Source organism: Pezoporus flaviventris, unplaced genomic scaffold, assembly GCF_033815535.1.
Source record: "Pezoporus flaviventris isolate CSIRO_AGI_PZ_B2104156 unplaced genomic scaffold, CSIRO_AGI_Pfla_v1 ptg000089l, whole genome shotgun sequence".
Taxonomy (NCBI): Eukaryota; Metazoa; Chordata; class Aves; order Psittaciformes; family Psittacidae; genus Pezoporus; species Pezoporus flaviventris.
The window spans coordinates 44,010-332,367 of record NW_026892637.1 but is presented as its reverse complement, the minus strand read 5'-3'; the positions used below and the strand labels follow the sequence as shown (position 1 = coordinate 332,367).

The 288,358-nt window shown below is 37.5% G+C and overlaps 2 protein-coding genes across 5 annotated transcripts in view; one reads left to right on the top strand and one right to left on the bottom strand.

The window, feature by feature from the left end:
* CWC27 (CWC27 spliceosome associated cyclophilin) overlaps positions 1-89,902 on the top strand; it is a 123,726-nt gene extending 33,824 nt beyond the window's left edge. Inside the window, exons 11-14 of one of the 2 annotated variants that reach the window (XM_061475703.1) lie at positions 49,259-49,350; positions 64,839-64,948; positions 67,855-67,958; positions 89,493-89,902. In XM_061475703.1, the coding sequence (XP_061331687.1) occupies positions 49,259-49,350; positions 64,839-64,948; positions 67,855-67,958; positions 89,493-89,655 (469 nt within the window). In that variant the 3' untranslated portion in view covers positions 89,656-89,902. Of the gene's footprint in view, positions 1-49,258; positions 49,351-50,417; positions 50,495-64,838; positions 64,949-67,854; positions 67,959-89,492 lie in introns of those variants that run through there. The other variant, XM_061475704.1, reaches the window with a different exon arrangement.
* A 42,521-nt stretch (positions 89,903-132,423) lies between these two features.
* On the bottom strand, positions 132,424-284,180 carry ADAMTS6 (ADAM metallopeptidase with thrombospondin type 1 motif 6). Of its 3 annotated transcripts, none has more exons than XM_061475698.1 (25): positions 282,882-284,180; positions 279,027-279,433; positions 277,989-278,353; positions 270,539-270,707; positions 266,753-266,970; positions 266,157-266,240; positions 265,531-265,676; positions 228,988-229,031; positions 225,515-225,620; positions 211,469-211,615; positions 202,394-202,535; positions 191,752-191,859; positions 185,690-185,835; positions 183,393-183,456; positions 173,436-173,538; positions 172,190-172,323; positions 170,184-170,307; positions 168,854-168,934; positions 163,836-163,999; positions 162,106-162,244; positions 151,278-151,407; positions 147,569-147,773; positions 143,298-143,474; positions 141,898-142,054; positions 132,424-135,864 (listed from the first exon to the last, which is right to left on the bottom strand). In XM_061475698.1, the coding sequence occupies exons 2-25, from the start codon at positions 279,121-279,123 to the stop codon at positions 135,755-135,757; spliced, it is 3,360 nt and encodes a 1,119-aa protein (XP_061331682.1). In that variant the 5' UTR covers positions 279,124-279,433; positions 282,882-284,180; the 3' UTR covers positions 132,424-135,754. The 3 variants fall into 3 exon arrangements, with proteins under 3 accessions (XP_061331682.1, XP_061331684.1, XP_061331683.1); XM_061475700.1 differs by having other exon boundaries at positions 266,753-266,967; XM_061475699.1 differs by having other exon boundaries at positions 283,552-284,180.
* Between the last annotated feature and the right edge of the window lie 4,178 nt (positions 284,181-288,358).

Here is a 288,358-nt window from a genome sequence, read left to right as displayed (position 1 = left end):
CTTGCATTATTTCTGCAAAAAGATCTAAGATGTATTAATCAAGATTCTGAACTGAATTTGTGTCAGCAGGAATAAATAAAACCCAACTTAAATCCTTATAAGGGTATATCTGTTTCTAATGAGAAGGAGCTGTTTATCTAATGAAAATGGAAAACATCCAGAAAGCCTGGACTTTGAGAGGATAAGGCAGAAAAGACTGCTAAGATCATGTAATTCAGTGTTGTACCTAATAGAGCACACAAGACTCTCTTAAATTCTTTTATCTCACTCTCACCTCTTGGTAAAAAAAAAAATAAATCACATTTTAATGTAGAGATGTATGCTGAAAGATACCTCTTTGAAATTTGCTTTGGTAATCCTTGTTAAATAGATTAAGATGCCACTTTTCAATCTTTTGCTCATCTTAGAGCCATTAGAGCCTTTTTCACTCATCTGTTACACTTCTGTTAGGACATTCACCTTCATTTGCAAATTTTGACCTAATCAATCTTGAACATTGTTTGATAAGTAGATGGAGCATTAACTTGCTTTTTGTGCATTTTACTGTTTCTGCAGTCTTTGTCATGTGTAAACTTGGTCGGAAATTATGCTTTTCTTCCCTCTCACAAGGTAGTTTTACAGTCTGTCTTTAATTTGTGTCCACAAGTAGTGGAAATATTTTTGTCATGGTTCTAAGTTAATGGTTATGCTTAAGAACAGTTAATGTCAGTCTTATAATTATCTGAGTTACATTTTCTCTTTATAAATAGTGAAATTATGGTTTCCCCCTCTGTTTTATCCCCTTAATTCTCTAGAATTTCCCTCCTCTGTTATTCAGAACCAGTGTTCCCTATGCCTCAAAAATCTCTTTTAGTATCTTCTAAAAAAAAAAAAAACACTTGGATGCAAATTGCGTGGCCCTGACTTTTTTTTTGTAATGCTTAATTTTTAGTAGCTGTTCTTTCTATTATGGGATAACTCAAGAAGGCAGGAAAATATATCATCTTCAGACATATCTGGCTTTCTTAGAGAACAGAAAGAGCTGTTGATTTTTATTTTTTTTTCTTTTTCCTACATTGTTAGTCCTTTTCCATTTTTTTAGGCTTTAATCCCTAAGATAATAATAAAATTTAGAAATTCTGTAGTTTATATATATATATATATATACTCAGAGATGCATGTCTGTATAACTATAGCAGTATCTTTTGTCATAAATAAATGGATAATGGTTATTTAATGATCTCTTTTCTATTTAAAAATATTTTTACCTTTTTAAAATAACATCTGAGGCCAAGCTAAGAATTTTTTCCCCTCTTTTTTTTTTTTTTGGACTTTTGGCAGCAAATTACAAATAACCAGCTTCAGTCTCTTCTCTGTACAGCTGTTTATTCTTCATATTTCCCTGGACCTTGAATATAAAATTAAAGATGCTGTTAAAGTATCAAGGGAAAATATCATACTTTCTAATAATATTTTTGTTAGTAATGCTTCTTTTGTATTCTCATATATTAAAAGTTGAAAATAGGTCTTTATGAATTTTGTAGAGAATGCCTTTATTACAGAGAAAATGTTAAAGGGCTGGACTAATGCTACAGGATGGCTATCCAGTCAGCTTGTTACTCTCAGGGATGTTAGGATATTAGAGCATCTCACATGAGAGAAGAACTCTGTTTAAACATATAGTACTATTAATTGCAGTGGAAACAGTGGTACAAAATACATGATTTCATGGACCTGGCTCTAGCCTTTGAATTTTCATTTGTCACTTACCACTGACTTCTTTCACTATGATTTTTTTTCTAGTTCTTTCAGGTCCCAGAGCACAAATAGTGGCTCTGCCTCTTGTCTTTGCAAGGGGAATTAGGGGAACTGCTTTGAGGCATCTGAGACAGGGGTCATAAAAACAGACAGAAGTGAATAATGCAGCATGCTACAATGATGCATTGTTCTTATCTGCCCATTTTTAGCTAAGATATATTACGAAAGAAGTATTGCTAGAAGAGTAGGTGAAAAGGCAGTCTGAGTTTCAGTGGATTTTGTGCAGTGCTGCAGAAATGTGGATTAACTGTCTGCAAACAGAATTTGGTTTTAAAAGTTGTATAAACCATGTTACTGCAATGTGGAATCAGTTAGTAAGTCCTGCCCAGCCTATCAGGTGTCTTGTGGAGACAGCTTGTGTATTCTTGCACATGTTCTTAGAGTGATGGAGTTAACTGTTTTGGACCATATGGTGGTATGTGGGGTCAGCATGGCTTATCGAGAAAATTACTGCACAGTGCTTATTAACCCTCTAAAATACGTTATTGGCACATACTGAGCTGAATTTGGATTTATGTATTTACCAAGGGGGAAATCAAAAACTATGAGGAGCCCTCCCAGAATACTGGCAAATGTAATACCAAGGTATGCAAGATTCTCATTGAGAGCCATCTTTGGTCTGATGTATCTGATGCCAAATTAGACTGGTATATCATAGAGTCATAAAATGGTTAGGGTTGGAAAGGACCTTAAGATCCATGTTGGACCTTAGTTGATAACCATGAAGTTAGCTGCCTTTGCACCAGTTTGTGTGCTTGGAACACAAGGGAGGGATGACAGACCTGGCCTGAGAAAGAGCCAGTTATTGTTAGCGCCTGTGTCTGGTTTTATGTTTCATTAAAGCAGTCTGCCCTTTTCAGACTTCATTTGTCTCTGGAGATGACTGTTACAGTTGGGGCTTGTCAGCCCACTGTCCTAACACTGGTATGTCTGGCTAGATGCTTTGTGATCTGCTGCTTGATTCATATGGTTCTTCAGTTCAGCAACGGCTGATGTTGGGTTGTACTTAGCAAGTCATTCCATGCTCCCAGCTCACTCAGCATTGAGTGTCTATGTGGTCTGTGGCATCTGTGTGATAGGTAGGGATGGATTTTGAGACATGTCTCTTCAACTAAGCCTAGACATGAAGAGTGCGTATCTGCAGCTTTCTGGTGCTGTGACTTTGAGGGAGATCTCAAAACACCTTCTACCCCTTTACTGAACTGATTGTACCACTCTGCATTATAACTGAGCTCCAAGTTATCTGTTGACTGCTATGAGGTATTGTGGAGCTACATACTTTTTTTAATATATTCAATTAGATGTGTGATGGCGATGTATTTGTAATCTACAGTTAACCTGAGGGGTTGTTCATGGTTCAGAAAATCTGTAACTGTTACCTAGGCTTTTATATGGCAGTTTTGGGGGTTTTATGTGTGTGTGAAAAATAATGGCTAAATAAAACAAGTGTCAAGCTTAAAGAAGTTATGGTTTAATATAAACTTATCCATTAAAAAGACATAAGACAGAGCTTAAAACAGTAGTTGTATGAATGGGGCAATTTGATAGTGGAATACTTTCTCAGATAAGTAGACCTTTAATGCTGTCTTCGATTTTCTGCCGCAAATTGTAATAGAAAAGACAAAACCCTGGAAAAAATTACATCACTATGTGGTAACTAACATTAGGAAAGGACTATTGATAGGTTTATAGATTTATATAGTTTTCAACTTTTTCTAAAAATGATTTGGACAGTTATGAAGTTGGACACTATATTCCAAACTATGAGCTTAAATACATTTTGTGCATACTTAATGCTTGGCTCTGTTGCAGCTACTTTGTTTCTTGTATCTTTTTTTGAGAGATTTAAACTGACGTGCAGTTCTCGTTGTTTTCATTAGTTCTCATTTTGACTCACCATACTTGAAATTTTGTAATCCTCTCAGTAAAAGGGTTAATGCACATTGTTTGACAGCTTCCCAAGTTAGAGAACAGCAAAGCATATCGTGGTCACAGTTGGACAATTTCACAGCAAAATCACTTTTTAATGAGAAGTATATCAGCAGCACAGAGCTTTTGAAGTTGCTATGAAGCCCGGCTGACAAGCAGCATGCACACTGAGCTCACTGATGGAAAAGCGTCATTGATGAGCAAGCCTCATGCTCAAAACTGGAAGCTATGGTTACGTCATTCCTCGGTTAATTGGCTGCACCTGTCCCTTGTTAACAGCTCTAATCCACTGGTCCCTGCACCATGTGTGGAAAGGTCAGCAGGAGCAGGAAGGAGCTGGTGCACTGGGAAGCATTGTTAGATGTAATCTGAGTTTGGCAACCTGTTGCGCTTGTTAAATTCAAATCGTCACTTTTCAGCCCTGAGATGAGCTTCTCAAAATGAGAATGTTGCAGATGACTTGGAAGTATGTGGCTCTTTTCCTTCAAGACAATGCTTAATTAAGAACACTTCTTAAGAATGTACAAATCTGTGGGTTTGTCTTTTGTGAGGAAAAATTTGTTACAACTTTATTCTCCTTGGAGTGTAATTAAAAAATACGATTTTAAATTCATCTGTAGCCAAGGAAAATATGTCTAGGTATCCATATATATACGCATGCACATATGTATGTGTTGGTATTTAGATGTCCCTTCCATGTCACAGAGTTTGAGTCCTCAGCTGTCTGAGGTGCTTGTCATTGTGTTGCCTTTTATCGTATAATCATATTTGGCGGATTGAGTTTTCAGTATACGTATGGTATATATGTTGGTGTTTCCTACTACCTATATACTTCGAATTTTAGTATGCTTTTCCTCTAGTTAAATAGTTTGAGTTCTTCAATATGTCTTGAAAAGACTTGCTTTCTACATGTGTTCATAACGTATATGAATTTTGAAAGTACATATGAGTTCACATGAGCCCACTTTTTGAGTTTGTCCAAGTCCCTCTGGGTGGCATACCATCCCTCAGGCGTGTGAGCTTCATGTCATCTCCAAACTTGCTGAGAGTGCACTTGGTTCCGCTGTCTGTGTCACTGATGAAGATATAACACAGTACTGCTCCCCGTATGGACCCCCGAGGGGCATCACTCACCACAGATCTTCATCCAGACCATTGAGCCATTAACCACTACTGTCTGTGTGTGATTGTCCGTTCAATTCATTATCTGCTGAACAGTCCATCCATCTAATGTGTCTCTCTGATAGAGAAAGGTGTTGTGGGGGACCATGTCAAAGGCCTTACAGAAGCCTAGACAGATGACACTCTACCATAGAAGGCCACTAGGTTGGTCAGGCAAGACGTGCCTTGATGAAGCCATGCTGGCTGTCTCATATCACCTCCATGTGCCTTAGCATAGCTCCTAGAAGTATCTGTTCCATGGTCTCCCTAGGCACAGAGGGGAGGCTGAAAGGTTGGTAGTTCCCAGGATCCTCCTTTCTAAACTTTTTAGAAATAAGTGCAATGTTTCCTTCTCTCCATTCACCAGGAACTTCACTGGACTGCCAGGACTTGTCCAGTATCATGGAGAGTGGCTTGGCAGCTACATCAGCCAATTCCTCAGGACTCTGGGATGCACCTTGTCATGTCCCATAGATCTGTGGATGTTCAGGTTCCTCAGGTGGTCTTGAACCTGATCTTTTCTTGGTGGGAGGGACTTTGCTCCCCCAGACCCTGTCTTGCTGTCTGTCTGCTTGAGAGGTGTTGGAAGAGAGGTAATCAGTGAAGACTGAGGCAAAAACTTGAGTATCTCAGCCTTCTCATCTGTTGTTACCAATTTTCCAGTCTTGTTCATCAGGGGTGTACCCTTTCTTTGACCTTCATTTTCTGGCTGACATACCTGTAGGAGCTGCTTTTGCTATTCTTTGTGTCACTTGCCAAGTTAAGCTTCAGATGCACCTTGGGCTTCCTCACCCCATCCCTGCACAACCAGGCAGCATCCTTACAGTCGTCCCAGGATACCTGGCTCTGCTTACACTGCCCATGCATTTCCTTCTTGCTCTATAGTTTGGTGAACATACCTTGACTCATCCATGTGAAAATCTTGCTTTCCTTTCCTCGTTTCTTAGACCTGCAGATCGAGAGCCCTTGCACTCTGTGGAAAATGGCCTTAAAAGATCTGCCAGCTCTGTACCATTTCCTTACCCCTGAGAACAGTTTCGCAGGAGTTCCTGTTGACTAACTCCCTGAACAACTGGAATATTGCTTTACTGAAATTCAGGGTCTTTATTCTTTGCCTATCCCATATCCCTTAGGTCTGCAAATTCCATCAGTGCGTGATTGCTGCATACCAGGCTGCCTTCAATTTTGATGTCACCAGTTCACTCATTTGCGCTGGTAACCAACAGGTCTGGTAATGCATCTCCTTTGGTAGGACCACCTATTACCTGACTTAAGAAGTTGTCCTCAGTGCATTCCCCAGTGCATGGACTGCCCACAGCATAGTAGTATAGTATACATTTTAATAGGTATAGTATGTTATGTCTGGCTCACTCCAGAAAGTAACTCTGGTAAATCCTGATTGGATTCTTATTTTATTTTTTTTCCTTCTGTTTTTTAATATATTGCTTTAATAGCTTCAATTGGCATGGTTCAGAAATAACAGAAATTTTTGAAACTACGGTATATAACAACTTTTACACTTTTGAATAGATGGTCTACAATAGATCCTTATTATTACATTTAGGTAATGTATGTAAGTTGAATCAGAACAGTCTTTAAATATTGTGCCCTGGCCATCTCCTGTAAAAATTTAATACACTGCTATTAGGCCACTCATTGGAATACTGCCTGGATGATCAGGTGAATTTCAGAGGATACAAGATGATTTACTCTTTTCTATAGATCCTTTCCAGAATAGAATTTTTTTCTTAAGCTTTTCCACAGGAATTTAAATAGGTTTTATTCAAATTTGTGAAGCTTTATGGAACAGGATTAGCTGCCACATTCTGTCATTGTAAGTAATGTTAAAACTATAGCCTGATCTGGCAAAAATAATCCCATTTTCATAGAATCATAGAATAGTTAGGGTTGGAAAGGACCTTAAGATCATCTAGTTCCAAACCCTCTGCCATGGGCAGGGACACTTCACACTAAAGCATGCCACCCAAGGCTTCATCCAACCTGGCCTTGAACACCGCCAGGGATGGAGCATTCGCAACCTCCCTGGGCAACCCATTCCAGTGCTTCACCACCCTAACAGGAAAGAACTTCTTCCTTATATCCAATCTAAACTTGTCCTGTTTTAAGTTTTAACCTGTTACCCCTTGTCCTATTGCTACAGTCTCTAATGAAGAGTCCCCTCCCCATCACCCTTATAGGCCCCCTTCAGATACTGGAAGGCTGCTAGGAGGTCTCCATGCAGCCTTCTCTTCTCCAGGCTGAACAGCCCCAACTTCCTGAGCCTGTCTTCATACGGGAGGTGCTCCAGTCCCCTGATCATCCTCGTGGCCCTTCTCTGGACTTGTTCCAACAGTTCCATGTCCTTTTTATGCTGAGGGCACCATACGTATTTTCTTTTAATATATGTAGAAGATCAAAATCATGGCGCTTCTAGCAAAAATGTCACCTCTCTGGCTCCACAGTGGGGTTGAAATTACCTCATCTCTGTACAAAAACAGGAGAGGAGAATGGGTGGGAATAACAGGAGATGAGGGTGTAGGAAGAGGCAAGGAAGGGAAGGGTCAGAAGAATGTAATAGACAAAACTGAAGATTGAAGACATGAAAAGAATATGGGGACCAGTCCAGCAAGGAGCACATAAGAATGGTAGGATTAGACTATGGTGGGTGGAGGCTTGTGGGAGTATGAGAAAGGAAATTCAGGTGACTGTCAGGAAAGAGTGCGAATGGATAGATAATGTAGAATCTGACTCAAGCAGGAGGAGTTTGTTCTCTTTCTCACATGCGCAGCCCTGAGGTGAGTCTTGTGACCCTATGGGACACAGGAGCCATGTTTGTTCAGAGAAGGGTATAAGTTAGTAGGATTTTTATGGTAGAATTAATATTTAAATATTCATTGTGAGATCATAACATTTAATTTGGAAATGTTTGTTGCATATGGAATGGAGCATATTTCTGAATGCATGTACATTAAATGTTAGCATAGTGCCAGTGTTTGCAATTCATTGTGTTCAAAAAAATCCATAAAGAAATAGCAGTGATTTTAAATATAGTATTTTGTTATTACAGAAATGTCATTATGGTAATATTGTCTTGAAGAGTATATGCATACTGTAATTCACTGTACATAGAATAGATGATAGTGAAACAATCAAAATATGTTTATTGTGAATTGAGGTCAGCAGTTACAAAATCACCTCCTAGAAAACAGAATGGTCTTAATATGCTCAGCTTACTCTGAACTGCCATATTTTATTTTTTTTCAATGTATATTATCTGTGAAGTACTCAAACTGACAGCTTCTTCAAGACTTACTTAGATTACTTAAAATAGCTTATTTTTTTATATCATGGCCTCTCATATTTTATGCTAAGGATGATATCTTTATGATAAGTGTTTTCAATGGAAAATGTCATTAATTAGATGTGGCAGTAATCCTCAGTTGCTGTGAAAGTGTAGAAATCGAATTAAAAGCAATTTAAAAAAAAAAAAACAAAACACTGCATAATCCATTAAAAACAATCTTTTTAATTGAAGCTGTTGGGTTCTTTATTACCACCCCTGTGCAGAAAAAAGGCTTGTGGTTGGTGGAATTCTGTTGGGGTTTTAAAGCGACTTTGATGTATAACCGAATTCAAACCTCCTTGAAAGAAGGATTTACGCCTACCAAAAACACAGTATTTATACTGCTTTATGTATGAAGCAAAATCCAATTATACTTTTAAAGTATTATTAGTGCTGTTAAAACTGTTGTAATCTTAGTATTTTTGTTGGACAAGCCTTCGGCAAAGATGACCAAAATAATAGTCATCCTTAATCAGAGTTGGAGTTTCAGGCACACAATATATATTCTCTCCAGGTTGGTTTTATTGCTGCCCCTCAAATCCTGTCCGTAATTTGTACGATTGTAAGTTTCTCCTGTGAATTTTCCAGTGGCCATTAAAAAGAGGATATATAAATGCTTAACTTGTCCAAAGGCATACACATCTGTCCATTGCAGATATATTATAAGGTTACAGCAAGCTTTAGACTTGAAGGCATTTTCCAATGGGAAGTTTAAAGGATTAAGCAGCTGTTTTCATAGCTGTGTAATCAATAAGGTTGTAGGATATTGGTGGGGGGAAATGCATTCATGAGTGTCTGTTTTCATTAAAGCACTTCCTCCAGAAATTCACTGCCCAGTAAGCTTTGTGCTTACTCTGTTGTTTTGTTGGGTTTTTTTTCATTGACTGCTGAAACGGTAGCTGCAGCCTGTTGGCATGAAAGGATGGGTTTGAATAGTGGCTATTGTTCTATTAATGTTAGAACCCTCTGGCTAGAGGATCAGCAAGAATGCCTGCTAAAATAAAGTGACAATGTTGTCCTCTCTTCCTGGCTGATAAACTATGAGAGTATGAAAAGCCCTAAGGGTTGAGGGCAGGAAAAAGCTATAATAAGCTCCATGTATTACTCAGCAGAATTCTTATTTACAAACTAATTCATCCATTAGTACAAACAGGAAGTACAAATTCTAAGTGCATCTTGCACAACCATACTTATTTGTACCGTTATGTTTTATAAAATAATTCTTTAAACAATTACAAACAGTGAGATTCTATTTTTGTCTCTGTTTTTATGTATTTTTTTTTTTATACCAGAACGTTTAAGGCATCATCTAATCCTTACAGGGCAAGGAGTTACGTAATGTTTATTAAATATTTCCAGTACTCTTACTCAAACTCATATGCCAAAAGGCTAAATAATAAGTTCCTCTCTCATACCTCCAAAACTTTGAGTAATTTTTAGATTCAGACTAACTGTAAATAGGGATTGGTACCATCATTGTTTCATCAGGTTCTGCTAGAATACTCCACAAAACACTTAGCTTAATTTAAATGCTAGTGTAACAAATATTGTGATTAATATAGCTTTACAAAATACTATGTTCTAATGCTTCTAAATACTTCTAGAATTAAAATGTTCCGCACTCCCTGAAATGTTTTAGTATGCACTGAAAATTAGAATTCTCAAAGACTGGTATTTCATCCTTACAGTAGTGTATTCTGTTGAAATTTTGTAACAGTTGTTGAAACTGTTAAGTCAGAATCATAGAAATCATTTAGTTGGAAAAGACCATTAAGATCATACAGTCTGACTATAAACCTAACATTGCCGAGGTGACCACTAAACTGTGTCCCTAAGTGCCACCTCTACGTATCTTGTCCATAAACACAATCATGAACAACGAGCATGAGTTAAAAATCCAAGCTCTTAGGAATTTTAATGTCATGTAATGTATTTCTAGGTCTCATGTGTATTTGAAGAAGAAAATGTGCTAAATATCCTTTTATTTTCCTTTATTTTCTGTCTCAAGAGATGTTTCTTAGGTAAAATCATTGCATTGTAATTATTGTTCATTCATTTCTGTGATCATAAACTTTAATTGTCTGTTGCACTGAAATTGGTGAAGTACAGATGTTCCCTGAGCAGCCTGAACAGATTTCAAGAATAAAATTGTTGTCACATGTAATGGAAAACAGAATTAATCTTTTACATTTCAAGTTCCTACTATGGTTTTACAGTCAGCTTCATAGCTGTGTATTTGGTTACATTTGTGAAACTCCATGAAATTTGTGAGGCTATCCATTACTTTTGGGATCTAAATAACGCATATTGTAATCTTAAGAACTGGAATGAAAAAGCCCTTTTTAGAGTACTTGCAGGTGAATGCATTTTAGAGTTTCCATTGTTTCAAATATGCTGGGTTCTTGGATAGCTTAGTTTTTTACCGGAATCTTAGAACCCGCTCTTAAAGTGTATGGGTTGCATACCTTTATTTTATTAAATACTAAAAAAATTTCAAACTTGCACCTGAAGGTTCACATCATTCTTAAGTTTTCTGCTTCAGGGTCTGGCTAAGCCGGTTAAGTCAAAACCAGTATAAGTATAAAGGGATCTGTAATTCCTGTGTGGTTACTCTCACTGTAGTAAAACTGCTTTTTCTGGCTTAAGTTCCTTGCAATTTATTTGAGCCTTGTCCTGACATAACTTTTTTTTTTATTTTCTGAAAAATAAGTATATCCACATGAGGAATATTCCCCAGTTTTATAATAGTAGTGGTCAGTTGTAGATTAAGCCTCTGTTCTGTGCATAATCTTTTAATTCCCTTATTCTAGCTATGTAAAAAGAAGCTCTAATGCAGTCTGTCTTTGACTGCATAAGATTCATCTGAATGCAGTACTAAGTAAAATGCTTTCTTCTGTTCTCTCATTTATGTGCTCAAAATTACATCACCGATTCCTTCTTTGCCCAAGGAGTGGAGGAGACCTGTTCCATGGCCCAAAACTGAACACAGTATTCGAGGTGCAGTCTCACCAGTGCCAGATACAGGGGGATGATCACTGATATAGTCCTTCTGGCCACACTATTTTAATATAAGCCAGAATGCCATTGGCTTTCTTGGCCACCTGGTCACCCTGCTGGTTCATGTTCAGCCAGCTTTCAACTTACACCCCAGATCCTTTTCCAGCTGTAGCGCTGCATTGGGTTGTTGTGCCCAAGTGCAGGACCTGGCACTTTGCCTTGTTGAATCTTGTTATACTTGGCCTTGACCCATTAACCCAGCCTGTCTAGATCCCTCTGCAAGAGCTTTCCTACCCTCCAGCATATCAACAGTCCCACCCAACTTGGTGCTATCTGCAGATTACTGAGGGTGTACTTGATGCACTGGTGAAGGATCTAGAGCACAAGTCTTAGGAGGAGTGGCTGAGAAAACGTGTTTAGCCTGGAGAAAATGAGGTTCAGGTGTCGCTTTCTAAGCTATGTGAAAGGAGGTTGTAGCAAGGTGGGTATCAGTCAAGTAACAAGTGAAATGGCCACAGGATGTACCCCAGCAGGTTTGGATTCAGTATTAGGAAAAAGCCCTTCAACAAAAGGGTTATTAAGCACTGGAACAGGCTGCCCAGGAAAGTGGTTGAGTCACCATCCCTGGAGGTATTTAAAAGACATCTAGATGTAGCAGTGTTATGTTAATGGTTAATGAGTGGACTCGATCTTAAAGGTTCAGTTCTTTCCAACCTGAATGGTCGTGTGTTTCTGTGATCTGCCAAGAGAGTCTCTCAAAACCTGCAGTTATGGGAGCTCTGACTTGTTTTCCTCAAATCTATAGGTTCTTGTATCACCTGAGGGTTAGACTTAGAGTTGTGAAAACCTTTGCATATAAGCCAAGATTTCTTGTATGAAGCATCCTTTGCGAGGGCAGAGTAGACCATCTTAAACTTTGAAAGCTCAACAATACATACTGCCCATACCAATCAAAATTTTTGCCATACACAGGCTCCATTCACCTCTAAGACAAAAGATCCGGTGTCATGGGATTTTTAATTGGTCATTGCGATAGAAAACGAGATTTGGTACTACCATTTCCAAGCTCTTTCTCCCTTTACTAGTTATGCTCTTTTGCACTTTCTTTTCCTGCTGTATTTCAGTCATGGTTACATTACTTTACTGTTTGAAGCCTTATAGTTGCCAAGGGAAGAAAAAACTTGCGTTCAAAATAGGTATTTAAATGCAGTTATGGAGAACTGTTGTTGTTGGAAGTGTCTGTTAAGGAGCTCTCAACAGAAGTTTTAGCTTCATATTTCACAGTATACCAGTGTATTTCATATCTTGAGGTCTCTTCCTACAGTTCGTCCTTTTTCTCCTCACGTACAGCCAAGAAATACATTTTATGCCAGCATTTATGTAAAGAGTAAAAAAATTCTTATTCATGTGTTCTTAGAGATCTAAAATTAAAGGAAATAGGTTTTCCATTGACATGAGAGGTCTTTTATGTTTATTGGAAAAATTTTTTTTTAAATAAACTTATTTTTCACCATTAAAATAAAGATGTAAGATGCATTCCCAGTAGTATAAATTCATTATCTTAAGTATTAATCATGTCTTGTGGTTGTATGCTAAAGGATATGTTCCCTCAACAAACATACTCTGAACAAATAACAAACCTAGGAAATGCCATAAACTACCTTACTAGTGATGAGTATTTAAAGAATACTAAACAATAGAGGATGACCAGATTACTTAGTAAAAATATTTGGCAATTCCAAATAATAATTAGCAGGCCTGCAGTTTTGTAGACAGGATTAATTTATCTGTCTCTTTTTAATGACTCTTCTCTCTGTATGCCCAGCTCTTGCTTACACATTTTTACCATTTACTGTGCACACCTGCTCCAACCCCTGTCAGAATCCCACTGACTTATTTCACTTTTCTGTAAGAAAATTAACTGAGCAAAAGCCATAAAAAGTATGCTTTTGGAAAGGGAGTAAGGCTTCCTAGATTTCATCATAGAGGAAGGAAGTACAGATTAGGAGGCAACAGTAGTGTAATTCCTTCTGGTTTCAGTGTTAGCAAACTCTGAAATCAGCTGAGCTGTTCATGAGACATTCATCTATGCATACAAACAGTATGCATGCAAACAATATGCAAATCTCATACAGTTCCTGTAGTACTTCATGATGTGAGTTTCCAGATGTCAAATTCTATTAAAGCATTTTCAGTATTTTTCTTATTTTTTGAACTTTACCTAAAATTGAGGGACATATTTGTAAGAACCTCAAAGGCCTTGTAATCTCTTCTTCCCACTGTTTCCTTAAGAACTTACTTTACTTGATGAATCTGACATGCTGAATTCAAATACATCATCCTTCAAATGTGTTTTCTAGGACTTGAGTAGTAGTTTCTGCTCACTTTGTTGGGTTCAAGTAGACTCAAAAGATTTCTTCACATTTGATTTAAGTTGATTTCCTTTCTCTCCCTGAAAGTTTTTGAACAGAAAGCTGGAGAAATTACTAATTACTTTAAAGTTATGTTTTCTGTGCCATACCTCCTGCTGTAGAATCTGCCACTGTGAGATCTTGTTATCCTGTTTTTTATATCTACGTAGTTCATTTCCCTTTTCCAGTTTTTACTCTTTCTTATTTAACTTCTCTATCTGATTTACTTTGACCTCATGTTGAGCATTGTCACAAATCAGATTCTCTGTCCCTTTCGCCCTCTCCCTACCCCTCCTTATTGCTCTTCCCCCTTTCCTCTCCCTCCCCTCTCTCCTCTTCCATGTCCCTTCTTCTCTCCTTCTTTCATGCTCCACCTTCCCTTCCACTTTCTTTCTCTTTCTTCCTCCTTTCCTCCCTCCTTTTCTCCATCTTTCTCCCTCCCTTGCCTTTTCTCTTTCCCTCCCTCCTCTCTTCATTCACAGTCACCTGCTCTCACACTCACCCCCTCTTGTTCCCTCATCCTCTTGTTCTCCCATTCGCACTTTCTTTTTTCCTCGTTCCTTCTTTCTGTGCCTTTCTCTGCTTTCATGCCTCTTTCTTCCTTTCTTCCTCCATGTTTCTCTCTATTGCTCTCTCCATTTCCCCTTCCCTCACCTTCCCCTCTCTCCCTGTCCCCCTCTCTCCCTGTCCCCCTCTCTCCCTCTCCTTTCCATCTCCCTCCCCCTTCCTTTCTCTCTGCCCCCATTCTTTCCCGCTCTGTCTCCGTTCTCTGTCCCCCTGACTCCCACCCTCCCTTTTTTTTCTCTTCCTTCCTTCCTCTCTTCCTCTCTCTTTTTCCCATTGTCGTCCTCTCCCTCTCTCACATTTACCCCTCCTCTCCCTCTCCCCCTACCTCGCTCTCTTCCTCCCTTCTTCCCTCTCTCCCTTCCTTCCTCTTTCCCCTCCTCTGTCCCTCCACCTCTTTGTCTCCCTCTCCTGTTTCCTCCTGTTTCTCTACAATTGCTGATAAGTTATATTATCCGCTGCCTAGACTGATTTAAGATTTTTAAATGTTCATTTCCACAAATTCTGAGAATTTTGGTTGTTTTAAAGCTTTTTTTTTTTTTTTTTTATACCAGGACATTTTAAACCTCATCTATTTCATATTGATTTATTGAAAAATATGCCAAAATGGTATTCATGTGCACCCAATGCTCTTTTCAGGTTTTAAGTGCTTCTAACTAATAAAAGAGCAAAAAATTTCCATAATGCGAAATGAACCATAGTATGCCCTCCAACTCACCCTCCACAGAAGAATCTAGGGTTTCATAAACTTTTTGCTAACCCATCAATAAACTGCATTTTTTTTCATGGCTGTCATAAGGGTTATGAATTCCATGATTTTCATGTATTTTAAAAAATGTCTATGACTTTTGACATTGTGGTTTTTTGCGTGTGTGTGGGAGGATGTGATGGTAAACAGTTTGAGCCATTCTCAGTGAGAACTTTCAGAGCTGCCAAGTTAAGCTTTGAGCTCCATGGGAAGCAAGCAGAGAACAGGAGCTCAGCAGCAGTTCTTCAGTGACACACTGAATTAGGCATGCGAACTCTCAGTGAGAACTTCTGATTTTTCCAGAGGTAGTTATGGTTCCACTTCCTCAGCAGGGTGGGATTTTTTTAATATTGTTACTTAGAAAGGTCAATAACTATATAATTATTCCTGTTTGAGATCATGCTGTGGTTCTTGAAGCAGATTCTACTCTGGTTTTTGAGGGGGTTGTGCCTTTTTTGGTGGAGTCAAGTACTTGAATTTCTTGGTAGAAGAAACCACGGGTTATGATGCTTTTCAGCACATTTCTGTAATCTTCAACCTTTTACTTCAGTTCATTATCTTAACTTTTAAAAAACACATAAGGAAGTGCTCTTACACAGTTTTTGATTATAAACACTTGAATCCATTTCAATAAATGCTATTTTCTGTTTTGCTTTGAAAATATGATAAATTAAATAGCAAAATCACTCAGTTTGTGGGTTTTGTGGTTCCTGACTCTGGCTCGGGCTAAGGTTTGCAAATAACTTCAGGGACATAAATTAAAACTGCATTGGATATAAATATGAGATAATGATTTGGAAATTTAATCCGTTTTTACCTTAAACGCCTCTGTCTGTCCCAGTTGTCTATATACGGGTGCCAGTGTCTCATAATCTGATACCTAACACATTTTTGGATGACAGATTGGCTTTCAAAAGCACAAGACCAGTATGTAACTAAGCTTTATATTGCAGAGTGGTCTCAAAGAGAGGTACATACATTCTTGTAGGAAATGCTTTTGTTATATGCTGTTTGCTTTTGACAAGCTGTGGCATTTTGTAAACTGCCTCAAATGGTCTAACATGATTGAAAAGATATTCAAAACCAGTCATGATTAATCAGGGAGTATTTTAACCCACGCATACTTTCTGTTAAGGAAGGTTTTGTTTTTTTCTGTCTGTCTGTCTAGCTATGCCAAGTTTTGCAACTGTGTTGTGCAGCAGAGTACCAGGAGCTTAGGCTAAGCAAACTTCTGCTTGATAAATTAGACTCAGTGTCATTGACACACCATGTCCATTCAGAGAAGACCGGTTTTCAACTTTTAATTTTGGAGGTACATACTTTTCTTTTTAATGTATTCAATACATGAGGGTTTGATGTTGTTTTGGGTTTTTTTCCTTTCAAATTTCTATCAATACAACATATATGGGACTGTATTGTGTTATTGTCAGAAAAAGATGGGATCTTCAGATTCTAGCAACTTGTTGTTAAGGGACATGAATTAATATTTTTGCTCTTAGTTTTTGAAGGCCAGAAAGCATTATTAGATTGTGTAATCTGAGTTTTCATATCACACATTCACTTCTACATTTACCCAATACTTAATTATTTCATGTTTAGTCATTAAGCAGTTATTGTTACTAAATTGTTATATTCCTATATTGTTCTATGCCACAGCCGGAAGGTTCTAATGAAAGATCTATTACCAGTATGCAAACACGTAGTATACCAAAGTACTAAGATTTGCCCTTATTGGTAGCAATAGGTAGCAAGAACTCTCAAAATTTCATGTCAACTAGACCTTTGGAGAAAGTCTCTTGTGATAAGCAGTTAGACATTTTAAGTCTTTATCTCAAGATTTTGCAGATTTTTTTTAAACTACCTGTAAAGAGTGGTGTTAGCCCCTTTGATGCATTATCCCAATTCTTTTTCAATCACTGATGCTGCAAAGAACGCCAACAAATTGTATAAAAGTGGAATAAAAATTTTTTTGTCCTTGTTTGTGTAGTATCATATATGATTATTACCATCTTAATTCAGAATTGTGAGTATCATGACCACATTAGAAAAATTGCAAACCTTATAATTTCATCATAGACTGTAAAGCATGTGTAGGGTAAGTGGGAACATTTGTTTGCTAATGAGTAAAATAGATCAGACCCAAATGTCATATTCTTAAGATCACAAAGTTTGGGTTTATTCTTTGTCACATGGGAAGTAATTTTAATAAATATATGCTTACTGCCAGCTTATTTTGGGGTAAACAAAGGCTTGCAGAGGGGCGCTTAGGAGTCTAGGAAGAGAGGTATAAAAGGGACTTTCAAGGATGTTCAGAACAGGCCCCTGCTGTTGCAGGTCAAATTATACATTCCCTTTCATGAATTTATGAAGATTTATTTCAAGAAAGGGTGATTTTTTGCTTAGTTTAGATAGATACTACCATGTAAATGTATTTTCAGTCTTGGGTGGAGTTTTTTGTTGTTTGTTTTTTTGTCTTTTGTTTGTTTGTTTATTATTTTCTTGTTGGAGTTTACCTAGACATGATTTCCTGGAAAAAAATTTAAGACTACTCCCAAAACATAGTTATTTAGTAATTTCATCTAGTTATTAATCTGGAAAAATGATAGCTGGCTGCATTCTCTTTCCATTATATGCTTACAGAGCTTTTATTCTGCTGCTTCTGTCTTCCATTCTTTACTCTATATCTCTTTCTAAACACATCATTTACTGTCATGCTGCTTAGAAGCCTGCAGTTTTCTTCAGAATATCTGAAAAAGTAAACCAGGGGTTTATTCTATCCTTGTCATTATATCCTTCATTTATATGACTGACATCCATAAACTACATTAGAGATATCATAAGAATAAAAAGAAAAAAATTAAAGCAGACATATTTTCTTGTTAATTTGCTGCATACATGTTGATGATCTTCATTCCTTTGTTTTACAAATACAGTGACTGTTTTGTTTTCACAGTGTGCAGCAGTCATCTTTAACTCAGAGTTATGGTTAGACACTACAATATTTCTGCCATCAAATTTGTCAGATTTGTTCAGGAGAGGATAGGAGTTTGATCTGTTTATTAAAAGATCATATCTGTCTTCTAAAAATTATAACATGCATTCATATAATTAGTAGATCGGAGTGAGATCTAACAATTTAATTTAAGAAGATGAACTTTACCTGCAGTCATTTTTATAAAGCCAGATATTTTTCACATATCCTTCATAGATTATGCAGAGACTGGGAAGAGAATTTCAGTGTTGTTCTGCGTGAATCCGGCATTAACTCAGGTAGCCAGGGTGTTTATTAAATTTGCCCAACTAGGTGAGCTCAAATATTCTAAAACAGCTTTGGAAAGTATGGCAGATTGAAAGGATTTTTACCATATTTTCTTTCCAGCTCTTTGCAGTAACTGGCCAAATTACAATGATAGGGTAGACCGTGCTGTCTCCATGTTTAAGTGAGTAAATACCGCCTGATTCTGTCACCTTCATACTAATGATTTTTCAAAGAGAACAGTAGGTGATGGACACTTTTGTCAGAAATTTACAAAGTGAACATTTCTGGGTTTTGTGCAGAAGTTTGTGTTTTGGTCTATAAACTTTAGTTAACTTTGGGCACTATAGATTTTTGAAGAAAGAATAGGCAGTCTTGAACTCTTCATGCAAGATATTTTCTTTAGTAGCTGAGCAGTTTTTTGTCTTGTTTCTGTGCCACCTAAGAAATTGCACTTGTTAGATAAGACCTGTTTTCCATAAACTTGTTTAATAATTGAAACATTGCTACTTATTATTTACAAAATACCTTTTTCTTTTTTCCCCTGTCAATTTTCTTGTATTTCATAGCTTGTTGATACCAAGATAATTGGCCAATAGAATATATGGATAATCCTAAATTCACTTTACAAAGGTTGACATCATATTTTCAGTCTTCTAACATTCATGTGATAAATGAAAAGGTGAGGAGACAGTCTCTCAACTAAGCCTTTTAGAAGTATCAATAGAAGTTGACAGATTAAAAGGTATTTATTATTCCATTAGATGAAGTCTAGCAACTTCATTTACAACTGATGGCCTGAACAATACTGCAGCATTTTTGTGTAGTATGATAAGGCAGTTTGGGGTTTTGCCAAGGAGAGAGAGTATTACGTGTCCATCTCCCTCATTGTTACACGTAGTATTTTTCAATTCCTGTTGCTTCCTTCACTGTGACTGTGAACCTAGCTATATTGCCCTTTTTTTGTTGCAGAATTGTGATTTTGGAACTACTAAATTGCTGTCTTTAAGGACTTTCAATTGTAATTGCAATTTCTTTGAATTTTAATATTCTCGGATTTGTAGTAATTCTACAATCCTTCTATAATTTTTATCAGTATTAGAAAACCAGCTCAAAGGTCACACTGTTTTCATATGGTTGTGAGCTCTTATTTTCTCTTCTATTTTGGTTTGTAATTGGTGGTATCTAAGCAGTCACTCACAAATCAGTAACAAACTAACCTTCATCTAACATAGTGAAGTCCAACATACTTTGTGTTATGTGCAATAGGCACAATGTTAAAAGGTCATGTGATACTCCTTAAACTTTATTTTCATTTGAACTCCCAATACAATTTCTGATTTTTTCTCTCAGTGTCTTATTAGCAAGTAATTTTAAAGTATTGCACTTCTTTTGTTTGGGTTTTTTCTCTTTTTTTGAATGTTGTTTTGTAGACAACATCATAAATAATCTTTTTTTAGGATGTTCATTTTTTCTTATAGAATCATAGAATGGTTAGGGAGGGACTGTAAAGATCATATATTTCCAACCCTGCTGCCGTGGCCAGTGACACCTTCCACTAGACCAGATTGCTCAAAGCTCCATCCAGCCTGGCCTTGAACACTGCCGGGGATGAGGCAGCCAGAACTTCTCTGGGTAACCTGTTCCAGTGTCTCACCACCCTCATAGTAAAGAATTTCTCCTAATGTCTAAATCTGAATCTACCCTCTTTCAGTTTAAAACCATTCAGCCTTGTCCTATCACTACATGACCTTGTAAAAAGTCCTTGTAGGTCCTCTTTAGGTACTGGAAGGCTGCTCTAAGGCTCTGCCCTGAGCCTTCTCTTTTCCAGGCTGAACAAGCCCAACTCTCTCAGCCTTTCTCCATACCAGAAATGTTCCAGCCCTCTGAGCATCTTCATGGTCCTCATCTGGACCCCTCCAACAGGTCCATGTCTGAGGACTCCAGAGCTGGATGTGGTACTTTATGTGGGGTCTCCTGAAAGCAGAGGGTAAGAATCAACGCTCCTTAATCTGCTGGCCATGCTGCTTTTGATTAACTGTCAGATTGGTTTGCAAACCTGAAGATTTCTTTGGCTCCAAACATATATTAAACTAATTTCACCTTCCTCACCTTCTTTTACTCTGCACTGTCTTTCTTAAATAGATTTCTGGTTGCTAATATCTATCCAGAGTTTTCAACACTCCAACCATGCATACTGAACCAGTAGGTTTCAGTAATGTCAATTGTATCAGTTAGCCAATTACGCCAGTTAGTGTCATCTTACTAAGTAGCTGGTATGTGGGATCATTCTTACTAGAAATAAGGGCATTATAGTGAATTCATGCAGTCTATATGCATATGGGATATATTAGATCATCTAGTCCATCATCTCACCAGTGGGGGATTATACTCTTTTATACTTTTCTAAAGTTTGTTGAGGACAAAATGTTCAGAGTAGTGGTACTCCCATCACTTGTCTTAATTACTCCACAAGCAAATATGTTTTCTGGCAGAAAAATTCATTTCTTTTTGTGTTTCCTACTAGATTATTAAATAACTGAACTTTTAAGGTACAAGCAGTTGTCTTGGTCAAGTAGAACTGTTTCAGCAGTATAGTTGCATATTTGTTCTTTGTGCCCTGTGCTTCTTTTAGATTTCTGTGTCCTTTCCTAAAATCCAGGTTATATGGATCCTTCTGAAAGGAATTGTTTGTTCAATTCTTACAGCTTTTTCTGGTTTTATGAAGAGCACTTCCATAGTGAGTTCATGTGTCTAAACCACTATATTTTCCACTAGAGTGTCAAACTGTACTCATTGTATCTCTCACTGTTGATCCTTAATTCTTTGTAGTGTATTGACTTTATATATCAATATGTAACCGTACTCCTGGAGGGGAAGAAGAGGGTCATGTACCTATTGGACATACCATATAATTAAAAAGTTGGGGTTTTAATGTACTGTGGCATTTGGTTTGGTTTTCTTAATCACTGGATGTATGTGAGTGAGAGTTGTGTTGTATCTCCGTCTTTGGAATGCTTTTTCCTCTCCCTTTTCCCTGCAGTCAAATAATGATTTCTTAATTTAGTTGTTTTAGTTGTCAAAACCAAACCAGCTTTATACATTTAGAATACCTAACTAATGACAATTTTTATTGTTAGAAATTATCGTGGATTAATCATGAATGGTTCAATGCAAATCCTTAGCATCGTGGAGTGAGAAGTTACATAGTTTCTCATTATCTGTTTCTCTTTTTTGGTCCTAGGCATTGAGTTTGCTTAAAGTTGGCAGTTTCTGTGAATGGTTTTATCAGTAGCTTATACCCTGGCTGCAAGTAAAAAACTGCAGCAGGACAGCTGTAGTAATTTGAGTTCTAAAGGCTCACAAAATTGTTTTAAATATTCAGTGATCTTAAATGGAAGGACATAGTGACTCAGTTTGCCTTTTATTTATTTATTTTTAATAAAGTTGGTTCTACATGTTGTGTGTACAGTTTGCCTTTTGGTGGAGACTTAGAATGCTCTGCAAACATTTCTCTGGAAGGTAAGAGCTGCTGACTCATTGGATTCAAGAGGCTAGACTCTGGGTTATGGGGTAAGAGGAGAGACTTGTTAAGACTGAAACAAGATACAGACAAAACAGTGTCCAAGTCTTAAAACTTCTTACAAAACACATAAACATGTAACAGAGAATGGAGGTGGGAGAAGGAGTTTGGAGGTATCTCAAGGAAATGAAGTTACAGGGAAAAGATGCATTTTAATGAAAACTCACTATGTGTGCTGGAAATGTCTTTTATATGCCCCCCCAAGCAGATGAAAGGATGCTTTTTTCTTTTCATGAATTGAGACCAAAACATAACGTCACTACTCCACTGGAGACTCCTGTGGGACAGGTGTGGTCAGAAAAAGACTGCTAAGCCTGTCTGAAGGGAGGGAGTCTAAGTGAGCAATGCTTTGAGACAGTTAGCATTCACTTTTCTATAACAAGTTTTTGCACATATTTCCAGACCATTTTAATATAAAGCTTACTTAAACAGGAAGCATATGGGTTTTTGTATTTTCCCTTTTTAATAAGAAAAAAAAAGTTAGATTAAGATTTTTAGATTTGCTATGTTTTAGACTGTTGATTTGAAGTTCTTTGTATATAATTCTTGCCTATCTGTATTGAAAGATAGTGTGAAAAAAATGTGTGATATTGAGGTAATCTAAGGCTGACATGAAATGGAACATGAACAACCCAGAAGTTAGAAGTAGTTTGATCACAAAGAGAGGCAAAGGCACATCTACTCTTTGTACAAGAAAGTAAGTATTTCAGACTGGCAGGTGGATTGTTAAGTGCGGTGAGGTGTATGTCTGTAGTATAGTAGTGTTTCACATAACATTATTTTGTGGGACAGTACAATAGTTTTGACTGGTATGTCTTTACTTCTGTGGCCATACAGCATATGTTACCTTAAAAAAAAATTGCATCAATTTTTAACAAAGAGTAAGCTACTTTTGGATCAAATATAAAGACAGGCATGTCTTCAGTATAAAGAGTCCTAAATTACTTGCATTTAGTTGTCTAAATTGCAGTGTTCTCAAAGGCCTCTTAGTGTTATAGGAAGAAAAAACACACAAAATATACAAATTTTATGAAATATTATATATACAAGTATAATAAAATTGTCATTAGATCTATTTCAGTTGTACAAGATTATTCTTTTCTACGGGAGAATTCTCAAATAGTGCATTAAAATGTCACTGAAATCAGCCTTTTCTTTATCCTTTTTAAGAAAAATGGTAACTCTCAGAAAATTCTGCATTTTGGGGTTTAGAGCATGAGATAGGCATATCTTTTTGACAAAGTTCTATTATAGTTATTTCTAGATATTTAAAATACTAAAACCCTCAAACTTCCTTCAAAACTTACTATCACAAGAGCAAAACTTAGAAGTTGCATTAAGATCATCCCTATAAACCCTAACCAGCTGACACAAAACAACATGGAATTTTATTTTCATATCAAAATGCTTTTAGGTTTTGTCACTGTTTCTTGGGCCATATAATCAGATTGTTCATTTCTAAATGATTTCACATCCCCAACCCATTCATGCAGTGTTAAAAATGTTAGAGCAGGCAACATTTCTGTTTCAGTGTGATACCAGAGATACTTTTGAGTTTTAGATTTGATTTCTTAGTTGGTTTTGTTTTGGTTGTTTGTTGTTGTGTGTTGGTTTTTTTTTTGAGCTGGGATTAAAATAATCACCTTTACATGCAGCAGATAACTCTTCCTTTGATCCAGCACTTCACATGCTACCTAATCTGTACAGTGGTGCAGCTTCACAGCTAACAACTAATCAATTTTCATATGTTCCCAATGTATCTTTGCAGGCCCTCAGAATATAGTGAACAACAGAACAGCAAATGTTTTCTTGTTTCCATACTTAAAAATATTAAATATGTAATAGCAGTTTAATTCAGTTCAACAAGACACCAAGCAGTAAAAATCAAAAGTGGTGTCATAACTCATGAGTTACTCATGAATAAATATGTAATACCTGTAATAATACTGCTACCAAATGTGACAAAACCCACCCAAAACAAAACCAAAACCCACCCAAACAAAGCCCTGAAACATGAGTCAAAATGTATGCATACCAATATTCTTTAAATATTTTATGGAATCTGTTCTCCATGCATGTTTAAAATTCAGGTTTCAATTTCAATAATAAATTTCAATTAAGAAGTACTGTTTAATGAATTACTACCTTTTCTTCTCAAGATGGGCATTTCTTTCTGCCTATCACTTAATATACAAATATTTGTAGGTGGTGTCTGTATTTAAGAGTGCATATAAACCATCGGGCTACTAGCCTGTCAAGCTGTTAACTAACTACCCTTGCAACTGATAGTTTTGCAAACAAAATGATTACTGAATTTCTCAACATAGCAAGTGTATATCCACCCCTAACTCTCTTAGGGCTCAGAAAAATATTCTGAAGGAAACCAGTGGGTATTTAAGGTTGAAGGGAGTGTGCCTTTTAGCAAGCGTACTGCAGTTGTGCACCATCTCCACCCTTGATGCACTGTGAGAATGTTTTCCCTTCTCCAGATCTCTGGCAGTGTCATAGATCTAATCAGGATAGGGTTGTGTACAGCAGAATAGGAGGGAATAACTAGAGAAAGAGTACCATCAAGTTGGTTTGGCTGGGGTTTAGGTAAAGCAAGATGCAGATGGGTTGGATACATGGGTTGAATAGCTCACCAATACTGGGAAAAGAGTCAGAAGACTAGAAGGGGAGGGAATACAGTTCAATCCAGTAATTAGTGTTTACAGGTTTTGCTATTTAATTACTGTTTGTGATTGCCATGGCTGAAACACGGTTCTTGTGGTTCAAGTGAAGAAATGCAAGTACATAAGAGGCTCTCGGTGCTGTGAGTGAGAAATATTTTTAATACTAAAACTATAAATTGCTATTCTTTATTTGTTGCCACTGGATGGTGTTACCCATTTGCAAGATGGTCTTGTAATGATTTTTAAAATAATGAATAAATATGTCTGCTGACCTTAAAGCACTCAGCAATGTTGCAATTAAAAAAATAATTTAGTCTGTATTACTTTTGAAAGTGTTGATGATAATGGACAGTGAGGGTATTGGTCCACCGTATGTAACTGGATTTAGGTCATTTCAGATGGGATTCTGTGTTAGCATGGAAAGGCTACAATCTTCTCTTACTGTACTTCCAAACTATGGGCGAACAGAAAAGTGGGAATTAAGTGGTATAGATACAACGTATGAATACTGAGCACCAAACCATAAAATTGTCTTTAAAAAGTAATATAATTCCTCTCCTCTTGTTTACTGTTTTAGTAAGCAGGAGTGGAGAAAGGCAGTGGGAAAAAACAAAGAGAACAGAAGGTGGATATAGACTGATACCTGTTTACTGAGTGGTATCAATGGGGTTTTTCTGGATGTCTTGGCAGAGGATGAGTAACAGAGGAAGTTTTTGCAGAAGTGTTTATCTCTGTCTGCATTTTATCACAAAATTTCAACTCAGATAAATGAGGCAGTAAGGAAGAAAGCAAAATAATATTTAGGGGAGGAGCTGATGTTTATGAACAGATCAAGATACAGCTGTTACAGCAACCCTGTGAAATGAAAGACAGATGTCTGAAGTCTTTTTACTTGCCTGTACTAAACCCAAATTTTTATATTCTTGGTGCTCATATAGTTTGATTGGAGTCAAAACACAGCAGTTTTGTAGGATTGCTCTCCTGTTGTATAAATGTAAGCTACAGTGAACGTGTACTGTTGGCCATATTCAATTTATGAGTACTGGAAAACTGCTAGGGCAGCATTTTGAGCTAGTAGTTTGTATTACCTATACCCAAGGCAGTCTCTGCGTGTTTCAGTAATACCAGTTACCATATGCTTTGGAAGAAAAGCAGTCATTATTTTCTTATTTCATTTGCTGTCCTTTTTAATGTGAAGGAAGACAAGATCATAATCATCTCATAGTATAAAATTAATTTTGCAATTCTGTTACTTCTTTCAAATCTAAATTTTGTGAAGTAAGTTTTTGTACGCCTCTGTAACTTCAAGACATCAGTTGTCTCCAGAAGCAGTAAATTCCATTGTTTTAAAAATATAATTTTAATGCATTTTCTGTTTTAAGGTGACATCTCTGAAGCTTAGGTTTCAAAAAATATTCAGATTTGAATTGCCCATTCATCTTTGCCTTCCTGAATGCTCTAGAATGTGTTTCTGGAGAGGTACCAACCTAGGTGCTATTTTTGCAGCAGATTATAAATAGTCTGCTGAATCTGAAGTTAGCACCTTCCGATATGCTATTAGATGTATGAGATGCAATTAATATTTATACTTCTTTTCAAATGCATTCATTACCTAGTTTGCTTGGGTTTTTGATGGATTTGGTACTTCACTCTTAATGGGAGATTTATATGACATCTGTTCTTGGTTTAGCCCTCACTACCTTCCTTTTCTTGCTAAAGAAGCTTACCACGTAAGTTTTCAGGCAGTGTTCCCTGTTAGTAACAGAATATCTAGAATCATAGAACAATTAAGGTTGGAAAGGACCTTAAGGTCATCTAATTGATACTTTCCAAGCCTAACTGTTGTGTGATTCTATGATCTACTTCCAGCCTCTTGCCATTGGCAGGGATGACTCAGAGTAGACCCATGTTGCCCAAAAGCTCTGTCCAGCCTGGGCTTGAATACTGCCAGGGGTGGAGCATTTACCACGTCTCTGGGCAACCTGTTACAGTGTCTCACCACCCTCACAGTAAATAACTTCTTCCTTACATCTAACCTGAACTTCCCATGTTTAAATTTTGAACCCATTACCCTTTGTCCTGTTGCTACAGTCCCTCATGAAAAGTCCCTCTCCAGCGTCCTTGTAGGCCCCCTTCAGATACTGGAAGGCTGCTATGAGGTCTCCACGCAGCCTTCTCTTCTCCAGGCTGAACAGCCCCAAAATGCTGAATATCGTAAACTGCAGGAAAATGCAAAAGTAATCACAGGACTGCTTCTTTTTCTGCTTCTACACTTTATAAAATACAGCAAAAAAACTACATTTAAATATCCCTCTATAAAAATTATTTATTAATTTTGCCTTAGCTTCTTAAGCCATTTGACTGTTTTCTCCAGAATGTTAAAGAAATTACTTTCATTTGTCATGGGGTTCTGGCATATCTGCTTAGTGTCAGGGGTGGGTAGGATGGGCAGATGTGAAGCCTGGCAAGAGAAAGGCATGGCCATACTTCAGTAGGACTCACAACTGATCCTGCTGTTTTCAGTCTTCCACATACCAGTTGTGGAGAAAAATGTTCTTAATGAAATAACCCTTCTTTTTAGCCTTTAAAGTAGTTTTAGTAAAGGTATTAATAAAAGTATAAGCAATATGGCTCTTCAATATTTCATATACTAGTCATAAATGTTAAATAAATGCATTATCTTTTTTCTTGTATTTTATACCACACTGCAAATTATGCAATAAATTGTAAATTTAAGACTGCAAAATTCTTTTTAATAAGTGCTTAATCTTCATGCAAGAAAGATAAGGCAAATATACAAAAGGCAGTGTTTGGCAATAGTTTGTATAAGGGTGAACAGATAAAAGCAAAAAAGTAGGTAGTAGAACAGTCTGAAAAGAAAAATGATTGTTAGAAATGGAGGAAGAGCTGTTGCAAGAGTACCTACTGGAAAACCAATGACCCACACACCAAAACTGTGGGTCATTGGTGTCAAATACATGAGTGTTTGACTCTAAATATCCAAGTAAGTATGAAGCACTTTTGTACCTAAAATAAATGCTAGAACTAGATGGTTTTAGTGTTTGGGGGGTTTTCCCCATGTTTTTTTAGGCTCTTAAATATTTACTTCAAAAATGGTCTGGCTGATGTTTTTCTTATCAGTGAGACAGAAGAGTTGGGCAGATTATTGCAGTTACTCTGATGCAGAAGACAGGCTGTTGAAGACAAGACAATCAAGGTTACTTTTGTGAGGAAGACAGGATAGTTCTTTTTCTGCATCTGAGCTACGCAAAGCTGATATTAAGTACCTACAGAAAAAATGCATGAATGTAGCTGGCCAGCAACCAGCTCAGTGCAGCATTCATTATCAGGAAAAAACTGACTTTTAAGGAAAGAAAGCCCCCAAAATAACATGTGAGCTAACTTTAAAAACAAAAGCAAAACAAAAACCAAGAGTAGGTGGGGGCAAGCTACATAAAAGATGGATTTACGTAGATATGGGACATAAGCACATCAGCTTCCATGTAAGTATAGAGTTCAACTTGCTTTATTTTCTGTATACACTTTTTACATGGAGTGTACTTTCAAAATGTTCTGAACATGCAATTCAGAATTCCATATTTTCATGTGTTTGTGAATACTTTGTTATGCATACCAAAATCCAGTCAACCGTTGTTGGTTCTTAAGGGCTTGTATTACTCACAAAAATAGATGCTAGGTTTTACCTTAGAGATTTCCTAATAGTGCTTTCTGTTAAATAACTTTATGGTACCTCTTGAAAACAGTATTGGCTGTTATGCAAATCTCTTGTTGAGCAAAGTTCTGAAGCAGGGAAAATCTTTGAAAAATAAAGAGTTACAAGAACATTTCTGCATATGATGTTTGCTTTCTTATTAAAATTTTGTTTAACAGAGTTTCGGTTTACTAATTGTGACATTTCCTGTGATATGAATGTCAGTAATATAAATCATTATTTATCTTTCCTTTCTATGTTTTGTTCTTGTAAGACTTACCTTAAACAAAATGTGCAATGGCTCATGACTGTTTGGTCATTTCTGAGAACAGATATACGAAGTGAGATTACTCTTTTATACACAGCATTTAAAAATATGTATAATATTTTGCTGGTGAAACAATTATAGGCCTGTAGTCTCTTTACTAACACATTAGTTCAGAATACCATCAACACTAACTGTTTTCCTCACCTAAATTATATGTAATATGAGCACCAACCTTTTCTTGGAAATCAGAATTTTAAGACATTGAAAGTGTGAATAGTAGACTCATTTAGGAGTATGGTTTAGAAGGCATTTGTATAAAATATTAATCAGCTACTTACAGAGTACTAGACTTAGAGATAAGTAATACTGTTTTGTCTTAGAATCATAGAATCATAGAACAGTTATAGTTGGAAAGGACCTTAAAATTATCCAGTTCCAACCCCTCTGCCATGGGCAGGGACACCTCCCACTGAACCATGCCACCAGGCTCTGTCCAACCTGGCCTTGAACACCGCCAGGGATGGAGCATTCACAACTTCCTTGGGCAACCCATTCCAGTGCCTCACCACTCTCACAGTAAAGAACTTCCTTATATCCAATCTAAACTTGTCCTGTTTAGGTTTTAAACTGTTACCCCTTGTCCTACCACTACAGTCCCTAGTGAAGAGTCCCTCTCCAGCATCCTTGTAGGCCCCCTTCAGATACTGGAAGGCTGCTATGAGGTCTCCACGCAGCCTTCTCTTCTCCAGGATGAACAGCCCCAATTTTCTCAGCCTATCTTCATACGGGAGGTGCTCCAGTCCCCTGATCATCCTCGTGGCCCTTCTCTGGACTTGTTCCAACAGTTCCATGTCCTTTTTACATTGAGAACACCAGAACTGCACCCAGTACTCCAAGTGAGGTCTCACGAGAGCAGAGTAGAGGGGCAGGACCACCTCCTTCGACCTGCTGGTCACGCTCCTCTTGATGCAGCCCAGGATACGGTTGGCTTTCTGGGCTGCAAGCGCACACTGAAGCTGGCTCATGTTCATTTTCTCATCAACCAACACCCCCAAGTCCTTCTCCGCAGGGCTGCTCTGAAATCTCTTCTCTGCCCAACCTGTAGCTGTGCCTGGGATTGCTCCGACCCAGGTGTAGGACCTTGCACTTGTTATGGTTAAACTTCATAAGGTTGGCATCAGCCCACCTCACAAGCGTGTCAAGGTCCCTCTGGATGGCATTCCTTCCCTCCAGCGTATCAACCGAACCACACAGCTTGGTGTCATCGGCAAACTTGCTGAGGGTACACTCAATCCCACTGTCCATGTCAGCAACAAAGATGTGGAACAAGACCGGTCCCAACACCGATCCCTGAGGGACACCACTCATTACTGGCCTCCAGCCGGACATTGAGCCACTGACCACAGCTCTTTGTGTGTTGCCATCCAGTTCTTTATCCACCGAGTGGTCCATCCATCAAATTGATGTCTCTCTAATTTAGAGACAAGGATGTCATGTGGGACAGTGTCGAATGCTTTGCACAAGTCCAGGTAGATGACATCAACTGCTCTACCCCTGTCCAGCAGTTCCGTAGCCCCATCATAGAAGGCCAGCAATAGGTCAGGCAGGATTTCCCCTTAGTGCTTAGGCTGTCACCAAGCACCTTGTTGTTTTTCATGTGCCTTAGCATGCCTTCCAGGAGAATCTGCTCCAAGGTTTTATCAGGCACGGAGGTGAGACTGACTGGTCTGTAATTCCCTGTGTCATCCATTTTCCCCTTCTTGAAAATGGGGGTTATATTTCCGTTTTTGCAGTCACTGGGAACTTCACCTGACTGCCATGATTTTTCAAATATGATGGACAGTGGCTTAGCAACTTCATTCGTCAGCTCCTTCAGGACCCACGGATGGATTTCATCAGGTCCCATGGACTTGTATACATTCAGCTTCTTAATACGGTCTCAAACCAGATCCTCTTGTACAGTAGCCCTAGGTTCTTCATTCTCACAGTCCCTGCATCTGCCTTCCAAGACTTGGGTGGTGTGGTCAGAGCCTTTGCCAGTGAAGACTGAGGCAAAGAAGTCATTAAGAACCTCTTACAATCGCTATAATCACGCAAAACTGTCGATCATAAAACTTCTCTTTTTTATTCACTAGAAATATTAGTTGCTTTATAACATCATGAGAACAGCAGTCTAGCTTTCTTTACAGAAGCATTATTTTTTCTTCTTTGTAAAGTACATTACCTACTAAGGGATAAAGAAATCTCAAAAGGAGCCAGTTACTCAGTTGAATTTTTTAATCCATTTTCAGTACTAATATGTCTAAAAATCTTTAAAGTACCTCTCTATCTTTTGGTGTCTCTTGGATTCCATTCAGTTTGAAAATACAATTTAACATAGCCTTAATCAAGCACATTCTGGCTTGGCTTACCAAAAATGTTAGGAATTGAATTGATTTGATGCAAGTACGAGATTAATTAGCTCATGTACGTGTAATTGACACTTTAATTTTAAGCTAATATCGTTTATTTTGTATTTGGGATTGCTTAAGATTATGTACCGTTATAACTAGTCAATGGACACAAGGTCACTTCTAAAGCTTAGGTATCTACCCATGTCTGAGGGTGTAAAACAGCATGTTACATGGGAGCTTTAAAAGAACAAAACCAGAAAAGATTCAGGGTGCTGAAAGGAAGGGGGAATCAGAATTTTTGAATTTGATATTAGAAATATTTTCCAAACATAAGAAATTATTGTTTCATATATTTAAACTAAGAGTACTAAAAAGTGTTATGTGTCTGGTAGAAACAAGGAAGTAGATAAACCACATAACTTTCTAAGTCTTTTGCATTTTCTTCCTCCCGTTTTAAAAATTGTTTCCTACGAATTTTGAAGTATCCTTTTTCAGCTGTTCCAGAAACCAGTTTAACATTTGCCCTGTCATTCTTCACAGTGAAATTTCAGCTTGAGCTTTTATGACCAGAATATTGATTCCACAAGATTTTTAAAGGGAATCGTGAATGTAGCCTCAGTGCTGGCTTTAATTAGGTTTGTTTGCATTGTCTTCGGGTTTCATGTTCCTGTTTAGTTCTTCCCATCCACTATCTGTACTTGTAACTATTTTTCCTAGATGTTTTTTCTAGCACTTTTCCAGACTGCCCATATTTTAATTTTTGTAAGTCTGCTAATGCATTTCTATTTTCTTACTAGAAATAACAATTATTTAGAGTCTGCAGATTTTGTCAATGTGCTGTTTACCCATGTTCGAGTCATAATTTAGCCAAGACAGTTTATGCATGTCTAATAGCTAGTGAAGAAACGCAGAGAGATGAGCAATACCAACAAATTAAAACCACAGAAGATTATTGAAAGGTGATATTTGTGGTACTAAAAACATGGTAGACTGTGTAAAATCCAAAAGAGCAAAATTAAATATTTCTGAAGTAATCTGGCCACATGAAACAAACTTATCTCATGTGTGTTGCATCAGTATAACCCTAGCTCACTCATAATGTGAAATGAAACACTTTTTACATGAATAGTATTTAGTCTGAGCATAAATGTAATTTGGTTTGTGGAAGTGCAATGCATCTGTATTAGCAGACACACAATGATTTAAAAAAAAAAAACTGCTAGCAGATGGTGTCCAACAAAGACCACTATTGTTTCAGTGTGAGATGCTTCAAATGTTCTGGGCGTTTAGCCCAGACAGAGCCATTTTTCCTATAGTATGTGACCAGGCAATAACAAAAAGAATGAAAATAGAGGTGTCAGTCCATATAAAAATATTGTTATAGCTTAATATATATAACAAGTCAGTGGCAATTATTAAACCAAGTTAAATTAACAAAAATGATAAGATCATTCTTTTTACATTTTCATGTCTCTCCAAACAGTTATTTGGCATTCTAGTGTCTAATAAAAATGAGTTTGGAAAGTTAAGCTACCTGCTGGTAATGTTTAAATGCCCACAGATAACATAACTCAAGCTGCCTGGTGCCTGAAAATGAGTGTTAGGGCAACCAACAGGAACAATAAAAATCTGTTCAAACAGAAAATCCACAAATCCCACGGATTTGGAGCCTCCCTATGGATTTTCCACAAATTTTGCTGTTTTCAGCAGAATCTAAGCTTTTATTTTAAAGGTGAATTGCAAAGCTGAAAAGAAAATTGAGTTAATGAAATATGTGCTGAATCCCTGCTGTCCTTTTGCAGCCTCCTAACTGGGGCTGTCAGTCACATGTTAGAAGTTTCACTTTTTGTAAAATTAAAAAAAAAAAAACACCAAACAAAAAAACACAACAACAAACTCCCTGTGAGTACCATCTAATGCCTACTTGTTAACTTCAAGAATAAACTTTCTTCTCACTATTCCAGTCACTCTGAAGTATTTCTTAAATCCATTAATTTATATTTTTCAAGACAAGTGATATATATCTTTTTTTAAGAAAGATGAGAGTACGTGTTTTGGGGAAATTGCAAGGCTACAGCAGATGCAAGTTTAGCTTAAGATTCTGATACAGGTAGCTTGAATGAGGAATGGCTATTGATTGTAGCTTACAACCATCAAAGTGCTTACAGTTTTAAAACAGCAGCTGTTGTGAGAATTTGATTCGTGGTTAACTTAAGAGCCATGAGAGAGTTTATATAAAACATTTTTATATAAAAATATTTCAACTGGCTTTCCTTATTTGCGAATATTTAGTGATAATCCTTAGTAGTTTAGTAAAAACAGGGAATATACTTTACTGACTAATCAATAAATTAAAGCCAGATCCCAAAATGCTGACAGTTATAAAAATAACAAATACTTCTGTTAGTAGTTGTGAATTTTTAATTAAAAAGAAATCTCTGAATTATTGTACGTGTCATTTTTTATCTGTGCATTTAAGCATATTAAAATTGCTTTTTTTTTTTTTAAGTATAAGGGAGCTGTAGTGTTGAAGACTGTGAGACCCTTTCTTTATGTTCCAGTAGCCTTTTTTATTCTAGAAGTGAATAACAGGTGCAATGTAAAAACTAAACCAGAAGATGGACCCTAGTAAAAAGACTACTGGCAAAATTATTATTTTATATTGTTCCACGAAGACTACTTCTTGCTATGATCTCTTTATCTTTTTCTTTATAGTATTTTTTTTTCTTCACTGATCTTGACTTGCAGTGGATGTTCTTTGCCTGTAATTTTAGTGAGAAAATGAACACTTTTAAAAAGGAAAGGGCATTCTTTGATTTCTAAGTGCAGATATTATCAGTATTTCAACTGTCTGTTTGACTTCTTAAACACTGAGTTTTATTGATTTGCTGGTAAACTTCAATATTTTTAGCTGATCAAATAAATGTGAACTCAAAGCAGTTTAGAGATAAGATAGAGTTTGATCCTGAGAGCTTTTTGGACAATTAGACTTCTACCAACTCTGAGAATTTCTCACAAACCAAGATTCACCTGTAACATTATGTATTTAAGTGGAACGTCGTGGAAAGCGTTGGTCATGGTGCCACGCAGCTGTTGTGTTTCACAGGTAGGGATGCACTACTCCAGTTACTAATTTGTTGTTTCTTAGGCCAAATGAGCACTGTCTTCAGCAGGTCACAGAAGTATTTCATTATTGTTACAGCGGAACTGGTGTTCTTGTCTTTTTAATGGAACTCATCTGTACTAAGAATAATTTGCATTACTTTATAAAGTGTAAACCATGTTAAAATACTGATACAGTATGAAGAGTATTATGTAGGATGTTGATAGCATATGAGGTATATTATGTAGGATGTTGATAGTATATGAGGTATATTATGTAGGTATATTATTTTGGCAATAGTAGAGCAGTTGCATTATTCCGAAGATTACTTTTTAATGAAGTACTATATTTACACATAATAAAAATATTACTTTACTTGAATAATAACATATATATATATATGTCATGGTTTAAGCTAACCCAGGACAATATACTTGACAGGTAAGTGCTTTCTATAGCACTGATCAAATTGATGCCAGTGGTGGCATTGTTACAAGAATTGTTCTTGTGATACAAAATGTAAAAATATTATGTATGTCAGCTTCAGTATAAAATTTAGACAACTGTTCTATAATAAATTAGACCAGTCATGACATAAATTTGATTGAAACCTGAAAAGGTGAAAATTGCAGGATACTTATTGATTAAAGTAGTTACACATGGGATAAAATGCATGTCAGCCTGCACCTGCCTTACAAATGTTTGTATACAAGCTTAGCTTTACTTGCATGCTTACAGCTAATTGCTTGGCAATGTTTAATCCTCAACATTTCAAGTCTATGTAATACACAATTAATAGTCTCACTAAATTTTTTTAACATTTTATTTCATTTTAAGATACAGATAGAAGGCATCCCTGCCCATGGCAGGGGGGCTGAAACAAGGTAGTCTTAAAGTCCTTTCCAATCCTAACTGTTCTATGATTCTATGAAATTAAACTGTTCTTTGAATAATACAGTGGAATTATTTGCATGTAAAGCAAAGTACAAAAGTGCTGAATTGGAGACTGTGCTTGTAGCAGAAATAATTAATTTGGTTAGTTATGCCAGTCTGTTATCTCTATGTTAAAATAATGTTGAGCATTGTAAAATAGATTTGATATTATAATATTCATTATTAGTCAATTACCTGCCTTGCTTTTTCAATCAGAATAAATGTTTCCAGTTACATCTGGGAGTGAGTTGATCATCTGAAGTGGACTTTTGTTGCATCATGTAATTCAGGTCCAGTGTGAGATCTAGTGCAAAAATAAAACATCTTTGCTATTTGATTTGAATTTTCGAGACTTGCTTTAGCTCAATTTAAAAATACTTTTTATTCAGTCTAAAGAGTTCTTAAAATGTATTTCCTGGCTCACATACAGTCCATGCTTAATTGAGGTACAGATGTGAGATAATAATGTAAGAGTCATTTTGGAGTCACTTTCTTCACTTGAGAAGTAATGGGTAAAGGGAGTAAGTTAGAGATGAAGCTACTTCATAAGAATATAAAATTCATCAGTGGTGGGGAGCAAATCTGCTCAAATATTCTTTAAAATAACCTAGAGCTCAGATTGTGCTTCTGTAACTCTGAGTTAATATACCTTACTTCCATTCTTCACAGACTTCACAGAATTTAATAACTGCTGTAGCAACTATCACTTTAATTTGCTGGATCAGTTTTTGGTAGTCTTACTATGAAACTATTATGTTAGTGATTGTTGTGACTATATGGTTGAAATTAAAAAATTAGTTTTACAAAATATACTAGGCATACTGAAATACATGCTTGATCATACTGTGGGACTGTACAGAAGGTTTTCCAATTTGTGCAAACATCAGTGTATTCAATTTTATAGTCTTCAGGCATTTGGCTGGATAACTATATCAGCTATGGCATAATGGTCATGCTTTAACTGTTCAATATGGAAGAAGTTTATACAGGTCCTAAATACTGAGTCAAGCTTTGATTATGTTTCAAAATCCATCTGATGGTTAGTAAACTCATTCTTTATTTAACCATTCATGCATTACATAAAAATTATTATTTTTTTTCTTTTTGTTTTACCTTTATGTAACTTACAGTTTTGCTTTCAAAGTTATATCAAGCTTTTCCAATTACATAAAAAAAGAATGCTCTTTCTTAGAGCTGTGAAAAAACTTACTTTCCCCCCATTCAGAACCAGAAGATGACAGATTTCTTTCTCTGAGGAATATTTTTACATAAGAGATATTTCATCCAAAACTCAGAAAAAAAAAAAGGCAAATGTATTTGTGCACCTTTAGACATGGGCCTCTCCAGTATGGAAAATATCACTCCATGCTTATGTGCTCCTAAGTCAAAGTAATAAATGTCAGGTTTTTAGAAGTCATAATTGATTTAAGAATAAACTATGCTGGATTAGATCAAAGATCCATTTAGCCAAAGAATCCTGATTCTGACAGTGGCCAGAAGCAGGGTAGTTCTAAGATACTACTGGGGAACTTTTCCTGTTTCAGTCTCAAGTGTAAGACTTATTTAGTCTCAAAGTTCATTTGGCCTTTTGTGTTTAATGCTCTTTGGTGTATTTTTCTTCTGTGAATAGGTCTGGCTGCTTTGAACTTGTTCATACTGTATGATGTCTTGTGGCAATATATTCCTCAGTTTAATCGTAAGCACTGTAGACAATATTTCGCTTTATTTTAAATCTGGAGTCTTACAGTTTCGTTTTGTACCTGCAAGTCCTTGTCATATGAAACATAGTGAATAACGCCTGTAGCTTACATTCTGTTGAAGACATTTCTGTCTTGTATTTTTTTAGATATCATTTTCAGGCTCGTTCAAATCTCTATTTATATTTTAATTTGCCTTTGACACAAAATGTCCATATCCAGGTTCTCTAATGGCATCCTGTCTATAATACTTGGATTCTGAACCATGAACAGACTTTGGAAGAGGTAATACATTAGGGATCTCTTCATGCACTGGACAACCAGAGGGACTTGATAGCCCATTTTCACTGAAATCCCAACTGCAAATGGTGTGCTTCTTCTGTCAGCATATTTATATAGAGGGGATCACAAAAATAAGGCATAGGGACTCTTAAAAGGTCCTCTTCACCACCATTGTATTCTGATATAGAAGCAGTTGTAGACTGAGCTATGGTGGTTGACTGGTGAGTGAACTGCATAGTTTTTCCAGAGACAAAGAATTTCCAAAATATTACTTGGCTTATTGTGAATGCATTGTTCAGTGCATCTGTGAAGATCAGTTCCCTGAAGTGATGTATTTACTGTGCTTGTGTTTTCTGCCTTTACAAGAAAAGGGAAGCAAGGAGCAGGATACTGCTACCAGAGTGTCCAGCCCTACCTAGCAATCTGTCTTCAGGAGCCCCCTCATACCTGGATGCAAAGTATGATGTAAGCGGGAAAAATTGTTCTGACAGTGGGAATCCTGGCTTTTGACTTCTGCTGAGTCTTGCATCCCTGTCCTGTCGTACTGTGTACATGTGGTCCCTTCATGTGACAGAAGAGGGCTTATGAAAGGCAGTTTTCCAGCTAGGGTTTTTTCTTGCTGCTAGAAAAATTCTTTCCAGTCTGCTCTTTTCTTGTCTGGATCTGAGGCACTCCTAGAAAAGGGAACAGCCAGGAAGGATCCTCAGTCTGGTTGAATCACCCTGTTGGATCCTTTGAGGCTCAGATAGAACTATTGCAAAGAGGAGAATTTTGTTAGCATTGAGTGCAGCTCAGTGATTGCTTCTAGACTTAAAACATTCTGCAAATCAGTCTTTAAAGTAACATTGTTGATGACATTTTTATGTATAGAAAAGCAATTTTATGTTATGTTGAGGTTTTAGAAGAATTAAGTTATTTTGTTTCTCTTCAGAGATCTGCTCATTTTGAGTCAGTAAAAAAGAGAATCTGTATTTGCTTGTGGAGGAATACAATAGGTAGAGTAGAATGTTAGTTGATCTTTCAGACAATTTGGCATTGATCCTGCAAACACCTCAGCACATGCTTAACTCCCAGCCTTTTTTTACATCATTAAAACTACTAACTACTGTGAACTCAGAGTTCTCAGTTGTAGTTTGCAGTAGCAGAGCATTTGAATATGATTTGTTTGTTTAAAACATGCATTATGTAGAGACTGCAGAGCAGACTCACTTGGGAATAATGTTGCCATTTCATAATAGGGAAGAATGCTGAAATTTAGAAATGTCTCAGCCAGCTAACTCTATGAAACATTTTTGGCAAGATTGTCTTTTTTGAATCTGGCTTTTCAATATAATTGCAAATCAAACAAAGTTGAATATTTGTTTTATTTCAAGCTGCTCATATGATGGAATTTACTGTTTTGTATAGACAGGTGATATGGCAGGTCAGAAAAGGATTCTGTATATCTGTGGTAACTATTTTACAGTGTCTGATAGTTTTTTGTGGATATCATTTGGTGATCTCATCAACAACAAGTCTATTGTTTCATTACTATCAGATTCAGTGTGTTTGTGATTAAATCAGCAGAATGGAGAACATGGAGGGAGTGCTGTCCACTTGGCAATCATTTCCATCTGTTATAAATTTTTATCAGATGTTGGGAAACAGCAGGCAAAACTCAGAGCACATTTTCTAATCAATTTCCAAGAAACAGTGTTATGTAATTGGCATATATTGTGCTCTGAGTTTAACCTGTCCATTTAGGTATTTAAAATGTCCTCTGATATAATGGTATTCATAGAGTATGTAGAAAGCTATTTCCATCATTCACTGGGTTTGGGGGATTTTATTTTTTTTTTTGAAGTCTCAGATACTGATGTAAATATTTTGGTACTTAATAATCATGAGCACTGATTGCACTTCTCATAAAACGGAGAGTCATAGTGAGACTTTGAGAGGAAAATCTCTATTGGGCATACACAGCTGTTCTAAGTGTCTTTGCCTCCATTGTTGACGTATCAATCCGCAAGTGAAATCAGCTGCAAATGGCCAGGACCATTTGCCTCAGAAAAGTGGGAGAGGAATCCATCAGCAATACAGGTCAGTTGATTTATAATTAGGATATCCCAAGGAAGGAAACCTTATATTTCTCCTGAAATTAATTTTTAGTGTTAATGGTTGTTAATAGATGTTTCTGCTTTTCATGTAAATGCCTGAGATCCTTTTAATAATGTGAAGGCTTTTACACCAAAGAAATTGTCTACAAAAGAATTATATGGTCTAACCTGAAGAGTAGAAGATACTTTATCTTTTTTTTTTTTTTTCTAAATTACTGAGATTTTGCTGTGTGTCTCCTTGACTCAGATATTAAACATATGCAGTATTTTTATTTTTCCTATCCTTTTTCTTATTTCCTCTCTCTCATTTTCTTTATGAAATGAATAATTCTATTTTACTCTATATTCATATCAGGAGCAATGTCTCATGTTAGGAATAATCTTTGTTATCCTTTCTGGAGTTTCCTGTATTACTCTGTTGGCCATTTTAACATGGGATATCCAGTTTCATTTATAGTATTCTAAACTGATCTATATTGTCATAATACTTTTTGTATTCTCCTTAATAAGTGTACATTTTATGTTATTGTTTTCCACAACTACATATTATTAGAGGTCTTCATTGAGCTTTCACTAGTAACATTCAGAGGCTTTTCATGAACTCATTCTGTTACTACAGAGCTGTGTAAGGCGTACAAGGATTTCCCTCTACAGAGTCTCCCTTGATTTTATAAGAGAATAGAACAGAATTTCTGAGAATCTGACTGTAGCTATTTGTTATAATCCCTATTACTGAGTTAAAACCATGAGAAATCACTATATTTTGTCTGGGCTAGATTGACCTCCCGATTTTGGCTCTTCCAGAAATGTTATCATGTACCTCACTCAGTTTTTTCATAGTATTTAACTCAAGCTATGATCTTTGCCTCCCTGAAAGGTAATTGGTTATTCTTGTCTCAGTTTGGCTATTTTTCTTTCACCATGTGCTTTGTTTTCAATGTTTCTCACCATTTTCCTTTTCTTTTTAAAAAAACTCATCATAAAGGCTTTTTAATCATCTAAAGCTGTTCACCTTGTCTATTGACATGTTCACCAATGCATTGTAATGAAACTACTAGATTAGTGGGACAGCATAGAAACTCACTGTTCAAGATGGTGTTTGTTTTATTAATTGCTTAAAACTACTCGACAGAAGTTGCTATGGTGTTTACTGTGCTTTCCTTCATCATCCCTTTTGTTCAAAAAGTACAGTGTTTGTTACTTACTAGTTGTCCAATAAAACATTGTTTTTAAGGTTAGTGGGACAGCCATTCCTGAGTTCCTTCCAGAGGAGCTTCATCATACTTTCACTGGCTGATATCACTTCTTTTGACACCTCTGTCTATGGCCTTGTCTCATCTTTATGTCCAGATCAAATCAGGTTCTTAGAGAGTTATCTCACTAACATCTTTTGAGAAAGTTGACACAAATCAATCATTTATATTATCAGCAGTGGTTTTATTTTACTTTATTATTCCCTTTAATCCCATGTGACCTAGTGACCTGTTGCTGCTTTTATGTTTCCTTGTTTTAGTTAATTCAATCATTTTAGCATTAATACCTTCAGCTGTTTCCTCTTTAAAACTCATCATACTTCCTTTTATAGGTCATCTAACATACGACCTTCCGCAGCCTATTCTGACAACCCTAGCTTTAGGTTTTATCTCTTAAGCCTTGTTTAGTCACAGTTTAATTCCTTGACTTTCTGTCCCTTTCTGTAAGTTTTGCACTGCATCTAATACTTTCTTTTGTTTTACAGGAAGCATCTGTGTTGCGTCTAAAGTATTTAGTAGTAGCATTTAGAACTTGTCTAACTTATCTGGTGAAACCACCCTTCTAAATTTTCAGATTGATTTATGGATTTAGTTTGCTTACTCTAAAATGGTAAAACAGTATAAAATACAATGGTCTAGATTTGAAAGTAAGAATAATTAAAGGCAACTATTAGTGGCTAATAGAAAAATATGTTGAATTGGTTTACTAGAAGAGATTCTGATAAACTAACTAACATGTCTTTAGGTATTTCCTGGGCAAAAGTAACATTTTTCTTGGGTAAATGTATACAATGAAACTTACTCTGGGTTAATCTGTAGGAAATGGCTAAAATGAAGGAGAGGGAAATATGGAACAAGAAGTGTAAGATAGGTAAGAAGCTGCTTGAAGGAGAACATATGTTGAAAGAGCAGCTATTGGTTTTGGTCAGATTTATTAGGATAGTTTTAACTTCAGGTTTTCAGTAATAAATATAAGAAAAAAAACAAAACACAAACAAAAAACCAGAACAAAACAAAGTTTATTAGAAAAAGCTTGCAGATAGTACAAAGTTGTAATGTTAATGAGATAGGAATGTCCTAATGGAAATTTGTATTATCCTGAAAGCTTGAGTGATAGAAATGGGCTGAAATTTAACAGTCATAGGATCATGCGTTAAGGAACTAAAACAAGAACTCATCCTGCAAGCTGTCATTTGAAAGTGTCAGAGGAGGAAGAAAATCTCTTAATTACAACAGCTTTGAGGGACCATTGTGGTATACTATTACAAAAAAAGAAAAAAGACAAATGCATTTCTTATCAAAGATAAACATATCGTTGATCTGTATGAGAGGTGCTGTCAGTCTCCTCCAGTTTTTCTGTTTATTTGTTTTAGTTTAACTGTGTTGCCTATCTTACATTAGCCAAAGTTATGTTCTTCTCTTACACTGGGAAAATCTAGGTTCTCATGTCTGTTCCAGAATCTGCTGTGAACATAGAAGTACAGACAGTGCATAAAATCAGCCTTAGGCTAAAACCATGATACATACTTCTGTACATGCCCCTATGCATACATCTGCATTTTCTGGCAGTGTAACTGGTGGCTGAACAATGTAAGTGAAGAAAGTTTGTAAGGAAAGTTAATACCTTTTATTAAGCAAACTGTAGAAGAAAAATAAACTAGCTGAAGAAGAGCTCATGTACCCTGAAACCTGTGGGGTTTTTTTCCTTCTCCATCTGTCTTAGTTGCTGTAATGATTGCTTTTCCGTTAATATTTTTCTTCTTCTTGTGTAAGTTTATGCTTCATGCTCAGTCTCCAGGCCCTGCTATTTTGCTAAGCTTCTCCCAGTAGAGTAAAATGGTAACATTCTTCATCAGCCTCAACCTGTGAGAATTCATTGCCCAGTACTGAGGCTGCTGACGTACAGTGTAGTTTATAGTCCAGTATGCATAATTATGTCAAAATAAAGTGCCAATTATCTGATGTTTTAATGATGTGATACATTTATTTACACTCGGGCTTATGAAATGGAAAAAGAGTAATGGTTGCCCATGTAGTCTTTAATAAGCATGCTGGTCCTGGTAGAGTTCAGCATTGAAATCTTTCATTAGTCTTAGATAAAATACATAAATAATGGCAATTCATCCATAAACTCTTTCAGTATAGAAGTTTTTTTAAACAAAGAGTTGCATAGTACTTGCAAACCGTAATATTCAAAGTACTGTTAAAGTCAAAGCCAGCATTAACTGTTAGCATTAGCACAGGTGTCTGAAAAGGGTCCAGCAGCTATATTAAAATATATAATTTGCAAGTTTCCAATGTCAAGACCTGCTGAATATGTCTTCCACGATTTTTAAATCATATCTTTATTTGAAATATGACTGTGATGTGTCATTTGCAGAAGACAACAGATGTATATCTGACTCTACAGGAAAACTAGGCTGGCAAAAATATATAGTCATAGTCCAAACCCATAATTTTCATTCTCATTTTCACAGTTGGAAAATTCTTGCAGTGCCAGAGATGAACAGTGATGTAATCCAGACAAAAGGTTTTTGAGCACTAGAAAGGTCTTAGATCTACATGCCAAATAGGGGAATTTGCTACCCATCCCAAGAACTGTATAGTATGCAGGTAGCCCAAAGGCAGAAGGGGGGTATAACAGAATAAGCTTCAAAATCAACATTGTAGAGCAGATGTTTCCCTTGATTCTTCCATGCATTCTGCAAATATCTTAGTTGTACATGCATGACACTTACATTGTTTCAGTACACTGTTAGAGTTCTTTGTTTAAAAATACTGTTTGTATTTTAACTTAGAATTGAAATTCTCAAGCAGAATATGCATATTTCAAGAGTGTTCTAGCAGAAACTAAAAGTGATGGTAAAATTATCATAGAATGATTTGGGTTGGAAGGGGCCTTAAAGATCATCTAGTTCCAACTTCCATCCGATGGGCAGGAACATCTTCCACTAGATGAGTTTGTTCAAGGCTTGCCCAGGGATGGGGCAGCCACAACTTCTCTAGCCAACCTGTTCCAGTGTCTCACCACCCTCATAGTGAAGAATTTCTTCCTAATATGTAACTTAAATCTTCCCTCTTTCAGTTTAAAGCCATTTCCCGTTGTCCTATCACCACATGTCCTTGTTAAAAGTCCATCTCCAGCTTTATTTTGAGCCCCCTTTAGGTACTGGAAGGCTGCTCTAAGGTCTCCCCTGAATAACCTTTCAACTTGTGCTCCAGCCCTTTGATAATGTCTGTGGCCCTCCTCTGGACTTGTGTAAGCAGGTCTGTGTCCATCCTGTTGTGGCCCCAGAGCTGAACACAGTAGTTCGTGTGAGGTCTCATGAGAACAAAGTAGAGGGGGAGAATCATCTCCCTCTGACTGCTGATCATGGTCTTTATGACGCAGCCCCGCATACGGCTGGCTTTCTTGGCTGAAAGCACACACCAACAGGTCATGCTAACCTGTCATCTGAACAGGTATTCGTTTTCATTGTCCATAATACTATTAAGGTGTCCAGTTGTCAGTTCGAGAATGACCTTTCCACATGAATCATGTTTGGTAGTGATAAAATAGGCATTAAAAAAATATCATTAATAAATTTAAGATGCTTTTTATGGAATTAATATGGGGAAAGAAATGTGACTGCCTGTAATAAGAGGGAATTGAATCTAGGGGTTTTTTTCCAGGCTATTGGCTTATGTTATGAAGGGATAATATTGTACTACAGCTTAATTTTTATTTGATTTATCTGAACTTAAATTAGAATAATTTATTCAGCTATGAAGCTAACATGAGCAGTGTTAAAGTGCTTCAGTATTCACTGTATTTTGTTAAGATGTTAAAGGATGCTGCTCATGTAAAAATTAAATTTATGTTACAATTTTTACATGCTTTTATTATTCATAACATTTTAAAATGACTATGTAAAATGCGTAAGTTTTTGTTTGGATTTTTTTTTCTTGTTCTGATATATTTACATTGAACAATACAATGTAATTATAATATCATAAAAAGAGGAAGGGAAATAACATGCTTTGCCATAAAAAAAGAAATATTTTATACTCATTATTACAGAAAGCAGTGCTTCCCAGAGTTAATTCTTATTTCAACTACGACATGCCTTTTAGAAGAACACCAAGTCCAGTGATGCAGAATGCACTGTAAACTTTCAGTTGTTCAGTCACTGAATGGTTCCTCCATTATAAATTCACATTTATCTTGGGGAATCATCTGACTGTGAGGCTATCTGTGGTTTTTGCACAACCTAATTACTTAAGTTTTGAAAGAATGTGGCCTTGTTTAATTTTGCTTGTACCAGGATCAGTACATGACTATGTGCTAGGGTAACCTCAAGCAGTTTGGGCACCTTTAGGGGCCTATGTGAAGTTTAAATGGGGAGGGTTGAGTACTCTGAATTGTAGTGAATTTTCGACTGGAGTTGGGATAAATTTGGAAATGAATAGAAGGCAAAATTTTCAGGCAATCAAAATATAGATACCAAGCAAATTTTAGCATCTACTAAGTTTTGTCATCACTGGATGAGGAATATCTAAATCACAGGTTTGAGTATATACAACCACTCACAGTTGAACACAACTTAAATCACAGTGTGTCTCCCTATGTCTTACTTGTGGCTGTGTGTCATACGTATTTTGTTAGTTATAGCTAGTTATGTATATATATGCTCATGTGAATCAGTATAGAAGTACTTACATATATGTATGTAGAGAAAAATTGGTGGTTTTGTGTTTGTGTATAGCAAGTATAATCATATGGTCACTTATGCCAAAGTCACAATTTGTGTTTATTTCTCTAATCAGTTCTCAAATATACTACAGTTGTAACTGATGCTGGTTAGTGTGATTTTGTAGGTAGTAGACAGCTATGTTGCCTTTTGGGGAAACTGGAGGGAGGGGATGACACAGGTCTAAAAAGGCTTGACCTTTTTGATTTATAAAAATAACTGACTTGGTACAGTGTTTATTGTATTCGTGACGAATATTTGTTTAAAAGCCACTGACATTCTTATTTTTAAAAAGTCTTTATAAGAAAATAATAAGGTACATGAGAACAGACTGTTGCATATTATTTGAATTGAATACCTAAGTGGCCACAATGCACTATAAAAACCCTTGTAATACAACTAAATCCCAGGTTATACAATTGGAAACCAGACATGCGGGTTGTAGCTGCATTATAGAACAACTGCTGAATGACGTTTTGGAAAGAAGTGACAAAGAGGTTGGTTTAGAGGCATTGTGGAAAGTAATGTGAGTACTCAGTGCTGAGATGGATGTTCCTTGGTGAGTTAAAACTAAGGTAAGTAACCATGAGCAGAGTCCTACAGGAATGCTGGAACTCATCAGTTCCACTCAGAGACCCATGTCCGATTCTGAAGTCCACATCCAAAAGGATTGTGGAGATATTGTGGGGAGTTCTGAAGTAGACAGAAGTGATTAAAGCTAGGAGAACATTCTTTTCTTTAAAAGGATCTCTTAAGTATAAATTACTTGTCTGCTAAAGAGAAGCCTGAGTGGTTACAAGGTAACAGTGTAGAGGTGTTTGTTGATCATGCATTAATAAAATATAAAAGTAGTTTACAAGGAAAGCTGATGCCTTTACCATGCATGGTGTCTTTAGGGTGTACTAGGTTTCATCCTGAAGTTACCCAAGTTCTCTTAGCTCCTAGATTATGGTGTTCCTGTCTGTCCTGTCAGATCGATGCACAGACCTATCAGACCAAGCTACAGTTGAACCAAAAATTCAGAGGGATTCCTAGACTGGATTTCACTTGAAAATTTCTAGATAAAACAATTTTGTTCTGAGAAACTAATCTGAAAATTCTGGAGTTACACAGTTTATTTTGAAACAGCTTGGCTGGATTTTTTTTTGTTTGTTTTATGAAGAACGAATAATCTGATTTCAGTCAACTCTGAAATAAGTAGAAAAAATGAGTAATTCTTTTGATATTGCTGTTTCATTCTAGTTTTATGCTTCCATAGGCAGGGTTTTTTTTGTTTTCTCTCAGTGCTTCTTACAACTAAGTGGCCTAGGGAGTTTTGGCAACGTTACTTAGAGAAAAAGAGTCTGACCTACAATTCTTATCTTCAGAAAGATTCAATATATAATTTACTGTATGAATGCATGCATATACACACACATATACACAGAGTTATTTCTGTGCTTGATCCTGAATATGGTTGAGACAGTTATGACCATTGTGCTTGGCGCTAGAATCATATAAGCCTATTGGTAAAATTGTTTAACAGCTTTTATATTCCAGGACGTTCCAAGTTCAGCAGCAAAATATACTGAGGGTTGTGTTGTTAAGAGATGGTGGTAACAATAGAAAAATAATAAGGCTAAGCTACTTCAGATAAAAAGTTAAAAGCTGTTGTTCACATATAAACTAGGGCTAGACAGTACTTGGAATGTTATTGCTTTTATTTACTACAAAATGTGATTTATTTTTAAAAGCTATAAAAATAAATTAATGATAGTAGGAAATTTGGTCCCTGTTGCCTGTTTTTTGTTGTCTAGACTTTTCTTCAAGGTGAAATCCAGGTTGGTACTTAAGCAATTTCACAGAAACATTCTTCACAAACTTTGGAGATAGAAGATTAGCATTTTAAAGAAAAAGCTACGTTTCTGTTTTCAAAATAAGAAATTTAGGAAGGAAATAACATTTTGGTTTTGTATGCAACTTGGCAATGCCATTTCAGGGACTGAGAAAGTAGTTGCATGTTACTTGTTTTTTTTCACTTGTGCATTTTGGCCCTTTATAATGGTGGTAAATAGGCAGGGGAAGAGATTAGACCTGCTCTAGAAATACTTCTCTGTGTTAAGGGAGGGAGGACAGCTTCCATGGTGCAGGAAGTGTCGAGAAGAGGAAGAAGGAGGGAAGCAAGAGAGTACCTTGCAGCATAGCAGCAGTACTGAGAGAGCAGTGAGACAAGCATGGAGCAGACAGAGCTATGCCTCTGTAGCAACATAAACTTACCAGGGACAGGAGGCAGTTGTGTAATGGGCTACAAACCAGCAGCCGTGTTATATGAAATCTGACTGCAAGTTTACTGGATGCAAAGACCTTTCTTCAAAAACAGAGGGAGTAGGTACAGTCCACTATTTTGATTCTCCTCTGCCTCATCAATTAGACATTTTCCTGTTTACAGAAAGTCAGTTATTTCCAGTTCTGTTCCATTATAGCCTGGCTTTCCTACCAGTCCTTGTGGTTTGCTCTTTAGCATACAGGCTTTTTGGAGTACCTGTCTTATCAACCTAACTTGGTAAAGTGAGCCTATGAATGAAAAGTGTAGAAAGCGTGGAGTCCATAAGGAGCCAAGTATCAAAGTCCTTTATTGACCTAGCACCGATCATAGAGGGAGCTTGAAAAAACATTTTAGAATAAGGCTTTCTAGGATTTAGGGCCTTCAAATCTCTTTCCATTGTTCGTATGTCATTCCGCAGTAGCATAAGTGAGAGAACGTGTGTCCTTCTGTCACAAAAACTTCTGATGTGTTAAGGTCTGTTACTCAGAACAATGTTTCTGCCACTATATTCTGGCTCTCTAAATATTTTAAGCGTACGACATTTATTGACACTGAATGTTGTTCCTGCTGTACAGATTCTATGAGAAGATGTTGCAGTATGCTCGATCAGTGTTATAATGCAGCTTGCTTACCATACTATCCCCCATTTATCTAAAAACAACAGAGTTACTTGAATGAAAAATATCTCTTTATACTTCTATGATTTTCTTCTCAGTATAGAAAAGTAGAACTGTAGTCTGATATAAAAGCCATTAATGTGGCTTAGTGTAGCTCCTGCCATGCTGTTGAGAATTAAGACCTACTACTGTAGCCAATTGTTTGAATACCTTTACAGTGGCAGTCTAATTTTTCAAGTGCTTTTCACAAGCTCAGTATTTGTGCATACATACAAATGAAAATGAAGTTCAAAAGAAGTCAACACCCCACAATTCCAAGTTTTTGCTTAAAAAACAGCTGTCACATTGTGAGGAATGGTATTACAAATGGGAACTGAGGTACATAAGACCAGCTGCAGGGAGATGCTTGCATGCCACGTTCCTGAATTGTAATAATTTCTGCTACTCATTGCCTTTGATGAATACTAAATCAATCAGAACATTTATTTTTTTTTAGGCACAAAATACAGACTCCATTGCCAGAAAAAATTTGCAGCATTTATCAGTTCTTTTCCACTGGTAGCCATTTCACTGGTAACCATTTCACAGACATAGGGATAAGAAGGTGAAATTCAAGAAATTCCATTTAAACGTAGGAAAAAGCTTTTTTTTGCATGAGGGAGGTCAAGCAGTAGTTGGCTGGAGAGGTTGTGGAGTCTCCATCTTTGGATATTCCTGACTGGACAATGCTATTGGCATTGTCTCTTTTTGGCCCTGCTTTGAGCAGGGAAGCTGGGCTGGCTGATCTTCAGGAATCCCTTCCAAACTGCAAATCTGTGAAGAGAGACATTTCATTTGATATTGGCACTATGACTTGCAAAAGTTGATGTCTTCTTTCTATGTTATCACCTGATTTTTATTTATTTATTTTTTAATTTGTAAAATTAAATTAATCATCATATGCAATAGTCTATGCTTATATACATATTATGTCTTTGAAACTTAACAACTGCCTTGCCTGTCTGTCTAAGAAATCCAGGGTGGCTTACTTCAGTAAATGGAATTTTATAACACATGTAATATTTATTTGGCATTGCCTCTGTTTCAAGTTTTCTTTGTGTGGTTCTCATGGTTAAATATTACAATGTTAAATTAAAAATACAATGGGGGTTCTTTCACATCCTTGACATATTTCTAATAGGGTTTTAAAATAAGTCGTCTGTTGTGTTCTTTTGTTGTCTCTCAAATGAAAATATGAACTTTTGTAGGTTTAGATTGATTTTTTAGCCATGTTCCTAGCATCAGTGAGTCAGTACTTTTGCTTTGTTTATATCAGAGATTTACTGCCCATTAACTTTGATTCTGTTTCTCTTGAGTGGCTTTACACTCCCAGAAGATTAAATTCTTGTAAATATTTTTCTCTTTGCAGTGAGGAGTTACGGAAAGAAGCGCGACAGCTGAAACGTGAACTGCTGGAAGCCAAGCAGAAAAAAGAAGCTTTAAAACCCAAAGAAAAGGAAGGTAAGAATATGGTTTAGAAAGCGTTATGTAGCTCTCCAGTTAACAGTCCAATTTTAAAGATTTTTAGTAGTTTTGGTTTCCATGTGGTTAATTATGGACACTGTATTGTTGAAATGTACCTTTTTTTTCCCAAGAAAATTAATTTTCCTTAAGAATTATAGTAATGTGAGGATGTCAGTATATAAATTGCAGAAGTATCATTCGCTCTTTCAAAGGAGATAGTATTTGTCCTTCCAAATGTTCTGTAGTTACGGCTGTGTAGTTGGGCAAGCTTCTGCATTTCAAGTATCATAGCATATGATTAAATTCTTTGTTGGGGACATACCTGTTCTGACTTCAGAATGTTATTAAATTCTGACTTGGAAATGTACTTAAATGCAGATGGTTAACTTTGAGCTCAGAGCTACTGACTTCAAACTTTATGCATCTTTTTACACAAGTGGAATTCAGATTCAGGAAGGCGCTTCTTTGTCAGACAAATTTTATATTTTTTTTTCTTGAATAACAGTTTAACTTAATAAAAATTAAAAACAGAGTATCTTGAACTTGTATATGAAATCAGGCACCAAATTTTACAAAGTAGTGGCTCTGAAAAATTTCTAGGAATCATGCTCAATCAGTGAATGAATATAAGCACTCATTGGTGAGATAATGAATGCTGTCACTGGCCATATAAAAAAAGAACTGCAAGCAAAAGTGTAGTAAAGGTAGAGTAGTCCATACATGCAGGTGCGATAAATTCTATCAAATAGTGCCACATATGGCACTTGTAATACTATTACTTAAATATTTTTCCTATTCTGGTGCCAGTTAAGCCAGAGGACTTTCTGCTGAGTAATTTGAATATATCCACCTTTACAGTGACAGATTAAAGTAATACTTGGGCAATACTTATAGTCAGTACTATGGTACAGTTTTGAAGGATACCTTTTTTTCAAGGAAAGGAAGCTTATATACTAGGTTTGTTGCTTTTTTAACTTCCTTCGAAATAAATAACAGGTAGGAAATAAACCTGTTGAAATTCTGTAGATAACAGCTAATGGTGAAAATAATCTTGATATTCGCAGGTTTCCTTTTTATGATTGCTGTCAGAAGGGGTCAGGAAGGGGTCTGTTCCAGTACGTGTTGAGAAAGATATATAGCAGGAAAGAACCTACTCAACAAGGTGTTGGAGTGCCTAACTCAAAATTCTAAAAATAAACACATTCTAAAATCAAGACAAAATTAAAAAGACATTAAATGAGATGCAAATGGTGAAGAGCAAAATGATTAATGAAAATACAGTAACAGGAGATGAATGAGCAAGAAGAGTCTTTGCATGTCTTTGGCTAGACAAACAGGAAATAAGCTTAAATGCTTGTTTTCACTCTGTATTAGTGTAGCGGTTAACTTTGATCATGCAGTTACATACAATCAGGGCATAGACGGAAGCATTCAGGTACAGAACAAGTAACTAGAGACTGCCTAGCTAAGTTACATGCCTTAAAATCTGAACTTGATGGCATTCATTGAAGCATAGTAGGGAGTTGGCTAAAGCAGTCCTAGAAACATTAACAAAACGCTAACAAAATGCGTTAAGAGTATTATTTGTAATCAGAGTAGAAAGAAAGATTACTGGGGAATCTGTGTTTCTTAGATCTGGAGAAGACAACAGATTACCTTTATTAAATTTGGAGACTGAAAAAAAATATATGGGACAGGGAAAGGGAAGATGAAAGTTAAAAATAAAGAAAAATGCAAACTTACATTTGTGTTTTGTTTCCCTTCCTCTAATCCATGTTGGTGCTTTTACTGATTTGATGCAGTAACAAAAGTGTTTCCATTTTTTTTTGGAAGGATTGGTAGATTTTACTGTTTCATGGAAGTTAAAAGCCAGGTTCAGGTAAACGAAATACATTTACCTTGGGAGATCTTGGGAGAAAAAAGGTTATTATAAGTGATTTGTATGTTTCTCACAAATTACGAGTTGCACAAACACAAGATGTTAGGTAGCATTTAGCAACTTAATTCTAGGAAACATGGTACATAGAATGATGAGAGCAGGTCAACAGTGCCATGCTGTTGAAAAAAACTAAAGTGTCCTGTAAAACATATAAAATGGACCTTTATATGCAAGACACACTCATTTTCTATTCAGCCTGAGCAGGTCTTCAGCCTCAATCCTTTGTCCAGTTTTTGTGATTGCACTTGAAAAAAAGGATGCAAGGCATCTTAAGGGAGCACAGAGGAGAGTAACAAAGGTGACTGATGATCTGGAAAGCATAATATTTGAAGATTGTAAGAATTGAGGCTGTTTAGTTTAGAGAAGAGATTACTTTGTAAATGGGGACATACTAACGATCATCAAGAATGTTAAAGGCTACCATAGGAGTAAATTGCTCTATATAATCTCTGTGGAGGGGACAGACAATAATAGGCTTCAATTGTAGCTAAAGAGATTTAGGTTAAATGTTAATGAAAGCTTCCTAAAGGTATGTATTGGAATAGTTGACTTACAAAGTGGAAATTTTCAATAGCAAATCAGGCAAATATTTCTTAGGACTAATATAGAAAAGGCTTATCCTGCTTTTGGGAGGGAGGGGCTTAGATGTTCTGTTTTTCAAGGTTCTGTGAAGCACAGCTTAATCAAAAGAAAAGTAAGATGTGACCTGGCAGGATGTTTTGATGGAAGGAAAAACTGGCACCATGTTAATGGTGATAGTAGTTAGGTGGAGGCATTACCAAAAGCATTGTATTTACCATTGCTTTTGGCATCTTTAAATAAAGCAGTTAAAATAAAAGGACTGGTTGTAGGTCTGCCAAAATAATTCATTAAGGCAGTACTCTCTTTACTTTTTGCTTTCTCTTAAAATAACTTATTCTGTTTATCTAGTGAGCTATTTTGTTTATACCCTGAAAAGAGAAAGGCAACGTCCTGATGATATTTTTGTTTTTGCAGAAGTCTTGCACAAAGAAATGAAATTCACCATATGATCAAAGGAAGTAAAAAAAATCCTCTGGTGGTAGCAAATCAACTTTTACAAAATCCACACCCAAAGAATAAATATAAGAACTCACCAAACAGAATTGATACAGTCTTGAGGGAGAGGAAACTATTCCTACATTTATCTAGATTGAATACGTAGTGCTTAAAGGTGGTGATTGATAGGCAGATGGGAAATACACTGTGTAACTGGCATATAGTTTGGATTATAAATGATTCTGGATTAAATATAAGAGCAGGTTTAGCTAAGATATAATTTCACAACACTAGATGTTTAAAAGATATCAAAACACGATTGTGAAATATCTGAATTCACTGAGCATTACCACATCATCTTTCTATTAGACATTTAGTTGAACAATACATAAATGGTCCTCTGTCTAGCTGTGGATGCTTATTGAGACCGGTAGCATAAAATAGCTGTAAAGTTGCCATAAATACCATGTATATTGACAATACCAATATAACCAATTTAAAAATGTTATCATTGAGGGAAAATATGTAAACAAAATATTTAGTTGTGATCATATTCTCTTCTGTGAATGGCTAGTTTAGCCAAAAGGGATGGCTTTGTAGGATATCCACAAGCAGTTTTGGGGAAGAGGTTTTATTTATAAATAAGTAAGATTTATAATCTCCCATTCCTGCTTCTAAGGGATTTCTCTGGTGTCTAATAAAATCCATATGTTAATAGCTAGGTAAATAATCAAAACTTTTTTAGTTTTCTTCATCCATGCTTTAGTGTTTTTTCTACCTCTAAATACTTTTCCAGCTCTCACTTTGGATACTTTTTTTAGAGCCAGCAGCAATCAAAAGAGCACAAGGCAGAGATTCAAGCTTAAGGAAATTTTTTTAATCTGTCCTTAAAAGTTCAGGAGTCAGATTGTCTTTGCTTATTTATCAGGACAACAGCTCTCTTGGCAGTATTGCCAAAATTCAGACTAAGAGGAAGGAACTGAACTTTTAAATAATGGAAAGATTTTAAAATGTACGTAAGTGTCTTTTGCAGCATTTTACAGGTTACGTTTTATATGTCATTTGAAGTCCCATTTACTTTCATAAATAGATCATTTAGTAAGGAAGTAGATATATTTAATAAATAAACTTACTGTCAAAATTTGTTCAGTAAGGAAGCTTTCTGCCTCTTCAGAATCAAAAAACATTAGCATAATCTGTGCCTTGAGATGCTTGGTTCACATTTGTGACATACAGGAAAAACTAAGATTCTAGAAACACATTTTTGAGAATCTTAGGTTTTATTATTTAAAAGTCAATAGAAACTTAGTTTGATACACCTGAATCCACCTAATGTTCTCAGACATTAACCTTTGATGATTAGACAGCATGCTTAAATTATATTGTAATACAAAATTAATTAAGTGATGAAATTATCAAATGTTTTGCTGTTGGCTGCCTTTGTCTCGACTTCAGCTGATGTCAAAAAGTATAAAAATGCTGGCAGCATCAACTTGCATTTGCTAAATACCTCTTCCCATAATGCTGTCTCTCTCATTAATTACTATGATTTTTAAGTTTGTTAATATGAAGTTTAAAATGGTCAATTTTCATTTCTGGATTTTACCTGCTGCATTTTAGAAATCATTCTGCAGATGTCCTTCACAAGTCTATCAATTTGTTGTCATTTAAATTATACAGAATATCTCATCTGTTGGAAAGAATAAGTACAGGTGCATGTTAGGTACATCTGGTAAGGGATGAAAGTACTTGCAGACTTCAAGGAAAGTTGAAATTTTAATAGGAATTTTAAGGAAAAGATTACATCTACATTAGTTTCTTACTGCAGACCAGATGTGCACTTTGGATGAAGCCATGCTGGAAGGATGCATTCCAGGGGCATATCTGATTAGCTCCAACTGGTAGTCTGAAATAGAATAGCCTCCAAAATATATAGTGAGCATATCAGGGCCTCGGTGTAATAGTTTTGTTCCTGTTTCGTGATGTTGTTAGGTACTGTTGAAGTAACCAAAGTTTTCCTTTCTTTAATGAATTTCAGCCATATAACTAGAGGTGATGCAGAAATACAAAAGTGATGCAGAGATAACTGCCTAAATTTTTAAACTGTTTGTTTGCACGTATGACAAAGCTTTTATTTTCATCATAGTTTGTATGGAGCCAAAAGCAGCTTTCTGAAGTTTGCCTTTTTTGCTCTAAGCCAGATACTCTTATTTTTCTCTAAAGACTGTTGTAACATTTCAGTTCTGAATCATCAGCTTTGAAGAAGATACAGATTAAAATAGAGACTGTATATTATAAAAGTAGCTTCTGACTGCTAACCTAATAATACTGCTGTTTTGTGGCAATATTGGAGACGTACTTAAAGCAGCATAATTTTATTGAGCAAAAGTCTCAAAACACTTAAGAATTATAAGTAAGTATTTATAAAATTAGCATGGTACTGTATCTTAAACTTCACTTTGATCGTGTAATGTTACCTCACTATATTGTAATTCATGGTTGCTGTGTTATCAAAATTGAAAAAGGACTGTGTATTTACACTGGATCTTATGACTATTGGAAAAACATTGTTAGAAAACCATTTATTCGTAATCAAGTAGCAAAAGTAAATGTCACTAAATACCAGATTATAGTACAGGAAGTACTAGTTAGGAGGTTGGAAGAAAAGGTATGGAAAATGTAAATGAAAATAAATTTTCATGTTGGAATGTTAATTTTTTTTTGTATTAAGGAAAAATATTCTAATGCACAAACTTATAAAGAAATTGGGAAAAGATATTTCAGGTTTATACTACAAAACAAACTGAACATGAATTTATTTTATTATGTGGGTGTAATTCTGTGGTCATTGCTGCAAAGGCATTAACTGTATCACAAAAAAAGATGCTGAACAATTGGATACAAATGGACAACCTCCATCCCCCAAAACTAGCGGAAGGCTGCATGAACTTATTTATTAGGAGATACTTGAAGATATGCCTAGTTTAGGTAGGGAGTGGGATGGAAGGGTGGAATCTTAAGTATTTAAAGACAGTAAGTGAAAGGAATGAAGAATACCTTCTTTGTGAAACAGACATTTACATGTGAAGAACAACAGAAGAGACTTTAGAAACACTTTAGTTTGAATATAATGAAATCTAGCAGCAGTAAAAAACAGTGGTTTACCTGAGCAAGTGATTTTGCCCCAAAGTTAAAGCATTTATTGTATCTCACTTCAGAATTTTTTGTTTATTGGCCTGGATTTTCACCAGCGCAGTAGAGCTGTCAGCATGCAAGACAGTCTGCTAAATGTATACCAGTTTACCTATTCCCCATCAGTTTACATATAAGAAATTGCATATATTTAAAATGGAGTGCTATCAGGAAATTAATGTGCATGTAGAAAGAGATTTTTTCCATTATTCTCTGCCTGTCCTCTTGGGGAATGTGGGATGGAGAGTGAGATGTGTCATGCTGTATCAGGTATGTCTGTGCAGATGGTGGAGACGCTTGCACAGTGTCTGCCTACACCCTGAGCTGGCTACATTAGGGAAAAATGCTAGTTCAGAGGCTGTGTAACTGCATTAATATGATTCTGTGCTTGATTAATAAAAACTGCATCTCAGCCAAAACTTGTGACCATAGCAGGAGAAATTCACTGAAGACCACAGAACTGTGAGAATAAGGCTGCTTAGGTCATACTGGACTTTTTTGCAGGATCAGGATTTCAGAGGTCATTAATGAACATGTGGCAGCATGACACATCTATTTTACATTCATTTGCAGATCTTTATTAGTTTTGGTATCACATTTAGCATCACTATTTCAACTGTTTCATGCCACATACTATGCATACATTTTTTTTTTTCTCCCTGTATTCAGAGTTTAGAGTAATTAAGGAAGATTGAGGGGTGAAAATTTAAGTGTTCACATTGTTGCAACAGGACAGAGGGAAAAAAGCTAATTCCCCCTGTACATGTTTGATTATAACCATCCTTCCAATTTGTGAATAAGATTGTTGACTATGCCAGACTGCTGTCAAGACCTTACTTTAAATAAGATGTTTTTCTTTTATGTGACATTTTCTGAGGTGATGCCAGAAATTACATCAAACACTATAATTTGAGCGCTGAATTACTTCAGCATTTTGAAGTACTTAATAAAATATGTGAAAAAGATACACTTTTCAAAGTTCTGTAGTGTAAACCTGTGAATATGCTTCAATGAAATTTGCTTTAGACAAATACCATCTGCCCAGTTGTTTAATAACCATTTGGTGGTTTTGAATAGTAGTAGTATTTAAGAAGTAGTAATTTAATTTTTCTTGTTAAAACAGTTTGTAAGCTATCTGATAATGTGGGGATAATGAAATTTAATTGTTACACATGAAAAAACAGAAAAGCTACAAATTACTGTCTGAGCAGAGAAACATAACAACTACTGTAGAAACCAACATCCAAGTGCAAGAACTGTACTGAGGCATGAAAATTTTCTGCTTTGCTTTTAGTTGTGGTATGGTAATCAAATGATTGAAGTGTTTAACTCTCAAAATCTAGCAAGGATGCCAATTTAAGATTATCTTTTAATTCTGTTTTATTATTAAATTTTCATAATGTCAGTGGCACTTATATCTGTAAGTCCTGTCTTACATGGACAAATGCTTTCTTGAAGTCCGAAACAGAGTTTGCGCCCTTGAGAACATCATGAAAACAATGAAATCCACATTTTTGTGGTTTGGGAATTATGCAGCATAAATACATTCAGCACAAAGATTTTGCAGTATATACCATATAGCTGCATTGTACCAAAGTATGCATTTTGAATGTGTCGCTTGTACAAACCTCTGTGTTTTCTTGCCCTATTTACACTTTTTTCCTCATTTAATCTCATTGAGTAATACCCAGCATCCCTATTCAGAACCTTCTCTGCTAAAGTGAATGCTTTTTCCTCTTGTCTCTGTATCTGCAAAAGAAAAGACAAAACCCACGCTATAAGTAAGCCAGCTTTGATTTTAGTATTAATCCTAAGTATGTGCTCAAAATCAGATGACATTAGAAGAAAAAAAAAACATGGCTTAGAGTGGGACTATGTGCCTAAACACTGTCAAAGTTCAGAAAAGGTTCATTAAAAACTTTTGCATATTAAAATCTACACTGTTTTACAAACTGGTGGGCTCTGCTCTTTCAAATAAATGTTTTGAAGCTCTAGGAATTACTTCTAAGATCGTACTATTTGAGTTGGCTAAATGAACTAGAAAGTTTGTTCTACAATGGTTGCTTTTTCCATTGTAGCAAACTGAAAATCCAGTAATCAGTCCAACCCTGGAAGCTCATTCTGTAAGCAAATCTATTTCAGTTATGCATAGTTACTAAATATTTCCTGACTCTCACCTGACTTGTAAGCAAACAGTGGCTCTTCAGGAAGTTAAGCTGGCCAGGGCTATAATGACAGTAACTGAATAGTAGTCAAAGGTGCAAAAAAACCCCACAGGCAGAATTAGTCCTAAACACAAGTATACTGGAGAGTGTGTCATAAAAGGAGCTAGAGATATGTGGATGTCTACGGGGATATGGTATCATTGGCATCCTGGAAACATGATGGGATGGCTCCTATGACTGGAGTGTTGGAATGGAAGGTCATAGGCTCTTTAGGAATGACAGACCAGGAAGACTAGTAGCTATTTATGTCAGTGACAGGCTGGAGTGTATGGAGCTCTGGCTGGGGACAAGTGATCAGTCAACAGAGAGCTTGTGAATGAGGGTCAGAGGGAGAACTGCGGTAGGGGGATTACTATGGGGGTCTGCTACAGGCCACCCAATCAGGCGGATTCTGTGGACGAAGCGCTCTATAGACAGCTAGGAATAGCGTCACGTTTGCAGGACCTTGTTCTCATGGGGGACTTCAACCACCCTGATATCTGTTGGAGGGACGGTATGGCCCAGCACACCGCAATGCAGGAGGTTCCCCAGTTGTGTGGAAGACAGTTTCCTTCTACAAGTAATAGAGGAGCCGACAAGGAGAGGTGCCATGCTTGACCTCGTGCTCACCAACAGGGAAGGGCTGGTTGGAAATGTGATGCTCCAGGGCAGCCTTGGTGTAGTGATCATGAGATGGTCAAGTTTGAGATCCTCAGGACAGTGAGAAGAGCGTGCAGCAAGCTCACTGCCCTGGACTTCAAGAGAGCAGACTTTGGCCTCTTCAGGAACCTGCTTAGGAAGGTTCCATGGGATATAGCCCTAGAGGGCAGGGGGGCCCAAGACTGTTGGTTGATATTCAAGGATCACCTGCTACAAGCTCAGGAGTGTTGTGTCCCAGCTAGAAGGAAATACAGCAGGAAGGCCAGAAAGCCTCCACGGATGGATAAGGAGCTGCTAAGAAAACTTAGAAGGAAAAAAAAAGCTTATAAAAGGTGGAAGTGAGGACAGGCAGCCTGGGAGCAATAAAGGGACATTGTCTGGAAAGCTAGGGACCAGGTCAGGAAAGCTAAGGCTGAGTCTGACCAGGGATGTCAAGGGTAACAAGAACGACTTCTATAGGTATGTTGCCACCAAAAGGATGTCTAGGGATAATGTGGGCCCTCTCCAGAAGGAAACGGGAGAACTGGCTTGTGAGGTGGGCTGATGCCAACCTTATGAAGTTTAACCATGCCAAGTGCAAGGTCCTACACCTGGGTTGGAGCAATCCCAGGCACAGCTACAGGTTGGGCAGAGAAGAGATTCAGAGCAGCCCTGTGGAGAAGGACTTGGGGGTGTTGGTCAATGAGAAACTGAACATGAGCCGGCTTCAGTGTGTGCTCACAGCCCAGAAAGCCAACCGTATCCTGGGCTGCATTAAAAAGAGCGTGACCAGCAGGTCGAAGGAGGTGATCCTGCCCGTCTACTCTGCTCTTATGAGACCTCACTTTGGAGTATTGTGTGCAGTTCTGGTGTCCTCAACATAAAAAGGACGTGGAGCTGTTGGAACAAGTCCAGAGGAGGGTCACGAGGATGATCAGGGGAAGGGAGCACCTCCTGTATGAAGACAGGCTGAGGAAGTTGGGGCTGTTCAGCCTGGAGACCTCATAGCAGCCTTCCAGCATCTGAAGGGGGCCTTCTAGGGATGCTGGGGAGGGACTCTTCATTAGGGAATGTAGTGCTAGGACAAGGGGTAACAGGTTCAAACTGAAACGGGAAGTTCAGGTTAGATATAAGGAGAGTTTCTTTACTGTTAGTGTGGTGAGGCACTGGAATGGGTTGCCCAGCAATGTCGTGAATGGACCATCCCTGGCGGTGTTCAAGGCTGGGTTGGACAGAGCCTTGGCTGACATGGTCTAGTGTGAGGTGTCCCTGGCCATGGCAGGGGGCTCGAACTAGATGATCTTTAGGTCCTTTCCAACCCAAACCATTCTATGAGTCTATAAATTCTTACAAGCATAACATCATCTTGTATTTTCTAGTATGTTCATTTTTATATTATTTTACTGTAAAATAATATTTTTATTTTCATAGACATAGTATTTAGTGCTTCCTGGATATTAAAATATCCTGGGTTGTTTTTATTTTCCTGGATTCTGGAAGAAGTGTTTTATCTGTCTTAGATCTTGATTATAGAAAGTGGCTTTATGTTCTCCATCTGTCACTTCTGATAGGAATTCCATTTTAATTCATGAAATATTAAGTAATATTAGAATTTGTTTTGTATTTTGTAAGAATTTTATTTGTTTTGGATCAAAAATAGTTTTTCTTTTCAAGATCTCAATCTTATTAAGATTTTTTAAACCAGTACTGCGTATCTCTATAATTCCAGAAGAATGCAATATAAACTGAATCTTGATGAATAGCTGAAAGTGGAATGTACTGCACAAATACAGGAATGTGGCTTAGATGTTTTATTTTAATGCACAAAAACATTTACTCATAACTTCTTTCATTTCAAACAAGGAGTAGCCCAGTGTTTTTGAGTTTTTTTGTTTTCCCCACGGTATTTAGTTTAGCTATATCATGTATTTCTTGAAATTTCTATCCAGAAGGTCTTTTATCACCTGTCATGTGAGTTGCTAAAGAATATTCTTGAGGTACTGACAAAAGTTAATGAGTCCACCATGTTTCAAACCATGGAAACCATGCTAAATAAACTGGGGTGCTGTTTCCTACAGATTTCTTTGTACAGTCTCCTTGTTATCTCAGTTCTGCATGAACTCATGATGATATATGCAAAGTGCATTTTAGCAGTTTATGGGATTACTTTGTGAAATTCAGTATATCAGGAATGTTTTGCAAGGTGAGATACTTAAGTCTATTTGTGTAAAAATCTTCATGCTAGCTGTGCATTATCAAAGAAAAAACATACACCAAAATTGTTTCACTGACCCTTGTCAGCACTGTATGGTCTTTCTTTTTTATAGTGAAATTGAACTGTGTGTTTTCCTCTGTCACAATAAATATTATTTCTACCATTCTGAAGGTTAGCGCTGTTTCTGTTAATAATTTCAGCAAACTGCTTCTTTTTCCAGCAAATGTTTTATGGGCAGCTTCATTATCTCTTTCTTAAAAAGAAGAAACAAAACCTCTAGATTTTATATGGATTCTGTCCTTTATTACAATGACAGTCATTATTGCAAGTTTTGTCAAGACTGATACAAAAACCAAAATGATAAAATAACAAATTTCATACTGTGGAAACTTGTATGCATACTGTCAGAAGTACCTTTGTCTCGAATTGTACATTATCTGTACCATAACTGGTGTGCATGCTAAGCAAAAATTACCCCATCTGCAGTGCTAGAAATAAAGCACAGCCTTTAAAGCCAATATGAATGCATGCATAAGCAGTGATCGTACTCTTCTAACCTGCAGGCCTAAAACTCATACTGCTTGGTTTTAAGAAAGTGTAAAATAAAGTTCAGTTGCAGTTTCTGAAATAAGGTATGTCTGATGCAATTTTTGTTGAGTGTTTATTATGCTATTAAATTTACCTGGTGTTTTAGGAATTAAGCTTAAAATTGTTAAGCTTTCTCTCCTGCTCCACTTCCTATTTAGAGGTTGATCCAAAACCATCCAGACTGCCATTCAGTTCAGTTCAGCACCCTTGGATCAAGTTCTCATGTGTTTGTTATGCTGCAATTTTGCAGTTAAAAATTGATATAATTTGAACTGTTCCTAATTTAAGTGTGAGCAAAATAAACCCTTCAGTATACTGGGTTTTCTAAATCAATCTTCCTTTCTGGTTTAAAGACTTAGGAAATGTCTTCCTTAGTTTCAGGCTACCATTGGAAGCTGCGTCCCAAAACCACAGTTTTAGGTTAGATTACAACATCAGGTTGGTATATGTTGCTCTTTAAAGGAGTATTTTAAGATGGAAGAATCTATCTGAAAAAAAATAAATTACTTAAATTCTAGTGGTTTTGTCACAGTAAGATGCAGGATCTCTTGGCAGTAGTTCAAGCTAGTTGAGGTAAGTAGCAATGTACTTACAACTTCCGTAAGTAGAATGAAGTTTATTTTCAATAAGAAAGGTTATATTTTTCCTTTTTTTTTTTTCCCCTCATCTTCCTTACCAACAGAATGTGTACAACTTGTTCAAACTGGGAGAAAAAGAAATCTTTCTTTGCCTGATGCTATTTACACTTTGTGATGGATGAGAAGCCTCTTGCAAGACTCCTCTTACGTCAACTAGCATCTTCTGCACCCTGCCATACTTAAATTCACTGCTGTGCATCCGTTGTCATGTTTAATTCAATTTTGTCTGAATAAATCCTCTTACATTAAGGAGTTAGGAGCTTAAATATCTTAATACTGATGTAATGATCCTTGCAGTTTTGCTGGATCATCAAGCTGGACCTATGTTTGTCAAACTTGATGTGAAGGTCAGGTCCATCGTAGAGTGCTTTGGATCCTCTTTTTTTCCAACTCTGCTGCAAAAGATTTGGAGGTGTTCTGGGATGATGGCTATGAGATACAAAGTAGCAGCTGGCAGTCTATTTTTACATTTTAAAAGGATTTTTACATTTCTAATGTGTTCTTCCCACCAACAGATCTCTCTTCCAGATGTTTTCTTTTGCTTGCTAATTGCTCGAGTTTATTCATGCAGACATGAAATAATTTTATCAAAGAATTGCTACTTAGCAAGACAATGTTTATTTTAAAAAGACACTGTGGGTTTGAAATGATTGGAGTTTTCAGAAATTTTAAAGTGTGCTAGAACTCCATTGACTTAGGGGCTCATGAAAATCCTTCCTGTTGTATTACTTGCTTTTAATATGGAGTAATAGACTGTAAGGCCTCATGGAGGAACCAGCATGTCTTTAGGTTATCTTAATGAAAGCTGCAGAAACACGATACGTACAAGTGTATAACTGGTTTGTTTGACTTACTCTGAAGTTAATTCAGGTGTATCTGATTACCTTTGGTCTGACTTACGAAAAGGCTTTCCTGGGAGGCAGAGAGAATGAAGTTGGGCATTAGAAAAACTCTGACAGGCGAAGACCCAAGAAAACAATAATCTCAAGAGAAGGCTCAAACTGAAATCTAAATTATTTGTGTTAACAGTAAGTGACAACCATATGAGTATGATAAAATAGACAAACACACAACTGCAGGGGAATTTAACCTATTTGTATGAGAATTCTATTTATGCTGCACTAGATTAAACTGAAACCTTAGTCAAAAGACATCTATGACTAACGATCACATCTTCTTTAAATTCAACATATGTATATCAAAGGTTGGATCCAAGGTTTAAACATTTATGGCCAGCTTGAGACTTGCATTTTCATAAGTTTACAGGAACACTCTTCTCAGTTCTTTTGTACGTCATGCATGGTGAATTACTGGGTAAATGGGATTCAATTCAAAGGAGCCTTTAAATAAATGTCACCTGAAAGTTTGTTTTCTATAAGAAAATAGGTGGTTTTGTAGTTCAAGTTATTTATCTAGAAGCTAAATATTAGTAAAACAAGGCAGTATGTTGTTTCCACACAGTCAACAAGTCTGATTTGATACATTTATGCAAAAAGTAGTGGTTTGTCTTCCCAAGGTGTTGGTCTTGAATTAAGAATGGAGTTTCTTATTAGGAGAAGAGAGAGAGAGATAATTGGGGGGGAAGTGGAGCTGAGCCCTTATGATTGTCGTTTTATGCTGTGCTCTGTTACTCTCTTCAGTTTATCTGATGTTATGCTGCATGATATTTTATGGCAGATTTCATTCATTCGGCTGTTTAATCATCCCTAAATGTGTATATGCATGTATCTTTTTTGGTCATTCTGGAAGATGGCTTTTTTCTTTCTTTATCTTGCTGTAATCCTCTGTTCTTGATTATATCCAACATGTCAGCCAGGAAACAGGGAAAATAAACAACTCTGAATGGTATTGTGTATGGCTGTTTTCCCTGATATTCTTTAAGTACATACATGCAACATATAAATTGGGATAAAAAAGAAATAATATATTTCATTTGTGGAAATATATAAAAATATTTTATATGTAGATATACCATTACAGATGTATTTCTCTTTATTATAAGTTCTGTGTTTATAACTCTTATAAAAACTTCAGGTGAGAAAGAAATTTTGTTTGAAACCAGTTTTCTCTGTATATCTGTCAGCAGTCATCTAAAAAACCCCCATTATACAGAGTTTGATTTAGGTTTACAGTTCATCAGGCCATATATCCTGAAATTTGTTGAAACAATTTCCTCCATAAATATTTTCTGTTCATCATTTGCAGTGGACATCTGGAGGTTTTATTCTTCTGTTCCTTATCAGGAATAACAATCTCATAAATATGTGTAAATAAATAAATTTCAAGTGTACTAAATCAGTTTGTGAAATGTCTTAATGCTATTCAAGGGGAAGAAAATGTGACCGTATGGTGTTGATCAGATCTGAGATAAAGTTTTTGCCCTGTTAAATTCTTAATTTGTCATGGCAGTGGATATTCTGCAGAGAAGCAGCTGTTAAAAAAAATGAAGGAGTGTAGCTGTTGACTAGTCCAGGTATTACTATATTGCTATAGAGTTCTTTTCTTGATTGACATGGCTAATTTTGTTTAAAGTAAAAATGCTATGGGTTTTTTCTTTATTGCAAGATCAAGGATTTAATTTGTGGCTGCTTCAGCCTACAAAACAGGAAGACTCTGAATTTGTCTGTAGGCAATAGTCATCTGTATTTGTCTCTGCTGTAACAAAAAGTCACATAATATTAATACATGTAACAGTTCAGCTGCTCCAGAAAAAGATCTTCAGAAATTAAGATGAACTTGTTAAAGGAATTTCAACAGTTTTCATTTCTCATCTTAACATCAGAATTTTTATTGCTGTTACACTGCTTTATCTGGCTCCATAGTAAAACAAAATTGAAACAAAAATTTTTGGACTTGTTGTCTGCCCAGTACAGTGTTGCATTTTTCATTTCAGCAAGCAGCAAATCATTCTACTTGCTGAGAAAGCAGTACAACAGAAACATTTTATGCAAGTGTTCTGCCTGCTATTTCAGAAGTCACAGATTATCTCCAAAATGATACTAAACCATAAAACCAAATTTAGTTTGTTTAACCAAATGCGTTTCCTTATTCAGAAGAGGAACCTGCTCCAAACAGTGTTGTTGAAGAGTACCTTCAGGAGAAGAAAAAATATGAAGACAAGCGGAAGCAGCAGCCAAAGAAAGGAGTTTCTCGTGAAGATCAGGTAACAATTGGAAAACCTGGGGGGAAAAAATCCAGAAAAAGTTCTGGAAAAGTTTCTCTCTTCATCTGTGTATAAATAGAGTTTTAAAGTCCCTTACAGGATCGTAGAATCATAGAACAGTTAGGGTTGGAAAGGACCTTAAGATCATCTACTTCCAACCCCCCTACCATTATGTTTCATTTTCCTTTTGAATAATCTTATTATTTATAAAAATAAATATGTAATCTTTGATCCCCTATTTTGATTACCCAGGTAGACAGGTAAGTGAAGTTTCAATGTGCATTTGAAAGTGCTATCAGTTTAGTCACTAAAGTCTTGCAAAAGGAAATGCTACCCACACAGAGGTATCCTTGATTACATGTACGAGAGTTTTGCATTTATGTACAGTGCTTTCCTTGGCTCTGCAGCATGCCATAAAGCTGGGACAGAGGTTTGCATATTTGGCATCTGTCCAAGATGGGTTTTTTAGCATTTTAAAATATGTTTAAAGATATTAAGTCCATCCATACCTTTTGGTGTTGTGAAATGAGCAGAAAAAAAGTTTTTAACTGTACTGTAAAAATAAAACCTTTTTTAAATATAATGAAAGTTATTTTTCAAAAGGAGTTACAATGTATGTAGACTTCAGTCTGCAAGAATGACCAACATTACGTTTGACATAAATATTTGTTTTTTTCTAAAATAGGAAAGTTTGGAATTGTTAAATATATGAAACTGCCTGTGAAATGGAAAGTACCATTCGTTTAAAATCTGTGCAGTACATCAAACACAGTGGTTTACAAGTGCATGTCAATTCAGCTATGAAGATGTTCATATTCAGCTCTAAAAGCTAGAAGAGGTTGGAAACTCGAGGCTTAATAACTTCAAAAGAATGGTTGGCAAACCTTTATACATGTGGCAAGTGGATTTAGCTCTAAACTAAGTTTATGGAAACTTTGTACATTCAAAAGCCCATTAGCTTTAAATCAAAGAATACTAAACCTCTGTTGGCAGCATGGATGAAACCACTTCTAATGAATTTATATCAGTCCTGTCCTGGACATCACAGGAAAACCAGATGACAGGGATGTATATTTTAGTAGATCTTAATTTTCATTTATGTAACCCTGCTGGGAACTGTTCAGCAATAATTAATCACTTCTTTGTAATCCATTTCACTTGTGGAGAGCCTCTTCTAGCCTTGCATCCCTCCTACTTGGTCCTACAGCACAATACCATTTTGCATCCTCTGTACAAGAGTTAAAGAAGAGGGGGAAAGGTATGTGTCTCCTTACAATACTAGATATTGGAAGTCCTAAGCTTATCATTCTACAAGGGTCAATTTTACAAAGTTATTTGATCCACAGTAAGGCATCTAATCACTCACTGCAAAAATGCCTGCTAAGGCATTTGAAAATTATTTCTATCACCAGGTCTACTCACAAGAATGCTGGCACCAGAGATAATTATACACATGGAATGTGCCTTTGGTCGGTCACAGCTTCATGTAAAAATGGTTAGTTTGTTTTCTTCTGATGGCGTAGGCAGAGATTTGGTCTCTCAGACGTTGCAAGTACAGGGTTTACAATACTATGGAAGGCTATAGAATTTGAATGATTTGCAGGCCCAACTATATTTGAAATTTTCCATCTTAAAAGTTAAACAGAAAATAAATGAATAAATGCAAACAAAATAAAAAAAAAAAAAAAACAAAAAACAAACCAAAACACCCCAACAACTCAAAAACCTCCCTTTGGCAGTATTAAAATACGGTTTTGAAAGAATTCAAAAGCCAGGAAACTCCTAAAGTTAAGATTGCTCCCAGAAGGAAATTTGATTCCAGTGAACACTTCTGGTATTTCCTATTTCTGTTTTCTATTCTTGTTTAGTTTTTATTCTTTTAAATTTGAAAAACTTGACCAAACAAAACTAAACAGCCATACAGAGGTGTTTTACAACATAGGTTGCCAACCTATCACCTCCAGATCAAATGTAGCCTGCCACATAAATTCAGTCAAGCACTTATTCCCTCATGCTTTCCTTTCCATGAATGTCTCAAGTATCAGCAAGAAATAAGCTGTGGGCTGTGCAAGTCGTTCTTGTGGTCTGCTCATTTTTTTATTTATTTTTTTTTTAAGAGCCCCCTCTCCATTCACAAGGTTCAGGCATACAGTTCTTGTATAAACAAATCTTATTCCAGGTGATCAGAAACAATGCCTGTGGTACAATCTTCAGGTGTCACCTGAGATTTGGTGACTTCGTTGTAGCTGAAACATCTGATGATATCAGCTGGAGAATAAAATGCTTAATGTATGCTGCATAAGAACCGGTGTCTATAGAATTAATTAATTAAGGTGGTTCATTGTACTTGAGTCAAAAGCTTTGAATTATTTTCAGTGTCAGTACATGACTTAAAAGATCAGCAACATAAAGTATATAAATATCAATCAAACCAGGTCTTCAAAGCTCTAAATTCAAAGCTTGAATAAACTGTAATTTATGTAATTAATTGTTTTACAGGAAGAAAATGGCAGGTGCAAACAATAAAATTCATTGTCAGCAGTCACTGTTGTTTAATTGTTTAATCAGCTATTTTATTCTATAAGTAGCCATAAGATTTTGTTCCTTTGATACACATTTTTATTTCACTAGGCAGCCAGACAAGTGCTCCCTCACACCAGTGGAGTGCTCTTGCACACCTGCAGAGTGCCTTCCCTACTTAATCTTGCTGCTTCAATGCATTCTCACCCCAGCCCACCCCCTTGCTCTCTCACTTGCCTCTCTACAGCATTTCTTTCAAATTCATATGAAAGATGTCTCCTTCATCTCATTGTACTACTTCTCAAAATAATAATAAAGATATTGTATATACCTGTTGTTGGTGTCAAATGCATATGACTTCACTAAAGCCATGTATTTAATTTCAGACACTGGCGCTATTGGACCGATTTAAATCAAAGTTAACCCAGGCAATTGAAGAAACTCCTGAAAATGAGGTTTCTGAACCTGAAGCAGATAATGATGAAGGATGGTGAGTTCTTTTGATTTAAATTTCTGTATTTACTGCTGGAAATCCTGTTGGAGCAATATAGGCTTGCTCTTAAGTGTAAATTTAAGGAGTAGCAGAAACACCAAATGTGAAGATGGCTGCTACAGCAGAAATCCGCTAAAAGGTAGTGATTTAGCCCTGTGGAAAACAAGGTGGGAGCGTAGAAGACATTTTGCTTTGTTTTAAGTCCTACGAAAACTCTGTGTTGGAGGTGGTAAGTATTTTAAAGACTAATGAATGAGATGAGGACAAACTGATAAACTCATCTGAAATGTCAGGTGACCCCAAGGAAATGGGGTAGCACTAGAATTGATTAAGCACTGGAGAAGTTATGGCCTCAACACTTACCAGTTGAGGAAGTAGCTTGTACTGTGTTGTCTCATGTTCGTCTTCCATCAAAGAGCATGCCTTAGGTAGGGAAAGGAGATAAAAGTCATTATGATTTGAAGTTTGATCCTGAAGTCCTAGACTACAAGCTATTAGGTGATAATAAAAATTTCTGCATAAAATGACCAGCATGGACAGTGGGATTGAGTGCGCCCTCAGCAAGTTTGCCGATGACACCAAGCTGTGTGGTTTGGTTGATACCCTGGAGGGAAGGAATGCCATCCAGAGGGACCTTGACACACTTGTGGGGTGGGCTGATGCCAACCTCATGAAATTTAACCATGACAAGTGCAAGGTCCTACACCTGGGTCGGAGCAATCCCAGGCACAGCTACAGGTTGGGCAGGGAAGAGATTCAGAGCAGCCCTGCGGAGAAGGACTTGGGGGAGCTGGTCAATGAGAAAATGAACATGAGCCGGCTGCAGTGTGCACTTGCAGCCCAGAAAGCCAACTGTTTCCTGGGCTGCATCAAAAGGAGTGTGACCAGCAGGTCGAAGGAGGTGATCCTGCCCCTCTGCTCTGCTCTTCCCTGGAGTATTGTGTGCAGTTCTGGTGTCCTCAACATAAAAAGGACATGGAACTGTTGGAACAAGTCCAGAGAAGGTCCATGAGGATGATCAGGGGACTGGAGCACCTCCCGTATGAAGACAGGCTGAGAAAGTTGGGGCTGTTCAGCCTGGAGAAGAGAAGGCTGCGTGGAGACCTCATAGCAGCCTTCCAGCATCTGAAGGGGGCCTTCTAGGGATGCTGGAGAGGGACTCTTCATTAGGGAATGTAGTTCTAGGACAAGGGGTAACGGTTTAAAACTTAAGCAGGGGAAGTTTAGATTGGATATAAGGCGGGTGCGAGTGCACACTGAAGCCAGCTCACATCTGTTTTCTCATCAACCAACACCCCCAAGTCCTTCTCTGCAGGGCTGCTCTGAATCTCTTCCCTGCCCAACCTGTAGCTGTGCCTGGGATTGCTCCGACCCAGGTGTAGGACCTTGCACTTGTCATGGTTAAATTTCATGAGGTTGGCATCAGCCCACCTCAGAAGTGTGTCAGGGTCCCTCTGGATGGCATTCCTTCCCTCCAGGGTATAAACCGAACCACAGAGCTTGGTGTCATCGGCAAACTTGCTGAGGGCGCACTCAATCCCACTGTCCATGTCAGCAACAAAGATATTGAACAAGACCGGTCCCAACACCGATCCCTGAGGGACACCACTCGTTACTGGTCTCCAGTTGGACATCGAGTCATTGACCACAGCTCTTTGTGTGCGGCCATCCAGCCAGTTCTTTATCCACCGAGTGGTCCATCCATCAAATTGATGTCTCTCTAATTTAGAGACAAGGATGTCGTGTGGGACAGTGTCGAACGCTTTGCACAAGTCCAGGTAGATGACATCAACTGCTCTACCCCTGTCCATCAGTTCTGTAGCCCCATCACAGAAGGCCACCAAATTGGTCAGGCAGGATTTCCCCTTAGTGAAGCCATGCTGGCTGTCACCAAGCACCTTGTTGTTTTTCATGTGCCTTAGCATGCCTTCCAGGAGAATGTGCTCCAGGATTTTGCCAGGCCCAGAGGTGAGACTGACTGGTCTGTAGTTCCCTGGGTCATCCATTTTCCCCTTCTTGAAAATGGGGGTTATATTTCCCTTTTTCCAGTCATCGGGAACTTCACCTGACTGCCATGATTTCTCAAATATGATGGCCAGTGGCTTCGCAACTTCATTCACCAGCTCCTTCAGGACCCGCGGATGGATCTCATCAGGACCTACGGACTTGTGTACATTCAGATTTTTAAGATGGTCTCGAACCAGATCATCTCCTACAGTGGGCTCAAGGTCTTCATTCTCACAGTCCCTGCATCTGCCTTCCAAGACTTGGGTGGTGTGGTCAGAGCATTTGCCAGTGAAGACTGAGGCAAAGAAGTCATTCAGAACCTCAGCCTTCTCCAAATCCTGCGTAGCCAGTTCTCCTGAGATCTTCCTGAGGGGGCCTACATTCTCCCTAGTCTGTTTTTTATTTGCTGTGTACCTGTAGAATCCCTTCCTGTTATCTTTAATACCTCTAGCTAAGTTTAATTCTAACTGAGCCTTAGCTTTCCTAACCTGGTCCCTAGCTTCCCTGAGAACATCCCTGTATTCTTCCCATGCCACCTGTCCTTGCTTCCACTTATTATAAACCTCTTTTTTCATTTGAATTTTCCTCAGCATCTCCTTATCCATCCAAGGAGGTCTCCTGGCCCTCCTGCTGCACTTCCTTCTGGTTGGGATGCAACACTCCTGAGCTTGTAGCAGGTGATCCTTGAATATCAACCAACAGTCTTGGGCCCCTCTGCCCTCTAGGACTGTATCCTGTATGGAACCTTCCGAAGCAGGTTCCTGAAGAGGCCAAAGTCTTCTCTTTTGAAGTCCAGGGCAGTGAGCTTGCTGCACGCTCTTCTCACTGTCCTGAGGATCTCAAATTCGACCATCCCATGATCGCTGCATCCAAGGCTGCCCTGGAGCGTCACATTTCCAACCAGCCCTTCCCTGTTGGTGAGCCCGAGGTCAGGCATGGCACCTCTCCTTGTCGGCTCCTCTATTACTTGCAGAAGGAAGTTGTCTTCTACACAATCGAGGAACCTCCTGGATTGCTTGTGCCGGGCCGTACCGTCCTTCCAACAGATGTCAGGGTGGTTGAAGTCACCCATGAGGACAAGGGCCTGTGAGCATGAGGCTTTTCCTATCTGTCTATGGAGTGCTTCATCCTCAGGTTCTCCTTGATCAGGCGGTCTGTAACAGATCCCCACAGTAATGTCTCCTATTGCTGTTCTCCCTTTAACCCTGAGCCACAAACTCTCTGTTGACTGCTCACCCGTCCCCAGACAGTTCCATACTCTCCAGCCTATCCCTAACATAACGGGGAACTCCCCCTCCCCACCTGCCAGGCCTGTCCTTCCTAAAGAGCCTGTAACCTTCCATTCCAACGCTCCAGTCACAGGAGCCATCCCACCATGTTTCTGTGATGCCTATTATATCATACCCCCATAGATGTGCACACATCTCTAATTCCTCTTGTTTGTTCCCCAACCTGAAAAAAAAACTGAATTATTATAATGAGAAAAAATAAAATGTACAAACATGTAGAATAGGCACCCTTTTTAAGCAGAAATTAGGTAACTAAATGTGATTAAAGCATCCTGCATCTGTTGTGAGAGGGCTTATACATACATACATAACCATGTTAATGAAGTTGCTTTTCTCAGATGAGAAGACAGTTAGCATTGGTAGGAAATGCAGGCTGACTAAACTGTTGTTTTCACTGTCATTCTACAAATGAAAAAGGTTTGCAAATTGAAGTGAGAAAATACACCATAAAAAAACACCATGAGAGAAGACAAGACAGGGAAGGAAAAATGCATTTGACATCTTTACTTACATTTTTTTCCACACATTGATAAATTAAATTCTTCAATTATCTGGAAGTTACACATCAAGTTACAGTAAACTATATTATAAAAATGTTTAAGTTTTATGTTTTGAATCAAAATATCTTAAGGCTACTTGAAGATACATTCCTTAAAAAAAAAGTTAAATCTTAAAATTTAAAGGTAGGCTGAATTGCAAATTCTGAGGCCAGATGTGTTGATGAGGCTAAAATTTTAGGTCAGTCTTGGGTAACTGATCCTTTCTTGTTTGAATCATGGAATGTATTTTAATTTAGTAAGATAAAGCTACACAAATTCTGCAACTTTACATTCACACCTTCTTGCTTTTCAGTGAATCGAACTGAGACCTCACAAGGGAAATTCTAGGATTTGCAGAAAACTTCAGACATATGAACTGGCAGAGTAACACTAGTAGTATGGTACTTGGCTATACTACTAGTGTAACTATTTGGCTATATAGAATTCTTGCCATTTTTTTAAAACCACATTTTTACACAAGTAGTGTGTAATGAGTGTGTTTATTTTTTCAGTATTTTATTTGCTGGGGGGGGAGGGTTTGTGGGCATTAGCATAGTCTGCTTTCATCTTAACAGATTATCTTGGCATATCTGTCATTGAAAATGCACTGTCTCTGTCTCTTTACCCCTCATGGTTGTCCCATTTATTGTATCCAAGAAGAATGGAGCATGGTATTTTAAAATATAAATGCAGGTTAGGTTTCCAAAGAAAAAGTTTTCTTTTTACTTTTGATGTTAATGGCATTATCTGGAAATTCAGACTTGCTTTCCTTGCTTATATTCTTTAGAAGATAATATTTTAAAAGACAAATCAAAACATAAACATCTTGGCTTTAGATTATAGTTTTTCAAACAACAGATAAAGTAATTTCCTAAATCTTGCCCATTTCAGGTTAACTCTTATTACTAACTTGCTACTATTTTTTCACTTGTAGCCATCTATTTGGTTGTTTCTTCAAACCATGTGGTCTTACTTCATTATGTTTTTTCCTGTCTCAGTCTTTGAGGATAAGGGATAACATACAGCATAAATCTTGAGGTCCTTGGATTTCACTGATATTCTGAGCTCCTATCTGAGCTGTAAGTCTGCTTCTGAGTTCTCCAGGAATTATAGTATGGACTGTTTCCGTTGGAAGTGACCTACAACAATTGTCTAGTCCAACTGCCTGACTGCTTCAACGCTGACCAAAATTTAAAGCATGTTGTTAAGGGCATTGTCCAAATGCCTCTAAAACACTGACAGGTTCGGGTCATCGCCCACCTCTCTGAGAAGCCTGTTCCAGGGTTTGGCCACCATCTTGGTAAAGAAGTGCTTCCTAATGTCCAGTCTAAACCTCCCATGTCCAGTATAAACCTCTCCTATGTAGCCTTTACATGAACCTGAAGGACTGGTCTTCCTGTCTGGTATTTTCTTATCACAGAAACATAATCAGTCTTTTAAAGACTTTTATAAAGTTAGGTCTCTATCCCTCTTTCCAAGTAATTACTGACATCTAATTGGCAATAGAATTTTTTTTCTGTAAGTAATTCATACTGAATGGAGTGTTGCAATTTCAGCTTATGAAGTTGTATTTTTGTTTAGAAAATAACACTACGTTCAGAATTGCACTAAAATTAAGAGTTAAAATAATGTGAAACTACATAATAGACTAATAATAAACGTTATATTATTAATTTTGCAGCATATTAAATGTGCATGTTAACTTGCAGACAGATGAGAGTCTTATTTTTAAAGAATTTACTTTGAAGCTACATAAATTGTAAAATGTACATATTACATAAGTTGGCTATAAACACATAGAACATCGGCAATGCAGTGAAGTCTTCCAAAAGCTATTAATGATTATTACAGTCACTTGGGAAGTTACATTTCATATGTTGGTATAAGAGTTTACGTTTTCTATAAGGGTTTACGTTTTCAGTGTCTTTGTTGTATTGGAATATGACTATAACAACTTAGATTTTTAAACTCTCTTAATACAAATCCATTCCTCAAATGACAGTAATTCTACTTTATTTGTTTTTTATTAAATATAATTAAAGTATAGCATATGTATATACGATATGCACAAATCATGTGAGTCCTCCAGGCCATTTTGTAGGTCATGGTTGCTGTTTTTATGGGAAGTGAAAGCCTGCCAGTATGCTTTGCTCTACTATCAGGGTGTGTTATCTGAGGTAAAATGATTGCCTCTAAGACATTTTTATGTGTCCACATGAGTGGCCACACATTGAGGTATAATTTTCATTCTCTGTCAGGATAGAAACCATTACCAATTTGTTATTTTTTTTTTATTTGGCAAACTTCTCTCTGCATTTTTGGCTGAGCTGCTGTATTGGCATGGCATATAGCAGACATTTGGGCACTTTTCAGCAGCATTCTACTTTTTATGCAAGAAAAAAAGAAGAAATATGACTCTATTGTAAACAGTGTGTATGCTGTTTGATAATTATTACCAGATTTCACTGTCTGTGAAGGCATCTGAGGAAGTGTTGTGAAGAGAGCTGAAGAGAAATGCGTAATGCTAAGTTTTAACATGAAATACCAGAATCTTTGCTGAGACCTTCTATTGCAAACTCTACTGCTCTGTGAGCATGATTATATATATATATATATATATCTGTCTGCAGTAATCAAAATGCAATTTCCCCCCCAGAATTCAAAAGTATAAAAATAAACATGGTATGTACTGCCAGAAAGGGTACTCATAACAATAAAAATGTCTGCAAATAAGTAGACAGACACGTTTTTACAGCATCTGGCTACCTCAGGAAGACATGGCTGATCCTAGTTCTTCCATGCACAAGCATTATTGTCCATGTGGTTCTGTATTATTCTGTTGTTATGCTTTTCTTTTCATAATTTGTCAGATGTCTTCAGTGCTGTTTGATCATTTATTTGATTACAGTCCAAATAAGAGAGTCAGATGCATGACTTCATTCTTCTCTTTCACAAAGGTTTTACAGAGTGCTGCAGAAGTAGGTACTGATGATCTGGCAGAACTCAGTTGCTCACTGTAGGCTTAAAGTCTTACCAGGAAGACTTTTCACCAAAATATAGATGAGATTCATCACATGAGCAGTGAGGTGTCATCTGCTTAGAAACTAATAGTATGAAAACCAAATATCATAGAATAGAATGATAGAATAGTTTGGGTTGGAATGTACCTTAAGATCATCTACTTTCAACTCCCCTGCCAGGGTACACTAAACCATGTCAGCCAAGACTCCATCCTGCTTGGCCTTGAATGCTGCCAGCGATGGAGCATTCACAGCTTCTTTGGGCAACCTCTTCTAGTGCCTCAGGACCCTCACAGTACAAACTTCTTATATCTAACCTGAGCTTTCCCCATTTAAGTTTGAACCTGTAGGATGTGTCACAGCAGAAGACTCAAATAGATTAATTAATATGCGTAGTACTTCCTAACTGGATTTCTGTATAGGCCTGAATTTGGAAGTAAAAACACTGTGCAAAAACTACACTTTATACAGAAGACTGCTGCTCATCCTCTTCTTTAGGGCTTAGACTGCTGTGTACTTATAGTTGCATTCATGTGACACCCCGTCAGGTTGTAGTGCCACTTCAGAGCTCTGATTATAAAATTAAATAGTTGCAGCTATAGTAAAACGTATTTCAGTCCAGAAAGTATTATAGCAACTGCAGATAATGAAACTGATGATGCAGATCTTGTGAGCATGTCATATTTTCCACAGAGAAATCCAGTTATGGGAGAAAAAAAATCTGATGCGCTCAAATATATTCAAAGGTTGGTTGCTTTAGTTAGTCTGTGCAAAATATTCCCCTTCAAATAGGGTAAGAGTAATACTTAGTACTCTGAAACACCCTCCCATCAACTAATACTGAGTGGTTCATCTCTCTTTCAAATCGTGAAATCTGAGACTAGATACAACGCTTAGAAGTCTTTGTCAGTGTTGAGTGGAAGGATTACTTTATTTGTCATTGTTTCTTTCACACCTGGTTTCCAATCCCTTCTAGGCCACGATTTTTTTCTACTGAATGTTTACCTAACCTAGCTCTGTCCTGTACTCATGCTGTTGATGGCTCTTACAGAAATTCAGCCACTGCACTTTCTGAATGGTATCCTATTTTTCATACTACCATTCCTGTTTGCCAAATCACATGAATTTGAAATACTCCAATAAATTTTCAAATACTTTTCACAAAACTTCAGATTATGCAGATGTTGTGTCAATTCTTCTAGTAAAGTCATAAATGGACGTGAACTGACTACCCTACCACATTCATGTTTTCAGTTTGACATTAAACTGTGACTCTTTACTCTTAAAAACAGGTCTTTACAGCTGAATTTCTGTCAGCCTTACATCTTTACGAAGTGTATCATGGTTTAAGCCCAGCACCACGCAGCCCTTCACTCACATCCCCCGTCCCTGCCACCCCCTGGGTGGGATGATGAAGAGAATCAAAAGAATGAAACTATGTAAACGCCACAGGTTGGGGTGAGAATAGTCCAATAACTAAATTAATATAAACCCACTACTAATAATACTGATAATGATAAGGGAAATAACAAGGGGATAGAATATAAAACCTAAAGGGGAAAGGAAAAAACCCAGTAAACGCAAGTGATGCACAATACAATTGCTCACCACCCACTGGCCGATACCCAGCCTGACCCAAGCAGCAATTCAGGCCTTCTGGGTAACTCCCTCCCCGCAGTTCCTATACTGATCATGACGTGCTGTGATATGGAATACCCCTTTGGCTAGTTTGGGTCAGGTGTCCTGTCTCTGCTTCCTCACAGCTTTTTGTGTCCCTCCTCACTGGCAGAGCATGAAACACAGAAACGTCCTTGATCAGAGTCAGTGCTACTGCGCAACAACTAAAACATTGATGCGTTATCAACATTGTTCTCAGACTAAAGCCAAAACACAGCACTGCACCAGCTACTAGGAAGGAAAAAATAACTGTTACAGCTGAAACCAGGACAGTATGAAATACGTATCTACACTTTTCCAGATGGAATACTGGTCTTTTTGGAAGGAACGGATTCCCTGCTATTAAAATCCACCTGTCATATCCTTAACCAAAATTCTGGACTGTCTTCCACTCTTCTTTCTCTGATCTTTGAAAACAAGCAGAGGCTTCCTGAATGAAACTGCTAGATTTATTGACATACTGAAGTATCTCTATTCCTATGAGGAATTTTACAATACAGACAGTTTTGAACTGATGGAAGTTTCTGCAAAAAAAATATGCACTGGTTTTCTTCATTAAAGCTCACCAGTTGCCAAATCAAGTTACGATATTTCTGTGAGGATCCTCATTGTGCATTCTCACAGATAAAACGCACAAGATTTACAAACCAACTCTGATAGCATTCTTGAATTTAAAGTGTAATTGTCATGATCAAGTAACCCAAAACTTAAAAGGAGCATCACTCCTTACTACCAGGGAGGGAAGGAGAGGGGTGGATTACATTGCACACCAAACCAATCATTTACAGTACCTTAAAAAACTTGGAGATGTAAGCTAGCAAATTATGGTGATTTTTTTTTTTCTTGGATTGACTGAAAAGGTATACCCACCCCTTCACTTCTAAACAAGGTTCTTAGCTGAATTACATAATAGCTAATAGGTAGCAAATACTGGAAAAGCACCAGAAGGTATTGGTATATGAACGTTGCATTGAGGTAATATTCTGTTCTTGCTTGAAAACTGTTTCAATGCTGGTAATCTGAGTCCAAAGAAGTATGGTTTTACGTATTGTTACTTCTTTAATTTACATTTGATGGAAGATGCCCAATTCATCCTGCTGGACCTTCAATATTCGGTGCAGAAACTGGAATATTAACATGTGAAAGCTGTTTCTTACCAGATGAACATGATTATATGAAGTACATTTAAACTATTGTTGCCACTAGGGAAGCAGCCAAAGTTTGTATCATCCTCAGTAGAGGGGTTTGTTCTGTTATTAATCCCATCAATTCACAAGTCAGGGCTGCAAGTAGACCTCCAGTTGGTTTTGGAGTTTGTGTTGCAGTGGAGCCCAGTAATTTTTCCTTCATTCTGCACCCGGCTAGAAGTTTAGGATTTCTTTTTCTGGATTCAGATCTCATCACTGGCTGCTATCTGCTGTCCGTAATGCGCTCTACAGCCATTTAGAATTTGACTGTGACTGCCAGCAGGCTACATAGTTCATTTAATCAATAGCACGTTGTTCCAGTGCTTTGTAACTGAACGGCTGCAATGTTTCCTGGGTGAAATGTGAGGTGTTAAATGTGAACTACAAAGCTTCTTAATCTTTAAAAGAGATCAACTTTTTTCTTCCCCATGGAACATTGTCATAGATGTAACTAAGCGACAAATGTAAATGAGACAGTCATTTAAGTATTTTTGGGAGGATGTCTAGACTCTGAAACTTACTCTTTCTTTTTATATGAAATAACATAAATCCATTTAGCTTAAAGTTATACTGTGGGACCAGAAAAAAAAACAGTAAAATGAGAATTTGGAATGAGGTTTTCACATGTTTTTTCAGTTTATAATTCTTATGGTTAGTTACCTTTATTGAGTCTGAACTATTCTAAATGTTGGTTAATTTGAGGATAGGAAAAACAGGCATTTTTTTAAATCAAAGTGAATCAATTTACAGTTAAAAGGTTCTTGTGAAAATTATGTGAGTAAAGGTCTTCCATCCCAAACAAAAAGGCATTTCAGATCCTGCTTAATAGATTGGTTTATGTGCATGTTGTGTAATGCTGATGTTGGCATGACTATTATCATCTTAGTTATTTATGACAAACCTCATTTAAGATAGCAAGGATTAAAAACAATTCATGTGGAATTTGATGTCACTGTTCACTTAAATAGGTTGTTTAAAATCTTGCGGTTCTTAAAAGACATTCAAAGATGTCTTCTTGGTCACAAAATACAATTTTGCATTGATCCAATCAGCTGATTATAGCAAAAAATAAAGGGAATGGGTCTGAACTGAAATTCAGTGGGACTCATTTTGCAGTCTGGTTTATATGTCAAACTCTGTCATCTGTTCCTAGTTCTGAATTTTGTAAAATTACCAGTAAGGCCAGTTAAATATTGTGACAACATTGGGCAGCTAAGCACTCTCCGCCAGGACATTCATTGCAATTTGACTGTATAATTTCTTACCCAGTTTGTAGAGACAGCTATATTTTACTCCAGAACAAACAAACAAATCTGTATATTCAATGATGGTATTTTCTGTCCAGCACCAATAGCTATGTCCTTGATCTTCTTCAGAAAATGTTTTTGCTAATAAGACAAGGAAAACATCTCAGAATATTTAGCATTGGTTGCAGTGAGAAATCTGGTGCAGTTGGGAGTGGGAATACACAGTGTTTTATTTACTTTGCATTCCCCTGGTGAAAGGATTTGTGGCTGTGAGAGATTAAGGACTAAAAAAAGTATCAAGGCACCACCTTTCTGATGTGTGTCGGAGAGAGTAGGCTAGAATTGGTTTGAGTTTGAGGGGGTTTTGGTGTTGTTTATGTTGTTTGGGGTTTTTTTATTAAATTGCTTTTTCAGAATCAGGTAAATGTTGAAATTCGTCAGACTGTTTTTATATTGGAAGATTTCATTCATAAAGTTGCCTTTATACAAGTTTTCTAAAATGCAGTCTCTTTCTTTGCTATAATACCTAAGACTGAGGATTTTGAAATACGGCTTCCTCAAGATTAGCACCAGTCTCTGCAGATTGAGTTGCAGAAGCTTTACTGTAACAAACATAGTAAGCTCCTGAAAACTAAGCAGCAGTCTTTTTCACATGCCGATGCTAGCTTGGGGAATGAAAGAAAAAGTGCTGCTGTAATTTATGCCAGTGAGGCACAAAGATGGATTAAAGCCATGTTTGCTCCCCTCCTCCCATCCAGACTTGAGCCAAGGTTCCTCCACTAGTCTGGAAAAACTGGCTCTGTATTAGGTCTCTCCTGCTAAGGCCATTGATTAACTCAACTGCATTTTAAACTTGACAAAATACTTACTTGATTGTTACAAAGGATAAATGAATGCCAGAGGTCTGTATTAGAAACAGATTGTAAAGAGGGGTTTCTTTTCTGTTTGGCAAAAAATCCAGCATTTGTTTGGGTTTTAGTACTGCCTCTAACATTTAATGGGGGAAAAAAACCCTTTTCCACCTTCTCTCCTCTACTGCTAGAACGTGGTCAAACCTTGATATGTAAATGCTAGCTGCTAGCCTGCTGCTTCAGTGAGTAATTTTGTATTAACAAATTCTGCTGCTGAAGTCGTATATTTATTGCTTCTAGCTTTTCTGCATGCCTGAGAAACTCAGAGTATTTGGGGTAGGCTTTTTGTTTGTTTATTTTTTGTTAATTCCTCCATGTCTAAGTTTATTTGGACTAGGCATCTGGGCCTGGAATCAACTACTGTTTGACTTAAATTCAGAGATGATCCATGCTTTACTCAAGGGATATCTAGTGTTACATTTACTGTCTGGAAATCTTATGTTTTATTTATTGCCAGCAAACCTAGTGAAGAATGAATATAATCTTTTAAATCTTTTAATAGCCTAGCTTAAGCTTCCAGTGTATTTACACACCTTTCCAAGCACCCCAGCTTCACCTCATTCAATGAAGTGTAAAGGGTAAAGATTTGGACATACTCAGAATGGAGAGGGGGAGGGACAAAAGAGAAGTAAGTGTGTACAGAGAATGCTGTATAAAAGTCTGAGTATTTTTGTCCTAGAAATGCTCTCCTGTCCTTCCCCTCACACTGACTCTCTGCTCTGGTTATAAAGTAGTGACCATGTTAATTTGGGAAGGTGATTTGCTGACTTCTAGAGTATCAGATATTGTACCAGCTATTGGCAGAGACAGGATGCTAGACTGGGTGGATCATTGGTCTATTCCGATGTGGCGGTTCCCATGTCCATATAGTAAATGCTGTGTAAAGTTTTTCTACACTGGTACACTGTCTGGAACAACATCTGGAATATGCATTATAGTCTTCCATACCAATCTGCTCTGCTAGGAGCAGCTGTCTATTTAAAGCACCCAGCTTCTTTCATCAAACTACTTAACATCTTTTAGAAGGTGATAAGGATATAGTCTAAATAGTATATATGAATTGTCATGGAACAGATGTGATATAAAAATAGAGTAGCTAAATTTTTAATAGAAAAATATTTACTGATTAGAATCATAGGTCAGTCATGGGTTTATGTATTTATAATTCTGATACTAAGAACTAACCACATTTTCCCCAGTGCTTTTGGTATCTTTTGAATTGGATGAGTTTTTTTGTAGTTAAGTTGATTTTCCCTTTCTCTTGGAAGGTTATTTACAAATAAGTTTTATTTCAAGAGGAAAATAAATACTTAATACTATCTTGAACAATGGGAAGATGCTCTGTTACAGTAGTCTTCACGAGGAAGAGTTTACTTTGTTGTTAGCTTTGTAAAAACTGAAGTATCTTTTTGGGTTTTATGACCTGGTTACCACCTATTTAATGAAATTATTAGTTTCTTATATTTTTGCAGTTAGTATTTTCAGGTAAAACTGAGCATATAATATTCAATTGAGTTTCAGATTCAAATAGAATTTGTCAATGTAGTATCATGTTAGAAATACCTGCAAAAGTTCTGATCGTTTTATGCTGACAATTCATTCTTTGGCCTGTGGAGGACCTGCAACTTACTGGTTATTCTGAAGAGGTTAAATCAATTCCTTCATCCTCCAATAATTGTAATGCAATCTCAAAAAGCTAGTAAAGTTAACAGAAGTGTACAGTCTGAGTTTGTATAAATTTTTTTAAAGCCTATTTTTATTAGTTTTGCTTGCTTAAAACTGGGGAGATTTTTGCTATGTGCAAGAGCAGCAATAATACATTATGTCCATTGTTAACATCTAAATGCTGGAATGCTATAGACTAATAGTACTTCATTCATCTGAAAGCTGGAATAATAATTTTGGGTCTTGCAGAAATGAAATAAACCTCATTTAGGGGTGGGAGTATTAATAGCAATGATGAAGTCTAAATTTCAATCTAAAATCTGTGCTCTTTCCTGTATTCACTAATATGGATTGAAACAGTGTTATTTTGGTGTAAAATTTAATACTTAACCTGTGATGTTGACAGCAATATGGCAAATACATGTATTTGTACTAATTGTCAGAATACTGTTCTAAGCTTTTAAAAAAAAAAAAATTAGAAAGTTACATGGAATAACTAATTATTTGAATTTAGTTAGACCTGAATAGCAAGTGTTATCTCTCTTTTTAAATAGCAAGTCAATAAATTTGAAAAACATAAGGTTTTATGAAAGTACAAAAGAATTGGAGGGATGATTGGTCTGATCATTAGGAAAAGAGGAACAAAGGAATGTGGAATGGTGGAAGCAAACAGTAAAACAAGAAAGTGTAATCTCTTAGTGGTAACAATCACAGCAAAAACCTATGGCCACAGATTGTTACTCCTTCAAATTTCCCATTGTTTTATAGTTTTGACATTATTTTTGTCTTGTTTGTACTTTGGTCTCTTGTCTTGGTTCAAAATGCTTTTCAGTTGTCATTTGACATTTTTCTTAACTTTATTTACATTTTATTCAGTCTCTTTTTCTCTGTTTTTGTGTTTCATTCTTATACTTTTGTGGTTTTAGTCTTTACCTTCCTCAGGTTATTTTCCTTGTTGGTCTGTCAGCTGTCTCTCAGTGTTCCTCAGCTGCTTCTCCTCTTCTGTGCCACCCACTACTGAGTCCATTCTTCCAGAACAGGTGATTTTTTTTTTCCTTAGGAGAGAGGTCTCACTTTGCTTTGATCTGTGGATTTTCTCATCTATTCATATAAGCTACATTCCTACCCACTGCCTACTTATCATGAGGGTGTTACAGTGTTTCCTGCATTAATGCTTATAGTTTAACATACCCATTTAGAATATTTGAAAGCAAATGGTAATGGCAAATATAATACAATTTAAGGAAAGCAGTAGTGCTGGAGTGCCTCTCATTTTTTTTCTTCTAAATATATAGTGCATTGGTGGTAATTAGATTGGGTAGCATGTTACCTGCAAGTGATGTTGAACTTGGAAGTAAATGGCAGTTATGGTCCATACTGGTCTCTCTTTTTTGTTTAGACAGTCTGTAAAATGCAACAGAAAACAGAATTTCTTGACACAAATACTTCTGCTTTGTTCATTTTAAGCATCCTGACAGAGAGAGCAACCAACTTTCATAAAATGTAGGAATAATTTGCAAAATTCTGATACTGTTGCCGTTTGGGGGCTTTCTAAAGGAAAGACACAAAGTCTGGTTTAGAAAGGAGACATTGTTTATTCTGCGCAGGGTGCTCTGTAGAGGTCTCTACAAATCAAGCACCCCCGATAATTGTAACTTTAAGCTATTTAAACATTTTGACAAGGAAATCAGTGAACATCGGTTGAGAGTTACCCAATTTGTTCATTAATTAGTATTCCACCCTTTATTGGTTAAAAGTCCCTCTTGCTTCTCATGCTAATTAGGCGTGAAGGCTCAGTCTTTCCCTTTTTAGTCTGTGGGTCTTAAGTCACTGGTCCTGCTGCCCCCTGCCAAAATTACCTTTTACCTAGCTACTGCCCATTTTCTTCTGGGAAATCATACAAGGGTTGGGGCCTGATGTTCCTTGTTACCACTTCTGACTCATCAGCCACAGAAGGATGGATGCTCTTTTAGAGAAGTCTTTGTATATTATCTCAGTCATGTAGATTATCGCATCGTTATCGCTTCTGAACTACTGATTGGATTACCATTGTTTCATGAGGTACCGAAAGCATTAACACTGTAAATTTTATAGAATGTGATTGGTTGCTTAACTCAATCTGCATTTAAAAGCAGTATGTGTTTTTTTACCGGTGTTCTTAGCACCAATTTGGGTGTACTGTCTGTAACACAGTTAACATACAGTTCTGCATCTGGAAACTGAAAAGCTGTATTTGCAGAAACAAAGGCAGCAGCTGCCATGTTTTGTGCAGGCACCTCCAAATGAATCCTGCTTAGGAAGTTACTGCCTGCCTGGCAAAAGCTGTTACCCTCACAACAGGGTTGGGGCAGCATCACTTTTGTCCACACCTGTTGGTGATTTACCACAAAGCTCATCTGTTTAAAATGCTGTCATAGGTGAGAGCAAGATGCTTTCCCAGGCTCTCCCCTGCAGTGTCAGAGGCACCAAACAGCATGCTGTAGAGTCACTTGTGCAAGGAAAGTTGAATGGGCAGTAGATGAGCTGGTAACAGTTTGATAAGCAAGTGTGGAATTAAGCAATGCAGCTTGGCACTTTCATTCAGTTAGTATAAAAAAACTGATACACGCAGTGCGTTTGCACCTGGAGATTTATCACTGGTGTGAAAGCAGAATGCTTCCTTGCTCTTGCTGAATTTCAGAATGATTCAGTTTACTGACTGCCGCTTTAGTTTCTTCCAAAGGGCAGTATTGGAAAGGACAGAGCTGTTGTGATACCGGACTTCTGTTTATGCTACACTTAACATCACTGCCACCTGTCAGCAGCTGGCACATGGTTCAGATCCAGTGCATGACTCGCACATCTGAACACCAGAGGCATTACTGTGTATCATATCTTTTCTTACAAGTACCATCTCACTAGAGTGGTTCAAAAGAACATGATCTGTCTCCTGAATAAACTGGTTTAGTCTCCCTCAAGAGCACTGTGTAGGTGGTTTATTCTTTGATGCACAGTTGGTAAATACGTTGTTGCCTATGGTGGACTATCAGGGAGACGGTTTAATTGTACTGTAATAGCTCTTGAAAGCTTTTTGGTGTACTGAAGTTTCTTTGTTAGCTTCATTTGCAGCCAGCATTCTCCTTGTTACCTCCTAGAAGGTAACCAGACTGATCTCCAAAGTAATGTATTAGTTTCCACAGCTTAAGGACATACAGGAGCTGCAATTCTCATAATTGAAGAAGCAGTCTTGTTTGCTGACTGTTGCAAAAAGCATTTACCTGGGAATATCAATAGGCCAGGAGAGTATCCACATGCCTTTGCAATCCTGTGCTGTCTCTGTATTAAATGTATTCAGGTATTTCAGTCTAATGTTTCAAGACATTTCATTTTTTAAATACATAAGAGAGCCAACTACTGAATGTCCTTCAGTAACACTGAAGGAAAGAAGTTCAGCACAGCAGAACAGCTGCTCTGCCATTACATGGGGTATGACAGTGATTAACCTGTAGGATGCTATCATCTGGCTGGCATAAAAATCAACCCTCTCCAGCAATAAGTCCATGCTAAGATTGCTGGTTCTGTTTTGCAGAACTTAATAAAACAGGTTAAGAAATTAATGTTGTAGTTACTTCTTCTAAAGGAAGTCCATAGTTTGAACACCCGGATACTTTAAACCCAGAATCATCTGGTTTGGCAAGCTATTTTATTAAAACTAAGCAAAAAAACCCTAAACTACAAAACCTTTTTTTTTCTTTTGAGTTTTGTGTAGGAGAATTGACAAACTCAAGGACATACAGAAGCTGCGATTCTCGTAATTGAAGAAGCAGTCTTGTTTGCAGACTGTTGCAAAAAGCATTACCTGAGAATATCAATACCCTTCCAATTCTGAAAAAAAAAAAAAGATGTGTTTTAAAGTTGTATGTCTTGTTTAAAATTAACTGTCAACAAGCCATGATAAGCACAAGCTAGTAGGTTCCCAGAGACAGAGATAAAGACATGAAGTTAGAGCTTTCAGCGCAGTGACTGCAGAAGCACGGCTGGGCAGCCAGCTCCCTGCTGAACCCAGGAGCATGCAGAAGTGAAGAGAGCTATAAACTTAGCAAGGGAAGTCTCATGTATTACAAAATAGCCTGCATTTGTGGAATTGCAGCTCTAACTCCGCACTTGGAAAATTTTGCAAGTGCAAATTTTTGTTGGAGGGCATTGAGTCAGAATACTGTAAATTCAAATAATTCATATAGAAATTATTATTAAATACTTCCCATGTTCATTAAGAAGGAAAACGATTTGATTTTTAAAAAAAAAACATGATTAAATATGATTTGCCATTTACATAGATGTAAACACGCTCTACCTGTGAAAATGTGTGACTTGCAAAAATAAGCTTTAATTCATTTCAGGAAAGCTTTTTTTTTTTTCATCTCCACCGTAGTCTGTGTTTATTTTGCTTCACCTATGAGATGCTGCATCTGAAATTGATTCTGGGAATATCAAAAAGTTTCTTAATATTGACTTATTTTTAATCACAGCTTGGAGCCCCTCAGTGGAAAGTTATGAATAGGAGTCAGAGACTATGACTTCTTTCAGCTCTTGGGGAGAAGTAAACATTACTAAGTCTGAATCTACTGCATCTAATTTGCAAGCTACCTGGGACATAGTATGGCCTGACCCAAGATTTAGAAATTTATTTATTTTTAATTCCTATCAGTTGTGTCCTGCAAACACAAAATGGCTGAATGTGACTGCTTTTCTACATACACTCATGTAACACACTCTAAAACCACTCACCAAAGAATGACTCCATTTCTTTAGACCATATTTTAATTCATTCTCAGATAGTGTGATTTGGTATGTGTTTCTTCAAAAAATGTTCAATTGCTCATCTTTAATAAGTTGAGAAGAATATGACAAATTCAGAAAGCATGTTAACTAAAATAAATTACTTCAGTCCCTCCACTGTGAGACAATGTTTTTATAATTAAACTACAAATACACAATCATGAGTCACTCTGATGGTACATTATGTTATTCTGAATTGTAGGTATGACTAAAAAAATAAGTTTTCGTGTTAGTAGTGTGTACAGGGTTATGAACTACTGAAGTTTTATACACTGGAAACAACTCTTATGTATTTCCATAGGACAGGGCAACATGCAGGCAATGCTAACAGTGCTGTACAATAAGAGATTTATGAAACTCACATGTCCAGAATCAGTTGTGGTGAAAAGTCTCAATTTTTGTTTTTAAGGTTTTTCTAAAGCATTCCAATGGATCCCTTATAATCTATAGCTTTGAATTTTGTCTAGTTTCTCTAATAGTACTGTATTGTAATCTACAGTAAGTGAGCTGCTTCTTCTTCCCTCCCTTTCTTCATGTATTGCACTGGAGCTCTTTGAAAAACATTTTTAATTCAAAAACTCTTACACAGAATCATAAAATGGTCTGGGTTGGAAGGGACCTTAAAGATCATGAGTTCCAACCTCTGCCACAGGCAGGGACACCTACCACTAGACCAGGTTGCTCAAAGCCCCATCCAGTCTGGCCTTGAACGCTTCCAGGGATGGGGCAGCCACAACTTCTCTGGGCAACATGTTTCAAGAGACGGATAAACCAGTATTTCCATTGGCCAGAAAACTTTCATTCTGATACTGACTTGTTTTTCCTGGATTTTCCAGTATTTTTTCCAACCCAAACCATTCTGATTCTATGATTCTATAAAGATTGATATGCTTAGATTAAGTTCAGTATAGTTAATTTTAAGTTGTCCCATCAAAGATGTTTTTGCAACTGGTTAATACAGAACACAAACATAGAATGCAGGTTTTGCCTAGGCATGTTTGTTTTCACTTAAAAATCTTTTAATTGTTTGGTTTGGTTTGCTGGGAGTTTTTTAATTGAACATATGAACTTTATACTTGTCTCTTGTTTCATAAGTACCAGCTTTTCTACAACTGTATATTCAAATTCTTGTTATTTTGTCAGTAAAGATCAATAGATTTACAGTCAGTTAACTTACAAGCAACTTTGGTTTGGTTTTCGTCTCTTTTCCTCCCATCTCTCTCTCTTTTGGGTAAATAATTTATCATTTTGTTTAAGATTTGTCTAAGCTAACACTCCTAGTTTTTGACAGCTTCTGAAAATTGGCACCTCAGTGACACCTGCTAGTAAGGCCATAGTTGATAAGCTCCAGGCTTTCTTGCCTGGCTACAGCTAACAAACTTCTGACTCCGTGTTGTCATAGAATCATAGAGTAGTTTGGCTTGGAAGGGACACTTAAAGGTCTTCTCGTCCAACCTCCCATCAAAGAGCAGGGACATCTTCAACTAGACCAGGTTGCTTAGAGCACCATCCAGCCTGACCTTGAATGTTTCCAGGGATGGGGCATCAAGCACTTCTTTGGGCAATCTGTTCCAGTGCCTCACTACCAGCATATATTTCTTCCGTATTATCTAGTCCAAATCTATCCTCTTTTAGTTTAAAACCCATGTCCTATCGCAGCAGGTCCTGCTAAAACGTTTGTCCTCATCTATAGCAGCCTTCCAGTATCTGAAGGGGGGCTGTAGGGATGCTGGGGATGGACTATTCATTAGGGACTGTAGTGACAGGACAAGGGGTAATGGGTTAAAACTTAAACAGGGGAAGTTTAGATTGGATATAAGGAAGAAGTTCCTTCCTGTTAGGGTGGTGAGGCACTGGAATGGGTTGCCCAGGGAAGCTGTGAATGCTCCATCCCTGGCGGTGTTCCAGGCCAGGTTGGACAAAGCCTTGGGTTGCATGCTTTAGTGTGAGGTGTCCCTGCCCATAGCAGGGGGGTTGGAACTAGATGATCTTAAGGTCCTTTCCAACCCTAACTATTCTATGATTCTATGATCTTGTAGGCCCCATTTAAGTACTGGAAGACTGCTAGAAGGTCTCTCCAGAGCCTTATCTTCTCCAGCCAGAAAAATGCAACTCTCTCAGTCCTTCCTCGTAGGCATTACGTCCCTCTGATCATTGTGGACCTCCTCTAGACCTGCTCCAACAGGTCCGTGTCTTTCTGTACTGAGGACTCAAGCTGGATGGAGTACTCCAGTTTGGTTCTCAGCAGAATAGAGGGGGAGAATCATCTTCGGTGACCTGCTGACCATGCTCCTTTTGATGCAGCCCAGGATACGATTTGCTTGTGGGCTGTGAGTGCACACGGAAGCCAGCTTGTGTTCAGGTTTTCATCCACCAGTACCCTCAAGTCCTTCTTCACAGGACTGCTCTCAATCCCTTCATCCCACAGCTTGTGTTGATGCAAGTTCCCTTGCCCCAACCCACCTGCAAGACCTTGCATTTGGCCTTGTTGAACTTCCTGAGGTTAACATGGACCCACTTCTTGATCTTGGTAGTGGTGATCTTTTCAGGTTGCTGGAATTTGCTGAGATAGAGAATTATCTAATGGTGCGAAATTTTTGATCAACAGTGGAAAAAACATTGGATTGAGCAAAGATTTAGTTTAGTCTGGTATTCAAAGAATTGAAAAGTAAGATCTGAACTACATTAAGGTGGAGCAGCAGCACATGAAGCATTCCCTTTTTGATCTTCTGTGCACCTACTTCAAGCATTTTCCATGCTAGCTCTTTCCCCATTTTGTAAACCCCTAACAGTGAAAGGAACTCCAGAGTGACTAATGGGAAAACTTGAGAACATTCACTCCCTATTTCTGGGAAAAACAGTCGGTACATTTGCGAAGATTTGTAAGACAGCAAAAAACAAGACAAGAGAGTTCATCGTGTGAAAAAAAACAGCAGAGCAAACTCTAGCTGTACTTTTCAAAATGGGTCTTCACAAAAGTGGTTACACTATAATATTTAGGGTCAACTAAGAAAAGAAAAACAAACAAAAATGGAAAAAAAACCTAGTTCAGATTTTTTTTGCTACACACAAAAATAGGTCACGGTGCGATGATTTTGTTATGTACATCATAATTACATATCATAACTTTCTGTTCTTTTGCTGAGTTTGACTTATGTTTTATTTTTGTAGGATGTCACATATACTTCAGTTTGAAGATAGAAGCAGAAAGGTGAAAGATGCAAGTATGCAGGATGAAGACACTTTTGAGATCTATGATCCACGGAATCCTGTAACTAAGAGGAGAAGAGAAGAAAGCAAGAAGATAATGAGAGAAAAAAAGGAAAGGAGATAAAACGAATGTAAAGCTAGCCAGAGCTGCCTTGGAAAGTGACTGCAGTAAAGCGCTGGCTCTTTTCTAAGCTGTAGTTCCTAAAAATATCACAGGACAAGTGTGAAAAAGAATTTCTCAAGAACCTGTCGTGCAGTTGTGAAGCACAGCTTGTTTCGTAAGCTGTGCAGTCAAATGCTCTCATTGCATTTATTGTCCAACCTCTCTGAAGGTTTGTAGAATTACATGTTTAATAAAACATCTGACATGACTTTCGTCTGTACTTTTAATTGCTATAGTCACCATCACTGTTTCATAAATATGCAGCAGTCAGAAAGTTTTCAAAAAAATAAGAATTTGTCTAAGTAAGGGTGAAACCAGAAGGCCCATCTGCAGACTTAAGATTTTCTGAAAGCATACTTATTTTTATTATTTTTTGAAGAGGCATATAAACATAGAACAATAAACCCTGCCTTTACCACTGTTGCAGGGTTACAAAGATGCACTTGCAGAAATCCTTAGAATGGTCTCAGCTTTCCTGAAACAAACCTATGTTTAATTTGAGAATCTGGTCATATTCTCCTTCTTTTGAAAGACATATTCCAAAACAAATTTACAGTTTAGGAAGCTGGGATAATACATAATTTTAGGAACGTTAATTCACAAGGTGTACCACATGAACAAAAGCTGAATCTGCAGTGGTTGCTTAAATTGTCACTGTACTGGAAACATCCCTCTGGTAGAATTTTCACTGTAAAGTAGCTGGTAATGAGGATTGGGTTATTAATTAGTCCAGTACAGAAATTAAAAAATTGTGATGAGTCTCATTAAAAATATAACCTGGGTTTTCATTATTATTTTACTATCTAAAAACAAACCTCAAGTTTCCAGTTTATAGACTTTGCACAAATTTTTTTTCCCCTTGTGTGCTATTATTTTTACAGAAAAAATGGGAATTTTCAGTTCTCCTTCCTTACAGCATTTCTGATACCACAGAAGTATCAACTACCCATATGGGCAATAGCTAAAGAAGAGTGAGCACAAGTAAGCAAGGTCATTAAAAAGTGTAACCAGAGGAGCATTTTGCTGATGTTGTTTTTAGAACAAGTTCAGTAAGGTATGGTGTCCTTATCAAGCTGCTACTGCCAAATTTCTTGATAGGGTCTGAGGTGTGAGATACATAAACCTGCATTGGTGGGTTAATATGGCCCAAATGTCAAAGGTTAGATTAATACAGACTATTGCTTTAATGTGTGGTGCAGCCTTTGAGATAACAAGAAAACCTGGAGGTGTGATGTGAGATCCTGTATAAAGCTGTCATTATCCTCCTCTTAGTCTGAGTGAATTACACTGTACCATGGTGTGAAGAAGTTAAGAGGAGTTACATTCTTAAACATGCCCGTTCACAAACTAGTGAGTCAAAGTTTTTTAACCATTAAGTCATTTTTGGTCAGGCTGCTGTTGGCAAAATCTAATGTCACATGCTGTTATCTTTTATTCATTGCTTTGTTTGTGGAGAAAATTTTAGAGCAGTCATTACAGGAACTGAGCATGTCAAACCTCCATTCTGATGGGATGGAAGGGAAGAAGAGAGATGTGTATATGCATGTTGGCAGATGTGGTCAAAATGGGGAAAGTGAGGGCTAGATGTCAAAGAAATGAGATCAGTTCCAGTAGACAGCTACTGCCCCTGTAATAGAAAAATGTTCAAGTTACGTATTTTTCCTGTAAGCTAAAGTATGATGCATGAGTCAATCAGTGGGCAAGCTGACTAACTCCCCCTTCAGCCAGATCTTTTTCCAGCTACCTGCAGCAGCTGTCTGTGCGCTGTATTAGATGATTCCTGATTCTAGGGATTGTTCAAGCACAGGGAGAAAAGCTTACCTCAGGGTTTAGGGCTCTGCTTAGTAGAAGAGGTTTGAAAGGCTGCACCTTACATACACAAGGTTGATGTTCACAAGAGCAAGAGAATAACTATAGTGAAATTTTCTGATAAGTGAAGTGTGTGTGAGAACCAGTAAACATTTTTCCAGAGATAATGTATCTTATGTAGTTAATTGAATTAGTTGAATCCAAACATGTTGCCTGTTTAAGCTAATTCCAGGTACTACTCTGTTATACTTTGTGTGGGAGAGCATAAGGGCTGGTCCCAGTGGAAAGATGCTTACCTTGAGCAGCAGTCAGAAAGACTGTTGAATGTCTAATAAATATCACTAAAGAGTTAATGGACACTTACTGCATTAAGCCCAGGTTTCCGGTAGTAAGCTGGCATGTGCTTTGCACTAAGGCTGGCTATGTGGGTACAAAAGAGGAAAGCCTTTTGGAAAGGAAGTGGGGTTTGGTTTAGGAGGCTTTTTCAAATGAGAGTTGGGACCAATTTCCCTGGCAATTAGCATTTTTCTGTATACCAAACACCTACATAAGGGTAAGGATATTTGGATTAAAATCCTTCAATTTTATTGTGATTGTGAATGGAAAATCCATTTTACTTTGATGGGACAGCTGGAAGTGCCAGGCCCTGGATGCTTTGTGAAGATACTTGGACTACTTGTGTCTAAAATCAGTCTTACGCCACAGGGGCTTGGCATGGAGCTTGTGCAGGCAAAATTCACCACAAGGGAGCATCAGTAAGGAATGCTACAAACAAATGAATTCAACCTTTTGTTGTTGTTATTGTTTGGGGTTTTTTTTTGTTTTTGTTATCAATTCTATGGGATAAAAGTGTTTTACAGTAGTTACCTCCCAGGAACACAGAGTCTCTGAAGAGTTTAATAAGTGATTGTTACAAATTACAGTGATCTTCAGGGCAAACCAGCCTTGCATAGTGTTTCACATCGTTCATTGAATAAGCTTCTTTCAAGAGTTCTCAGTTCATCTGTATTAATGCCTATCAATATTTCTCCAAGAAAAGGAGAGGTTCTGCCTCTATTCTTTCCCTAGGGAAAGAACAAAACTATGCTTGCAGGAAAGAAACCACACCTACGCAGTAAAGTCACCTTCCATTTTTAAGAAAGGCAATTTTAATAGGCATCTCTGTTCCTATTTTGTCTTTATTCAGCCCAGTGACAAAACTTTGCCAGCAGTAGAGACTGACATACACTACACTATGAGAATATTAGAAATGTGTTAAAACTAGCAGACAGATTATCTCAGTTAATCAACTGAGAATCACTTAAAAATGGGCTAAGGTGTCTAAATATTGCTTTCACTAAGGCAAAAGTGGTCCTGCATTTCATTTAGTTGTCTGGAGTACAGTCACAAAAAGCTGATTGCAGAAGCACACCCTTAAGTAACTGTCCTTCAACTCAACACCAGAGTAAGAACCTTGAAGAAAGAGTCAAAATGGTGACAGTTCTCCAAAGCAACTAGTTTGCAATATCCCAGCTAGTTCTCGAATTGCCAGCAACAATCCTGCCTCTTTCCCATAGAATCATAGAATCATAGAATTGTTAGGGTTGGAAAGGACCTTAAGATCATCAAGTTCCAACCTCCCTGCCATGGGCAGGGACACCTTACGCTAAATCATATCACCCAAGGCCTCGTCCAACCTGGCCTTGAACACTTCCAGGGTTGGAGCATTCACAACCTCCCTGGGCAACCTATTCCAGTGCCTCACCACCCTAACAGGAAAGAATTTCCTTCTTATATCCAACCTAAACTTCCTCTGTTTAAGTTTTAACCCATTACCCCTTGTCCTGTCACTACAGTCTCTAATGAAGAGTGCCTCTCCAGCATCCCTATAGGCCCCATACTGCTAGGCTAGCAGAAGCATCTTTTAACTCACACCTATTTCACTCGTCATCTGGTGCTGCTATAGTTACATGAAATGTTGGATGCTGCAGGATAGCAGTATTGTAGACTATAAAGTACGTATGCTCAAAGTTACACCTTTTATTTGTCAATACTGAAAAGCAAGCAGCAAATGCAATGGAGGCAGGTGTCCCCCTCTCTGCGAAGCAGATGTGCAAGGCTAGTGGCTGAAAACTGAAGGAATGATTGGTTTTGGGGCTGTAGAAAGAAGTTGTTCTATGGTAGTGACATTTTCACGGAATATGTTTTCTTGAATATTTTTATTAAACAGCTCCATGTTCCACCACACCTGTTTGCATAAACATGTGAGCACAATTTCCACATAGTTATTATATATAGAAAGGAACATTTGTGTATGCACTACTAATACCAAAAACAGTGGTTTGACACTTCCTTGTGAAGTTTTCCTTCCTAAAAGATGCTAAGTGTGTGCAGAGATCACCCAGCTTGAAGGTGCACACCATAAGGCTGATATGTAAATAATTTCTGTGAAAAAAGCACTGTTTAAAATTGCAGGGTACGTTCTGCTTCACCACCACTGCCACCTGATTTTTTGATTACTAAGTTCAATAAGCTAAAAATGGGGTCAGGTCAAACTATGACTGAATTTTGAGCTAAGAGTACAAACATCAAGACTACCTATTTTTAGTAGCAGCTAAGTTGTAATTTCAAAACACTAGGGCAGGGTAAAATTCTAACATCCCTGCACAGAGCATCTGTTGGTAAAGTTGACATTTTTGTTTCAGGAGCAGCTGGATTTCAAGTAGATAAGGTCCTTCTAGGCCACATCTGGTAATAGCAAGATCCTCAAGAATAGCCTAAAGGCTTGCCTCATGAATCCTGTTCATGATGCCAACAGCTAGTACAATATGCCCTTTCTGCTTTGGAGCTAAAAAAAACCCTGAAGTACAACTGAAGCTGGTTTATTTCTGCCACATAGCCACTATGCCTAGGCTGCTAGGGGTGTAGTCTGCAATGCCGCATTATGTAGCTTTCCCCAGGCTGCTGGCTTGTGGCATGAGCAGGTTTTGGGAAGAGGGTGTTCCCATACTGTCTTCCTTCTGCAGTAGAAGGGTGTCTGAACTCTTATAGTTAAAATAACTGCACACCAGTGCCGACTGCCTTCATCTAGAGAACCTCAAGTCTGCAGGAGACAGTTATGTTTTGGCAACACAAAACCCAGCCTCAGACAGGATCGATAGCTCCAGACTCTGCCTCATTCTGGCAGAGACATGTTTCTCTGTCGTTACTTAAATGATGACAGGCTTGGGCCGTTAGATGAGGGGACTCTTATGTGTGTATTCTCACTAAAAGATGCTTATATCTTTCACTGTTACAAAACATGAGCTGATTATACAGTGGCTACACTTATGAGGCTCCTGCTGAATTATATGCAGCACAAAGGATGTAAACTGAAAAGTGAGACCTCATCTCCAGATGTTTCTTATCCTGCTGTAGAGGGTTAGACCAACCAGGAATGTCTACTAAATGTCATTAGTTAAACAGATAGGGCTGCGTGCATTGCACAGCCAGGACATATATTGCAAAGAGATGACACTGGAGTTCCTTGAGAAGGACTGGGAGTACTGGAGACAACTATCCATCAGAACCTGGAAGTGCAGCCTCCAGCCCTGCTTCTTCCTGCTACTCAGAATACATGTGAAGTCATCCAGGTTGGGTAGGAGGAGCTGCCCTACTGTGATGCTGTTGCTGCTCCTGTGGCCTCCTCTTCCAGCAGCTACATTACCTGCTCAGCTCAAGAGCTAATTTACCTTCCTTCTTAGGCAGCACCTCAGACCAGAAAGTCTTCTGGTGAGTGGATGCTCATGTCTGTTCATTCTCGTGTTATTTTTGAATGCAGATGATCATCCTTCAATAACACACTCCTGCCCGGCCAGTCTAATTCCGTAAAGTGATTCCCCATAAGTTACACTGGTCAAGCATGCCGCATTCCAGCCTTCTAGTCACAAATTCCTTATGGAGACAAGCAGAAACATCATACCCACAGTGGGGCTCTTTGATTGATAACCTCTGGTCACTTCCTGAATTATTTTTTTTTTTCACAGTACTGTGAAGCAAATACTTGTCCTTGACAGGATTTCTCTTCCACTCACTATCCAGCACAGATGTGGTTTTCCATTTGATTTTACAGCTTTTGGGTTGTATTTTTTTTTAGAGCCCTCTCACATGACGCAAGTTTCAAGACACAGATTGGAAGAGTATGCTTAAAAAAACCTACTGCACACTTGAGCAGGTCTTTCTTATACATCTCAATTGCCTTTTGCCTCCTTAGACTTCACCACCACACTCTCCTTATCATGCCTTCCCTGTCAGCCACTATTACTGAAGGTAATCCCCTTTACAAAATGGATAGCTATTACATTCATAGCTAGGCTTTGCCCCTCTGTCCTCTCTTAACTATCTTCATGTCTCCACGTGCTTGGCTTTCCAGTGAAGATCTGGAGAATCTGTACACCCTTAGGAAAGCCACACTTAAACTGAAGCTGCATTTTAATTTTATTATGTGCATGTGTAGTTTCTGTACATAGTACAAATGCAAAAATGCTGAAGTCAGAGCTCCAGTGAGTATAATTATAACCAATATTTTAACTATGTTTAAAATGATTTCTCTGTATATCTCACTTTTTTTATTCCTAAATCACATACTGAGTTAACACTGCACCAAAAGTGCTTTCTGTGTTCACTCTTAATCCTACCTTTAGCTCACACATAAAGGATGAAAGCTGGAAGCAGCTAGAAATACCTAATATGCCAGACTATTACACTAAACTGACATTACTTGATTAAGTATGAAGAGTATGCTATTCAGAAAAATCTGACCACAGAATAAGGATCTTCTTCTAATTGTAACCTACAATAGGTATCTGGTACTCCTCCAAAGCAGTACAAAAGACTGAAAACTAATTTTGGGGAAAAAAGAAAATCAAGCCTCTCCTTTTCCATTTTTCGGTAGTAGTAACCTCCTACTCCTAAAGCACCATTAAAAAAGCCCACAGGACCCTACCTTCACAACTCTCAATTTATAGACATTAAAGGAGACTGCAAACAAAAAAAACAACCCCAAACTGTTCTTGAACCACAATGCATCAGGAAAAAAAATGTATTTTTATAAATAAGCTCTCCAAATCTAAATGAAAGAATTTTGTAGTATGGAGAAGGTAGATGGAAAATCTACTGTTCTTGTCTGAGGAGATCACATGGAAAAGAAAACAACTCTTGATATAAGGAGCTTCTACTATGATTCTTTTTTTAATTTATGAAATGCATTGGCTGGCTGTGGAGCAAAACAAGATACAACAGTTGTATTCCTCAGCCAATGAAGTCATGAAGTTGAAAGTCCAGTGCAATATTCATAAGGCTATTTAAGCTGTACACTTGCTCCCCTTTTTGAATTGTTTGTAGCAGCAAGACAGGACAGTTACAGAATAGCCCTAGGATAGCTTTCAGTTTTGGCAGCTTCATTTTGGCAGCAACAAAGAATTAAAAGCTGAAACTCCTTATATTGAACACAGTCTGAAAGATCATGTTTTTGCAGCAGCTATTCAAAACTTGGCTTCAAAGTCATGTATGCTCTTCTTCAGAAGTAACTTCTGAGTCAAACAGATTTTAATACAGCACTGCACTCGAAGGATAGTTCTTCACCTGCTTGGACTGAGTACCTCTACATTTTTGGCAAGCAGTAAGAGATGCTGATTAACAAGTGATTTTCTATTTTTCCCATTTCTTCTTTTTTTGTAGCTTCTCTGTATGAATAGCCTGTATGATCTGTGCTCTATTATCAGGTATTAGACTCTTCCATCTGCAAAGTTATTTCACTGGAATAGCATTGCTTTGGCAGAGAACAACAGTCAGTGCATGTATAGTCATTTTAAAGAATCACAGAATCATAGAAGCATAGATGGTTAGGCTTAGAAAGGACCTTAAGATCTAGTTCCAACCTCCAAAAGATTTCCCTTACAGCTGTACTTACTCTCCCTTATGTTTGCAGAATATGCAAACAAAAGAGTTTACACACTGATCACAAAAATTATTTCAAATGATAGAGTATGGGTTGGTCCCATTTGTTCTTATGAACTGGAATAGACTTGGGAACAATACCATGTTTTTTTCATACTATACCATGTGAGCATGAACGTCTGAATAACAATTCAAAGGCATGAGCTGGTAAATGTGATGGATAATCAATTATAATACCTACCCCTGCCCTACAGACTGGCAAGACAGTTTTTAGGACAACTGACCTTTGAAGGAAAACAGAACTATGAGTGTTTAGTAGAAAGTAGGATGCTGTCATCTAGAGCACCGAAACAATAAAAGTGTGCCTGAATGACACAGAAAAATATTTGAAAGAGTTGTAAAAGAGAGAGGAAAAAATAATTCCAGCCCAACTATTCCAGACTTATTTATAATGTAGGCAAAAGAGTCTCCTTCCAGTATTTCATATCATTTTATTTTATGAAGACAAAAATCATCAGACAGAAAAACCACAGTAAGCAATGTTTGCCTTTGCCAAATAAAGAGTTTACATAAACGTCTGCAACTAAAAAAAAAACAACCCCAAAAAGCTTACTTCAACCTCTAAATCTGATGCACACTACTGGTTTTTGTTTAATTTTGGGTGGTTTCACTGCTTCAAGATGAGATCTCATATACTGGAGGGACCAGAATATACTACCTCACTGTCATATAATTTAGGCTCAGTCATACCTCAGACAATATTTTTACAAGGTCACTTTGCAAAAGTATGTCTAGCCTATCCAAATGACAATATTATTTATGCCAAAGGTTTCACTTTAGGGATGGAAGTATTCCAACTACTGTTTAATAGGCTATATGGAGAGGCTAAGAAAACATCATTTGTTGCACACACAGAGCTTGTGTATATAATATAGAGCTGAAGAGTACAGACTGATCATTGGCAATTCGGCCTAAAACTGGCCTCAGTGAGAAAAGCCACAAAAGCAATGAGCTTTTGAGTTTTCCTCTCTGATATTATTTTTTGAATTCCTGAGCTTAACCAGAATATGAATGCATAAGTGAGAAATACATCCGAATTCAGTAGCAACCTGGATATTCAAAATGCAAAGGATAGTTGTCCCTGCCCATGGTAGGGAGAATGGAACTAGATAATCTTAAGGTCCTGTCCAGCCCTAACCATTCTATGAGAGTTTTTACAAGCAGGCATGACAGCATATTCTCAGCTACAGTTGTACAATGGAATGAACAGGAGAAGAGTGGCAGGAACTCTGATAAAAAGCTTTTTAGAAATACTAGGTAAACACAATACACTCTTCATAGCCAAAGTAATTAGCACCAGACAAAGTGTTTCAGAAGGTGATTAGAAGGTAAAGTAAAACAAGCACGTTTCTTTCTTCTCAAGCTTTGTTCTTAGGTGGCAGGCTTCCTCCATGGACTTTATTTCTAGTCAATATCTAACACTTTTTCGGGTGAATTTCTGCAGGGACTGAAACCTACACTGCAAATTCATCATTATTGACTCGAATTTTTATGAGAATGCAATATATATTTATAGCGTGAAATCTGTGTAGATACTAGTACTGTTTCTTGTAAAATGTGCTGTTTAAAAGGCTAATTTATCCAGAAAGCAATATGTTTTATTGCGATAACAGGAGATCTCATTGAATAGTTCACTGTTCATGAACTTCAGCACTCAAAAATTGGAAAAGGTGTTTGTTCCCATGTCTCTATCATTCTTACCAAGGACACTGGCATTATTCCTTAAAGAAAGCCTGTTGCCCACTGTCAGAATCTCTTCTGTGCATCAAGCAGGAAGCTGATTCTCGTGCTGAATGACTAAGATTACAAAATCAAGCAAACAAGTACTGTCATATGCACCAGAATATTACAGCATTTGAAAATCATCTGGCATCCAATTTCAGTGCAATGGATTCATTAGGATAGAGTAAGTAAAGTTTGAACACAGAAGCACAAGCAGAGACTCCACAGGCCGAGTGAGGAGCTGGAAAAATACTGCACTATATAAGGATCTTAGCCAGGGAACCGTGCTTCATGGGCATAGGAAATCCCAGTCTGTCATTTTGAGTAAAAGTTCATGGCATAAGAGGCTTCACAACACATAATACATTCACTGCATAATATTTTATGATACCTTTCTTTTCAATACAGAAAATTAAAGAGTTAATTTACAGAATGGCGATATTAAGTTCACACTTTCTGACAGCACCAAAATACGCAGAAATGTGGAGGGTTTTACCTTAAGAGAAAAACTACAGAAGGGTAAGCAGCTTTGTTTGTTTGGTTTTTCTGAATGCTTTTTGTGAAATGTTTGTTGAAGCAGCTACATTACTGAGACAGGCAGCAGAGAGTGGACTGTTGCTCTCCCGCATGTGACCATTCTAGTGTCTAGGTCTGATCTGTGTTTCGCAAATATCAGTTGGCCTTTCAGTTGCCCTATAGCAGGTTTAGTTCATATTCCAAACAGAAGGGAGAGAGGCCAGGAAAGAGCCTTCATAGTGACAAACTATTTGTTATTTCCACAATAATACCATGTGGCTTTTGGAGTAGTGGCCCCCTGTGTCCACAGAAAATCACAAGCATTCACATCTACTTGGCCAAGGCACTATAATGTCACACAGTTATGGACAGACAGCATGTGGCTCCAGGTCACCCTGCATGGAATGTAGTTTTAGAAGAAAAATACACTAAACCACTTTTCTGAAGGTCAAGTCCAAAGACATCTCACACAAAGATTCAGTGCATTGACTTATCAATTGATTTCCACCTTAAACATCTAAAGTACACCTTTTCTGAACAATATGATTGCATCTAAAAAAAAGAGACTTTTACGGTGATGGATTATACACCTCAGAAATATAGGCAATAGGAAAACAACAGGCAGCAACTCTTATCATGGAAAAGATGATATTGTACAATGGTCAAACCTGACTGAACAAAAGTTAAGTCTAGACTCATTTAACAGTGATGAATTAATCAAAAACCTTTAGTACCAGAGCTACAGTAATAGTGAGTGGGGCTTTGTAGGACAAATACTCCTGAAGATTCTCTCTTCATGCTTTCTTGGCTGTGCTTACATAGATTACCCTGTTTTCACTGAGTTTTTGAAATAACAACTACATAGCCACCAAACATGATTTCAGGTCAAAACAGACAAGACTTAAGCAAACATACCTACAAAATTGAAGAGATAGCTTCATCTAAGCTCTTGACCTCAGTACTACCTATTTCCCCAAACACATTTTCCAGTGCATGAGTATTCTTGTCTTCAGAAGCACTTCCCTAAAAACTTACCTAAATGTCCCTTGCTGTAGTTAAGCCTATAACTTCTCATACTACTGAATGAAGAACCTTTTCTTCCCTGTAACAAAATACTGTGTAATGGAAGATTTATCATATCTTCTCTCAACCCTTTCTTGTCTGGAATAAACAACCCAAAATTTTTAGTTAACAATCATGTTCTGTATATCTCTGAATTGTTTCTTCTTCTTGCTTTTCTCCCAGCTGGCCTACATTCTTATTTACCTGTGGTACCTGAAGAAGGCTGGACACAGCTAAACCTTTACTCTAGTGCTAAGAAGAGAGAAATGAGTTTTAACTTACATTTCTATTCATCCAAGCATGGGCTTTGCTTCCCCCTTTTCCATTGACACATTTTTTTAAATGATGTTCAGCTTGTGAAAGTCCTTTGCTAGTAACTTACTGGTTAGCTGTTCATTTTTCTTTTAGCAACTGAGTATTCCCAGGAGTGGTAGGTTGTATTCACCTGTATTGAACTGTACCCTATTCTGGGGGTATGTTTTCTTCAGTTAGTTGCAGTCATTATGAATTCTAGTCTTATTCTCCAGCATGCTTGCCAGCGTTTCTAGCTGCAGTTTCACCTAGCAGTACTTCCTGGATTGCTTATCATAATGCCGTACAATACAGGTCAAACTATCTATTTAAACTATGTTTAAACTTAGGTTAGTTCTCTGCTATCTGCAATCCCTGTTAACATATATTAGAATGAAATTAGATAAACTAAGTACATTCATGATATCAAAGCTAAGTGCAATTTCACCATTTTCTGAAGAATAATAAAAAGTGAAAAAATTTATTCCTTGTAATGAAAGCATTTGCTGAAATGCAATTTATCCTTAATATGATTTAGTCTGTGTAAGGTAAAGAATGCTTTTTATAGTTCACTAAGTCCAGCAGCATGAACCAAGTTAACACAGAGTTGGGGCTTAAAGCCTGATCAGCCGTTCAGTCACGGGCCTTTCTTTTCCCCAGGTGTGTCGTGAACAGTACCAATACAATCTCTGACTGCAAACTGCAAGAATATGCAGCCCCAAACCACAAGTCCTTTTAACTGTCTGGATGAAAGTGTGAATCCAACTGAATAAAAATCCAGCTCTGAGTCTGAAAAGGTGATATGATGGAGATAAACGCTACTAAGCATTCTCAATCCTTCACGTTAGCAAGGGCACAGACACCCTTCTGAAAAAAAGGAAAATGTATAGGCTCATTCCTCGTGTTGACGTGGCAAATTGTGTCACCTAGACACAATAACTGAAACAATTTAATTTCCTATATGTCCTTATATGAATGGCTATAATTCTTCTTACAAAAAGAAAGGATGAAAAAGAAAAGAATTAAAGTGTCAGAACAACTGTTCTCATCTGTCATTTTAAAACTGATCTGCTATGTCTGCACAAAGGAATTTAAACACCTCCAGCAATTGTTTTAAACTGATTTCCACATGGTTCTGTACACTTTAGTCAAGTGTACTGCCGATGAGAGAAAGCCCACATGCTACAGAGAAGATAAGGGAGATGCTAAGTGTGTGAAATACTTAGTAGTGGCTGTGAATGTAAAACAGCATTTCACATTTGTGAAAGTCAACTGGACTTAGGGTGAGATAGCAGGATGTTCTCTAAGAAGACCCCCCAGACTTGCATGTGAAAACAGATCAGTCAGTGATCAGACTGAAGGTGAATCTCTTGTCTTTATCTTCTGAAACATTGGACACATAATCAGAATGCATCTTCTATTTGAATTGCTGTAATTAAGCAGGTCCAAATATATCTGTCCTGTGCAATGCAGTCTTTGCTATCATCTAACCCTTGATTCTGGCACATTGATTTTATTCTTCACATTAGCAAGACTACAGATACCTTGGTTTGGCTATCTTGTCAGGATCAAAATACTTATTTTTGTGAATAGGGCCTGGTAGTTCATTAAACAGAATCCAAGAAAAGCAATACATATTGTCTTGATAAGTCTGTTGAACTGGGAAGCGATTGCCTTTTCTTGCTCCTGCTGGCATGTAAGTACAGTTTAGGGCAGTAGTGTTTCCATATACTGCTCTAACCTGGGGAATTAGTGGAGTGATACATGACAAGGTACATGTAAAAAAGTGTGACAGTTGTTTCCTGGGAAATGTTGGTAGAATGTGGTCATTTGTTGGTGTCAACATAGTCTTTAATGCTCTATTGATGCTTTTTGTAGGACTATTCCATCCCATGCCTGAAATTTTGAGCATTCTTAAATCAGACACTTCTTGAACAGAGTCATTGCTTTCCTCAGCCCTAAATACAATATCATCTGACTAAATGAACATTTCTATATTTCTTTAACTCCTTTTCAGTAGGCATTACCTAATAGAACAGATGTGGCTATTATAAGAGTAGTTTGTGCTTTAGGTCTCGAAACTTTTGTTCCCAGAACTGTAAGAAACAGCTGGTAGAAGAACAGACAGGGATGCATCCTCTAGAAAAGGCATACACAAGACTCATTTTTCTGAAATGAGAAGATTATTAACATGACAAGCAAGGCTGAAACACTCCACAGTAAGATCCACAGAAAATAACCTTTTCCACATCTAAAGATCTAAAAGAATGGTAGTAGTTCTGCATCAGGTTTGAATTGGAGTCAGACTGTACTACCAGTCTCTTGCCTCCCAAGTATAGCTTAGAACCTGCCCAGCAAAAAATGGCCATGACCAAGCACTTCAGTCTGGGCTGGGCTTCTGAAAAACCCATTACAGACTGTCTTAGCTGGAAACACTTTCATACTGCTTCAAACACAGTACTAACTTATCTACTGTGTCTCCTTGCACCTCATTTCAGCTTTGATTCTGTGCATTGAAAAAAGGAATTGTTTTCTTAGAGCAAAGCGCTAGGTGTCACAAATAAGAAGCTACTTCTTTATACACTGGTTGCACCAGAACAGTTGCTTCTTTTTTGCCCAATAAGATATTATTTTCTTTTAGTCAATATTAGAATTTATCATTACCAAGTAGCTACATTTGTTTTGGTGTTTCTTTTTCTGGCCAAAAACTGTCTTGGAGGAAGACCAAACAGAAGAGCATATTTTAAACCTTATTTGGTTTAAATACATCTTATTGATGGATTTGGTTTAAATACATCTTATTGAATGGATTTTACTAATGGGACGTTTTTCTCTTTCCAAGTGTTTTTTCCATAGCTCCTATACCAAACTTACTCTTAGGCTGCAGGGAAGCAGAAGATAGACAGGGACCGTGCTATTTGAAAGCAGTTCAACTCATGTCCAAATTAATGCAGCTGTAGTCTTAAAATACACTGGCCTATGCTCACGAAAAAAAAAATAAATTAAGTGCTTGAAGACAGCACTTCATTCACCTGGAATCCAAAGAAAACCTGTCCTTGCTCAGTACTTGGATCCTGGTTGTTTTTTCACACCCATGTAGAACTGTGGAAATGTTCAGGTGTTGACTACGGACCTGGTATTTCAAGGAAACCAGTTCTCAATCTCAGAGCTTCAATTTTACACATTTAGAGACATAAAAGACATTCTGAAGTGCTTGGTAGATTCAAAACTGACAATCTTGAAAACTGTAAACATTAAACTTGACTTCTGAATCTTGAGAACAGAAAAAAATATATAATTATGCATTAGCATGATGTTTAGAGGGTTTCTTTCTGAATTACCTTTCAACAGAGCTCTGTGAAGATTTTTATGGGGCAAATTGATTTGATTAATAGAATGGATTTAATGCAAATGCCATAAAAATAGGTTAAGAAGGATTTGCTTGTTCATGAATGACTTGAAAATTATCATCAAACAGCAAGCATAGAGGTTGCTGAAGAAACAGTCACTGGGCAGATTACTGAAAGCTTTTTCTTCTTCTCCACAATCAACCTATCGAGGCAAGATCACAGAGTTAGTACTCAGTATTGCACGGAAATTAATTTTGAACTGCAAGGTATATGAATGTTTTTTCTCTGAAGTGAAATAAAAGCATATTTAATAAAATAAAAACAGTTTTAAAAGCTAATGGTAGAGAAAAATCCCACCAAGAGCTCACACAATGTGTCCTGTTGTAAATCAAACCTCCAGCTGTATTTGTACTAGAAAAAAAGATATTGCTCATGTAGAAAAAAAGTCATTCTCTCTATTGATCTTATTAGAAACTGTTGAGTGAAAAATCAGCTCCTCTCCGAGGAGTCACTGAAGGAAAAAACTTCATTCCTAGCCTTTAAACATAATTACTGCATGAAATTAAAAAATATATATATTAAATAAGCCTTTGTCAGTCTTTCAAAATAATTTTCATCATACTTTTAATACTTGAATTCTTGGCATCTTAACTGCCATCATGCAGAACGTACAGGATCACCAGGTGATCAGGCCCAGTCAGCATGGGTTTATGAAAGGCAGGTCCTGCTTGACCAACCTGATCTCCTTCTGTGACAAAGTGATGCACTTAATGGCTGAGGGAAAGGCTGTGGATGTTGTCTGCCTAGACTTTAGCAAAGCCTTTGACAGTTTCCTACAGCATTCTGCTGGAGAAACTGACTTCTCATGGGTTGGAGGGATTACATTTTTCTTGCTGGCTGGCCAGGCCTGATGAGTGGTGGTGAGTGGAGTTAAATCCAGTTGGCAGCCAGTCACAAGTGGTGTTGCCAGGGCTCAGTAATGGGGCCATTGATGATCTGGAAGAGGGGTTTGAGTGCACCCTCAGCAAGTTTGCGGACGACATCAAGTTGGGCAGGAGTGTTGATCTGCTTGAGGGTATGAAGGTTCTGCAGAGGGATCTGGACAGGCTGGATCGATGGGCCAAGGGCAGTGGTATGAGGTTCAACAAGCCAAAGTGCTGGGTCCTGCGCTTGAGCCACAACAACCCCAATCTAAACTTCCCCTGGCACACTTGAGTTTCTGTAGTAGCTGGTGGTCAGTAACCCATACCAAACACACCTAATTAAATGGAAGAGAGGCCATCCTACCACCACCACCACAGAATAATCTTAACACACAACCAGATCATCAACCCGACTAAGAGGAAACAGCCAGTGTCACCATCATCCATGCTAGCTGCAGTGGAAGGGCAGAGACATAGGTGTTCACTTTGAAATGCTTTCCTTCCCTCCCTATCAGATGACAAGGGATTTTTCTGTTAGTACCGTATTAACCAAAGAAGAAGCATCTGCATTATGTCTGTGCTACTAACAAGGTGTGTTATGAAGTGCCAGCAACACAACATGTGAGTAAGCTAGTGTAACCAGCACATGATGTACCCCAAACTGCATGCGGGTAGACTCACTACGCATATCCTGCTTGACAAGGCTTCATCCTTGCTCCATCCAAGCATGTAAATGCTCTCACAGTGTCCTTTGTTGGGACAGGATAAACAGAAAGATTAAACCTCTGGGAGGCCATGTCAGTGACCTCACAGGACAGTTCATGCGTCAAACTTCAGTCTCTCTTGAGGAAGAGGATTGGAATCTTAGGATGTCAGTCCAAACAAGAGTACAATTAAAAAAAATCCAATAAAGACTGAAAAAGTGAACTGTGAAAGGGTGCAGAATATACGTAGACGCTCATGAATGGGGATAAATTACTGAAAGTGGAAATTACATATTTTTTTTTCATCTGCAAGTAACAGATTACTATTCCTCATTTCCTTGAACATTTGCTGTCCAAGGCCAGGCCAGACAGAGCCTTGGGTGATATGGTTTAGTGGGAGGTGTCCCTGCCCATGGCAGGGGGGTTGGAAGTTGATGATCTTAAGGTCCTTTCCAACCCTAACCTATGATTCTATAATTTGATAGATCTCAGAGGGAAAGGGCAAGTATAACTAAATCTTCTACAATTCATGGTTTTACCTGTAGTTATTTTTCAAATGCCTAAGTCAAATCCGATCATTTAGACTTATTTTGCATTACTCAGTCTGCTGTGGGATTCATTTGCACTCAGCCAATTTTCATGCCATCCTCCTTCCCAGAACAGGTAATGTGCTACCATGCATACAAAAAAAAAGCACCAAGGCCATTGTAAAATTAAAAAACAAGTGAAAAAAAAAAAAACCACCCTAAAACAAAATACACCACACACCAATTTTAAAGCATGCAATAAGAACTTTGAAAATTGCAAGAAATGCAATTGTCTTTTTGTTTGGATAGTGATAGGAACAGTAGGTATTTGGCTAAGCCCTAAAATTCTAGGCAATTAGTAAAAAGGGGCATTAGAACATAGCAACAATATCGACTTAGCAAGGAAATACATATTTAGAATTACTGAAATTGATACAAGTGACATTTCATAGATCTCCATTTAGTTGCATGAGGAGAAGTTGCCTTTATGATGCTATTTTGCAAGAAAACAGCAACAGTGAAACATAAAATTCCAGGGGAGAGGCAGAATCTGCAGGATGAGTAAGGATGAGTAAGGATGAAGGGGAGCAGCTTGTCAGAAATTCAGACTTTCCAGAGAAGGGAATTAATAAAGAGACACAGGACAAAACCAGAACAATTAAACATGTAGATAAAGACAGCTTCTAAAAGGAAAAACAACAGAGAAACAAGGCAGGGGGTGGGGAAGGCACAGCATGCTATCAAATCAAAAAGAAAAGATACAGGAGGAATCCCAGAGGATTAAAGAAGAAAACTAGTGATTCTAGTTTGAATCTAACATCTGTGAACTAGATGGTTAATATGCTGCAGGTCTAAATTACTTTTTCAGGACAGTACACACAAAAGGAAAGAAGATAACATCCTAGGGATTGAGGCATGTTTTCCTAGGCCTGAGGGAGTGAATCGTTGAAAGCCTTTACACTCATCATAAAACAGATAAGAAGGCAATTAGAACTACTGAAAGCCAACAAAGCCCTAGGCTCAGATGACTTAAATCCCCAGCAGAAGAAAAGGGAACTGAAACCAGTATAGCTTGCTGAGAACAAGGTATTCTCAGTAAAGGCTGGAGAAAGAACTGATAGTTACAACATGTAATAGAGGAAAGAAGGAGCCAGGGAAAAAATCTGTTCAACCGTAGGAACAGATACAGGAAATACTCACTAGGAAAGAAAAAAAAAATTGCTTGAGGTTGAGCTGAGATATGGAAATAATTAGGAGAAAAGAAGGGCATGGAACACACATTTGCAAAACTCATTACTTTTTTTTTTTTTTCCTTTGGATATCTGTTTGCCATTATTATTGATCACCTAACCCTAGGAAAGGACATATGTTGTAATTGTCATTTATCTGGGTTTGAGGCAAGAATGTAGTGCGCGGTCTCCCCCAGATCTGCATTCATGGCTGTTAGTCAAAGACAGCAGTTCTTCCTGATAAAGGATCCAGCAGGCATGCTGCATCAGTCAGTGGAACATAAACATGCTCACTCCAGTAGCAGACTCCAACCTCACAGAAGCAGAAGTTAATTGAATAACCTGGCTGACACATCTGACCACTTAAGAGCAATTTCAAAAGTGCCACAAGGCATGAAGATATGTAAATAATCCTTCAGAGGCTATAGAGCAGCAGCAGAACACCACTGAAAGACTTATGAGTCACAACTCAACACTGAAGGGACACTTTCAGCAGTGCCCTTAATAAGTGCAGACATGCAGTTTGAAATTATTTGCATGGTCAAGGCAAGATATAGAGAAAACATTAAAGAGATTGATTTTATTTCAGGTCAAAACACAAAAAACAGGAAAGGGATGCTTGTAATCCCTTTCATTTCTTCCCCAAAACACTCTCAGAATTCATTCCTCTAAATTATGTTGTTAATTTACTCTGAACATTAATTTGTATGTTTAATTTGTATTTGCTATTTCTAAAGAGTTAATAGCTTCAGAAAAAACAAAACCTCTAGGATCAGAAGGTCAAAAATGCTTACATGCATCTTTCTATTTGTACACTCAGATTCTTCAGGATGAAATTAGAGCTGCCAAATTTAAAACTACTCCAAACACTAATTTTCTTACCATAATGTGATTTGGCACATGGAGCTGAGAGTCAGGTACTCAATTACCCCACTAACTCCTTTAAAGATCTTCACACATACCACTTCATATTACAAGTTGCGAAAAGTACTATACAATAAATACACTAAGAATATTTGTCAAACCCAAAGTATTTTCAACAAAATAAAGCTTATAAAAGCATAACATCAGTTATGGGAAAAGACAGAGCCAAGAGATAGCCTTTATACTTAAATAAATGTACAATCTTCAAAGGCCTTTGTCTTTCTTATCAGGAAGCCTGTGCACACGCTTGTCCAGAGTTTGTCACACGATTTATCTTTTCTAAGGTGGGAAGGAGTTTCTGTGGGAAGTGCTGTTAAAAGTCTGGCACACCTCATTGGTGTGAAACAACTTGAAGAAATAATACAAAATTTAGTTTCAGTGAGATGTTTAGTTCATTAAGTGCCACTTCTAGCTGTCCTAATCACTATGTCTACCTGTTCTTATGGCCAGCATTTCTGATCATCAGAAAACTAGAATAAGCTTGCATTACAGAAATTTACAAAAAAACCAAGCAAACAAAAAAAAACCAACCAACCCCCCTCCCCCCCCCAAAAAAAAAAAAACAACACCAGCATTGGGCAAAGGATTAAATGCACCAAATTAGGGAAGTTGGGGCATGTGGATAAGAAGAATGCTGGAAGTTCAAAACCGCTAACTTTTAAATGTAAAGACTTTGAGAAGATAAAAAAATATAACTGTATTATCATCCCAAGTACTTTATAAGGACAGCTCCATTCTGAATAGCTATCTGTCATTTAATATCTGTATATTCACAACCACACAGTTACCCTTACTAGATGCTGAGAATATAAAAGCTGGCTCACTACTCTTTAGCCATACCATTTTCTCACTGCCTTTCAAAACATTGATTGGATGAAGAAACTAACAGAGATGCCATTAAAAGTGCTACACAACAATCAGGAGCACACTTGCTGGTTGTTTGCAATAAGATCAAAAACAAATTAGAGGTGTGATGGTTTTTGTCTCAAAGGTTAGCTGCTAATTCAACTTCTGACACACCTGTTTTTACCTGATATTTTGACTTTTCATTTTACAGGTCAGACCATATCAACTTGGACAGCCTCAGGGGCCTCTGAGCAATCAATGGCACAGAATACAAAAGTTGAAAAAGTGGCTGCAGGTGCAAACTCTGCTATCTCTGATCCCTTTTGGTGCACTGTAATCATCCATTGCTTAGGGCTTCGGAAACTCCAAAGCTGACCTTGTGCTTTATAAATCATGCTACTTTTACAGAATTATCCCCTTCAGCTATTAAATGAATTGTTTTGTATAAGCATGCATCAAAACTTATTGTTCCTTTCCAAGCTTCCAAAGCACATAGCTTAGCTTACCCCAGAGGGGAGAGAGGCTGAGAGAGATTTGGAATATCATAACAACAACAAAAAAAGGAAACAAAAGGAAAAAAACCTTGCTACTATATTCTGCTTATACTCAGGATTTATTCCTGTTAAAATGGTTTCTGGCATTACTGGAATGCTACTTAAGTTTCCCAAGAACATTCAGCTCTCCAACACAGTAAACCAGATTTTTTTTTTTTTCCATTCATAATCTCATTGAATTAGCATAAATACTGAAGGCTGACCTTCAGGCAAACAAACCAAAGTATTTTATGGCTACTATTAGTTCAGGGGAAGTCAGTATATTAGGCTCATACGGAAGCTCAAGACTTGCATCCATCTAGATGCCCATCAAAATGTAGTCCCTGAAACTCTCCACCTATGCCTTTCAATAAGTACTTAGCAGAGTTACTAAGAAACTACACTTAGTTTCAGGCACATACCTAAACGCATAACACTTAAGATGGAATAGGCAGAGAGGGGCTAAGTCATTCCTTTTTCATAGATGTTGACTCTCACTTGGGGGTGTATGTGCTCAGACCACATATATGTCCAAACAACATGTAAAGGAAATATTGTCATTAACTCCTATCTTGTGATTAAGACTATCCAGGATGCAGGAGACCTGGGTTCAATGCTCTTATCTGCTTTGGGGAGATTCCTCACCTATGTTTTTAATTTACCTTTTCTTGCCAATCACCAAGCTACATATTTTAAGCAAGTCATGAAGACATATGCCACTAAAGGGGGATATCCCATTACACTGACACACATCCTGTTGTGCATCTAGCAGTTACACACTCTTAGAAATTCCCGCCACAGCGTTTATTTGCATGGCATTTTGCAGGCAGGCACATGAAAATTCCACCCAAACTGAGCCAGCAGGACATGTGCCAGCTCTGGCTGAAAAGCCATATTGTTGCATTTAGCACATCATTGAGCCTCAAATGATAAACTCCTCTCAGCAGTAAGCATCTTTAAATCCTGGCATTTCTTAACTTTTCAATGTTTAATTTTATTAAAACCAAAAATGCCTGCTTGCAATATATTAAGTAGCAGGATTAGGAGTATTCCTCTGTAGCACTTCCCTAGGACTTGAGCTAATTGTAGTAATAAGAGTCTGGCTTTCATTCTGTGGCCCTATCTGTAGGGGGAAAAGACACACACCTTACAGATTTGTTTTATAGCATTTTGCAAGATACTAATGCAATCTGAGATCTGGGAGGAGCAGCTCCACAGGCCGGTACTTACTGTGTCAGTTAAAATGACCTAGCTGCTTCTGAGGAAAATGTTAAAGGTTAAAAAATTTTGTGATATTAATGCAAATATTTATCATCTTTGACTTCCTTGTTCCCTTGCTAACAACAAGGTCTATGAAAATCACTGCTAAAATGTACAAGATTCACACAGAGGACAGAAACCTACTGTAGCTTCCAACACGTCAAAGGATTTGCTTTGATAGACCAAAGATATCAGTCTATTTAGAGCCAAAAAAGCACCTTAAAGGAAACAGCGCTAATTTTAAAATCAAGCCCTCAAGAGTAACAAAGAAAGGAAACTAAGACTGGTTATGCAACATTAATTCAACTACATGTGTTTAGGTCAGATCTAACAGGGAATGGACCTAAAAGTACACCAACCTTTTACAAATACACTTCGCAAAGCCAGGGCTAGTAATAGTCACTGCAGAATTACTATCATAGAGAAAATTACTTACAACAGTCCTGTATAGATTCAGTTAAGAAGTAGCAATTGTTTGTGCATGCTTTTGGAATTTTCAGTTTGCCTGCATGAAAAGTAGATTTTAGTGTGTAAAGAACTTACATGTGCACTGAGAGTCAGATCCCAAGCCACCAGCCCAACATTCCCCTCACAACAGGTTAACAATTTGTATATGTTTCAGCAGAAGGGCAGCCACTAAAAATTGCTGCTTACTGTTAGGATTTTGAGCCTTGCTCAAGGGTTCTACTAGTTTAAGGCAGGTAGGGGTTGTGAAAAATCTGCGTCAGAAATGTGAAGCCTAACATTAAATTCTGAATGTGCTTGTATTAGTAAGAGGCGGAGCTGAATCTGAACAAAACTTCATAAGTTAAATGTGACATTTATTATTTCATATCCAAGACAGATTTTGCAGGAGTATTAATCCTTAGTTCTGATGTGAAGTATGAAAGTCCTCACCAGATGAAAGAGGAAAAAGGCCTTCAGGGGTTCATCTAAGTTAACCTTGTAACTATGGAGTTAATACCAAGTTAATACTGAGGTTGGGTAAATAGCTATTTACTTACTTGTTTAACATTTTCTTGTGTAAATGTTGATTCCAGTCTAAGAGACCAAATACCACTGCATTCCTTTCCTGTGAACGTGGCAATTCCTAAAACTGAGGGAAGTGCAGCATTTCAGCAGGGAGAGCCTGAACCTCAGGACACTCCCAATGAGTCTGCAAAACTCCCTCACTCCCTTCATCTGTCCATGATGTTATATTGCATACTTTAATGATCACAAAGCTGTTTTTCTTGAATAACCTCTGCCCCATTCTGTATGTTCCAGACTTGAAGGGTGAATCAAGGCTGCATATGCAGTTAAAAAGGCTGTCTTCTGCAAGTATTCAGTTTGGCCAAAAAGCTGGAAGAAAGGTGTGAATGAAGCCAGAACTGGAGAAAGAAGAGTCTGGTTTCATAGTCAAGGCTGATAAGTGATAATATGGAGCATTTTCCTCTGTCCCTCCATAACACTTTTAATTTTAGTTAGTGTTGTACAATGGCAAGTGCATGGGGGAGGGGGAGAAAATAACCTAGGAAAAACATCATTCCGAGGCTTCTGAAGCTGGATACCTGAAGTGGGTTAAAGCATTGAATTGTATGATTAAATTCTAATCTATTAAATTGTAAAATATAGCATACTTTTAACCTACTAAAAGTGGTTTTAGATATTAGTCATACCTGACTAATATTTGAGAATGTTTACATACCATTGTCACATAAGAAACTATCAGAAGATTAATAGAACAGTTTACTTAGCATAGTTTTAAGAAGGCAGAGTAAAGAGGGACAAATTTAAATACTATTGCTTGTTATTTCATCATCAGTTAGGATATGCAGAAGTAGAACAGCAAATAAAGGCGACATAATATATTTGGCCTAATATGCAAAATGCTACACATTTCATTAAGAACCTGTTTAAAAATCATGAGTTTTGTTAACAACAATTCAGAATTCTGAACTGTTGCCACAGTCGCTCTGGTTAGGCAGGATTAAATTGCAGACACCAGATCTGGGGAGGAAGTCCTTATTTTTTATACTGTCATTAGCAAAGTGTTAGAGGAAGATGAGAAAGAGCCCACTTCCTCTTATTCTGTCCAAAGCTTCTGAAACTCTAAGATCATCTAAGGTGACCTTTATCTTAAGCACAGAAAACTACATTTAAATTTTACAGGTTGTTCTAGAACTTCATTAATGAAGTTGCTCACCCTAAGAAAATACTACTTAGAGGCCTGTTTCTTTTCCAGCGACTCAACTGTCTTCAGCTGATACTGGTTTAACCACAGAACTTCAGGCCTCAACTGAATTAACTTGTGATTTTTCTCCTTTTCACAGACAAACTGTGAGCTTCCTGTTGCTCATATTTTTATTTTCTTTTTTTAACTAGATCTGAGGGAAAGTTTTCCTCTCTAACACTAAACTCCAGGCTGCCCAAAATTCTGAAAATTCTCCCTAAAAATTTGAGAGAAATTGAAGTGTGTCTTGTTTGATTTTGTTACTATGCTTGCTAGTTAAAAAATGCCTAAGATGCGGAGAAGCTTCTTACTGAGTCTAGACTGAAGTACATCATAATTACTGTAACTGTATCAAGCAGTAAAAAAATCAAGCCCCCATGCAATTCTTCAAGAGGAACAATTTGGTACATTTAAGGTACATAAATTATTTTTTCGGGCAAATTGCTATGGCTTAGATTAAAAGTTCTTTTAGACTGCACATAATGGCATATATGTTACAAGGTTCACGCAATTATTTACTGTCTAGAGTATTTCTTCATTGCTCAGAACTTATTACATACTCAGAAGTCTTGAGCATATGCTTAAATAGGACATTTAGCATGATAGTATTTAACTGGAATATATCCATATTTCATACTTGAAAGTATCTTATTTGCCTTCTTTTGAAGATCTCAGGTTAGGTCTGACTTTCTAGGCAAATGATAATGCACACCATTATATATATATATACATTTTATTTTAATTCAAGAAAAATCCATTACTAATTCCATGTTACATATAAATTTGCTTTGAAAAAGTAAATCCATTGTGTTTGTACAGATAAACTATGCACAGATCTTTAATCCTGTTCCATGCCGGCAAAAGTAGACATTTTAACCATAGCATGGAAATATTTTGCAGGTGCTGAAAATCAAGTATAATGGAATAGTTAAACTGTTGGGAAGATCCTATTAAAAATTCAATCAAATTAATATTAAGAAAAGTAACCTTCAGTCACATTTAAGATTTTGAACAACCCTTTTAGCTTTGTTCAAATGTGTTGCCAGGAGAGGATTCCTGACATTACACAAAAAGACATTATCAGCTTCTTCAAACTTCTTTCCATTTGCTGTGTAGCATGTATAGTCAGGAATTCAAGAAGGTAGCCTGTGTGGCATATTTTGACAGACATACCCTGAGGCTGCAATTCTACAAGTGATTAACAGGAAGGAAATAAACGTCTCATTGTCATCTATTGACTGAAGTAATCACCATCATGGATGTCAAAGAAAGCAGCAGAAGTTACTGAAAGGAAGAAATTAACATCTCTCTGGGCATGAAGTTTATAGTGCGAAGCTATTTCTCTGCAACATACAGAGTAATTCAAAGACAGATAATTTTTCAGAGCACAAATAACTGTAAAGAATAACTTTGCACACTAAAAGGACATTAATATTTTCCATAAAGTATTATTTAATCATTTATTTTTTCTAAATAAACTGTTGAGGAGAGTCTATCATTAACTAGCAGGTGATCACACACATGTTCTTTTGTGAATGTTGACAATTGAAAGGAAATGCAATTTTTAATGTATTCATCAAAATATTGTCCTAGTTATTGCCATTGATCCCTTAAAAAATATTGAACAATCAAATGAAACAGCAAAAGAAAAACAGTCTGGAAGGGTTCACTTTGTGAAGGAAGATTAGAAGAGCTACAGATTGCAACCTCTCTTCCCACATCTCTCAGATAGATGAGCTGCAAGATGGGGACTGGGGAAGGAAAGTCACTCCACTCTGGTGAGACCCCACTTGCAGTACTGTGTCCAGCTCTGGAGTCCCCAGTGCAAGAAAGACATGGACCTGTTGGACCTGGTCCAGAGGAGGGCCACAAAAATGATCAGAGAAATAGGACATCTCCTCTGTGAGGAAAGGCTGAGAGAGTTGGGCTTGTTCAGCATAGAGAAGAGAAAGCTCTGGAGAGACCTTATAGCAGCCTGCTGCTACCTAAAGGGAGCTTATAAGAATGGTTAGGGCAGACTTTTTAGTTGGGTACGTTGTGATAGGGCAAGGTGGTTTTAAACTAAAGAGGATAGATTTAGATTAGATATAAGGAAGAACTTTTTTTCCTGATAAGGGTGGTGAAATATTAGAACAGAGAGATGGTGGATGTCCCATCCCTGGAAACAGTCAAGGTCATGTTAGACTGAGATCTGAGCAACCTGATCTAGTTGAATCATGGTATCCTAGAATCAACTAGGTTGGAGAGAATATCTGTTCCTGTTCATTGCAGGGGGTCTGGACTAGATGATCTTTAAAGACCCCTTTTAATCCAAACTATTCTATGATTCTATGTCCCAAGCAGCAGAGTCAAATCATTGTTAAAGAAAGAAAGACTGTAAATACTTCGTAATTATTTGTGGTACAAAATTATAACCATTTACTTTAGCTAGACCATAAGCATTCATATTCTTGCTTTTTCCTTCTTTCACATCCTTTTCTTCAGAAATCCTCACATGAGCATTTATCCAATATGGGTCCTAAATATCTGTATTAGTCTAGCCCCACAGCTTGGATAATGTAAATAGCTTCTGTATCAATGAAATCCCAATTAAATAGAATTATAGGAGTAACAAAACATAAAGGCTGGCCATGTTGCTTTAGGAGCTGGAAGGTCCTTCTTACGGATGTTAGTTCATAATCTTTGAGTTGTTGGGTACCTCCAGCCAAAATCAGGGAAGACTTTCATGGAGTATCAGTTGTAACCAAGATCTTTCAGGTCTTCACGGGATCTTTGGAGACTTTTTCCACATGATGGAATACAGTGAGATTTCTAAACATTCCACAGCAATAATGAATGTTTTTCTAACTTCCTGCCCCCAAGACTCTACATATCAAAGATTAGATACAAACCACAAGACGCAATTAAGTGGAACAGACAGGCTCACCAAATGGAGGAGGAACTGTAAGCGATCATCTGTTACTGTTTTACAACTATTTCCACTCCCACTCCTCCTTTCCAACTTTCTCAATTAATAGCTGAAGTAGAATAGGAAAAGTTTGTCATAAACTCAGTTATTTCCAGTGGCTTACACAGGACAGCATCTAGCAAACGAACAGGTAAACTTTTTTGCCTGTATCCTCAAGCTCTCTGAAGGTAATAATAAGAAAGTTTGTTCTTAACTTTCTCTTCTTTTTTATTTAGCTTAATTATTACCTAAATCCTCTTACTGAAAAGACATGACTATCTAATTATCTCAGAGGTGACACTAAGGGTCAAGCTGATATACCAATAAACAAATCTGGATTCAGGATTTTTTCTTCTTTTTAAAAATAGCAACTGATTGATTATTCAAATTAGACCTGGAATTCAGGTTTCATTTAAACAAAAGGTAAAATAAATTTTGTCTTTAAAATATGAAAGTTTGGCCACACAACTATAGCATCATTTGCTAATCCGGGAACAAGAGGGTAGATCTGTTAAAAAGTGAAAATTGATAAGTCTCAAAGTATGGAATACAGTTTGGATCTAGACTTTGAGCAAAAATAATAAATCAAATAGTAAGTTTGTTCTTGTTTTGAGCTGCTTACAGCTCAAATTTTGTGTAACCATTGAAAGCGCAACTTGATTCATGCTTAATGCACGTATTTCCAAAAATATCATTTTTATATGGCTCCACTTTACAGAGCTTTAAAAGCTGTTTAATTACAAAGACCCTTCCTGACTCACTGTAATCTCATTGACAGTCACAGAGTATTATTTTCTCTATTAGGCAAAACTTCAAATTGCAAGAATGTTTACATATGATCAAAAATATGTCAATAGGAAGTATATATTTCACCTGTGCCAAGCTAAGATGGAGGATGAAACGCACCTTGCAGTCTAGACTTCAGTGAGATGCTGAAAAGAGGACTCTGTGATAAAGCCCTTATTTTGAATAACAATAGAACCTTATTGTGCTAGTCAATTTCTACCCATTAGCTTAATTTGAGATACCAAAGCCAGAGCAAAGAAAGATAAGAGATGGGTCAAGACTGTTTAAAGAGGAACAGAGGAATCTCCAGTGTTGTTTAATCAGACCAGGTGGGATATACGGAAGATTTTTAAGGTCATTCGGGAGAGGGAGAGGAGTGTTCTTGGCCATTTTAGGTGCTGGTATTTTTTTTCCACCAACAAGATGATTGAGGTTCTTTAGCTAGAGTACTGAATAGTTTCAGTAAAGAGCTAAATAAATGTAATATGCCTTGATTACACCTGAAGAGCTAAGAGCCATCTAATCTGCAATTCCAAATGCTTTCTAATCTGCATAGAGTTTAGAAGTAATTGGGTATTGATTTTTTTAGTCTTGATCTTTATATCAAAAGACAGGTAAAAACTGAGATGTTTTACTGGGATGGGCTTGGGTGCCCTAAGCCTCTGAGTTAAAGTACAGGTTAGTTCTTCAATTTTGGTGGTATAAGAAACTTGTACAAAGCATCCCTAAGACATGTCTTTTCATCTCTCAATTTTGCATTCTTTGGTAATCGGTTTTAATCACAGGACTGTGTTTTATCTGCAGATGTCACTTCATAGCATAGAGCTAAACATCTGGCTAATAAGGTTGTACTGGACTCCTTTTTTGTTCCCTCCCATTCCTCAGAACCTACGTATCTATGTTTGACAATGGGCTGCATCCCTTCCTCAAGGCATATGAAGGAAATACAGTAAACCAATACAAAAAAATCCAGGTAGCTAGTTCTGAACATAGAAAGCTGTATTTCAGCAAATGCTCCTTAAATGTAAGCTTTCTCCATGTTGCAACAACAGCATTATCACTGCTTTAACTTACGGAGAACAGTTCAAAGATATATGTTAGACAAATCATTTATAGATGTTCAGTCCCAAAATTTGTCTTGATTTATAACACAGTGTAGTATGTTACAGAAGTATTCATCTTGGTCCAAGGAAAACAAGAAATATGAAAGAGGTGCAATAATTATCACCAGAGTATCTGCATATATTAATCACATGGTAAAGAGAAATAAAAATAATTTTGACTAGATTTTGGTCTCTCATTTAAAAGTGAAGTAATAATATTGCTACTTCATTGTCCTTTTTCTGGGCATATCTGCACAGCTTCTTTCTCCCAAAACTAGAAGTCAAATACCAAGAGACAATGCTAGACCTGGATTTACAGAGATTAAATCCCAGTTAAATTTTTGTGAAATATTTCTTACTGGCTAGGTGACTACCAAGGCCACAGCAGTTGATCAAAGGCTGTACAAGCACCAGGTACAGGCATCTAGATGGAACCCTTAAGCAGAACACTGGGTAGACATGTAGGCTTTTAGCTAGATGACAGATGAATCTACGACCAAGGATCATATTCAGACAGATCTCATATTTCAAGGTAGCCAACTTTTTTTTGAGACAGCTGCTGGAAGCACACCTTTATCTAATTTTCACAGATCTGAAAAAAAACCTTTCCCTCCAATTTAAAGCAATGTAAGAGAATTTCAGTTTAGCACAATCTGATTAAGAGTGCAGATTTCCACTTCATCAGAAATAATCCAGTAAAGTCCTGTTTTTCTGCCTGCCATGTCTGAACATAGAAAGCTGTATCAAGCCAAACCACACTGTGAGACTATTCCTTACGTAGTTCTGGTCCTCGCCTTCCTCTTAATTATTTCCATTTTTTGGGAGGGGACCGGACAAGGTGGTCATTCCTCAGGAGTCCTAGATTTGGGCTCCTGCCTGTGATTGATTGTGTGTCACTGACCTCCTCTGCAGATTGGCCTTGAGTGAGCTACTGGCTCTTGTGATGGGCTTGGCAGGACAGTATTTGGCTTCTCCCTTGCGTTATTTTCTCTGTGAGCTCCTTTGTGATTCTTTTATCACATTACTGATCATTTAGATTTAAAAATAAAGAAATAGGCAAATAATTTGGGGAAAAAAAGAGAAAAAATATTTTTAAGGATTGTATTCAGAGTGATAAGACATCAAGAAAATGGTTATTTATGATTTAAGCTTTCCATTTATCCTTACAGTCTCAAGCGGTAATGACTGACAGTTACAAAGCACTGGTGGAACCAAAGCAAGTAAACTGGAGGAAAAGCAGTACTTAAAAACTAAAGTTGCATCTGGCTTTCTTTCTCTCTTTTTGTTTTTTTTTTTGGTCTCATCCATAGTTCTACCTTGCTCAGCAGATTTTAAAAGACATTTTCAACACACTCTGAGCTATATTTCTCATGAGTTTATCTTATGTTTAGCGTCATCTTTTCATAAAACTTCTGCCTCTTTCGAGACACTTTCATAGCAAGTGACGGATACATGGTGATAAGTACTAGTATTAGGTTGAATAAATACACATTCTGACTGCGGGTTTCAAATACTGCCATTGTGAAACCACACTTGGACATGAAGTGTCTGATTAGAGCCAATTGTTTAATTTTTTTTCTAGAGCTCACAAGTTCTGGCACAACCAACCAGGTACTCAGTTTCTTCTACTGCTTTTAGAATAAGACAGAGTTCAGTAACACAGCATAAATATAATATCAAAGAATTTTTGGCTTCATATAAATATGGAGGCCAATGTACAGAATAACAGGTAAGGAGGCCTAAGACTCCCTGAAATAGGGAAAAGATATAATAATTTCTTTTTTTTCCAACCAACAAAGCATAAGCTTGACTGGTACAATGCTTGTTATCAAGATTACTAGATTTTCTCGTTTATAAAATCCTGCTCCTCAAGCAATTAGCTACTCAGCAAGACCGCAGCTTTAAATACTTCTCAGTTTCTTTTTACCACCTGGACTTATAGCATCTATAATTCTTTGATCACTAGGGATTCAACAATTGAGATTAAATCTAGCAAAATTCAAGCTGCTGCAGTTTCAGTTTATTACCAGCTGCTGAAAACCCTCCCTCCCAATATAATATCTATGTGAAAGCAAATTTTTAATAGAGTTTCTTTCTATATATCCCTGCTAACAGGGCTCAAAATAGCTAATTGCATGAATGCAAGATCTCCTAGACTGTAAAAAATCTCAGTGATGATCATTTGAATTGCCTCTTAATGTGCACACATGCCAGAGCACTGCTTGATTTCAAAGCAAAAACAGTCAGATTGACACTCTATGTTCTGAAAGCAGGCATGCACCATCAGACCTCGTCAGTCAGGCCAAGAGATCAGATCTCTACTTATTCTTACCCTGCTAGTGTCTGTATGAGCTACAGCCTCTGAAAGGTACATTTACAAATTACCAGACACCAAATACTTGCTGCCTCTCACAACAGTGAAGTGACCTCCCTTGCTACCCTGCAAAGCAACATAGGTAAACCTGCACTGACTACCTGAGAAACAAAAGTATCTCAGCTCTAATCATTGTAGTGCCAAAGGAGTTGTTGGCTCCATTTAAGTGTCATCTGAACTGAAGGTCTTCTGACTGCTGGCAGGCATAGTCATGAGTTCCCAGTACTAGGGCATTATCAGAACAGGCATGTTTTCCTACCTCTTTGTCCTAAACAGAGATCTAAGAAACAATTAACTTGCTAGGGAAAAGAGTGTTACTCTCCAACAGTGATAAAAAACCTTTTCTTCTAACCTTTGAAAGGGATTATAAACAGCAACTATCTCCTGTATCTTAACCTTTTACTAAATGCCCCACAGGGCATATATATATACGTATGTGTAAATCATAGTTTATAAGAATCTGTGACACCATGGCCAGCCTGGCATCTGCCTATGTGCTTTCCTATTTGCCCTCATGCAACTTTATGAGTAAGACAGAGTGTCTAGAATTGATTAAACACGGTCACTTGCTCCACACAAATCCCCCCAGCTCCATAGATTTGCCGCTCTTCACCGTTCTAGATATCGGACATGCCTTGGGAAATCCAAACATCCCTATGGACCACTCTATCACTTCAAGAAGTCAGCTGGTAAGAGCAGCGCCAGGACTTTCTAAATAAGGTTTGCAGCGCAATTTCCTATTCACTAGAATTGTATGCTCCAGTCCTAAGTCACAGGAACACCATCAGTAACTTCAGCTTTCATTCAGACAGAATTGCCCTAGCAGCAATTCCAAAAACTCCATTCCAAACCATGAAGGAAGCATCAAAACCCCTACCGACAACCCTCCTTAACCTTCTCTTCAGAATCCTCCCAATGGGGATAGCCACCTAAAAGCAGTTTTGAGAGAAACTATAAGAGCCATGGATCAACTCACTTCACAGCCTGACAGCTACTTCTATCAGATTTAGAAAGTGCCTGTGGTTGCCTAGGACTAATGGTTTCTCAAAACTCTCAGCAAAAGGTCCACAGACAATTCCCAAACTCTATCAAACTTTTCTGTGTTTCCAGTGCCTATCTGGAGGACGAGTGATAATGAAGAAATCCGTTCCCTAATACACCCAAAGTAGCAGAAGTAGTCACCTACAGGACCTCAAGGGGAAGGAATTCTAACTTGCACAAGCATTTTGGAGTGTCGTATTTCCAAATGTACAAGTACTTGACTTTGTTTGTATATAGTCCAAGATCTATCTGTATATGGCATTTCTCACAGCTGCGATGACAGAACCAAACCAGACAGAGTAAAACATCAGAGAGACTATTTCAGTGCAACATTTTACGTGTTTGTAAATTAAACAAACACAGTACCGCATCTCACAAATATTATCCATTTACTTCCCATAAGCCTTTAGAGTTTGTCACACAGAATTACTGTCTCAGGTCTTTATGAAACAGGAAAAAGTTTTTTGTGCTGAAACCCCTCCGCTACAAGCCAATATAGAAAGTTCATTCTCTCCTTCTCTGGCAACACTGCCCCTTGTGTCTGCCTCTGCTGACTTCCATGCATAGGGAGCATGGCACAAATACGTGAGTTACGCCTCACAGGTTCTCCATAACGTTAATAGGTGAGTTGCTGTGGATTAGGAACAGGAAGGTAAGATCAGTATTGACAGAGACATTCTAAAGCTGCATCAGGAGTGGGATTTGTCTCTTTTGGGGAGAAGGGATGATCCAAAGTCGAACTTGAAAGCAGAAAGCAAACAACTCGCTGAATGTAAGAACAGGTAGTCAAGTGTGTTGACCCAGTCTGAACATATTTATTTGAGTACCTTGAGATACATTATGGGCATAAAGCCAAGAATAGGTAAAGGACTACCTTAAAATTAGCTCATTGTGTGACAAATGAGTTATCTTAGAAAATACTAGTAAAAAAAAATAAAATCACATTAAATAAAAAGCAATGTAAACACACCTTATGCCACTGTACTGGTTCTTGCTAATAACCAGAAAACTTGTAACTACTCTGAAGAACAGAGAATGTTAAATAAATGTCATTATGTTTAAGGACAATGTAATCACAGCCTGGTTGATGCCTGGGAGAGGCACGCTTGGAGGAGCTATCCCCCGTGTCTCCCGGCGCCGCAATAAAGAATACCTGCTTGTCAACTTAAAACTTTGTTGGCAAGTTCCTGGAGTTTTCTCCAAATCAATAGCATGCAACTAATATAATTTGGCACTTGATTGCAGGTTCCAATGCGATAAAATATTTGTAAATTTTAAGGTTTAAATATGACTACTGGTAGCCAGTTTTCAAAAAGGTAGTGACAGGTAACTTCTGGCACAGTCATTTCCAAGCTTCTTTTCAAGAAATACTCCTTTAAAAGAAAAATATGCATGTGGCAAGGTAGCATAAGATAGAGCTGAAAATTCCTTGAAGTTGCTTATTACATGGATGTAATGCCTATGATATTATTAGTGAATAAATACCTTGGCATGTGGTTTTAAAATCACATGTAAATATGATCTTGGTGAACTTTTTGAAGCATTAACTGATTTCTGTAAAATTCATCAAGCTCCACTAAAGAACAGAGCTAGCTAAGAGCAGAATCAGTCAAGGAGGAAAGAAGAGGGGACTGAGGAGAGATCTTACATAGATTTTACATTTTTTTTGTTGTCAGTAAACTGCAAGTGCATGTTAGTTATGCAAATATACGGGTCATGGTGAAAGTTTTTTATTTCAAATTGTTTCTCCAAACAATATTTTGTGATTTTTTTTTTCCTCCCCAGTGCATGTATATATTTCTAAAGGAGGCTGCTAACAGCTTTTAAAGACTTACTTGTAATTTTAGCTCTGAGTCAGAAGTGTTGTTTGTAGTCCCTTTTTTGAAATTTAAATTCCAAGGCATTTGTCAAGTCTCCTTAGCCCCATCATTTCTTCAACAGCTGCCTATCAGAAAAGTATATTCACTCTGCAATCACATGGTAGGTTGTAAAAGAATCTTAAGCAGAAGAAAAAGGAAACAAAATAATCTGGGAAAGATCTCCACCAGTTTGTAACTGACAACAAAATAAAGGAAACTCTGTCATTTGTCTAACACATTCACATGTAAGATGAAGAGTTCAATATGTTTATATTCGTTAAAAGTAAATAAGCTTTCTAAGCATTTGTAAATCATCCTGGATAAATCACAGGAGCACACAGATACCATCATACCAGCAGAGTCCTGTGTCAAATACTTACGTATGAAAATAGGTCAGACTATCCACCCAGAAAAATCATACTCTTCCTTGTATGTTTATTTCAACATTGTTATGTACTTATATGGAATTGTTAAAGTAATTGTATTTTTGCCAGAGTGGCTATAACATAATCCACCTACAACTGACCAACTACAGAACAAAAATTAAACAAACATTTTGCTGTTGTTAAACATTTTTTATGTGGGTTTGAGCTTCTGAAGCCAGAAGATCACTTGGATTATGTATACAATGTTGGTAATTGCATTCCTTAAACCTACAGAATGCCACGAAGCGCACTATTTTCCAAAATAGCTTTGCAAACAATGACAATTACTGCCCAGACATTTTCAAACACAGCAGGTTATTGGCTTAGGCAGTGATGGAAACCCTGAAAGGAAGATAAATATTTTGAAACTCATTGTAAATCAAATTCGTGCACTGAAGTAAGAATGGATTATCTGCCTCTAAACAGCAAAAGATGTTTTAGTTTGAGGGGCTTTTTCCATGCTTATTTACTAGGAATTATTTTAAATTTTCTTAGTGACTTTTTTTTATTTTCTCAAGAATTTTAGTCATTGCACTGTCATAAATACTCTACTATAATTAGTTATACATACTTTACTCATCACATTTTACTAATGTCCAAGAATTTACTGTTTCTCAATCTTTTAATAAAAAGTACATTTTTCAGATTAAAAATTCATAGGGAACAATGCTATGTTGGCTTCATGCTGATGTGCAAGTATTTATAGCAGATGTATCTACAGTCTCAGCTGGGCAAATTTCTACAATGTAATTAACTGAGCCCTTGACTAAAGATGTGATTAGGATTATTATATTGTGATGTTCTATATCCTGGTACTGTGGTACCAAGACAAAGGCAGCCATCTATTTCATCCTTTGTTTCAGAAAGTAAGTATCTGGAAAAGTTAAAAAGGCAGCCCAAAGAGGAATTCATACACTTGACTGTACAAGCAGCTTTGGCCAGAATCAACAGAGAGGCAATATCAGGACGCCAAAGGCACTGGTTTTATGTATGTGAACTCAAAGCTGGTTATGAATTACAAGGTTTCTGACTTAGCACCAGATTCACATTCTCTGGCAGATCAAGACTGTTGTAGGATGAAGACATTACCTTTGAACTCTCCAAGGAGTTCTTTGGCAGATCACAAGTTCTGGTTCACTGGGCAGCTTCATGAAAGAAGTAACATAAGTAAGACAGGATGTTGCTAGACTGTTGTTGAGGGTTTATTAATTAGTATAGAGCTGGTATTGCATTCTTCTATTTCTCAGCAGATCACAGATAGTAGAGACAAATTAAATGCGGGCAGAATATCCCTGGGCTCTGGCAGTTTCCAGCTGGAAGATGATACATTTAAATGACCCAGAAGGAAGCAGCATTTCACTAAGTCAGGTCATTATTTCTATAAAATGAGGATCAAAGTTTAAAATTTTCTAAAGCAGTTGCTTTCATTGTGAAAGTTAACTGATATTTTCTAAAAAGTGTAGTGAGTATACTTAATGAGAACGGGATATTTATGGCACTAGCCTTTGTAATTTTATAAGGTTTGCAAGTGTTTGTTGTTTTCCACTGGAAGACTCCTGCAATGATATGAGTCACCTGTTGAGTTTCCTACCCTTCCTCTCAATCTTAAAAATAATCTTCTAGCTTTCTGCAGCATAGAGAGGGGGAAAATTGTGAAACAAACCATAAAGCCTAAAGAAAGGGTAATAAGAGGACAGTAACTCACAACTTTGGAGTTGGTTTGATGTTTTTTTTCCCCTAAAGACAGTTTAATGATTTTTTTTCAAATCTTGACTCAAGATTTTTGAGCAGTAGAGCTAACTGTTTATCTGTGCATCCTTTTTGAAACTTCCAGAGATTAAGTTCAGGTAAGTATAGGCCATTAAAAACAACCTCAAAGAAGAGCATGAACTTGATTGAAATAAAAATAAGCATGTACTGTTGAATGATACACATAGGATAATAAAGAAAACACAAGCAAAACAGAGCTGACATTTTACATTTAACCACAGCACTCCATTGCACAATTCTGGACACCCTATGCAAGGTGACTGCTTTTGTAATCAAGTTGCTCAAGCCACAGAGGAATGATCAAAATTTCAGTCCAAAGGTTACCAAAACATGTTAGCACTCTCTTACCCTTTTATTTTGAAAGGCTATTCAAGGTTTATTGTTTTGAAGGATGTAAGTCTCAGACTGTTAACAAGCAACATACCTCTTGGCAGCTCTTCACTATCCTGATGACCAGCTGAGAGTCAACACATGCTGTAAGCATTTGCTCATTAGCTCAGCAAAATTACACAGGACTCAGCGAGCATCTGGCATTCAAGAACGCTGCTGTCTTTGTGGAAAGCAGATTTATGGGCATAATTTTTGCAACTGCTACTTTTCGTGATCATTTGCAGTTCACTCATGTGCTGAATGCAGCATAGCCAATTAAAACAGGCTATCCAAAGATGTATAGAGTTCAGCTCACTGCTGCGAGTCACTGAGAGTCGCGGCTTCTTTCTTTTTAGCGTATATATAGCATTTCAGGAGCTCACTGAAGGGACCAAAGGTCTCTCTATCTCCAAAGCCCTCCATGGGCCCAGCATTTTTCCTCCTGTGGACTGAACTTCTACAAGAACTGAACTTCCCTTTGACTTCTCTGACTCCAGGATTTTATACAAGTTTCTCATACCTTCTGCCTACCCACAGGAGCCACCATCTCTCTGCTGTAGGGGCACCTGTGGCCGGGACCTGTGATCTCCACCAGTTCTTCCAACCCTTGTCTTGGAATCCCCTTGCTAGCTAAGATTTCCTCAGCCCCTCATGTCCTCCCAGCCTTCCTATGCCATCTCATGGCCCATTTTTCCTCTACTCCCCCTGGACCCTCTGCAGCTTCCCCCAGCCCCACGGCATCTCTCCTCACTGAGCAGCTCTGCCCATGTGCTTGCCCCAGAGCCGTGGCCTCACTATGGCTCCCCAACCCCACCCTCAGGCTTCTTCTTCAGCTTGAGCCCTCCTGCTGTCATGCAATGACTTGTCTTTTTGGAGCTGCTCACTGTGGCATCCCCTTCACCTCTCCAGGTGGGGAGGGGGCTGCCATGAGCATGAGGCTGGGTGGTGGCTGCTGCTCAGCGTGGCTCAGGCAGCCACTGAAGGCCATGGGCGCTTCTCACCCATGGTGCTCCCCAGACCTGAAGTGAAGCCAACCCACACCCAGCTCTCGGCCTCGTTTCAGGTGCCAGGTGCCATTAGAGACTGGCAGCAGCTCAGAGCTCAGCAGCTCTCCACACCACACAAAAGTGACCAGGGCAACCCCCAGCCCCAGCCAGGCCTCAGCCAGGCCTCAGGCAGGCTTGCACACACACACCAGCACCTTGTCCTGGCCGGGGCTTTGAGCTGCCACAGGCTACAGCCGGGTTCCTGGAATGGGTGGAGGGACACCGGGTACTGGAGGCAGGGAGCTAAGAGGAGGCTGCTGGCCAGATGTGAAAGATGCCCGGAAAGAACAGGTTTCCCAAATGCAGCCTGTCCTCGCCATGTGTGCCAGGTGACTGAAAGACCATGTCCCACTGGAAACTGGTTTGATGCAAGGCACCACAGGGAGAGGCACCGGCAGTGTCTGAAACCACATCCACCCATTTTACTGAGTGTACCACTGCCGTGGTAATAGAATTCAGGTCATCTGCCTTCAGCTTTACAAATATTTTATCGAGGTTTGCAGTTAGCAACCGAAGCTGAGCCAACTTCTTAAAACCCACTGCAAAGCCTGAGATAGACAGAGTATTCCTCCCTTGCATCTTCCTTTTGCTTCTGGTGCAAAATGTAACTGAAATTATTTTTGCCTCTTATTTAAATACACTGTTCTCTATTTCACAAGGATTTTGAGCAAGATACAGTTAATTGATATGTATAATTATAGCCGTCATACCTCCTTTTGTCCTAGAAACTCAGTTACCGGCCCTATCCTTGGCAAAATGCTTGTGAAGAATATTGTGGCAGAAGTGAAATGTTATCTGCTAATTGACAGGATTGTTTCAACAGTGTAACCTTATCTTAGGTAAATAAACTTCTAAGGAAACTTTGAGCCAGAAAGGCTGAAAAAGAAGTTTGAGATCCCTTTTTGTTGCAGAAGGTCTTGTTTTGATACTGCATTTCAAAAGCAAAGGCTAAATGTGAAAGAGGATCTGAGAGACCAAAAGAGAGTCTCAGTTCACTCTGTTTATATTTGCTACCAAGTCAGTAGTTTTCCTAATACCAAAGAGCATCTTGAGGAGTCTTCAATGATTGTGGTAAAAAAAAAAAAAAAAAGAAAAATTATGTTTATCTGGTATCTTATTTGAAAAAAAAAGAAATTATGTATCTCTAGCATGTTTTTAAAGTCTTATACAGATTTTATAAAGTTTTTACACTTCAATAAATAATTAAAAAAAACCCTAGAATTAGCATTTTTAACATGTAACAGTGTTAAGCTACAGATGTGAAAACTCTTAACAGTCACATTAAAACATTAGATCAAAGACAGCAGTACTATACACAAAGTAAATAAGAGATCCACAGATGCATCAAAGAAGTGAGAAAGAGAAGCAGTCACTCAGGGGAAGGAGCTCATGGAGGGCACTGAAATCCTGTCCCAGTGTGTGGATATTGAGGAATGAAAGTGAGTGTCCTGGAAATGACTGCAAACTTCCAACATACATTGCTTGCATATGCGAGACCCTAACTCTGTCTCTGATCAGCATTCAAAGATGTTAGAAGGCAGTGAACCTAATTAAGTGCACTGCACTCCTGTAAAATTATTTGCTTTATAAAAGCATAGCTGACCTCAGAACAAATGTGGCAATAACCTAAAATGCACTCAGAACTGAAGTTTGCCCTCAGAAATTCCAGTTAAATTGAGGGTCCGTGTCTTTCCATGAAGATATAACTGGAAGACATGCCCACATGTGCAGAACTGTTACCTCAGCTTTCTTGCACGCAAAGCTTTACTCAGCTGCTTCTAAACTTTACCAAGCTGCTTCTAAGGGAAAAGAGATCTTGAATCCTCACAGAGGACTGATCTTCATTGCAAGACATAAATCATATTGGAAGATGGGCTTTCAAACAGTATGAATGATAATTTTGTTATGTTATAAACATTGCAAGAGCATGTACAGTTATGAAGACTTTGATGGGGGTGTGGGGAGAAGAGTAAACAAACACAGATTTTGATGTGCTTAGCATTGACAATATCTAATTTCCAAAAGCCATGGCTTATCCCTTATCAGTCAGGCCAAATCTGATCCCTCTGGGTGGTCATAACAACTAAAGCCTGGAACAATCTCTGGCTGAGCCTTCACTTCTAGCGTCCAAAACACTTCCTTTTCTATCTCAAGCTGTGATCCGATGAATTTGTTCCAAACAGGACTACTAAAGAAGTGAGATTATTTGTCTAGCGATCTTGCTAGGTCTTCTCTGAAAAGGCTTTTTTGTTTATTGGAATGGCATCCTCCCACTCTTAAAGCAGAAATACATACTTACATGCTTTCCAGGTCAGATTTCAGTCATTTTCTTGCTGGCAGCTATATGACCTCTGAGCTTAAACTATGTGTCCTGTAGACTGTCTAGCTCAATGAAAATGTCAGAAATAGAGGAAAACAAATGACATGTGGTGCTTAGGTGATATGCCAATTTAAGGGATGCAGTATCCTTAAATGCACACCATAATGTATTCTGAGTGTCTCGGTTTCCTAAACTGGGCATGAACTCCCCCTTTAGCTGGGCCAGATATACTTGGGAGACTACCAAGTTGCTAGTGCTGTAGTAAACCTTGTTCTGTGGCTGACTGAGCCCTTATAAATCTATTTGGGATTCCATCCTGGTTACTGCATGCAAATGTTTTTACACCATTCTGTCTAGGAGAAAGATTGGAGGGACCACACAGAAGCAATGATCCACCCCTTCCACCTAATTGTTGCTTGTGGTGAAGGGAAGACAGCCAGATAGGGTGTCACATCTCGCAGAATGATGGCCTCAGCTTAGTAATGGTCTTGTCTTAAGACTCTTAGATTGATGACTGGCTGACTCCAGATGAGGCTCACAGGACTCATGAAATAAACCTCCACAGAACAGTCCTGGATCTTAGTTCCTAGTAATAATAAATAACTGATAAAAAAGTCAGCAAAATAACCAAGGCCTATTCAACATTCTACAGAAGGTATTTAAAAATGCTACTTGTAGATCAGATAATTTCAGAGACAACAGGGAGTTTGCTGATGAAGGAGCAATTGTGGGGTATAGCAAGGCAAAACACAGAAAGGAAAACCAAGTATCTCGGGTTAAAATTTTTGTGGCCATTTCCTGAAGAAATAAACTGAAAAAGTGTAACAGAGAGTTGTAATAGCGGGGTTGGCTCCAGAAGGAAGTTCAGGTGCAGGCAGAGTGCATTTTAAGAAGACTGAAGGAAATTTCTGTGCCAAGAGATCTATAGTCAACACATACAGTATCAGGTTTAAGGTAGCAGGGGGAGGGAAACAGAGGGACACAACACCACCCATTTCAGTTTACCTGATTTGTCATCATAATCTAAAACAGAAATGCTCCAGGGGGAAGAATAATACTTAAAACTGAACAATAGTGGGAAACTTATTGGGTAAAACCTGTAGTGTGAGTGTATGGGAGAAAAGTGAACACAGTTTTGAAATGACAGAGAAACTGTTATTAGAATGCATTATTTACTAAGACTACTCCATCTTTAGCTTCTGAGCTGTAGCGTAATAAAAGCCTGTGATAGAGTACAGGCAGAAACACCCATACCTTTAAAACAGGTACTTGCTTTTTGAATAATTTGTAAATAGAATGAGAATAACCATTTAAAAATATTTAAGGTTCTCTGTACTTTCCTTTGCATTTTACCACAATAATAGAATAATTATTTTAATTAAACCAGAACTGAGATTTTAACTGGGAAGCAAGAAAAAATTCATAGGACTTAATCAGAGATTTCCATACAAGATATTTTTATTATACCAGCTAAGAAAAGAAGCACTTTGGCTTGCAGCCCAGAAAGCCAATCGTATCCTGGGCTGCATTAAAAGGAGCGTGACCAGCAGGTCAAAGGAGGTGATCCTGCCCCTCTACTCCGCTCCAGTGAGAACCCACTTGGAGCACTGTGTACAGTTCTGGTGTCCTCAACATAAAAAGGACATGGAACTGTTGGAACAAGTCCAGAGGAGGGCCACAAGGATGATCGGGGCTTGAGCATGTCCTGTGTGAAGACAGGCTGAGAAAGTTGGGGCTGTTCAGCCTGGAGAAGAGGAGAGGAGAGAAGAGGAGAGGAGAGGAGAGGAGAGGAGGGGAGAGGAGAGGAGAGGAGAGGAGAGGAGAGAAGAGAAGAGAAGAGAAGAGAAGAGAAGAGAAGAGAAGAGAAGAGAAGAGAAGAGAAGAGAAGAGAAGAGAAGAGAAGAGAAGAGAAGAAGAGAGGAGAGGAGAGGAGAGGAGAAGAGAAGAGAAGAGAAGAGAAGAGAAGAGAAGAGAAGAGAAGAGAAGAGAAGAGAAGAGAAGAGAAGAGAAGAGAAGAGAAGAGAAGAGAAGAGAAGAGAAGAGAAGAGAGAGAAGAGAAGAGAAGAGAAAAGAGAAGAGAAGAGAAGAGAAGAGAAGAGAAGAGAAGAGAAGAGAAGAGAAGAGAAGAGAAGAGAAGAGAAGAGAAGAGAAGAGAAGAGAAGAGAAGAGAAGAGAAGAGAAGAGAAGAGAAGAGAAGGGGCAATCCCAGGAACAGCTACAAGTTGGTTGGAGAAGTGATTCAGAGTAGCCCTGCGGAGAAGGACTTGGGGGTGTTGGTCAATGAGAAACTGGATATGATGATCTTACAGTCCTTTCCAACCCTGACCATTCTATGATTCCATAATGCTACGATTTTATCTCTTAGCAACAGTGACCTAAGCACCATATCTTCTGAAATTACTTTCCTCTTTATACATAAAACCATCATGGCTTCAGATGAACTTCAGATAAAACTTTAAGAGCTCAGTGCAAGAAGGACAATTTATTTTTATTATTGACTGGCTGTTAATGAAATCATTCCAAGAAGTACAGGATATTTTTGCTGTCATTAATTTCATTCTTGAGCTACATTACTGCTTAGGCTAAGATATTATCTAATAATGTACATGACCGTCTTCTTGACTTTTTTTTCTTATTGTTTTTCTTATATATGAGAAACATCACTGATACCAAGAAGTATTCTAGCATAACGTATAGATGTTACTTGAAAAAAAAATCTTACATCTGTTTTGATGTATCTGATGAAGTGAATGTTAAGCATATAGAATTCTAGTAAGCAGGGAATAAACAATCGTACCATGGGTATCATTCTTAAAAGCTGCAGTTTTATTTTACTAAATTATCTATGTTAAAAACAAATCTGTGCCTGGTGTGGAATTTCACTGCATCATGTGTTACAATATTTTTGTTTTCATTACAAGCAGAAGAATGCATGTAGAACAAGTGTTAACAAACATGACAATAAATTAGAATATAATTTACAAAAGCAAAAATATAATAAAGTAACAGTGTACCACATTAATACTGAGTATAAAATAATAAGCAACTAATCACAATAATACAAAGGTAATTTCAGTCTGTATTATTAAGGATATCTATGTGACATTCACTCCATTACAAAGTTCCTAATGAAATGGACTATTTTTGGGTGAATATACCTTGACGGGTTAATCTCTAGATTTTTATTTCTGTTTCGATCTTCTTCAGCTGATAGTATTGCTCAGTGGAACTACTGGCACCAGATTGATTTCTGCATGTCATATTCTATTTGATTCTAGGCTTGTTATATTTATAGCCTATACAAATAGCCCTTTTGTCACTATTTAGGAATATAACATTATTTATCTTAGTTTACATAGATTGCTACAGTGTCGCAGCAGCAGTGAACTGTGCTGTCAAAACCAATTATTTTTCTTTGAATTAGGTTTAATTTTCCGGTCTTAGTCTGAAGCGTTGCTTAGTTTGTAAATCCACATACATTCTGTGTTTTGTTCCCTTTAACAATACAATTCAATGTTGCTCTAGGGAGTTCTTTAAATTCCAACCTCAGTGCTGTTATGTTGCAGAGTAAACATCAGACTCCCTAGTGTTCTAGCACCAGTAAGAGAGCAAAATGTGTCTTTGGAAACACTCCTTACAATTTTAATGTCCTAAGTGAGGTAAAAAAAAAAGGTTTACCTTGAATACATAGAAAAACCTTTTTCTTATTAGATGAAAAGACACACTAGCTGATAAACAAAATCATGCCCTGGAGAAAACTAGACTCTGATACAAAGAGGCCTCTTGCTTAGGGAATGCTGTAGCAACCCCTCTCCCTTTCATCGTATTTTTGACCTAGCCAGGGCATGCTAGCACCAAGGTGTTTTGTTAAAAGGACATAGCAAGTCAATTCACTTAACTGAAAAGGACTGCATAATCCCTATGTGCAACTCCCAAAGACCGGGGGGGGTTTTATCTACTGGTGTCAGTTTTTAACAGGAATTGTTTACATGGTGATAAGAGCAGCAGAGAAGCATATGTGAATACACACAAGCCAACTGAAAATTAATTCCCCTGGTCACAGGCATACGGAAGTAGAAATACTGCAAGAGGTAGCAGATGACAGGAATTCAATGGTCATGACACGTGGGCTGCACAAAATCCCACAGATAGATTGTCAATATGTTGGGGGGGGTCATAGTATGAGTTCTGTTAACAGTATGTATTGTTCCATGTTAATTCACATTAGGAAACTGTACAACACATTTTGTTTGTTATTGGTAAAATACACTGGTACGCTTCAAAACCATTGTATTTTGAAATTATTTTTCACTGAAAAGAGGTGGGTTTTTTTTTGAAAGTGCTATTTGAGCTAGAATTTGTAACACATTGTTCACTTAATTTTAATTGCAGTACAACAAAGGAGGCATAGTTGGACATAAAAGCACATTCATCAAGTACCTGTTGCAAAATGCAAGTGTTCAAGTACAATATATTAAAATAAACAAGTACCTATTTTCCTTATCTCCTTGTTGAGTCTCTTACTGAAAAGTGAAGGGCAACAGAAGCACAAAACAGTTAACTTTTTTACGGTAGATTCTTGAATGTGATTTGCCTAACTAGTTTGGTTTCACATTTGAAAATGGAAAGTATTTGGTGAATATTAAAAATATGGTCATATGAAATAAATGGAGTATGGCAGCAGCATAGTTAAGGCATCTAACTACTAACCTAGAGGCATGACTTTGTTCCAGTCTCATCCTGGAAGCTGCCCCTAGTTTTAAATATGGTCCAGCTTTAAATACGTACCTGCCCATTTAGGTGAAGGTAGCTAGACTTCATTCTATCCCCTTTTTTACAGTGTGCTTTACTCCTGATAGTCCAAGAGGCCTCTTGGCTCAAGCACACTTTTGACTTCTCATTTGAACAGAACCTAGATACCTCCATGAGCCATTTAATTCTTTGGTCGTAATCCTTGCCCACTCAGATGTGGTCTCCTGAACTGCACATTCACATATTCTTTCTCATAAACAAATGCCCTTCTGCTATGGTATCAAAGAAGGGAACATCTGGAATCCATTTTAACTTCCAGCTTTGCAAAGGATTGTTGCTGTTACACAGTAGGCTTTCATTTTGCTCTGGAATTCCCTAGTTTTGGAGAATCCAAAGTAACATGTAAACCAGATCTAGATGCTCACAAAGTTGTTTCTTCTTTGTGGCTGGTGTTGTAAACGGAAGTGAGCTGGAGTCCACGTCTAAGTAACCTGTATGGTAGTAGTGAAGAAGCTGGTAATACAGTCTTCACCACTGTTGAGAGTCTGCCTCTTTCATGGGACTAAAATACGCTCCCTTTCAGTGGAAATCCCAGCCTCACTTGTACAATCATAAGATGGCTATAAACCTGCAACACAGATTGCATTTCATAGCACACTTGTATTTCATGCACCACTGCAATAACTATTGGACCTCTTAAAACCAAGTCCCTCATGGTTGTTCTCTTTAGTGTACCTTTATATATGGCTCACAGCAGTGCTCAGGAAATACAGATTACTCCAAAGGGAATTAGGTGGAATGAAGGAAAAGTACCTTTTTTTTTTTTTTTTTTTTTTAATTTCTGATCCTTAAATAACATTTCCAAGCTCACTTTATAATTTAAATTGTGGTGCTGTGTCGTGAGATAAAATAGTTAACATTTTTAAGCTATGACTTCACGTTTTTTTGATTCTTCTTTACTTCCATTGTAGACCAAGTCATAACAGCTACATTTTAAACAGTTTTAAATACAAATGGATTCAGTGTCATTGCTAAGTCCATAATAAAAATTAATTTAATGGTCCAAGGAGGTAAACAGACTATTTGATTTAGTCAAAGGAACACAAATGTTCCACTGTAAGCTATTCTATATGTGTTGTGTGGATCTTTCCAATTTGGCATGCCCTCCTTATACTGTGTCCAGCACTTTGGATTAATAAATCCCACTTCACAGAAGTTAAAATAATATTGAAATCCTGTCAGCTGGGGCTGACCAGTGGTTACGTTTTCCACAGGGTAATGCATTAGCAAGGACGTCAATCTTATTCCGCTGTGTGGCGGCTCTCTTCGATGGACACTCTTCCACAATGATAATAACAAGGCACATTCTTGTGCTTTCTGTGGGTCAGTGTCCTTGGCAGGTCTTGCAGCACATCTGTCTGAAGTATGCTCGACTGCAGAACTTGAACTTCAGCACCAGTGGGCAATATGCCACTTTGTTCACATCTTTGCATTCTAATAATTAAGAGCATTGAAGAGAAAAAAATCAGAAATAAAAATCAAAGTACAAAGAAAATTCAACATTTAACATGCTTCTCTATCCATCACCTTGCCCTCTTTCTAACTACTCTTTTTAGTCCAGCCTAGTGCATACAATATATTTAAAAAGTCATAAAAATATTTGTAGGGCTTCTCTCCCAGACATTTAGAAGTGTGCCCACTTTGTCTTGGAAGAGTTATCATTTATTGGGATAAATGATCACTCTATACAGTTAGGAAATGTGAGTCATTTTTCTCACAACACTTTTATAGGTTCTTTCTCAGGAGTTATTTTATCCATCCATGAAAGGTTATCCAAAATCTAACACGATTCACACTATTTGGCACCATGCCTCTGTATTTGTAAGAATCCTTGAAATAGAATGTGCACTTCAACTAACAGGGATCTAGAAAACAATGGGTGTTATGAATAAAGGCACCAGCAGAAGGAGTTCACTGACTGGACTGAATGGTGGATCATATTATAGGCTTAGTTCCACACATCCACTTAGTTCCACAGTTTCTTTTATGCAGGAGGAAAAGCCAAATTTTATGCCTGTAGCAGACATGTAAGAGCTTTCTTTCCTAGTTCTCCCTATATGCTGGGCTTTGTGTCTCAGCAGCCCTTGTTGGCAGGTATCTCTCTCTGGAAGGGAGAACAAGAGCACTACCACATGGAGAAAGGATTTCTTCTCTTCCATCCCCCACAGGTTGCTTCTAAAATGACTGTGCGGGTACACTACAGGAGAACTGCTAGAATATGCTGTCGTAGAAAAAAAGTGGGAATAGGGAATGGAACACTTTGGTCCATGCCCAGTTCTTATTCTGATACAGTTCTGATACAGCTGTATCTGAGAACACACAGGTACACTCAGGTTCTAGATCTCAGATGTTGCTGCTGCAGATTTCCTTTGCATTGGAGTGAATACTGTGATACATGCCTGATAAGAGGATTTGTAGTCAAAAGCATTTGCACAGTTCCTTCCAGACTGGTATTAAAATAGGACTTTGGCAAGGAGCTTTGATTCATGTGTAGGAAGATGGAAGAGATGTATACACAGAAAAAGTAAAACACACAAGATTGAAATACAAAAATTAAGTGATGAGAAGAATGAAACTAGATTTAATTTCTCAGAAAATTATTAGTCTCACAAGAACACTGTAAGTTTTTACTCTTTTAAGGTTGTATTTTAAGGCATATCTAGTGTGAGGTGTTGCTGCTCACAGCAGGGGAGTTGGCACTTTATGATCTTAAAGTCCTTTCCAACCCTAACCATTCTATGATTCTACAATTCTATGATTTGATACTGTCTTTCTCCTATAATCTTTCTCAAATTACAACAGCTAAAAAGAAAAAGTGAATAAAAAGGAGATGAAATAGCAGTACTTTGACTACTATCTTTTTTTTTGGTATTGATTTGGTATCTGTAAGTGGAGACAAGGCCAGGATGCTGCTGCTCCAAGGCCTGGCAGAACAACAGTCTTCCACTCTCAGCTGTCTGCAAGCCAAATATGAAAAGACAACAGACACACCAGTTAATAAAAAGTAATAGTGAAAAGAACATAAGCAGCATGTATGATCAATGAGCTACTCCTATTTGTCTTCCTTCTACATACAATCACCTAGTACATTATTTTTGATCAGGAACAGGTAATTATGGACAGTGCAGTCATGCTGCAAGCATAATGTAGTAGCAAGTTAAGTGCAGATGAGAATTTTTAGTATCCGAACCTAGGAACACATTCAAGGCTGAACTTCAGGATCTGTACTGAACAGGATCTCTGATAATGGCAGTATGCATGGTTTTAGCTAGATAAGTAGAGGTAATGAAATTAATAAAACTTTTATTAACATGGATATAGTGCTTTCATTGTAATTTTTTATTCCATCTACCCAATGTTTTGTGTACTACTTTTCTAAATTTTTAATTCTCAAGTTGAAATAAAGTTGGATACCAGGAGAAAAGGCATTGGGGGTAGCTGGTTTAAACAGACATGTTTCTCTAACAGCAACCACACATGGTCACTGTGTCTTACTGAGCTTCAGAAACTCTTCCCAAAAGAGGTCAAATACCTTTCAGACATATTTCAGGTCTTTGTGAAGACTGGGAATATCGGAGAGACAGATGGTGAATTATAAATGAAGTGAGGAATAAGAAGGATCCCTTGATCTTGAGTAGAAGCAAAAAGTTCACTCAACCCCAAAAATAACCCTTACACACACTGCATTCAGTTAAATACAGGTAAAAGCCACTAATTGCATTTTTGCTTAAAGTTGGATTTGAAATTACTGTATTTCATATTTCTTTACATTATTATTTCTCTTGACTAAAACTGGACCCTGTTCAGGCAATGCCATTTGGATAGCAGTGAGACAATACTCTGGAAGTTGCCCACAACTTCTGTTTTAAAAATCAGTTTTGAAACAGATATGGTGGCTGATGAAGTAACCTGTTCTTCACAGGACTGTGGCTGAATGGAAGCGGTTTAGCAGAGCCTTTTTTGTTCCTAGTAACTACTGTTAATAAGTTTCAGTAAGCTACATGTATCAAACTCTCCCTTCCTGAACTTTGTGGCTTAGACAATATTATTATATGAGACAATTGTTATTAGACAATATTATGATATTAATTATCACCTTACAGTAATAAAATCACAGAATGTCACTGCGCCTTCAGCTGAAGACACTGCAAAGAAATATCTCACAAAACACAAGGAAAACTAAAATGACATAAAAATAGAATAGTTTTTCAGGTGAAATTTCAGATGGCCTTTAGCAGTCTAGATTCAGCAGACATACATATACTTAAGAGAATAAAATAATTCTGAATACATTTGAAATCATGTGGTACATGCTGCCTATAGTTCACGTCCAGGAAATGCAATGTTATCCTCATCAGAGGCAGCCCATCAAAACCCCATTTGCAATATTCTTAATCACCAATGAAGAGTTTAAAGAAAACAAAGACCTAGATGTAAAATGTGAGAAGATACATCAGAACTTTCATTTATTATTTCTGTATCCCCCAAATTTTGACTCTTACTTTATGTAAAAAACCTGTACTCATCCCTGGAAAGGGCCTCCATACTTCAGCAACATGATCATTGTGCAGAAGTTGTTGAAAGGGTTCTATAGGTTGCTAGCACCGGAGCTGAACACATGAAGGCAGCTGGGAGGTTTGCTGGGATTTGAAATAGGAGAGGAATACCCTCAGCTAGACTCACTGTTGCTGATGCTGCTTTTGCCCCACAGTGGGGCCCAAAGCACAAGGCAATGTGAGCAGGCATCACGTGGGCAAAGTCTCCACATGAGAACAGGCATGCTCTGCTCCACACGTGCACTCTTAAGGTGTAGAACCCTCTCTGAGAAACCTGGTTCATTCACTTAAACCCAAACACTGATACACATTTCACATCCCACTGCACCTGGAAAGAGACAGAAGCAAGCGTACAGGCACAATATGCCCCTCTCACAAATACATTCACGAGGAAATACCAGAACACAAGTACTTCTTTCTCAGAAAGTATTACCTTTCCAAAAATAGTTGTGTTCTTTTAGGATTAGTTAGTTCTTGAAATCTGACAAGCTTTTTATCATCTATGGTATGCTTAAAAAGACAGGCCTCTGTTTAAAAGCCAACACTTTACTAACACATGAGATGCCAGCTCCTCTTGCATCTAATAAGATTTTAAGGCAGAAAATGTGCAATATATACACATTATTCTGCAAATCATCAGTCTGAGCTTCTTGTATTCAGTATTTAATAGCAGCTCTGAAATATGTATAAATTAGAGTATATATTTCAGAAATACCTGCAGAAGTATTGACAAAATACCCTGAAATAAAAATTTTTGTCTAATTTTGGAATAGTATTGCATGAACTGCAGCAAGATTCTTCTGGAAGGATGTAGGTATTTTAAATTGTTAAATGAACTTTGAGATTGCATTTACTTTTGAGCTGAGTCATTTAATCGCTTACAAGTAATTACGGGTTTCCAGTAAATACCTTCTATGTGGGACACAGGCAAAAATGGGACACTAAGTGTCAACATGTTGGGAACTGTTTCGATTGGAAGAGATTATGCTCCTTTTCTCCTCAATTCTTTCTAACGACACCAAGGAGGCTGCACAGCTGTCAGTAAGGCGCTGGCTCAGCCTAACCCACTTGGAGTGCAGGCCAAAGAGCTGATAGAATACTATCAAGTGATTTTCAACATTTTCTATTTGTGGATCCCAAAAATTTTCCAGTGAAAGTATAAGTTCCTGGAAAACACTATTACCAAACGGATTACTCTTCGTAACTACTCTGCATGGTTATACCATAAGGAAGTCCATGGCCACCAAGTGTACATAGATGACACACATAGTATTCATTTATAGGAGATTAGCATATATTTCTGATAATATTGAAGAATTACTAACGTAATGTGAATATAAAAAGCCAACATGACCACGTCATCTTGAAACTAAGAGGAACTTGGGACTAAATCATGCCTACTTTATTACCATCCCCACTTTTGGAGAAGTCAACATCTGTGTTTGCAAATAAAATATCATTTAGCCTTTAAGCTTTAAAGGGCAGAATGTTTGCCAGATTCATAATCTTCACGTAAAGATACTTAAGAGCACTAAACATAAAAAATAAGAATTAAAATAACCAATAATAACCAAGGAAATTTGTATTATTAAGATGTTTTTCAAATGACAACATGGGATTATAAGCCTCTATTAAAAATTAACATTTCCAAGCCATAAATTATGGTGCTTGTACACTGAATCATTAGTGTACTTCTGGGATGATTTTAGTATGCTCCCAGTTTATCACAGACATCTCCATTTGATAGTTTTATGACAACTCTGAATCTCTGGTGTGGACCTGAATGGATACAGTAGATACTGAAGGAACACCAAATCTAGGTACACTGCAGCACAAATTAGCCTTCTGTTTTTTTGTTTGTTTTTTTTTATTTTTTTTTATTTAAAAACACAGTATTTGTTCACTATAAACAGGTTACTGAACTCCAGTGTAGTTTGGGGCACCTGTGTAAAAGACACTCCCATTATATACTGTGCAGATATTTGTTATGTTAAAAGGTGCACTGTTACTGACCTTGCGGTCAACTACTCACAATTCAGAAAATAACTATTCCAAAAGAACTGCTGTGCAATCTTTCTTGTGTTTTGGACATGTGTGTTTGGTTAATTTTTTCTTTCTTTTCCTCTTCCACACAAAATCAAATGTACCCATCTGGTGAGAAACTATTCTAAATTTTCACAATCAACGAGGAAACTTTTTTGTTTTTACTGCCTGCCACTCCAATTCTACTTTGAAGACAGCATTTCCTAATAGGTTGGCTTTGACAATTTATGATATGGAGCATTTCATAAACATTAGTAAGCTTATATTGACATTATTATTTAATATATCCTCTAGCAAAAATATGTTATGATTAAGCTAACTAATAGTCTAACTGATTAGACTATTATGTAAAAATTTTGTTTCAAATGGGCATTATAAATCCAAGAAATTAAAAGTTAATTAGAAGAAGCTGATGAATAAATCAAAGTAGATTCACAAAAACAGGCCTGTAGCACTGTGTGGCATGAAGTCTGCGGTCCCAGACTTTCAATGAACTTGTAATCAATTATTTTTGCCACTACATTGTTATGTTAACCACTGATGGAAATGGTAGAAGGTCAGTGGATGAGAATTATATCATGCTGCCCCTACTATAATTGACTTTTCTATTGAACCACTAAAGAGACTGGAAAATAATGACACAAAACAATAGTATTTTGTCCATGACCTAGGCTATATATTTTTAAGGGTGGTTTTCTAAACAAAGAACCTGTATTTAGGTTTTTATTGACTTCACCTTTGAACTACAATGATTAATTAGAAAATAACTGTAAAAAAGTTGACAGTCTCAGAGATGATGTCATGTAGACTTTTAGCAATAAATTAATGCAATAATACTGGCCATATCACTTTAAGATGGCAAACTTACCTTCTGTATTGGTAATGGGAGAACTGTCACATTTACTTTCACACTGCTGCATGGATGGAGGTCTAAGTGTTTCTGAACACTCGCTGGATGCTTGTCCGGTGTATGAGAGGCACTGTACTGTTCTCATCTGTTGCCCAAGACCACACTGTGCAGAACACTAGAGATAAGGAAGATAGAAGGTAGAAAAACTCTGGATCCAATTTTTAAATATAAAACAAGGTAACAGGAAAGCAGTCAGGAGCAATACACATGAACAAATTTTAAGGACAACAGGCATCGGAAGATAACTGGTTAATAGAGAAAATATTTTTATAAAATAGTTTAGCACTTATCTTTCAAAGAAAACAAACCACAATGTAATGCTGGCTCCCTGCATAGTTCAGATTGGGGGTGTAAGAATATAATTTACACTATTTCATGTACCACGTCTGAGTGTAAATTCTTGTTTTTCAAGACAGAAATAATGACCTTAGAAATACAGAATAAAAAACTGTATTAATCTCTCAGATTCTAGAGAATTTGAACCTGCCAGAGTACCTTTTTTAAGGAAATAACAATCTTTCAAAAAAAAAAAAATCCCCAACTTCACTGTTTCAAAACACTTTTTAATTTCCAAAAATAAACCGTGATTTTAGTTCAACATCAATGTAAGATAAATGTGCATCTGAACAACTTCCATCAAAGAAAAGATTAGGCTGTAATACCACAAATGATTGTGCCCTGGTTGGTTAAACTAAAATGGTTTATTTTCATGAGTGGGAGATTACTCTGCAAACTTAAAAACTGAAACATCCATTTATTATTTTAAAAACAGGCTGTTGATCTTAACTGAGATCCAGAACAAAAAGAATGAAGAAATCTCAGTATATTTAAAACACTGCATAATGGCAGCACTATTCAGCCTGTCCTGTAACAGTTTACCTAGCCCTGTCTGGTAATTCAGTGTATTTTACGTAAATTTATATAAATCTCAAAGGGGTTTTGGCATATATATATATATAAAAATATTACTAAAATAAGAATTGGCTTTGTAGCTCCATTATGTTTCTCAAGGAATTTAAACATGTTTTAAACATACTAAACCTTGTAATGTTGTTGTATCCCAAAATGCCCTTCCAAAAAACCCGTAACAGGACACTTTTTTCCAAAATGCATACAGAAGCTCATCCAGTAGAAACTAGACTGCTGTCAGCAAACCCTTTCTAGCGCAGCAGACACTATGATTCAGAATTACATTTCAACCTGAGACAAATAGGGAAGAAGCTTTTGTTTCAGTCATGGGAACCCTCTCTTACCTATTTCCAGCCACGTCTTATTCTTGGAAGGATACCCTTATCTTTCCATATCCTTCTGAGGTGTAAGAGAATAACAGCAATAAATACCTGTATGAACTATCTCACCTGTCCCCAGTCTCCAGTAACCCAGCGAGGAGGAGGACATCGGCCTAAACTACAGCGTATGCGGACTGGTGGCTTGCTTTCTTCTTGGCACTGTGCAGCTGGAAAAGTTTTCAGAAGATCGCTGCTTTTGCACAGAACAATTCGGTGTCTAAATCCCGGGCCACACTTTGGTGTGCACTGAAAAAGTATTAATGTAAGTAATGAAAACCTCAGTGCAAAGCCAGTAAAATGTGTCACAAACGTTATTATGGAATTCAGGAGAATATATTTATGGTCTTATTACCATACAATTTTACCAAGATGAAACTGATAATTTTTTAAATGCTTAGAAACAAAACCAAGCTGACTGATGATTGCTGTATCAAGTTTTTGTAAGTTTTAATTTAATAAAAGTAGATTTGCTGCTTATATTTAGGACATGGTGTTACTATTTACTTTTATATATAACAGCTTTTAGGTTAGGTTTAAGAAAAGCCCTTTACTGAAAAGCAGAATCGTCTGCCACATGTACATTACCGTAAAACAAACTTGAGTGGGCATTTCAGAGATGAGAAGTAGAACTCTCTGTTCTTAATATGACCTTAGTACAGTCTTTCTCCACCTCACATACAGACTGCTGAGCTACAATAAACACATTTTTCCTGAACCAACAAGTGGAAGATAAATGCTTTACTGGACTCCATAGAAACCAGACTATTCAGATAGAAATATTGTACCCTTTCTCCTACAATGCATGCTTTTCTCTTGTTTCTTTTTGAATATAAATTGTTTTCACACAGTTCTTCTTTTTCCTCTTTTTATCACCCCTCTGCTCATTTTAACAGCAAGTAGCTAGTAAAACAGTAATTTGAAAAGAAGCTGGTCCAATGACCTCTACTTTTCCTTCTCTTTCTTTGCATTGGTTTCCCTCCCTTTCTCCTTCCTTTTTGCTACTGACAATTAACTGTCAGTTAATTAGTCTAACTGCAGAATGGGCAAGAGACAAGCGCTAACAAAATTAAAACTCAACACCTTCTTCAAATGAGTCCCTCCAACAGCTGACCAGGAGATTTTGCAAGTACAGTTTTAGAATTTAATATTCGCATATTAACCTTTATCCCACAAGTATATCTGCAGTATTTGGATTAGAATCAGTTTCTGATAGCATAAACCTTACATACAAATTACACTAAACCTGTCAACAGTGGAACTCCCTTTCATATGAAAGTAGCTGTAAAGACAAAATATTTTCTGGGAAATAATACTACGTGGAACTGAAGCAATATGTGATCACATACCAAAGGCTTTCTGTATATCCAGGATAGGTCAGCATAAAGCCCCTAGGATTCATTTAAAAAAAAAAAAAAAAAAAGACTGCAGCAATCCAAAGTACTGTCGTATGCTTAATTCAAAATCATCTCTTCCTAGCTTAAAGAAATTTTAAAGCAGTTCCACAGTGCTATGTATCAACATTCCCCATACACACATACATAAAGGTGTCTGTATATATATATATATATATATATGTATATGTATATGACCTTCGACACTTGATTTTTCAAACATGACCTTTGAGAAAAATCTCTCAGCGGGAGCCACCTAAACTAGTCAATACAGAATGAAGTGGTTTAGATTTATGATCTTAAACCAGACTGCAAAGTCCATTTTTGGACTTCATAATCCAGAACTACAAAATGGGCATACAATCAATGCCTGTTTTAAAAATTTAACCTTTCTTTTCCTAACCTATTCTATCCTTTCTTATCAAGGTACTGCCTACTTACCTACAGTAGTTCAGTGTTAATTCTGATACATAGCTAGGTTCAATCAGCCTTATATTGAAGGGGCTTTAACCCCAAATCCTGTGCATCCTAAGTACCTGCCTACTAGAAAACCAGGAGAAGGAGAGAAGTAGGAGAAGAAAGATTTCTGTCTCTCTGGCTAAACTTCAAAAAGAGTATTAATGCTAAATGGAGATCAAAAAAGAATGAGAATGAATATGTGAGGTCTTCATCATCATGATCATGCTTGTCAGTTATGATCTAAATTCCATAGAATGTTGCGTGCATTTTCTGCCACAAATATTTCACATAAAATGCATGACTTTTAAGCAGGAACTAGAAGCAAGATCTCCTTCCTAGCTGAGTGCTTAAAAATCACTTGCACTCAATCTCTTCCTCCCAGTGACTGAGCATTCTGTCAAAAGCAAACAGAAAAGAGACAAGGCTGAAAGGATCTTGTAAAAAAATGTAAAAATCCAGTGTATTTATGCTCTTTTGTAACCTCTAGATTGCATTAGCAAATAAGCAAAAGCTTGAGCATCAAAATTTGAGTTTAGGTAATTCCATTTTCTAGTCCTGCTTGAAGACATGTTCTTTCATCTAAGCTGCCATCAGAAAAAAAATTCTTTCTGCTACCAGTTCTGTGGAAGAATACACCACCACTTAACAAATAAAAACCACTTTTTTTTGAGTCACAGTCAAAATTCCATCAAATAAGATGAACTACACTGGTCCCCAGAAATGAAAGCAATGTAAGGAAATAGTTTGCCTACAATAACACTGAATCACCCAAACCAAAAAGCATCAGTAGAATTTAACAAAAAAATCTGTCTCCAAAGCAAATTCAGGACAAAATACCCAAACAAAACCAGGAAAAGGTGTCTTCCATTATTAAGTAATTCTAGAATTTCTGACTTGGTGGAAGTCATGACTAATGGTAATATGAATGCAAAGTAAATATGCTTGTCTGATAATGCTCTTCTTAAGAAATCCTTAGGGCTTTTTTGCTGGTTTAGTATATTATCTGGATAAGTATAAAAGAAGTAATTTAGAGTGGGCAAAATAATTCAAAGCTCAACTACTGCTAGGAGTGCATAATTTGATGGCAAAACTGATTTAACCTGAGCATGATTACATTATACTGTTAGTTTTAATTACTATTTTTAGTTTCAATTGCTATTTTATAAAAGCAGTTTACACTATCCTGAGGACTTTATTTAATGTTTACAAAATGTTTTTTTAATTCTCACCAAAAAGACACAGAATTTCTTGTTAATTATGACTGAGGACTAAAAAAATGTGTGTGCTCAACGAGTATGTTAGAATAGAAAAGATTTGTATAATTAATTTGTATCACATATTGCATGTTTTGAGTATGAAAAAACTTTAGTATTTGCATTCAGGAGAAAAGTAGCAAGATTTGCCACTGGTTTCAGAGGAAGCAGCATTCAACTCTTCACTTTTTGAGTTCATTCTTGTTTTCATTTTCATGCTTCTATTAGAAAATTTTAAAAAAATGAATATATATATGAAAATATATATTAAAATGTTTATATGTATATTACTATAGGATTTTAATACATTATATTTCTGGAAGCTCTGAACAGAAAAAAAAAAAAAAAGCTATTTGTCTCATTATATTAAAACTGTATCTCATCAGTCAAGTCAGGTTGCCAAGCTACACCTGGCAAAATTCATTCCAGAACAAAGCTGTCGCTTTTCCATAATCCTGATTAAATACCATGACAAGCAGAAGCTTAGTCAAAGCTGAATCTTTAGATTAGAATGATTTTGCTCAAAATCACAATTCCTGATGTACAAAAGGCTGATATGAAGGCCTTAAGAAATTGTTCAAGCTTCTTATGAGGGTAGCAGTGCCAATAGCTTTGATGATGTATTAGTGAGCAATTAGTCTTGAGGAGGTAGCTAGAGGGCAATAGTATATAGACAGCATACTTCTATGGCTCTGTAACTTGCCATATGGGTACTATTTGATAGTACTGAGATGATGCCTAGATATTCCAATAAAAAATAAAGAAATAAAGTACTGTGATAATGGATGCAAAGTGCTTACGAACTATCAATGCTACAGAAGTAGTATGGTAAGAGTCTTCAACTGAACATCCCCTCCCACTCATCCATTCTTTCCTTCTCACTCCTTTCTGTTTTAAGTTAGATCCATTTTGAAAGGGATGGAATACACTGTACTTTTTCAGGTAGGGACAAGGACAATTTAATGTCTTTTCTGCCTTGATTTTGGTGCCCTACTTCTTGTGTGAAATGCTAACTAACAGTGGGGTAAAAAATACTGTTCTCATGTAGAACAACAAAAGAACTGACAATAGAGAAGAAAAAAAAAGAAGAAAATGCTCAAATACTAAATCTATGAGGTTCTGAATTCCTTATTAATCCTTTACTTAGCACAAAGTGACAGAAAATGTACTAATGTTCAGCAGCCAGAGCTCTTGTCTCTGCTATTACCAATGAGCTGAAACAGCAAAATGTCCTTACTTCTGACCAGTCCAAAGCAACCCACTGTGGGGGACAGGACTGATTATTACAGGGTTCTTTTTCAATAGGCCGGTGTGTTAAACAGTTGGTATTGTCCAGTGTCTCCTCCTCAGAAGGTCCAATCTTTCTGATACAGAGAACTGTTCGTGAACGCATTCCTCCATCACAGGTCTTACTGCATTCTGACCAATCCCCTATAAACCATCTGGATAGAAAAAGTTAGGAGATTCAGTTAATGCATTTCAGAAACAGAGTAGATAACTGCACAGACCCAGAATCCAAACAGTCTAAATTACTAAATCTACATCATTGTTAACAACACATGCATTCATAGTGAAATAAAGTAGAAGTTAAGAGTCTTTTTACTGCAACCAAATATTCCAATAATAATACTATGTTATATTTTTCTAGAGCAGCAATTTCCAGCCTAGGCTACAGTAGTTAGAAAGGAGTGTTGAGGCTGACAAAACTGCAGCTATTTAAGTGGATTTGTACTGGAGTTGCCTGAAGTTATTTCTCTGGAAAGGGTTTGTAACTGGAAATACCTGGGAACCTCTACTGTAGGGTACAGCACAAGCTAAAAGCCAAGATGGTTGCCTCCCTGGTAGAAGTCAGGAGTTGTACATTTTATTTAGATCACTTTGTATTGCCATAGAGATTACAGTAGCTGTTAACCTGTCTGTAATTATTTTTTTTTTTTTTTCTACTGATGAATGGTTAATGTAGCTAGAAATATTTCATCACACTGTTGAGCATATTTGGTCTTCAGAATTTCCTATGTTGATTTACGCATTAAAAACTTAAACAGGGGAGGTTTAGATTGGATATAAGGAAGAAATTCTTTCCTATTAGGGTGGTGAGGCACTGGAATGGGTTGCCCAGGGAGGTTGTGAATGCTCCATCCTTGGCAGCGTTCAAGGCCAGGTTGGACGAGGCCTTCGGTGGCATGGTTTAGTGTGAGGTGTCCCTGACCATGGCAGGGGGGTTGGACCTAGATGATCTTAAGGTCCTTTCCAGCCCTAACTATTCTATGATTCTATGATTAGATACATTTGCCTGAATTACCCTTGCAAAGGATGAAGGTGAATTCTAGTATGCTATCACATGTTGCCAAGATGCCAAAAATGCCAGGCATGTCAGTCACTGTGGATGCTCCTGGAGCTATGGTTGGAGCTGCCCCGTAAGATTTGTCATTTTCTGAAAGCTGTGTCAAAAAACCCACGTGTCCTGCTATCTTGTTTTGTGTTACAGAATGTGTCATGTATGTTAAAGACAAACTAGATCAATGCAGAGATGCAAACAAATATGCGATATTCTGTCATTAATTTCCCAGCAAAAGAGCATTAATTCATGATTCTTTGCCACCAAACACACGTTTTACCACAGCAGGGAGAATTAGATACTCTTAAGAGCTTTGGGGAAGCTGAAGTGTTACTTTTTAGTTGGTATTATAATTTGCTCATGTATATTCTCAGATACCTTTTATGTTTACACTGTACAACAAGACAGTACTATCAGAACTATGAGTTACCTGTATCAGTTCTTAAAACCTAGAACTTTAAGAGTTTTTAATAACAAACAAAATATTATGAACAAACAGGCTTTGCTGCGGCTCAGGGACATCAAGTGTAAGATAACATCAAGTGTAAATTAGAAAGAGTGACATTTTCATAACTTTTTGTATGTACACCAGAAGGAAACTAGAATTGTGTTAATTAAAAAGGGAAATATTTGGCTACTCTGTGTAAAGAGTAAATCTTACTGTGTAATAAATGCTCCAGCCAAAGGGGTCAAACTTCTCTGAGTAACTATCTGTTACTTGAACAGATTTCTTCTAGACTACTTAGAGGATCAGGAATCAAGAACCCTTCCTTAGGAGTTTGGCACCTGTATTCACCTTGTGGGGAACATCAGAATGGAGGCAGATGTGGACTGAACTGCTCTGACATACTCAAGCAGATGCTGATTAATACACACTATCCACTTTCTCTTATCTTGATGACTTGAATTACACCATGTTCATCAATGTCCCTGCTGAGTACTGGATGGAGAATCCAGAAGCATCCTGCTTTGCAGGTTGGATCCCATCACTCTGTGTTTTGGGGTTTATTTTTCATTATTACAGTTTGTTGTTTTGTTTTTGCTAAATAATGTCAGTGCAAAAAATAAAAATTAACTAGTTTGGAATAACTATGTTAATGCTACTTATTAGAGTGCTAATTTGTTCATAGTTAAGCTGCACAAATTAAAGGATAGGGATGCGCTTAGTAAAAACAAACAGACCAAACATGTCTCCCAAGTTCCCAGACAAACCATCTCCCAAGTTCTGCTCTCAAGTAATGGTGAAGTGTTTAGTTAGTGCACTTATACCCATACTAAACAGTGTTATCCAAACAGAATCCAAGTGCATACCCTTGCAAGGTAAACATGTATTTACAGACAGACTGTGGGGACAATGACTTAGACCTGTATGTGAGACAGCACATTCATTCAAACACACTCAAGGTATGAAGAGTGTAATGGCTTCACTTCTCTTTATGTCAGATGAGTATGGTACATGACACACAGGAGTAAGTATAGAAGATATTGCTCTGCCATTCTGCAACCAGTCATGACACCAGGGAAGCAGGTGATACTCTAGGCAGAAACTGGCTTTATGAAGATCTGCTGGGATTTTAATGCATTATAATCTTGTCTCATTTCTGCTGGTGTCCCTCGAGCTACAATTTTACAATTTCTAAGAGACATTTAAGAGACCTCAGTATTTCTTTGTTGTGCATTTAATCAGTATTTATGATTTTTTATGCCTAATTTGAATATAGCTACAAGTTAACACCAAAGCTAAACTAACTAGCGCTTGTGAATCAAGAAACGTTTTATCTCAAAATATAAGGACTGTTGTGTGCATGCTGAAATTATTTTCTAGTGCAGAACATCACAACTGTTTCTAAACAGCTTTTGTAGTAAGATTAAGTTATGCTATAGGTCCTTGCCAAATCTCATTTTTGTACAAATGAGCTGCTGTGGTTTTAATTAACTTTTCAATATATAGCATACAGCTATCTTTAAAAATAAAACTAAAGTAGACATCTAATCCTAAAGGCACACAGCATTACTGTGCAACACTAAGTATCCTGGAGATGAAGTTGTCTGACGAAACTATTACCAGTAAATGGCTTGGTCTACAAAGCAGTTTCCATGTTTACCATTTCTCATGTGAAAATTTAAACCCAAATTTTAACGTAATATACTTTAAAATATGGCAATCATTTAGCACATGCATGTAAATATTTATGGCACTGGATAACATTTACGTCATGCATGACATTCTTCAGTCACTGTTGCCTTAAGAATGGTCTCCAGTTCTACTCTGAGCAGTATTTACCTCATCTGACACTCAGACCTTAAAAAGCTGCTTTGCTAGTATGTTTTTACTTACAATATTTGAGCTGCTTTGTGTAGTTTAAAAACCACTGCTCCTCAGTCAAATCAGACCTCCTCTAGGTCAAAGTATTTATCTTCCACAACTGATTTCAGAGAAATAAGAAACCGTAACTGAAACCCAAAACCAAATAATACCCTGTCTGATAAGACAGGATCCTAATAGTCGGTTAAAATTTTATACACATTTGGTCAACAGGATTTATTATAGATTATCAAGATTTTTTTATCTATGCAAAACACATCCATCTTAATGATTAAGACTTACTCGGGTGGGCAAGGCTCAGTGTTGCAGGCTCTTTGGTTTTCTGGAGGCTTACTGTCAGGGTCGCAGTAACTGTTTTGTACAATGGAGTTGTCATCCAGCCTTTTACACACTACCTCTTGTTTCTGCACACCTTGGGATGAAATGAAACACCTTGAATTAATCATTCCTGTTCTTCTACTTGTGTAAACTCAAAAGCAGATTTTACCTATTGAATATTAACCCTACTATCCCACTTTAAGGGGCTGAATGCTGTAGGCATGTGAGTTCCAATTGCTTGAATTGCCCCCGACCACAATAAATCTTTCAGTTTCCTTCAATTTTAGGCCACCCCTAAGACAGAGGATTTAAAATTGCTGTTGTTTTCCAAAACAAAAGGAATATATTTATAGATTTACTAACAGATTGTTTTTATTTGTATATTGCACAAAATCAATTTTCTGCCTACCCTCCTCTCCTAGTAAAACACACTTAAATTTCTGAAGAAAACATCAACAAATAGAATGTGGTCACACTTCAATGCAGAATTATTGTTTATGTGCTCTGGTTTAAAATAACCCAGCAATACTGGGAAACAGTGTTGCATTTTTATACATGTTATTCTATAAACATTTTCTTCATTAAAATAGTAGAATTATTCATTCTGAAAGATACAGCTTGTTTCTGTGAACACTCATTTTGTCTGGCGCTCACAGCTCCTCTTTCACTGATATCCATCAACAGGGAAGTTCAGACCTGATTACTATTCCGAAAACATAACAACCTACCAATGCCAAGGCTACATCATAAGGTAGAACACTGAGCATTTTCTGATTTAAAAAAAAAAGGATCTGAAAAAAGGCACTAAAGTGACACTGATATGACAACAGTGCAGCTCAGAGTACTGCTGTAAAGAGTAGTACATATGACCTCCTCCTCTCCTGTTAAAACAAGCTGTTTGCTAGCATAAAACCACTGTGGATCCACAGTTTGTATGCAGGTCTTATTGAACATGAGTAGTCATAATACTGAAGTAATAGAATCATTTGTATGATAAAAGTTGCAAAAATCCTTGATCCTTTCTTAAAAAGAGAAGCAATTATTTAACTTTTCCAACATGTGAAATGCATACAATTAAATAGGGATTAAAGCATTGTGGCTTCAAATATCTGCCAACTTTACTTTACAGCCTTCTTTTCATTTTAAGACAAGTTTTTTATAGGAGATAGCTGTGCAGTAATAAAAATAATTACATAAGTATGTTTTTCAGACACTAAATATTCCACTAAAAACATGAGATTTCTTTCATCAGGTATTTGTAGTACTTTTGCTCATTTTAAGCAACTTTAAGCAACTAAACAACTTACCTTGCAATTGCTTCTTTTACTATTCATTATGGACAAGAATAAAATCTCCTACTTTGGTTCCTAAAACATGATCTATATGAAATTCAGGTATTTAATTCCAACAGTGAGTCAAGCCCAAACTTGAGATCCCTGAAGTTTGGCCCACAAAGCATCCTGCTTGGCTATGAACAGAAGTCTCCCAGTCTATAAACAAATTAAATGTCTTCATGATGTAATGTATGAAGGACATTGTTCCCGATGGTCACGAATTTTGAGGATGGCATGCACTCCCCCAGGGGGCTGCAGATGCAAGAGTAGGTTGCTAATTATCGCTAAGGCGATTCCAAATTCCCATGAGCACATCATAACTTCTGAGACTTGGTGGTAATTTAGCTAAGGTGGCAAGACTGTGTTTTCTAGCCCACAGATTATTTCTAGATTTTTATTTGCTTAGAGCCTGATATAAAATTCCTAAACCACCCTGAAGACAAGGATGAAAATTTATACCTGCCTGTGCTAGACCAGTGTCTTATTTTCTGGTTGCAGATCAAACCCCTTGTCTTCCTGCCATGAGTTCCTCCTGAATCTTGCCCTGGCTGCACTGTCACCCAGAATGCATATTAAAAATACCTTCTCTTTCCCTGCCCTCTTAGACCTCTCAACTTTCTATGATACACAGTTAAGAGTACTACTCTTCTGGAGATGTACTTCCAGTAGAAACCTCTTCTCCCTGCAACAGCAAATTGCTACTGTCATGGCATCCCACAAAACATGTTTATTATCCCTCATATAAAAACAGTCTTATTAATTAAAATACTCTCAGGCAAACCCATCATTCTGGATTTTAAGCACATAAAAATGTTCCATGTACCCTCAACTCTAATGTTGACATTTCTGACAAGCAGGAGGGAAATTAGAGTCATCACTCAACACAACATTTCTTACAGGATGCCTGTTTAGCAGGTGGGAACTTTGTATCGGCCCTCAAAATCACCTGGCTCATCACCTCACTTCAAAATCATTAACAATGCTGAGACCAAAAATGCTTAATGCTGGAGTCTTCACTCTACTGCAGCACCTAAAGCCAACGTCTGAAGCTTTGCTCCTGGGATATGCGCTTTTTGATTACAGCTACATGCAACCTTCACAAAGTAAGCACTCTAAATCAAGTTGTAAATAATTTCACACATCTGATATCTTAGGTTAACCATAAACATCACAGTCATTTTAAAGTAAGTTTTAGTTATGAAAAAGATACTAATATGAGACACATTTTGCAGGTGAGCCAGGTAAACCAATCAGGTTCTTCTTTCTACAGGTATCAAACAGCAGAGAAGGCTACCAGAGTATTTTCCAAGTGTATCCTACATACCAAATCTACATGAACAAGATAAAAAAAACAACCATTTTTGAATGCTATTCAACCTCCATTTTTTTTAATTTATGTGCTTTACATGTTGGAAAAAAATAATTTTGCTAGATAGGCTCCGTCGGAATTCAGAAACAACTCAAATCATTATCATGGGGGACCCTCAAGGGCCTGAAGTACAAGCCTACACAGCTGTTGGTTGATTATGTTAACATACAGGTGTTCTCTTTCAGGTATTCATGTATCAGATATCAAAGACTTGAGAGCTTCACATCAAGACATTCAATTTATAGCATTCTCAGCACCTAATATTTCAATTACATGAACTGATAGAAAGCTGAAATTCAGTGAGATCTTGCACTGTAAGGGCAATTAAATAACCTTGGAACAAAGGAGTTTGGAATATACATATAGAAGCAATGCCCTTCTATTGTTGGGAGTCACTCTATGTAACCCCTTTCATAAACTGATCAAGGTCCACTTCAATTCCAAATACATTTTTCTTTTCTGAACTTCTCATTTGTGACTACTAAAAGCATTCCAATTTCCATTCTAGATGTATTAACTGCCAAGTTAGGTCTTTTTTAATTAAAAACATTCTTTCAGATTAAGTAACTTTATTGTGTTAACCAGCTGAACTCTTGCAGTCTCTGTGCTGTTAGGTAGACCATTCCTTTGATCAGCCTCCTTTGATCAGCCTCACAACACTTCCACAAACCTGCTCACACCTGAGTTTACTACAGCCACAACAGAGTTCAGTTTAAGTAACTTTATTGTGTTAACCAACTAACTCTTGCAGTATCTGTGCTGTTTGGTAGACCACTGCTTTGATCATGATCAGCCTCACAACACTTCACAAACCTCCACACACCCGAGTTTACTACAGCTACAATAGAAACTGTGCCTAGTACTCCAACGTGATTTTACTAGTGACTTATGCAGTGTCATTTATACTTCTAAACAAATATATCCTAAAATCAAACCTGCCTTTGTCAGGGTTACAACATATCCCAGTCTTCCCTATGTCTTCTAGCACTGCACTGTCAGCAAATTTCTCGTTTTTATGCTGCCCTGTCTGTCACTTATTTTTACATCTTTATACTTCTTCAAAACTTCAAAATGGCTAGTAGTTTTCTCTCTCTAAATATATATACGTACACTGATATGCAGAGTGACAAGTTCTTTTCTTTGATTCTATACTCCTTTAGTACTGTTTTAGTAGAGAAAAGACATCAATTGCAGCATGAGAGAGAAAAATGCTGGGTTTATCTCTTGAAGCTTTAAACTCCATAATCTATGCAACCACTGCCAACAGATGAATATTATTAAAATTAGCTATGACAACCTTAGTAGGAGTATTTCTTCTGCAATTTTCTACTCAAACATCACTACGACAAGAAACAGTATTATAAAGGCCTAGCCAAACAGCCATGCTACTAACATGGCGCTGTTAGCTGACATAGAATTAATGTTCAGCTCAACTGCTGAATAATCATTTATCCTTTCTATCACAAGCTGCCTTAGTTCTCTTGGTGGCTGATGAAATAGGCTGAATCCTGCCTTCATAATGGTATTTCTGTCAAAAATAATTATTCAAAAATAATTTATACATATTTTAGAATAAAGTATTTTAATAATGCGTACTATTCTTGCAAAGACATTTATGGGATAGCACAGATAGTAATGTTTTGACTGAATTTCCTACTGGCATCAGACACATTTCCTTCTAGGCTTTGGCTAAAAATTGGCAGCCTCAGTAAATTCATTTCTGAGGTGCTATGTAGTAAGAAAGTACTCTGAAGTACTACAAACACAAAGCATCATTGTGCTCATTTTTTAAAAAAATGTAAGCCAGATGTGTTATTTATTGAATCTGTCAGGTAGCATAACATCCATAAGACAGTATTCACCACTAATCACTCACACACTGAAGAACTTTTAATCCATGCTAGGAGACATATTCATACTGTTTTAAAATATTCTTCAGCATCTTCCCAGACAGTATGTATACTTTGCATCTTTCCGTACTAATTGCAGTGTTATATAAAATAAAATCTCAAAAACAAAATTCATATTCTAACTTAGACAAGAAAAAGAAATGGAAAAAACTAGAAGTTCAGCTTTTACCCAGACAACAGCTCTAACATGGTTAAGCCCCCTGGACCTTGAGAAAACTTTTTTAAGTAACCAACTCTTCCCTGACTATATGGTCGCTCTTAAAATAACCTAAAAAGCACCACTAAACAAATTCATTTAAACTCTTGGGGGACTAATTACAAGCAGCTAGACAAAAACATTCTCCTTTCAAATCTACAGATTTATAGTTTATGATAAAATGTCCTCATGACTGGTCAATGCAATTCCAATAGAAAACAAAACTCCAGTGGTTTAGTGACCATAATCTCCAGAGAACTGAGATGTTTTGCAGATTTCAATTCACAAATAGTCTGTATAACTTTCAGCAGCCAACTTTTAAATTACATGAAACACATTTTATTCTTAAATTAAAACTGCAGGCATGTAAATGTTGTATCTATTTTTAAAACCAATCCCAAAAATTGTGGTTTGCTATTGCAATAGTTAATTGTAAAGATGCCAATACCAATACATGGTGAATCCTGTATCACTAAAACTAGTGCATGCTGGTTAACCCAGACATACTTTCTGAGCTCACTCATCGGATCACAAGATGTTCATCACAGAGCCAAACTTACATTTTTTTCTTGACGAGGACAAGTATGTTTTATTTGTCTAAAGACAGTTTCACAATTCATTTAAGGACATGAAGAAAAACATAGTAGACACAAAAGTGATGAGTAACAAAGAAAACTGAACGGCAATCAATTTACTTATAATAGTGTACTGACTATGTCATAAACCCCAATGAATATCTAAGACATTTAACTCATCTGGAGATGAACTCTAATAGGACAAATGATCAAAACCAATGCTTAGGATACCTGGTAAATTCCAGATTAACAAATGCTGTCATTTGTTCCCATTTACTGCTAGAATTATTAAGCATGGAAGAAATTTAGAAAAGGGGGGCATGCACTTATTGGAGTTATTTTTAAATGTATACAGAAGTAAAAACACAGAGAAGGATTTTTTTCTTTCAGTGGATTTTTTTTTTTTTGTACAATAGCACCAGCAGTCACTTCCTTATTAAGCATATTTATGGATACACTTGCTAGAAGATAACATATACAGCCAGACAGGCATGACAGTAAATAAACTACAACTCTATTACCTGTAAGCAATATACATCACCCTTTCCTATTTTAGTACTTCCTTCTTCTCTTTCCAGCCATCATTTTATTACTTCATATGCTGTTTCTATGTATTCTACTTTTCCCTTTCTCAGACTTTCTCATTAAATAATAGTCAGCTTCTTAAGGAAAATATGTTGTAATTATTTTTTCTGAATTCCAGTGAACTGTTCTACTGTTCCCACCTATCCATCCATTCATCCATCCAACCATCCATCCATCCATCCATCCATCCATCCATCCATCCATCCATCCATCCATCCTGTGCCTGCCCCATCCCTGGCAGTCTTCAAGACCAGGCTGGCCAGGGCTTTGAGCAACCCGCTTTAGTGGAAGGTGACTCTGACAACGGCAGGACAGTGAGGGCTGGAACCAGATGATCTTTAAGGGTCCTTCCAACTCAAACCATTCCATGACTCTAAGATTCTGAATAACCTGTTCTCTCCTCCGGCTGTATATTCTGGTGTTCTCTGGAATAGTTTTCCTGTAGTTTCTAAGTCTGACATACCTATAAAGACCTATATAAGATAGTAACAAATTTCCTTCTGAAAACTCTTGACTCAGAGTAGAACAGTTATCAGTAAACTTTCAGGAAAAAGGGAATTAATATTGAGAACACATGTAGCTCAGTTTTATGTAACGTTCCCAGACAGGAAGAACTAGCTCAGATACTCTAAATTTGTATTTTAAAGAAATGTTTTTCAACATGGAAAATACTGGTTCTAGCATCCAAAAAGAAGAGCTGCAGTTCTAGATTTCCAAGCCTATGAACAGACACTAAGACATGCTAAAATTGAATGAAATTGTATTCTCATCCTATATATGAGTACATGAATACAAAAAAAAAAAAGTTGTCTGTTACCAGGCAAACTTATTTAACTACCCAGAAAATCTGAAAAACCTATTTTTAGAAAAACATAAGAAAATACCAAAGTAAACCTCAGACTTTAGAGACTTGATTCTGCTTGGTTCACTGTACAGAAGGTGACGTTCACTGGCAGAGAAAACTATGGAATATTTTGTTCTTTTCCCCTTTAACTTGAATGACACTACGAAATACACAGTTTACAATCTCTCATGAAAGAAATTCTAACTTCCTTCTGCTTTTTAGAGGCAATCTAAATATGTAACTGTTTCACAAACTTTATCTCCTAGACCACTTTATGAATACTACAGGGGAAGAGGAGGCACAATGTCTGCAGTGGAAAGAGTCCACCAATTTCACGAGCTTGGCTGAGTTTTCAGAATACTTTGCTTTATTCGCAGTTCATGCAGTGATGAACGATGAACTGATAATTAACAAGTAAGACTGTAATGTATGCTTTGAATTGCTCAGTATCACATGAGAACCACAGACGGGAGGCAGAAATAGAATCCAGAGCTCTGACACTGTTGTAATCAGGAAACCCTCCTTCTCCTCCCTACCATTCCATTTACCATGCTCTTTCTATTCTGCAAAACTGAGACAAGCATAGGTCCTGTTTGAAAAGTTAAAGCAGTTTTACTGTTCAGATGTGACTTGTCAGGACAGCAGAGATGAACAAAATAGAGAAGTCCAGTGCAAAAGGCAGCATGTTATCATCTAATGAAAGATTGTAGGCTGTTCTTAGCTTGCTGTTAGCTTGCTTCTTGGCTCCTGACAGCTCTAGAACCCTCTCCAAGACAAGGCCTACAAGCAACTCTAGGAACAGCTGAATGCAGTGAATTGCCCTCAAAATACTATGAAGAGACTGCACAAAATTGGACACTTCTGCAACATCAAATACTCCAAAACCACTTAAACTTTGCACTGTCAAAATACTGCTCTTGCTTTTATGCTCTGCTTCGGGACGTTCAGCACACACCCTCAAGTTCACAATACAGAAATATCAACTTGGTGGGCTGTAAAGCAGTTCTTACTATTTTTTAGATTCCTTGAATTAAAAAACATACATCAATTATGCTTTAAGCATCACAGACTTAGTCAAATAGTATGTAATGCAGACGCAGTCAGCTCAATTTAGAGAGCATTAGACTGGAGAAGTGAAAAGTGTATGTGAACTAGGCCTGTGACACAGCCTCAGAGAATGGTCCCTGCTCAACTGGATTCTGTTTCACGAACAGCCAGAACCTCAAAAAACATAACTGTCATTTCCTGGCTTCTAGATACTTGCTATTTTTATGTTCTTTTAAGGCACCTTTTGAAGTGTTACATATACCTACAATTGTGACATAATGTTAAAATACAGGCGTGTTCAGAGATAAACAAAAAAATGTGTTGACTAGAACTTAGGTCTGTCTACAACCTTGATATGAAGGCATATCTGGCTCTACATCATCTAGAGCTTTTGGATCAAGATATGATCAAGATATATCAGAAACCAGAGCCGATGGGGGTGAGTTATTAATGAACAAATTCCTGAGACATGCAGGAGGTATAGAAATAGGTGTGATGTTCCCACCAAGAGCATTGGATGTGATGGGGTAAATGTCAAAACAGTCTCCTTCAAAAAGAACAGCTACTCCATTGACTTCCGACCCCAAAACCCATGGTTTTGATCCCAAGAAATGGGCAGAAGAAATTACAAAAGCCAAAGTATAGGGTCAGATCATATGATCAGCCTTGATCAGTGTACGCCCTACAGGGAGCTACATCAACTACAATAACAGGCAGGAAGATGTTGATGCCCTAACTTGTTTACAGTTTGTCCCAAAGTCACTATATTTTTTAACTTCATGAGTAAAAAATAATTTCCATACTAATATTCCCTGCCTACTGTATTTTTTTTTTTCTACTTTCAGTCAGAAATCTTTTAACTGTTTAATATTTTGCTCTCCTCTGATACAGAGCGAAATGTCTCTCCTAAAGATAAGAGTTCAAAAAACCAGAACTTCAGTAACAGACTTGATAATGAACCTACATAAATAACCAAAGCTATGCAGTGGTTTCAATTCTAAGTTTTCTCAACACTCCCTATTTATATTAGCCAAATTTTCCAGTTATGGTCCCTGTCTCTATCACCTTTGTCTCCTTTTTCTTTTTCCCTGACTCAGTTCCTTTTTAGAATTTTGTCTTCTTTTGGCACATGGAGAAAGGTGTTTCATAAACTGCAGGGAATAGCAAGTACTCATATGGAGAAAGCAGATACAATTTTTAACAAGAATTACAGCTACAATGAAATACTTATTCCCTGAGCACAGATCTCAGTGAAAATACGTGCCCATAGTATATATCCTCATACTAAGAGGAAGGAAAGACAAGCGCCTTACGGTTTATCCATTATAAGTTGCTGAAAATAATAAACCCCCCAACAAAATTTGAAATTAATAAACATATACAGTTTTCAGGGATGCACAGATCTTCCATTAAAAGTTAGTCAAAACATTTTGACCTAGAGAAGTGTCGCTTCCTTCAGAGCCAATTATTTGTTCCCATTGTATACTGTCAAATCTGTGAAATGACAATGACCTACATGACAGAAGACCCATGGCTAAAATTCTCTATCTAAACCAATGGGAGCTCTCCCATTTACTTCAAAAAGATCATTAACTCACTGCTATCATAGAAAAGTGATTTGGCAGTACTTGTAAGGTTCTGTTACTTGGAACTGTATTTTGCTATGAGCTAGGCACTTCCCATCTTTACACTACATCTTTAAAATGTTCCTTTGCCTACCAGGCTCACCATCACTAGAATAGTAGTTAAAAAAGCAATCTGTCAACCAGGATTCTGCAAATGAACAATAAAAAATATAGGAGAAAGTTAGTACCTTCCTCTATTTTGTTTTGAGACTTTCTCTAGTGGCACAGAAAATAATTAGTGATGTCCTCTGTGTATTACATACGGCAAAGCAAACAGCTGTATTTAAAAAAGTGAACAACTAGTAACAGCCACAGCTGGTTCCAGCAGAAAAAAAGTCACGATGGTTCCAAACACAAATACCTCCAGTAGCCACAAAAAAAAAAACAAGAAAAGGACAAATATGTGGTCCAAGGGTTCTTTAAAAAAACATGGTGCTTTTCTCTTGCTATGGGCAGTGAACAGTACAGCAGAAAAATGAAATTCTGAGGTGGACTTAGAGCACTCTCCCACATCTTCTGAATCAGAGTTATGCTGGGGAGATGATGCATTCAGTCTCCAGACAGAAGAAAGATACTATTCACACAGCACTTCTACTCACTAGCCCAAGCAGCAGCAACGGTGCTGGCTTTGAAGGAAGCCAACTGTCCTGCTTTCCCACAGATAAAGAATTGCATTCGTGGCCACTAGAGGGAGGATTAGGAATACAGTAAATTGAGGGTAAAAGGCACCCATGATGAACCACATGGGACAATCTACAAATCCCCCCACCGCTGCCAAAGGGCAACAATTCTTAAGACACTGCTATGGGCTGGGAAGTATTATCCCATTGTTATCATCTGCTACAGGGGACCTGCCAGTATACATCCTAAACTTTGGTGGCTGGAGGATAGAGGGCTGACTAGGATCATGTGAAGCAATACCTACAAACACACAAAGACACAACCCTTTATTTACAGGTGCCTTATTTGCCTTCTGGTTTTCAATATCCTTACTTAAAACTTCTGATGTCCTTTATCAAGAGAGCTCCTGCTAAAAGCAAACACACCAGCTTCAAGACAAACTCAGAAGAAACATCACCAGAAAACCACACTGTGCCAAGATACTGTATTTAACAAAAAAATCTGAACATATTAGAAGTACTTGAAACCAACAAAAACCCACTGTGATAAAATAAATGTTCTTACACTAAATTCAGGTTTGAGGCATGTCTGAAAGAAATGTTTTCAACTAGTTACCTAGATAATTATGCAGTAAACTGTACCTTGCAATTCACTTTACCATGTAGCTCGACTGACTAGTGTCTTACCTCCAGCACAAGTAGCAGAACATTCTGACCAAGGCAGATGATTCCATGCAAAGCCAACTTCATTGTCTCCACTGCCAGTGCGAGAGATGGGAACATTGAATTTATACCTTATACCCAAATTTTGTTCCTGTAGCAGAATCTGTAGTTGAAAACAACTGGTTATACCATTAAAACAGGCAAGCAGAGGGCAACTACAGTGACATTTAATCTAGGTTTGTGTTATGTTCTAAGGAAGCGAAAAAAGTTATAAAGGAAGCCATAGGAGTTCTTTAACATATTCCCAAAAGAACCTGGACTAACTTGAAACATATACAAAAGTATTATTGTCTAAGGTGAGTTTTGTCTTTTTTCCTCCTTAACAACTTAGTAACTTCTGTTAGTTCTTTATTCTGAACATAATTGTTCTAAAAAAAAACCCAGTTTTCATTAAATTAATGTCTTAATGGAAATTGACAGCTGAATAATTATGTGAGGTCAAAGCTGGTTAAGGACATTACTGTGCAAACATACAGCAGTCCTCACTGAAATACAGGGAGGAGCTACTCACACAGCAGTTATGAACCTAGCTCTGCCCTTGTTTGCACTTCCACTGACTACAGTTAATAGTAAAAATAGTAACAGCAGCAGGCTGTGGCCGAGGTCACTGTTTTCCCCTAATTCAACAGCCAACAGCATTAGCTTGGTGGAATCACACCTTTTGAGTCCTTCAAAGGAGTATCAAAACTCTCACTGCAGCTGTATCACTGCAGGTGATACAGATGGAAGTGCAACAGTCACTGTGAGTTTTCGGCTACCCTCACTGTTGACTATCCTCCGCATACCACGCATCCAAGACTAGTCTTTGACTTTATCAAACTTTTTCTTCTTTCTGTTGCTAGAAATATGTATCATGTTAGATGCAGAAATCTGATACTTTTTATCCCCTACTACCTCATTCATATCTATCTTCTGTGATACTTTGCAGTCACATTTGGGAAAAAAAAAAAACAGAGAACTTTCAGTAAGAAAGTCAGTGGCACTGACTGAATGAGAAATGCATTATAATCATTGCATAACTCATTCTATATAGACTCTCTACCTGATCCACACCTGCTGAAGAAGAAACAGGATTCATGTGTTTGAAAATGCTGCCTAAAATGTGAATATCCAGCCAACAATCATTCTATACAAGAAAATATCCTATATGGCTCAAGCAATCCCTGAACTGCACGTCTGGCAGACGACAGAATATACTGGGCAAGAGTCACCTTGTTCTTCTGCTTCTCGCCAATGTATAATGCAACAGTAGGCTAACTACTGCCTCCTGTCAGAGACAAGGTATCAGGATCCTGGTCACATCTGTTACTTTCTTGTATTTTGTACCATCTGTTCAGAACAATGTATGTCACAGCAACATAAACGGGATAAACGACAATACTCTTGCTGTGGTCAGACTACACCTCACACTCAGGCCAGGCTTAAAACCACTGACATCTACAGAAGTGTCAAGAACTGTCATGCTGTATCTCAACACTTACATGTATCAGCAATGTAGATATGTAGAGATGCAATATATGTCCCATTTAGAATTTCCAACTACCATTATTCTGAACTGCATTTAAAAGAGATGAGACATTTTCTGTGAGATTTCCTTAGGGTACAACCTATTTTGATTTTCTTCATGGCCTTGTCTTTTCTCAGAACACAAATACATTTTTTAGATTTCATAAATACATTGATTACAACTTTACCATGACTATGAGATTTTCTGAAGTAGGGCCTAGTGCTTCCAAAGACTCTGGTTCATCTGTTGGCCTCTTGTAATGGAAAGCTGTTCCAGCAACATCAAATTTTCTTGGCCAGTCAATAGTCCAGGCACCATTAATATAGTAGTCATCCTCTTCAGATTTTAAAGCTTAAAAAAAAATACAAGCCACCTAAAAATTGGAAGCAGCATTTATAATGGAGAAGCCATTTCAAATTTATCTACTAATCTGCTAAATTTGCTAGAAGCTTTTTTATTTTTAAAGCAATATAAAGCCATTGCTTTCACCCTGTCAAAACAATATTGCCTCTGCAATAATCTTCAGTTTGAAGGTATACTTTGCAGATTTCAACATGCACACGCTATATGGAACAAAACAGAATTCCTATTGCACCTTGCAATGTATCTTCAACTCTAAAACTGAACCTGTGTGCAATGCATGCAGTTTTATGTAAGATATATGTAGGTCTCAAATGTATCATCAATTACCAATCTCATCTTTAGGTTAAGAGGCTGGGGCACAGAATAGGTATTTCATGCAGTGTGCAGAGGAAAAAAAGAGAAATAGCATTGAGTCTGATGTATGGTGTCAATCAGCTCTTGTTTTGTTGCCTCTGTTCACTATGGGTTTTTTTCCCCATATCCAAATCCAAGATATTTCTATTACAAACCCAACTACTAGCTATTTAATCAGATAAAATACTTTATTATTCCTAATTTAAAACCTTAAACCATAAAAGTAATACAGATACAACATAAATTTTTTAGCTAAGCAACCAATTAGGCTGGACAAATGTATTATTCAGGAATTTGTACTTTATGTTTTATTAATAAAAATTAGGTTAAGTTTCTAAATATGAAACTGACTTTGTATCTTGAGGTGAATATTCTGTTAAGTAGATACTGACTTCTTGACTTAAGGTCATTTCCAAGTTATTCAGCATTCATATTTACTTTAAATAAAACATGTTCTTAAAGGCAAAATGATGGTTGGAAATACATGAACAAAAAGGCATGTCATTTTTCGTTGAGACTAGTAAGCGACTTCACTAGATAGAGGACAAAATCACATCACAATCATAAGGAATAGGACAGCTTATGATCCAGTTTTACAGACAGTTTACCTGAAACAGTTAGGGAAAATGTCTCAGTGATGCTTTGAGTAAAGAAACTAGCTCTGACATACTTATCCAAGATTCTCAAAGTAATTCAGATGCCTTATTGTTTATACAGGCTTTGTAGCACAAGAAGGAAATGGTTAAAAGAAGCAAGTATAAGAATAAAAATGCAAGCAGTACTGTACTTAAAGAAAGGAACAATATTCACTATTTCACTTGCTATATGAAATAACTGTTACAGCTGAACATCAGTATTTTATCAGTAGCTCTATTTTTACACAGTCAAAATTTCTATCCATCCCACTTTTATAAAATGTAGCTTAATCAAAAGAAGAATCAATATGTATGCTGTATAGATTTAATGTATATCCAGATGCAAAGCAGTTCATTTTTTACCTGTCTTACTGCCAATGAAACATTCATTTGCATTCTGTAAATAGATTTACCCAATGTCAGTTGTTACACATATGTGAAGGCCACACAGTTGTGAATAGCATTCCAGTAACATAATTACATGACAATGATGACACAGTGGCATATTGCTATTAGCATATGAGATAGAAGGAACAAGTTAATATTATCAAATCATTTATGAGAACTTGAGAATGCAGAAAGCCCACAGAAAATTAGCACACAAGACCCTGTTGCATAAGAGGAATATAAGGGAAGACACCACCTTGGATCAAGCCATTTAAGGGAAGATAACTCCATTACTAAAACAACATTTTTGCATCAGCTCTGAAATCAGGCAGTTTTGTTGTTGCTGGGTTATTTGTTCAACAGATCAGTTTAAAATATTGAACTCTTTATGCAACTGTAGAAAAATGTTTTTGCTGTTACATCAGGCGCAATATCAGTGCAGAAATGATCAGGAGAGCAGGAAGAGAACTGATTAGAGAAGGGTGAGGACAGGTGCTGACTGAGCTAACTGAGCTCCCAAATGTCCAACTGTAGCCTAAATTTGAGGCCATGGCTAGCAAAAGAACTGGATCTTAAGTTAAGGAACCATGGGATGTTTGTTAGTTAAGTTTGAAAGCCTGCTAGCTGAAATGAACAAAGAAGAAACTTTGAAGCCAGCATGACAGCTACAGAGGAAGCGTTTAACTTTTTCCTTTTTTTGCATACTTCCAAATGAATAAATTGATTTCTTAGACTGTGGTCTTGTATTTGGCAGCAGTGCACATAAAAGAAAATACAGGAATACCCATTAATGGTTATTTACATCTGAGTCAGTTTTCTAATCTGGTCCACGATATGGCCACACAAACAGCTGTCATGCAACAACAGAGGGAACTCCATAAAGACAGGGAAGTAGCTGTGAAGTTGCCAATGTCATTAAAGAAATATCCCTACAACAATACCCTTGAGATATGTATTTTAACAGAATAAACCCATTTTTAACTACCTTTGTGCTCTTACAGTTCTTTTAAGGGAGCAGACAGATTTAAAACCTTCCTATCCCCAGAAATTTGTCATCCTAAAATAGTGGTCTGGTTCACACTCACAGATCAAAACATCCCATCACTAAATGAAATGGCCCCTGAGACCCTGATTATCTTTCACTAGGGTATAATGGCAGTTTTTAAAGTTGGAAACACAAGAAACTAGTGTAGGAGAGGAATCCCCTATGTGTGCAGTCAGGGCTCAGGAAACCCCTTGAAATTGTGACAAGGACATAAAAAAGTGTTTATGTAATACCTTATGTTTTTAGATCTGTGGCCAGATTAAATGCCAATTAAGTTGTGTTTTTTTAATTTAAACGAAGAAAAAATACATTTTTGTTTCATTTTAGACAGATAGTGCCACCAATTGAAATGCTTTTCCAGGTCACCTTCCTCTGCTTATAAAACAGCAGAATTACAAGCTGAATTGTACTAGCTATGAGTTATCCTCTTTGTTCGGTTTTTCACCTCTCCATGAAATAGCTCTTAGCTGTATATGACCATGACCGGCAGTGTGCGCTCACAGCCCAGAAAGCCAACCATATCCTGGGCTGCGTCAAAAGGAGCGTGACCAGCAGGTTGAAGGAGGTGATCCTGCCACTCTACTCTGCTCTTGTGAGACCTCACCTGGAGTATTGTGTGCAGTTCTGGTGTCCTCAACATAAAAAGGATATGGAACTGTTGGAACAAGTCCAGAGAAGGGCCACGAGGATGAGCAGGGGACTGGAGCACCTCCCGTATGAAGACAGGCTGAGAAAGTTGGGGCTGTTCAGCCTGGAGAAGAGAAGGCTGCGTGGAGACCTCATAGCAGCCTTCCAGTATTTGAAGGGGGCCTATAGGGATGCTGGAGAGGCACTCTTCATTAGAGACTGTAGTGACAGGACAAGGGGTAACGGGTTAAAACTTAAACAGGGGAAGTTTAGGTTGGATATAAGAAGGAAATTCTTTCCTGTTAGGGTGGTGAGGCACTGGAATAGGTTGCCCAGGGAGGTTGTGAATGCTCCATCCCTGGCAGTGTTCAAGACCAGGTTGGACGAGGCCTTGGGTGATATGATTTAGCGTAAGGTGTCCCTGCCCAAGGCAGGGAGGTTGGAACTAGATGATCTTAAGGTCCTTTCCAACCCTAACGATTCTACGATTCTACGACAGGATGCATGGTATACCTCTCCCTAGCCACCTCTGTTTGAATGTTGGTACAGGACATATGAACAACCTTACCCACGGTATATTCTGACATCGGGGAAGGGCCATGGGCAGTATGATGCTGGAAAGATAATAATTAGCACTGTACTGCTGGAGTACTGCTGTTATTACTGCTGCAGAATGGAGGGAGGTTGATTATCTGCTGCATAACAGAAGGAGGGAGGCAGGCAGAAAGAAACTCAGGCATCCAACAGTAAAAGGTACCATCATTATCAATAAATCAATTTAGGAATTCATGTACCTAAGGAGGATAACTGCCCTTACAACTCACACTTTAAGGCATCATAATCCTTTCCAACATGTTAGTGTTATACACAACAACTACATGGAGTGCAGATTGACAAAAGCGGCCTCTGACGTATTACCTGTAAATTGCTGTTTAGTCTAACATGTAATAACTTCGGGTTGTGTTAATCTGTTAGTCTGCTGTATAACTGATCAGCTCCCTAATCTATTCTTGACTAATAGGTATTCTTGCACTACTGTGAATGGACTGCCATGTAAATCAGGGTACAGAGAGTTTCAGAAATGTGTGCTGTTTTGAGTCTGATGAAGCCAGATTTGTATGTATCAGTATTAAAAAAAACAGAAAGCAAATTTAACACAGCCTTTAAAGAATTTAATAACAATTAGGGAATATGAATTTAATTCTATGCTTTACAACAGACTTCCTGAATTATCTCAAGCAAGCACCTAGTTTTTCCGCACCTCATTTTCCTTATCTATAAAACAGGGATGGCATCTACACAATACAGCACCTCAGTAACACTGTATAATTGATACTTTAAATTCCCTTAAGATAGACAGTATTGTTAGCATTTAAGTAACTACTGCTGTTGATGAGTAACCATTGCAAGAATAAAACCATGTTTTAAACCAGTTTAATCCCACAAGATCAGAGACTTCCCTGATGGAAGAAACTGCCTCAGTGTGGGACAGTACATCATTTGGATACTCTTTGTGCACTTCAGCTGGAGTCTGACACTATAACTATAGTGAATTGATGTGATTTCGCTCCGAGTGGACAAGGAGGAATCACTCAATGTAACTCATTAGTTCCATTCAAGAAAATACATCCTAACCAACTTCTGCAACTGCCCGATCACAACCTAATATTAACAGCTAATAATTCCCTCTGCTGCTTCTGCTACGCCTATGGTTTAGCCAAACCAGAAAATGTACCTTCAATTCACAACATTAACTGACCTAATAACAGCCTGCCATTTAAACCATGTTCTTACCAATGTAGTTCTTTGACATTGCCACTTCTCTTACTTCAATGTGCACAGAACCTCTTGGAATTCGAATCACTTCCATATAGCCTGTAATACAAAGGTAAACTTTACTTATTTACACTAATCAACATTAGTCATGAAATCAACCATTATGAATTATTTACTACTAAAAATTAGTATGATACGGATTCAAATGTACTTGAAGATTTTTATTTCATGTGATAAAAAGGAAAACACTTTAAATGCAATACAAAAATTTGACAGTGATAGCAAGAACTTACCATGTAGTCAGGAACTCCTTTTTGTAAGTGCTAATAAAGTATTTTTAACAGTGTATTATGAATAACCAACATATAAAATGACCTTAGGATCACACAATAATTCAGTTTGGAGAGGACTTCAGCAATTCAGCCCAACTTTCTCCCATAAGCAGGGTCTGCTAGGAGATCAGACCAAGTTACTCAGTGCTTTATCCTGCTGGGTTGTGGAAAATCCCCAGTGATGGAACTATACAACCTTTCTGGACAACCTGATCTGCTGCTGGACTGTCTTCCTGGGGAAGAATTTTTTTCCTTACATTCAGTCAGTACCTCTCTTGTTTTAATTTATAGCCATTGTCTCCTCTCTCAGCAGGTACCCACCACTGTGAAAAGCCTAGCTCTGCCTTATTCATAACCTCTTCTTAGGTATCAGAAGGGTGACAGTGGGTCCCCACAAACCTCCTCTTCTCCAGGCTAAATAAACTCAGTTGTCTCAGCCTTTCCCAAAGACGGGCAAGGGCCCCAGAGCCCAATAATCTTAGTGGGCCCTCACTGAACGGAATGCACCCCAGTGCACCAATCCTTTTCCTGTATTTGGGAGCTCAAAACTGATAACACTGAGATTGCCACCCTATAACTGTCTTTTTTGAGTTAAGCTTTAAACTAATTGCCCATATATATTTTCTGAGTTCTAATAAGATAAACTTAAAGAGACATTTCTGGATTCTTCCCATTCTAAAATTTCATGTATGATTAAATATCAGATTCTACCATACACATGAAAATCATACACATTAGTCTTACTATACCACCTAACTAGGTAACAATTAAAAAAAAATAATAAAAAACCCACCCACTTTTTTTTAAGTGCATTGAAGACCATGAGAACTAAGTATTCAGTAATGAAACGTATGTGGCGTAAATCTAAACTAATACAGAAAAAGGCAACAACAAAGCAAAAGAAGTCAAAGGAAATGACTATCAGCAGTGCCATTCTGGAAATGAATGCAGCACTGTTATTTGCTAAAAGGACACCTAAATGCATTGTGCAATAGAATGGGCATATACGTACATACCTCCTCTTGGCAGTGAATCATTGAAGAAACCTTCAATGGCTTCACATGTACTGCCATCTCCGCCACAAACACGGCATCTATCTTCTTTAGCATCAGACCCCAAAATATTATCACAACCTACATGCTGAGAACAGATAAGAATAAATATTTTAACAGGATGATGGTCTTACACCACCATCTTCTTTCTGAAGTGTTTGTCTCAAGTTTGAGATACTCAGCTCTTCTTTTTATCTACCCTGTTTTTGATAGCTACTGTAAGTGGGTTTTCACTTACCAGGGAAAGAAAATAGACACATTTGGGTTGTTACCAAATCTTGATTAATAAGTACTTTGCACTTCTATGGTGACTTTCAGGAAGAGATCTCACAATGTTTTACAAACAATTTAATTATTACAGTTATCAATAAATTATTAGCTATATTTTTACTTCAACAGTTAACTGTGTTCCATCTATATTGCTTTGTTAAGGCAAACATTTGCTGTGTTCTTTAAACATTTATATAGCATAAAAATTAATCACAAAGGCATTTACAGCTTCATAAACCACATTTCCATATTATCCAGGCAAAACTTACGATTGTTTTTGTAATTTTGAATGTAAAGTGTAAATTACTGTAAGAATGAATGCAGAATGAAACTTAGTGAAAGGCTGAATTAAAAGCTGTATTAGATAGCATTAAACAGCCTTTGAAAAAAGAGGTGTCTATAACTGATCATAAAAAATAAATTACATTTCTGATTATCTACTTGAGAAATATAGTGAACAATGATTAACTCCTTACAACTTATTGATTCAATCCTATTACAAAGCAGATGAAAATAGAGACAGCTGGATCCTTAAAACACAACAAAAAGGAGAATGAACAAGTAGGATGTAAACAGAATGAACACAGAAGCTGCCAATTTTTTTTGGGATTTATACAAAAAAAGAAGCAGCTACACAACGTTGTTTACTGTCTAGCAATATCATCTTGTATCCCATAAATATGTAATTCATAGGCCATAAGAGAAATTAGACCACTTTAAATAACTGACAAAATGGTATTATTCTAGCCATTTACATTTCAACTTTCTGATTCACCAAGAAGACAGAGACCCGACTTTGTTACACAGCTCATTCTCAACTTGAAATTTTGTTTTAAAAGACTTTTTCAAAATTATCAAAATCTGCACAAAGAACACCAGAATTCCACACGTTATTTCTTAGGTCTTTTTTGATATCATCCTGCTATTCAATAAACATACATCTTCAGCCCTCAATTTAGCAAAGAATTTTAGCATTGGGTTAAGCTTTAGTTATGTTGGTAGTTTCCGTGAAATCAAATACTTTTTAGAGTCACCAGCACAGTTGAGATGTTTAGACTTAAGTACAGAATTAAACACTTTGCTAAACTGAAGCAGCGGTGGGATGTACATAACCAACAATACAGCACAGACCTTCAATTCTATTCAAATTTATGTAATGCAATTCTATAGGAATCTTACACGATAGAAATCAAGAGTTTCAGTAAATGGAAAATAATTTCATCATTATACACTTTTTCCTAGAGCTACAGAGCAATAATGACAACTTTGTTTCAATGATATTAATAGCAGAATTGTTTGCAACAGGATGAACTAGTTAAACAAATTAATATGTTCACATTTATTGTTTTTCAGTCAGAGTGGTGTTCTAATTGGAATGATGGAACAGGCCTTGGAACAGGGCAAGTATTCTGTTCATCTCCTGTTGCCCTTTCCACCAATTCTTCAACAGAAAACATAAAGCAAGAGAAAAAAAAGACAAAATGAAGGATTCTATGAATGTCTATAAGCAGCTACTGAAATTTAAGTGATTTGTTTAGTTTATGCAATACTTTTTTAATCTTTTTGTCTCAATCTTACTTTCTCATTAACAATTTGACCTGTCAACACTCACGTTCCATAAAAGTAAGTACCATAATTAAATGTAGGAGAGAGTAGACACAACAAATTAGTCCTTAAGTACTTTATAAAACATTTGTAACCTTGCATTCTCCATTGATACAGATATCCAGTGAATCAGCATTGCACTGAGTCCCATCTATTACTGCAGGAGCACGTTCAGTGTAAAAATTATAACCTTCAGCCAAGCAGTTTAATGCACATGGTTTAACCCCACCTGGACAACAAAAATGAATGAAAAAAAAAAAAACAACCAAACAGAAGTCTTGAAAAGTTAACAGCTGGTTAAAGGTATATATGCATAAACATCTGAAATTTATAATCTTATCTCATACCTGACACATACAATGTATACACTTTATTTAACTTCCCTTTATTGATTTCTCTACTTGACTCTTCTTTCTTGCAAAAAAGATTATTTCGCATAGTAAGATATGGCAAGGTTGGCTGGCTCCATAACGATTCCATTATGTTAATACAACCCTAATGATTATTGAACAATTTAAAACAATAAGGATACCACTTCACCATTTGAAAAACAAGAATAAGAAAAAGAATGTAGTGCTAGAAGTATATCAATGTAAATTTCAAAGCAAAGATCAGACTATTTTAGTTAAGAATTTAGTCCTACAGAATTACATTATAGCTCAGACTACATGATCACAATGATCCTTTTTAGGCATTTTATCTAAAAAACTAAGAGTAAAACTATCCACATCAGTAAAATACAAAAACACAAGCGGAAACACAGACTTGTTCCCTATAGAATTAGAACAGGAAAAACCAAAATAATACAAGGACAACCTACAAACTTAGAATGACAGAAACATAAACTTGATTAAACTGTCCCAAAAAGGGATTATATCCCTCTTCCCTGCAAAAGATCCTTTTATTGCACAATGCAATTATTTATAATTAAGTTACTGGATTAGTAATTGAATTAGAGAGTTTTATAAATTCTTTTTCCTTTTCCTATTACTCCTATCTTAAGAAAGGAAGAAAAACTGTGAGATTTTTTTACACTGAACTCATCACTGTGGCATAAAATACACTTACAGATCATCTATAGAATCTCTAATATATTACAACTGCAAGTGGAGAAGGGCTCCATATTTTTTAATTGGAGTCACTCTCTTTCATAGCAGAAACAAAACTGTATCAGAATAGAAATGGCTCTTCTGCAATATCTTCAGCAACTGACAAAAGTACTAGTAAACTTAGCTCATATTTTAATCAAAATAGTCTATTTACAAACATTACTCTTTGTATAACATTCATATAATTTTAAGACTTCACATACGGAAACATTTTTGTGAAGATGACCATTACCTCCAGTGTAGGGTTTCCAGTTATAATACTTTCCCCGGAAAGGCATATTGTCAAAATCTGCACATTGCTTTTCTCGAAAATCACGGGCCCCTGAAGGACATGGCTAAAATGATAAAGACAAAAAAAAGGTTAATTTCTTCCAAATATCAACATAAAAGGAAACACTCATGAGCTTACATTGCAAACCTAATCAGTCAAGAGACTAGGAGGTGGTTCCCTGCTTTGTCTTGTGGCTCTGCTTCTGGAACTTGCTTTATTGTCTTACAGCATTTATTTTGTAACCATAGCCTGGCATGAAGTAACTGAAGTAATTTAAGCAAAGGTACTGGTATATAACAGTTTCCATAAAAAAGGACAATCAGAATCACATCAAACTATGCCATCAGCTACCTCCTTATAAACAGCTGAAAAAAATTAAACCAAAATAATCTGGTAAGAGCTGGAGGCTCAGTTACACTGTACTGAGCAGCTCTACTGAGAAATGCTACTAAGAAAGACATCAAGAAAAAAAGACCCAAACACTTTCCAGAGTTGTATCACCTCTTGTTACTTGTAACCTTGACAAAAGCACTGTGTTAAGGCTGAGAACAGATACCATGTTTGGCTCTGATTTTTACCAGTCTCCAAGTGATGAAATAAAAACTGCTTTCATTTGAACTTTCATTACTTCACATTACCAATAACAAAACTGTAAAGTAGCCTTCTTACATGGAATAAGGGTAGATATAAGTGAAATTTATCTTAGAAAGAATTATGGGAGAGAGAATTCTTTGCTGTTTCTCACATTTTTCATCAGCAGGTTCACAATAATAATCATGACTAATCTTGGATACACCCAGAATTTAGATTTAAATAACAATTAAACATTGTTATCAATGTTTAAGTACCTGCTGAAAATGCAAGTTTCATCAAAGTATTTGAAATACAGGTTAAAATAACTTTTAGACTGAAAAAGAATTTGACAGAAAACAGAGGTGTCAATAAATATTATTATTTTATGAGCAACAGAAGTGTGCATTTTATGACTGTTTTACTTGTCTTCCTATGTATCTGAGTCACTAGCACAGTTCAGGAACGTGAAATGCACTGAAGTGAAAGGGTTTCTATAAACTCAGATGATAAAAATTTGCTGCACAATGCAAATATTAATAAAATAATTAAGATTCTCAGTATACATGAATCAAGCTCTTTTAACAGCCAGTCCATTGCAGTATAATTCAGAAGCTAGAATATGTTTTTGCAATTTTGAAGCTGTTGCCATATAAATTAAAATGCATTAGACAGTATGTAATATTTTTTCCCTATAAATCACTATTATCTCCCTCCACATAAAAGTTCATTTTTGAATATAATACATTTACTGATAAAAAAAAAACAACTAAGGTGACTTACTTAAATTCAGTACTTCTTCAGATGATAACACTGAGAATAAAACACAGCTATGTGAATAAAGTAACAAGTTTTTTTAATGGCAACACAAATTCAATTTGCCTTTTTTGCCATGTTCTCCAACCAGTAGAGGGATCAGTCTTGACCAACCTCAAAGCTTGAGTCTAAATCCTTCTGATACTTACCTGGCAGGAGACACCATAATCAAGCAGCTGGTTTTCCCAGGGCGAGGCTCATACCTTGCACTCAGGGAGTGCTATTTTCTTTTTTTTCTAAAGAGCAGACCTTGGCCTCTTCAGGAACCTGCTCAGTAAGGTTCCATGGGATACAGCCCTAGAGGGCAGGGGGACCCAAGACTGTTGGTTGATATTCAAGGATCACCTGCTACAAGCTCAGGAGTGTTGCATCCCAACCAGAAGGAAGTGCAGCAGGAGGGCCAGGAGACCTCCTTGGATGGATAAGGAGCTGCCGAGGAAACTTAGAGGGAAAAAAGAGGCTTACAAAAGGTGAAAGCAAGGACAGGTGCCCTGGGAAGAATACACCCATGCTGTCCGGGAAGCTAGGGACCAGGTTAGGAAAGCGAAGGCCCAGTTAGAGTTAAACTTGGCTAGGGATGTGAAAGATAACAGGAAGGGATTCTATAGGTACGTAGCGAATAAAAGACAAGCTAGGGGACAATGTAGGCCCCCTCCAGAAGCTATCAGGAGAACTGGCTTCCCTGGATTTGGAGAAGGCTGAGGTTCTGAATGACTTCTTTGCCTCGGTCTTCACTGGCAAAGGCCCTGACCACACCACGCAAACCTTGGAAGGCAGATGCAGGGACTGTGAGAATGAAGACCTTGGGCCCACTGTAGGAGAGGAACTGGTTCGAGACCATCTTAAATTTAGCTGGCGAATGAAGTTGCTAAGCCACTGTCCATCGTATTTGAAAAACCATGGCAGTCAGGTGAAGTTCCCGATGACTGGAAAAAGGGAAATATAACCCCCATTTTCAAGAAGGGGAAAATGGATGACCCAGGGAGCTACAGACCAGTCAGTCTCACCTCTCTGCCTGGCCAGAAGAGTTTATACATATGTATCAATCAGAAGAGGAAATTCAAAGAAACCATGCACCCCCGATGAGCAAGACTGGTAAACTGCTAACAACAGACAAAAACACTGAGGTACTCAACAACTTTCCTGCCTCAGTTTTCACTGGCAGGCTCTCTCCCCACATCTCTCAAGTGGATGAACTGCAAGTCATGAACTGGGGAAGCAAAGTCTCTCCCACTGTAAGTGAAGATCATTTGCAGAACCTGAACACAAATCTATGGGACATGACAAGGTACATCCCAGAGTAGAGAGGAACTGGCTGATGTAGCTGCCAAGCCACTCTCTGTAATACTGGACAAGTCCTGGCAGTCCAGTGAAGTTCCTGGTGAGTGGGAAAAAGGGAAACACTGCACCTAATTTTAAAAAGTTTAGAAAGGAGGATCCTGGGAACTACCAACCTTTCAGCCTCCCCTCTGTGCCTGGGGAGACCATGGAACAGATCCTCCTAGAAGCAATGACAAGACAAATGGTGGGCAGGGGGGTGATTCAAAACAATCAGCATAGCTTCACCAAGGGAAGGACTAGTCCTGCCTGACCAGCCTAGTGGCCTTCCATGATGAGGTGAGTACATCAGTGGACAAGGGAAGAACTACAGATGTCATCTGTCTGAGCTTCTGTAAGGCCTTTGCCACGGTCCCGCACAATATCCTTCTCTCTATAACAGAGAGACACATTAGATGGATGGCTTGTTCAGCAGATAATGAACTGACTGGATGGTCGCATCCAGACAGTAGTGGTCAATGGTTCAATGGTCTGGATGGAGATCTGTGGTGAGTGATGTCCCTCAGGGGTCCATATTGGACCCAGCGCTGTTTAATGTCTCTATCAATGGCATAGACAGTGGGATTGAGTGCGCTGTCAGCAAGTTTGCAGATAACATCAAGCTGAGTGGTGCAGTTGATATGCCTGAGGGATGGGATGCCATCCAGAGAAACTTGCACAGCTCAAAAAGTGGACCCATGTGAACCTCAGAAGGTTCAACAGGGCCAAGTGCAAGGTCCTGCCTGTTGATACCAGCAACCCTGGTATTAACACAGCCTGGGGGATGAGGGATTGAGAGTACCCCTGAGGTGATGGACTTGGAGGTACAGGTGGATCAAAGATTGAACATGAGCTGGCAGTGTGCACTTGCAGCCCAGAAGGCCAATCGTATCTTGGGCTGCATCCAAAGGAGCGTAGCCAGCAGGCAACTGGCACAAGTGGAAACACAGGTTCCATTTGAACATCATGAAACATTTTTACTGTGAGGGTGACCGAGCACTTGCACGTTTCCCAAAGAGGTGGTGGAATCTCCCTCCTTTGAGATATTCAAAAGCCATCTGGACACAGTCCTGGGTAACCTGTTTGAGGTTTTGAGCAAGAGGGGCCATACAAGATGATGTGCAGAAGTCCCCTTGTATGAGAAGTCTTTCTTTTACCTATTAAATACTAATTTAGTTTTTGCCAGTTTAAATTGTTAAAATCACTATCTGTATCCTCCTCTTGAACACAGCTCTTGGCAGTTCAACAGGAAACCAGCTACACGCAGCCTGTAATCTCACTGATAACAGGAGCAGCAGACAAGGCTGGGAATATCCAGAAGCTGCTAAAGGAACTGTATGAGCAAAGCATACAATGGTCCTACTCTCTTGCTATTTTATCTGGTATGGTAGTCACAGAATTTTAGAATGGTTTGGGTTTGAAGGAACCTTAAAGATCATCTAGTTCCAATCATCCTGCCATAGGCAGGGACATTTTCCACTAGACCAGGCTGCTCTAGACTCCCTCAAACCTGACCTTTTACGTTTCCAGAGATGGGGCATCCACAGCTTCTCTGGGCAACCTTCCCAGTGTCTTACCAAACTCCCAGCAAGGAAATTCTTCCCAATACCTAATCTAAATCTACCCTCTTCTAGTTTAAAACCATTACCCTTTATTCTATCCCCATATGCCTTTGTAAAAAGTTCCTCTCCAGCTTTCTTGTAGACCACCCATTAGACACTGGAAGTCTACTACAAGGTCTTCCCAGAGCCTTCTCTTCTCCAGGTTGAACAAGCCCCACTCTTTCAACCTTTCCTCACATGGCTGGCTTCTGAGGGCTTATGTGGGACCTTATCACAATGTTCCAGTATTTCAAGGGTGGCTACAAAGACGGATACAGATACTCAGGTTTTACAAGGAGTCACATGGAAAAGACATGGGGTAATGGGTACAAGTTATTGCAAGGGAAATTCCTGTGACTGGACACAGGAAAAATGTTTTTCACAATGAGAACAATCAGCCATTGTTAATAATCTTCCCAGGGAAGTGACGGATTCTCCAACATTGGGCATTTTTTTAAGATTCAACTGAAAATAGTGCTGAGAAGTCTAGTCTAGACCATGCTTTTATCAAGAAAGGTTAGACCAGATGATCCTCAAGGTCCTTTCCAACATGGTATTTTATGACTCTATGAAAATCATAGGTATAGAAATGCAAAAATATTACTGCAAAGTAAGTTATTATATGCATTTATAAAATGCCAGCTCTTTGGCATTGTCTCCTTGTTTTATACTATTTTCCCAAAGTAAATGTGCAGTCAGTCTTCTCTTTATTGTGTAAAATATTTCCTGTTTTTCATGGAGTTATAGTACATGGATAACTTTTGTCAAGCAACAGGCTTCTTGTGTTTTCAAACAGTGTTTCAGGAGACTGCAAATCATGAGGTAAGAATCTAATGAAGGTGTAAGAATTCTAAGACAGGTCTGACAAAGTCTTGATAAGAAAATGATGAAATAATTAAACTTTGGAGTTGAAAAAAGCATTGACTTTGATGAGAACATAAAAAAAATTAAGACTGAATAAAAAATAATTTGCCTAAAAAGTGCTGAAAAATCATTGAACCAACACAGACAAAACACCAAGCCTTTTATCTCACAGAAATGTGTTTATCTTGGAGCTTAAAGTCAGGCAGACTTCAGTAACTGAACTCCCTATATTTCCTGTTAAAAAAGGACTATAGTACACCTCACAGAAGATGCAAAACACAGCCTGGAGGGTGACAGTTAAAACTCAGGTACTGTTCCATGATTCCATGATGTAGCTCCTCTAATGAATGTGTTTTAGAAAAAAATTGGCTTAAAAATATTAAAATTATGAAAGCAATGAACAGTATCTGTGAATGTATGCACAAAGGAACCAACAAAATCCACTTCCTACATTCTAGTAAGAGCCTGAAGAATCTTTTAAAGGTATGTATGCACACTTACTTTCATATAGATAAACCCTTCACAGAACTCGTAAGCAAAATGAGTTTCTTAATGTATATAAAAAATTAGAAGGCTTTTACAGTTTTATATGTATACCAAATTACATTTCACATCCTATACTTATTTTAAATCAGAAAATGAGTTATTTTAACTGAGAAATTATGTGCCTTGCAAGTCTATCAGCCTTTTTTTTGGTTTGGTTTTTTATTAAAAGTACTTTGGTTGGAAAAAGACACTTTTAACTAGAAGTACTGTGGTTGGTGGTAGAAAATAAGTTTCTGATGAGTGTGTTTCTTTCTACCATCCTTTTGTTTCCAGAATTCATTAGCTAATGTTCTTTGCTGCTGATCTCAATGTTTCCATTAGCAGATGCTTTTTGAATTAAGAAGTCATATATGGCTTTAGAAATGTTTGATGAGAAACAAACCTACTAAGTGTGTGTGCTGTTTCCAAAGAATTAAAATAATTAACATGGTGAAAAGAAAGGGCAACTTTCTCATCTCTGACAGAAAAATGAATTCAAAAATAGTAGGAGCTTTAGCAAGTGCTACATCAAAAATTACAGATGGGCAATAAAGGTTGACATTGCAAGATAAACTTGAACAGAAAAGAGGTACAAACAACACATTTTTCATAAAAACTATGACAGAATTGCATGCTCTCAACTCTTACATTAATCAAATATTAAAAATGTCAGGCACTAAGGACTGTGATAAATCTTGAAACAAAATCTACTAATCTCAGCAATTATTAGTTATGTAGAACCCTAAATATTACTATAAATGAAATAGACTACAATCATCAAAACCATTAAGGCAGTAAATTTAAGCTTCTGTAAGTACCAAATGTTTATGCACTGGAAAACCATACCCTAAAAATACACTAAAAAAACTGTTTACAGTCACACTGTAAGAATGGCATTTCAAAATTGCCTGGCCTGAGTCTGCAACTGTTCAAGAATTCTTTTTAAGACCTAGACAACAAAATACAGTTTCCCTTCTAGTATCTTGTTTAAATTATTGACTGAAATATGAATATAGGTAGGGAATGAAAATTTTGGAATAGAGTTTTATAATTTTAAAAGATTTGACAAATTGGAGCAGTGGTTTAAAATAAAGCAATGGATGCAAATTACTACTTTTAAGTAGGAACAATCAACTGTGAAGGCACAATTTGAGGAATGACTTCATAAAGAGCAGCTTTTAGGAAAGGAATTTGGGCATTACACATCAACACAGACTAAATAAATATTGTCACTCCTGTAAGAAAAATAAACACAATACTCAAATGAATAAACAGAACCCCATCACTAAGATGAAAAGCTAAGTTACACTTGCGATACTAAGTTATCTTAGTATTCCTTATGACTGAGAGGTTTTAGCTAGAATCCTATGCAGAGGTTTGGGCACCATCTATCTAGGGTAAAGAAGACCAAAAAGAGACATGATATTAATCTGCAAAAACAGGAGGAATGATATCAGCTGTCTTCTTACTGGGAAAAGAGTAAGGGTCTTAAAGGATGGGAAAACATACACTGTAATTTATGAAAACTGTCCTGACTGTAAGGATATCGAAGAATCCTAATGGTATCTCCAGGACAGAAGGCATTTCAAGACAGGTCAGCTGCCTTACCACCAGAGAAGAATGGCTTAATGGTTTAAATGACAGTTGATTTTGCCTTCAAGCCAGGGAATAGCCTGAATGGCCACCTCAGATACCTCCTAGATGCTCCTTCTGTGACCCTATAAGCTTCCTCTCAGTTATAATCAAAGAAAGAAAGAATAAAGGAAGCAAAATCAACTAAGACTAAAATGGCCTGAAAAGTGCCTGATAATAAGAAATAAAATATTATAAAACCACAACAAATCCTAGCAACATTTCAATCATATTACTAGGTAGCTGTAATTCTTAGTAATTAAAAAAGCATTTAGAAATTGTGTATTTCTGTGGCAGAATTACATAAATTACATAAACTTTCTTGCATACGAGTTATTGTGGCAGATGCTAAATAACATCTATTGGCGAAAAATATTTTTAATAAGAAGACCTGGAAAATTATCTCACAAAAGCCCTTAAAGAGTTAATGGAGGAAGGCTCCAGTGTGCTAATGTGAATTTATTAACATATCTTCGATTGTTTGTACAAACTGAAACAGGTCACTATTTGAAATAGACAAATAGAATATTTTAGTTACAGCTTGCCTGATACCAATCCCAAAGAAACAGAAAAGCTGGCAGAGACTTGACTGATACAGTTTTCAAGGAAAGGTAAATACAAATCATACAAATCAGCATTTTGCATAAGTTTTATCAACTAAAACCTTTTATAATCCCTGGCTAAATTAAAACAATAATAGAACATGTTTAGATTTTTATAAGGGACTTAACTTAGTAGCACACAACATCCTGACTGGAAAGAAACAAACAGATATTCATTCAGCAAAGAACAGAGAGTATGCTTTGGCCTCTTCAGGAACCTGCTTAGTAAGGTTTCATGGGATAAAGCCCTAGAGGACAGGGGGGCCCAAGACTGTTGGTTGATATTCAAGGATCACCTGCTACAAGCTCAGGAGTGTTGCATCCCAACCAGAAGGAAGTGCAGCAGCAGGAGGGCCAGGAGACCTCCTTGGATGGATAAGGAGCTGCTGAGGAAACTTAAGAGGGACAAAAGGAAGCAAGGACAGGCGGCCTGGGAAGAGTACACCCATGCTGTCTGGGAAGCTAGGGACCAGGTTAGGAAAGCTAAGGCCCAGTTAGAATTAAACTTGGCTAGGGATGTGAAAGATAACAGGAAGGGATTCTATAGGTACACTGCAAATACATGGGGGACAACATGGGCCCTTTCCGGAAGATATTGGGAGAACTGGCTACCCTGGATTTGGAGAAGGCTGAGGTTCTGAATGACTTCTTTGCCTCGGTCTTTACTGAGAAAGGCTCTGACCACACCACCCAAGTCTTGGAAGACAGATGCAGGGACTGTGAGAATGAAGACCTTGGGCCCACTGTAACAGGGGAACTGATGGACAGGGGTAGAGCAGTTGATGCCGTCTGCCTGGACTTGTGCAAAGCATTTGACACTGACCCACAAGACAGTGGGTCACACAATTCAGTGTGCGCTCGCAGCCCAAAAAGCCAACTGTACCCTGGGCTGTATCAAAAGGAGCACGACCAGCAGGTCAAAGGAGGTGATCCTGCCCCTCTACTCTGCTCTGGTGAGACCTCACCTGGAGTATTGTGCGCAGTTCTGGTGTCCTCAACATAAAGGAACTGTTGGAACTTTCTTGATTTAAGAAGAAAATTAAGACAAATTTGAGGTTGAAATAATATGAAAGCCTGTTTACGTTTTATAGTGCTACTGACTTGGAAACTGACTACTGAAATTTCTCATTGGCAGGTACTCTATTTCTAGTTCAACTGTTAACTCAACTGAATTTGTAATTTAGTTTTACAATTTGATTTTATACCTTTAGCCTATACCCCATCCTCTCTATGGGGTTCATTACTTCATTAGCTCAGCTCTAAAATAAAACTACACGATCATTCTACTAATACAAGAAGCAGAAGATCTGAGTTTTAAATCAGCAGATAGGTGTGTTTTAAACCTTCAGTTTTGTCAAATAGCTTAAAACACAAAATATATTTTCACAGATTGTGTAAGATGATTTTGTAGCACATTGGCATGGGAAGTCATAAGGGTATAAAAAGAGTAAGAGGACATCTACCACTAAACCAGGTTGCTCAAAGCCCATCCTATCTGGCTTTGAATATTGCCAGGGATGGGGCATCCACAGCTTCTCTGGGCAATTTGTTCCAGTGTCTCACCACTCTGATAGTGAAGAATATTTTCCTAGTATCTAATCTAAATCTGCCCTCTTTCAGTTTAAAGCCACTCCCCCTTTTCCTACCCATTATTTGTGGCAGTTAATATAGTTCAGACATGATGTGGAACTCAAGAATTATATTTAGAGACACCCAGAGTTACTGGCCACTGCTGGGGGACAAGACACTGGGCTAGAGAGACGTTAGCTCTGACATGGAAGGCTCATTGTTGACTTTAAACATTGAGCCAAGGATCCTAACATTTAGCAGAACCCATAGGGTGCCTGCAATATGCAAGTGCCCTACAGGACTCTCTGCCAATAAAATGCAGAATTCAAGGCTTTTCTGAAGTGAAAGAAAGAATCCATTACTGCTAAAACGTAAAGCAAACAAGTTAATTATACTTTTACAGTGGAATAAAATTTACTTACATCAGTATTACAAGAGCGATACCGCTTCCTTTCCCCAAGACAGTATTTGCCTCCACCTGAAGGCCTGAAAAACACGTTTATGTGTTAGTATACACATTATTAGTCTAGACACAAGTCTAAGAGATATATATTAAATAAAAAAATTAATAGGACATGGAATTTTTAAAGTGAGATTCTGAAATATTTTATTTAATAAGAATTGTAGAATTGACTTGAATTGGAGCAGATAAAAAACAATAGTGGGTATTTGAAAATCATAACTTACATAATGACGATTCATCTGGTTTGCATATATGGTTTAACTGTATTTTGAACATACTAAAAAGGTATTGTTTATAAATTATTTGATTGCTTTGTAAAACTGAGAAATATGTAAAAAAGCCATATGAGAAGCATTTTTTTTTTAATCTTCTTATATTACACCTGAAAATATTACAAAATGAAGAGACACTGTCTGCTAAATACTGGAGCTAGAAAAGACTGTATTTTCTAGTTCAAAACTCTGATTCTGATTTGAATTAAGCAGTATTAAGGTTGAGGAAACTCCAGGGTAAGCAGGCTTCTATTAGTGTGAATAACATACTGGCTCTTAAATTCCCAAACTGTTCAAAAACCTCATCTATCTTTCAAAGATAAATTTGACACAGGTCAAATAATCAATTTACATTGACTTAAATGTAAGACTAATCAGACATCAGCTCTTTGGCTCATAAGTTGAAAGCAGAAATGAAAAAACTGTGTCTGTTTTATAATAAAGAAAAGGAAGAATTTACAATCAACTAGAAAAAAAATCAATACTGCTTTTCACATTACACCTATTTAACCAAGCAACACTATTCTTGAACCAAAAGGAATTTTTTTCCTAATACAGACATCCTCCCCACCCATCACAAATGCATTTGCTTGATGTACTGTTAAACATTTAAAATTTAATCACCTTTCAACATACCAACCTATATACATGGTAACAGGAGTAGTTAAAATATCTTAGGAAATTACTTATGCTCAGAACAAATATTCCACTGGCATTTTTACATGCTGCTTTGAAAAATAATTAATTTATTATTATCTCAGTAACATAGTCTGACATGTTATCAATGCATATGGATAATTTTTGCCATTGAATTCATTCAGTAAGTAGTGCTATTTGCCAGATTTGATAGTTATCGCTAATGACAGGAGCTGAACAGAATACCTGAAGCAGTAGTAATATGACATTACAGCACCTTGGTGTCTTGCAGAGTGCACTGGAAAACTTATGTGCAGCCTGGCTTGCAAAACGTGGGTACAAGCAACAAAGAACTTAGGTGTACAGAGAGGAGATGATATGGAAGAAGTGATACATGCCACAGAATGCATTTCTATTAAAGAAGCACAAAACCTTAATGTCTTCAAGAAAAAGTGGTCTTAAAAATTAATGATGATGATGGAAATAGTGATTATGGGACATTATAAGAACAAAGTACAGAGTAATAAAACTATCCTTCTGCAAAGACCTATAGCTGTCATGAGGTAAGCAGAATAGAAAAAGCAGCAAAAGAAAAGAGCAATGATTCATTTAGCAAAGAACTGCAATGGAAACAAGCAAGCACTCCTCATTTGAGAAAGTAGTGACAGAGAGAGGAGCAGTTACCTGACAGACTATGGAACAGTGGTCAGGACACTGGAAAGCAGACAGATGACAGGACAAGTACAGATACACACAACAGATCAAACTATAGTAGAGAAGCTGGCCCCTCTGGAGAGAGAGTAGATGGACCAACTGGGAGTAGTGGCAGGGAGTGAAGCTGATGAATTAAGAGTCAGTGGGAAGTCACAACTAGGTGCTGGACATGACAGCATATAAATGTATTGTATGTAACCTAATATTACTAAGTATGGTTTATATGTAAGCAGTTGTATGCAAAAGCATGGAAATACTTTGTTGTGATTTTAATATGTAACTGGCAATAGTTATTTTTTATCCTAGGCAATCATTAGAGGTTGCATGCTTTAAGAAAGAAATCTATCTAAGACATAATTTAAATATATTCTTCATGAACAGCAAGATGCAGAAAGAAAACCATTCTGGTTATTGCTCAATAAAAATCCAACTATCTTTACAGTAGAAAAGATAGATTAAAAATGTTAAAAGTATGTCTAGGGAACTTCTCCTGTTTAAGTATTTCTGTCTGCAGTTTTGAAGACAAATGCTGGCAAACTAGCAAAACATTTTTACAGATAACATGTGAAACCACAGTTTTGAATAATTTCCAAATGTGTCTTTTTGTTGGCTTCGGCTTACTTTAGCTACTTACGCTGGACTGTCACAGTGTCTTATAGATGAGGAGACTCCTCCCCCGCAGGTCCTGCTGCACTCTCCCCATATTGACCACGGACCCCAACCCCCATCTATGCTCTGGGGCCAAGTGCCAAAAAGTACGCACTCTCCCTGATAACACCACTGAAAGATTTCACAAAAAAAAAAACACAGAATTAGCTTCCAGGCTGACAGAGTTATCAGGACAGAAAAATATAAGGGTCAAGCAATGACCAATTATAGGCATTAGCATTCTCTGTATAGATAACATGAGTAATATTTTACTTTTTCTAGCCATGTTTAGACATTGGTGAGGGTGTGTGTGATTTGTTAATTGTCTTCACCAAGTCCTGAATTATAGGTTCCTATCACACACCAGAAGTTAAAGCAAGCTTAAAATCTTTTTTTTTCTTCATACATCCTCCTTAGTGTTTCTTACTAAAGGAACTGCAAGTTGCTTACCAAATTGCTTACATTCCTTTAAACAGTAAGATACATCTCCAAGATTAGTTTTGTAAAACACCCTCCGCTTAGGATTCATGCAGAGGCTCCATTATGCAAATGAAAAATTCCCCCCCCCCCAACAGTATTTTTAAGAAAGTATTTAGTTACATTTTAAAAAAGAAAACCTGGATGAGGTTACAATGGAAGAAGAATTTGTTGCAGTACTTCATTTACACTAGCCCTAGACATAACAAAAGTAGTGCCAAAGTATTAGACATAGTACAGAAAATTATTATATTATAGTGAGTGGCCACTTGTTCAGTGACAGAATGAACATGTGCACCTCACTCATGCAAAAACTTAAAACTTTGCAATATTGTCACTGGACGTATAAAAAGACACACAATTCACACAAATGGCTCATTGTTAAAATAAGTCTGTAATTCCCTTAGTCAGAAACCTTTTTTAAACCATTCAGAAACAACCCTGGAGCCTCTAGTTTGATCCACATTCTGGTGCATCACTGAGAATCTGGAGTAGCTCAGTTAGATAACCCTTTCCCACCACTACAGGCTTAGGTGAGAGAGTAAATTACAGGTTTACTGTGACCTGAATCTGCACATCTCATTTTCAAAGGTGCTGTTCAACTCCCTTGAATTTCCCAAACAGACACAATACTGACCCTTTCCAAAAAGAAACCCAGGTAATTTCTGCATCCAAAATCAGTCACGTGAATTTGACAAAAAGCACTGAGACTTGAACAGAAGACATGGACAGACACATTTCCCTGTCTATGGACTACTGGAAGACTCAGTGTCGACTTTATACATTACACCTATACAAGTGTATAACAAGCAAAGCGAAGTTTTCTCTTCTAAGTCCTAAGGCTCACCTAAAACCTCAGTCCCAGCAACGTGGGACATATACAAACAAGTAAATACAGCCATCTACAATGACCTGATTTACTCTAGATTTTTCTGAAGGAAAACGAAAAGAGAATTTAACCTACTGTCATTAGACAGGAAAAAAAAAAAACAAACAAAAAAACAAACCAAAACTAAAATCTGATGTGAACAAAGATTGTACAGAGTGTTAAATAAATAAAAAAATCCTTTTTTCATCAGAAATTCCATTTTTAATAAAAGGTACTTCTAGACTGTCAAACGTGTTAATGTTTAGCTCTTCGTGTACATTAAATGTACACATTAAAATGACAGGTTACTGTTAAAATCTGTAGCTTATCATAAGCAGACACACCTAGATACAACATTTCCGCATAGATATGAACACGTTACCATTTAATATAGTATTTCCTTGTTACACTATTTCCTTGTTATTTCCACATTAATAAATGAAAACTGTAGCATTATTCTTCCAGCCACATTCATTTTTGTTCCTTCTCCCAAAACACGTTTTATCCTTCATGACCTCTTTTTTCTCTGTATGTGCTGTACATGTTTTAAAACACACCTTTTACAATCCAGCACATTTCTGTTTCTAAACCTCTCCCTCTTATCAGTTAGAGAAACAAACAAACAAACAAACAAAATGCATTCCTGTGTCTATAGAAAAGGCATAATATTTTTAATCTCAAGTTCAACATACATTGCCTTTTCTACCATGTATGGCCAGGGCAGAGTCTTCCTCAGAGCAACCAGTACGGTTCTGTGTTTTTGGTTTGTGACCAGTGTGGATGACGCACTGATGTCTTAGCTATTTCTCAACAATGATTGCATGCCATGAAGACTCTCCTGGTTTCTCAACCTGCCCCTCAGGTGAGTAGACTAGGAGTAGACAAGAGGTTAGGAGGGAACACAGCAGGGGCAGCTGATCCCAAATGACCACAGGGATATCATACCCCATAAAAATCAAACTCAGCAGTAAAACAGGCAGTTGGGATGCTTTCAAAGTAGCTGCTGCTCAGACTAGCTGGGCAACAGGCTCCTGGTGGGAGGTAGTGAGCAACTGCCTTTGATCTTCTGTTTGCTTTTTCTTTCACTTATGTCTATCTCAGCCCATTCATTTTCCTCACTTTTTCCCTCCTTATTCTCTCCTCCATCCCTGGGGGCAGTAGGCAAGCAACTGGGTGGACTTAGCTGCTGGATAGGGTCAACTCATCACAACCTTCTTCAGACAAAAAACCCAAAGACACAGAGTTTCATGGATTTGTACTGAGGAAAGAAGGGTTTAATCTAAATTTGCAAATCAGAGGTTTATGACAATGAGTAGGCATCCATCAGAAGAATGTACCTTTCATATAGAGCTTGTCTTCAATCCAGACTATCACTGCATGTCTGCATTAACACACAATGCAGTCCTGTAGTGAACCCACATTTTTAGCTACTATAGATAAATCCATTCAGCAGCGTTTTACAAAGCCTCTAATAGTGCCATTACGATGAAGAATGAAGTATTTATGTGAGCTACACAGAATTCAAAAGCTAAAAATTTAAATGCTTCTAAGAGTAAAAATGGCAGAATCGCAGAACAGGGCTGGAAAGGACTTTAAGATCATCTAGTTCCAAAACCCCTGCCATGGGCAGGGACACCTCACACTAAACCACGTCACCCAAGGCTCTGTCCAAATGTTATGTAAAAATTTATGTAAAAAAATGTATAATCCAGTTTAAAATACTTTTTATTTATGTTTATTAAATAAACATGTCAAAATCAGTTATGAAAGACACTTAAATCACAAGAATATCACCTATGTCAAGCAACATGCAAACCATCCTAACTGCACACTGTTAGGGCTGTATGTAAGTGGCAGGTGCATTCTACTCGTTTTATTTCTCCAAAGCTGTGTAAAATCACTATACCCTGCAATTTTCTTGGTCATGCAACATTGTCTTACACATTCCATATTTCCCTGCAGAAACTGCTTAAATGCTGTGTTTCCTACTCTATCAAAGTTAAATCTGAGGACTCACTGCTCATTTTGATGTCTTTTCCTTGTTTTCTAGTGAAAATTATCTTTCACCAGAAACCAGGGATGGATAGAATCTCTGACAGAGTAATTAAAAATTACCAAAATCTTCATTATTTCTAATGGGACTATGGAAATATGCTTCCTCCACAAACTATAGCAACCTCATCTGTTATAGTGAGGTAATGAGTGCTGAGTAAATAAACATTCCAATCAATTTTGTCTTACTGTTTTATATGCACCATTTCCTCATCAGAGTATATTTTTTAAAATCTATCAGTTACTTTACCTTTACAAACACATCTCTGTGTATACTGGAGAGAAACTTCATGTATACTTAGAATTATTATTTCAAATTAGGAAAAAGTGTACCTTTTTGAACCCAGCCAATACATAAAACCCTTCACCAAAGCATGAACTATTAAAGCTTCGAAACAGATGTACAAGTTCCATCAGTAGCAAGAAACCACTCTATTCTCTTTCCCTGTACGCAGAAAACAGCTGAGTAACTTTCATGGAAAACATTCTAAAATCCTTCAGGAGTAGGCAGACATCTACTGTGGAAAATTTCAACCCAGACAGTTAAAATGTTTGGCAGGTTTATATAAGCAACTGAAAGAAGGTTTTATAATAGTGTGTTAGGCCATTTTAATTGTAGAAATCCCTCCCAACTCTGCCAATAAGATATTAGTGCACATTGCCTCATACTTGTTTTGAGTTGACAGTTACATGGTATTTACATTAGTGTAACTAAAAGCAGAAATTGACCCTTCAAATACGATCAAGTACTCTGAGATCTTGCTAGGTCTTTACAGAAGGGTACATCATTTATTATATATTTGGATAGAGCCCAGCAAAGTAGGGCCTAATTTGGTTGCGGCTTTTAGGCATGACTGCAATATAAATGTAGTAATAATAAAAATAATAATAATTGCACCCTGTTATTTTCTCCTTAGCACATGGCAAAGAGAACTAAGTATTTGGAAAAACCTTGTGTATTATGGGTTTTTTTTGCTATCAGGAATGATTAATTTAAGGGAATCTTTGCAGTTTACAGATACAATTCTCTGCTAACAGACATGAACAGTTTACCGCTGTAAAAAAATACGGATTCTCTCATTTCCCTCTTGGAAGGACCACGATACTGATGACTGGAAAAAGATGGTTTGTAGAGAGCAAATTGATTAAAGCCTCAGGCAAGTGGACAAGGCAACAGCATCATAAAGCATCTCAACTTGTTCACTGTTGTATCATAGTTTAAAAATATAAACTGAGGTAAATTGCTCCTTGTCATTGACAAGGAGCGATGGTTCCAAAATAAACCTAGACTGTTGATTTAAGAGTAGGGCTTCCACTTTTTTCTATTACTCTTATAAAAGGTAACATTTTTGGTAGAATGTAAAGGTGTCTCTGTTTTCACTGGCTAACTCTAAGCAGTCTGGTTTTTAAAATGACTTCTTCAATGAATTTATTTAACATGGTTTACCAATATTTCCAAAATCAGCATGGAAAAGCCATCAAAAATGATGCTAGGTCATATGGCCTGAATGAAGCCATCAACTGGCATTAATAAACTGTGACAGCTGCTCAAAAGCTTTCATTCTTTTTGTTTAAACATCAGATTACAATCAAAATGCAGTGTAATCTTTGTTGAAACTAGTTGTGCTAGCGTGGTGAAAGTCAGAACAAGAATGGATTTTTTCCTAAAAATGACTACTGACACCTAATCTGGAGGAGTACTAGATCTTCTGGACAGATGCAGCAACTCTAAGACAGTACTGGAAATTATATAATCAGCATTCTTCACTTTGTACAAACTTCCATAAAATGTATTATCTTGAAAAAAGAAGCTTATGGAATTCATTTTTTCCCCCAGTATATGTCCTATAAATCAATAATTAAAATATTTTTCTCCCCTCTTTAAAATCTGTACAGATTTGGCTTTGCAATTGAGAAACTTTTTCTTACTATTAAGTTTCAGAACTTTCTCTGAAACTACTGATATACCAACATTATTTTAAAATAAAAATTCACATGTTCAGACAGACACAATAGAATTAGACTTCCTGTACTTTTCTGTTAGGTAGAAGAGTTTATTAAACTCCACATTGAAGGCCTTTAAAGCAAAACAGTTATGTAAGTGTAACTGAATACCAAAAGAATAATTCAAAGTCAAACCAGAAAGGTCACTTTGAAATACAAGCTTTTAGAAAACCCTTTTATTAAGGCAAGATTTTTCTTCTATATGCTTGTATGATTCAGCTGAAGGAATAAAGGTAACAACGCAGAGTTCAGGCTCTAAATCTGTGTTACGCATATCCAAAGTCTATGCCAGACCTAGAGTTGTAAGAGTCCTTTATGGAAGAGTGCTATAAATTTAATGAAGATTAAACTAAAGAGTTTTTACAAAAATTACACAAAAACCGATAGAGACTATCTAACAGGTTGGGGGTTTTTTTGATCCATGCTATAGAATTTTATAGTGAGGATAGATCTTTTATTAAATTACGTGTATAAATAATTGGGAAATAATTTGCAATTTATAATTGAAACTTCCATTACAATTCAAATGTATTCTGAAATAATAATTTGTTTACATCTTATATTAGCATGTAAGTACTTTAATTTACTAGTTACTTCTTCCTGTGACAATAAATTGCTTTTTCAAACAATAGATTAATTGTACTCACCCCCTTTTCAATGCTCCCTGTTTGGCAAAGAGTACCTTCTGCTGCTGGAATGCTGTTGGTAACACAGCGATTACTTTTGCTGAGGCACCAGAGCTCTCTACACACTTCCTAGGAAAGAAGGTAGAAGTTGATCAGAATGGAAGCCTCAAATTGCTTTCACTCCTCCTACACAAACATATACACAAATTTGTTTTGAATAGAGACTATTAAGAAATGGACTGGAGAGATAAATCTACATTGGGATTGGGTTGGAGAATTTTCTGGAGCAATTCCAAAGCCACTGTATTTTACCTAAGAATATTCTGCCAGAAAGTATCTGGAAGAATGTGTAGCCCAGAAGAATGTGATTTTCACACCTGCCATTCAAATGATGTTCTATAGTTGCTTTTTTCTTGATCAGTGCTAATACTGGGCTTAGTATATTTTAGCATGGCTGTAAAAGCGGTTTTCAGATGTGCTCTAGCATTTCCATTACTGTCATTATCTGGCTTAAAATTACACAGTAAAAGGATACTACTAACTCTGAAATATGAAACAAAACCAATTATTTTTGTTTTCTTCAGTTAAAACCAAAGTTTCCGAGCTCAGACTACTTGCACTACTCTTCTGTAACACTTGCTAAAACAGCGCATGTGTGTCTAGCACTGAGCTATACATTAAATTAATTCCTTTAGGCTTTTTAAGATTTGCAGCTGATGTTTCATAACTGATTTAGCCTATATTGTCAGTGTTAAACAAACACAGGTTTTCAAATCCTATTTTTTCCTACCATATTTTCTCATTTGTTTTTGCGCATTTACTCATTTAAATTAAGCTAGTTTTGTTGATATTGATATTCATTGTTAAAACTATCTAAGGGTTGAAATTCATAACGTGGGCATGACCAAAAGTTGGCTGAATACTCAAAATCTTAAAAGTTGCCTCAGTTGCCCTTGGATTACGTATGCATGTAGAAAGGAATCAGAAGTGTTTTGCTTTTACAGCAGATGACTTACATGATAATCTGATAATCTTTGTAGTAGTACTTTGAGATCCTTGAAAGAGTTCACAACCTATTTATAGATATGTCCTATTTTTTGGTATTTTTTTAAATTTAAAAGACAGTAGAATCTTTAAAATTATTTTATGATAGCCATTACTATTTAATTTTATTTAACTGCATCTTGAAATTATATACAACAAATAGCCCTTGTATAGATTCTGTGACTGAACCTAAGTACAAAGAGCAAAAAGGAAAAGACAGTATGAGTAAATTAAAGTTAACAGGTGGCCCCCCTGAAAATTCATTCTTTCTCAAAAGAAATGAATAAGTATCTTGCCCCAGGCTATCTTTTCTATACACACTAAAAGGAACAAACTTCCAGTTTTTCCCTAAGATTCATGTTTCTCACATTGGACTGCATATATAAATTGATTTATTTATATATTATTCACTAGCAGCTGCATTAACAGTTCAAAAGTACAAGCTTTTCTTGAATAATGAAAAATTCTTTTGCAAGTTTAAAATCAGTTGGTGCCATTCTTTCAGGATTAATACAGTGTATTTTGTCTCATGCTTGGTAGAAACAAGGTATCTTTTTAGAAATCCATTAACAAAATACCAAATTAGGATGGTCTGAAATGATGAGGAATGAGTACAGATGATTGCTGGAGCTTCCATCCAATTTTTGAAAATTAGGCCTAAGCTATTGTGTCTTATTTGGTGAGTTGCTCTATGAAAACTTTAATAAATTGATGAGCCTCATTTTAGGAGAAATACTGACACATGTAAAAGCATACCTGTAGCCAACATAGAACTATCTTCATTTTCAGATTCAAATTTTTTGTTGAAGAAATGCAAACGGTATAAATATTTACTTACTTATATCTCTGAATAAACACTCGCTTTTGCCACTCATCTGATAACATTTTCAGATTAAGATATACACAAATAAATACACAGTTTAAAAAGATCAAACAGAACAGGGTAAGAATAGAAGATACACAACAAAGATTCTTGAAAAATATAACTAGATTACAAATTTCCCAGTCACTAAGGTGCCAAAATAAAGCATTAAATAAAATTCACATCTAAATCAACCATGCATCCAAACGTCAATACAGCATGGATTTTGAAAGTGAAAGCCTAAAATTGGTTCCTTACAGACACAGCATAGGGTGCTTCTACCATAATCCTGCCTTATATACTTTTACAGTTATTTACTTCCTCATTTTGTTGAGCAGAATTGATGTATACACTTGTTCATGTTTCATGTGTGGTTTACATTATCAAATCATGATTAAAAGTGTTAGACTGTGATGATTCTACTTATGACCTGGTGTTTATTTTGCATCGGATTTAATTCAAACATTTAAATTAACAGCTGTACTGTAATTTGGTTCAATTTGGCTGAAAAACCAAAAACTCAATTGCATTAAGAAACAAAGACTTCAACCATTCCAATCTAGACAGAAAAAAAAAAAAAAAAAGAAAAAAAAAAAGGAAAGAAATCAGATCTGGGTAACACTCTGGAATTTGGAAACATCTATATTTCAGGGTAATTTGAACCCAGAATTCTGCTTTGTGCTCCAGAGTTTAGATGCTCAATTTCACTTCTGATAGGCCTACACAGGTATACCGTTTATATATTAACATATAGGGGGATGTAGTAATTAAAATGTGTATTTCGTTGCCAGGCTAACATATCCACAAATGAGAGTATTTAATAATTTGCTTCTAGTAAGATTCTTTCTGTATACTAAGGCTTCTTTATGGCACTAGACTCCTCCGAATTCACTGAACTAAGATCATCCAAATAATCAGCTGAACTATGTGAATTAATGGATACAGGACTCCAAAACTATTTTAGTCATTCACCTGTTTGCAGAATAATTCTAAGCATGTCAGCTCACATCCTTACTTCACAAAATGAGAAAAAAAAATTTCATTCTTCCTAAGCTGCTTTGGAAGATAGAAAGAAAAGCACTGTATCCAAACTAGGCATTATTACTGACATAGTCTTATTCAGACCTTAATTTCAGCAGGAGTTTGCCTCAGTAAATCCCTAAAGACAAAATCAAAGTAATGTAAAATTACTATAGGCTGTACCATACCATTAATGTTTGAACAAAAATCTCTGCTTAAATCAGAAAGGAGTTCTGTTTGACACAGACCTACAATATCCCCAAATCAACATAGTATTTCCTTATGGAAAACTAAGTGAAACACAGAGGATTTATTAATTAAAATAATACAATGTATCAATCTGTAAAAGTAATTTACATAAAACCTGTGAAATTATAAAGTATGTTGGCAATTTCTTTTAAAGACAGCCCAAACCTATTTAAGAAGATGTTTGCCTTCTGCTGTTCTGCATTTTAAAGAAAAAGTAGAATCTGAAGTACATTCTTCACCACCCTGTACATGAAATGAAAAATAACATTAACAGTAATTTGAAAACAAATAATATGCCTAGAAATGGAAATTGAAAATCCGTATGTGCTGTTATTTCATTAAACAAAACCAGAATTATACCAGGTACCATAATGGCTATGTCTTCTTTATTTTCAATTGATTTTGGAAAGTTAACAGTGAAATTCTGACTACGATGCAGAAAGCTTTCTGTTCTCCAGCTCAACCCTAATCCTGTTACTACCGTAGTTTCATAGTTATTTGAGCTATTTCTTTACTACCACCATCCTATCTGTAATATCTCTAAGCAACTGATTTTAATAATCCAGCCTTAAAAACGTGCAAGGAACTGCCCTGGAAAGGACAGGCACAAATTCCCTAGTAGAAAGTACATTTTTTTTTCACACACTAGCACACACACACACACACACACACAGAGCATAACATGACCCTTTAGGGGAGCCTTTTCTTCAGTGGCGGACACAGGATCACACTAATATATCTTTTGCCAACACTAAATTTGTGTGAGTAATTTACTGAAACTAAGAGAAAGAAGCATAATCTGAAATGTAATCAGTGACCTCAAAGCCTTCTAAAATGTGTGGATTTAGTAACTACTGATTTGTAAAGCAAACATGGGAAAATGTTTTAAGAATTCAGGAAACATAAACTGAAGCTGACGCCTTTCACAAGATCAAGACACGATAGATGACAACCTGCAACAGTGTATATGGGGGCTCCATGACTTTAGTTTGGATGCTTGTATTTGCAGTAAATTAAACAAAGCTGAACCCATCTAGAGAAAAAAAAAACAGCAAATCTAATTTTCTTTCTTTTGCCTACGTGTTATCAATGATGGAGCTTCCTTCTGTTGTGTCATGCAGAGTTACATATAGCATTTCAAATTACGTAACATCTAAACATCCTATATCATAAATAGTAACAATTCAGCACAATGAAAACTCAGCAATATGAGTAAAGATCATATTGCTGTGCTGTTCTTAACATTTTCAACACTACTGAAAGCCTCCAATGAATATTAGCAATTTGGCCTATAATATTTAAAAAATTAAATGGGAAATACTAAACTATGATGATTTGGGAATTTCAATATTCGTTCATAGAAGTTTAAAATGTTTATTAGGACTTTATCTTACTTTAGCCTGCTTAATCTATAATATGCGGAAACTCTTGATGAGCATTTGATAAAATAAAGCATATACATAATTAACTTGAATTGTAACTTACAATTCAGACCTGAAAAGCATCAACCTAGAGTACTTTCAGCCTCACTGCTGAAATACTGCTGCAACAGAGTTAAAACTTGAAGACAGCAATTTTGGGTGAACTTCAGAAGGTTCACTGTTTAGTTCAAATAACCACCCAAAAGTTACCATTTTAGCGCTCTGCTACCAAATGCTCATTAAGTGGTGCACCATGCTATGAATCAAAACATGTGGAAAGAACGTGGAATAGAATCTGAACCCTTAAGTTGTACATTTGTATTATGTTACCAGCATTCTTCCCTAAACATTGGGTGCTTATGTGAACAGTATAGAAGCTACAGAAGCCCCAGAAGGTCAATCACCTCTAAATAGCATCTTCCCCTTCAAATCCATGTAACCTACCCGTTCCTTATTCAATTCACATTCTAGTATTTGGAATCTCATTATTGCTTCTACTACCATCTAATGCACTTCTGCTTTGATCACTAGCTTCTTCCCCTTTTCACTTTTTAAACAGCTCTTGTAAGATCCAGACACATTTATGTTAAGTTTGTGTTTCTTGTGAAAGAGAAAATGAAAGAGAGAGCTGAGGAGAGAGAGAAAAGGGGGTTGGTGACAAGACAGTCCTAGGAAAGAATAAAGGGGTCTATGGGAACTTGTTAGAAAAAGATTAAACGGATGTAAATCTACTTTAGGATTCAGAAAGGGGAAAACTTCTGGGATTTCCTGTAGCTACACACATCCTAATCTTAAAAAAAAAAAAGAGAACAAAATTTAAGTAGAAAGCCAAAGGTGTTTCAAATGTTCTTAATTAGAGCACAATCCTGCAAGTCCTTACACAAGAAAAGCTCGAAAGTTTAATTTTCTAAACACAAAAGGCCAGCACAATAGTGATGACAGGTTTCACACTTGATCAGCAAGACCTTGAATAATGTAAAGTTTGATAAAGACATAGTATAACACCAATACCTTCAGTTATTCTCTTTGCCTACACATACTTTGAACACCAGTTTGTGAGCAACATAATGTAAAAACATCTGATTGAATTACTTGTGCTCTGCTAACAAACGCAAAGTATAAAGTGACTTAGCCATGGTACAACATATGAAGCTGGGGAGAAAAAAAGTCACATTTCAGTGAGTTACTAACTACTGTGTATAATTCAACTGAATGCACAATCATAGTATCAACAGGTGAGGGAACTAAAGGGAACTGGTACTTGCAGTGCAGTGATACATAAATTGCTTCTCTGCCTTTCCTTCTGATAAAATAGCTTCCAGAACCTGCTTCCACATACATCAAATTTAATACCTCTCTTTATTAATTTGGAGTAAATAATATCCCTGTTTAATGAAAGAAGTGACAGTTTAATTCTCTAACATTACAGTTTGTATCACCTGACTACAAAGGTCAATTGTAATTCAGGCTATTTTAGAACCACTGTGTATAGCAATTTGTTTACTCTCCTTGATTTGAAATGATGTTTTGTTTTGGTCATTACTAATTCAGTTAAACTATTTTGCCTCTAAACCGGTATGTGGGAAACTAGGAAGCAGTGAAGGTATGATAACTGTGTCCTGTATTTCTGTATTCAAGCCTTTTCAGCAAACTTCCATCAACAGTAATTAACTTTATGGCCGCTCCCCATAACTCACTAAGACTTCCTCCCTTCCTAACACAAGGGAGCTCTGGGAGGCAGAAGGAGGTCTCCTTATTCTGAGAGTATATCTTCATCCTGTTTACAAGCAGTAAGTTCCTAGCTTGAACTCTCTCTGTCCTCCAAAATGCACTAACAAAACGTGAATAAAAACTGGTATTTGAGTTCAAAGCTATTTTCATTGGCAAACTAACTAGAGAACTTAATTGCAAGCATAAGACCATGACAAAGAAAAGAGCTACCTGTCATCAGCTAAAATACATTACCCAATGTGTTAAACTCTAGTGTGAAGTAAGAAGAACGGTCTTGCTGTTTTCAGTGAAGCCATGTATGCAAAGGACAGGAGAGTCTGCCCCCCTATCCTCCTACTCAAAATATTTACTGAAACCAATGATGGTGGAAAAGCATCATATAAAAAAAATATTAAAAAAATTGTAAAACACTGTCTCTGAAACCCATGCTAGCAGCCAACAGCTTTGCAGATCATAAAATGCACCACATCAATATCAACCATATGTATAAAGTATTAACTGCTATTAAAATGCCTGAGGTTTTAGCCTCTGTCCTAAAAATGTAGAGACCAGCTCTAAAGCAAAGCATTATTTTGAACCACGAAATCCGTAAGTTACTGTTAGGCATATTCCAGGTATTATTTAAAGTCATAAAACAGAGAAATTCAAAGTCAAGAGTGGAATTCTTTTCTGAGTTTACCCAGAGACAGCCAACAGCCAACTGTAATTAGGCAGATGCTCAGAGGTTAAGGAGATACTGAGTCAATGAAAAAAGTTCTCCTTATACTCACCTAACAAAGGGACTGAAAAATGTTATGAACTGGCATACAGCCACAGCAAAGAACTGAGACACACTTGACAATCAGCAGAAGAGAATTCACACTGCATCACCATAGAAGATGTAGCATATACAGGAACTACACAAATTAACGGAAACTGCCTTGTTCCTAGTAACCTCAAGATCTTCCACGGCACTGAACCCAGTAAGATACCTGGAAGCATGTACTGCCTTTAGGGAAAAGCTATGCAGCAGTATTATATGGTGAAATTTCCACCATTACAATTTGACTCACTGTAAGTAATAAATTTAACATTCTCCTGAATCTGAACGTTTATGCTAAAAATGAAGTATTTTAAGTAGCTTGAGACATTGCCTCTCAATTCTTTATTCAAAGTATCTATTTCTTCACTTAAATTCTCTAAAATTGCCCTGGTGTCAGAAATGGTGGAAAGTATAGTAAGAACAACAATGCATACGTAACACAGAAAAATCACTGTCTACTTGCTAATCTGTAGGGTTTACTTGAACTCGAAGAGCTAAAGCACCGGGGAGGTTGTGAATGCTCCACCCCTGGCAGTGTTCAAGGCCAGGTTGGATGAGGCCTTGGGTGATATGATTTAGCGTAAGGTGTCCCTGCCCACGGCAGGGGGGTTGGAAGTAGATGATCTTAAGGTCCTTTCCAACCCTAACGATTCTATGATTCTATGAATTCTTGGATGACAATGTGCTGAACAATACAGGGAAATCTGACCAATAGCCACAAGGCTTTTGCTGAAACAGTTGTGTCTGTAAGTGACTAAACAGTTTAATTAGGTCTAGTACTTAAAATAGTATCAAAACAACTACCAAAGAACTCCTTTTAAGGTCAAACTGTCTTCTTGTCAGTAAACACACACACAGAAAGGCAGAAACTTGCAGCCCCTGATGCCTTAATTGTTCAAATACCTGGCCATGTATTTAACTTCAAATCTGTAAGCGAGAAAGGCTTCATGCACATAAATGTGCAACATTCTTTGCAGGATTAGAATGTGATCTATGATCAAAAGCAATAAACAGTTTAAAATATACATGCAAAGGGATGGTATGAGGTAATATGGGAGAAAAGACAATGAACACAGAGTAACATTAAAGCTAAAAGGATGAAGAAGGTATTTTTCTTAAATGTTAACAAGACATTACTAGATGATTCCAAAGCTGAAATAACATGAAGATTTTCCAAATTCCTTTAAAAGACAGATGCATCAGACCCCTTAGAATTTTTTGGCAACTTGATTTGAGACTTTCACTGTTTTGTCATGTCTTCCTATTACAATTCAGTAAAGAACATGAGCAAGAGAAAATAGCAAGCCACTTTCTTTAAGATTTTAAATTTGTTTAGAATTTATTTGTTTCTGGGTCACTGAACTCCATGTTGGAAAACCTGCTCTACTCCCTTTTTACCAGGCACTTCAAATAAAAATGGCTAAAAGAAGTGCTAGAAAGAAATCATGTGTAAACTAGGTCTACTTTTAATTAAGGATTTTCACTATGCTTTTCTGTCTGCAGTTGCACACGTCCGTTAGAATAAAATCAATGAAATGTTCATGGCATATTCATGGGAATAATACACCAACCAGAAACATTCAAAGCACTGACTGTTTACTTTTGATATGGAACAATTTGACCAGAGTACTCAGCTTTTTCTGGTATTTAGATATAATTCCACTACTCAGTTCTAGAAATCCTTTCATAAATGAATAGGTCCTTCTTCTGTGAATATTTTCCACCTGCACTTCCAAAGACTTTTTACCTTTCAAAATTATCACTCGAAATCTGCACAATCATAGTAACCATGATCACATTTTCAGAGCATTATGGCCATTACAGATAATACTCTGAAATGTAGATGCTATTTTAAATGCTAGTCTTTTCTTACAGCGGATTTTACCAGACTTCTACGATAACCTGTTATATTAATATTTGCAGTTTGAAGCCTATTACTAAAAATAGAGTTTTTTTCCTGAGACATTTATGCTTCTGAGACACTTATGCTCATATTGATGGCACACAATGCTCTGTATCAGTTCAGAGGATTGGTAATGTCACATGAAGACGTTCTTTTAACTACTGCCTCGCTTAAGTATCAACCTTTTTTTATAACTAAAAGGAATCAAACAAAAAGCTTTAAAATCAAAAGGAGAAGGCAGAAAGCCAAGATTACCTACACATCTTCACTATTTTCAATTGCTTGTGGTTTAGAAACTGGTTTAAGAAAAAAAAGTGTACCATGCAGCATGACCATCATAGCAATGATTACATAGTTTAATAGTTTGGAAAAAGAAAAAAAAAATACATGTGGAAAAGCCAGGTTTTGCACATCATTAACTTTCCAGTTTAATTTAAAATGCAATATATCTCCAAAGGCTGTGCTATAAATCATAGATTAAATACCTGTAGATTTCCTTAGTCTGAAAATAAAGAAGTGTGTGTGGTAACAATTTGTAAGAAAAAAGAAAAAAAAAAGATATGACTTATACGTAGTGACAGGAAATGGGGCCCTTCAATAACAGTGGTGGGAAGTGAGAACTTAAAGAGGAACAATAAAGGCCAAAAGAGGTTTGATGAGGGATCAGCACTAGAAGACCCAGTGAGCTAGCCAGCCAGCTACATACAGCTTTTAAATCCTTTGCACTATGTGATCTGTCAAAGAGGCATCCCAAGAATAATATTGTATTTATCCCACCAGGGATATTAAAAATGGAGTTTCTTTGCAGCTAGCCTTTAGAGTGATTACATTGTTTTATCTGAATAATCTAAAAACTAAAATATTATTAAAATTATTGACTTTTAAACCACTATATACATTTTCAAGGTATATTTAATTTAGTCTCAGCTGATTATTTGATAACAAGCACAACAGAATGCATCCTTTTGCTACATAATTTGGGCTGCAAGATTTTATGTAAATATTTATAAATTTATTGCATGGCATAGTGGCCTAAGTGTGCAGGTTTTTATTTCTACTTTGAATTTATTTACCTTAATTATTATATACTGGTACTTGCAGCCAAAGCTTTGCTAGCACTTAGCTATTCAGTATTCTATTTAGCTATGTAGCTTCATGCTCCTCTCTTCCCAAAACCGTAAGTCATCTTTCCAAAAAGAGATCTGAAAAATGTGAGAAACAATAAACTCAATGTTGGGGAAGGGAGGAGGGAAGAGGGAAGCAAACCAGACCTGGCAATACAATGAATATAACATGAAACTGGTTTTACATAACCAAAATCAGGGAAAATTCTGTTGTGCACTTTCGAAGGAGCAAGGAACAAGTGTTCTAGGCTCCTTTTTTTTCCCCCTAAAATTAAAGAATGCTTTTCCCAGCTCATTGTTACCCACATATTTTGGTGTACAGAACCCACAATTGAGACGAGATGCAGCATAAGGACTAAAATGTACCCTTTGCCTACATATGATGGCAACAGACATGCTACTGGAAATCTGTAGTCCACTGCTGCATCTAACTAAAGATTTATGTTACAAAGGTCTATATACAAATGACTAAGCAGAACACTCAGCATAAGGATTAAGACTTCTTACCCCATATTTACATTGGCGGGATGTTGCTCCATACTGGAAGCGACACTGTTCATCAGCATCATACACCTGACCTGGGGCCACAGCTGGATAAAGAAAGTCACGCTTGGGAGGCTCATTATCAAGGCAAGTACCACGGCCCGAACTGTTCAACATAAAGGACCAAATCAATTAGGAATTCTCCTGACTGTAAATCACAGTAATGATATCATGTATCTAGTTCTTACTTTTAACAGCACTGGGTGTGAAACAAATATAACTGCAATAAACAAACAGTAAGATGGTACACCCATAGTAAAAAGAAAAAATAGAGGGAATTAAGATTTTAATATAATTTTTCATCATTATTATTAACAAAACTACTTATTTCAGATCGTGAAATGGATTTCATAAATCATTGTTTTTAAAAGTGTGATAATTTCTGAGCCACACAAGACTGATTTTCATTTTTGTTTTAAGATTCTTATTTGTTTTCACTGAAGAATAGCTATATTTGGTCATAGAATGGAAAATAAACAAATTAAGCAAATAAAGGAAATTCAGTTTGCAATTCTTAGTGATCCTTCTCATCCTTCAAAGAGCTAAGTGCAACTTTATAGATATAAGCAGCTTGACAGACAAAAGTAGAACACATTTAAATGTCAATATGACTAAATGTTTATTGGATTAGGATCTTAATATGCATGCTTTTCTTCCATTTGAGTGAACAAAACAGTTACTGTGGTAAAGGTTTTGAAGGATCTTCAAATTTATCTAATTTGTATGGATAAAACATATTTTTATTGTATTAATAATATTTAGTCTTAAAAAAATCATGTTAGAAAGAAGTTCACCTTCTTTGAAAATTGCAATATTTTCTTCTTTTATATTCACTCTTTTGGTTGGGGATTGGTGTTTTCTTTCCAAAATATGTCCATATTCAACCACAATATTTTAGTGTAGTGGAATAAATAACAAAGAAAGCCAAATGCAGACAGAACTCAGCTTAAAAAACTTTGTACTTTGCTAAATATAATTATTCAGTTTTATTAGTCAGGGCGCATAAAAGAGGACAGATGCTTTTTAACTTTCATTTCACATGTGAATAAGTGAGGATTTTTAAAGAAATCTTATGCCAATGCTCTAAATATTTTTCCAGCATTCCTACAAATTTTGCCAGCACTTATGGGTTTTTTTCTCAAATCTTTTCCATGCACCTTGCCAAAGGAACATAATTTCAGAAATGAATGTACTACACTGTGTTTTGGAGACCTCCAATTTTCTATACTTTTCATCTGCAGATAAAAAAAAAGAGCAAACCCCCCCCCTTCAACTACACATTTTATGTTCTCATTTTAACACTATTCTATTCAATCCTTTGAAATACTGCAATAAACATTTTGGAAAAAACAAGCAACAAACAACAGAGGAAGGCAAACAGTAGCTAATGCAATAACCAGGTAAATATATGGAAAAAAAAAAAGATATTTGATTACTAATCCAAATTAATTTACTGTGATTTAACTACACAACACCACCTCAGCTGAAATCTGCCTTTAAAATACCAACTGGCATAAGAAATAATGCAGTTACCTGTTTTATTCCAGTTTACATTATTGCAAGCATATACATTTTCTAATAACAGAAGTTGGAAACTATCCTACATACTTTTGAAATATTTCGGTGTTGTATTCAGTGTATAAGGAGTACATGTTAATAATTTCAAGATGAAAATAACTCAAATACAATCTGATTTTTCTGCATTGTCTGGACAAAATTCCACATAAGAATGTTGCTAAAACAAGCAGTGGGAAGTTTAGCATTTTACATCAGCTTGAGCTAGTATTGTATATAATGGGAACATTTCCATAGATTTGGTAAACTGTAGTCCTGTAAAAAGACAGCCATGGGCACAGCATTTAAAAACCTTTAAAACCTTTGGTGACCCTTTCTGTGGGCATATGTATCCCTTCATGGATTAAAGAATCAGATCTAAATTTTTAAATTCACTGAACCTGAAAATTAGAGCACACTTACTCTACAGACACAGAGTTGCAGAAAGTCAAAATCCTTGTAGTAAATAGAAAAATATGCCTCTTCTGCTCTAATGCCAGAATATCCACCATAATGAAATAGTTGTAGCAAAAAAGCAAGAAAATGACTAAGCAGTCATTCACTTACTAGCTGCATTACATCACCACCTCTCGGACTGAAAATACCTGTCTTTGTTTCCTTCTGCTTCAGTTCTCTTATTTCTGTCAAGCGTTAAAGAAAATTGACATATTATACAAACTTCGTGTGAGAACCTGATACTGTATTCTTTAAACTGAAACGTTTAGGAAAAGAAATAGCATGTGTTGTAAAACACTCTGATAAAACAAGGGACTTTCCATTGGTAATGAAAGGTCTCACCAAAGCTCTGCAAGTGATGAATATAGGCTGGGGACCATGTATGCTTTTCACATAACTTCCACTGGACTCAGGAATGGTAATACTCTTGAGTCTATGTCCTTGTTCTCTCTTTCTCTTTGCTCCACCAAAATAAAAAACTCAACACACTTGAGAAAAGTAATCTGATAAATCTAGAGAAATAAACTAAACGGGTGCAAGAACAATGGCTTCAGAGCACTTTATAAACAGAGATCTTAGTTATTATCAATCTGGCCTATAAAGTGAAAACAGCCCTTTGTGTAGATGTGAGAAAAGATAATAGGATGGAAAAGAATGCTCAAATACCTTCATCTCTGCCATTTTAGAACATTACTACTCACAACCACTTTTGAGCTTTGTGATTTTATCTTCTATAAGAAACATATACAAAGTCAAAAAAACCTACAGAGCATTTACATTTTTGAACAGGTAGTGGATAAACCTTTAGTGTCTACAATAGAAATAAGATGATCTCAAACTCATCTTTTCATCTATTTACTCCACAAGATACTACTAGCACTCAAAAGACTTTCTGATTTTCTTAATTTTAGGCTGATTTCATGAGGTTTTGTGTAACATAGTGGGAGTGGTTTAAGTTATAAAATAGCTAAGCTTGATGTCATTCATTCAGTATTACAGTGTAGGGGCCAAGAGACTGTTGTAATGTAATTTAAACATTATTGTATATTTCAATATCACAGGATAGCAAATTAATCCTCTGTCTGGAAGAATACCAAGGGTTCTAGAGCACTCTGAAAGCCTAAGATCTCAGACATGCTATCACTGCTAATGGTTTGATCTAAATAACAAGAAGCAGGGATTCAATGATAAAAACTTTACAAACTGAACAATGCAAAACTGAGGATCATCATTTCTAGATAGCCATCACTACTGTATCCAAAGCCAATAAAGACAAAAAGAAAAAACCATGGATGTTGACCTTTCAGGATATATGCTCCTATTATAGTATCTATTCCAAAATATCTCAGCAATATACACAGTACAACACAACTCCTTCAATGTTGAAGAAAAGATCCCCAAACACTGGCACTGAAAGTAGGTTTTGAATGTTGGCTTATGGATAATAATGATGTAGACTATAATGCAAACTATGATTATCCATCATAAATTAAATGTATCATAAATATTTCATTATCTATGATAAACAATCACATACATAAATGTATCGATAGTATTTATTTATAATAGTTTAATCAACTCTGTTACCATATTATATGAGGAATATATTTTATTCACAATATAGTGAAAAAAGTAAAATTTACTAACTATCAACACGGTGCATTTTATACACATACATATAAACCCAAGAATTATTTATACGTCTACATATAACATTCGGCGCCTAACAGAATCCTTACTTCATATCTTAACATATGTTTTAGAGAGCACCGGAATGTATTTCTGTACAGGTTACAAAAACTGCTTAAATTGACATTAATGAATAAACTCTGCAAACTCAAGCTCAAGAGTCTATAGATACTAGCATAAATATTTGCAGAATCAGGGCATAAGTAATGGAAGTGTGATTTGGAGTGGTATGTTTAAAATGAACCAGAGCAGGATTACTAAATGAAAATATTCTTGAATGATAGGGAAATTAATATATTGATGTCAATTTATCAATCACTCTCATAACAAATTCTACTACTTCCCAATCTTTTATGCAAGGCTGAATCTGTCTTATTATATATTTCATATGAAAGACTAATTTTGCACAATCTTTTCATAATACTTGATTTTTCTTTTGTTTGGTAGTAAAAAATTTGCAATTTCCTTAATGTATACTTTATTTCACAATATGGTCTGTGTTCAAAGTGTTCCTCTATTCATTTGAGTAATTACCAAGCTGCCATACCAGAAAAAAATCTACTGGTCCATCTATCAAAATCATCCACCTGCCAAAATCTATCTGGCCTTGAAAGTGTGGGATTATAGAATCACAGAATCATAGAATCGTTAGGGCTGGAAATGACCTTAAGATCATCTACTTCCAACACCCCTGCCATGGGCAGGGACACTTCATACTAAATCGTATCACCCCAGGCCTCGTCCAACCTGGCCTTGAACACTGCCAGGGATGGAGCATTCACAACCTCCCTGGGCAACCTATTCCAGTGCCACACCACCCTAACAGGAAAGAATTTCCTCCTTATATCCAATCTAAACTTCCCCTGTTTAAGTTCTAACCCATTAGCCCTTGTCCTATCACTACAGTCCTTAATGAAGAGTCCCTCCCCAGCATCAGTATAGGCCCCCCTATATTTCAGTTATACTGAACTACAAAATATAGGCCAATTTATTGTCCTATATTTATTTCATCAAACAGTTAATGAGAATCTGCTGTTGATTTTGCCCTTCACAATTTCTTTAAATATTGTCTACCTGGATGTGCTTCGGCCAAGGTTCTTTTGGCTCCTTTCCAGAGTTAGAAAGGTGTAGTCTCAGACATAAATCCTGCTGCATGGCAATCTTAAAGACTCTCCCAAGAATTTCCTGTGATATGTATGACTTATTCAAATAGTCTGAAGACTCTTGGTTCTTCTCCAGTCATCTTCTAAAAACAATCCTGCCTTTGAAAGACAAAAGTTGGCCATCTGGCTTCTTCTAACAACTTCTCATATCTGATCCTGACATAATTAACAAACAACAATTCCAGAAAGCACCAGATTTTGTCATTACAAAGCATAAGAATAACTGAGTAAAAAATTCTAAGCAAAAAGTTCTCTTCTTTGTATCTCCATGGCTCTACAGACAACTGTACAAAACACGTCAGATAAAATGCAACTTGCACGTTATATAAATATTATATATATACGTATGTACACATGCTGCACAGAACGAAATTTATACTATTTGCTTGCCAGTCACAAACAGTATTTTTAGGCTTATTTTTTCTCCTATAAACAGACATTAAGGGCTTCTATTCCTCTCACAAGGGTATCTGTTTTCAGACACTGCTCTCAAACCCTTCAATCCTCTGTGAGTATTTTTACATTTAATTCCATAAAAGGTTAGTGAAATTTAAAGCCATTGTAAAGCACTTATGAACGACTCAGTTGATATACCAAATTCAGTCAATCTTTCACTCTAATATAAAGCTTAAGACAACAGCTATTATGTGCTAGAAGGAATGTTCACCCCAGAACAAAATTATTTTCTTTGGCCATTTCAGAACCTGGCTGGCCATCCTTCTTGAGGTCCTAATAGATCTATTTGCAATATATAGCTTTGCTTTGTCTCACTGTCATCCTTTGAGTCATATTTATCCTCTGCCCACAACTCTGCAAAATAAATTGCTTTCCCAACCAGTGCCTGACTGAACTGATACCTTGCAAGTGATCCTTAATGGCTATTCCTCAGTAGCCTCAGTCTGGAATATTTGTTTCTGGGTGTAGATATAAGAAAGTTGTCAGGAAGAGAAGGATGAAGGTGAGGCTCTACTTTGACTGTCACCAGGATGACTTCTGCTTCAAAATACTTTTGTCTCATCATAAAGGACAAAGGGGTATCTACACTATAAAATGGCACACAGTGCAAAGCAGCTGTAACAAGTGGTGACCTAAACTGGTTAACTGGTAAATAATCCACATTAATCCACCTTACCATGTAACACTGTGAACATGCGATTTCTAGTGAAATTCATTCCAGCTGCATTATCCTCATGCCATGACAGCCCTGCCCAAACCTGTATCCAGACCCTAGCTGATAAACCTTGGTGTTGTGGAACGTCACACAGACTCACAGACTCAGTTTCCTGCTGTCATATCTGCATTTCATACCCTCATGTTCTTTATTGTTAGACACAGCTAAATGTATCCTAAACTAGCCATACTCATACAGCACAGAATAAAACCCCCGAACAAACAAAAAAACCAACACTTTTTCTTGTTTGTAGTCTATAGGGTCCTGTCCAAGCCGTTTTCCCATTCTTGAGGTAAAACAGAAAGAAAGGCAGAAGAGTCTAATCTATCTGGAGACACAGATGACAACATCTTGAGGCTTCGCCTCTACAGCATTTTCCTCATCTGTTACTAAGTTATGAAGAACCATTAAAAAAAATCTGAATCATTTTTCCTGCCTGCATGCAGACTGTTCTGTTTTTATAGGAGCAGTCAGGGAATTGCTACCACATGAAACTTGCGATTTTAATTTGCTTCTTCCTCACTGATAATTACCTGCAACAGAAAAGTATCTGCTCTTACAGCTGTTCTGCCTTGAGGAAAGGTGTGAATGAGCAAAGAGAAGTGATAAAGGCCTCTGACAGTTGTCCTGCAGGTACATGTGTAACTATCTCAACAGCTTCCTGCTGTCATTGAGGAGATGACACGAAAAGCTAGGGAGAAAACTAGAAACTGGAGAAAAAACCTACAATTTTACAGGCTACTCTACGAAATAATAAAAAAATCATTTTAAGGAAAAAATATCAACTCATTTATAGATTATTAAAACCATAGCATAGACTCATAATTGATACATCATGTTTGAGAAATTTGACATTTTAAAAAACAGATTACAAAGTAAGTAGATGAAGACATTCTCTCTGGCTCTTAGTTATTTGACACAATATCCTATACAATGTGAAAAGATAATCTTAATTGCAATACATAAAATAATGTTTAGCCAAAGTGGCTTTGAAAAAAATAACATCTACAGCCAAGTTAAAAATATATAACTAAAATATTATAAAGAATTTATTATTGATGCTGCCACGTGTAATCATTGAGGCTGAAACTGTGCGGGAACTTTATGTACAAATATTCAGTTCTATTTTATCTGCAGCATAACACAAGCCACAGAATTTTACTGTTTCCTTCTCTAAACCCATAAATAAGAAATGACTTCTTAACTATCTGTTGAATTATGTCTTTATCAATAGACAACTTATTATGAGTACAATTATGAGATCAAAATGGACCCCAAAGGAAAGCAACAAATAGAAGTAAATGAGACAGAGAATGACAGAACTGTAACAGTAAGAAACAAACCCCCAAATGTTACAAGAAAATACCTGAACTGTTATATTACAGTCAGAACTACAAAGCTGTGAAATAATCTCTCAGAAGTGAAGTGAAAACCATATTCTTTGTCATAGTTAAAAACAGGCTACATGATATATTAGAAATACTACTAATGGGAAGTGTTGAATTAACACAGATAACTGGAAATCCCTGATGAATGATTGTGGTGAAAAGATAAAACAAAACTACCCTATCTTTATAATGGTAGTCTTTTAAATATATATATATATTTTTTATATATATATATATAAAAAATTATTCAATTAATACATATATAGACCTCCAGAGAAAATACATTTATATAGTGAGAAATGTGTATCATACATATATATAAGTATGACTTTACCCAGTATGCTTTATTTTATTCAACCCTCATTTTAAAACACTTTGATACAAAAACTGTGTGAGTGCACAGTTCAGCAGGGTGATACAAAATGCCTTTACCTGACACAGTAACTGAAGAGATGCTTTTTTCTCTCTGAACAGCACCAACATCAAACATTTGCCTCTGCCCACTGACTCTACAGGAGCTCCAACACCTCTTCAGAACAATTCAGAGACCCTCTGTATTGCATGGGAAACTACATTTGAACCAACCTAAAGAAAATGTATTGGTCTGGATGGCTCCATTTAGGTAAGATTCAGAATACAGCACCTTATTGTGAGGTTATATCCCTTAAAGAGAAAGAGAAACTAATTTTGCTCTTAGTAATCTCATAGTTAGACAACTTCAGTGATTTAAGTCCATCCCCTAAAACAGTTATGTGTCTTCATTAATGAGCAACCTTTATTTCTTGAAGGAATTATTACATTGATGACACTGAACCTACGAACCAACTGACATTTGCTCCCACAAAGCATGTATTACGCCATTTAAAAAAATCCTGTTATTAATCTGTTCTCAATGAACTCAGTTCTGTGTTTGTCTTCCACAAGTGAAAATACATATAAAGGCTTCCTTATGCATCATATATACCAATGCATACATTGGTATGAGCATGGTGTCAAGACCAACATATTTTGACTGTTTTTTTTCATACAGAAGTAAAATTACAGGTAGTAATGTACTTGATACAAATCGCCACAGAAGTATAGGTTAGCATAATTTTGAGGTATTAATATCAAGATCTATGACATCCTCCCATATAATCTTTTTATAGTCTCACTGATGGTACCAAAGGACATTGACAGATAAAACCCCACAAGACTGCATGAAAAAAATCTGGAGAATGAAATGTACAAGTAACAGGGCAACAGGGCTATGGCTCTGCTACCTTCTTTAGATTGCCTCACATTTGCATATTTAAAAACAATGCCCATCATTCACAGACAAATTCCACCTTCCTCTATTTCTCACCCTCGGATTTATGAAGTAATGGGATACAATCAGCACTTCAAAACGTTTTGCACAGATTAATAATGAGAACTGCAAAGTGGGAATGGAGCAGAAACTTTTGCCGTTACATAGAAAAGGTGGCTTACAGAATAAAAATCTCAAGTGACTTGCTGTATTTATGTGATTTCATTCTATAAATGTAAAACGTAAGAACAGGTCACTGAATCTCAACTATTTATTCTGAAAAGTGTCAATTTTTTGAAAACTCAAGATTTTTCTTGAGAGATTACTTACTCTAAAAAGCTGGTAATGTAATCCCGACTACAGGTTGACCAAGAGAAAGGGTTGGTGTTTGCTGTAATATGAGCTGCCATTAGCTTTGCTGCTTCATGACCTTTCGTCCCACAGGAATTTCCAATTCCATCATGATTCATACCAAAACTGCCCAAAAGAAGAGAGAAATAACTTGTTACTTTTCTGTAGCCTCAGACACCTCTTAAAACTTAGTCACCTTTACAGAAACCACTTTAGATCAAAAAGAACACATTTAGTACAGGGGATGTCTTTAGCAGAGAATCAGAATCGGTTAAGTTCTGTTTAGTTTATTCAAATCTCAGAACACTGCACAATTACATAACTTCCGTTTTCCCACAGAGTTTTGGAAGCATTTTCCTTATTTTATAAAGCTTTTAAAGAAAATTAACAATATTCTTGCAAGATAAATACAGAGCACTCAGTCCTTATTTGGTATTGCACCTAGATAAGGAGTATACATTGTGGCACTGGCACACGGATTGGTAAACAAGCACAAATACAGAATAGGTGATATTGCTCTAACAGTACAGTATAGGCACACAGCAGCCAATGGTAATTCAAGCAGAACATGAGGTTTGCAATTTCCAGTGCCATGCCGTATGTGCACTCCCTCTCTGTATCCACTCACACAGTGACTTGGAGCACTTCTATTAGAGTTCCGCTTTGGCACGGTACATTGGAAACAAGATGACTAAAAATCAGCAAAAAAATACAGTTAGAAACCTCTGGGTGGCATTTGGCCAACAGAGATTTCCAGGCAACAAATTAGTTAACCTTCAGCAAAGATGATATGACTCCAGAAAATAACATAGGGTGAAAGAATCCTCACGTTAGAAATCCTGCGCTACTTATATACTTGGATATATAAACTACTTATATACTTACATACTTATATACTGCACTACTATATACATGGAGCTACAGCTTTAATAATATTTATTATTAGCTATTAGCTTTAATTACTCTTTAATTTGATCATCAACCACAAAATTAAAACTAGAAGTCACAGAGCATTTTCTTGGAAAGACTTTCACTACAGAGACTATCTTTACTTAAATTACTACTTTTATTCCTAAAAAAAAAACAACATATGCCTGATTAGTCTGACATAAACCAAGCAAATGAACGGAGTATTTCTTAATAGCATACACAGCCCTAAAAATCCACTTTCTTAGTCTGCCTTTTATTTCCATTCAACCACTTGCGGGGAAAAAACAGTGGGATTGAGTGCCCCCTCAGCAAGTTTGCCAATGACACCAAGCTGTGTGGTTCACTCACTACTCTGGAGGGAAGGAATGCCATCCAAAGGGGCCTTCACAGGCCCAAGAGGTGGCCAATGCCAACCTCATGAAGTTCATTCAACAATGTGAAGTGCAAGGTTCTGCAATCCCAGGCACAGTTACAGGTTGGGCAAAGAAGTAATTCGGAGCAGCCCTGCCTTCAGAAGGACTTGGGGGTCCAAGAAACTGAGCATGAGACAGCAGTGTGTGCTTACAGCCCAGAAACCAACCATATCCTGGGCTGTATCAAAAAGAGCGTGACCAGCAAGTCAAAGGAGGTGATCCTGTCCCCCTACTCTGATCTCATGAGACCTCATTTGGAGTATTGTGTACAGTTCTGGTGTCCTCAACATAAAAAGGACATGGAACTGTTGGAACAAGCCCAAAGGAGGGCACGAGGATGATCAGGGGACTGGAGCACCTCCTGTATGAAGATAGGCTGAGAAAGTTGGGGCTGTTCAGCCTGGAGAAGAGAAGGCTGCGTGGAGACGTCATAGCAGCCTTCCAGTATCTGAAGGGGGCCTATAGGGATGCTGGAGAGGGACTCTTCATTAGAGACTGTAGGGATAGGACAAGGGGCAATGGTTTAAACTCAAACAGGGGAAGATCAGGTTAGATATAAGGAAGAAGTTCTTTGCTGTGAGGGTGGTGAGTCCCTGGAACAGGTTGCCCAGGGAAGTTGTGAATGCTCCATCCCTGTCAGTGTTCAAGGCCAGGCTGGACAGAGCCTTGCATGACACGATCTAGTGTGAAGCACTCCTGCCCACGGCAGGGGTGTTGGAACTAGCTGATCTTAAGGTCCTTTCCAACCCAAACGATTCTTTAATTTTTTAATTATCAAAAAGGCACCATTTCATTGTGGGATATCTCACTATGGAATACATAGTATGTAGCAAAGCCTGCATGTACCTAGCTCAACATACGATATTTCATAAATGCAGAAAGCCATATGCTACATTAGAGACACGGAAGGTCTGACTGAAACCTTGGATTATTATACAAAGTATTTTTTAATATCACATATAAAAATACAGCTTCACAGTATGCTAGAGATTGGAAGGGACCTCAAAAGATCATCTAGTCCAATCCCCCTGCCGGAGCAGGAACACCTAGATAATGTTACACAGGAATGTGTCCAGGTGGGTTTTGAATGTTTCCAGGGAAGGAGACTCCACAACCTCCCTGGGCAGCCTGTTCCAGTGTTCCGTCACCCTCACTGAGAAGAAGTTTCTTCTCAAGTTTAAGTGGAACCTCTTGTGTTCCAGTTTGTACCCATTACCCCTTGTCCTATCATTGTTTGCCACTGAGTAGAGCCTGGCTCCATCCTCGTGACACTCCCCCTTTATATATTTATATACACTAATAAGGTCACCCCTCAGTCTCCTCTTCTCCAAACTATAAAGACCCAGCTCCCTCAGTCTTTCCTCATAAGGGAGATGCTCCACTCCCTTAATCATCTTCGTTGCCCTGCGCTGGACTCTCTCCAGCAGCTCCCTGTCCTTCTTGAACTGAGGGGCCCAGAACTGGACACAATATTCCAGATACGGTCTCACCAGGGCAGAGTAGAGGGGAAGGAGAACCTCTCTCGACCTACTAACCACCCCCCTTCTAATACACCCCAGGATGCCATTGGCCTTCTTGGCCACAAGGGCACAGTGTTGGCTCATGGTCATCCTGTCGTCCACTAGGACCCCCCAGGTCCCTCTCACCTACACTGCTCTCTAACAGGTCGTTCCCCAACCTATACTGGAACCTGGGGTTGTTCCTGCCCAGATGCAGGACTCTACACTTTCCCTTGTTATATTTCAAGTTATTCCCTGCCCAACTCTCCAGCCTGTCCAGGTCTCGCTGGATGGAAGCACAGCCTTCTGGCGTGTCAGCCACTCCTCCCAGCTTAGTGTCATCAGCAAACTTGCTGATAGTACACTCAATTCCCTCATCTAAATCGTTGATGAATATATTAAATAATACTGGTCCCAGTACTGACCCTTGAGGCACTCCACTAGTTACAGGCCTCCAACTAGACTCAGCCCCGTAGACTGCAACTCTCTGCCTTCTCTCCTTCAGCCAGTTCACAGTCCACCTCACTACCCGATCATCCAGATCACACTTCCTCAATTTAGCTGTGAGGATGCTGTGGGAGACTGTGTCAAATGCTTTGCTGAAGTCAAGGTAGACCACATCCACCGCTCTGCCATCATCCATCCACCGTGTTATTTCCTCATAAAAGGCTAAGAGATTGGTCAAACATGACTTCCCCTTGGTGAAGCCATGTTGACTGCCCCTCATAACCCTCTTATCCTTGATATGCCTTAAGATGGCACCAAGGATAAGGTGTTCCATCACTTTCCCAGGGATGGAGGTGAGGCTGACCGGTCTATAGTTACCCGGGTCCTCCTTCTTGCCCTTTTTGAAGACTGGAGTGACATTTGCTTTCCTCCAGTCCCCAGGCACCTCTCCTGTTTCCCAAGACTTGGTAAAGATGATGGAGAGTGGTCTAGCAATGACTTCCGCCAGTTCCCTCAGCACCCGCGGGTGCATCCCATCTGGACCCATGGATTTATGGATGTCCAGATTGCTCAACCGGTCTCTAACCCATTCCTCATCGACTAAGGCAAACCGCTCCATTGACCTGACTTCATCTGAGGTCTCAGGGGTACAGGACTCTTCAGGACTGCCCGCAGCAGAGTAGACAGAGACAAAGAAGGCATTCAGTAACTCTGCCATCTCTGTATCTTCTGTCACCAGGGCACCCATCCCGTTCATCAGTGGGCCTACATTGCCTCTGGTGTTAGTTTTGTCTGCCATGTATTTGAAAAAGCTCTTTTTGCTGTCCTTGACCCTTCTCGCCGGGTTTAATTCTTAGGAGGCCTTAGTCATCCTAGCTGCCTTCCTACATCCTCTAGCAGGCATGTTTATGAAGCAAAGCAGCTTCATAAACAATGTCTAAGTAATGTATGAATTATAATGAAACATTCAGACCACTGTTAATTATTATGATCAGTGTTCAATATTGATAGATATTTTGGCAGTGAAGAACTTAGATGTGCAATGCAACAAACTAAAACAGAATTTTGTAGTGAAAGATACACTTTACCGACCTAGTTCTCAACTGCCATAAGTTCATAGAATTAGGGATATTTCAGATACAAACAGTTCTTTTAATTTCCTCTGTCCAATTTCTTAAAATAGAAACCCTTGGTTTTTTATAATATCTATTAATAACGCCTTTATAGAAATGGGCATTTGGGTATGTGGGAAAGAGGTGAATTGGGTCATTCTTTCTATATCTGATATCCAGGTTATCCCTAGTTAGTTCATTTGTCAAAGCAATGACTGACTTCAACTGTTTGGGAACTAAAATTTTTGCGTTTGGGGACTAAAAAAAGGGGGAAAAAGGAATAAATTTTGTAGTCAATAGATTTCCTTCTTCCACCAGTTCTCCTTGTGAAAAGGCTGATGTTGCTGATGGTGGCAGCAGTATACATGATACAAAGCATGTCAGTGCATACAAGCTGCAATTCCTGATGCACTCAGGAACTCAATGTCTTTTCATGAGCTGATGGTATTCTTATTTTTTAATGAATATTCATTCATCTAAATCATCTGTCCCTTTCCAAGAAGGTTCTTCTACTTGCCCCTGCTTCTGAATTAGGAGGAAACTGACCATTAGGTGCAGGTAATCCTTTTCTGATGCTTGAAAACAGATTTTGCAATTACTGTCATCTATTTCCAAAGACAGTAGTGGCAGCATGCCATTACGGCCCAGTAATTTGCACTCCTATGGCCAGGACTGCAGATGAAAATACATTTTTGTCCAAAGTATCAGTTTTATTTCCATCACAGCATGTTGGTTATATTTGGCATTCATTATATTAAAGCTATGTCTTTTATGAAAGCATGTTTGCAATTAGATTGGTATGGGAAGACAAGGAAAACAGGAAGAAACATAAAATACTTTTTGTGGAGCCACTCTTATAATTTACTTAATTTACTTTTTCAAACTCATTAAACAGATGCAGACTGTATTTCTTTCACTGGCTTAAAAAGCTTGTTAAAAGTTACCAGTATAATTTTGTCTCAGCCAGATTAGTGAAGGGAAAGTAAGAAGTCTTGACAGGTGACGCAACAGTTTTACTATGAAGTTACCTTTCCACATACTGTCTCAAAGAGAGATGTTTAACCCAGCAGCTCTTTTTTCCAACCACTATGGCTCCTCACTTCCCAAGAGAGCACCTACATTAAAGAACTGTGCAAACAGCAACACAAACAACTTTAAAATCATAACTGAAAATGTCCTGCAATTTCTTTCTAGTCTGTATACTTTTAAAAAAATAGTAAGAAGGCAGCACATCTGACTAGTTCTATGTGCCTGATTCATTTACTAACATCTGTAACGGAACAGATTCTTTTCTTCTTGGAAATCTGTTTTTCCTTATATCTGAAAAAAAACCAACCCAAAAACTATCTGATGGAATTATTTGTAATACACATCCAACTTCAGATTTGACCTCAAAAACGACAGAGGAGATAACTCGTTTCAGCTGCACTGAATAAAACACAATAGATAACCAGAAAATAGATAAGCATGGGAATCTAAACTTCTAGTCTGCCCTTCCTTTCTCTTGCAATAGGACAATACTGGAGGTCTCTACAATTTCATTTGTATTTAAGATGAGTTTACTGATTTGTTGGGTGGTTCTGAACTATGATGTTTATGGTTGCCAGAACACTTCTTGTTGATGTTTCTGAAATGTCACCTTATTTTTGTGAAACACCCAGGATGGCCCCATCCTGATTTATTTCACAAACACTTAAGGTGCAGAGAAGACAGAACCAAAACAATCTGAATGCTCTCAAGCACTGTTCTCCAAAGTTTATTTTGTAGATCATGTACTTTCACAGCACTGAAGTTACCTCAAATGTGCTACTCAAGGGAACTGCTTTTTCTCAGTAAGTCAGTTATCTCTGCTTTCCAGCTGTAGTCCAACAATTTCCTAGCTTTGCTAGGGTTTAGAACCTTCAGAACTACAGAGAATGCTAATGTTTCCTTTCTCTAAATACAACGGGGTATATGTTTAGTAACTTGCTGATTCATGAATTTTATGAATTTGACTTGATTCTTTTAAAACAGTGGCTCCTATTTGTTCTGCACTTGTTTAAACAGCATTAAGGAAGAAGCAGAGAATCTTGAGCCAGGTGAGGCAACAAAGTTACAGAACACCAGCAAGAAAAACACTGTAAATCAAGACTTGATCATCTTGTCCATCATCTAAGGCTGACTTACAGCTGCATAACTACTTGTAATTCTTTAGGAAAAAGAAACCTTTTTAAGAGAGAAAAGAAACTTTAACCTTAAGAAGTATTATTATACTAATTGTTTGTACTAGGAGAGACAGAATAAACACACATACCAGGAGTGAAATGGATGATTTTCAAGCTAAGTATCTTTGACCAAGGTTCATTGCTAGAATTTCCTCCAGCGCCTCAGTGTGTTGATTAGACACACTGCTCTCATAACATTTATGGAGAATGAAACAAAGGGCAGAGAAGAGTCATAAAGTGCACCAGAGAAATATACATTAAAAATGTCTAACAATAAATCCTTACTGCAGTGATGGAAGATGGAAGGCATGCTTGAACAAGTATTCTTGTATTAGAAGATTGTCATGGTTTAAGCACTGCACCAGCTACTAAGAAGGAGAAAAATGACTGCTACAGCTGAACCCAAAACAAAGACCTAAAGGGTGAATTATAATTTCCTTGTAAAACCTGACAGTTTATTAGATACCAGCTTTTTCATAAACTTTGTGTTATTTTTGTAGTATTTTGTACTTAAAATTATTAAAAATGTGTAAATTGTTATATGTATTTCATATAGTTTGAAATATCTGCTTACAGCCTGTTTTTCTTATTTATTGAAAATATTGAAAAAGTAAGAAAATTGTCAGCTTCTCTGTATCTGTAAATGTTACTATAGTTTTAAATTGCCTTTTCTTAGTGATACTGGAATGCATACAAGGAGTTAAGGCAGAAAATTATAATGTCTTAGCATTATTTTGTTCAACCAAAGTGAATACTATTTGAATACTTTTTGAATACTATTCAAAAGATTTGGTTTTTTCCTCTACAATATCAGAGCTATGAGCTACATGTAAAAAAGTGTCATTTCTGGTGGGCACAGGAATTTTCTTAATTATTCTCCCATCTACTAGCAATGAAATATTTGTCACTTTATATGATTTTATGGTGAATTTTTCAAGAAGATACAATCTTCATATTTTACTGTTTTACAGTGATAGAAGGTGGGCAACTTTTTCTGTACTTTTTTAAGCATATCCCCTGTACCACACCATAAGAGAAAACTCTCTTTCTATGTAGCCCTCCAAATATTTCTAAGCCAATGTTAAGAAAAAGTACTGGGTATAGCTTCACAACAGCAGGTAAATTGCAACTCACCCTTAAATGACATTAAAAATAAAAGATAATGCAGAATTTAAAACTTTGAACATACTACTTTCTGAAACTTGGGAAACAAATCAATCAAGTAATTGGAGCTTTAGAACAAGCGTATCTGCCATGAAATTAAATACAAGTCTTAGCATACTTTTATCATAACATTTTTCCTATTTAATTCCTAAGTATCAATCTTCTCCGAGTTACAGGTGATGAACAAACATCCTATTACATACAGTTTTTATGTATCAGCATAATTTTGTATTAAATAACACATGAAACTCTTACAAGCACAGCAATTTACTAAATAAAACACAGCCTATTGAGAAACCTGAACTTTCTTATGGGGAAATGACAGGCTTCTATGGGAATATTAGAAAACTTCAAGCATAAACTTATCCTTCTGGCTTACACTACCATAGCTAGCCAGCTTTAATGCCACAAGAGTAACATCAAGTAAGGTTTGTGTGCTACACTAAGCCAGAGTATGAATGCATCAAGTATCTACACCATAACAGAAATGGGAAAATACTGGCTCTATACTAAGGAAGCCAACTTCTCAGCTCAGATTTCCTTTGGAAATTCACGATGCCCTGAAGGTTATGATAAACTTCCTATTCACCCCCATTTATTCTACTTACACTTCTGTTAAGATCTGTGAAGTGTTAGTACATTCTTTTTCCTTGATTAGAATGCTTTAATATTAGATAAATTATTTTAGTATTGTACACTCTAAACTTCAAACAGTATTTTATAGATATTTAGACATAAGCCTTTTTCATATTGTAAATATGTCACAGAAACCAGAACTGTTTTACTAGGCTTACGTTTACAACATTTCATTTTATATGCACAAAACACCATTAAACTTGAAGTCCCAAAGAAGACACTTTAATAGAATTTGCAAGCTTTTATACCTGTAATATTACAAAGGCAAACATAAAAGTGTTCCTTTAACATAGAAGACCAGAGCAGGAGGCAAGAATACGGTTTTGCAAGAGAGGAAGAATATGATCTTCCATGGCTTGTCCCGCCCAAAAACTGGACACATTTTGTTCTGTTTTAATTTTTTTTAACTAAAAAAAGTTACTCAAATTGCACCTAAAAATTGCAGGTGTTGCTCTCAATCCTAGGCATCTAGCAGGGACAAATTTTAACTTGTTCTGGCTCCTGCTGAGGTGATCATACACTGTAGATTGGAGACAGTCTGACAGCCCTGCTATAGTTCAGAATGGAACATGTCATCATCATAAACAATGCTGAGAGCATCAACTGGAGATCTGTTCATGGGAGAGCTGACAGGAAGAGGTGTGAGTACTATTCATCCTAGCTGTGCTTCAACTATTTTTGAAAGCTTAAGTTTTAAGTATCTGTCCCTATTACCTCAGATTGGAGTATTTTTCTTCCAGTTGTACAACACGTACATTCCTTCAGACACGTCTTCTAGAAAACATCTGCTCAAACTCAGGTCCTATAATGCAGATGAGGTCTGACTGATCGTAGTGGGTTGACCTGGCTGGACACCAGCTGTCTACCAAAGCTGCTCTATCACTCCTCCTCTTCAGGTAGACAGGGGAGAGAAAATATAACAAAAGGATTGTGGTCTAGATAAGGACAGGGACAGATCACTCACCAATTAGTGAGGCAAAACAGACTTGACCTGGGGAAATTATTACCAATCAAATCAGAGTAGGGTAATAAGAAATAAAGCCAAACCTTGAAATACCTTTTCCCCGCACCTCCCTTCTTCCTGGGCTCAACTTCACTCCCAATTTTCTTTACCTCCTCCCACCAAGCAGGGGAACAGGAAATGGGGGTTGTGGTCAGTTCATCACACATTGTCTCCGCTGCTCCCTCCTCCTCAGGGGAAGACTTCTCACACTCTTCCCCTGATACATGGTGGGATCCCTCCCACAGGAGATAATCCTCCATAAACCTCTGCATTGTGAGTCCTTCACGCAGACTGCAGTTCTTAATGAACTGCTTCAGTGTGGTCCCTTCCGTGGGGTGCAGCCCTTCAGAAACAGGCTGCTCCAGTGTGGGTCCCTTACATGGGGTGCAGCCCTTCAGGAACAGGCTGCTCCAGTCAGGTCCCAAGTGTGGTCACAAGTCCTGCACCAAAACTGCTCCAGCATGCCCTCCTCCATAGGCTGCAGGTGGACATCTGCTCCTCCATGAACCTCCATGGGCTGCAGGAGCACAGCTGCCTCACCATGCTCTGCACCCACGGGCTGCAGGGGAATGTCTGCTCCTGTGCCTGGAGCATGCCCTCACTTCCTTCTGGCCCTGGGTTCTGCAGAACTTTTTTTCTTGGGTAGCCTTATTCCTCTCTTCAGCTGCAGTTGTTGTTGCACAGTCTTTATTCCTCTTCATAAATGTGCTCTTTCAGAGGCACTACCACCTTCATTGACAGGTGGTAGCGCCTTGGCCAACAGTGGGTCCATCTTAGAGCCAGCTGGCATTGGCTCTATTGGACACATGGGAAGCTTCTCACAGAAGCCACCCCTGTAGCTTCCCTGTACCCTTCCTCCCACTACCGAAACCTTGCCACACAAACCCAATACACTAGTCAAACACAAAGGTCAGTGATCACTGAGGAATGAGGAAAAAAGCTCCTGAAAGTAGCCCTAGGATTTTGTAGATTAGAAATTCATATTCCAGCACGGAAGACCAACTTTCTCATGTGGAGGAGAGGTATTTAAACTATTTTTTTTTATTTTGCATAGAGACTAAAAAAAAAAAAAAAAAAAACTTCAAAAAAAGTTCTAGAATTGCAGGCACATTTTAACTGACAACTAAGTATGTGTTTGAAAATACTGTGGTTCTTCAACTTGAAGCCAATTTACTCCGATAGTCTATAATCTTTTTATCATGTCTTACACCTTTTTTCCACCAAGATACAACTTCCAAACTCCTCTGAATTTCAAGTCATTACATCTTGTATAAGTCATGACAATTTTGACTTCAGCCACCAGCCCTTCTTCCTGCTCCTCATGTACAGCCCTCAAGAGCTGTCTCTCACTAGCAAACTCTTTTCTTACTCCAAGTTTTATGGGCAGCTCTCTGTCCAAAGCCTAGACCACTATCATAATTTCTTCTTTTCTACTTTGTTATTTAGTTTCTGGATCTCAACTAACTCCATCGGACTGCAATAATGAATGGCACAACACCTTCCTTTTAGGGATATACACCTTTCAATGGAACCTGGAATTCTCTGTCAGTTCCACTAAGCATCCTGTACAGCATGCATGTATTTTAGAAAGTATCCAAATGATAGATTTTAGAAAGTATCCAAATTAAAAATCACAGAGCAGAAAGCAACCCAACCCAGCTGATAGGGAAAGAGAAAATGGGGCTGGATCTTACATTTTACTTGTCTAAGAAAACCAGCATATTCAAGACTGCAAATGGTTTCTTTATTCACTAAGAAAAAGTCAAACTTTTCTTGACAATGCAGGGCAAACACATTCAATTCTCACTCCTGCCATGACAAATCACTGGCTGTGATTTTTGCTTACCAGAAACCGGAAGCATTTTTTGGTGTGAAATATGTAACAGTAGGAAAGTAAGCATTCTGTAACTCCAGCATCACAAATCAAATTTGCAGAAACACTATTCTGAAAGCTAAAGGACCCACTCTGAATTTTATCTGGTTCACAGAAGTATTAAGAGTAATACAAAGCTGTCCTCAGAACTGTAAGTCTAGCACAGTTCTTTATAAACCCAATAAAGAAACAAATGTATTATCGTCTTCAGTAAAAAACACTCGCTATGAGTCTTAACTGCACATGCCTTATCTGCATCAAAACTGGGTTATACACATAGAAAAATGATAAGTGGTACGGAATAGAAGCAAAAAAATGTTTGTTTTTTTTTAAATACTTACAAATATTTAAGAAAAATTATGACTGACCATAATAATCACACTCATGCTCCCTTTACATCTTCAAGACCAAATGCTTTCCTGGATAATATTCTTCAACCAAATGGAAGTTACTTGGATCAAAACAAGATTAAATGAACTAAATTTAATACACTATGATATACAGAAAGTCAAATTGAGTGATCTAATGATTTTTCATCACTCTAATTTAATAAATTACTAGAACCTAACTATAAGTTGAGCCATGCTTCCATCAGGGAATTTTACAAATCCAATTTTAGAGAAAATGTGAATAATCTATCAAAATATAGGCATTATAATTACCGTTCTCATTACTCACAAGAGAATCTTATTCCTCAGTTCAATATTTATTTAAAAAAAAAAATAGTATTCCATGGCAACTACATAATTAATAAAAACATGGTCTTTCAAAGTACAATCCTTCCATTCTAATTTAATTGAGAGGTTTTGGGGTTTTTCTGTGGTATGTTATATATTCAGTGTACACATATCCCTTAAATGCTTCTATTTTTCATTTGACAATTTCCTATTTCACATGTATGTCTGAAAAGAAAAGCAATCATCACAGTACAGACAGAGGAAAGAAGTCTAAAAGGCTCTCTGAAACTATTTTACTCACACATCTAAGTACTTCTAGTAGGTATACGAGGAAGCAAGAAGTTTAAGAGTAAATAACTTCTTTGACTTAGTTGTAGAAGTATTCAGTCACAGCTTGGGTGAATGGGAGGTGACAGCACGAAACATTATAAACTTCGAAGACTTTTTTGCCCGCTTTTGTCCAGCTCTTCCTAAAGTTAACTACATAGCACGCTTTTAGTGCAACTCTAGTGACTGTGCATTGGATAGAAGCTAAAGTATTATTGTTTCTATTTCCTGTTTCAAACCAGCATTTGACATATCATGCCAGCTATAAGATAAGGTGAAAGCCCCAAAGAGCTGAGATTTCAGAATTTTAAAAGGCCTTACATATAAGAAGCCAGAAGATATGGAATGCAGAAAACACATATGGTTTAAAAAAAAATCCTGCGATCACAGACTATATGCTATTGCTATATTGTTTTTCTTGGATTCTAACCAAAGTCTAAGCTCTTCAAATCAATTTTTGTCATTGTGCCAGCTTCGCATGATAAAATGACTGCATATATTTGAATTATTTTCATTGTCTATGGAATAACCTGCATAAAATACATAGTTGAATGACATACGGATTAGAATGAAGATGTGGTATTGGAAGATTGCTTTTCTTATTAAACGTGATGAATTCACAGCAAGGTCACCTATTACTGTATGAGATGTTATTAAAAAGAATGTCAAAATTTCTTGTTAGCCTGAAATATCTTCTTGTTTCAGAAAACAAACTATTTGTAGTAGGTCTTTCTTCAACAGTGGAAAGATATTTTCCTCCACCCTACCTTTTTCAAATCATGCAGGTAAGGAAGGAATAGAAGGAGAGAAATTACGAGGAGAATTGCATGTATTTTATTTTTGTTCAGATCCTATACAATTGCCTTTGGATTCTAAAATTCATCTACTTCAGTACAATTGAAGTGGGTTATGTGTTTTTCCACACATAATATAAATGAGATCATACTTGCCCAACGATTTATCTCTCACGATAGGTGGGCTGGAAATAATCACTTACTTCCAACTCCTTTTTTTGACCAGCAGATTGATAGCTTCCATTGCTGTCTGCATTGGAACTTTTAGTTGTATCAGCTAATGATTTGAAAAACACACTGTCCATAACTTAGTCTTGGTCAACCCATGTAAACAAAGAAGGAAACCTCTTGATACCAGAAGATGCCTAGTCTTCTGAGTCATCATAATGCACTAACAATGCTGTCTTTTGAAAGAAGACCTGAAATGTTTCCAGACCAAACTCAACTAAGATTTTACCAGTCTCATAACATCGTGCATTTTAAAACGATATGCTGATGCTTAAAATGTAACAAGTGATTCTATGATTCGTCTATGGCTGTTTGGTATACTTCATGCTTGAGTGACAGATTACTATTCAGCATATGAATATGGACAACTGAATCAGTATGTTTTAATAATATTTTGAATTATATATAAGACAAAATAACAACACAATATTTAAGAATACAAAACAGTACAAAGGTTGTAAGCCATATCTCCAAAGGAACAGATTTAACTGGAATCTGCAATCAAAGTATAAACCGTGAGTCTTCAGCTCTAAATTTAAAGCCCTTGGTAACATCCACTAAATTGCATATACTGCCATTCATGAATACTATATACACAAACATGGAGCACCAGAATAGAGATGGTACAGCCATGCATGGGAAAAAAAAAAAATCTATTATTAATCTAGTATTAAAAAGGTGATACATTAAAACATATTCTTTTTTTAAACTCACTCACTTGTGACCAATCTCATGTGCAATGGTAAAAGCTGAACCTAGGCCAATGTCTTCATTAATGCTGCAGCTCCTTTCAGGCTCACACATTCCAGCCACAGAGGCCAAGCCTGAATAAACAGAAGGAGACACAAAGGGTCATGCCAAGGTGTTTCAGTCTTAAAAGTGCTAGTTATAAATGCCTGGATTCTTTTTAATAACCTCTATGCACAGAAGGAGCAGTTGGCAAAAGGTTAACTTTCTAGTCATTTGCAAAATCACTGGGGGGAATTTCACTTTGCCGGCTAGACATTAATATTTTTTGAACTGCAGTCAGTGCTGGAAAATGTCTAGACTAGGGGTTAGATTTATAAATTTTACTTCTGGTAACTTGGGACCACCTAGTAACTTGAGCCAGGAGAGGGAATTTAAGAAAGCATTTCTATTTTAACATTCTTGAGCCTGAAGAAAGCAAAATGTATCCACATTATTTTTCTAAAGAAATCTGTTTAAGTTTAGTGGGTTCATAAAAACATACAAGCAACTTTTTCAGCTACAAAAAGTCCCACACGGTAGGTTAAAAAAATTAAAGAAACAAAACTGAATGCATCAATGAAGAGAGAAGAGACATGTTAATAACAAGCATTCATTCGACCATGCAAGTCTTTTCTATTTATCACCCATCATCTTCTGGAATTAAAACCTTACTGTATTACATGTGCTTTTAAAAACTTTACTTAGCAAGAGAAAACCACTGGCATTTACAGAATATGGTTCTTCTGATCTTACATGTTCTTCAGCAACAGATGCTGAAGAATCATACAAACACACTGCAGTCATAACCCAGTGCCACTAGAGAAGGCTCTAAACATCAGATTTATTTAATTTATTTCTCCCTTGAGTTTCTTATCTGAAAGAAGCAGTAATCCTTTCTTCAAAGAAATTACATGCCTAGCTAACTACACTGTAATAAAAATTACCAGTAAAAGTGTAAGTTTGGTTGAGGGGTAGAGGGAATGGAGCAGAGAGAGTGGAAGAGATAAATCATACTCTTTATATGAGCTGGCACTTTAAATTATTCTGTTTGGATTAACAGTAAGCCAGTAGTAAAATGACAATTGGTTCCTGACTGTGTCCACATTAACAAATAATTTGGAGCCATAGGAGAGTGTCAGCTGAGCAAAGAACTGATACTGAGGCTCCTCACATATGTTTGTTATGTAGGTTGAACACTGTCCTCTGGTCTAGTCTACTCTCAGAGGGTAAACATATCCACTACACATGTCATTTAAAGCTTCTAAAAAGAAAAAATGTTACAGAATGTCATGAGAATACAGGCCTTGTGGTGATTTATATAGAGCATCTGGGAAATATGCATTCTGACTTAGTTTTCTCTGTAACAAAACTAGTTTGCACACACTAAAACTACTCTGATAACAAAAGTGACATGGGCAAAGGGTGACAATGTAGAAGCTGCATCAAAACAGCATATTACTGCTATAAAAACCCACAAAACATCAATGTAGACACACCCCTGAGGACAGGCTACAATATCAGAAGAAGACTACCCATAGAGAAAAATCTATGCATTTTTTGCAGCATGCAACTTGCAGAAAATACAGTAATAGCAGTTCACCTATGCTACTGTAATTGAGTAGGTCATTCTGGAAACACGATGGTAATACTAACATGCCAACTGCCATGTTCCCCTGGAAAGACCACCACATCTGAGCGATGAAGTAATCTCCACCTTCAGATCATACAACTGAGCACTTGCTTCAGTAACTAACAGGACCAGATTAACATAATTCTATACTATGCTTGCAGAAAGTGACAGATATCGAGTCAAGAACTCAATCTGTGGCTTTAAAAAAGAAGTTGTCCTTCACGGGAGCCACAGATGTGCTGCAAAAAAACATCCATCTTTTCTAAAGAGTTCCATGAAAGATTCTCTGGTTTAGAAACTGGAATAGTATCAAGCCTTCTCTGAGACTTCTCTTCATAGACTCCTTAAATATATACGTAACTTCAGTTACTAGAGGTCAGTGGGACCTAAGCATATTAAATGCCTAGCAAAAGAGGGCCACAGAGCCTTGTCTCTTCCCCAGTTCAATGCCTATAAGCAAAAAGAAATATCATGGTGGTGCTGCCAAGGGTTCTGTAACACCGAGTTGGAGCTGACAACACACGTGATTTTTATTTTGAAACAAAATCAAGCCTTTTGTTTAACAGAACATCTGCCAAAGTCAGTTCTCTGTTATGCTGGATTCAAGTGAAGCAGAATTTGCCTTTATGCCAAAAGTCTGATACAGTAAGAAATAGTACACTAATGATCTGCGTTAAAAATATCACACAAAAATATCAAATAGTGCATGCGTGAATGTACGCTCTTCCAAATTTTACTCCTTTAACACCTGCAAAGACAACTGTATGACATGAATATGGGCAGTCTCTTCAGCATTGTCTCCTCCACACAGATGTTAAAGGAAATCAGTTACATTTAGAAATTCATCAGCATCATCTGTCTTACTAAAACATGCTGTGGATAGTGTTTATATTTACAGCAGGCAAAATTCTAGTACCTTTCTCTAACTACATCCCTGTGCCAGATGCACTGCGCTGACTTAAGCAGGACTTGTGGAAAAATTAACATGAGTTAAGGCTATCAAAGCATACCTAATAATACACAGAAAGACAAAGCAAGTTATGAGCTCTGAGAAAAGTATTAATAATCTGAACTAGTCAAATTAGAATTCTGTCTTCTGAGAAAGAGCCTTCTGCAAGGATGTGTATTGAAAAAAAATGGGTATGAATGTTACATTATTCTTTGAACAATGTTTCTTTCATGTATCAAAGCACTATCAAAGATAGTAACCATAGTATAGTAAATAACTTCTGGTGACAAATTAAGGTACGGAGAGAACGATAGCTCTCCATCCTGCACCTAAGGTTGCTATGTGATTCTTCATTGTCAAAGTATTGTTTTAAGGAGTTTCAATGTTACTGTAATTTGTATCACTGTAATTTATACATCATGGTATTTTTCTCTTAAGTCTGTGAAAGGAACAATCTGAAGATGTACTCCCTGTGTACAACAGAGCGATAGTGTAAACCTCTAAGACTGTTTCTTTTGTAAGGCTTTTTTTTCATTATTTGTTTGGTGTTTGAATTTTCTGAAGCCTTTTACCTGTATTTTTAACTAGTTCACAGAGAAAGGTCAAATGAAATAAACAGCAAGTTCTCTTCTGTAAGAAGTAAGTTTGAGTCATTTGCTATGTTTTACCAGAACTACAGCTGCCACAGAAGCAGCTTACTTAATTTAAAAATCCAGCAACGTATCAAAGACCCACCTAGGTTACTTATCATTGTTCATATTTATACATCTGCAAAATTTTGAAAGCATGAATTTTAAAATATCTGATCAGTCAATAAATCAATAGCTGACTAAAAAGCAAGGAAACAGCAAATAGAAGCTGCAATTTCTCTTTATAATCTTACCCAGCGTTCCACAAGGCTTGTTTTTGTAAGTGCAGATATCGTATCTGTTAAGGAAAAAAAAAGTAGATAAAATATGTCAGAGAATCAAATTTTTAAGATATTTTGTATACTTATCACATATCTGTATCATAGTTCAAGTTGTCAGACCGCAATCAGCTTAATTTTGTGCAGGCAGCTGGTGTCGGCATTTTCTACACTCTGGTGTAAACCGCAAGTTGCAGTATACTCACAGCCGCTGGCCTCAGGCCAGTGGGACACCTGCCAGTAAGAAAAAAATGGTTAAAGTGGATCTTTGTAATCACCAGCTCCATAACGCAGTCTACCATGCTATTACAAAGTCACAGCAGCATCTGTATAGACTTCTAGTGATTCAAAACACTTCTACTGTGTGAACATAACTGGAATCACAGTCTCAGACTTACCAAGTAAACAATATTAATTGTAAGTCCTACTGCTTAAACTTTGATTCTAGTTAAAAACTGCAACTGTGAATTGTTACACCAACAATTAGATATTTAAAAAAATCATGTTAGGAAATGCCATTATATTTTCCTTCTCATTTTTTGTAATGATTATTTGAGTCTTAAAGAGTATACTATAGCAATCTAAAATGAAAAAAAAACTTTTGCCAAAAGATAAATACCGTCTTCAAAGGACAATTTTCATAATTTTAGATACAATCCTTCAAATGCAGAAGCTCAATGAGTTTGTGTGCAGTTAACAAACAAGTATCTGAAACTGAAAATGGAATTAAAATGTTTTTAACAAGGAAGTATCTGAAACTGAAAATGGAACTAAAATGTTTTCTGCAGCATAGCTAATACTAACAGCAATGGTCATGCAGCAGCCAATTCATTAATTACATCATCGTAGTTTGAATGTACAATCTTGTGACAGGGCTAGTGATATGACAACATTCTTACAGCAACTTTGATTTTCAAAAACTTAATACTAATTTCCTTGCTCTGTATTTCAGAATAATTTCTACTCTTTTCAGAATATTTCCATTCTTTTGAATGGTGAGTGGAAACAAAGATGAAAAGATATTATCTTTACTCTTTAATTTTTTAACCCAAATAGTTACTAATTTCAGGCCACCAGACAGTTCTGCTAAAATGATCTAGGGATTGTTATCACATCAGAGTCTGATCACAAGACATGTATCTTTCAGTCCTAAAAGAGTTAAGGTCTGTCTGTAAGCCAAATCCATGGACAAAAAAGCAAAGCTTAAAACTTGGAACAAACTCAGCAAACTCTCTCTATGCATGTAGACCACTGTGACCACATGGAATTCCTGTGATTTTTAAAGGTTTTGAGTGTGGAGCAGTTTGTGGGATTCAGCTCCAGTTTTGAACTGAGTGTTCACATGCACTGATCTCATCAAGGTGGATCAAACTCTGCCATCCTATCTGTACATAAAGCTCTCAATTTCCATTTGCTGTTTGGAGAGGGGAGGTGATCAAACTAGCAAGTTTTGCATGTCATAAACAGATACAGACAGGCAGAAAGATTTTACTATTTCCCGCCTTTGACATATTTAAAAAAGCTAACTTATTTCTGCATTTAGGAAGAAGTGTGAATCTAAACCTACTGAAGTTCATGTAAAATTATCCCCCCAAAAAAGCAGACAGGGCTCAGGCTTATTTAGTGAGAAAATACAAAATAGGTCGAATTCTTTAAAATGTGGTTTAGAACTGAACACAAGGAAGTCTGTGCAGTATACAGGAAGTACTGGTTTTCTAATGTTTTTCAATATCCAGTGGGAATGGGAAGAAAACAATTGAAGGCACAGATCCTTACACAAAATGGATCTTTAAGAAGAAAGCCAGCTCCACTAAACTCAAGTAAAATGCTGTCATCGATTTAAGCAGAGCTGAAAAGCTGCCCTTATGTCCTCAACATGCTTACCCTTACACAGGTATGAACCTGAAGTCACTTCTCAGCTTCAGTTAATGAAAAAGATTTTAAGAAACAAAAGACATAATCACAGGAAACTGCTGAGAAAAAGCCTACAAAGATGGCTGGAATATAAATGTAAAATGTACATGAAGTAAGAAATTGAGGCTAGACAAAACCAACAGAAAGGTATGACTAGACATAAAGCTCTTCATATGTAGGAAATACTACAGGATTTGACAACTGACCTGCTTGAAAAGGTTGTCAGAAAACAAAATAAAGCCTAAAGAACTGGTTCTAGCCTATGAGGGAACACAGCTAACTAGTACGAATTATTAAGAGTTCATTTTTAAGGAACATTTCCAAATGTGTTACCTCTGAAATTAAGGTTTTATTTTTCATTTGCTGTAAACCAAATTATACTTTTTGACATTTACTTTTTATTACTGTAGGTTTCAACCATAACCTATTCAAATAAGGACTGTTCATTTCTTATACCCTTGCTCAACAATAAACACAACAGGTCCATTAGAATTTGATCTTTTTTATTTTCAATTCTTCATGCTATGCAACATGATTTACCTACATACCCCATCATGTATTTCATATTTGAAGAAGTATTAACAGACTAGGCAAAAATCCCAAAACAAATAAAACAGAAAAAAAAACAAAACAAAACCCCCCACTAAATAAATAATAAATAAAAATAAGTTAACTTAGTTGCAACACCTAGAACTATGAAGTACTGCTGAATTAAACTGAAACCTCAGGCTTCCTTTAAAGGGATCAAAAACCTCAAGCTATCTGACAATTCCAACTCCTATTTTTAAGTCATGGAAAATAAAAATTAATTAAAAGAAATTAAAAAAACCCAAACAGTTAGTAGATTATAGTTTCATCCTATTCTTTTGCACGCATATACTTGGCTATGAGTAAAAGGAGGCTGTTCTGCAAGTGCAGACAATGTTGCTAATGCTAGAGAACCGTGTGGAAAGGTAAGTCATAAATGCCGAATTTAGGCCTGTTTTTATAAAAAGCTTTGTATCACAATTCTTTAACAGTTCACCATTCTTAAGACAATTTGCTAATTGATTAGATTTGCACAGGTTGCAAACGGCAATACTCTTTGTAACACAATAAATACCTGTTGATGTCTTTCTAAAAGCTTTACTGCAGTATATCCTTAGCCTTAGAGAAAGTGGTATACCACAACAGCATTCTGCCTTAAAATACAAGTCTTATTTAGTTTCTTCCTCAAAAACCACAAACCAAAAAGACTTATTCAAACCAAGGAAGTAAAAGAATAATATACATGTTACACATCACTCAACAGAAATAACTTTTTTCTATTATTATTAGTTTTCCATGTCTTTGAAACTGCCATAGACAACCAAAGTCTGGTTCTACTGGACTTTCTTCTGATACTTAGCTTGGGTAGATAAAATGAAATTCTGAGTTTCAGCTAGAAAAACTGTAGTGCTCTAAGTTCTACTTCTCCTCGTTTATATGAAAAGATGTATTTTTAATAACTGCACTGTAGATAAAATATCTCCATACTACTTTTTCTAAACTGCAAATGTAGTCATGAAAGTGAAAATAAACTCCATTCTGAAACAGATTTTTTAATGCTGTCATTTGCCTTCATCAATTTTGGCAATGTTAACATTGGAATAGCAGTTGCAAATTTACTATGATCAGCAGTATTATCGGTGTACTTAGGACAGATATAAAAAGCTGTTTTTGAGATTATGATTTAATAAAAGATTCCCTCAATGTAAATTGCACTCCTCAAGTGTCTAAATGAATTCTTACTTATTAATAAAAAAAAACATATCAACAGAGAGGTTTCTCTTCAACACCACTGATGTGTCATGCAAGCATATAGCAGAGGTATTGCAAAAGATACTAATTACATGAAAATGGAACACTTCATAAGTGAGTTTGTAAACAAAAATATTTCTAAAGACAAGATGAGGACCCAGAGATGGTTCTCAGCTTGAGCGATACCCTACACCATTTCAAATCACTGGTAAAAAGTCATCAAAAATCAGAGAACTTTAAATTCTTATTATTTTGAAGAAATAATACATTCAGGTTTTTTAGTCATCTTCTGCTTTCTAAGCCTAGCTGTATCGATATACATGTTTGGTGCTTTTCAGGGTTTATTCTACAGCCACCCACACTAACAGCTTCCTTTTCCAGTGTTAGCCATGATCCTCACATACAAATATGTCCTTACCACCTACAGCAACGATAAGACAATAAAGTAAGTACACAATAATAAGTGCTACAAACTGTTAGATCACAACCTAGTTTTCAGCCAGACACTTATAGAAACTTAAAAACACTAGTCAGTACTCTGCTAGTGTTAAAACAAAAACAAAAACAAAAAACCACCAAAAAAGCCACCAAACCAAAATCCAAACATCTCCCTCCCCACAAAAAAACCAAACCCAACACAACTCGAACAGCATCAATACTGTTGACTGACTCAGGTATTACAGCTATTGTAAAGCAATCTTTGCTCCTTTGAAAGTACTATTCAGTGGATTAAGATCAGCATAAACATAACATACAGGTAATTACTTGCTGTCTGCTGACATATCGGTAACATCATCTAGATAATCTGGAAAAGACAAAATACTTCCCTTCCCCACATTCTTCTAATCAGAATCTTCCTGTAGGTCATACATTACTATACAAATTAAGAAATTATCAGCTCAATCACAATATTGTGACATCAAATTAACATTGTACAAACTCATTAGACTATTTTAGTTGCCCAAGTAGACTCTAGAGCTACTCTGGAGACAGCTTTATAAGCAAATCCAGCACTGAAGAAACAGCCAGGAACTTGCAGGCCTTGGACTAGCAACATCACGCTCTGCTCTGCCTTGATTTCTCCACCATTAGACCTTTTCTCTTCCTTTTTCCTTTTTTGTGTCCAACATGTACAGGCTTGCTGCTCTATCTCATTCGTCCCTTCTCCTTGTATTTTATTTTGTGATCTGCAGTCAACACAGGCTGCAGCAGAGTTCCCTCTCTACAGCATTAAGATTACCAGAGATCAACTGATGGCTCAAGCTGCTGTCAAGTAGTATATAGGCTAATCCTGCTATAAACATAATTTTGAGGGATATCCTGATGGCAGTCATAGCAGCACCAATAGGCTCAGCCTAGGGCTGCTACTCAAAGCTCCATCTTGTTTCTTTCCATTTTATACCCTGCACCAAGTTCTGTGCTTCTGCATTTAACATCAGCATCCAAGCTCAAGAGGTTTGACAGTCTTCAGTATTTTGCTATCACTTTACTGACAACAGTACAGACAGCATAAGCCATCATACAAAAGGTGCTCCAGACCTTCTAGCAGTTATAGCCCAAAATTAAATGAATCCATACTTCTTCTCCAGAATATGTTAATTCAATTTCACACCAGGCTTTAGGTCCCCTTCAATACTGAGATGCTTCAACCAGGCATTTTTCAACAGAATCATTAAAAAAAAACAATTATCTGGATAAACCATATTTAGATTTCAAAACTGTATAAATTTGAAAATCAGTTATGATAGGCACAAAGTTTGCAAGCTGAAGACTGTGAACCCATTAAAAAAAAAAAGGGTTTAAATCTAGCAGAACTACAAGAAGTGTTTCTAAACTTTTCTGTGGTGTATCTAATTTTCTTTCCATGGGACTCCTCCTGATCCATAGTAAAGGTTTTTATTCTAGTGCCCCAGAAATGTAGAGCTACCTATCTGGGCAATTGTGACTTCCTTACCAGAAACAACTGAGATTCAGCATTTTCATTATCACCAGAATGTAGGGTAATACTTAACTTGCACTATTCATTCCTCACAAGGGATTCCACACTTTTACTGCATTGTCAGTACTGAGCCAAAATTTAGACACAGTTACATGGATGTGATTAGCTAAAACCGGCCTAGAGAACAGAACAGCAATTTCTGCATATCTACTCCAAGCACAATGCTAGTAATTTTTCTATCAGTGCATTTGGGAAAAGTCTGGCAACTAACACATAAAGCTTTTGTTCAAAGCACATCAACTCAGAGCAGCTCAAGCAGCTTGCAGGGCCATGCTTTTTAGAGCTTGCTACTGCAACAATGTCTTGGAAAAAGGAAGACTAGCAAAACTAATTACACAGGCGCGGTTGGGGGCATCCTGCCACACAGCAGAAAATATTATGCTAAACCATTTATAGGAAGCCACTAGTCTAGACCTTTGGCAGAAGGGAAACACAGCTAGCAGCTATGATTACTAACCAAATTTTAGTTCTGTACAACGTACAGAAATAAATGAGATAAATTATAGCAATAACATATTGAAGATATATTTATAAGCTTTTGCCTACCCTCCTTTTCTAACTTTCTGAATATTGTAAATGATTAGTTTACAAGTTCCTCTGAAGATGACATGTCTTTATACACAGAATGTCCACTATATCTGCCCTTACACTGTATTGTATGAGTACAAGATGAGTACTTGAGCAGCAGTTCGTTAGGGTACAAGGTATACAGACCACACCTGCTACAAAGATAATACAAGAATTGCAACATGGGCCAGACCAAAGATTCCACTATCCTGATATCCTGCCTACATGATGGTCTACAAGAATGTCGCAGAAAGAATAACACCAGGGCAAGTATAAAATGGCATCTACCCCAATACTCCCCCATCTTCAACTATTTTCAGCTCCAATTTTTTGAGACACACGTGCTTCTGGATATTAGTAACTCTCAATGGATTTTTCTTCTGTAAACTTTCCTAGGCAACCTTTCAACCTATGCATGTACCCAGCTTCCACAAAGTGACTTGCCAAGGAGTTTTAACATCAGCTAACTCTTGCACAAAGGGTTGCCTCCCTTCTTGTTTTAAGCCTTTCTTCTGCTAGGTTAACTGGTCAGCCTCTAGTTCTTGCACTGAAAGACACAATGAATAGTGTTCCTTGTTTATGCACTTCATACAATCTGTAACTTTGTAGATCACTGGAATAATCTCTCAAATTCTACTTTTCCAAAATTTGATTCCTCCAAGGAATCCTCAACTTAAGTCATTCCTTGTAAAGAAATTTCTGCATTTTTTTATCATCCTTCTCTCTTCCAATCCTCCTAAAACTTTTTGAGATTAGAAGGCCAGAATGACATGAACTATTCAAGACATAGGCATATCATGCCCAGTTTACACAATAGCATAATAAGGTTCTTTATTCTTTTTCCAAACAATTGTTAATACTTATTTTTCTGGATTAACAATGTATATTTTACAAGTAGCCCAAATCTTCTCTGCAAAATTGTATTATCAAATAATAGAATCAAAAGAGGAAAGACCACCAGTGATTCCCACCACACGCCCCCCAACTTCTGGTTGATATTTTTTACAAAATTTCTCTAAAAGGATTGAAACTCTTAAGCATATATTATTATGACTTGTTTTTCATGAACATGATGAGAACAATAAGCCCTGTTCCTGGGCCCAAATAAACAATCACAAGGAATTTGGGTAATGACAGAGTTGTGTTTACACAGAGAGCTAAATTTCAGTAGCTTAGTGCAGTAATTAAAAGCTTCAGTGAATGGAATAAAATCTATTTGCTGACTTCTTAAGGTCAGAAAGAAAGACAATGACTCCATTCAGATATTTAACTCTGACTAGCATCAAAAGAAATTTTTGTTCTAATGGCAAACTCAAAACAATCTATTGCAGAAGTTTAGTGTTTGTTTCTGTAAAACAATACAGGATTCTTGCTCATCAAGAAATGACAGCAACTAATTTGATTGCCAGTACTTAAAGAATAAAAAGTCAATCAAGTGCTTGACGTCTGTGACAGTTCTCCAGATTGCATGCGTAAATACCACCAAATAGGCTGCTGCTGAGTTCTACAGCTAACAAATTTTGAAGACTGCCTGTGAACTGAGAGAAATGCACAATGACAGAATGGTAGCAGAAGTAATGACTGTTTTACAAAGGTAAGTTTAAAAGAAGTGAACAAAGAATAGGTCTACAGTAATAATAACATGACTGAGAAACTGTCAAAGTTTGTGAGAAAGTATCTTTCCAAAGGGTAACCAAAAGTCGTATTAAAACCAAAAGGAACTTAATTTGGGTTGGATTTTTTTTTTCCAGGGGTGGAAGGGAGAGGATGTTGTTTGGGGTGTTTTTTTTAATGTGCTGATAAATGGAAATTATGCACCTGAGACTGATCTCTGAAATCTTTCTGTATCAAAAAGATGAATCCATGCATCCTGTCCAGAACTTCATGTAAATCTTTGATTCATCTTCTTCTCCAAACTATACACAGCAGGAAGAAATACTTCTTCCAGTCAAGACAAAAGAAATCTGTGTTGCATATCTGCAACATATATCTGCAACTTCTCATTTTCTGTCTAGCTTATTTTTTACAAATCATTTCAATGACAACAGCAACTAACCATTGCAAATGAATGGCGGAGTACCATGAGAACAGTAACTTACTTTACAACAGTGGCTCTTCACAAAGAATGTTATTCTTACTGCATAAAAGTTGCGATCAGTCTACAGTGTCTATCAAGACATACATACATATCATACATACTTAGTGCCCCATACCTTAAAGAACGTAAGAGTGAAGCAGGTGCAATGTATTTTAGTACTTCTACCAATAAGGAATGACAAAAGGCTCAGTACTAAGCTAAGAAAGAAAATGGGCTGCAGCAACAGTGATCCATCTTGTAACGGGATGCACCTGGCAGATTCCTTTCCCTGTGTATAAATTCTTCAAACCAAGCTTCCATATTCAAACTACCAGTTGTCAAAAGGAATTCCTCACCAGTTCTTTAATTTTAACTTTTCGTACATTATTCAAGTCTTACTTTTGCAAACTAGACTTCCTAAGCTAACCTATCTTGAAGTGGAAAAATAAATACTTCTTCAGTAATTTTATTAAGCCCACTAAGCATTTACACACAAACCTCTTTTTTTTTTCTTTTGCACAAACACTTGCAGTTGTATTTCCGAAATTAGTTTAGTTTCCTCTACAGATGTCATTAAAAGAATAATCGATCTCATAGCTCACCCTGCTTAGAGGAGGACATTGGAGCAAAGACCTTCAAAAGTCCCTTCCAACCTGAATCCCACAGAATCGAAATAGCTGCTATCTGAAAATCTTTGAAATGTTTATTTAATAATTATGGAATAGTAAAAGTTACAAGTCTTCAGAATATTCATTGAAAATGAAAGCCAATTACATACTCAAAATGGAAATTTCTTTACAGCCATAGTCACTGTAGTTTAAATATTTTACTAACACAGAAAATGGGAAGGAGGAGGAAGTCAGTCTCCCTCCCATTCCACTTTGAGTTGGAACAATCCTACATCTTACTAACAACTACATATGAAACCCCTTGAACCACAGTCCCCCAATTAATTGACTGTTTTAAGCACCTGACATTGTCCTGTAAGACACTCTTCTGCAAACACAACACAACTGCATAAAACACTAACTATAAGAAATCCAAGAAGTTCAAGCTGAAAGAAGATAAATATGCTTTACCTTTTCCAACTCAGTAACTTTTTTTCAATTAATGTAGTTAACCCATTATAAACAGATGCAAATAAGTACCATAAGGTCTGCAAACAAGAAAAGTTAATATCCAATGAAGTATTTATCTCCATTGTGGCTGAAAAATATGGAGAATTTCACTGTTTCAAAATGACAAAATTATCTTATCACTTTGATTTACATAAAATTAGTGAATTGAAACACTTCTATCCAAATTATACAAGAAATAAGGTTCAACACATAAGTTTAATAAATTAAGGATGCTGGGAAAGAGGTTGGATAACATGCAGAAAATACCAGTTTGTTTTGGGGTTTTTTTATTTATATTTATTTATATTACATATTAACTGTAATTTCTGGTGCACAAAATAGCCTTGTTCTTAATTTGTTAAGTCTTAATTACTTTAGTGTTGCTATTAACGTTAAGGGTGGCTTTACTCGAGAAATACAAGTCATTCATGAATATAAGTATTTTAATCAAAATTCCTACTTTTTCTTTGAAGAACTTATAATTGCCTAAACCAAAACATATGAAATAAATGTTATTAAAAATTTAAAAATTTAGAGATGAATAAATGTATTTAAGTTCTAAAGCTACTTAAAAGAATGTACAAAAGTAGTTTCAAAACCAGTCTTGATCAAAGACATATAAACACTTCCATGGCTTAACAGATTGCATTTTGCACATCCAAAGAATTCCTTCATTTTGCTAGTGTCTGGAGTACAATTTTTCTTTAGTGTTTCCAAACATCCTGTTCAGAATTGCATAGTGTATTCCACTCCACTTTGGCAGGTGGTTGAAAGAGCTCATAGGATAGACATGTCTTCCGAAAGAATCTGGACAATGAGTATTTGTCAGCACTACTTATGACCTTGCAAATTTTAAGCAGAACTAACTGTCCTAAAATTACAGTGTAAGCAAATACCTTTCATTACAGCTAAATTAATGTGCAAGCAAAGGAACTACTTGTACCTCTTCCTCCCTATTTATCCAATCACTTTAGCACTCCCTTTCTCAAGCTGCCGAGAATAATAAGTGAGAGATTTGCCATGGGTCTGGCTAAGGCAGTGTGAAGGCCATCCAAACGCAACTTCAGTGCTATCCAAAGAACCATCTGAAGAGGTCTGGAAAACAATCATGCTCATCTGGAAGCTGAATGCAATCAGCTCTATGAAACACCAAGTTCCACAGTTTTCAGAACACAACCTGAACAAAATGTTCAGAAATAACGAAAATAATGATAATACTAGATTTAATAATAAAAACCTGATGCCCTAACACAGTATTACAAATACTTACAACAAAGACTTTACTCCAGCAGCAGCACAGGATAGTCCATTAATCAGCCCTTGAGCAACTCAGTACAAAGCTAATTTTAAATTAGATTTGTAAGTGGCCATATGGGAAAGAAAGAATTAATTTTGGAAGTTTCTATCCTTCTAGTTCTGACATTAAAGCATTTTTTCCTTCAATATCATAACTCTAAGCTGATTGATAATGAAAGATTAACTGAGTGAGCTTAGTGTGTGACAAAATATAACTAAGCTAACTTCCTGTATTTCGTTGGTACTTTGCTGTAAGTTGCTCATACGTCTACACTATTACACAGTCTCTCACATGTCCCTGGTATCAGTGTTACTTTATGTAGGTTAAGGTCTTTCCACAAAAATCAGTTAGGTCAACATTTCTTAAAACACCAAAACTTACCAACTGTAGGTCATTTAAGAACTACATCTCAACTTTGGAAAAAATCAAATCAATTAAACAGATGAAAAAATACTTTAGTTACATGACCCAAGTATTTTTCCTTCACTAACGCCATGATCTGACACTCCAGTTAGTGTTATACAGAATCTAAAGCCATTACCTACGAAGCTCTTAAGTCTCATCATTTTTGAGTAACTAGCAAGGTTCCAGACTACCAAAATTCCACTTCATTGTGAAACAGAAAACCTTACTGCCAAAGTTCTGGAACTAATTAAAGTGGCAACAGATCAGAATTTATTCCAATTTTTTGCAAATCACTTCTTGCTGCTTTTTTTTCAGAATTAAAAAAGAGGAGGAAAAAAATCAAAGAAGTATTTGATTTGAAACAATGTATTTTGGTTTCTACATTTTTAAGTTTTCTTAATGAATCAATTATTCATAAGAACTAATCAGAACCTGGTTTTACAGGGGAAAAAAGTCTCCCCATTTAAACACAGTCCAGTTTCAGTACTTCAATGCCAGAGCAAGTGTTTTCTTAACACCCCTCCAAAACTGGTATAAGACTTGGGTATCAAAGATCATTATGCCTGTTCAGCATAAACTACCATGCATTCCTGCGCTGAGGACGCTCTCACTAAACATTGTAAAATGCCTAAGATGGACTTCCCTGCTTTTTCTGTCTTCTCAAACGAAAAAGAAAATACTACTTAGGATGTGTCCAATAACACCACTTCAAATCTGTATCGCAAAATGGTATGAGATCCATGAGGGGCAAAAAGGACAGATTTCAAAACAGCAGGTAAGTCATGGCAGGAGATCCTGTTTTGATGAGTGCAGAGTATCGGCATAATTACACACCTCACAGGTAACTGATGTTTTACACTGGGAATTTTCATTTTAGTATGAAAACAACTCTACTGAAGTCATAAGACATAGTTATGGGAGGAAAGATTTGATAACCAGGCTCTGTTAAGCTCAAGTTGGGAAGTGGGAGCTGGAGGAATCTATGTATGGGGGTGTGCTAAAACTACTTTAACATAATTTTAACACACAGCAGTTCAGAGAGAAAAAAAAAGGAAGCTATCCTGCAGCAACACTAATGAAGATTGAGACAAGCAAGAATGTAGTAATTAAACAGAAATTTTGTCATAATATGACAACTGATATTCTTGTTTTAATGAGCAGAAGTAGTCGGGATCAAGTCTATACTGTATTTAAAAAAGGAAACCTTGAATACAGATGACCTAGGCACCTTAGTGACTCAGAGGGAAGAGTGCCATCTACTGAGTCAATAACTTTATTATAATAAAACCAACAAATCACGTATTTTGTCATGAAACAGAAAAGGAAGTTTTAAGTGATATTTAAAGTTTTCTGCTCCTAACAAGAATTTCTTATTTTAGATATCTTTAAATAAAATTTGATAAATTTTGATTTCTTTTAGAATTCAATAAGTAAAAAAATTTGATTTTTTATTTTGAAATGTTACCTCAATTTATATGATAGTGATTCTCTTTCTATACAAGTCAGCTACTGGTTTAGCCACATTAGTACTTACACCTGAAATACTTTGAAAGGCTTCTGATGCCTCTATTTATAAGTAATTTAAGAGTGTTAGCTTCCAAAGGGAAGATGTCACTTTCTGAATATTCTGTCTCTTTAAAATCCCTTACAGCTGAACACAGAAACATGATGATGATGAAAATCACACATCAAATTATATTTGGAAAAGTAGGCTTACCTTTTTTTCTTTTTCTTTTTAAAAGATTCTAGCATACAGGTTTAACTATGTTGGAGCACAAAATATTGAATAATATGAAGAATCTATTACAGAAGATATTCTTAATATATTTGACCTTTGGAATAACAAACTTATTGATAATCAACCTGCAACATATGAAAGCATACTTCTGCAGAAAAATGAACTACTTCAAGAAGTATTACAGTTGTCAAAGAATGTACTCATTAACTGTGTTCCGTGTCTCACTCTTTGCCAAGTATAGAAAAACCTTTTTTATCTACAGATTCCAAATCCTTTAATTTAAATTGCAGAACACAAGTTATTAGTTCTGGATGTCTGTGAACCAACTCCTGCTGTGGCCTTTACACATGTGCACAGTGTACAACATATAGCTGAAATCTAGTCAGTAAAAATTATTAGAAAAGGGGCATAACCTGCATTGCCAGAACCTTTCTGAAAGGCACAGGTAGAGCTTAAATTTTGTTTTCAATTTACCCTAAGAAATTACCTCCTCTTCAAAAAAAATACCTGTTTATACCCTACCACAGAAGCTCTAAATAAAGAACATCTCCATGATGTTTGTAAAGGCAATATATACAAAGAGTGAATCGATACTATGGTTCCTATTCTGAAATATTTAAGAGTATATACAGAAAATGTGATTTTGTCACTAAGTGCCCTAAGCTGCTATACTACACAAAAATCAAACTTTTATTTCCACCCAATACTCAGCAGTTAACAAGCAATACAAGGGGAAAAAAAACAAACAAACCCACACTACAAACTCATTCATAATTTAGATTCTGCAAGCTTCTAGACATTAAGAAATAGCTTTCATATGGACAGTCCTTCCTTGTAGACAGTTTGCCTTCCACAAAGAACTCACATTACAGTAACTGGAAGATCTGATCAATCAGCTGGGTATGGAGCTCTGATAACAGTACCTCTGCCAAAATCTTCTGTCAGATTTGACAATTTTAACTACTGCATATTTGACAGAATCTCAATCTTACTTATTTGCCAATAGTTTTTCTGAGAATAAGAACTCTTAAAACAAGAAAATTTTCCACACTGGAAATTTAAAAAGCAGAAGTAGTCTTCAAAAGAGTTAGCCCTAAGGGGCTTTTTCATCAAGTTCAATGGAGGTAGAAACATTGAAAAACTTTACAAAACAGCATGGTATAAAGATACTTTATTATTAAAAGCTCAGCAAGAAATTTTCATGTATTTACTACAAATACAGCATAGTAAAACAATAGGAAACTGCCTTACTGGAACCCCTGCAGAACCTAAAGGCTGTGCAAAGACTGTTACAGTACTTGCACCGTGTTTCCTTTACTGTCTTAGTAACTAAACACATTCAAATACATACAGATGACAGTTTACTGAAGTATAATCAAGGGCAGGTTTAACATAGGCATTTAAAAAAAAAGGCGGGAAAAAAAAAGAAAAAAAAACAGAAAAAAAAAGGAAAAAGAAAATCAGCTTTGTTTCCAAAGCTTCATCTGCGGAAAGCAAAACTTCAGACACCTCTGACCTCGTTTCTAAAGTTTGCTCCACAAAGCTCTACGTGAAAATATATAGCAATCATGAGCTGGCAGTCTTGGATTTGACCTCACCACATGTAACAGGAAATTACTTGGTAACTGTTTGGCAAAAATAGATGTGTGGAGTAGAAGACCATCAAGATTTTGAGAGCAACTATAAAATTATGTCTCATGTAGCATTAAGGGAGTCCGTACTATTGAAAAACCAGGGTCTTTCAGGCTTGGTTTCAGCATATAAACTGAAATAATCCCTAAGAACAATACATCCTGCGACAGCTTTAAAGGCAAAATGACAGTGAGAAAAGAGTAAGGAATTTTGGTTGATTGTACAAATGAAATTACTTGCCGACAGATTACATTCTCCAAGATACATTGCCCAAATGTACCTTTTCATAAAAATCATACAACCAAAACAATTATTGACATACAACCATTCTCCCTCTTCCTGCTCTGCACTGACATGTAATGATTTCCGCCCCACTCCAAACATACACACTCATACTGACCCACACCATTTTCTCATCTTCAAAACCCAGAGTATACGTACTGAAGAAGCAGAAAGAAGAGTGGGAAAACACAGCGCGTCAGTATGATGCCCAGTAGATAGCAGCAGTCATTTTGCTTCTGATTTGTAGTGCTGTCAATACACACCACCTTCAGCACTAACTTGCTGAAGACTGATCCTGGGATCCAGAGGAACAGTGATAGCATCCAGGGACGCATTCGTTCAATCTCACACAATCATCCAGTGCTCACTGTGAACACTGATACCTGTCCTAAAGATGCCAAGCATGGAAATATTTTTCAACAAAGCTGCCACAGCAAGCATGGTAGAATTGGCTCTGAAGATTAAGGCAAGGCCTGCCTTAGCAGGCCATTATATTTTTGGTAATTTTTTACTAAACTGCTGCTACTTCACAGCTTTCAGCTATAAAGGCAAGTAGCAGTGAAGCAGTTTGTTTTTAATGAGTTTGGTCATATGCAAGTGAAACTCTTTACACCGATTAAGTGAAGAAGGTTGTAAGAAAACAGGTAGCACACTAGAAGGAGAGAGGTTTGGCCTAGTGGAAGAAGGAAATGGTCCATCTCAACCTGTGGTAATTAAGGAGAAAGGAGAGCCTGTGTTCATGAATGGGGAGGTCTTAGTCATACAATACCGATACACCTAGGGCAAGACATCTTTAATTAGAGTCCTTAAGGTATCTATATGTTATGTAAACATGCACAGGCTAGAATAATTACCTAGGCCTGCCACTTTCAAATTATACTACTCTAGGAGCTGGTTACAGCAAATCAAGCACTCCTACTCGATAATAATTAAATCAGGAAAAGGCAGATTGTTCAAAATTTTCAAAGACACTTGGGTCATGATGACCTGGAGCTTTCTATGTTAACAGCATAGAAATCCGTATGAAACTAGAACCACTCTGTGCCAAGAAAGAGAACTGAAAAAAACCTTACATATTTTAGAATACTGTATTAGTACAATATTCAACAGAAAAGCAAAAGTGAACATATCCCAGACAAGTGATTTAAGAAGCATTCTCTCGTTAAGCATGTATACATGCTTAACAGCTGAGAAAAAAACTCACAAACACAGCATCTGTAAACTATAGTTTATATAAGCATTTCCACTGATGTCAAGGTTTCAATCCCATTTTCCTCCTGATTTTGCAGAGTTGCACCAGCCTTCACTGTATGAGACAGAAATGGCCTTTGCTCTGTTATGACTTCATAATCCCTTTTTCCTCCAATTACATTAAACTGCCACCTCACATATGCAAGAATATTTGGTATTGTGGTATCAGACACAAAACAGTGGGGTTTTTTCCACTGTACTCTTTTCCTTAGCTTGTATCCAGTTTTTAATCTGGCATGTTACAAGGTACTTCATCTACAAAAATCACAGTATTTGTTACACTAGAAACACTAATTCCAGAAAGAAAGTATTTTGCTGTGAGTTAGAAGAAACTACACACTGACACAGTAATGCTAAAAGACAACTTGGGGATATAGCTCATCTGAACCTATTATCTAAAAATACTCAGAGATGAATTCTACCATATGCTTGCCATAAATATAGTACTGTGTGTAAAATACAAAATACGATGTACATATATAAAGAAGGTTTATGAGGACTGACTGTACATTGTCTTTCTATGTATGAAAGTGTTTTTCCTCTGAGCTTCTCAACCAACTTTACAGACTGCACACTTTCTAACTACATCCAATCAAGGGACACCAGCATTTCCAAAGGTGAAGACAATGGTCTAGAAACACAAAGGCTGGATTTCCTTAATGAAATACTCCATGGGGATGGAAAGAATTTTGAATGAGAAAAATCCTTAACAGTGGAGCACAAGTCCCCACTGCCAAGTCTTCCACAACACTAGAGTAGCACAGGAACTAAAGTCTCAGCCAAAGGGCCTGGATGAACTGTCAGCATTGTTAGCTTGATATATAAGTAAAGTAAGAGATATCTTTGGAATTAATTCAAGTAGTATTTATTATATAACTATTGTCTTAGAATTTAAAAAATAAAAGTTTCCAAAGTACACATTTATTTTACACTGATATCAGTCTGTTTAACAATGGAGCATTCTATTTCTACAGGCTAAGTGATTTTCGAAATAGGATACTAAAACACATCTGTATTACCAGTCGCACAAAACATTGTTCTAGACCACCTTACAGAAAATACTTTCATACAGCTGCACCAGACATTTGGGGAAGAAGTGATTCAAGACCTGTAGAGAAGAAGAATCTCTTTAACATTCAACAGGGGAGCAGGGATAATGGAATAGCTTATGGCACACGTGATTTGCAACATAAATATATCAGCAACAGTGATCTTTACCAGCTCAAAGTTAGATCACTGAACTAGCAAAAATAATTTTGCAGGCTTAAGGAAAATGCAATTATCATTCTTACTTTTCTTCCTACTTTTACAAAGTTATATTACTTAAACCAAAGTCACAACATCAGCAAGGCAGGAAAAAACAGCAACTAGAGTCAGAAGAAATGCCTTTAAAAGAAAAAACCATAATGACATTGCAAAATAAATCCCAGGCAGGCACAAAAGTTTTAGAGTGACACTATGATGTTTCAATCACTGAGGAATCCACTGAGGTTGGTTTGTTTGTTTGTTTGCTTGCTTGCTTGCTTGCTTACTTTTAAGTGGGGATAGTAAAAGAGGTTTGGGTGTTGTTCCCCACTTACACATGCACACACACACAATGGTCTCTTGTTCCTTCCTCTCCCCCTCATACATTAAATCTAGTTGTTATCATCTGTAAGCAACAATAAGAAAGTACTTTGCCCTATGTATGGCCTAAATTCCTCAATATGATATACTCATGCAGAGTTAGGTTTTTTAATATATGTAATTGTGCATAGCCAAGTTAATATTTAAGGCACTTGGCACAGGCATGAGAGCTCGACTTATAGATCAAAATGCAGAACTGCAGCCACAGTAAATCCTCTTCCTGATAACTCACTAAGCAGAACCACTTCAAAAGAAATACAAAGGTCACAGACAAAGATAAAATTAGATGCTATTCTGATGGCAGAATGGTCTTTTGGATGAGGCGGAGGAAGATGAGAATTTTACAGCCAATGAAGCCCACTGTATAATACGTCTTATAACTAAAAGCTAACTGTTCTTAGATTTTGTTTTGGATTTTTTTCTAATGGTCAGAAGAGTAGTAACTTTTCCATTACACACAAAGAATCATCTAATTTATTGAAACGAAACTGCTTTATGGGGACCGGATTTGCAGGGCCAGGTCTACTGGAGGCTGGTGGAGCTGATCTAAAGGGGAAGAGCTGTTTAGGTAGGAGGCTTGCTAGGCTCATCAAGAAAGCTTTAAACTAGATGTGCTGGGGGAGGGGGGCATCCTTCCATCCCAACACACGCAGTCAGTTGCCAGCACCTATAATAAATGCTCAGAGCAATGTAGAGATATTCCACTTGCTCCAGCCAATGAGCCGGCTTCATTTGGAGCTCGGCTCAGATGCCTCTATACAAACACCCATTGTATGTGGAACAAACACAAGGAACTACAGATGTGTGCACGTCTACAGGGGTATGAATATAATAGGCATCACAGAAACATGGTGGGATGGCTCCTATGACTGGAGTGTTGGAATGGAAGATTACAGGCTCTTTAGGAAGGAGAGGCCTGGCAGGCAGGGAGGGGGAGTTGCCCTTTATGTTAGGGATAGGCTGGAGAGTATGGAACTCTGTCTGGGACAGGTGAGCAGTCAACAGAGAGTTTGTGGGTCAGGGTTAAAGGGAATATAGCTATGGGGGACATTGCTGTGGGGATCTGTTACAGACCACCTGATCAAGGAGAAACTGCAGATGAAGCAGTCTATAGACAGATAGGAAAAGCCTCACGCTCGCAGGCCCTTGTTCTCATGGGTGACTTCAACCACCCTGACATCTGTTGGAAGGACGGTACGGCCCGGCACAAGCAATCCAGGAAGTTCCTCAATTGTGTAGAAGACAACTTCCTTCTGCAAGTAATAGAGGAGCTGACAAGGAGAGGTGCCATGCTTGACCTCCTGCTCACCAACAGGGAAGGGCTCGTTGCAAATGTGATGCTCCAGGGCAGCCTTGGATGCAGCGATCATGAGATGGTCGAATTTGAGATCCTCAGGACAGTGAGAAGAGCGTGCAGCAAGCTCACTGCCCTGGACTTCAAAAGAGCAGACTTTGGCCTCTTCAGGAACCTGCTTAGTAAGGTTCCATGGGATACAGCCCTAGAGGGCAGGGGGGCCCAAGACTGTTGGTTGATATTCAAGGATCACCTGCTACAAGCTCAGGAGTGTTGCATCCCAGCTAGAAGGAAGTGCAGCAGGAGGGCCAGGAGACTTCCTTGGATGGATAAGGAGCTGCTGAGGAGACTTAGGGGAAAAAAGGTGAAAGCAAGGACAGGCGGCCTGGGAAGAATACAGGGATGTTATCTGGGAAGCCAGGGACCAGGTTAGGAAAGCTAAGGCTCAGTTAGAATTAAACTTGGTAGGGATGTGAAAGATAACAGGAAGGGATTCTACAGGTACACTGCAAATAATAGACAGACTAGGGTCAACATGGGCCCTCCCTGGAAGCTCTCAGGAGAACTGGCTACACCGGATTTGGAGAAGGCTGAGGTTCTGAATGACTTCTTTGCCTCAGTCTTCACTGGCAAAGGCTCTGACCACACCACCCAAACCTTGGAAGGCAGATGCAGGGACTGTGAGAATGAAGACTTCAAGCCCACCATAGGAGGGCATGTGGATCTAGATCATCTTAAGAACCTGAACGTACACAAGTCCACGGGACCTGATGAAATCCATCCGTGGGTCCTGAAGGAGCTGGCAAATGAAGTTGCTAAGCCACTGGCCATCATATTCGAAAAATCATGGCAGTCAGGTGAAGTTCCCAATGACTGCAAAAAGGGAAATATAACCCCCATTTTTGAGAAGGGGAAAATGGATGACCCAGGGAGCTACAGACCAGTCAGTCTCACCTCTGGGCCTGGCAAAATCTTGGGAGCACATTCTCCTGGAAGGCATGCTAAGGCACATGAAAATCAACAAGGTGGTTGGTGACAGCCAGCATGGCTTCACTAAGGGGAAATCCTGCCTGACCAATTTGGTGGCCCTCTATGATGGGGCTACAGAACTGATGGACAGGGGTAGAGCAGTTGATGTCATCTACCTGGACTTGTGCAAAGCATTCAACACTGTCCCACATGACATCCTTGTCTCTAAACTGGGGAGACTTCAATTTGATAGGTGGACCACTCGGTGGATAAAGAACTGGCTGGATGGCCGCACATAAAGAGCTGTCGTCAATGGCTCAATGTCCGGCTGGAGGCCAGTAATGAGTGGTCCCTCAGGGACTAGTGTTGGGACCAGTCTTGTTCCACATCTTTGTTGGTGACATGGACAGCGGGATTGAGTGCACCCTCAGCAAGTTTGCTGATGACACCAAGCTGTGTGGTTCGGTGGATACCCTGGAGGGAAGGAATGCCATCCAGAGGGACCTTGACACGCTTGTGAGGTGGGTGATGCCAACCTTATGAAGTTTAACCATGCCAAGTGCAAGGTCCGACACCTAGGTTGGAGCAATCCCAGGCACAGATACAGGTTGGGCAGAGAAGAGATTCAGAGCAGCCCTGTAGAGAGGGACCTGGGAGTGTTGGTCGATGAGAAACTGAACATGAGCCATCTTCAATGTGTGCTCGCAGCCCAGAAATCAATCATATCCTGGGCTACATCAAAAGGAGCGTGACCAGCAGGTGGAAGGAGGTGATCCTGCCCCTCTACTCTGCTCTTGTGAGATCTCACTTGGAGTATTGTGTGCAGTTCTGGTGTCCTCAACATAAAAAGGACATGGAACTGTTGGAACAAGCCCAGAGGAGACCATGAGGATGATCAGGGGACTGGAGCACCTCCTGTATGAAGACAGGCTGAGGAAGTTGGGGCTGTTCAGCCTGGAGAAGAGAAGGCTGGGTGGAGATCTCATAGCAGCCTTCCAGTATCTGAAGGGGGCCTATAGGGATGCTGGGGAGGGGACTCTTCATTAGAGACTGTAGCAATAGGACAAGGGGTAACAGCTTAAAACTTAAACAGACAAGTTTAGATTGGATATAAGGAAGAAGTTCTTTACTGTTAGGGTGGTGAGGCACTGGAATGGGTTGCCCAATGGGTTGTGAATGCTCTATCCCTGTCAGTGTTCAAGGCCAGGCTGGACAGAGCCTTTGGTGACATGGTTTAGTGTGAGGTGTCCCTGCCCATGATGATCTTAAGGTCCTTTCCAGCCCTAATGATTCTACACGATTCTATGATTCTATATGTAACAAATAATGACTTTGCTGCAATTGTAATGCAGCATTGTGCTACCACTAAAAAAAAAAAAAAAAAGAAGTCATACTGTGGTATAAATAGTATTAATGGAAATCTTGATTTTCAGGAAGCCAAGTGCATACTGAAAAATAATACTTCCCTCTCTAAAAGAATGCAGGTTCACAACTACATACTTCTATCTTAAAACACTTGGTATATTCAGTGCTTGCCTGGGCAAACTGTTTAAAGTTAAAGCTTCTATAAACCATTAATAATAGAGTATTTCAGTTGGAAGGGACCTACAATAATCATCTAGTCTAAAACAGAGAAGAAATAGAGAAGGAGGTAAAAAGAGGAGGTACAGAGGGACTTCTGGTCCAATTTAAAGAACACTTTCACCATGGACAATGAAAAGTAGATGAGAAGAGACAGATGAAAAGGTGACTGAAAAAAAAGGAAAAAGTTCTGTGGTTTTAGCTAGTTAGGAGTGGTCTTCGTAGGAGATCACCTGCTTTCTATACAAAACTACAGCATACCTGAGGACTTACTCTGAGGTTACAAGTTGGGTACTTAAAACATATAAAATAATTTTTAATCATGATTTTCAGCTTTCTTCCATTAAACAGACAAAAACAACCCTGAGATAAGATTATATTACAAAAATTCACTATTGTAACGTGTTCAAAACTTAGGGACTGCTGGTACGACTTTGCAAGTCAAATTATCAGCAACAGAATATGTGGCAGTGTGAGCTGACACCACCTAATAGCCCCTCTCACTGGGTCCAGTATTTTCTGTTGCTAATGTCATACTGCTAGAATTTACCACCCTATCTGTATATGATAATACACGTTAAAATAAAAGATCCATGGCCCTACGCATTTTCCAATTCATTGCACTTACATAAAACTACATGTTTATATGTAATATGCAAACCCTAAACATAAAAATTCATCTTTAACATATAAATATTTTTTACACAGAAAAATATTTTTCTGATTTTGATAAATAGATGAAACTGGTCTTGACCATTTGTCCAATTGAGTTCCACAGCATTTATAATTGAAAGTCACTTTTTTCTTGCTATATAACAGTTACAAAATGCAAGGGAGGAAGAGCATGTGAAATATTCAGTACGAAGAATCTACACACTGTAGTGCGCCAAATCATCAAACACTACAATACCTACCACTGTTGACAAACTAACAAATTGACTCACTGAATGATACAAAATTGCTTGAGCAAGAGTACTGCTTATTAAAGACACAACCAGCCATTACTCAAACTAAGACAACTGCAAATAAATTCGGGAGAGTAGAGGGAGAGGAAATCTTTATTACATTTATTAGCTTGAGGTACCACTACTGCTTGCATTCCATGGTGGTATGCCCTAGCCATGCACACACAACAGCTTTCGGCTATGTTCATGGGCTACTTTGGTATAGTCTGGAAATACTACAAAAAGTGGTATGTGTATCAAAGAGTTTAAACTAGGAGTGTCTAGGAATTCACGTAGTGCCTGTGTGGACAATTAAAGACCAGTGATCCAAGAGATATTTATTATGCAGTATTAGAAGAGATTATTTTTTTAATTTGCACTGTTACTGTTGTAATTGCTGGCTGTATTAACTTGGCCAGTAGAAATACAGCTAGTACAGGTGAAATCATTAGAAGTATGAAAAGTTTCAAGCATGGAAATAAGTACAAGATAAAGCATAAAAAAGTAGAAATTGTTACATTTGCTAAGTATATTCCCATTAGCAGTATTTCCATGTGCTACAGTTTTCACCTGCTAATTAACAGTTCAGCGTGACAGCAGAGAACAGGAAACAAACAATAGTACAAAACTGCATATAAAAGAGCAAATTTACACAAGACTTGCTAGCTGAACTAGTTTTCAATTTCATGTTAAATTCTTTACAGTTGTTCAAACCACTGCTCCTTCATATGCTGTTGTGATACATGGTTTGACCAGAATTTCAGTTAGTTCTCAGTGTTACCTCCATGTTTGTATTTCAGCAACAGTATTTCCCAGTGTTTACTTCATAAAATAAGGACTGTGAAACACATCTTCAAAGAAGTAAAACTGCTAGTTAAGAAAATAATTAAGAATACAACAGGGGTGGTAATCTGAATATGCCATATGTAAATCAATGTGATTTCTTAATTTTCTTCACCAAATTTCTTACGCTTCACAAAGTTTTCATTTTAGTTGAAAGCAAAGAGATTTATTTCATTTGAGTTTAAATCAAAATTTTATCTGTTTAGCAGATCCAATTTCAAAATCAACTTTAGTACAAATTAACCAAGCACACGAGACCAAGCCAGCATGGCAACTACAAAACATTTAGGTACAGTGTTTTTAACTTGGGATTTTTACTTTACCTCCCTTCATCCAGTTCTGTCAGAATTTTAACAACCTTTTAAGCTACATTTCATCACATATTATGAAAGTGAAACTGAACAGCTACAGCTGCAGACATAAACTACAACATACTTTTTTTACTTGGGACAACTCTGTAACACTCTCTGCTCCTGCCTATTCACCTATTCACACCTGCTCTTTGACTGGAAGATTTCCAGAGAGTTCCTCTCAAGTGTCACATATTCGCTGTAAATTCACTAACAAAGCACAAAAGAAAAAAAAACTAAACAAAACCAAATCACTAACTTTAAGTGCTAATTACTTTGGAAAGTACTTTCAACATGCTGAATACGGTAAAAATTAGTTAGGAAGACATCTCTATGCAAAGTGGCTGTTTATAAAAGCAGTAAAATGAATACAGAAATAGGTACAAGTTCAGAGAAAATACCATCTCCAATTTCAAAAAGGTTAAGATTCTTGTGCACCTAACTTCATTAATCCGCATTTCAAAGCGGCAAGGTATTTCAAGAAGTTATTAAGCAGCATAGAACCAACAGTGCTCACTTTAGGTTTCACATAACTATTTGCATAATTAAAATGAACAAGCTATGAACTCAAATTTAAATATTCCCTAGATCCTACTGAAATAATGGGCATACTACCCTTGATCTCCAAGCATAAACAATCACGCCTTTCATTAGGACAGATTGGCAGAAACTGAAGAATACCGAATACTAAAATTAAACAGACATGACGCTGCACCACAAAAAAATTAATTTACAACCTATGTCCTAATTAAAAGCACATTTCATACATTCTTATATATAAGCAATCTAATAAAATATAACCATGAAGTTGAGCTAGTAGTCCAGATGGAAGTTTAAAATACGAAGAAAACATGAAAATGTAGTACATACTCATGTGTGGTGAGAGACAGAATTTACGTAACAGATCACAGACAAAACTCCAAATCCAAAATTGGTGAAAATCCAAGCTAAAAATCGGCCTAATATGCTTTTCTGGATTGTTAAGCATGAGGAGCACTGCTACTCCTTTGCATATGTATTATTCTGTTGGTCATTGCAGGTTGTGAAAGTAACAACAGCCCTGATACCATAGTTAAGCGGGGGGGGGGGGGGGGGCGCGATTCTACTCAGACTACTAAGAAAAACAGAAAAACAGAAAAAAATTAGAAATGAGAGATTTTTAAACAACTCTATGTTCTTTATAAAAAAGCCCTTCCTCAGATATCTGGCCAAGCAGTAACTGAGTGTTCTAACAGATATCCCAAAGTATTACCACCAAACATTTCCTGGAAAAACTATCATTTGAATGGTTTTATGACCCTTTGTGCTACTCAGAAGGTAAATGCTTGGAGAGTTAAAAAAATTTAAAAAAAAAAAGTAGAAAAAAACAGAGCATACAGGAGTATTTTTCATTGATATATTTTTCTTCTCTAGTAAGTCTAGTGTGCAAAAGGAAGTGTCTTATTTGTAAACTATATGCATTAATATACCATTACTATCAACAGCAAATGTAGTTTTATATTTTATGGATTTATTAAAATGTATTTTTAATTACCGAAGGTTTCATTCTCCCATTTAAAGGAAACCTTTAACTGGGGCAGTAAGGAGTTGCACAGCCCACATTGTGTCCTGGTAGATTTAAGTTTTCCAGTCCAGGAAATCATTAGGTGGGTAACCAGTGAGCACATTTTAAGAGATGTTTCTGAGATTACCCTAAAAATTTCTGTGTTCAATTGAGACAGGAGAATGTTATTTGTCTTTTTACTCAGTATCAAGTACTTCAATCAATCTACAAAAAAATTAAAAAAAAAAAAAGAAAACAGCTTTCAGACTTGAAGTCTCTAGTCAGACCATGAAAATCTCAGCTTTAGTGCATGACATTGGTCGCTCTTCTGGATTTGGTATTATATAAAACATTTCAAACACATTTTGTGCATCTGGAATGGATTAGTAACTCTGGGTATACCTTATACCTTTTCCACCCTTCCACTCTCACAGACTCCAGTTTTATAAACTGAATCAGAATACATATCTTCTAACCAACCAACTGTAAAATGAGAGTCAACTAATGGCATCAGAAAATTAAAATAACAGCCTTTTTACTGATTAGAAAATATTCCACTCACACAGTGTGCTTGTTAATTAGCTGCAAATCACCTGCTGGTTGACATTTGCCATGCAATAAGCAGTTTTTCAGATTCACATTCTAGCTACTTTACTGTTCCATGTGAGTTCCCTCAAATCCCACAGAGTCTATTTGATTCCTTTCAGCTACAAAATCTAGGTATAAATTTTAAAGATATAATTGACACTAACCACTTCCCCCCAGAACCCCAGAAAATTCACAGCCAAGAGTGGAAACCTGAACATTACTCTGTTAATGTGGAGTGGAGGAACAAAAAAAACCCATCCAACCAGTAAGCGTCTGTCACATAACGGGGAATTATGCAATGTATCAACCGATTTTATATTTTTCTCTACTGGCTGTGTTATCTAATTTGATATTCCTACCAGCATTTCACAACTTACAGCCTGTCACCTCACAGAAAGACACACAGAAAATCAGTGAGGGAGAATCCTCCACTGAAGTCTTTGTATATGTTTTCCCCACCCCAAACATGCAGCGTTTGCAATCTCTGAACACAGCTCTATACTCATATGTACCCAAAACAAATCATCTACACAGAGACCCTCTACTGCTGTAATGGCTCACAGTTGTTACACTGAATTTCTCAGGCACGTCTTCTATCAGTCTTATTTCTCAGGCACAGCTTCTCTTTTATCAGTCTTAAGGCTGTCATTCCAAAGAATATACCTTAGGATAGTGAACACCCGCAAACTGTTTTTGACACAACAGTAGCAATTGTGGTACCTGTGCCATATCTAGCAACATATGGATTTTGTCAGTGGTCTCTAAAAAGGAGTGTAAGGAACATGACATATAAAGGAACCCTGATGCAAACATCCCTATTATGCAAAGCACTGTGCAAAAATATTAAATACCTTACTTTCCTCAACCTGCTGAGGCAGAGTCCTAGTACATTTCAAGTTTTTTTGTTTGGGGTTTTTTCCACATACCTCCTTTTGGATATGCAGACAGATTTTTCACATATACCCCTTAAATTCCCTGAAAACAAAGAGCCATGGGGAATTTAGTGCTACTATTTGCTTAGGGGGTTCCTTGAATTTTATGTATCTGCAGAGACTGCAGAGAGTGTCTGCAGAGATTAAGAGCAACATATATATATCTCAGCTTTTCAGCGCACCCTCTCAGAGAAGATATCCTATACATGGTCTCCAGAACAATAAGTCAATGGACAATCTTGCAATTTCTGCACAAAAATCAACTAAGGAAAACCAGCCTCCTGACAGGGGCTTAAATTCACTGCAAAGAACTCCAGCAGAAGAAGTTGAAGGGCTGTGTAAAAAAACACGGGTGAAAACTGCTTAAATGACTGAATATCAAGGAAGTAAGGAGCAAACAGATACAACTGGCATTGGAATTACTTCTTGAAATCAGAGCCCTTCTTATTAGGGAAAAAACACAGGATGAGGCTCAAAGACAGGGTTTTATGGGAATAGAAATGCTCTGGATGTCCAGATTTATTGGACAAGGCTGAAAATTGTCCTGACAGAGCAGCATTAGAGTGGCTTGTATAGAAAAGTAATCTTTGCAACAAGTTAAGAAGCCCAGAAAAAAGTGGAAAAGTGCCTCAAGAGAAGAGACATAACAATCTTGGAGCTGCAAGAGGAAAGGAATGTGCAGAGCTCTGGCTGGCCCTACCTCACTACCAAATGCCTTAACTACTACAGAACCTAATGGGCACTTGTTACTAGAGTAAGACTGTATTACTACACTATGACAGTATCACACAGTATCACAGTATGCTAGAGATTGGAAGGGACCTCGAAAGATCATCTAGTCCAATCCCCCTGCCGGAGCAGGAACACCTAGATAATGTTACACAGGAATGCGTCCAGGCGGGTTTTGAATGTCTCCAGGGAAGGAGACTCCACAACCTCCCTGGGCAGCCTGTTCCAGTGTTCCGTCACCCTCACTGAGAAGAAGTTTCTTCTCAAGTTTAAGTGGAACCTCTTGTGTTCCAGTTTGTACCCATTACCCCTTGTCCTATCATTGTTTGCCACTGAGTAGAGCCTGGCTCCATCCTCGTGACACTCCCCCTTTATATATTTATATACACTAATAAGGTCACCCCTCAGTCTCCTCTAAACTATAGAGACCCAGCTCCCTCAGTCTTTCCTCATAAGGGAGATGCTTCACTCCCTTAATCATCTTCGTTGCCCTGCGCTGGACTCTCTCCAGCAGCTCCCTGTCCTTCTTGAACTGAGGGGCCCAGAACTGGACACAATATTCCAGATACGGTCTCACCAGGGCAGAGTAGAGGGGAAGGAGGACCTCTCTCGACCTACTAACCACCCCCCTTCTAATACACCCCAGGATGCCATTGGCCTTCTTGGCCACAAGGGCACAGTGTTGGCTCATGGTCATCCTGTCGTCCACTAGGACCCCCAGGACCCTCTCCCCTACACTGCTCTCTATCAGGTCGTTCCCCAACCTATACTGGAACCTGGGGTTGTTCCTGCCCAGATGTAGGACTCTACACTTTCCCTTGTTGTATTTCATCAAGTTACTCCCTGCCCAACTCTCCAGCCTGTCCAGGTCTCGCTGGATGGCAGCACAGCCTTCTGGCGTGTCAGCCACTCCTCCCAGCTTAGTGTCATCAGCAAACTTGCTGATAGTACACTCAATTCCCTCATCTAAATCGTTGATGAATATATTAAATAATACTGGTCCCAGTACTGACCCTTGAGGCACTCCACTAGTTACAGGCCTCCAACTAGACTCAGCCCCATAGACTGCAACTCTCTGGCTTCTCTCCTTCAGCCAGTTCACAGTCCACCTCACTACCCGATCATCCAGATCACACTTCCTCAATTTAGCTGTGAGGATGCTGTGGGAGACTGTGTCAAATGCTTTGCTGAAGTCAAGCTAGACCACATCCACCGCTCTGCCATCATCCATCCACCGTGTTATTTCCTCATAAAAGGCTAAGAGATTGGTCAAGCATGATTTCCCCTTGGTGAAGCCATGTTGACTGCCCCTCATAACCCTCTTATCCTTGATATGCCTTAAGATGGCACCAAGGATAAGGTGTTCCATCACTTTCCCAGGGATGGAGGTGAGGCTGACCGGTCTATAGTTACCCGGGTCCTCCTTCTTGCCCTTTTTGAAGACTGGAGTGACATTTGCTTTCCTCCAGTCCTCAGGCACCTCTCCCGTTTCCCAAGACTTGGTAAAGATGATGGGGAGAGTGGTCTAGCAATGACTTCCGCCAGTTCCCTCAGCACCCGCGGGTGCATCCCATCTGGACCCATGGATTTATGGATGTCCAGATTGCTCAACCGGTCTCTAACCCATTCCTCATCGACTAAGGCAAACCGCTCCATTGACCTGACTTCATCTGAGGTCTCAGGGGTACAGGACTCTTCAGGACTGCCTGCAGCAGAGTAGACAGAGACAAAGAAGGCATTCAGTAACTCTGCCATCTCTGTATCTTCTGTCACCAGGGCACCCATCCCGTTCATCAGTGGGCCTACATTGCCTCTGGTGTTACTTTTATCTGCCATGTATTTGAAAAAGCTCTTTCTGCTGTCCTTGACCCTTCTCGCCAGGTTTAATTCTAAGGAGGCCTTAGTCATCCTAGCTGCCTTCCTACATCCTCTAGCAGCAGCCTTATAGCTCTCCCAAGTGGCCAGCCCCTCCTTCCATGACCTGTAAACTCTCCTCTTCCACTTGAGCATACCCAGCAATTCCCTATTTAGCCACGCAGGTCTCCTGGCCCTCTTCCTTGACTTCCTACGTGTCGGGATGCTCTGATCTTGAGCTCGGAAAAAGCAACCCTTGAATGCCAACCAACTATCTTGGGACCCTTTACCTTCAAACAGCCTTGTCCATGGGATTTCCCCTAGCAATTGCTTGAAAAGGCCAAAGTTTGCCCTGCTAAAGTCCAGGGTTGCAATTCTACTTGCTATTCTACTGGTCCTACCACACAAGATCCTGAAGTCCCACCATCTCGTTCGTGGTCGCTGCAACCAAGGCAGCCCTCAACCCTTACTGCTTCGACCAGATCCTCCTTGTTAGTGAGGATGAGATCCAGCAGCGCTCCTCTCCTGGTTGGCTCATCCACCATTTGCATGAGGAAGTTATCATCCATACACTGGAGGAACCTCCTGGACTGGGTTGCTGAGTGGTCCTTCCAGCCAACATCAGGGAAGTTAAAATCCCCCACGACGACCACAGCCTGTGACTGTGAGGCCACTCTCAGCTGCCTGTAGAAGGCCTCGTCAACTTCCTCACCCTGATCTGGAGGTCTGTAACAGACACCCACAGCAGTATCGCCCCTGCCAGCCTGCCCCTTAATTCTCACCCACAGACTCTCAACTCGCTCGTCATCTGTTCCTGGACAGAACTCAGTGCATTGTAGTTGCTCCCGTACATAGAGAGCACCCCCACCACCCCGCCTGGCTGGCCTGTCTTCCCTGAAAAGGACATAGCCCTCCATGACTATATTCCAGTCATGTGAGCTGTCCCACCACGTCTCTGTAATTGCCACCAGATCATAGTCTCCTGACTTAACACAGGTTTCTAACTCCTCCTGCTTATTTCCCATGCTGCGCGCATCGGTGTACAGACATTCCAGGGAGCGAGCTGAGCACACCAATTTCACCCTAGGATTATAGGAGGCCTCCCAGTCTTCACCAGTTCTGGAGTGCTGCCCCACTGGGGCAAGCCCAGCTACAACCCCATCCCCCTTCGAATCTAGTTTAAAGCTCTCCAAATGAGCCCTGCTAATTCGCAACTTACACAAAATAAGCAACTTACACAAAAAAGGGCAACTATGTCCAAAAAATATATTTCCTTTTAATACTGCTATCGGGACCATGCAACTACCAAATCATCCCTGGCTGCCTAAAACCCCCTTATGTTATAAAAAAATGGAAGGCATGATTGTGGTCAGCTCTACACAGGTATGTAAAATGAAACAAGAAACTCTTTGCCCCTCTCAAGTATCTACAGCAATGCCAGAAACATTGCAGTTCTTTAGATTGCAAACCACAAGACTTACAGGAGTTTAGGATTGGTGCTACATACATATACCTTCTGCCCCCTTAGAAAAACTGGAGTACTGCCCTGCATAGGGGATACACACCTCACAGATACATGAAAGAGAGTATACCTTGCCCATGAGGGCACACATATGAGGGAAGGACTAACCAAAGTATTGTGAAGTTAATCTTGCATATATACAGTAAACACAAAGGACTTCTGTAAAATTTCTCTCCTTGAAAGATTTGAAAAATCCACCAATTTTGTAATAATGCTAATGCCTCCCATATGGGCTTCAGCAGTGTTGCTACAGATACGCTGCATACTAAGACCAGGGTTAATGCTAACAACAGCCATACCACACTGCTTAGCAATACACTTACTGAATTACAAGTATGGTGGTACCTGGCAAAAGTACAAGAGCCTGTATTAAGACAGAGCTCATTCACTGTCTCACAAAATTTAGTATGTACAAGCACATTTAAAACCCAGAGAAACAGCAATATAGTATCATCTGAGGTACTGAACATTTTTACTGACACCAGTCTAACCTACCAATAAAGGCTTAATTAGTAAAAACATCTTACAGTCCTGATTCTTTATTCAAGCACATAAAGACTCTTCCATAGTACATTAGTTCAGTGGGGCTGTGGAATAAATAGTTGCTAAAGCAGTAAAGCACTCATAAACTAGCTCAAGCAGTCTCCAATCCAAGTGGAACATCTTCAAATACAAGTATCTTTTAATTTCAGCTAATTTCAGAACTGGTATCTAAGTAAGTGCATCTCTAACAGTATACCAGGGGGAAAAGGGGTTACAGCCTCAAACCCAAAACTTAAGCTTTTTTGCCATATATTCCTAAAAAAGCACTGTAGATGCATCAAAGAGATCTTAATGTTTTCGACAAACATAGTGAATTTGATTTTGTTTTTTAAAAAAAAACAAAACTCTTGGTATATGACGCTACCAACCAGAGAGAACATTTCATACAACGACTTCTGAGAAATATTGTCTCTTTAAGTGAGAAAGGTTTCAAATGTTTCTCTGTTTAAAACATTTGGATCTCAGAGACAAAGTTCTGCCCCATTAGAAATACATACACACACACACACACACACACATATATATATATATAGGCATCTCAACTTCTCCCTGAAGCTTTACCCTTCATGAGCTGTCTGGTACGCCTTTTACTTCACCTACTGACACACCAGGAAGCAAATTAATAGCTCTGGATCCTCCCTCCCAGCACGAAAAGACAGCTACTGCAAAGCCTAGTGATTCAGTCACGTCATTTGGAAAAACAACTACTTAGTACCTGAAAAAAAAAATCAAAATTCTGGAGCTATAAAAAAAATACAGTACTAGAGAGCACTTAGGGTGTAAAACATAAAGAAAACAAAGGGGGGGGGGGCTTTTTTCCTTTTTTTATTTTCTCATTTTCTCCACCCCGATACAAAGTAAAAACAAGAATGTAACCCTCAGGCCCTTACCACCCTGTGTGGGTGCACAGGGCAAGGAATAGTTTTGTTCATAGTGTATATGCTTCCAAATTAACCAAAGTATTGCTGAGGAATTCTGTAATTCCTACTTTATGATTCATAAGATCAAGAGAAGGAAACAAATGATCGAAATGGAAGTGAAGCTTCAAAAATAAGCATTGATACCACAGTGTACGTTGTGACATCCGAAGTTCTGTATTTTTAAGGTGAACTATGAAGACTTTCTTAAGGAGTTTCTGAAGAAACAAAAAGAGGGAAGCAGGGTACCAATAAAGGTTAAACAAGCAAACAAGGAAATAAACTGGATGTGTGATTCACAAGGAAGAATATACAGAGACTCTCAAAATTTACACGGAGTTAAAACAAAAAATCTGAGAATCTGACCTTAGATTATCACATAACAGATAAAGGAATATAGGAACCAAAAGCAAAGACTACTTTCTGTCTACAAAAAGACTTGAGATAAGAGAATCATTGAAATTTTTAATCCTACTTTTATTAATTTGTAATATGAAAGAATTTTAAGGATCCACTTGAAGAAGACACTCCCTTATCAGCATTACAATATTAATCAACTTCATAACGAAAACCTGTGTGCTTAGTATTTTATTTTCACCTGCCCCCAAGACCTCAATTTAGACAATTACAGGATAAAATATTAAAATCTGAGACTTAAATATAGTCTCAAACAGAAAAACTCTAAGTGAAATTTCACAGAGCAAGCACTAAACTAAAAAAAAATAAAGTCTCATTGTTTTAGAACATTCAGTCACAGCTTTATCTTGAAATAACATTAAGCACTTAAGACTCAGAAAATACAAACAAAAGTTCCATAAATGAATAAAAGGAGGCAAAACACAGCAACACACATAAAAGTATTATCAGTGTCCTGGTAACTGCTGATGGTATTTTATTTTTTTTACACAAAGCCACCAAATATCCCAAGACTCTTTAATAAGTCCTCTGTATAATGCCTATTACCTACCCTTGGGTTCGCATTATCAGCAGCTCCCCAGTGAAACCAAAGGAAGATGCTTCTGCTGACAACAGTACCAGGAAATGTTTCTGCTAATTATAATTTTTATGCCTTCAGCATAAGTCTGGCAGCATTAAAGCTAAACCAGTCACAATGCTCACCATTGTGAGTTGAGTATCAACATTATTTTTGTTACCATGTGTCGAAGTAATACCCTATTTCTATCACCACAATTTTGCTCTTCTGACTGGGAATAGGGCTCTTACTTGGACCACTCTCTTACCTGCCTTAATTATTTTTATCAGCAAATAGGTTTTCTGCAATCTCCTACACACTTAGTAAAATAAGCACTCTGCAGGGTGCCTGCAGGGCCACAACAGAGAAGCCCGCACACCAGGCACTCTGAACACAGGCAGGCTCTTGTCCAAAGACCAGTAGCTTAGCAGGCATACCAATGTCTCCCCAGGACTTAGTAGATTAGCCTGGCACACCTCCATGTCAGGGAGGCTACTCAGTTTTAGCATACAACTAGTTTAGGGTACAGAAGTCATTACTTCCTGAAAAATATGGTTTTAATCAACACAGAACTACTCAAAGTGTTGAACCGAAACTTTTCTACTTTCCCCTAATACCCACAATGATCAAAAATGGTTTCGGTGTCAAATTCAATGAAAATGTAATTACCACACACACCATAGAGCAGCATCACTGGGACTGATACAGGAGACTGCTTTCAAAAAAATATTACAGTGGCTAAGAAATAACTTAATATTTGGTAGTACAGGTTCAAATTCCTTCAAGAAGAGGTTACTGAAGACCTCTCCAACATGCTGGAAGTTTATAGCACTGTAGCTACACCCTTCTTTTTCACATATAATGCATTAACTCTGGTTCATCCGGTGAGACATAAAAAACAGAAAGAAAACAAGCATGTTTACACTTCAGTAATTTATTCATAATTATTTAAAAAAAAAAAATTCTTCACATATGCTGATATATTTTGTTAGTAAGAGCCACGATAGCTAGCAGTTTCAGTAAAAGCCTGATTGACTGATTCAAACTGATTATTTTAGCATTTTGAATTATTACTAGACATTACAATTATTATAGTAAATAAATGAATGCAATCACTCTATTGTGAAAGCATATATAACTAAACAAGTATGCAGTGATGCTTTATAAAGGTAGTATTACTAGCCTGCAGATACTAGACTTTTTATTGACTTCAAATATAGGTAAATACTTAGAAGTGTAAAGTTCTTAAAAGTAAACTTTGAACTTATCTTTATAATAGATATGTCCTCTATAATTATGTCCTTTTTAAAAGATAGCACAGAATCACAGAATGTTTTGGGCTGGAGAGGACCTTAAGATCATCTGATTCCAACACCCCTGTCATGGGCAGGGACACCTCACACTAGACCATGCTGCCCAAGGCCTTACACAAGTCTTAAAAAAACTGCAGCATACTTAAATGATTACTAGACATACAGAAGAATAAAATAATTCCTTAATATTTACTACTTCTTGCTGAAAAAAAAATAAAAATCTTAATTTTCAATGGGTATTATTCATATTCTCTGAAAACTTGCTCCTTTTGCAGTTTAAGGCCTGCAAGTTAGCACTGACTTAAGCCTTTGTCTAGAACACTGAACTGTTTATAACTATGCTGGGAACATCCTACCAGAACAGGGAAGCCAGTACAGAATATACAGTAATAAAACATATTAAAGCACAACAGTGAAAGAAAATAAACAACTGTACTTTGCAGTGGCAGAATAACACTAACAAAACGTCAGGTTATTCAGCCATAACAGTAAAATATAGTGTTGCCAACACAGTTTGCACATATATATTGGGGGGCTTCAACTGCCACATGCCAACATACCACCTATGGATTACGCTTTTTCACTGACTGCCTAAATTATGAAAGTGAGAGCTTGATGTGTATGTAGCACAGCTGTAAAGAAGTATTTAATTTCACGTGTGAGCAGCCCCAGCGAAGAAATTCCTTGTATGCAAAAAATGAAGCATAAATGAAGGTCTTTCTGAAAAAAATCAAGATCTTTGGATAGAACCATATTTTATTTTGAATTTCATTCTATTTGTTTCTATTAGAAACTTCAATATTATTTTCTAAAAATTCTTGGACTGTAACATCTCTCTATATCACTCTCGCATTTCATTATTTTAACTGGTACTATGTAGTATTAATGACCACATATAACAACTATATTTGAAATATGCATGCAAAAATACATACAAGTAATTACCTTTTTGTTCCTCTCAAAATTAATTGCCTTTATTTTCCTTTTTTCAAAGCAAAACCACAAAAAAACACCCATCCCCCCCCCAAAGAAAAAAAATTTAAAAAGCCACTTTTAGAGCTTTTGCACAAAATTCCAGAAAAGATCCATTATTCTAATCACTATTTAAAACTTTCTGCAGTGAACACAATGTTTCCACAAAAGGGTCACATTGTCCTGGAAAGCAGAAACTATTCTAAAAAGATGCTAATTTAAATATGCAGTGCTGCACCTGCTATTTAAACAAAACAGAAAAGAATAAATAGTATCCTTAAACAATGGGAAGCTGATCTCCTAATAAAGTATAGTTGCCTACCCATATCTGCAAAGGACAAACAGGAACACATTTATCAAGATTACGAGATTACAGTGCAAACTTTGCTGAACTGATCCCAGTAACAGTGGAATAGAAGCAGAAAAATGGGGATACATGCAGGCTTTGCAACTACCTGTTAAAACTGTCAGTTCTCATCTTAATTAAGCATTATAAATCAAAACAGCTACAATGCAGACTCTCACATTGCCTGAATCTGCAAGAACCTGTTTTTCAGCAGGAATACTGTTACAGCAGTTGAGGCTCTGGCTTGAAATTCTTACAAAAAGCATTACCTGTGGTTAACAAAACGTATTCCATGCTGTTTTGTTCTCCATAATCTTATGAATTCTTTTTAATTATGGAAGTATAAAATGTTCAATAGGATCCATCTGTTCTACTGGAATACTCTGCATTGGCAATTATGAATAATGAAACTTACTTTCCAAACTCTTTATCTACAGTTTAATAATCTGATATAGTTAAGACAAGCCACCTATTAGTTTTCCTCCTCTTAAGATTACCTACGAATTATATTATTTTACAACTAGCCTAGAGATATAGATAGATAGATAGATATGAGCTAAGAACAAGAAAGCTAGAGAAATAAAATAGAATAAAATAAACACAATACTTTAATGACCATACCTAGTAATAAGAACCGCATTATCATGGTGGGCAATCCCATTTTCTGGAATGGTGTTTCCATCACTTTGGTGAGAGAGAATGGATTTCTGCCACTTACAGAAGCTATCGAGGGACTTGTCTGCATGGTGGTTTATCTCCAAGTTTGGCTGCAATACAACATGCATACCAGAAATGTTCCAAACAAATTACTAAGGTCAGTTGTTAAGCCTTTTGAAAACTAAAATGGGACTATAATTAGAAGCAGTGGTTTCTCGGAATAAACTCTTCTTGCCAAATTTTATCTCTGTAAAATATGACCCCAAGTTCAGCTGTGTATTACCGAACAGTCATTGCTTCTGCTCCAATTTTAATGACTATGTCCATACAAAAAGAAAAAAAAAAATAAAAATAAAAAAATGGCATCCCCAAAAGTGTATTAATATTCACCTGAAGTAGAACAGATATCTGAGATGATACATGAAGAATATCCCTTCAAACTGTTTCATCTTGATTAAAGTAGTGAAAGATTACAAGATAGATTTTGTACTCCGATGCAGCCGTTTCAAGAAATAATTAAATGAAATCTATATTAAACAATAATGTAACTTTTATTTTAGGGATATAAAGCTTAATGGAACATCTCTTACCTGATCTTCAGTGAGGACAATTAAACGTGTCACTATAATATTCACAACGTTTCCTAGACTGGAATCACGATAAAGTTTGGCAACCTGACCTCCAGAAAATAAGAAAAGGCACAAAGTCAGACAAGAAACACTACTTGTTTCCTAAATAGTTAAAAATTAACCTATTTTCTCACTCAATGTAATTTCATAATGTTAATTATCAGCTGCATAATTTTGGACAAAAAAAAAGACCATTCACTGAAACAAACTTACTGGGTTACACTTTTCAATCGGAACTGTTTATACCTTGTTTCATAATTCATCCAGCACAAAGATCACCTAGACTTTTGACTTAAACAGAATATAAATGTATAATCTAAATGTAATCATATGAATCTAAAATTGAAGACAATAATTTAAAAATTATCAGTGTACTTCTTGACAGAAACAGTAGTGCATTTTTCCCACACTGCTAACATTTGCCATATTTAACTATTAATTCCTGAAAGCTGATATATTTGAAAGAATTATTCATGCCAATATACAAGTACCCTGCAGTTGCTTTATCATTTCAGTACATGCCTATTCATATGAACACACAGCGGGATGAAACTTACAATATTCATTACACTCAAAATGTAGTGTTCAATATCTTTGCGACCATGGTATCCCACCATCATTTTGTCTGCTACTACCAGCGTTTCCACAAACCGTTCAAGGCTTACTGATCTCTTCTGTCGACTATGACTACTTAACGTGTCGTTGACTGGAAGTGAAGTTGGAAAAGCAGATGCATCATTCATCCACCATGGTTTACCACTTCTTGTCAGGTCTTCTAGGAACCAAAATAATTAGACACCTCAGAGGGTCTCTAGTAAAACTCACTCAAATGCAGCTCATTTACATTGAGATTTCAATCTTCATGCTTCTAAAGAAATACTTCTTGAGGCAAAGCAAAATTAATTACATTTTTTTTACTGTAAAATACTTTAGGTAATAGAAAACCAACTTTGAGTTCTAATGTTCTCAGCTCTCCTTAACTTGACTTAGTATACTAAATTATCAATCTTCTAAAGGATCTGATTCTACATATCTATGTTAATACTAAAGATTAGTTGTAATTAACCACAAGCACACTTCAGAATTTTAAGGCTAAGAACAAGACAGCTATAACATTTGGAAAAAAAAACAAAAACAAAAACAAAAACAAACCATACTGGAAAACAAAAACTCAAGATCAAGGTAGAAAAAGTATCAAAACATACTAAGGAATTAAACACACAACACACTGATAAGACACTAAAAAAAAAAAAAAAGCTTTTTCTCTCCTCTGAAACTCTGCAATTATTAGGCAATTATGCTTACCTGCCTAATAGTTTTCAGGCCAAATCATTTTCTCTTCAGAAAGCTATCAGGCTATGTTTTATCTACCTTGTGAATTAACTATAATGGGAAGTTTAAAATGGCCTGACATGAGATAATTACTACAGTTATTTTTAATGCTCATTTTGATACAAACATGTTGATTCTTGTACTTGTTTCACATATATATATATACAGAAAAAATACTTCTTGCACTCAAGAGCCCGATTATTGAAAATCCAAAACAAACACTACAAACTTACTGTGAATCTGAATTCTTGTCATCAGGACAAAATTGAACCCACCTTTCCTTGCAAAACTGGCATTTTTCTGTGTATTAAATATCCCTTTTCCACAAAGACCCACATAGATCTAAATCTTAATTTTATTAAAGTATATTATTAGTCTGCTTTTACCTAAGTAGAGTTTCAAAATATCTGAGGAATTCTTGCTAGCTATGGATGAACATGAGAATGTTAACAGATCCATTTATAATTGTCTGAACTGTACTACTCAAGTGAGCAACTTCTGTGATGCAGCCTTACCGCTACTAAAACAGATTCAGCTAAGGATGAGTTAAGATAATACCAGTACCTTCCATGAAAAAGCAAGGCTTTCTGCAATTCAACCAAGCACGCTATTTTCAAAGAGCAATAACTACACATCAAAGAACATATGTTCAGGTCAAACCCAGGAATACAAAGCTTCAGCATTCCCACTGTTACAGCGTTTTGTAATTTCTGAGGACAGTGTTGCCTTTAAAAAGGTGCGCAATTTAGAAAAATAAAAAAATTAAAATAAACCTAGTAGTTGAAAACATACTGGTAACAAAATTGTTCTTATTCTGCAAGTATAATCCATTCTGCAGGTATGGCCTATTCTAAAAAAAAAGCATCAGCTATTAAAGCCTTGTTAAGGCTTCTAAAATGAATACTAAGCTTTTTTCCTAGTTTTCATGTCTATTGCAGGAAATTTGAAGTTGTTTTAATTGCCTAAAGATTTTTCATCTCACTTAAGCAAAAATAAACTATGTACTGCCAGAGGGCAGCTAGAGGTTTGCTACAACTGCATTTTAAAACACAAAATTGGACTGCTCAAAACTTTCAAAACCAGTCAAATGCCCTGAAGATTGCTGTAAACCTAGCTTGGGTCCTAGAGTCTGAAAGCTGTGAAACTGAAAATTGAGATTCGATTTTACTTTTTGGATGTTCTAGGGATGCTTTGGATGCAATGTCACTTCGGAATAAAGATGCACCAGTGCTCAGAAAACAAGTTTAAAAGGTTTTGGTACCCAGGAGGAGAACATTAAAATGACACATCATCTGGAAAATAAAACCTTGTCGTTTTGGAAAGAGCAAATTTTTTCAGAAATTTTCATGGAGTGAAAGTAGCATACAGGAACAAAAGGTAAAGGAATAACTGAGATGAACAAGCAAGATAGTAGGCCCAGAGCTGTAAAAAGTAGTGCTTTAGTATTTGAATAATTAAGTAATTCAGGATGTGACATATAAAAAACCTCAGGAAATGCACAGGAGCTTCCAAGAACAAAGGCAGCATCAAATAGTCAAAGAACTAAATGCTAAAGATTTCTGTACACTTCACAAAAAATGCACACAAGATGCATAGCTCCAATCAACCTATGATCCATACAACAGATGGAACAAGCACCAGAATGACTGAATGCAACCTGACCAAACCAGCTGACAGCACTTCATCATCACTTGAGGTAAGATGACTTCCTAAACACTGATCTTGAAGATGACATCTAACAGATGCAAACAGCCTTTTTTTTGCTGGAGAAATAATAATGCTAAAAATTACATCATCCCATGTTTCATAATCCCTCCACTTATTTCAAGAGTCTTAAGTGACAGCTTTCCCTACAATATGAACATACTTTAGTACTCTCACTTTACAACTGATTAGCAGACAGTAATAATTAGACTAGTTCTGCAATATCAGAAGTAGTAGATGGAATAATGTTTCCAAACTAAAACAAAAGTTACATACATAAAATCTGACATTCCCTAAACACAATTAACTGGAACACTCAGGAAAAAACTGTCTCCCAAGCATGGGCCTTTGTAGACTGTAAATTTAGTCAACTGGTGCTATTAAAAGTTACAACCTCCAAAAGAAGCTGAAGTAAGTTACATAAATGGACAGTGATACTATTTTATTGTAAAATTAGTATTTGTCAGCCTACATTGTGCGCTGAATCTCATGGAATACAACTGTCCGTGACTGATCTTCTAAGAACAAGCTATTTTTGAAATATAAATAAATTAGAAGGTTAGAACATTTTTCTACTATTCAAAAAAGCATTATTTTAATGCTCTAAAATAACTTGTCAGATTTACTCCATGCTGCCTTCAAGAAATTAGCATTCAGCTTCACTTTAATCAAGTGAAAACTGTGTCAAAGAGTACATGAAAAGTGTATTTGTTGAAGTTAAAACTGCTTCACAAGGAAAATACTTCTCAGTCAAAACTTTACAATCCTCCCTATAAGGCACCTGTAAATGGGATACCTGACTATTATGGAATCACGCTAACCCACTGAACCAAAAGCCATTATCAAAACACTGTAAGCCTCCATAAAAACTAAAGTTCCCATGTATTACTAATCAGAATACTAACACATTTACTGCATGTCCAGTTTTCTCAAATGAGAGAGAACACTTACTAAGCATTCAGCTGTAATACACAGTCAACCAATTACACTTTCTAGTTGTGCAAAAAGGTGTATTTATAGCACATTTTGAGGAAGCCTGTGCGCTGCTCATTACTACCATAGTACACAACACAGGCGTAAAACAAGGCTTCTTCCGCTATCTCAGTTTTCGAAAGCCACTCTACTCTAGATCTGAATTAAAAAAAAAAAAAGGGCAAACTCACGTTTCAGCAGGGCACACTGCATCACCCAAAACGAGGATTCCCATTGCTACATTCTCCACTGTGTCTTACATGTAAACCAAACAAGATTTTAAAATACATTTTAAGTTATAATTTTTTAAATGAATGACACTAATATTCATTTACCTGAGACTCCACAATGACTGTGATCATAGAGATGCTGCTGGTGCATGGTAGATTTTTTGTATATAACATGAAGATGACCATTCTCATAATTAAAGTTACTAGAATCTTCTGTTACATTCCTCAAAGGCTCAATAAAATACTCTTCATCTTCTGTAGCAATCACTCCATGCTTAAAGAAGAAAATAAACACTTGAAAGACAGTACAGAACTCCTACTGAAAGCTTAACTTTAAAAAACATTTGACAATCATCTATCTCTGAAGAAATCCAGAACTGTAAGCCAACACAGAAATCAATGCATTCTCACTGATTTTAGTGGGAACACAATTAAGCACCTATAAGCAACACGATCAGAAAAGAATAAAAATATCATTGCCTGATTTCTGCAGTTCTTTCCCATCATTTTTGGTGGATGCTGTAAAAAAGCAAGGGATATTCTTGGTAAACGACAAATAATTTCTTCAGAGATGTTCCAAAACTACTATTCATATCCATTAAAATGCCAAGCCAAAATGGCCTTGCTCAAATGGCAAGACCAATTTCCCTCTATGACGCACGGGTCAATGCTTAAAGCCACATACTGCATCAAAGCAAAACTGCACAAAGGATTAATTTTAGAACATATACTCAAGGAAACCATTCAGCATTTTACATCCAAATGTTTAATTCCCAAAACGCGCTAGTTATTAAAATCAAATTTATTAATACTAACCCAGGATACGCTGTCTACGAAGCACTTATTCCTTCAAAAGTCTTGCCACAAATCTGGCAAATCCAAGTTGCTGCAGACTGTGCACTAGACCTCATTCTCCATAACAAATGAAGATTTTTTTCCTCATATTGCAGTTCAGAATAGTAGATACTCTATTCTCATAACTTCCACATTTGTGAACTCAGCTTCTTCCAAACAGGAAGTGGTTTATGGAAGAAAGAGGAGATTTCAGGCCAACTATGCAATTTCCTGAAACTTCAGCAATTAAAACAGAACTTCAGCAGAAAATCCAGTTTGGAGATGCTTGTGGATATAGAAAGACTGTGGAATAAGCACTGACAGACTTCTACACCCATATTTGTTGAATAAAAAGTTCTGGTACCTATACCTAGAAAATTCTGAATGTATGAACTTTCTACAATGCAAGAGCTACTCATCAGGTAGGAGAGTGGAAGCGGGAACTTCTGCATTCACACCCTGGTTTGATGAATCACATATTTCTACCACACCTTTGATCTATAAAGTACTATGCATGAACCTTTTTTAAAGGGCTTTTTTCCTCCAATGAGACTCCTATGATCAGCCATAAGGCCACTTGCTACATTATCTGCCCTCAAAATCCTAAAGCTGCTTCCAAGATGAGGGCTTGCCAGCGTACTTGTAGTCAAAGCTCTTGTTCCTGCTGCTGTTTTGTACATCAAATGCCTCCTGTTCTTCACTCCAGGAATAACCAGGTTTCAGTAACAACATCTAACTTAACACAAAGAATACTGTATAACACATCAGAAAGAACAGTGTTTTCCAAATATAACCCTATTACCAGTTTCAAAAATATGTGTATGAACACCCTGCAGCTTTCAATTACACATTCCTTGCATAGACTATGTATAGTGACTATAACAGTAATTGTTCCTCTTCAGTGGCATTTTTCATTATGAACTCAATTATTTTCTCAAGCAGGTAACATCAGCACCTATATTAATCTGGAAGATGCTGGTATCAAATTCCTCTCACAATGTCTTTTTGTTACTTAAAGTCTTAGATTTTACTAGAAAATAAATCATTTACTAGCACACTGCTGCTTAAATAATATTGAAAATATAAACCAAATTGTAGCTTGGTTTGCCAGATGTGCAGAAAGAACCTTGACAGTCTGGACTGCATCCAGTCTGGATGTCAGACATCTGGGTTCAAGCGAATCCTGAGCCATTATAAGCTCTGTTATGTTCCCATAGGAAAAGAGTCCCGCAGAGTGGTTCTGGCCAACACCATCAGGCTGTCTGCTTTATGCCAAGCCTGAGAGGCCAGAGGTACCATCCAACCTGTGGCTCTGTCTCTGCAACAGGGTAGGTCTGAAACTAAAGCTGACTACTCTGAAGCATACATTCTTCATGTCTGTATTCAAGTCCAGCAAGGTTAACAAGTCTAAGCATGAATGAGATTTATATCAGAAACTGATAGCTTTATGCAGCGAGATGACCTCAGTGGGAGTCAGTTCAGATGCCATAAATGACACTTAATTGCAGCATTAATCCTCTATGCAAATCGTGCATTTGCAAGAGCAAATACACAAAAAACTATTATTAATGTCTGCAAACTATGATCCTTCATTCAGGTACTGGCAGTGAAAAAGGTTAGAAGAGTATCACTAATTTTCCCTATGCCTAGTTGACATCTGATCTCATCTGCCCAAGCGCTATGGTGGTTTGTGATTTTAATAACGTTTAGCTAAGAACAGCAAATAAATTTTCCTTTACACCTACCACCAGGTATTCAGAACATGTATGAAGACAGTTGCTGCAGCTAGCCAAATGGTTTGATAAATGTTGGAAATGAACTTGCTCTGCATATGCCCTTCATATAAACCAGGTTTAAAATGGTATACATGTACCAAACATACTAATTTTGCTTGCAAACAAAAACATTCTTCCTGCATTAACCTGATGCAAGTGGTCTTGTTGGATTGCAGCAACTAATTTTTAAGAAGCACTCCTAATCCTGTACATAAAAAGTATCTATGTCAGTGACAACCAGCACTTATTCTAACTACAAATTTAGAAAATTCATTTGGCTAGAGATACTTCAATTGTATATGCATTCAGCAATGCCTAATCAATAGTGGGAATTATGCTATTATATCCAAAACAACATTATAAACACCATTTTTAGCTTATAATCTACCAGAGCAGTATAGAATTTCAGTTGAAACAGATGACTGAAATAATGCCCTTTTAGAGCATTAAAAGGATTTTTTCTTTTTTACTTTTGTTACTAGTTTTGGACAGTTTGTAAATTAAACTTCTGCTCCAAAACATAAGAAATACCATTAAAACAGAAGAATGACCAGCAAAAGGTTTTTACAAAATGCCATGAATTTAAGAAACAAACTGAATGCCCCAAGTTGCTACAAGTAACATTCCCAAGATTATTATCTAAAACAGATTGTTTGAGGTCCTGTGTTATCCAATCCCACTATAGTCTGCCAACTCCTGCTAACATATATAAGGTCTGGTTCCAGCAGTTTGACATGCTTAGGCAAATCTGTGAATCCACACGGAGTTCCCCTGAATTTGTGAAAAGGAATCTTTTTCTGTTAGGCTGTCCAGATGGGGCCTTAACCTTCTTCAGATGGGGAATGTCCATCAGTCGCAGAAGCAAAGTGCATTATGAAGGACAAGTAAATGTGTGTCTTTTCCAGACAGCACTACTGTTTCACAATTTCTCCATGCCTTAAACATTTCTAGACTTTATGCTTTACCCATTGTTAATATAAAGGAGTAGTAATGGAAACATCTGAAAACATGTCTATGTTGTTCAGCATGTCTACAGCTGGCTATACACTGCCAGCTGAGGAAAAAGACTGCATTAGGTTACTGCGCTCTTGAAGACAAAAAAAAAAAAAAAAAAAAAAATCAATAATCAATAATCTGGCCTGAGACAGTGTATCATGGAATCTAATGAGACACCTTAAACTAGAACAGTGACAGTTTATATATAATTTTCTGAATACTATGTCTACACTGCAAATACATCCTAGTACCAGAGAGCTCCAAATACCCTGATCGAGAACACCAAATCTTTACAAAGACTAGAAATTTCAACATAATTTCTAATTTTTATAAATTACTGTACATATGACTCAAAAATGCCATATTATATTCAATTTATAATCTATGAAAGGAGATGAAGTTGGACCAGATGCTGGGGAGGGACTCGTCATAGGGACTGTAGTTATACAAGGAATAATGGGTTAAAACTTAAACGGGAAGTTTAGATTGGATATAAGGAAGAAGTTCTTTACTGTAAGGCTGGTGAGGCACTGGAATGGGTTGCCCAAGGAAGCTGTGAATACTCCATCCCTGGCCAGGCTGGGCAGCACCTTGGGTGACATGGTTTAGTGCAAGGTGTCTCTGCCCATGGCAGGGGGGTTGGAACTGGATGATCTTAAGGTCCTTTCCAACCCTAACTATTCTACGATTCTAATTCCTGTTCAGATGATCCCTGAGGTCCCCTCCACCCTCATGCTCAATGAATCTATTACTTCTTCATGGTAGAATGAGCTCTCAAGTATGCTAATTTAAGAAGAATATGAGTAATTTATACATAAATAAATTTAAGAAAACGTGAAACAAATGTAAATCTTCCAGTAAAGTAATTCCTCCCTTAACCAAGTACAGTCATGCTTTTTGCCACATCCTACTTCTTGTGCTTTATCGTTTCTGTTTGGATAGACATCTGTGCTACCCACCATGAATGTTATTTAGTGTATGGAATTTCACATGCCATGGAAATACCTAGGTTTTTCCATTATCCTTGGAATCATAGTAACCTCAAAATGTGATTTAAATTCTCACACACCTTCCTAGTAATCATCGCTTTCTGCACATTTTAAACTATTTCTCACTGCTGGGCTTTTCAGCTCAAAATGAGAACAGCCACTACCGCAGAAAACTTGTTTAAGCACTCACTTAAGAGCTTTGACACTAGGCAAAGGACAGAGGTGGGTCAGAATGCAAAAAAGTTTGATTTCTGGTCAATTCCACTACTATGAGCTCCAAAGCTTTTCTTCTTCAAGACTTGGTATCCTCAGAATTAGACAGTCTTCTCTCCCTTGAGGTGAAGCTCTCTCTTCAGCTAATCTAATACCATTTCTTCTGTCCTTTCCTTCAGGATGACATACTCAGCTTCAGCAATGCCTCAGGCTTGCTGCTTTGCACCCAACATCCAAAGGCCCTAAATGCTGCTCATTGCAGGCTCTTTCATGAGAAGGCCAAACCTGCAATCCATCCACAAACGTAACATACACTAAATACGAGTTTAGAAGCCAGCAAGCCTGCCGGACAAGACCTTCAATTTCCTCACATGACTGCTCACTGGATTACAGAGCTTTCCTCAGAACTTCAGACAATTTATAGCATAATCAGGGCCCCGCAGATGGAAATTGCTGGAATGAAACTTCAGTAAGCAGCAGCCTGTAATTCTGGGGCACTTGGTAATGAGAAACATAGAGGGAGAGGCTGAAGCAGAAAACAGTGAAGTGAAATGACTGCTTATCACTTTAATTATAACTCCACTGACAGAAAGCCCTCCTTGCACTGGAACTCACCTCAGATACAAGTATTCTTCAAAGTCATACTATTTACATTAATTAGAACATGGTCTCACCTGACCACCCTGAATAACTAAATAGAGTTAACACAAAACATTGACTGTGGGGAAGAAATCTGACTCATTTGGTAATCCTGAAGTCTAACAAGACAACAGGAACAAATGGAATGCTTAAATTGGGCTTGTGAGCAACACTCACTGTTAAACATTACTCCATGGTTTAAACTTAAAATCACTTGCTTTGAGACAGATGTCAATCAAGGACTATACAGAATGCGACTGGCAGTTTCTTACAGACCAATACTCAGTCTGGAAAATACAACAAATGCCTTAAGCATGACATCTTCTGAACTATCACCAATTCTAAAACAAATAATATTGTCTCCGATATTTACTGCTAATTGCTTTATTAAATATGTTCTAACCCGCAGCTCTATAACAAAATATTTCTCAGTGGGAATCATCATTTAAAAATAACTGTAATGGATTTATCTGAATGGAGTGGTAACTCCCACACTCAGTTACCAAGAAGGCCCTGCCAACACTGGGTGACAGAGGTGTTTCTATACGGTAGGGGATGACACTAAGTCGAGCCTACCATTGCACCCCTTTGCAGGCGTTCTTGGCTCACTCCCCAGCCAGCGTCAGAGGGGAACTGAAAGGGGAGCACCATGGCAGGTGCATGACTGTAGGCTACAAGGGAGTCAACCACTCTGTGCCTCAGCAGGCAGAAACTCTGGAGATTAAAAGATGCTGCATGCATCTGTGTAAGAAGCTAGTCCTGAAAGCAGGGATTTGGTCTCCATATCACATTTAGCTGCAATAAGCCCAAAAGCAAAATGACTGAATCTATTACTTTAAGAGCTTAAATAACTGTGACAAAGAGTTGTTATATGTGAACTGCAAAACCAAAGTGAAATTGCACTAAATTTAGACTTGCATATCTGCATTAACGAAACTCTCATACCGCACTCAGTGGAACATCATTTTAACTACATTTCTCAGAAAGTGTTCACTCAACCCTGGAAATCCCCATTAAATCCTTTTTCCTCGAGAGTACTCCAAATGTTAACTGGACTGAATCAGGGATACCACAAGTAGCTGGATGTAACGCAACCTATCTAGGTTTGAAGCAGCTGGCTTTTATGTGTAAATAACATACCAAGATACACTACCCAATAGCATTTCCAAGGATAAACAGGAATTAGTATAGCAAGTCTACGAAATCTTTATTTTTTTCCTTAGCAATTAGTTAGATCTGACTATTCCTAATGAAAGGATTGACCAGTGCTCTACTATAATTAAAACAGAATGAATAACTGTTATACATACATTCATTTTTACTAGAGAAATTACTGGCTCTTGATTTAGTATTTCCTAGTCATGCTCTTCTATTTCAATACTTTGTTACCCAATATTTTAAAGTTTTTTGCATTTGATTTCTAATTTCTGTTGGGAATAAACAGAGTTTTACTCCCTGCAAGACCCCATGATCCAGAGATGAACAGTGAAACAAGAATGAAAGAGATGAGAATTTCTAGTCCCAGTTTTAAATACAACTGCTTACAATTTGTAAACAAAGTATTTCTAAAGAAGGTAAATAATTACTTTCCGATGCTAGTACTTGCAAAGTACCTACTCTCTTCTTCACTCCTTGAATTTATAGCAATGACAACTTCCACCGCAAGCAATTTCTCTTCTCTGTTATTTACTCTAGGTTTCTCAAAGACAACAAGCAGGTGTTTAGTTCAATCAATGTCTTTGCAGAGAGATTTGGCATCCTAAAGGATACACTATTTCCTCCTTCCCACCCTTTGATCTTGCAACACTTTTATAACCTGTAAGGATCCCAGCACAGACCTTATGTCACAGCCCTAGTGCAGACACTGTAACACTGAAAACTTTGACTGTTAAAGGACTACAGAATTGGGTCTTAGTACCTAAAATTAAGCTTGAAAAACTGATGGCTACTTTTCCCCAGGACCCAGATAAGGTTTTAGAGGATTTCTGCATCCTTCTGTCTCCTTCTTGCAGGGACTCGGAAAACTGAAAAATATGCCAAGTAAGTTGTTATTCTGTAACTTGAAAGGGACAAACACACTATTATATAGAACATGTAATGTGCACTTACCAGACCATTGCAGTTGCTTAAGGCCACTTTAGTTGTACTGTGTTGGTCTTGCAAATATCCTGTGTAGTAACAGTGGTCTAAAAAATCGTGCTTCCATTGCGGTCCATCTTTCCCCCAGTATTCTACTGTAAAATGTCTGGACACCAAATCTGTGTTGAGAGTCAGGTTTAAATGAAAGTGCTTCCCATAGGCAGAAAGTTTAAAAAATAATTTAGATGCTGCCAGTTCTTGGTCATAAGGGTCTGTACTCCTCCTCCTTCTTGAGGGTTTATCATTTTTCACAGTAAAGCTGAGGAAGGCTCCATCCTGATCAACCCTTATTGGGACTGTTAGTTGGTAATGTTCAAGGTAAGACAGGAATTCCTCTTTGTAATCACAAGGTAAGACAGTCCAAGGAGTGGGCATAGAAGAGAAGAAAATATAACAGTGGTATCATAAGCATAAGCCATACTTGGTTATATCTTATCATCCTCACGAGTAAAAGTAATTTTTGTCATTCTTTTAAATGCAAGATGCAGCATTTTACTAAATAAATATTTTTTTTTCTTTTTAAGTCAAGAAAATGTGTTCAGTTTCCTATTTATTTGATATCACTGGAAATAACATGAGTTCTTAACTAAATATCTTTTCCTATTTACCCAAAATACATAAATATTTGGGCCTAAATTCTAACCTAAAAACATGTAAAAACATGTAAACAGCTCTTCATTTTATTAAAAAACTACACATGCTAATGGATCAACATAAGACTAGATCCTCACTTAATAGTTTAAAAATATGTTAGTATTATGGCAAGTCTCTAAACTACTATCAAGTACAACATTTTACTGGATTTAATTTGCAAGGCTTTCCTACAGTTAAAACCAGAAAGAAATTAAAATTAAAAATTTAATCAGATTTGCTGCATATAAAATTCCATGATAAACCTAAGAGCAGAGCCCATATGATCTCATGAATGATATAAACATGGTTTAGAAAATACTACCCACATGCAATGCAAGAACAGATGCTTCTTATGAACTAGAGGTTGAACCCTACCTTGAGAACTATATGAAAGCTTGTTGTCACTGTGAAATTCCGATGAAACCATGACTAGGCTCAAAATCCATGTCCACATCTTCCAAAAGATTTCCATAATTTAGGAAAAAAAAAAAAACAAAAACAGAAAGCACCTTTTTTTATTTTTTTTTTTTTTCTCTTCAGGGAGCTACCCACGTGCTACAGAGTTAACTCCACTCCAGAATCACACCATAACAGGTCAGGTACATTTATCTTATATTACTTCAAATTAATTATTGGATATTCCACCTTTTGACAGGTATCCTTTTCCAACAACCTGTACTTTCTTCTATATCTGCAGTCATTTTCTCAATTCAGAATAAGTATTTGTAAGATTCCTTAAGATATCAAACTGGACAGTTAATGAACTTGTTCCATTTCTTTTCCTGAAAAGAAAAAAAAAAAAAGAAAAAAAAAAAGGAAAGGAAGAAAGAAAGAAAATTACTCAAATAAGTCAAGGCAAATTCTTTTTACTAAAACAGATCTATATTACAAAACACAAAGCCACTACAGTGAACAGGCAAGGCACTATTTTGAAACAACAGTCAATCATTATTACTCATGGTCCAAGGTCACAATCTTACAAAAACTATGAATTACTATTAACCTTGAGCAGCAGAGCTATTCCGCTTAAGGTGTACACATTGACTTTGTATTAAATAGGCATAAGGAGTCATAAAATTAAGGTTTCTTGCTGCTGAAATGCTGTGTTCAGACTTGTTCCAGGTATAATCAATGCTGTGCACTCATTGATTTCAGCGGTGAATAACTATACCATATACACTGGTTGACAAAGTAAGAACCTGGGAAAGAATCCAGAGTACAGTTATCTGATCTTTCTGCAGCATGTATTTTGTTATTACTTGGGCCTGGGTTCTGCTTATGCAGGCAAAATTCTCATTCTCTTAAATGGAAATGCTGCACATTCTAATACCAAAGATCACATTTCAGTATCTGAAGCTATCCATCACACACATTCTAATTTTTCACGTATTTGTTGTCAAAAAAGTTTTGTGAATATCTTACAAATTTTGAAGAGACATAATCAACCCTATACTCTTCGGCTACAGTAGTACACTACATAACATGCCTTACTCCTAATTTGCAAATGTCCAGTTTCAAATTCCCGTCACTGAATCTTGCTTTACCCCAGCTGCTAACGAGCTGCTTTCTTCTCCTTGCATGGGTAGTTATAATCTGATATAAGCACCTCTGTACACTTCTTGATACGCAGCTCAAAGTATTGGGTTTACCTCACTCTGTTCAATCCAGTTTCCAGATGTCTAAATACTTCTGCAGTTATTTTCTGAATCCTTTCCAATTAATCAGCATCCCTTTCCATGCACAGACACCAGAACTGGACACTGCAGACCAGTAATGACTGGTTACTGCCAGATATAGAGGTAACATTGTCCCATAGCTTTTACTTCACCGAAAAAAATCATAACATGGAGCTCGCGTTCAGCCTAACAGGCTGATAATAAGTTATTCTAACATTAAGATCTCCCAAAACTGTAGTACCTAAAGAGCCAGGTAGCTCAGAATACCAGATGTGAATTAGTGTCCATTATTCCGACACCCAATGCCCACATGGTGGGTGTTGGTCAACAGTGTCCAACAGTCACCCTCTGTCTACTGTTGTTGCAGATGTCTGTCTGAAATGGTGTCCCACATTCCAAGCTTCTCACAAGAAAAAACTCTTTTAATCTTAGGCTTTCTGGAAACTTTAGCAAAGGTTTTAACCTCCTTTCCAAAAGTATTATAGCCAACTTGAGCAGTGATACAGGCAGACTACACATAGCTACACTAATGCTCTGAATTAAGGAGCAGTCAGAGACATGAAGAATGAAACACTCAGGCAACTCCAGAAACAGTACTTTTAGTGTGAAGTTTGAGGTAAGCACATATTCAGTATTCCACTTTTAATTGTTGAAAAAATGGCACATTCGGTCATCATCAAGGTTACAGTAAAAAACCTTTCCTCCATCTCATGGCTGAACTACACATTCACCAACCTGTCAGGGCAGGTGTGGCTCCATGTCCTGAACCATCATCTAAAACCACAAATGCTGCCTAACTATAAATCACAAGCAGCAAAGAAGAAGCATAAGATGCTTTTTGGAATCTAGGGTGCCGATGACAAAGCCGTGTGGTACTGCCATTTCTGCGGAGGCACTGACAAGATTGGCAGTCCTGTCACCAGTACCAGGAGCTTCCCACCCACTGAAACTCAGCGAGTAGAAAAAGGGCATAAACACATACCAGGAGACTTTGGGGCAGAGACCGGGCTATGAGGAGGTGACTTCCCAAACTGCTCAGACCAAGTCACCTCTGGGTTGCATGGGGAGCCTCCATCCACCCAAAGGCACCTTTGGGCAGCTAAAGCACCTCTTAAACTGAAATAGCTCAAGTTGTAGGACAGGCAAGCTATCAGGAGACCATTAATCCAAGAGCATCCCCACACGTGCCTACAGTGCCACACACCCATGGGGACTGCCATGGCTCCGAGGTCTCCACATCCGGGTCGCTCACCACAGAACCGTCAGGCTCCAGCGCGCTTCGAGGCGGCAGCAGCAGGGAGGTCTCCCGGTCGCAGGCGAACTGCCGAAATAACGCGACACCACCGCGCCGGATGGCAGAGACCAACCGGGGGTGACGCTTCGCGGCGGAATGGAAGGGTCGAACTAGGCGGCGAGGGGGAAATAGCCCCGCTCCCGGCGGGCGAAGGGCGGCGAGGTCACCACGCCTCCACCGGCTGTTTTCCCCGCCGTCGCCCTGAGGTGCCCGCCGCCCTCCCGCCCTCTCCAGCCCCGGCGGGCGGCGGGGACCGCCGCGGTGAGGGGAGGCGCGGCCAGGGCCGGCCGTCCCGCCGCGCCGGCAGTACGAGTGGTTGCTACGGAAATGATGAGGGAGGGCGGGAGGGGACGGGGCGGGGGGCGGGCGGCATCAATCACACAAATTCAATTACAGGTATCGGGACTGGCCCTGAAAAGCGTCGCAGGGCTTCAAAAGCCGGGGATTAGCCGTGCCCCCGGGAGCTCCCTAGGCGAAAACAGCGGCGCGCAGCCCGCACCGTGAACAGCTTGGTGAGAAGAGACGGGGGCCGGGGGGCGGCGCGGAGCGGGACACGTACAAAGGGGACGGACACATCCTTCCTCCCCGGGAATGAGCCAGAAGCCCAGGCGTGAGGAGCAGAACTGCCGCTGTGCAAGCCCTGATGTGCAGCGGGGCCGGCCGGCTGGCCCCCGGGGCAATGGGGTCGCGAACGACACACCCCGCCCCACTGACTCCTGCTGTCGAGGAGTGAGGAGAGTATGCAAAGAAAGCACACACACACACACCCCCCCCCCCCCAAAAAAAAGTCGACAGACTGGAAAATATACACGGCTACACACACAGCCCAACACGTATACAGACGCGTACTACACGCGTCTGCACGCACATGAAGTAAAACAAACTAACAAACTAGTATTAAATCAAGTTGGAGGTCCCCAGACACATTATTCCTCAAAGAAAATCCAGAAGGAAAAAAAAAGAAAAAGCCCTCCTCCCTAGGGAGGCTGAAGGGAAGAGTCTGGTTGCTGCGGTGGAGTTGATCCTAGTTAACTTTCAGCAGCCCATTTCCAGACAGCAGCGCTGAATCTATTTGGATAAAACGCGTGTGACCCAGACACTTGGCGTTTGGCCCAAACGCGTTGCACCGGCAGCCCAAATAAAAACAAGAGTCTGACTCTCCCTCCCTCCCTCCTCTCTCTTCTCTCTTGTACAACAATGAAAGAAAATCCCGAAGACAAAACCCGCACACGCATTGCCAGGGAGCGAAAGCCCACTTACCTCCTACCACCAGACAAAGTCCCTATGAGCCCCGGGCCGCGGCGCAGACAGGCACACACGGACAAACGCGCCTCCGCGGGATTGGAAGTCTGGCAAATCCTAAGCGGCTCGAAGTAAATCAAAACCACACGCTTCCATCTTCCTGACGAGCCCGGCGAGAGCCCGGCATCCCCGCCGGCACCGGGCTGCGGGACGGCAGCGGCGCCGCCCCCACCACCACCACCACCCCCCCCCCCCCCGCCCCGGCACGGAACGTGCACTTGTCTGACCACTGCAGAGGACGGCGGGACCGAGCGCGGAGACACCCCAAGCAGCGGCGGCGAGTCGTCCTCGGGGCTTGGGGGCTCCTCTGGGGTTCATCTGTTGCTTGGTTCTCGGTTGGGATCCCCCCGTCCGCCCCCTCTACCAACAGCTCAGTATCAAAAGTGTGAAAAAAAAAAAAATATGTAAAAAAGTTGCACTGAGACCGTTCTCATAAATCACTGCTCGTTACGGGTGAAAATCCTTGCACCCGCTTCCCCCATCAGAGACTTCTCTCTGAAATTACTCCAAATGCACCTCACCTAATACTATATAAATCTCCCCCCGCTCCCTAAAGCCCTGCACGCACCATCGCTCAGGACACAAGAAAAGCAAAAAGTTTCATTGAATATCGTGAAATCTTCCTTACCGTTTTCATCTTCAATTTCAGATAAAAAGTAAGTTTCAAACAATGGGGATTGCACAGGACGGTTCCCGTATTCCTCTCTGCTTTTCCCCCTCTGTGCAAGCAACCATCAGGGCTTTATTCTCCAACTGAGTAAGATTCGCTAGCCTTCCTTCCTAAAAGGGTTTTAGAAAACGGGCTGGCTTGGCAAGAGGAAGGATGCCATCAATTCACCCAACCTATCACCCTGCATATTTTGTCTTTCCAACAAAAAAAAAGGGGGGGGGGGAAGAAAGGAAGGAAAAACAGGCTTATATTGGGGTGGGGGTGGGTGCCCTCCTCTTCAGCAGCCTCCTCTGTGCAAAATACCATGTGAATATCATCTGAGTTACGGGGGGAGAGGGGGGAGCGAGAGACAGAGCGGGGGGGGGGGGGAGAGTGGGGTGGGTAGAGGAGGAGAGAGGAGGCAGACAGAGCAGGGAGGGCTCAGGAAGGTTTGGTTGAAGTAGCCTCAGACCTCCTCCAGCTGAGGCCGCCGGCCAAGCTAAGCGCGGCAGCAGCAGGGAGCTTGGCAGCCTCGCCCGGGGGACGGCGCGGAGAACGCTGACGTCAGCCGCAGATGTGCCCCGGGACGGCGGCACAGCCGCTGCGCATGCGCGCCATGTCACGTGGCGGCGAGGGTGGGGGACAGGGGTACAGCCGGGGTAACGAGAACCGGCCGGGGGTGGGAGGTGGGGAGTGGGGTTACGGCCTTGGTGCAGCCGCTTTGCCCGGTGCATGCTGGAGGGGAGTCCAGCCTGGCCGTGGAGAGCTGACGGGGCGGCCTTGCCGCCGCAGCAGCGGCCTCACCTCAAGTGTGCAGGCAGCGGCCGGCGGGCCCGGGCGGTCTCTCCCCTCCAATACCGGTGCCCCTTCCCTCCCCGCCGGCAGGTCCCTTCTCGCTCTCCGGAAAGGGCCTTGATTAAAGAAGTAACGCCGCTTCAGCTGAGGGGAGGTGGGGGTTGCGGCCCGTCATCAGAACCCTGACGGGGTCGGACTGTGCCCGCGCAAGGCGCTTTCGCTTTGCTTTGGGGCGGGGCGGGGGTCGGAGCAGCAGGGCCCCGCTGGGCAGCAGGAGGACGGCGGGCGCGGGGCATGGCCGAGGGACCGCATCTGCTCCGCGGAGCCAACGGTGGCGGAGGATGGTAACCCGAGACCTGCCCTCCTGCCCGCCAAGTTAATTCCTATAGCCAGGAAAAAAAGGAGGAAAAAATAAAAATCCTTCATAAATCCAGGTTCTAAGGTTTCAAGCTTCTGCTAACATTATTTCCCGAATGGTGCTGGTGCGCGCCCCCATCCCGAGCCGGAGGTAGTAGGTGTAATTTTTCTGGTGAATCCACAATAGCTGGCTGGGCTGTGGAATGATTCGCGAGGAAAGGCACAGCCACTCGGGGACTCCTCCGAGGGTCGAAAGAACAGGACCGGCTCGCAGGATCAGCCGTGAGGCTGCCTTACTAGCGAGGGTGGTGAGTAACCCTTGGCGCTGACCCTGGTCACGCCGGGACGACTGTGTGCCCTGCGAGATGGGCAAGTCAGAGCTGTGCTTGGCGCTCCACGCTTCAAATAAACTCTGCACACCCACCTTTGAAAGTGAAGCACTGCGATAGCGGGGTTACACTCTGCACAGAAGCATGTGAAATCTCTGTTAACAGCAGCGTTAGCAAAATAAGCATATACGCCTAAAAGGTACTCGCAGTTTTCATCATTCACACGGAACTCCGCACTGAATACAGTAGATACTGATTTGTGAGACCCTGTTACAATTCTTGGGCAAATTAATGTTGCAGTGTTCCGAGTAGTAGCAGAGTACCAGCGCATGGAAAAGCGGAGCTGTGAAAGCATTGCTCCCTCGGAACAGGGGCATTCAGAGAGAGAAATGCTCCCATGCGGGAGGTGCGCCGCCAGCCTGCGCCCCGCGTATTAATTGCTCATACCGAGGGCGCCATCCTGCGTCCGACCTTCCTTTTCCTCGCCCTCTACCTGCCTAGGCAGCTACTGCTGTAATGGGTACGGCTGGGTAATTGAAACAGGTGTCTCTAACGTTGAAATGGGTATTTTTTGTTAATATTTCAAAGTTCACGTTTCTGCAACAAACTAATACATAAGATGATCAACTTGGATAAATCACGCTCACCTCGGAAGCCCTGCAACAGAATGCAGCAAGGTGTACCTTAGCCACATCACCTGTCTCCACTGACAGGCATAGTGACAGGTTCTGCTCAGCCTTCTCTGCAAATGGAGCCGTACACATGGAGAACAGGGAGAGTCTGTTCTTCTGAAAGGACAGATTCTAAAGAGAGAGTTTTTCACCCATTCTTCATCAGAACCAAAAATAACCTTTTGAACAGACAGACATGTATCATGGCCAATTGCCTCATGCTTATGGTATCCTCATGGGATTTGAGAGACCTGCTTTCAAAATGAGACCCTTCCCGAATCAGACTCAGGAATGCTCACGTTGCCGTCTGACGGCTAGGCTGAGGACTATTCTGGTGTGGAAGACTGGTCTCTCCGTGGCTGGAGCTGCTCCACTGTGTATAACTGATTAAATACTCATCAAGCTAAAAAGAAAGACAGCTTATCACTGTCTGGTTAGGGCCCTCACATGGGTTCAACTCCCCTGCTCTAAATCAAGCAAAGCAAAGATATATGAACTCTGCAAAACCCAGCTGCTTGCTCAGACCAACAAGTTATTTATTCCCTGTCCCAGACAATCACATTTTCTTGCCTACAGCCACTAGTGTATGTATACCAGTCAAAACCGGTATATACCAGGAAAAGCTTTGGCTGCAGTAAAAAAATTCCTACCGTCTGTGATTAGAATTTCTGACAGAATTCCCAGTACAGACTGACTTACCTGTTTTGCTTTGTTGCATAAAATAATTTTTCAGAGTGAAACCTTATTCAGATAAAAATAGTGATCTTATTTGATTATTTTATTTTTGTTTCATCAGCCCAAATAGCATCTATATACATTTTTTTTATGATCTGTGATTTTTTTAGAAAAGAAACATGCATAGGAAGTAATATACAGATTGATAGCATAAATTTTTCTTCACTGCGAGTAGAAGGCTTTATAGCAGGAACAGGAATTCTACTGTGAATTCTGGTAATATGTATAAAACATTTGGCCAAATGTGTCTCAGAAGCTCTGGACAGGATTACACATTTGTTGAGCACAGAATATATTACCCTATGTCTTAACCAGTTTGTTAGCTTTTGCTGCCCATGGAAGTAGTTAGCTACAGTGCTCTTGACTTCAGGCCTTTGAAACCTTTAGTATGTCAGTCAACAACTGATAAGATTGGCAAGCACGGTTTTTTTATTTAAATATTTATATTAAATTTCAATTTAACACTGCTAGGTATATCAGAGATATTTGGAGTGGTACCAAGAATCTTGCTTTTGGGTGAAATAAATACAGAAGAGAAACCTACAAGTCTTTGGTGAGCAGTGTGTTTATGTAAGATGAGGGTGTTGTTACTTGTACGTTTGGATGGACATGCTTAACATGCGGGGCTTTTTTTCCAAGGTGTCAATGAAGACCTGAGGATAATAACCTATCATCTTTAGAAATACACTAGCAGTGTTTGGGGATTAAAAATACATATCTAAAGTTTTAAATTAAATAAATATTCTTGCTAGAATACTTCAGTTGATCATATAGTCGAAAAAAAAAAAACCAACAGTATAACCTTGCATTTAGATGTGCTATAGGTTCAGTGCTTTATTTGTGCATATAAGGAGAAAAATTCCTGATGTGCATATGGACTTCATTTTTAGTCCTCCAAACTAAAAGATTCTAGTGGTGCTTGAATGTAATAGTGCTGCTGAGATGCAGTATCTGAATCATTGACGTTTCCTTACATATATCCTGAATTCAGATGGCTTCTAAATCTCATCTTCCCTACAGGGAGAGATCTAAAAACGTTTCTAGAAACTACCCTGAGCCATGTATTCAGCCTAATACCGACTACTTGCCATCAGGAGTAGAATCTATTGTGCCTGGCACATTGTATTTCAGCGAAAGAATGCATATGAAGGTGTACTTTCCATTGGAAAAGGCACCCCTTTCAAGCTGTCATTGATGGCCCACTCCAACAAACCTCACAGCTATGCATTTAGCTTCAAGTATGGCTTTGAGGCTACTTCTGCCCAGCAATGTGGGTATTGCCAAGAATGCCTTAATTTAAATATGAAGAACCTTTGCCAAGTCAGGATGGGAGACCATCCTTTCCTAGGATGCTCCCTGTAACCAGCTGTGTGTGTTGAGCTGATGCAGGCCTTATTGTCACCCAAGCCTCATTGTTTCTGCAATACCCTGTGAACCTGCCCAACCCAATTATTTTAGTATAAGATTTGGAAATAAAACTGGAAAAGTTCGTGTAAGCTTGACCCAACATATCCTGGCCAGATTCCTTCCTGGTGGAACACAGATGAGGCAGCGCAGAGAGAGTTATCAGAGAATGTGAATGTGGTGAGAATAACACTGAAAACATGGTAGGGGTGAAATGAAGTATCTCTCTAGTAAACCTGAAATGAGGAATCTTAAGACTACTCAAGATGATTAGGGGGCCCCTATAGCAGAATGGATGTTGGTCTCAAATTTTGCAGGCAAATAAGATGGAACTGATCCTATCCTCATTAAGATAAAAAGAGAAAGTATAGTAAAAACAATACAGTTCCATACAAGAATAGGAATAGTAGTAAGCATTAAAAAGAGAGAGAATTCAGATGAGGGAGTTTTTTTATTTCGAAGGCAGAATATTTTTTCCTGCTTTGTCTGTTTCCA

Coding starts and splice junctions, on each gene's coding strand:
- ADAMTS6 (XM_061475698.1), bottom strand. CDS start 279,123: ATGGAAATCTTTTGGAAGATGTGGACATGGATTTTGAGCCTAGTCATG. Junction 225,621..228,987: donor CAAGCCTTGTGGAACGCTGG/GTAAGATTATAA, acceptor CTGTTTATTCAG/GCTTGGCCTCTGTGGCTGGA. Junction 211,616..225,514: donor GCACATGAGATTGGTCACAA/GTGAGTGAGTTT, acceptor TCTTTTGGGCAG/TTTTGGTATGAATCATGATG.